Source organism: Procambarus clarkii, chromosome 57, assembly GCF_040958095.1.
Source record: "Procambarus clarkii isolate CNS0578487 chromosome 57, FALCON_Pclarkii_2.0, whole genome shotgun sequence".
NCBI lineage: Eukaryota > Metazoa > Arthropoda > Malacostraca > Decapoda > Cambaridae > Procambarus > Procambarus clarkii.
The window spans coordinates 27843732-28132089 of record NC_091206.1 but is presented as its reverse complement, the minus strand read 5'-3'; the positions used below and the strand labels follow the sequence as shown (position 1 = coordinate 28132089).

The window sequence follows — 288358 nt, the reverse complement described above, 5'->3', positions numbered from 1 at the left end:
GGGACCAAAGAGCCAGAGCTCATCCCCCGCAAACACAACTAGGTGAGTACAACTAGGTGAGTACCACCAAACACACTACCACCACCAAACACACTACTACCACCACACACTACCATCACCACACACTACCATAACCACCACACACACTACCACCACCACACACACAACCATCACCACACACTACAACCAGCACACACTACCAACACTACAAATTGCCACCACCACACATTAACACCTCCACACACACACACCACCACACACCACCACCACCACATACTACCACCTCCACACACTATCACCACCACATAATACCACCACCACATACTACTAGCACCACACACTACCACAAACCACAAATTACCACCACAACACATTAATACCACCACACAGAACCCCCACCTCACTCTACCACCACCACACTCTACCACCACACACACTACCACCACCATAAATTACCACCACCACAAATTACCACCACCACACACTACCATCACCACACACTACCACCACACACACACTAACACGACCACACATTACCACCACACACACTACAACCACTACACACTGCCACCACACACTACCACAACACACTATTACCACACACACTACTACCACCACACACTACACCCACACACATTACTACCACCACACAATACCACCACCACACACTACCACCACCACATACTACAACCAAAACACACTTCCTCCACCACACACTTCCATCACCACACACTACCACCACACACACTACCACCACCACCCACTACGACCACCACATATTACCACCACCATCACACACATCCATAACCACACGCTACCACTACACACTACCACCACCACACTCTACCACCACCACACTCTACCACCACACACACTACCACCACCACAAATTACCACCACCACATATTACCACCACCACATATTACCACCACCACAAATTTCCACCACCACACACTACCATCACCACACACTACCACCACACACACACTAACACCACCACACATTACCACCACATACACTACAACCACCACACACTGCCACCACACACTACCACAACACACTACCACCACACACACTACTACCACCACACACTACAACCACACACATTACTACCACCACACAATACCACCATCACACACTACCACCACCACCACACACTACCACCACCACATACTACCAGCAAAACACACTTCCACCACCACACACTACCATCACCACACACTACCACCACACACACTATAACCACCACACACTACCACCCCCATACACTACCACCACCACACACTACCACCACCAAACACTACCACCACACACACTACCACGACCACCCACTACGACCACCACATATTACCACCACCACCACACACTTCCACAACCACACACTACCACCACCACACACTACCACCACCACACACTTCCACCACTACACACTACCACCACACGCATTACTATCACCACACACTACAAACACCACACACTACCACCACACACACTACAACCACCACACACTGCCACCATCATAGTACCAACACCACACACTACGACCACCAAACATTAACACCACCACACACTACCACAACCACACACTACCACCACCACACACTACCACCACCACACACTAATACCACGACACTCAACCACCACCACACTCCACAACTACCACACACTACCTCCACCACACACTACCACCACACACACTACCACCACCACACACAACCACCACCACACACACTACCACCACCACACTAACACCACCACACACTACTTCCACCACACACTACCATCACTACACACACTACCACTACACACACTACTACCACACACTAACACCACCACACACTGCTACCACAGTCACCACACATTACCACCACACACTACTACCACCACATACTACCACCACCACACACTACCTCCACCAAACACACTACCACCACACACACTACCACTCCCACACACTACCACCAGCACACGCTACCCCCACACACACTACCACCACACACACTACCACCACCACACACTACCACTACCACACACACTACCACCACAACACACTACTACCACCACCACCACCACCACACACTACCACCACCACCACACACCAAAACTACCACACACTACTACCAATACACACTACCACCACACACAACCACCACCACACACTACTACCACCACCACCATACACTACCACCACCACACACTACTACCAATACACACTACTACCACAATACACTACTACAACCACCACACACTACCACCACCACCACACACTACCACCACCATCACACACTACCACCAAACACACTCCCACAACCACACACTACCAACACCACCACCACACACTACCACCACCACCACCACCACACACTACCACAACCATCATACACTACCACCACCACCACACACTACCACCACCACCACACACTAGCACCACCACCACCACACACTAGCACCACCACCACCACACACTACCATCACCTCCACACACTACCACTACCACCACACACTATCACCACCACCGCACACTAACACCACCACACTCTACTACCAATTCACACTACTGCCACCACACACTACTACCACCACCACACACTACCACCACCACTACACACTACCACCACCACACACTACCACCACCACACACACTACCACCACCACACACTATCATCACCACACACTACCACCACACACACTACCACCACCACACACTCAACCACCACCACACACTACCACCACCACACACTACCACCACCACCACACACTACCACCAACACACACTACCACCACCACCACCACACACTACCACCATCACACACTACCACCACCACCACCACACACTACCACCACCACCACCACACACTACCACCATCACAGTACCACCACCACACACTGCAACCACCAAACATTAACACCACCACACACTACCACAACAACACACTACCACCACCACACACTAATACCACCACATTCTACCACCACCACACACTACAACCACCACACACTACCTCCACCACACACTACCACCACACACACTACCACCACCACACACAGCCACCACCACACACACTACCACCACCACACTAACACCACCACACACTACTTCCACCACACACTATCACAACACACTAACACCACCACACACTAAAACCACAATCACCACACATTACCACCACACACTACTACCACTACATACTACCACCACCTCACACTACTACCACAATCACCACACATTACGACCACATACTACCACCACCACACACAACCTCCACCAAACACACTACCACCACACACGCTACCACTCCCAAACACTACCACTCCCAAACACTACCACCAGCACACGATACCCCCACACACACTACCACCACACACACTACCACCACCACACACTACCACTACCACACACACTACCACCACACACAATACCACCACCACACACTACCACCACCACACACACTACCACCACAACACACTACTACCACCACCACACACAACTACCAATACACACTACTAACTCAATACACTACTACAACCACCACACACTACCACCACCACCACACACTACCACCACCATCACACACTAGCACCACACACACTCGCACAACCACACACTACCTACACCCCCACCACACACTACCACCACCACCACCACATACTACCACAACCATCACACACTACCACCACCACCACACACTACCACCACCACCACACACTACCACCACCACCACCACACACTACCATCACCACCACACACTACTACTACCACCACACACTACCAGCACCACCGCACACTAACACCACCACACTCTGCTACCAATTCACACTACTACCACCACACACTACTACCACCACCACACACTACCACCACCACCACACACTACCACTACCACACACTACCACCACCACACACACTACCACCACCACACACTATCATCACCACACACTACCACCACACACACTACCACCACCACACACTCAACCACCACCACACACTACCACCACCACCACACACTACCACCATCACACACTACCACCACCACCACCACACACTACCACCACCTCACATTACCACCACCACACACACTAGTTCGCGTCCCCTTGTTCGCGTCCCACCAGTGTTGAATAGTTTATCCTTGTTTACCCAGTCAATTCCTCTGAGGATTTTGTAGGTTGTGATCATGTCTCCCCTTACTTTACACAACCACCACCACACACACTACCACCACCACACACTATCATCACCACACACTACAACCACCACCACACACACTGCCACCACCACACACTACAACCAGCACACACTACCACCACACAAATTACCACCACCACACATTAACACCTTTACACACTAACACTACCACACACTACTACCACCAGACACTACCACCACACACTACCAAACACACTACCACCATTAGGGGGTGATGTGGTGGAGGCTGACTCCATACACAGTTTCAAGTGTAGATATGACAGAGCCCGATAGGCTCAGGAATCTGTACACCTGTTGATTGACGGTTGAGAGGCGGGACCAAAGAGCCAGAGCTCATCCCCCGCAAACACAACTAGGTGAGTACAACTAGGTGAGTACCACCACACACACTACCACCACCACAAATTACCACCACCACAAATTACCACCACCACACACTACCATCACCACACACTACCACCACACACACACTAACACGACCACACATTACCACCACACACACTACAACCATTACACACTGCCACCACACACTACCACAACACACTATTACCACACACACTACTACCACCACACACTACAACCACACACATTACTACCACCACACAATACCACCACCACACACTACCACCACCACATACTACCACCAAAACACACTTCCTCCACCACACACTACCATCACCACACACTACCACCACACACACTACCACCACACACACTACCACCACCACCCACTACGACCACCACATATTACCACCACCATCACACACATCCATAACCACACGCTACCACTACACACTACCACAACCACACTCTACCACCACACACACTACCACCACCACAAATTACCACCACCACATATTACCACCACCACAAATTTCCACCACCACACACTACCATCACCACACACTACCACCACACACACACTAACACCACCACACATTACCACCACACACACTACAACCACCACACACTGCCACCACACACTACCACAACACACTACCACCACACACACTACTACCACCACACACTACAACCACACACATTACTACCAGCACACAATACCACCACCACACACTACCACCACCACCACACACTACCACCACCACATACTACCAGCAAAACACACTTCCACCACCACACACTACCATCACCACACACTACCACCACACACACTATCACCACCACACACTACCACCCCCATACACTACCACCACCACACACTACCACCACCAAACACTACCACCACACACACTACCACCACCACCCACTACGACCACCACATATTACCACCACCACACACTTCCACAACCACACACTACCACCACCACACACTACCACCACCACACACTTCCACCACTACACACTACCACCACACGCATTACTACCACCACACACTACAAACACCACACACTACCACCACACACACTACAGCCACCACACACTGCCACCATCATAGTACCAACACCACACACTACGACCACCAAACATTAACACCACCACACACTACCACAACCACACACTACCACCACCACACACTACCACCACCACACACTACCAACACCACCACCACACACTACCACCACCACCACCACCACACACTACCACAACCATCATACACTACCACCACCACCACACACTACCACCACCACCACACACTAGCACCACCACCACCACACACTAGCACCACCACCAACACACACTACCATCACCTCCACACACTACCACTACCACCACACACTATCACCACCACCGCACACTAACACCACCACACTCTACTACCAATTCACACTACTGCCACCACACACTACTACCACCACCACACACTACCACCACCACTACACACTACCACCACCACACACTACCACCACCACACACACTACCACCACCACACACTATCATCACCACACACTACCACCACACACACTACCACCACCACACACTCAACCACCACCACACACTACCACCACCACACACTACCACCACCACCACACACTACCACCAACACACACTACCACCACCACCACCACACACTACCACCATCACACACTACCACCACCACCACCACACACTACCACCACCACCACCACACACTACCACCATCACAGTACCACCACCACACACTGCAACCACCAAACATTAACACCACCACACACTACCACAACAACACACTACCACCACCACACACTAATACAACCACATTCTACCACCACCACACACTACAACCACCACACACTACCTCCACCACACACTACCACCACACACACTACCACCACCACACACAGCCACCACCACACACACTACCACCACCACACTAACACCACCACACACTACTTCCACCACACACTATCACAACACACTAACACCACCACACACTAAAACCACAATCACCACACATTACCACCACACACTACTACCACTACATACTACCACCACCTCACACTACTACCACAATCACCACACATTACGACCACATACTACCACCACCACACACAACCTCCACCAAACACACTACCACCACACACGCTACCACTCCCAAACACTACCACTCCCAAACACTACCACCAGCACACGATACCCCCACACACACTACCACCACACACACTACCACCACCACACACTACCACTACCACACACACTACCACCACACACAATACCACCACCACACACTACCACCACCACACACACTACCACCACAACACACTACTACCACCACCACACACAACTACCAATACACACTACTAACTCAATACACTACTACAACCACCACACACTACCACCACCACCACACACTACCACCACCATCACACACTAGCACCACACACACTCGCACAACCACACACTACCTACACCCCCACCACACACTACCACCACCACCACCACCACATACTACCACAACCATCACACACTACCACCACCACCACACACTACCACCACCACCACACACTACCACCACCACCACCACACACTACCATCACCACCACACACTACTACTACCACCACACACTACCAGCACCACCGCACACTAACACCACCACACTCTGCTACCAATTCACACTACTACCACCACACACTACTACCACCACCACACACTACCACCACCACCACACACTACCACTACCACACACTACCACCACCACACACACTACCACCACCACACACTATCATCACCACACACTACCACCACACACACTACCACCACCACACACTCAACCACCACCACACACTACCACCACCACCACACACTACCACCATCACACACTACCACCACCACCACCACACACTACCACCACCTCACATTACCACCACCACACACACTAGTTCGCGTCCCCTCGTTCGCGTCCCACCAGTGTTGAATAGTTTATCCTTGTTTACCCAGTCAATTCCTCTGAGGATTTTGTAGGTTGTGATCATGTCTCCCCTTACTTTACACAACCACCACCACACACACTACCACCACCACACACTATCATCACCACACACTACAACCACCACCACACACACTGCCACCACCACACACTACAACCAGCACACACTACCACCACACAAATTACCACCACCACACATTAACACCTTTACACACTAACACTACCACACACTACTACCACCAGACACTACCACCACACACTACCAAACACACTACCACCATTAGGGGGTGATGTGGTGGAGGCTGACTCCATACACAGTTTCAAGTGTAGATATGACAGAGCCCGATAGGCTCAGGAATCTGTACACCTGTTGATTGACGGTTGAGAGGCGGGACCAAAGAGCCAGAGCTCATCCCCCGCAAACACAACTAGGTGAGTACAACTAGGTGAGTACCACCACACACACTACCACCACCACAAATTACCACCACCACAAATTACCACCACCACCACACACTACCATCACCACACACTACCACCACACACACACTACCACGACCACACATTACCACCACACACACTACAACCATTACACACTGCCACCACACACTACCACAACACACTATTACCACACACACTACTACCACCACACACTACCACCACCACATACTACCACCAAAACACACTTCCTCCACCACACACTACCATCACCACACACTACCACCACACACACTACCACCACACACACTACCACCACCACCCACTACGACCACCACATATTACCACCACCATCACACACATCCATAACCACACGCTACCACTACACACTACCACAACCACACTCTACCACCACACACACTACCACCACCACAAATTACCACCACCACATATTACCACCACCACAAATTTCCACCACCACACACTACCATCACCACACACTACCACCACACACACACTAACACCACCACACATTACCACCACACACACTACAACCACCACACACTGCCACCACACACTACCACAACACACTACCACCACACACACTACTACCACCACACACTACAACCACACACATTACTACCAGCACACAATACCACCACCACACACTACCACCACCACCACACACTACCACCACCACATACTACCAGCAAAACACACTTCCACCACCACACACTACCATCACCACACACTACCACCACACACACTATCACCACCACACACTACCACCCCCATACACTACCACCACCACACACTACCACCACCAAACACTACCACCACACACACTACCACCACCACCCACTACGACCACCACATATTACCACCACCACACACTTCCACAACCACACACTACCACCACCACACACTACCACCACCACACACTTCCACCACTACACACTACCACCACACGCATTACTATCACCACACACTACAAACACCACACACTACCACCACACACACTACAGCCACCACACACTGCCACCATCATAGTACCAACACCACACACTACGACCACCAAACATTAACACCACCACACACTACCACAACCACACACTACCACCACCACACACTACCACCACCACACACTAATACCACGACACTCAACCACCACCACACTCCACAACCACCACACACTACCTCCACCACACACTACCACCACACACACTACCACCACCACACACAACCACCACCACACACACTACCACCACCACACTAACACCACCTCACACTACTTCCACCACACACTACCATCACTACACACACTACCACTACAGACACTACTACGACACACTAACACCACCACACACTGCTACCACAATCACCACACATTACCACCACACACTACCTCCACCATACACACTACCACCACACACACTACCACTCCCACACACTACCACCAGCACACGCTACCCCCACACACACTACCACCACACACACTACCACCACCACACACTACCACTGCCACACACACTACCACCACAACACACTACTACCACCACCACCACCACCACACACTACCACCACCACCACACACCAACACTACCACACACTACTACCAATACACACTACCACCACACACAACCACCACCACACACTACTACCACCACCACCATACACTACCACCACCACACACTACTACCAATACACACTACTACCACAATACACTACTACAACCACCACACACTACCACCACCACCACACACTACCACCACCATCACACACTACCACTAACCACACTCCCACAACCATACACTACCAACACCACCACCACACACTACCACCACCGCCACCACCACCACACACTACCACAACCATCATACACTACCACCACCACCACACACTACCACCACCACCACACACTAGCACCACCACCACCACACACTACCATCACCTCCAAACACTACCACTACCACCACACACTATCACCACCACAGCACACTAACACCACCACACTCTACTACCAATTCACACTACTGCCACCACACACTACTACCACCACCACACACTACCACCACCACTACACACTACCACCACCACACACTACCACCACCACACACACTACCACCGCCACACACTATCATCACCACACACTACCACCACACACACTACCACCACCACAAATTACCACCACCACACACTACCATCACCACACACTACAACCACACACACACTAACACCACCACACATTACCACCACACACACTACAACCACTACACACTGCCACCACACACTACCACAACACACAATTACCACACACACTACTACCACCACACACTACAACCACACACATTACTACCACCACACAATACCACCACCACACACTACCACCACCACCACACACTACCACCACCACATACTACCACCAAAACACACTTCCTCCACCACACACTACCATCACCACACATTACCACCACACACACTATCACCACCACACACTACCACCCCCATACACTACCACCACCACACACTACCACCACCAAACACTACCACCACACACACTACCACCACCACCCACTACGACCACCACATATTACCACCACCACACACATCCATAACCACACGCTACCACTACACACTACCACCACCACACACTACCAGCACCACACACTACCACCACCAAACTATAACCACCACACACTTCCACCACTACACACTACCACCACACGCATTACTATCACCACACACTACCACCACCACACACTACAACCACCACACACTACCACCACACACACTACCACCACACACACTACCACCACCACACACTACTACCATCACACTACCACCACCACTCACTACAACCACCAAACATTAACACCACCACACACTACCACAACCACACACTACCACCACCACACACTACCACCACCACACACTAATACCACCACACTCTACCACCACCACACACTACAACCACCACACACTACCTCCACCACACACTACCACCACACACACTACCACCACCACACACAACCACCACAACACACACTACCACCACCACACTAACACCACCACATACTACTTCCACCACACACTACCACCACTGCACACACTACCACTACACACACTACCACCACACACTAACACCACCACACACTACTACCACAATCACCACACATTACCACCACACACTACTATCACCACATACTTCCACCACCACACACTACTACCACAATCACCACACATTACCACCACACACTACTACCACCACATACTACCACCACCACACACTACCTCCACCAAACACACTACCACTACACACACTACCACTCCCACACACTACCACCAGCACACGATACCCCCACACACACTACCACCACACACACTACCACCACCACACACTACCACCACACTCTACCTACACCACACTACAACCACCTGACACTATCACCACACACTACCACCACCACACACACACTACCACCACAACACACTACTACCACCACCACCACCACACACTACCACCACCACACACTAACACTTCCACACACTACTACCAAAACACACTACCACCACCACACACTACTACCACCACCACACACTACTACCACCACCCCCATACACTACCACCACCACACACTACTACCAATACACACTACTACCACAATACACTACTACAACCACCACACACTACCACCACCACTACACACTACCACCACACACTACCACCACACACACTCCCACAACCACACAAAGTAAAGTAAAAGGGCATGGAGAAACTACAGGAATAACAGGACACTGGAGAGCAGAGAAAGATACCAGAATGCCAGGAATGAATATGTCAGGATGAGAAGAGAGGCAGAAAGACAATACGAAAATGACATCGCAAGCAAGGCAAAGACTCAGCCTAAATTGTTGCATAGCCACATTAGGAGAAAAACAACAGTAAAGGAACAGGTTATGAGATTAAGGATAGGGGCGGAAGGATTCACTACAAATGACAAGGAAGTGTGTGAGGAATTGAATAAGAAATTCCAGGAGGTCTTCACCTTAGAGCAAGGAGACATTCCAGAGGTAAGTGAGGGAATAGGTAACCAGGAACCACTGGAAGAGTTTGAGATTACCACTATGGAAGTAAGGAAGTGTTTACTAGAGTTGGACGTGACGAAGGCTATAGGCCCAGATGGAATCTCCCCTTGGGTTCTGAAGGATGGAGCAAGAGAACTGTGCCTACCACTCTCCATAGTGTATAACAAATCACTGGCAACAGGGGAACTGCCAGATATTTGGAAAGCAGCTAACGTAGTCCCGATATACAAGAAAGGGGATAGACAGGAGGCACTGAACTACAGGCCAGTGTCCCTAACCTGCATACCATGCAAGCTGATGGAGAAGATTGTGCGAAAAAAACTAGTGGAGCATCTGGAGCGAAGGAACTTTGTAACAAAGCATCAACATGGGTTCAGGGATGGCAGGTCCTGCCTCACAGGGTTACTTGAATTCTACGACCAGGCAATAAAAATAAGGCAAGAAAGAGAAGGGTGGGCAGACTGCATATTTTTGGATTGTCAGAAAGCCTTTGATACAGTGCCACACAAGAGGCTAGTGCGAAAGTTGGAGATGCAGGCTGGAGTGAGAGGGAAGGTACTCTGGTGGATAGAGGAGTACCTAAGCAACAGGAGACAACGAGTCTGTGTGAGGGGTGAGGTCTCAGATTGGCGAGACGTCACAAGTGGAGTCCCGCAGGGGTCAGTCCTTGGACCTATATTGTTTCTGGTATATGTAAATGATCTCCCAGAGGGTATAGATTCGTTCCTCTCAATGTTTGCCGACGATGCAAAAATTATGAGGAGGATTGAAACAGAGGATGATAGTAGGAGGCTACAAGATGACCTGGATAGACTAAGTGAATGGTCCAACAAATGGCTGTTGAAGTTCAACCCGAGTAAATGCAAAGTAATGAAACTAGGCAGTGGAAACAGGAGGCCAGGCACAGGATACAGAATAGGAGATGAAGTACTTAATGAAACAGACAGAGAGAAAGATCTAGGAGTTGATATCACACCAAACCTGTCTCCTGAAGCCCACATAAAGAGAATAACGTCTGCGGCATATGCGAGGCTGGCTAACATCAGAACGGCGTTCAGGAACCTGTGTAAGGAATCATTCAGAATCTTGTACACCACATATGTAAGACCAATCCTGGAGTATGCGGCCCCCAGCATGGAGCCCGTACCTTGTCAAGCACAAGACGAAGCTGGAAAAAGTCCAAAGGTATGCTACTAGACTAGTCCCAGAACTAAGAGGCATGAGTTATGAGGAAAGGCTGCGGGAAATGCACCTTACGACACTGGAAGACAGAAGAGTAAGGGGGGACATGATTACAACCTACAAAATCCTCAGGGGAATCGACCGGGTAAACAAGGATGAACTATTCAACACTGGTGGGACGCGAACAAGGGGACACAGGTGGAAGCTGAGTACCCAAATGAGCCACAGAGACGTTAGAAAGAACTTTTTCAGTGTCAGAGTAGTTAGTAAATGGAATGCATTAGGAAGTGATGTGGTGGAGGCTGACTCCATACACAGTTTCAAATGTAGATATGATAGAGCCCAATAAGCCCAGGAATCTGTACACCAGTTGATTGACGGTTGAGAGGCGGGATCAAAGAGCCAGAGCTCAACCCCCGCAAGCACAATTAGGTGAGTACACACTACCAACACCACCACCACACACTACCACCACCACCACACACTACCACAACCATCATACACTACCACCACCACCACACACTACCACCACCACCGCACACTACCACCACCACCACACACTAGCACCACCACCACCACACACTACCATCACCACCACACACTACCACTACCACCACACACTACCACCAGCACCTCACACATACACCACCACACTCTACTACCAATTCACACTACTACCACCACACACTACTACCACCACCACACACTACCACCACCACCACACACTACCACCACCACACACTACCACCACCACACACACTACCACCACCACACACTATCATCACCACACACTACCACCACACACACTACCACCACCACACTCTCAACCACCACCACACACTACCACCACCACACACTACCACCACCACACACTACCACCATCACCACACTACCACCATCACCACACACTACCACTACCACACGCTACCACCACCACCACCACCACCACACACTACCACAATCACACACTACCACCACCACCACCACCACACACTACCACCACCTCACATTACCACCACCACACACACTAGTTCGCGTCCCCTTGTTCGCGTCCCACCAGTGTTGAATAGTTTATCCTTGTTTACCCAGTCAATTCCTCTGAGGATTTTGTAGGTTGTGATCATGTCTCCCCTTACTTTACACTACCACCACCACACACACTATCCCCACACACTATCATCACCACACACTACCACCACCACCACACACACTACCACCACCACACACTACAACCAGCACACACTACCACCAACACAAATTACCACCACCACACATTAACACCTTCACACACTAACACTACCACACACTACCACCACCACACACTACTACCTCCACACACTACCACCACCGCATAATACCACCACCACATACTACCAGCACCACACACTACCAGAAACCACAAATTACCACCACCACAAATTAATACCACCACACAACCCACACCACACTCTACCACCACCACCACCACCACACACTACCACCACCACCACACACTACCACCACCACACACTACCACCACCACCTCACACTACCACCACCACCACCTCACACTACCACTACCACCACCACACACTACCACCACCACCACCACCACACACTACCACCACCACACTCTAGCACAACCACACACTACTACCAAAACACACTACTACCACCACACTCTACTACCACCAGCACACACTACCACCACAACCACAAACTACAACCACCACCACATACTACCACCACCACCACACACTACCACCACCACACACACTACCACCACCACACACTATCATCACCACACACTATCACCACCACCACACTCTACCACCACCACCACACACTACCACCACCACACACTAACACCACCACACACTGCTACCAATACACACTACTACCACCACACACTACTACCACCATCACACACTACCACCACCACCACACACTACTACCACCTCCACACACTACCACCACCAAACACTATCACCACCACACATTACCACGACCACACACACTACTACCACCACAGACTATCATCACCACACACTACCGCTACAGCCACACACTACCACCACCACCACACACACTACCACCACCACTCACTAACATCACCACACACAACTACCAACACACACTACTACCACCACACACTACCACCACCACCACACACTAGCACCACCACCACCACACACTACCATCACCACCACACACTACCACTACCACCACACACTACCACCAGCACCTCACACATACACCACCACACTCTACTACCAATTCACACTACTACCACCACACACTACTACCACCACCACACACTACCACCACCACCACACACTACCACCACCACACACTACCACCACCACACACACTACCACCACCACACACTATCATCACCACACACTACCACCACACACACTACCACCACCACACTCTCAACCACCACCACACACTACCACCACCACACACTACCACCACCACACACTACCACCATCACCACACTACCACCATCACCACACACTACCACTACCACACACTACCACCACCACCACCACCACCACACACTACCACAATCACACACTACCACCACCACCACCACCACACACTACCACCACCTCACATTACCACCACCACACACACTAGTTCGCGTTCCCTTGTTCGCGTCCCACCAGTGTTGAATAGTTTATCCTTGTTTACCCAGTCAATTCCTCTGAGGATTTTGTAGGTTGTGATCATGTCTCCCCTTACTTTACACTACCACCACCACACACACTATCCCCACACACTATCATCACCACACACTACCACCACCACCACACACACTACCACCACCACACACTACAACCAGCACACACTACCACCAACACAAATTACCACCACCACACATTAACACCTTCACAAACTAACACTACCACACACTACCACCACCACACACTACTACCTCCACACACTACCACCGCCGCATAATACCACCACCACATACTTCCAGCACCACACACTACCAGAAACCACAAATTACCACCACCACAAATTAATACCACCACACAACCCACACCACACTCTACCACCACCACCACCACCACACACTACCACCACCACCACACACTACCACCACCACACACTACCACCACCACCTCACACTACCACCACCACCACCTCACACTACCACTACCACCACCACACACTACCACCACCACCACCACCACACACTACCACCACCACACTCTAGCACAACCACACACTACTACCAAAACACACTACTACCACCACACTCTACTACCACCACCACACACTACCACCACAACCACAAACTACAACCACCACCACATACTACCACCACCACCACACACTACCACCACCACACACACTACCACCACCACACACTATCATCACCACACACTACCACCACACACACTACCACCACCACACTCTCAACCACCACCACACACTACCACCACCACACACTACCACCACCACACACTACCACCATCACCACACTACCACCATCACCACACACTACCACTACCACACACTACCACCACCACCACCACCACCACACACTACCACAATCACACACTACCACCACCACCACCACCACACACTACCACCACCTCACATTACCACCACCACACACACTAGTTCGCGTTCCCTTGTTCGCGTCCCACCAGTGTTGAATAGTTTATCCTTGTTTACCCAGTCAATTCCTCTGAGGATTTTGTAGGTTGTGATCATGTCTCCCCTTACTTTACACTACCACCACCACACACACTATCCCCACACACTATCATCACCACACACTACCACCACCACCACACACACTACCACCACCACACACTACAACCAGCACACACTACCACTAACACAAATTACCACCACCACACATTAACACCTTCACACACTAACACTACCACACACTACCACCACCACACACTACTACCTCCACACACTACCACCACCGCATAATACCACCACCACATACTACCAGCACCACACACTACCAGAAACCACAAATTACCACCACCACAAATTAATACCACCACACAACCCACACCACACTCTACCACCACCACCACCACCACACACTACCACCACCACCACACACTACCACCACCACACACTACCACCACCACCTCACACTACCACCACCACCACCTCACACTACCACTACCACCACCACACACTACCACCACCACCACCACCACACACTACCACCACCACACTCTAGCACAACCACACACTACTACCAAAACACACTACTACCACCACACTCTACTACCACCACCACACACTACCACCACAACCACAAACTACAACCACCACCACATACTACCACCACCACCACACACTACCACCACCACACACACTACCACCACCACACACTATCATCACCACACACTATCACCACCACCACACTCTACCACTACCACCACACACTACCACCACCACACACTAACACCACCACACACTGCTACCAATACACACTACTACCACCACACACTACTACCACCACCACACACTACCACCACCACCACACACTACTACCACCTCCACACACTACCACCACCAAACACTACCACCACCACACACACTACTACCACCACACACTATCATCACCACACACTACCGCTACAACCACACACTACCACCACCACCACACACACTACCACCACCACTCACTAACATCACCACACACAACTACCAACACACACTACTACCACCACACACTACCACCACCACCACACACTAGCACCACCACCACCACACACTACCATCCCCACCACACACTACCACTACCACCACACACTACCACCAGCACCTCACACATACACCACCACACTCTACTACCAATTCACACTACTACCACCACACACTACTACCACCACCACACACTACCACCACCACCACACACTACCACCACCACACACTACCACCACCACACACACTACCACCACCACACACTATCATCACCACACACTACCACCACACACACTACCACCACCACACTCTCAACCACCACCACACACTACCACCACCACACACTACCACCACCACACACTACCACCATCACCACACTACCACCATCACCACACACTACCACTACCACACACTACCACCACCACCACCACACACTACCACAATCACACACTACCACCACCACCACCACCACACACTACCACCACCTCACATTACCACCACCACACACTCTAGTTCGCGTCCCCTTGTTCGCGTCCCACCAGTGTTGAATAGTTTATCCTTGTTTACCCAGTCAATTCCTCTGAGGATTTTGTAGGTTGTGATCATGTCTCCCCTTACTTTACACTACCACCACCACACACACTATCACCACCACACACTATCATCACCACACACTACCACCACCACCACACACACTACCACCACCACACACTACAACCAGCACACACTACCACCAACACAAATTACCACCACCACACATTAACACCTTCACACACTAACACTACCACACACTACCAACTCCACACACTACTACCTCCACACACTACCACCACCGCATAATACCACCACCACATACTACCAGCACAACACACTACCAGAAACCACAAATTACCACCACCACAAATTAATACCACCACACAACCCACACCACACTCTACCACCACCACCACCACCACACACTACCACCACCACCACACACTACCACCACCACACTCTAGCACAACCACACACTACTACCAAAACACACTACTACCACCACACTCTACTACCACCACCACACACTACCACCACCACCACAAACTACCACCACCACCACATACTACCACCACCACCACACACTACCACCACCACACACACTACTACCACCACACACTATCATCACCACACACTATCACCACCACCACACTCTACCACCACCACCACACACTACCACCACCACACACTAACACCACCACACACTGCTACCAATACACACTACTACCACCACACACTACTACCACCACCACACACTACCACCACCACCACACACTACTACCACCTCCACACACTACCACCACCAAACACTACCACCACCACACATTACCACCACCACACACACTACTACCACCACACACTATCATCACCACACACTACTACTACCACCACACACTACTACCACCACCACACACTACCACCACCACCACACACTACCACCACCACCAGACACTACCACCACCACCACACACTACCACCACCAAACACACTACCACCACCAAAAACACTACCACCACCACACACTATCATCACCACACACTACCACCACCACCACACACTACCACCACCACCAGACACTACCACCACCACCACACACTACCACCACCAAGCACACTACCACCACCAAACACACTACCACCACCACACACTATCATCACCACACACTACCATAACCACCACACACACTACCACCACCACACACACAACCACCACCACACACTACAACCAGCACACACTACCACCACTACAAATTACCACCACCACACATTACCACCTCCACACACTAACACCCCCACACACTACCACCACCACACACTACCACCTCTACTCACTACCACCACCACACAATACCACCACCACATACTACTAGCACCACACACTACCACAAACCACAAATTACCACCACAACACATTAATACCACCACACACAACCCCCACCACACTCTACCACCACCACACTCTACCACCACACACACTACCACCACCACAAATTACCACCACCACAAATTACCACCACCACACACTACCATCACCACACACTACCACCACACACACACTAAGACCACCACACACTTCCACCACACACTACCACAACAAACTACCACCACACACACTACTTCCACCACACACTACAACCACACACATTACTACCACCACACAATACCACCACCACACACTACCACCACCACCACACACTACCACCACCACATACTACCACCAAAACACACTTCCACCACCACACACTACCATCACCACACACTACCACCACACACACACTATCACCACCACACACTACCACCCCCATACACTACCACCACCACACACTAAACACTACCACCACACACACTACCACCACCACCCACTACGACCACCACATATTATTTCCACTACACACTTCCACAACCCCACACTACGACTACACACTACCACCACCACACACTACCAGCACCACACACTACCACCACCACACTATAACCACCACACACTTCCACCACTACACACTACCACCACACGCACTACTATCACCACACACTACCACCACCACACACTACCACCACCACACTACCACCACCACACACTAATCCCACCACACTCTACCACCACCACACACTACCTCCATCACACACTACCACCACACACACTACCACCACCACACACAACCACCACCACACACACTACCACCACCACACTAAAAAAACCACACATAATACTTTAATAATACAACATAAACTAACCATTATATCGCGTATTAATGCTAGAATTCTTACGAAATAAAGCACCAATATTGCGTCAGATAATGTCTAGTTAAACACATTTATTACCAATTTGCTAGATAATTGAATGTGGTTCTCTAAAATCATCAGTATTCCGTGTGATAATTATTTATGGATAACATAACTCCCAAATAATTCTAAATCGAGAGTTTTTTAGTTACAATTGTTATCAAGTAATAGTTTTTCTGTCACGCGTGAATACCATGGAGAAAACTGAAATCTTCACCATTTCTCGTTTACCACCATAAGACGAGAAAGCGATAATATTTAAATCCCTAGAATCACAACCCAGTCCTTATTAAAGTATTTCGACCACAATTGCGCGAAATAGTATTATTCGTGATAAATCATTTCGGTGGTGAATGCAGGACGCGGGTTGGGGGAGAAGGAGACATCATTGCGGAGCGAGCAGCCAGCGTGCGTACTTGGACAGAGGAGAGTCGCGGCGTCAGAGTCTGAGACACGTGGCGTTGGGGAGTTATCAGCAAGAATTACACTGATACCCAACTAATAACGAATAATTATTCTTCCACGTGCTCCATAGTGCTCGGTCAATCAATAACGCGTCGAGAATCACGCCAAACTCTCAATCACGTGTACAACACCGTAGAAGTTTGAGACTGAGACGCAATATCAGCAGACTTCAGCAATTACTGCGCTCATGCTAAGTATATTTTCTTTCTTGATGCATCATTAGAGGTTGTATATTTCGTGGGTAGTCTGTCGTTATATAGTAGGACGACAACAAATCCAACGTTAGTACCGCATTAATATTTCTTCTCCATTTTCATAAATATTGAGATTTAAGTAGCGTAGTTCAATGCTACGTAATATCCTTTAAATTACAGCTCGTATGTGAGGAGTCAACGAGTCGTTAACTACATTAGTGTTATTCACCTCAAATGGCTTCTATGTGGAGATCCTGAGATCACGAGGACGAAGCACGAACGATGTCATAGAAGTCGTCTTAAAGCTAAGACTTTTTGTACACATTTAATTATTCCATTTTATTATACAAATTCACAAGATTATCATATCGAATATTTTACCATATGATGATTGGAAATTGATGTGTTTACTTAGATTATTGCTCTTTAATTTCAAGAATCATTAATATTCTCTATTTGAATTTACCTATTGATTCTATAATATTTTAGGCTATAATATTATTTACTTAACAATGAACTGGTGACGAACCACACTAGTTCCTAGACGTATATGAACTTCTAGCAATACCCCCCTAATGTAGGTGTTTGAGGCTCTGACTTTAGTTAATTAATCATACAGTCCATTATTTATTTAAGTGATTATTCTTTCTAATACTTATCCATAGACACTGGTTCTTCCTTGTGTTTTCTAATGATCACTTTTTATTAGTTTCCCTCTTTTCTCAAAAGTGGGTGGTCCTTCGTTATTAAATTAAATAATTGAGTCAAGCCCCAGATATCCCACAGTAATAAATGTGTTTAACTAGATATAATCTGACGCAATGTTGGTGCTTCATTTCGTAAGAATTCTAGCATTAATACGCAGATATAATGGTTAGTTTATGTGAACATTACTGTTAGTAAATTTAGTGACTACAGTAGTTAGTATAAAATAATAATGATTTATTATAATACAATAGTAGTGTATTAATTAATGTTGGAAATTTCCAACATAACTCCGGGGGGAGATTTCTCGGGTCGCAGTGCAATGTTGAGTACTGACATACCTATCCCGAAGTTAGTATTAATGCTAGTATGTTAGTGCACACATAACGGATGTCCCGTAATTGTCATGGACATACAAGAAATTTGAGTCTTGTAAAGAAATTCATGTTGAATGGAACATGTTATTGTGAATCATCTAAAGTTAATGACTAATAAAGCCTACAATAAACTCTGTGACTGGTGTCGCTATAACATGTAATGTTTATGTTACTAAGTCTTAAAGTTTTACAAACTCTTAGATACTCTAGACGAAATAATGTTATTATTAATAGCCTATACAACAAATTAAGAATTAAATCATACAATTTAAAGTAACTGAGAATCCACCGTGATGAGAATGTTCTGGGTCATTGTGACTTGTAACGGATTTATTACTTGACATCACAACACTGTATCATCATGATTATTCAAATTGGATGGGAAATTATTTGCTCTTGGTCAGAGCTATAATAGGCTTGTAGTTTCCGTTTGCATTGTTGAGCAGCAGCTCTAGTGGGGCAGTTGCTCAGTGGATCAGAATTGTTATCCTCGGAAACTGTTGGTGAAGCTGGTTCTGATAAACACTCTCGTTCGGCTAATTCGAGAGGTACCAACTTCTCTAAGGTTTTTAGGGTAGTGTTGCCTCGGAGCAAAACCTTTACTACTCTCAGGATACCTTGGTGATCTGGGTGGATAGCAACAATTTTGCCTATGGGCCACTCTGACCTTGGTCCATCACTGTCAACCAATACTAGGTCTCCTGGTTTAAGTTGAACTTATTATAGGAAAAAAAAAAGCTCCGTAGTGGTACTCTCGTAGAGCTGTGAGGTACTCTCGAGTCCATCCCTTATTCCACCTTTCAATTACTCTTGAGAGATGTTGGTAACTTTCTTCTAGGTGACTCTTGGTTACATGGGAAGGGTCGACGGGGTCCTCTTCTGCCAAAGGTATTAGAGGGCTCAGCAGGCCTCCATGTATTAAGTGCGAGGGACTCAGAGGTTCTCTCTGTGAGAAATCATCTGATAGGTATGTTAATGGGCGATTGTTGACTCACGACTGAATTTCCACGATGAGTGTTTGGAGTTCGGAGTAACTAATTTTCTGTCGATGTAAGGTCTTCCTTAAACACTTCTTGACAGTCCCTATCATACGTTCGTAGAACCCACCTTGCCAGGGGGCTCTGGGAGGAATAAATTTCCAGTGGCATTGTCGTCTCTGCAGGACTGACTGCACTTCTGGATGATTCCATACCTCTCGTAGACAGGCTTCTCCTGCCACAAAATTTGAACCATTATCCGATATCATTAGTTTGGGACAGGATCTGCGAGCTGCAAATCTACGAAAAGCTTGGATGAAGGCTTCAGCACTCATGTCAGAAGTCACTTCTAGATGTACGCCTCGTGTGGTAGCACACGTAAAGAGGCAAATATAAGCTTTCACTGGTATCTTATCTGGATTGCCAGTGAGAAGCAAGGCTCCTGTGTAATCGACACCAGTGGTCTCAAAGGGACGAAGATGAACTACTCTTTCTTCAGGGAGTGGTGGAGGTCCTGGATAAGGACACACTCGAGCGTCGTATCTTTTGCAGATCACACAGAACTTAATAATTGATTTGACGGTTTGACGACCTTGAGGAAGCCAATATTTCTGGCTGAGGTCGGTGAGAGTGTCTAACACTCCACCATGCAAAGTACCATATTGATGGTGATGTAAAACTAGAAGTTTTGTAATAATGTGGTGACGTGGTAGAAGGATCGGATTCTTGGTATCCAAATCAATTTTTGCATGAAGCAGACGTCCTCCACACCTTAATATATTATGAGTGTTGGCATCATACCAGATACCTAGAGACTTGGTTAATTTATCTGGAAGATTTTCATATTCTCTTCCATATGTCTCTTGCTGTGCACGTTTGATCCAGTAGAGGATAGGATTGGGAAACTTATGTCTGATTCCTATCTTAGCAAGAAAGTCAATCACATGTGCTGTTACTCTTAATAACTTACTCAAGTTAGAATAATTGTGAGGATTAATAGCTAAGATTCGATGAGGTTCTGGTTCTTTCATGGGATTAGTGATATTGGTCACTATGACTTGTGGCTTTTGTTTGGGCCACTGACCACTAACAAGCCATGAAGGTCCATTAAACCACATCAAAGACTTGATGAGTTGTTTTAAGGTTAACCCTCGAGATAAGTAATCTGCAGGATTGTCCTTAGTAGGAACATGTCTGAATTTATATCCAGCAGATAATTCATGAATTTCCCTTACACGATTACTAACGTAGGGAATTTTATTGTTGTTGTTTCTTACCCATTGCAAGGCTGCCTCATTGTCTGACCACACGACGATTTCACCAAAGTGGATATTATTGAGTGTCTTGGTCAGGCAATGAGCTAATCTTACTCCCACCAGCAATGCAGTTAACTCCATTTGAGGTAAAGATCTCTTCTTAATGGGAGCAACTCTTGCTGTAGATGTGAGCAAAATTGATTGTGCACTATTGACTAAGTAGGCTACAGCGCCATACGCTTTGCCAGAGGCATCGCAAAAAACGTGCAAATTTGTGAGCAAGTTTTGTACTGAAACATTACGAGGAAATTTCAAAACACCTAACTGATTGAAATCCGTTGTGAGTATCTGCCATTTATCTTGCAACTCAATTGGCAACGGATCATCCCATCCCATATGTTTCTGCCAGCATTCCTGCATTAGGAGTTTGCCCCTTATTAATATAGGACTAAGTAAGCCTAAAGGGTCAAATGGTTGACTGACATACAAGAGTAATTTTCTCATGGTAAGGGATGAATTATCGGTTTGTACTGACTTGACATTCATCTCGTCAGTACTTGTGTTCCATTCCACACCCAGAACTTTTAATTGATTAGGTACCTGATAACCTGGAAACTCTTTCTCGATTATCTGGTTTAATGATTTATTATTTGAGGCCCATGATTGTAGTGTCATATTGGCTCCTAATAACTCACGGTTAGCCTCATGGTAGATTTCTACCAAATAGGATTGATCATTTGTAGTTCCCTGGAAATTATCGACATACAAGTTGTCACTGATCTCTGCCTTATAAGGGCTATTTGACTTCCTCAAATGTGTATCTAATGTAGCTTGAAGTAGAAACGGGGAGGAATTCTCTCCAAATAGCACTGAGGCAAAACGATATGTTATGATATCACTGTTAGGATGCAGTGGATCCTTAATCCAGAGAAACTTGGTGTAATTACGATCCTCTTCCTGTAAGCCTACTCTAAGGAAAGCTTTACTGATATCAGCAGTATAAGCAAAAATACCAGTACGGAACCGTAATAGCACATCATGTAGCCTTTGGGTTAGGCTAGGTCCCGTTTGGAGACATTCATTCAAGGACACGCTGTTTGGCTTCACTTTGGCACTACAGTTAAAGACAATACGTATTGGCGTTGTCAATGAATCTTTCACCACAGCGTGATGGGGTAAATAGTGACCTATTTTTCGGTCATCATTATCAACAACTTCGATAAATTTACTGTTGAGTTGTTGTTGGATTAGTTGATGATACATGTTCAGTTTGTTTAGCTGCTTCTTCAGCCGTATTAATTGAGACTGTAATTGTGAGGCTGCCATGAAATACTTAACTGGAAGTTGTGGATGATTCAACTTCCATGGTAGTCTCACCCAGTATTGTTTATCTTTATAGACAACTGTATCCAGATATTGCTGGTAAGTCCACATATCATCAGGGCTTGGTTGTTCAGGGACAATACCTAAAGTGTCTAAATCCCACAGACGATGTACAGGTGGATCAGACTCATTGTCTTCAGATATTTCTCTGAAATGTAGGGGATGACTGTTCCAAGCCTAGTCACGCCACTATTGTATTGTTAGATTGTTGGTTGGTTGACGCTGAATTTTGTTGGAAAAGCACCGGTCCAGTAAGCAACTTGCCTCCAGCAGATGACAACAAATTCATTCCATGTTGTCTGGTGCATCCCGTTATAAATTTATAATAATGGTCAGTGCCTATAAGTATACCAACATCAGTGAGGCAGTCAGAATTTATCTTGTAATCTGCTAGCCTCATGCGGTTTCGTTTAAGATATTTCGTAGTGCGAGCTAATCCTGTGACCTGCAGGTCTGTAGGAAGTTTGTCTACTACTACCGCTTGTATTGGACTAGTGGAAGATCCAAGTCTCACTAATACCTTAACTACTTGGTATTCACGAGGTCCACTATTAGTCAAGAAACCAGAAATATTCAGTCTCACACTTTTCGGCAGGTTTTAAATTTAACTGCTCGACTAATTGTTGTGTGATGAAAGTTTTCTGTGATCCTTGATCAAAGAGGCCTCTAGTGTTAACTCTAGATTTCCTGTTAATTAATTTGAGTTGAGCTGTAGGCAGAGTGGTATTATTGCCTGACTCAGTAGCAAGTACATTTATTTCCTGATGTACCTTGCAATATTGTACTGTGGTAGAATTCGTGGAATTCTCCCCAGTTGTCATGGATTGGGTAGAAGTTTTTCTAGATAAGGCATAATGATGTATACCTTTGTTGCATCTACTGCATGAACGTAGTTGCACTACACATTTACTGGGATCATGAGAGCCCATGCACTTGGTGCACCTGTGTAATTCTTGGAACCGTTTAATCCTGGTATTAAAGTTAGGATAAACAGTGCATTGGTAGGCGACATGTTCTTGACTACAGAACAGACACCTTCTCTCTCTGGTTGACTTTGTCCCTTTAGCAGACAAATCATTTGTTACATCAGAGGGAGATACTGAATAAGTACCTACATTACCACTCCCCTTTCCTGTGGATGGAGCAGTCCTAGGTTTAAATTTATTAGACTTATTTAAAGTCGATTTGGTTTTGACTGAAGTGTCAATATTAGGGGAATTACGATGGGAGTTAGTAGAGAAGTTTGAAACACTTTTCCCATCTTGGTTGGCTCTTTGTCTTTCGACTAAGGTATGTAGACCTTCTGTAATTTCTTTCAAGGTCAGAAAGGTTTTATTGTACATAGTACACAATTTATCTAAAGTTTCTCTTGGTAACTTTTGCCTTACAACTACTTTGGTCATCCATTCAGCTGTCTGAATTTGGACTTTAAGGCTTAAGGCCTTGAGTAAAGATTCTAACTCTAGCCTGAAAGTTTGGAGAGAATCGGTAGAATTATTAGCAGATGGTAAATCTAGCAATTTTTGAACTAAGACAGTAATAGTTCTCTCCTTGTTATCGTAGTTGGTTTTGAGCAATTGAACAGCTAGGGTGTAACCATCACTGGTCAGTGTTATGTTAGAGATTACTTTCAAGGCTTCATTTCGTAACAAGCCTTGTAAATAAGTGAATTTGGTTGTTTGAGGAATGTTGACTTTAAGAGTCTACTGCATCCACGAATTTACTCCAGAAATCATCCCAACTTTCATTCTCGTTACCAGGGAATGTGGGTATGTTGATCTGAGGTAATTTGACATCAGGATCTGGATGTGTAGTAGAGGTTATTGTTAATTTGTTTTTAGCAATTTGCTTTTTAAAGGGTTGAAGCTTAACCTGTATATCATCTTCATACTGGGCTAAGTCATTTACAATATCCTCAAGTTCACTATCACCTACAGAAGTTGAGTAAAGTTCTGTCAAATACAGATTCATATGTTGCTTTATATGGGCGAATTTGCCTTCAGCAACTTGAAGTAAATCTTCTAATTCAAGGTAGTCAACAGGTGACTGTTGTGACAGATTTTGACATTCGGTAATCTGTCGGGTCAAATGACCTTTCAGACCGATAAGGGTCCTTTTCATTTTGTCAGCCGTTTCCATCTTGCTGGGTAAAGGCTGGTTTGATAGTAAATAGTTGTTACTGATGTAACTGGGATATTGACTCATTCAATGGAGTTCAATATCAATATAATAGCCTAATGTATTTGAATAGACTACACTTCCTCATTCAGAGGTTAATTTACCGACCCAACAAGAAGTAACTAATTATTTTGAGTTGTGCTTGAACTTCACCATTAACTTTCGTCCGGCTAGCTCATCTTTATCACCATTAGATGTAATGGTGTTCATTCAGCAGCACTCAAAATGCATACACACAAATAATGAGTAGAAGAATAAGTAATATGGATATACTCTAATCAGAGTTATCCTAAAGTTTAATCCCACCTTTGATAGGGTCAGCACAAGAATGAATAATATATGTACTACTAACTAGCTCAAGCCTAGTTGTGAGAATTTCTACCTAAAAAACTACAGATTTATTTAGTCTGCGTTTGTGCCAAATTCAGCACAATCACAGCCTAAATTCCTACCAAATAAAGGTTGGCAAAGATTATATTGTGGTGCAGTAATGTGAATATATAGTTGTGCTGTATTTTTGTTTTTTTTGGATTTTATAGTTTATATAAATGTACACTTGCACACACAGGTGGAAAACAATTATGTACAGTTAATTTTGGCTTGCTAGCCACAGCCGTTTGTGGTGATTGATTATGTTGATCAATTTGTCAACAACATGTGACCTAGACTCACCTGACAGGTGTACACCATCTCTTGCCAGGTTTTGCCTGTATGGTCTGGCTGTAAATTGAATATAAGTGGCATCCAATCGTACTCGCTTCCTCAGCCTAAAGTTTATATATTTGGCAGCTCTTTAGTAATATTCTGGGCTTACTCCCCAACGATTATTATTATTCAGTTGGCGAGGTTCCACCAATGTGAACACTACCGTATTGCTGATGAGTTTAAATGAGGAAATTATGGTTTTAAGGTGATTAATTACCTCAGCTGGATGTCGAGTAGGATGGATGTCATTACCACCTAAATAAATAATGGGTAGATGGTGAGGCCACTCTAACGCAGGTGCTAGTGTGGAATTGTTATAGAAGTTATGAGCTGTTGCTCCTGGTGACCTAAAGATTCTTACTTCAGTATGAGGTATAGTCTAAGTGTTGTGGGTAACTGACTGTGTCCCACGAGTGCTACCTTATACATGAGCTATAAGTAGCAATGAATTAGTGTGAAATAGGCTAACCTATGTAGTACACTGCTGGTAGACACAATTAATAAATGTGGTTAGTCTAGACTACTTCACACGGTGATTAGTTATTACTAATTAGTATATATATATTTATATCCGGTTCGATAACGACCATATTTTGGGATATCTGGGGCTTGACTCTGTTATTTAATTGTTTAATTATTTAATTTAATAACGCAGGACCACCCACTTTTGAGAAAAGAGGGAAACTAATAAAAAGTGATCATTAGAAAACACAAGAAGAACCAGTGTCTATGGATAAGTATTAGAAAGAATAATCACTTAAATATATAATGGACTGTATGATTAATTAACTAAAGTCAGAGCCTCAAACACCTACATTGGGGGGGTATTGCTAGAACTTCATATACGTCTAGGAACTAGTGTGGTTCGTCACCAGTTCATTGTTGAGTAAATAATATTATGACCTAAAATATTATAGAATCAATAGGTAAATTCAAATAGAGAATATTAATGATTCTTGAAATTAAAGAGCAATAATCTAAGTAAACACATCAATTTCCAATCATCATATGGTAAAATATTCAATATGATAATCTTGTGAATTTGTATAATAAAATGGAATAATTAAATGTGTACAAAAAGTCTTAGCTTTAAGACGACTTCTATGACATCGTTCGTGCTTCGTCCTCGTGATCTCAGGATCTCCACATAGAAGCCATTAGAGGTGAATAACACGAATGTAGTAAACGACTCGTTGACTCCTCACATACGAGCTGTAATTTAAAGGATATTACGTAGCATTGAACTACGCTACTTAAATCTCAATAGTTATGAAAATGGAGAAGAAATATTAATGCGGTACTAACGTTGGATTTGTTGTCGTCCTACTATATAACGACAGACTACCCACGAAATATACAACCTCTAATGATGCATCAAGAAAGAAAATATACTTAGCATGAGCGCAGTAATTGCTGAAGTCTGCTGATATTGCGTCTCAGTCTTAAAGTTCTACTGGGTTGTACACGTGATTGAGAGTTTGGCGTGATTCTCGACGCGTTATTGATTGACCAAGTACTATGGAGCGCGTGGAAGAATAATTATTCGTTATTAGTTGGGTATCAGTGTAATTCTTGCTGATAACTCCCCAACACCACGTGTCTCAGACTCTGACGCCGCGACTTTCCTCTGTCCAAGTACGCACGCTGGCTGCTCGCTCCGCAATAATGTCTCCTTCTCCCCCAACCCGCGTCCCGCATTCACCACCGAAATTATTTATCACGAATAATACTATTTCGGCCAATTGTGGTTGAAATACTTTAATAAGGACTGGGTTGTGATTCTACGGATTTAAATATTATTGTTTTCTCGTCTTATGGTGGTAAACGAGAAATGGAGAAGATTTTAATTTTCTCCATGGCATTCACACGTGACAGAAAAACTATTACTTGATAACAATTGTAACTAAAAACTCTCGATTTAGAATTATTTGGGAGTTATGTTATCCGTAAATAATTATCACATGGAATACTGATGATTTTAGAGAACCACATTCAATTCTCTAGCACATTGGTAATAAATGTGTTTAACTAGATATAATCTGATGCAATGTTGGTGCTTTATTTCGTAAGAATTCTAGCATTAATACGCAGATATAATGGTTAGTTTATGTGACCATTACTGTTAGTAAATTAGTGACTACTGTAGTTAGTATATAATAATAATGATTTATTATAATACAATAGTAGTGTATTAGTGTTGGAAATTTCCAACATAACTCCGGGGGGAGATTTCTCGGGTCGAAGTACAATGTTGAGTACTGACATACCTATCCCGAAGTTAGTATTAATGTTAGTATGATAGTACACACATAACGGATGTCCCGTAATTGTCACACCACCACACACTACCATCACCACACACTACCACCACACAAACTTACACCACAACACACTACCACTACCATACACTAACACCACCACACACTACCACCACCACACACTACCACCACCATACACTACCACCACCACACACTACACCACCACACACTAGCACTACCAAACACTACCACCACCACACACTACCATCACACACACTACCACCGACACAAACTTCCACCACACACTACCACTGCACACTACCACCACCACACACTACTACCACCACACAAAACCACCACACACACTACTACCACCACACACAACCACCACCACACAATACCAACACCACCACACTTTACCACCACCACACAATACAAACACCACCACACTTTACCACCCCCACACACTACCACCACCACACACTACCACCACCACACACTATCACCACCATACACTACCACCACACACTAACACCACCACACACTACCATCACCACACACTACCACCACACACACTAACACCACCATACACTACCACCACCATACACTACCACCACCATACACTACCACCACCAAACACTAACACCACACACACTACCACCACCACACACTACCACCACCACACACTACCACCACCACACATACTAACACCACCACACATACTACCCCCACCACACATTACCACTACACACACTACCACCACCACACACTGCCACCACCACACACTACCACAACTACCACACACCACCACCACTACCACACAACACTACCACCACCACCACACACTTACACCACCTCACTCTACTACCAATACACACTACTACCACCACCACACACTACCAGCACCATCACCACCATACACTACCACCTCCACACACTACCACCTCCACACACTACCACCACCACCACACACCACCACCACTACCACCACACACTACCACCACACACTACCTCCACACACTACCACCACCACACACAATACCACTACACACTACCTCCACACACTACTTCCACACACTTCCACCACACACTACCACTACAAACTACCACCACCACACACTACCACGACAACACACTACCACCACCACAGACACTACCACCACCACACACACAACCACCTCCACACACTACCACCACTACACACTACCACCACTACACACTACCACCACCATAAATTACCACCACCACACATTAACACCACCACACACTAACACCACCACACACTATCACAACCACACACTACCACCACCACACACTACCACCACGACATACTACCACCCTCACATACTACCAGCACCAAACGCTACCACCACCACACTTTAACACCTCCACACACCACCACCACCACACACTACCACAACACACACTACCACCACCACACATTAACACCACCACACACTACCACCACCACACACTACCATCACCACACTACCACCACCAGAAATTACCACCACCACACATTAACACCACCACACACTAACACCACCACACACTATCACCACCACACACTATCACCACCACACACTACCACCACCACACACTACCACCACCACATACTACCACCACCACATACTACCAGCACCAAACACTACCACCACCACAAATTACTACCACCACACATTTAACACCACCACACACCACCACCACACACTACCACCACACACACTACCACCACCACAAATTACCACCACCACAAATTACCACCACCACAAATTACCACCACCACACACTCACACTACCACCACCACACACTACCACCACCACACCCTACCACCACCACACACTACCACCACACACAATACCACCTCCACACACATCCACCACACACTACCACCACACACTATCACTACCACACACTACCACCACCACATACTTCCAACACACTCACTACTACCACCACACACTACCACCACACACACTACCACCACAAACACTACCACCACCACACACTACCACCACACACACTACCACCACAAACACTACCACCACCACACACTACCACCACACACTATCACTACCACACACTACCACCACCACATACTTCCAACACACTCACTACTACCACCACACACTACCACCACACACACTCCCACCACCACACACTACCACCACCACACACTATCACCACCACACACTACCACCACCACACACTACCACCACCACACACTATCATCACACACACTACGACCACCACATACTGCCACCACCACACACTACCACCACCACCACACACCACCACCACTACCACAAACACACCACCACCACTACCACCACACACTACCACCACACACTACCACCACACACTACTACCACCACACACTACCACCACCACACACTACCACCACACACTCTACCACCACCACACACTGCCACCACCACACATTACCACCACCACCACACACCACTACCACCACACACTACCACCACCACACACAATACCACTACACACTACCTCCACACACTACTTCCTCACACTTCCACCACACACTACCACTACACACTACCACCACCACACACTACCACCACACACACTACCACCACCACACACTGCCACCACCACACACTACCACCACCACCACACACCACCAACACTACCACCACACACTACCACCACACACTACCTCCAAACACTACCACCACCACACACAATACCACTACACACCACCTCCACACACTACTTCCACACACTTCCACCACACACTACCACTACACACTACCACCACCACACACTACCACGACAACACACTACCACCACCACACACACTACCACCACCACACACACAACCACCTCCACACACTACCACCACTACACTCTACCACCACCATAAATTACCACCACCACACATTAACACCACCACACACTAACACCACCACACACTATCACAACCACACACTACCACCACCACACACTACCACCACGACATACTACCATTCTCACATACTACCAGCACCAAACGCTACCACCACCACACTTTAACACCTCCACACACCACCACCACCACACACTACCACAACACACACTACCACCACCACACATTAACACAACCACACACTACCACCACCACACACTACCATCACCACACTACCACCACCAGAAATTACCACCACCACACATTAACACCACCACACACTAACACCACCACACACTATCACCACCACACACTATCACCACCACACGCTATCACCACCACACACTACCACCACCACATACTACCACCACCACATACTACCAGCACCAAACACTACCACCACCACAAATTACTACCACCACACATTTAACACCACCACACACCACCACCACACACTACCACCACAAATTACCACCACCACAAATTACCACCACCACACACTCACACTACCACCACCACACACTACCACCACCACACCCTACCACCACCACACACTACCACCACACACAATACCACCTCCACACTCTTCCACCACACACTACCACCACACACTATCACTACCACACACTACCACCACCACATACTTCCAACACACTCACTACTACCACCACACACTACCACCACACACATTACCACCACAAACACTACCACCACCACACACTACCACCACACACTATCACTACCACACACTACCACCACCACTTACTTCCAACACACTCACTACTACCACCACACACTACCACCACACACACTACCACCACCACACTCTACCACCACCACACACTACCACCACCACACACTACCCCCACCACACACTACCACCACCACACACTACCACCACCACACACTACCATCACACACACTACGACCACCACATACTGCCACCACCACACACTACCACCACCATCACACACCACCACCACTACCACAAACACACCACCACCACTACCACCACACACAACCACCACACACTACCACCACACACTACCACCACCACACACTACCACCACCACACACTACCACCACACACTCTACCACCACCACACACTGCCACCACCACACATTACCACCACCACCACACACCACCACCACTACCACCACACACTACCACCACCACACACAATACCACTACACACTACCTCCAGACACTACTTCCTCACATTTCCACCACACACTACCACTACACACTACCACCACCACACACTACCACCACACACACACTACCACCACCACACACTGCCACCACCACACACTACCACCACCACCACACACCACCACCACTACCACCACACACTACCACCACACACTACCTCCAAACACTACCACCACCACACACAATACGACTACACACCACCTCCACACACTACTTCCACACACTTCCACCACACACTACCACCACACACTACCACCACCACACACTACCAATACCACACACTACAACCACCACACACTACCACCACACACACTACCACCACCACACACTACCACCACCACACACTACCACCACCACACACTACCACCACCACACACTACCACCACACACTACCACAACCACACATTAACACCACCACACACTACCACCAGAGGGGAGCTGGTCGGCCGAGCGGACAGCACGCACGGTGATCCTGTGGTCCCGGGTTCAATCCCAGGCGCCGGCGAGAAACAATGGGCAGAGTTTCTTTTGCAACCTGTGCCCCTGTTACCTAGCAGTAAAATAGGTACCTGGGTGTTAGTCAGCTGTCACGGGCTGCTTCCTGGGGGTGGAGGCCTGGTCGAGGACCGGGCCGCGGGGACACTAAAAGCCCCGAAATCATCTCAAGATAACCTCAAGATAACCACCACACACTACCACCACCACACTACCACCACCACACACTACCACCACCACACTACTACCACCACACATTACCACCACCACACATTACCACCACCACACACTACCACCACCACCATACACTACCACCACCACCACACACAGCCACCACCACCACCACACACTACCACCACCACCACCACACACTACCACCAACACCACACACTATTACCAACACCACCACACACTATCACCACCACCACACACTACCACCACCAGCACACACTACCACCACCACACACTAACACCACCACACACTACTACCATTACACACTACCACCACCACACACAATACCACCACCACACACTACCACCACCACCACACACACTACCACCACCACACACACAACCACCTCCACACACTGCCACCACCACACACTACCACCACACACACTACCACCACAAACACTACCACCACCACACACTACCACCACCACACACTACCAACACCACACACTACTACCACCACACATTACCACCACCACACACTACCAACGTACACACTACCACCACCACACACTGCCACCACCACACACTTTCACCACCACACACTACCACCACCACACACTACCACCACCACACACTACCACCACACACACTACCACCACCACACACTGCCACCACCACACACTACCACCACACACCACCACCACTACCACCACACACTACCGCCACACATTACCACCACCACACACTACCACCACCACACACTACCACCACACACACTACCAACACCACACACTGCCACCACCACACACTACCACCACACACTACCACAACCACACATTACCACCACCACACACTACTATCAAAACACACTACCACCACACACACTAACACCACCACACACTACCACCACTATACACTACCACCACCACACACTACCACCACCACACACTACCACCACCACAAACTACCACCACCACACACTACCACCACACACACTACCACCACCACACACTTCCACCACACACTACCACCACCACACACTTCAGCCACACTCACTACCACCACCACACACTACCACCACACACACTACCACCACCACACACTACCACCACCACACATTACCACCACCACACACTACCACCACACACACTACCACCACCACACACTGCCACCACCACACACTACCACCACCACACACACTACCACCACCACACACTACCACCACAAACACTACCACCACCATTTACTATCACAACACACACTACCACCACCACACACTGCCACCACCACACACTACCACCACCACACACTACCACAACACACACTACCACCACCACACACTTCCACCACACGCTACCACCACACACTACCACCACCTCTCACTACCACCACCACACACTACCACCACACACTACCACCACCACACATTAACTCCACCACACATTACCACCACCACACACTTCCGCCACCAAACTACCACCACCACACACTACCACCACATCACTACCACCACCACACACTACCACCACCACACTACCACCCCCACACACTACCACCACCACACACTACCACCACCACACATTACCACCACCACACACTACCACCACCACCACCACACACTTCCACCACCCACCACCACACACTACCACCACCACCACCACACACTACCACCACTACCACCACCACACACTACCACCACCACCACACACTGCAACCACCACCACACACCACCACCACCACACACTACCACCACCACCACCACACACTACCACCACCACCACACACTACCGCCACCACCACACACTAACACCACCACACACTACTACCATTACACACTACTACCACCACCACACACTACCACCACCATCACCACCACACACTAACACCTCCACACTTTACCACCACCACACACACTACCACCACCACACACTATCATCACCACACACTACCACCACCACCACACACACTACCACCACCACACACTACCACCACCACACACTACCACCACCAGAAATTGCCACCACCACACACTAACACCACCACACACTATCACCATCACACACTACCACCACCACACACTACCACCACCATATACTACCACCACCACATACTACCAGTACCAAACACCACCACCACCACACACTGACACCACACACACTACCACCCCTACATATTACCACCACCACAAATTACCACCACCACACACTATCATCAAAACACACCACAACCACACACACTAACATCACCACACACTACCACCACTATACACTACCACCACCACACACTATCACCAACACACACTACCACCACCACACACTACCACCACCAAACACTAACACCACACACACTACCACCACCACACACTTCCACCACACCCTACCACCACACACTACCACCACTACCACACACTTCAACCACACTCACTACCACCACCACACACTACCACCACACACACTACCACCACCACACACTGCCACCACCACACACTACCACCACCACCACACACCACCACCACTACCACCACACACTATCGCCACACACTACCACCACCACACACTACCACCACCACACACTACCACCACACACACTACCAACACCACACACTGCCACCACCACACACTACCACCACACACTACCACAACCACACATTACCACCACCACACACTACTATCAAAACACACTACCACCACACACACTAACACCACCACACACTACCACCACTATACACTACCACCACCACACACTACCACCACCACACACTACCACCACCACACACTACCACCACCACACACTACCACCACCACACATTACCACCACCACACACTACCACCACCACCACCACACACTTCCACCACCCACCACCACACACTACCACCACCACCACCACACACTACCACCACTACCACCACCACACACTACCACCACCACCACACACTGCTACCACCACCACACACCACCACCACCACACACTACCACCACCACCACCACCACACACTACCACCACCACCACACACTACCACCACCACCACACACTAACACCACCACACACTACTACCATTACACACTACTACCACCACCACACACTACCACCACCATCACCACCACACACTAACACCTCCACACTTTACCACCACCACACACACTACCACCACCACACACTATCATCACCACACACTACCACCACCACCACACACACTACCACCACCACACACTACCACCACCACACACTACCACCACCAGAAATTACCACCACCACACACTAACACCACCACACACTATCACCATCACACACTACCACCACCACACACTACCACCACCATATACTACCATCACCACATACTACCAGTACCAAACACCACCACCACCACACACTGACACCACACACACTACCACCACCACATATTACCACCACCACAAATTACTACCACCACACACTACCATCAAAACACACTACCACCACACACACTAACACCACCACACACTACCACCACTATACACTACCACCACCACACACAATCACCACCACACACTACCACCACCACACACTACCACCACCACACACTACCACCACACACACTACCACCACCACACACTTCCACCACACCCTACCACCACACACTACCACCACTACCACACACTTCAACCACACTCACTACCACCACCACTCACTACCACCACACACACTACCACCACCACACACTGCCACCAGCACACACTACCACCACCACCACACACCACCACCACTACCACCACACACTACCGCCACACACTACCACCACCACACACTACCACCACCACACACTACCACCACACACACTACCAACACCACACACTGCCACCACCACACACTACCACCACACACTACCACAACCACACATTACCACCACCACACACTACTATCAAAACACACTACCACCACACACACTAACACCACCACACACTACCACCACTATACACTACCACCACCACACACTACCACCATCACACACTACCACCACCACAAACTACCACCACCACACACTACCACCACACACACTACCACCACCACACACTTCCACCACACACTACCACCACCACACACTTCAACCACACTCACTACCACCACCACACACTACCACCACACACACTACCACCACCACACACTACCACCACCACACATTACCACCACCACACACTACCACCACACACACTACCACCACCACATACTGCCACTACCACACACTACCACCACCACACACACTACCACCACCACACACTACCAACACACACACTACCACCACCATTTACTATCGCAACACACACTACCACCACCACACACTGCCACCACCACACACTACCACCACCACACACTACCACAACACACACTACCACCACCACACACTTACACCACACGCTACCACCACACACTACCACCACCTCTCACTACTACCACCACACACTACCACCACACACTACCACCACCACACATTAACTCCACCACACATTACCACCACCACACACTACCACCAACAAACTACCACCACCACATACTACCACCACAACACTACCACCACCACCACACACTACCACCACCACACACACTACCACCACCACACACACTACCACCACACACTACCACCACCACACACACTACCACCACCGCACACACTACCACCACCACAACACATTACCACCACCACCACACACTACCACCACCACACACTACCACCACCACACACTACCACCACACACACACTACCACCACAACATACTGCCACCACCACACACTACCACCACCACACACACTACCACCACCACACACTACCACCACACACACTACCACCACCACACACTACCACCACACACACTACCACCACCACACACACTACCACCACCACACACACTACCACCACACACACTACCATCACCACACACTACCACAACACACATTACCACCACCACACACACTACCACCACCACACACTACCACCACACACACTACCACCACCACACACACTACCACCACCACACACACTACCACCACACACACTACCACCACCACACACTACCACAACACACATTACCACCACCACCACACACTACCACCACCACACACTACCACCACACACACTACCACCACCACACACACTACCACCACCACACACACTACCACCACACACACTACCACCACCACACACTACCACCACACACACTACCACCACCACACACACTACCACCACCACACACACTACCACCACACACACACTACCACCACCACACACTACCACCACCACACACTTACACCACCTCACTCTACTACCAATACACACTAATACCACCACCACACACTACCACCACCATCATCACCACACACTACCACCTCCACAAACTACCACCACCACCACACACCACCACCACAACCACCACACACTACCACCACACACTACCTCCACACACTACCACCACCACACACAATACCACTACACACTACCTCCACACACAACTTCCACACACTTCCACCACACACTACCACTACACACTACCACCACCACACACTACCACGACAACACACTTCCACCACCACACACACTACCACCACCACATACACAACCACCTCCACACACTACCACCACTACACACTACCACCATCATAAAATACCACCACCACACATTAACACCACCACACACTAACACCACCACACACTATCACAACCACACACTACCACCACCACACACTACCACCACGACATACTACCACCCTCACATACTACCAGCACCAAACGCTACCACCACCACACTTTAACACCTCCACACACCACCACCACCACACACTACCACAACACACACTACCACCACCACACATTAACACCACCACACACTACCATCACCACACTACCACCACCAGAAATTACCACCACCACACATTAACACCACCACACACTAACACCACCACACACTATCACCACCACACACTATCACCACCACACACTACCACCACCACACACTACCACCACTACATACTTCCACCACCACATACTACCAGCACCAAACACTACCACCACCACAAATTACTACCACCGCACATTTAACACCACCACACACCACCACCACACACTACCACCACACACACTACCACCACCACAAATTACCACCACCACACACTCACACTACCACCACCACACACTACCACCACCACACCCTACCACCACCACACACTACCACCACACACAATACCACCTCCACACACATCCACCACACACTACCACCACACACTATCACTACCACACACTACCACCACCACATACTTCCAACACACTCACTACTACCACCACACACTACCACCACACACACTGCCACCACAAACACTACCACCACCACACACTACCACCACACACTATCACTACCACACACTACCACCACCACATACTTGCAACACACTCACTACTACCACCACACACTACCACCACACACACTACCACCACCACACACTACCACCACCACACACTACCACCACCACACACTACCCCCACCACACACTACCACCACCACACACTATCACCACCACACACTACCACCACCACACACTACCACCACCACACACTACCATCACACACACTACGACCACCACATACTGCCACCACCACACACTACCACCACCACCACACACCACCACCACTACCACAAACACACCACCACCACTACCACCACACACTACCACCACACACTACCACCACACACTACCACCACCACACACTACCATCACCACACACTACCACCACACATTTTACCACCACCACACACTGCCACCACCACACATTACCACCACCACCACACACCACCACCACTACCACCACACACAACCACCACCACACACAATACCACTACACACTACCTCCACACACTACTTCCTCACACTTCCACCACACACTACCACTACACACTACCACCACCACAAACTACCACCACACACACTACCACCACCACACACTGCCACCACCACACACTACCACCACCACCACACACCACCACCACTACCACCACACACTACCACCACACACTACCTCCAAACACTACCACCACCACACACAATACCACTACACACCACCTCCACACACTACTTCCACACACTTCCACCACACACTACCACCACACACTACCACCACACACTACCACCTCCACACACTACCAATACCACACACTACAAACACCACACACTACCACCACACACACTACCACCACCACACACTACCACCACCAAACACTACCACCACCACACACTACCACCACCACACACTACCACTACACACTACCACAACCACACATTAACACCACCACACACTACCACCAGAGGGGAGCTGGTCGGCCGAGCGGACAGCACGCACGGTGAACCTGTGGTCCCGGGTTCAATCCCAGGCGCCGCCGAGAAACAATGGGCAGAGTTTCTTTCAACCTATGCCCCTGTTACCTAGCAGTGAAATAGGTACCTGGGTGTTAGTCAGCTGTCACGGGCTGCTTCCTGGGGGTGGAGGCCTGGTCGAGGACCGGGCCGCTGGGACACTAAAAGCCCCGAAATCATCTCAAGATAACCTCAAGATAACCACCACACACTACCACCACCACACTACCACCACCACACACTACCACCACCACACTACTACCACCACACATTACCACCACCACACATAACCACCACCACACACTACCACCACCACCATACACTACCACCACCACCACACACAGCCACCACCACCACCACACACTACCACCACCACCACCACACACTACCACCAACACCACACACTATTACCACCACCACCACACACTATCACCACCACCACACACTACCACCACACACTACCACCACCACACACTACTACCATTACACACTATTACCACCACCACACACTACCACCTCCACACACTACCACCACCACACACACTACCACCACCACACACTACCACCACCACCACACACACTACCACCACCACACACACAACCACCTCCACACACTGCCACCACCACACACTACCACCACACACACTACCACCACAAACACTACCACCACCACACACTACCACCACCACACACTACCAACACCACACACTACTACCACCACACATTACCACCACCACACACTACCAACGTACACACTACCACCACCACACACTGCCACCACCACACACTATCACCACCACTCACTACCACCACCACACACTACCACCACCACACACTACCACCACACACACTACCACCACCACACACTGCCACCACCACACACTACCACCACCACCACACACCACCACCACTACCACCACACACTACCGCCACACACTACCACCACCACACACTACCACCACCACACACTACCACCACACACACTACCAACACCACACACTGCCACCACCATACACTACCACCACCACACACCACCACCACTACCACCACACACTACCACCACACACTACCTCCACACACTATCACCACAACACACAATACCACTACACACTACCTCCACACACTACCTCCACACACTTCCACCACACACTACCACTACACACTACCACCACTACACACTACCACGACAACACACTACCACCACCACACACGACCACCACCACACACTACCAATACCACACACTACAACCACCACACACTACCACCACACACACTACCACCACTATACACTACCACCACCACACACTACCACCACCACACACTACCACCACCACAAACTACCACCACCACACACTACCACCACACACACTACCACCACCACACACTTCCACCACACACTACCACCACCACATACTTCAACCACACTCACTACCACCACCACACACTACCACCACACACACTACCACCACCACACACTTCCACCACACGCTACCACCACACACTACCACCACCTCTCACTACCACCACCTCACACTACCACCACACACTACCACCACCACACATTAACTCCACCACACATTACCACCACCACACACTCCCACCACACACACTACCACCACCACACACTGCCACCACCACACACTACCACCACCACACACACTACCACCACCACACACTACCACCACACACACTACCACCACCATTTACTATCACAACACACACTACCACCACCACACACTGCCACCACCACACATTACCACCACCACACACTACCACAACACACACTACCACCACCACACACTTCCACCACACGCTACCACCACACACTACCACCACCTCTCACTACCACCACCACACACTACCACCACACACTACCACCACCACACATTAACTCCACCACACATTACCACCACCACACACTACCACCACCAAACTACCACCACCACACACTACCACCACAACACTACCACCACCACACACTACCACCACCACACTACCACCACCACACACTACCACCACCACACACTACCACCACCACACATTACCACCACCACACACTACCACCACCACCACCACCACACACTTCCACCACCCACCACCACACACTACCACCACCACCACCACACACTACCACCACCACCACCACCACACACTACCACCACCACCACACACTGCTACCACCACCACACACCACCACCACCACACACTACCACCACCACCACCACACACTACCACCACCACCACACACTACCACCACCACCACACACTAACACCACCACACACTACTGCCATTACACACTACTACCACCACCACACACTACCACCACCATCACCACCACACACTAACACCTCCACACTTTACCACCACCACACACTATCATCACCACACACTACCACCACCACCACACACACTACCACCACACACACTACCACCACCACACACTACCACCACCAGAAATTACCACCACCACACACTAACACCACCACACACTACCACCACACACACTACCACCACCACACACTGCCACCACCACACACTACCACCACCACCACACACCACCACCAATACCACCACACACTACCGCCACACACTACCTCCACACACTATCACCACCACACACTACCACCACCACACACTACCACCACCATATACTACCACCACCACCACACACTGACACCACACACACTACCACCACCACATATTACCACCACCACAAATTACCACCACCACACACTACCATCAAAACACACTACCACCACACACACTAACACCACCACACACTACCACCACTATACACTACCACCACCACACACTATCACCACCACACACTACCACCACCACACACTACCACCACCACACACTACCACCACACACACTACCACCACCACATACTTCCACCACACCCTACCACCACACACTACCACCACTACCACACACTTCAACCACACTCACTACCACCACCACACACTACCACCACCACACACTACCACCACCACACACTACCACCACACATTACCACCACACACACTACCACCACCACACACACTACCACCACCACACACACTACCACCACACACTACCACCACCACACACACTACCACCACCACACACACTACCACCACCACAACACATTACCACCACCACCACACACTACCACCACCACACACTACCACCACCACACACTACCACCACACACACTACCACCACCACACACTACCACCACAACATACTGCCACCACCACACACTACCACCACCACACACACTACCACCACCACACACTACCACCACACACACTACCACCACCACACACTATCACAACACACACACTACCACCACCACACACTATCACCACCACACACTACCACCACCACACACTACCACCACACACACTACCACCACCACACACACTACCACCACCACACACACTACCACCACACACACTACCACCACCACACACTACCACAACACACATTACCACCACCACACACACTACCACCACCACACACTACCACCACACACACTACCACCACCACACACACTACCACCACCACACACACTACTACCACACACACTATCACCACCACACACTACCACAACACACATTACCAACACCACCACACACTACCACCACCACACACTACCACCACACACACTACCACCACCACACACACTACCACCACCACACACACTACCACCACACACACTATCACCACCACACACTACCACCACACACACTACCACCACCACACACACTACCACCACCACACACACTACCACCACACACACACTACCACCACCACACACTACCACCACCACACACTACCACCACACACACTACCACCACCACACACTACCACCACCTCACACTACCACCACCATCACCACCACACACTAACACCACACTACTACCAATACAATGCTAAAGTATTATCACAGTCTCCAATCTCTGCTGACGGACCAGCTCCGTCTCCCCCTCTCTGCTGAAGTATTATCACAGTCTTCAATCTCTGCTGACGTACTAACTCCGTCTTCTCTCTCTACTAAAGTATTATCACAATCTCCAATCTCTGCTGAAGTACTAACTCCGTCTCCCCTCTCTGCTGAAGTATTATCACAGTCTTCAATCTCTGCTGACGTACTAACTCCGTCTTCTCTCTCTACTAAAGTATTATCACAATCTCCAATCTCTGCTGAAGTACTAACTCCGTCTCCCCTCTCTGCTGAAGTATTATCACAGTCTCCAATCTCTGCTGTCGTACTAACTCCGTCTCCCCTCTCTGCTGAATTATTATCACAGTCTCCAATCTCTGCTGACGTACTAACTCCGTCTTCTCTCTCTACTAAAGTAGTATCACAATCTCCAATCTCTGCTGACGTACTAGCTCCGTCTCCCCTCTCTACTCATAATCATATGCAGGCCACGTAATAGCAGATGCATCAACACCTGTTTTGAGCAAATTTGAGCAAATTCACCCTCATGGTCAACAGCTCTCACTGATGCCGCTAACTTCGTTGCAGAAGGTTGTACCAGAACACGCAGGGTACGTACTACGTCTCTAACTTATTTTTCCATATCACTATTTATTCATATGCATCTTAACTAATAGCAATACGAAGCAAACACATTTATCAATGGAAACAATGTTTTTCAAAGCTGTCTTTGTTACAAGTTTTGTTTGTTTTGTTATTGTGTTGATGGATATATACACTAAGAAGAGTATTCCACTTCTGTGTATATAATGTGGGGAATCGACCTGTGAGATATATATTTATTTAATTTATATGATTTATATGGAATTTATTTTTACGTTAATATGTATATTTCGATAACAATTGTATGATGGAGCGGACTGTATTTCTGCAAAATCTCAGATATCTCATTACACATTAGGGGAGGTTTATATTAAATTTATATGTGTAGTCAATCAAATTACAGTATCAGACTCCATATATTAGTAATTAACACTGGGAAGTCTTATCTTATTATCAGGCAGGCCTGGTCCACCAGGTATAAACAAGTATGATGACACCAAATAATCCTCGTGGTTGAGGCTGGCATCAACACAATGTACTGGTTTACAAGGATTAATTCTTGCTTCCTCTTCAATTGTTCCTGTCAAATGGCACTTGCAATAATAGCAGTAATCCTATATATATGACAGCTATATCAGAGGAAATATTGGTATATTATAAGATAAGGACCAAGGAATAATTACCTGGGTTAAGTCGCGGCCCCTCGTGCTAACCGGAAATAGTCCTATCTACCTAACATTACTCGATAGGAATGACTAGATAAGATTTCGGATAGACACTTCCCTTGTTTAGATGCTGACTGCGTGTCGATGATGGAAGAAGCACTAATTTATTCTCCATAACACTTCGTCTAAGGGAGAATTAGCTGGAGCTGTTTTGCTCCTGCGACTCTGGTCTAACAATAATGGCTGACTACTGGCCCTCCTCCACTGACCCCCTGGCTTTGTCCAGATGTCAGTAAGTGGTAGAAAGGTCACATTTATTCTATTTTGGTACTAATAATTAAGTTCATTCAAGTGAAATGGTTTTATGATGTTAACAGTCCAAAGACTGCTGTATTAAGAATAATTCCCAGCAGAATAGCTGGTGAAATTACTAGCGACGTGGCAATGATATCTCATTTTCTATTGACTTAAAATTCCACTGCGCTAAGTCTTCTACGAGCTAATTTATATATACAACAGCAACAATGTTATCTGCCTATTGTAATGAATATTAGTAAATGGTGTCGGATTTTCCGACAAATACACTGAGATGTGTATATCAATTTACCGTGGTATAGACATTTAGAATTTATATTTAACTGATTCAGGAATAAAATACTCTTGCTTAATTAGTGAATAAATTACTTTGATGGCCGCGTTATCCCTCCCGTGGTTGAAAGATCTGAAACCCAACACCAAGAAAAATCCCCCCCGTGTTTTAGGGCAGAGGAAAGCCAGATTGACGCCTCACCATAAAGGAATGTATCAAGTCAAACATATGCATTTAGCTGAGAGTAAATTAAATGAGATACAATTTGTTTTAATTAGCGAGACGTGAGGATCTTCACCCGTTCCTGGAAACTCTTTTATGATAGTTAAATTTTTCCGTAATGTTTTTGTTGACTGCAGTTCACTTCTGCTGTAACGCCTTTGTTGCCAGTACTTGACCACTTCTGCCTTGACGTTGTTGACGGTACTTGACCACTTCTGCCATGACGTTGTTGACAGTACTTGACCACTTCTGCCTTGACGTTGTTGACGGTACTTGACCACTTCTGCCATGACGATGTTGACAGTACTTGACCACTTCTGCCATGACGTTGTTGACGGTACTTGACCACTCCTGCCATGACGATGTTGACAGTACTTGACCACTTCTGCCTTGACGTTGTTGACGGTACTTGACCACTTCTGCCATGACGATGTTGACAGTACTTGACCACTTCTGCCATGACGTTGTTGACAGTACTTGACCACTTCTGCCATGACGTTGTTGACGGAACTTGACCACTTCTGCCATGACGTTGTTGATGGTTGTTCAGCCTTAACGTGTTGAATTTGTTAATGGTTTTCCACCCTTTCCAATGGACTGTATATTTAATGTTAGTTAATGGACTGTATTCTATAGAGGTAATTCCACATAAAGCCACAGTTGGTGGTTATAATGTTAGAAAAATAGTGGATACAGCAGAATTGAGTATGTATTAAGATTTAGTTAATTATTTGTGTTTTTATTACTATTAAATTAACTCAATTAATAAATGCTGTGTCCATTGGATAGTTAAAACTATGACAGCTTTGCTGTTCAGCAGACGAATGGTTGTGTGTTTCAAGTGGTATCATCAACTAGCAAGGGTCGCCAGGACAACCCTGGGTTATGTAGGTAATTTGGATTATAAAGAAAATTTATTTATTTAATTCTGGGAGTAGACATTCATCACAACTGGGATCATAAGGTAATTATGAGAAATTGTCCAAATTTTACTTATTACATAGCTAATGAAACTGGAAACAACTGCAAATGTCTTGGGAAACAAAGTCTGTCAAAAGGTAATGTTCACCACGTTGTTCATCAAGTAGCTAAACAATTAAACGTGGAGGCCACCTCACGTCTAACAAGTTCCTACTCCTCCGCAGCTGCAATATGGCGTCTCCTTCACCATCTGTGTTCAGGTGTGCGGGAATATTTGCTTTAATTCGGGAATGAGGTGATTTGAAGTGAAATCCATCCTGGATCGTATTGGTTAGTTTTTTAAAGTACTTTGAACATTATAAGGCTATGCACTATAGTTATTTAACAAGAGAGTAAATTTCCTTAGTTTAGTTATTAACTCTCAATGGTGACGTGGAATGTACTGACGAACATATGAATTTTATCATCCCATTATTGAGCCCAAATAATTGAGAGAAATTTTTCATAGTTATTTAATTTATGCGTTAATAAATTGTAATTAAATGTTTCAGCCAAACAGAAGACGAATCTTCATAGTTATTATATAACTTTAAAAAATATACAGTAGTGTTTATAAGTAAGTGGGAGAATGCAGACGATGAGTCGCAATAACTTTGCTCGATTATATGAGAACTAAACCACACTCCAGAAGATGAGGAGGCGACACCGTTTCCGTCCGTCCTGGACCATTATCAAGCCGTCCTGGACCATTATCAAGCCATCCTGGACCATTATCAGGCCATCCTGGACCATTATCAAGCCGACCTGGACCATTACCAAGCCATCCTGGACCATTATCAAGCCGTCCTGGACCATTATCAAGCCATCCTGGACCATTATCAAGCCATCCTGGACCATTATCAGGCCATCCTGGACCATTATCAAGCCGACCTGGACCATTACCAAGCCATCCTGGACCATTATCAAGCCGTCCTGGACCATTATCAAGCCATCCTGGTCCATTACCATGCCATCCTGGACCATTATCAAGCCGTCCTGGACCACTATCAAGCCATCCTGGTCCATTACCATGCCATCCTGGACCATTATCAAGCCGACCTGGACCATTACCAAGCCATCCTGGGCCATTATCAAGCCGTCCTGGACCATTATCAAGCCATCCTGGTCCATTACCATGCCATCCTGGACCATTATCAAGCCTACCTGGGCCATTACCAAGCCATCCTGGAACATTATCAAGCCGTCCTGGACCATTATCAGGCCATCCTGGACCATTATCAAGCCATCCTGAACAATTATCAAGTCATCCTGGTCCATTATCAAGCCATCCTGGACCATTATCAAGCCATCCTGAACAATTATCAAGTCATCCTGGTCCATTATCATGCCGTCCTGGACCATTATCAAGCCATCCTGGACCATTATCAAGCCAACCTGGACCATTATCAAGCCATCCTGGACCATAATCAAGCCGTCCTGGACCATTAGCAAGCCGCCATCCTGGACCATTATCAAGCCATCCTGGACCATTATCAAGCAATCCTGGACCATTATCAAGCAGTCCTGGACAATTATCAAGCCATCCTGGACCATTATCAATCCGTCCTGGACCATTATCAAGCCATCCGGGTCAATTATCAAGCCATCCTGAAACATTATTATGGTGACTTATTGTTGCTATAATCGCCCCCCCGTGGTGACTTATTGTTGTTTTAATCCCCCCCTCCCCGTGGTGACTTGTTGCTGCTATAATCGTCCCCCCGTTGTGACTTGTTGTTGCTATAATCGCTCCCTCCGTGAAGATTTGTTGTTACTATAATCCCCTCCACCCGTGGTGGTTTGTTGTTGCTATAATCGCTCCCCTCCCTGGTGACTTGTTGTTGCTATAATCGTCCCCCCCGTGGTGACTTCTTGTTGCTATAATCGCCCCCCCCCTCCATGGAGAATTGTTGTTGCTAAAATCGTCCTCCACCCCCTGTCGGAAAATCCGACACCATTTAATAATCATACAGATAATAGCTGTATTATAAACAAGTTACCCATAGAAAACGTAACTTGTAGTGGAATTACCGTCTAAAGAAAACGGGATATCATCACCACATACTATTATATTCTCCACCTATTATGGTGGGAATTATTCTTAAATACATTAGTCTTTGGACTTTACCATCATAAAAACATCTTATATAAATTAACTTAATTATCAATATTAAAGTAGAGTAAATGTAACCCTTCTATCACTTTCTGACATGTGGACAATGTAAGCCAGGCGTCAGAGTGAGGAAGGAGGCAGCCATTGTTGTGTCACCTCCGAGACGTGTGGAGCAAATTTGGCTCCTATCATATCTGGACAATGTCGGCCAGTAACGTCAATAGTATGGAGTGTTAAACAGCCATTGTTTATATTGAGACCAGAGGCTCACACGGGAGCAAATTCGGCTCCTGTTAATTTTACTTGGACGTAGTGTTATGGAAACCAGAAGTGTACCATTATCAACACGCTGTCTACAAATCAAGTTAAGTGTTCTTTCCGAAACCCATGTATCTTCATTTATGGCCATTAATGTCATTATATAGGGTGACCCGGTTAGAGCACGTGGAAGCCTCAAACTAAAGGTAATTAAGCCAGGTCTTCAATGTTCCATGTACAGTTTTCTCTGATATAGCTTGTCATATATAGGTATCTGGCTTTACAGCTAGCGCCCTTTTGACAGGTCAAGACGAGGAAGCAAGACTTTGTGCACCAGTTACTGGGTGATGGAAGCTACCTCAAAGAGGATAATTTGGTGTCTACACCCTAGTTATACCTGGTGGACTAGCCTGCTGTACTATAAGATAAGGAACCTCTTCAATGTATGTAGTTAATTCTGTAGTTTGATTGGGTGCATATATATTAATTTAATAAACCCCCCCCTAATGTGTAGAGGATCGATTTGTGAGATTAAGAGATTATTGCAGAAATACAGTCCACTTATCATTATACAAATTGCTATCGAAGTATATAAATTAACGAAAATATAAATTCATATAAATTAAATAAATATAAATCTCACAGGTCGGTTCCCACATTATTTGGTCATCTTCGAACCGGATGACGGATTATTTGATCCTTTGAACCCACATTTGGTCATCTTAGTACCGGATGAACCAGTTAACCAGTGGATTCATTAAATATACTAGTGCAGTGTGATTTAAACAAAGCCAGCAGTCAAGACGGCAGCGTAGCCTCGAGGGAGCTCAGGAGCCTCCCTCAGCCCAGTTCAGCTTCGTCAGCGGTTTCATGCACACCCACAGATATTTGGTGGCGTGTTATTTCGTGAAATGACAGCGCTAATATAGAAGCCAGCCAAATTAGTGGCTGTGTCCTCGCAAGATTGTTCACGGTTTTCGTGGTGTTACATTTCGCGAGAGATTATCTACGAATTTTGTGGACTTTATTTCGCGAGGTCACTAATAATATTTAATACTTCTAGATAATATTAGAAGTTTCATAGAGGCAATTAAGAGGCTATTATCAATAATTGTGTATATTATTTCTCCAAAATAGAGAATTATTTAATATATATTGCACTAGTGATCACAGTATAATATTTACTAATTGCCAACCCACAACAGGGTAGGATATTAAACATTGACTAGTTAAACTATTATTGCTCATCCTAGTCCCATTATTACCATAGTCAGTTGTACTATATTAAACAACTTAACACCATTAATGAATGGTGCAGACCCTATTTTGGGTGTAATTTTTATCAACTCGAATTGAGTTGTATATATAATAATTTACTTATGATCATTACACCTTTGAGTGATTAATTAGTGTCTCTTCCATCCTAGGGTGATATAGAAGAGCTAACCTAAAGGTACTTCCAGTGACACTGGTTTATCACTCAAATCATTAGTGTGTATGATTGTATATATATAATGTGTATTAATTTTAAGTGCTAACCTCTAGTAGAGGTAGGATTATTGCCTAGTGAGTGCATTTTACCCTAGGCTACCATTAGTGTTTGTTCAGTATTATGAGCAGCCCAAGTACAAGCCCCACAAGGCTTCACCAACTAGCCAGTATGGATAATACAGGGAGAATGAAAAGAACCCTTGCAGGTCTTAAAGGCCACTTAACAAGACAGATCAAGAAATGTGAAGATTTGTCACAACAATCTCAAGTTGATTATGCTGACCTGGAAAGCTATTATCAAGCAGCTGCAGGTAAATTTGAGCAAATCAAATGTCAAATAGCAACATATGTGGCTGAACTTGCTAACACCAATTTATCAGAAACAGAAATAGACGACATTATGGTTGATCTAGCGAGTTATGAAGATCACACTCAGGCCACGTTACAGCCTTATGTCAAATTAATTGCCCAGAACAAGGCAACAGCAACAACAACAACAGTTGCATCTAATACGAGTCAAGCAGAAGCTCGACTCCCTCCAATTAATTTACCCACTTTCACAGGAAAATATGAGGAAGATTGGGACGAATTTTGGAACAAATTCGTTGACCTTGTAGACTCAAAACAATCTTTACCAAAGAGTAGTAAATTCTCTTATTTGCAAGGCCAATTATCAGGTGAGGCTTAAAACAGTAGTATCCCATCTGAGATTAACTAATGACGGCTATGATCTGGCAGTAAAACTCCTCAAGGATAATTATGCTGATCCAGAAGTAAGAACATCACATTTAGTTCATGAGATGTTGCATTTACCCCCACCGGAGGCTTCAGCAGATTCACTCCAAGTTTTCAAGCTGGAGATAGAATCATTGATCAATGCCCTCAGCCTGACAGCAGATACAAACGGGGCTGAGTGGGTCTTGAAAATAATTGTCCAGGAGAAAATACCTAGGGACATATTGAGACAAATGAGTGCTCATTACAATAAAAGCATCTTATCCATGAATGAAATATCTGAAGGTTTAAAGTCAGTAGTTCATCAATTACGAACACATGACAAATTAAAACCACCAAGTAAACCCTCAGAAACCAATAATAGTAAACCACAGAGTACCAAAGGTACTCCAAATCAATCTAGACAATATAATTCAACACCAAAGTGGAACAGTAACAGTGTGGGCGTATATGCAGTGGGACCCTCCAAGCCTATAGTTACTGTGTCATCCAAGAACGTGACACCAAAGGGTACTGGAAGCTATGGAACATGTTTGTTCTGCAATGAGAAACATTCAATGTACCACTGCTCTAATTATCCTGATAGTGACGCCCGTGTTGAGCGACTCAAAGATTTGCAACATTGCACGAGGTGCCTCAGGAAACATAACATCAACGACTGTGATACCCAATTATACACCTGTAATAGGTGTAACAAAGGTCAGCACCATGCAGCATTGTGCAGAGACACCAAAACAACGTCTCCAAACCCCAAGGTGGAAGATAGCATTCCCACCTCAGTACAGTACTGCAAGGTGCAACAAACGAAGAGTGTCCAATCGGCAAAGTCTAAAGGTAATACGACTTTGCCTACTGCCCAAATTACCATCCTGAATAAGAGGGCCAAGGTCCATACCCGTGGGTTGTTTGACCAAGGATCCCAGAGAACATATATCACTAAAAAGCTGGCAGATGAATTACAATTAAGGCCTGTAGCCCAGATGTCATTCAATATCTCAGGGTTTGTAACAGATGCAGGACCTCAAGTCTACCAGGTGGTACAACCATCAGTACGCTTAGGCAGGTACGTCTGTCGAGTACAAGCCATTGTGGTGGACAAAATACCAGTAGACCTACAAGTTCAAGGTCTGAGAGCAACAGCCAAATTCCTGAGAAATAGAGGAATAAAATTGGCAGATAATATTAAGTCTGATCACCTCACTGACTTCGGTCTCCTTGTAGGGACAGACTATTGCCATCGATTCATCGGTAGCCCTACTAAATATCAGGGTATAACCATGTTAAACTCTGCAGGAGGTAAATTACTCTCAGGCCCAGTATCAAGCCTGAGGAGACCTATGCCTGCAGATAAACAATACCAATAGAAATCTAAATTTGTCAGCTGATTATATTTCTCCAGTAGCATTATACTAAGGAGATTACAACTGACTATAGCATCAGAGGTTGATGTTAGTATCATCATTTAAAGCTGAAGATGAGTTCATGAGGCCTCAGTGGCAAATCAGTGAACAGTAGCCTAAAACAGCTACAAGTCACTGCGACCAATGTCACTGAACCCACTGCAGTCTCAGAACCATACTTTACTTTAATGATGAGCTATTCAATCTTCTGAATCAATTAACTAAATTAAACCCCAATAAATCTGATGACTGATTTGATACATTTATTATTTAATCAAGATGTATTCCATGGGCCTCAGTGTTTATATATCAGTGACTAGTTACCTGAACAAACTTCAAGTTATATCTAATGTCACTGATCTCACTGCAGTCCCTGAATCATACTTGACTGTAGTACTTGATCACATTCAGTCTTCTGGGTTAAATAATATGTAATTAGGCTTGAATATTAGCCTTTCAAGAGTTGACAGGGAAATGAAATCGCATTAGACTTCTAACCCCTACAACTCTAGTACGGGACATCCGTCCTGTACGAACAGACGCACAAATGTGTGATTACTAACTACTAACATCAAATTAATCTAATAATTCGAAGGAGGAGTATCGGTGTTCGTCTGTTCTAAATAGGACTTCGACCCGTGAGCAGCCCCCTGGGGAATTATGTCGGAAAATCCGACACCATTTAATAATCATACAGATAATAGCTGTATTATAAACAAGTTACCCATAGAAAACGTAACTTGTAGTGGAATTACCGTCTAAAGAAAATGGGATATCATCACCACATACTATTATATTCTCCACCTATTATGGTGGGAATTATTCTTAAATACATTAGTCTTTGGACTTTACCATCATAAAAACATCTTATATAAATTAACTTAATTATCAATATTAAAGTAGAGTAAATGTAACCCTTCTATCACTTTCTGACATGTGGACAATGTAAGCCAGGCGTCAGAGTGAGGAAGGAGGCAGCCATTGTTGTGTCACCTCCGAGACGTGTGGAGCAAATTTGGCTCCTATCATATCTGGACAATGTCGGCCAGTAACGTCAATAGTATGGAGTGTTAAACAGCCATTGTTTATATTGAGACCAGAGGCTCACACGGGAGCAAATTCGGCTCCTGTTAATTTTACTTGGACGTAGTGTTATGGAAACCAGAAGTGTACCATTATTAACACGCTGTCTACAAATCAAGTTAAGTGTTATTTCCGAAACCCATGTATCTTCATTTATTGCCATTAATGTCATTATATAGGGTGACCCGGTTAGAGCACGTGGAAGCCTCAAACTAAAGGTAATTAAGCCAGGTCTTCAATGTTCCATGTACAGTTTTCTCTGATATAGCTTGTCATATATAGGTATCTGGCTTTACAGCTAGCGCCCTTTTGACAGGTCAAGACGAGGAAGCAAGACTTTGTGCACCAGTTACTGGGTGATGGAAGCTACCTCAAAGAGGATAATTTGGTGTCTACACCCTAGTTATACCTGGTGGACTAGCCTGCTGTACTATAAGATAAGGAACCTCTTCAATGTATGTAGTTAATTCTGTAGTTTGATTGGGTGCATATATATTAATTTAATAAACCCCCCCTAATGTGTAGAGGATCGATTTGTGAGATTAAGAGATTATTGCAGAAATACAGTCCACTTATCATTATACAAATTGCTATCGAAGTATATAAATTAACGAAAATATAAATTCATATAAATTAAATAAATATAAATCTCACAGGTCGGTTCCCACATTATTTGGTCATCTTCGAACCGGATGACGGATTATTTGATCCTTTGAACCCACATTTGGTCATCTTAGTACCGGATGAACCAGTTAACCAGTGGATTCATTAAATATACTAGTGCAGTGTGATTTAAACAAAGCCAGCAGTCAAGACGGCAGCGTAGCCTCGAGGGAGCTCAGGAGCCTCCCTCAGCCCAGTTCAGCTTCGTCAGCGGTTTCATGCACACCCACAGATATTTGGTGGCGTGTTATTTCGTGAAATGACAGCGCTAATATAGAAGCCAGCCAAATTAGTGGCTGTGTCCTCGCAAGATTGTTCACGGTTTTCGTGGTGTTACATTTCGCGAGAGATTATCTACGAATTTTGTGGACTTTATTTCGCGAGGTCACTAATAATATTTAATACTTCTAGATAATATTAGAAGTTTCATAGAGGCAATTAAGAGGCTATTATCAATAATTGTGTATATTATTTCTCCAAAATAGAGAATTATTTAATATATATTGCACTAGTGATCACAGTATAATATTTACTAATTGCCAACCCACAACAGGGTAGGATATTAAACATTGACTAGTTAAACTATTATTGCTCATCCTAGTCCCATTATTACCATAGTCAGTTGTACTATATTAAACAACTTAACACCATTAATGAATGGTGCAGACCCTATTTTGGGTGTAATTTTTATCAACTCGAATTGAGTTGTATATATAATAATTTACTTATGATCATTACACCTTTGAGTGATTAATTAGTGTCTCTTCCATCCTAGGGTGATATAGAAGAGCTAACCTAAAGGTACTTCCAGTGACACTGGTTTATCACTCAAATCATTAGTGTGTATGATTGTATATATATAATGTGTATTAATTTTAAGTGCTAACCTCTAGTAGAGGTAGGATTATTGCCTAGTGAGTGCATTTTACCCTAGGCTACCATTAGTGTTTGTTCAGTATTATGAGCAGCCCAAGTACAAGCCCCACAAGGCTTCACCAACTAGCCAGTATGGATAATACAGGGAGAATGAAAAGAACCCTTGCAGGTCTTAAAGGCCACTTAACAAGACAGATCAAGAAATGTGAAGATTTGTCACAACAATCTCAAGTTGATTATGCTGACCTGGAAAGCTATTATCAAGCAGCTGCAGGTAAATTTGAGCAAATCAAATGTCAAATAGCAACATATGTGGCTGAACTTGCTAACACCAATTTATCAGAAACAGAAATAGACGACATTATGGTTGATCTAGCGAGTTATGAAGATCACACTCAGGCCACGTTACAGCCTTATGTCAAATTAATTGCCCAGAACAAGGCAACAGCAACAACAACAACAGTTGCATCTAATACGAGTCAAGCAGAAGCTCGACTCCCTCCAATTAATTTACCCACTTTCTCAGGAAAAGATGAGGAAGATTGGGACGAATTTTGGAACAAATTCGTTGACCTTGTAGACTCAAAACAATCTTTACCAAAGAGTAGTAAATTCTCTTATTTGCAAGGCCAATTATCAGGTGAGGCTAAAACAGTAGTATCCCATCTGAGATTAACTAATGACGGCTATGATCTGGCAGTAAAACTCCTCAAGGATAATTATGCTGATCCAGAAGTAAGAACATCACATTTAGTTCATGAGATGTTGCATTTACCCCCACCGGAGGCTTCAGCTGATTCACTCCAAGTTTTCAAGCTGGAGATAGAATCATTGATCAATGCCCTCAGCCTGACAGCAGATACAAACGGGGCTGAGTGGGTCTTGAAAATAATTGTCCAGGAGAAAATACCTAGGGACATATTGAGACAAATGAGTGCTCATTACAATAAAAGCATCTTATCCATGAATGAAATATCTGAAGGTTTAAAGTCAGTAGTTCATCAATTACGAACACATGACAAATTAAAACCACCAAGTAAACCCTCAGAAACCAATAATAGTAAACCACAGAGTACCAAAGGTACTCCAAATCAATCTAGACAATATAATTCAACACCAAAGTGGAACAGTAACAGTGTGGGCGTATATGCAGTGGGACCCTCCAAGCCTATAGTTACTGTGTCATCCAAGAACGTGACACCAAAGGGTACTGGAAGCTATGGAACATGTTTGTTCTGCAATGAGAAACATTCAATGTACCACTGCTCTAATTATCCTGATAGTGACGCCCGTGTTGAGCGACTCAAAGATTTGCAACATTGCACGAGGTGCCTCAGGAAACATAACATCAACGACTGTGATACCCAATTATACACCTGTAATAGGTGTAACAAAGGTCAGCACCATGCAGCATTGTGCAGAGACACCAAAACAACGTCTCCAAACCCCAAGGTGGAAGATAGCATTCCCACCTCAGTACAGTACTGCAAGGTGCAACAAACGAAGAGTGTCCAATCGGCAAAGTCTAAAGGTAATACGACTTTGCCTACTGCCCAAATTACCATCCTGAATAAGAGGGCCAAGGTCCATAACCGTGGGTTGTTTGACCAAGGATCCCAGAGAACATATATCACTAAAAAGCTGGCAGATGAATTACAATTAAGGCCTGTAGCCCAGATGTCATTCAATATCTCAGGGTTTGTAACAGATGCAGGACCTCAAGTCTACCAGGTGGTACAACCATCAGTACGCTTAGGCAGGTACGTCTGTCGAGTACAAGCCATTGTGGTGGACAAAATACCAGTAGACCTACAAGTTCAAGGTCTGAGAGCAACAGCCAAATTCCTGAGAAATAGAGTAATAAAATTGGCAGATAATATTAAGTCTGATCACCTCACTGACTTCGGTCTCCTTGTAGGGACAGACTATTGCCATCGATTCATCGGTAGCCCTACTAAATATCAGGGTATAACCATGTTAAACTCTGCAGGAGGTAAATTACTCTCAGGCCCAGTATCAAGCCTGAGGAGACCTATGCCTGCAGATAAACAATACCAATAGAAATCTAAATTTGTCAGCTGATTATATTTCTCCAGTAGCATTATACTAAGGAGATTACAACTGACTATAGCATCAGAGGTTGATGTTAGTATCATCATTTAAAGCTGAAGATGAGTTCATGAGGCCTCAGTGGCAAATCAGTGAACAGTAGCCTAAAACAGCTACAAGTCACTGCGACCAATGTCACTGAACCCACTGCAGTCTCAGAACCATACTTTACTTTAATGATGAGCTATTCAATCTTCTGAATCAATTAACTAAATTAAACCCCAATAAATCTGATGACTGATTTGATACATTTATTATTTAATCAAGATGTATTCCATGGGCCTCAGTGTTTATATATCAGTGACTAGTTACCTGAACAAACTTCAAGTTATATCTAATGTCACTGATCTCACTGCAGTCCCTGAATCATACTTGACTGTAGTACTTGATCACATTCAGTCTTCTGGGTTAAATAATATGTAATTAGGCTTGAATATTAGCCTTTCAAGAGTTGACAGGGAAATGAAATCGCATTAGACTTCTAACCCCTACAACTCTAGTACGGGACATCCGTCCTGTACGAACAGACGCACAAATGTGTGATTACTAACTACTAACATCAAATTAATCTAATAATTCGAAGGAGGAGTATCGGTGTTCGTCTGTTCTAAATAGGACTTCGACCCGTGAGCAGCCCCCTGGGGAATTATGTCGGAAAATCCGACACCATTTAATAATCATACAGATAATAGCTGTATTATAAACAAGTTACCCATAGAAAACGTAACTTGTAGTGGAATTACCGTCTAAAGAAAACGGGATATCATCACCACATACTATTATATTCTCCACCTATTATGGTGGGAATTATTCTTAAATACATTAGTCTTTGGACTTTACCATCATAAAAACATCTTATATAAATTAACTTAATTATCAATATTAAAGTAGAGTAAATGTAACCCTTCTATCACTTTCTGACATGTGGACAATGTAAGCCAGGCGTCAGAGTGAGGAAGGAGGCAGCCATTGTTGTGTCACCTCCGAGACGTGTGGAGCAAATTTGGCTCCTATCATATCTGGACAATGTCGGCCAGTAACGTCAATAGTATGGAGTGTTAAACAGCCATTGTTTATATTGAGACCAGAGGCTCACACGGGAGCAAATTCGGCTCCTGTTAATTTTACTTGGACGTAGTGTTATGGAAACCAGAAGTGTACCATTATCAACACGCTGTCTACAAATCAAGTTAAGTGTTCTTTCCGAAACCCATGTATCTTCATTTATGGCCATTAATGTCATTATATAGGGTGACCCGGTTAGAGCACGTGGAAGCCTCAAACTAAAGGTAATTAAGCCAGGTCTTCAATGTTCCATGTACAGTTTTCTCTGATATAGCTTGTCATATATAGGTATCTGGCTTTACAGCTAGCGCCCTTTTGACAGGTCAAGACGAGGAAGCAAGACTTTGTGCACCAGTTACTGGGTGATGGAAGCTACCTCAAAGAGGATAATTTGGTGTCTACACCCTAGTTATACCTGGTGGACTAGCCTGCTGTACTATAAGATAAGGAACCTCTTCAATGTATGTAGTTAATTCTGTAGTTTGATTGGGTGCATATATATTAATTTAATAAACCCCCCCTAATGTGTAGAGGATCGATTTGTGAGATTAAGAGATTATTGCAGAAATACAGTCCACTTATCATTATACAAATTGCTATCGAAGTATATAAATTAACGAAAATATAAATTCATATAAATTAAATAAATATAAATCTCACAGGTCGGTTCCCACACCCCCCCTCCCGTGGTGAGTTCTTGTTGCTATAATCCCCCTGAGGTCACTTGTTGTTGCTATAATTGTTCCCCCCGTGGTGAGTTGTTGTTGCTATAATCCCCCCAAGGTGGTGACTTGTTGCTATAATCGCCCTCCCCCCCGTGGTGACTTGTTTTTGCAATAATCTCCCCCCCCCCCCGTGGTGAGTTGTGGTTTTATCGCCCCTCCCCCGTGGTGGCTTGTTGTTGCTATAATCGCCCCCTTGTGGTGACTTTTTCTTCCTATAATCGCCCCCCCCCAGTGGTGACTTGTTGTTCCTATAATTGCTCCTCCCCCCCCCCCCCCCCCGTGGTGACTTGTTGTTGCTATACTCGCCCCGTGGTGAATTGTTGCTATAATCCACCCCACCCCCACGTATTGACTTATTGCTTCTATAATCGCCCCCCCCCCCCACCCGTGTTCATTTGTTGTTGCTCTAATCGCCCCCCAGTGGTGACTTCATGTTGCTATAATCGCCCCCCCCCCCGTGATCACTTGTTGTTGCTATAATCCCCTCACCCCGTGGTGACTTATTGCTGCTATAATTGCCCCCCCCCCACACGTGGTGATTTGTTGTTGCTATAATCGCCCCCCCCCCCAGTGGTGACTTGTTGTTGCTATAATCGCTCCCCCCGTGTGAATTGTTGATATAATCGCCCCCCCTCGTGGTGACTTGTTGTTCCTATAATTTCCCCCCCCCCTTCCCGTGTTGACTTGCTGTTGCTATAATCGTCCCCCCTGTGGTGATTTGTTTTGCAATAATCCTCCCCCCCGTGGTGACTTGTTGTTGCTATAATCGCCCCTTCCCTGTGGTGACTTGTTGTTGCTATAATCACCCCCTTTGTGGTGACTTTTTGTTCCTAAAATCGCCCCCTCCCAGGGTGACTTGTTGTTCCTATAATTGCTCCCCCCCCCCAGTGGTGACTTGTTGTTACTATTATCTCCCCCCCCCCATCCGGGGTGACGTGTTGCTATAATCCCCCCCCCCCCCCACGTAATGACTTGTTGTTGCTATAATCGCCCCCTCCCATGGTGAATTTTTGTTGCTATAATCGCCCAAAGTGGTGACTTGTTATTGCTATAATCGCCCCTCCCCCGTGGTGACTTGTTGTTGCTATAATCCCCCCACCCCGTGGTGACTTATTGCTTCTATAATCGCCCCCACCTGTGTTGACTTGTTGTTGCTATTATCGCTCCCCCAATGGAGACTTGTTGCTGCTATAATTGCTCCCCCCGTTCTGAGTTGTAGTTGCTATAATCCCTCCCTTTTGGCAACATGATGTTGCTATAATCGCCATCGCCCCGTGGTGACTTGTTTTTGCTATAATCGCACCCAGTGTTGACTTGTTGTTGCTATAATCGCCCCCAATGGTGACTTGTTGTTGCTTTAATCGCCCCCCCCTCCGTGTTGACTTGTTGTTGCTATAATCGCCCCCAATGGTGACTTGTTGTTGCTTTAATCGCCCCCCCCCCTCCGTGGTGACTTGTTGTTGCTATAATCGCTCACCCCCGTGGTGACTTGTTGTTGCTATAATCGTCCCCCTCCAGTGGTGACGTGTTGTTGCTATAATCCGCCCCCCCCCCCGTGGTGACTTGTTGTTGCTATAATCACCCCACCCCACCCGATGGGGACTAGTTGTTGCTATAGGTGGCCCCCCCTGTGGTGACTTCTTGTTGCTATAATAGCCCCCCCACCCCACCCGTGGTGACGTGTTGTTGCTATAATCGCCCCCCTTGTGGTGACTTGTTGTTGTTATAACCACCCCCTCCCGTGGAAATTGTTGTTGCTATAATCCCCCCTTTGGTGACTTGTTGTTGCTATAATCCCGCCCCCCCCCGTGGTGACTTGCTGTTGCTATAATCGTCCCCCCTGTGGTGACTTGTTTTTGCAATAATCCCCCCCCCCGTGGTGACTTGTTGTTGCTATAATCGCCCCTTCCCCGTGGTGACTTGTTGTTGCTGTAATCGCCCCCCCTAGTGGTGACTTGTTGTTCCTATAATTGCTCCCCCCCAGTGGTGACTTGTTGTTACTATTATCTCCCCCCGTGGTGACTTTGTGTTCCTATAATCGCCCCCCACCCCTCCGGGGTGACTTGTTGCTATAATTGCTACCCCCCCATCGTGGTGACTTGTTGTTGCTATAATCCCCCCCCCACGTAATGACTTGTTGTTGCTATAATCGCCCCCCCTCCTCCCATGGTGACTTCTTGTTGCTATAATCGCCCCCCGTGGTGACTTGTTGTTGCTATAATCGCCCCCCGTGGTGACTTGTTGTTGCTATAATCGCCCCCCCTCCCTCCGTGGTGACTTGTTGTTGCTATAATCGCCCCCTCCCCCTTGGTGACTTCTTATTGCTATAATCGCCCCCCCCCCTCCCTCCGTGGTGACTTGTTGTTGCTATAATTGCTCCCCCTGTACTCACCTATTGAGTTTGAGGGGGGTTGAGCTTTGGCTCTTTGGTCCCACCTCTCAACTGTCAATCAACTGGTGTACAGATTCCTGAGCCTACTGGGCTCTATCATATCTACATTTGAAACTGTGTATTGAGTCAGCCTCCACCACATCACTGCCTAATGCATTCCATCCGTTAACTACTCTGACACTGAAAAAGTTCCTTCTAACGTCTATGTGGCTCATATGGGTACTCAGCTTCCACCTGTGTCCCCTTGTTCGCGTCCCACCAGTGTTGAATAGTTTATCCTTGTTTACCCAGTCGATTCCTCTGAGGATTTTGTAGATTGTGATCATGTCTCCCCTTACTCTTCTGTCTTCCAGTGTCGTAAGGTGCATTTCCCGCAGCCTTTCCTCGTAACTCATGCCTCTTAGTTCTGGGACTAGTCTAGTGGCATACCTTTGGACTTTTTCCCAGCTTCTTCTTGTGCTTGACAAGGTACGGGCTCCATGCTGGGGCCGCATACTCCAGGATTAGTCTTACATATGTGGTGTACAAGATTCTGAATGATTCCTTACACAGGTTCCTGAACGCTGTTCCGATGTTAGCCAGCCTCGCATATGCCGCAGACGTTATTCTTTTTATGTGGGCTTCAGGAGACAGGTTTGGTGTGATATCAACTCCTAGATCTTTCTCTCTGTTCGTTTCATTAAGTACTTCCCCTCCTATTCTGTATTCCTGTGTCTGGCCTCCTATTTCCACTGCCTAGTTTCATTACTTTGCATTTACTCGGGTTGAACTTCAACAGCCATTTGTTAGACCATTCACTCAGTCTGTCTAGGTCATCTTGTAGCCTCCTACTATCGTCCTCAGTTTCAATCCTCCTCATAATTTTTACATCATCGGCAAACATTGAGAGAAACGATTCTATACCCTCTGGGAGATCATTTACATACATCAGAAACAGTATAGGTCCAAGGACTGACCCCTGCGGGACTCCACTCGTAACGTCTCGCCAATCTGAGACCTGAAGCCTCACACTGACTCGTTGTCTCCTGTTGCTTAGGTACTCCTGTATCCAACAGAGTACCTTCCCTTTCACTCCAGCCTGCATCTCCAGCTGTTTCACAAGCCTCTTGTGTGGCACTGTATCAAAGGCTTTCTGACAATCCAAAAATATGCAGTCTGCCCACCCTTCTCTTTCTTGCCTGGTCGTAGAATTCACGTAACCCTGTGAGGCAGGACCTGCCATGCCTGAATCCATGTTGATGCTGTGATACAAAGTTCTTTCACTCCAGGTGCTCCACTAGCTTTCTTCGCACAATCTTCTCCATCAGCTTGCATGGTATGCAGGTTAGGGACACTGGCCTGTAGTTCAGTGCCTCCTGTCTATCCCCCTTTTTTGTATATCGGGACTACGTTAGCTGCTTTCCAAATTTCTGGCAGTTCCTCTGTTGCCAGTGATTTGTTATACACTATGGAGAGTGGGAGGCACAATTCTTCTGCTCCTTCCTTTAGTATCCAAGGGGAGATTCCATCTGGGCCTATAGCCTTTGTCATTTCCAACTCTAGGTTGGATGTGACAAAGTGTTGTGTGGATGTGTTGGATGTGTAATTAATTTACACTTCCTTACTTCCCCACTGGTAATCTCAAACTCTTCCAGTGGTTCCTGGTTAGCTATTCCCTCTCTTATTTCTGGGATTTCTCCTTGCTCTAAGGTAAAGACCTCTTGGAACTTCTTATTCAGTTCCTCACACACTTCCTTGTCGTTTGTAGTGAATCCTTCTGACCCTATCCTTAATTTCATAAAACTCTTCCTTTACTGTTTTTTTCTCCTGATGTGGCTATGCAGCAATTTAGGGTGAGTCTTTGCCTTGCTTGCGATGTTATTTTCGTATTGTCTTTCTGCCTCTCTTCTCATCCTGACATATTCAATCCTGGCATTCTGGTATCTTTCTCTGCTCTCCAGTGTCCTGTTATTCCTATAGTTTCTCCATGACTTTGTGTTGCTATAATCGCCCCCCACCCCTTCGGGGTGACTTGTTGTTGCTATAATTGCTACCCCCCCTCGTGGCGACTTGTTGTTGCTATAATCCCCCCCTACGTAATGACTTGTTGTTGCTATAATCGCCCCCCTCCTCCCATGGTGACTTCTTGTTGCTATAATCGCCCCTCCCCCGTGGTGACTTGTTGTTGCTATAATCCCCCCACCCCGTGGTGACTTATTGCTTCTATAATCGCCCCCACCTGTGTTGACTTGTTGTTGCTATTATCGCTCCCCCAATGGAGACTTGTTGCTGCTATAATTGCTCCCCCCGTTCTGAGTTGTAGTTGCTATAATCCCTCCCTTTTGGCAACATGATGTTGCTATAATCGCCATCGCCCCGTGGTGACTTGTTTTTGCTATAATCGCACCCAGTGTTGACTTGTTGTTGCTATAATCGCCCCCAATGGTGACTTGTTGTTGCTTTAATCGCCCCCCCCTCCGTGTTGACTTGTTGTTGCTATAATCGCCCCCAATGGTGACTTGTTGTTGCTTTAATCGCCCCCCCCCTCCGTGGTGACTTGTTGTTGCTATAATCGCTCACCCCCGTGGTAACTTGTTGTTGCTATAATCGTCCCCCCTCCAGTGGTGACGTGTTGTTGCTATAATCCGCCGCCCCCCCCCCCGTGGTGACTTGTTGTTGCTATAATCACCCCACCCCACCCGATGGGGACTAGTTGTTGCTATAGGTGGCCCCCCCTGTGGTGACTTCTTGTTGCTATAATAGCCCCCCACCCCACCCGTGGTGACGTGTTGTTGCTATAATCGCCCCCCTTGTGGTGACTTGTTGTTGTTATAACCACCCCCTCCCGTGGAAATTGTTGTTGCTATAATCCCCCCTTTGGTGACTTGTTGTTGCTATAATCCCGCCCCCCCCCCCGTGGTGACTTGCTGTTGCTATAATCGTCCCCCCTGTGGTGAATTGTTTTTGCAATAATCCCCCCCCCCGTGGTGACTTGTTGTTGCTATAATCGCCCCTTCCCCGTGGTGACTTGTTGTTGCTGTAATCGCCCCCCCTAGTGGTGACTTGTTGTTCCTATAATTGCTCCCCCCCAGTGGTGACTTGTTGTTACTATTATCTCCCCCCGTGGTGACTTTGTGTTCCTATAATCGCCCCCCACCCCTCCGGGGTGACTTGTTGCTATAATTGCTACCCCCCCATCGTGGTGACTTGTTGTTGCTATAATCCCCCCCCCCCACGTAATGACTTGTTGTTGCTATAATCGCCCCCCCTCCTCCCATGGTGACTTCTTGTTGCTATAATCGCCCCCCGTGGTGACTTGTTGTTGCTATAATCGCCCCCCGTGGTGACTTGTTGTTGCTATAATCGCCCCCCCCTCCCTCCGTGGTGACTTGTTGTTGCTATAATCGCCCCCTCCCCCTTGGTGACTTCTTATTGCTATAATCGCCCCCCCCTCCCTCCGTGGTGACTTGTTGTTGCTATAATTGCTCCCCCTGTACTCACCTATTGAGTTTGAGGGGGGTTGAGCTTTGGCTCTTTGGTCCCACCTCTCAACTGTCAATCAACTGGTGTACAGATTCCTGAGCCTACTGGGCTCTATCATATCTACATTTGAAACTGTGTATTGAGTCAGCCTCCACCACATCACTGCCTAATGCATTCCATCCGTTAACTACTCTGACACTGAAAAAGTTCCTTCTAACGTCTATGTGGCTCATATGGGTACTCAGCTTCCACCTGTGTCCCCTTGTTCGCGTCCCACCAGTGTTGAATAGTTTATCCTTGTTTACCCAGTCGATTCCTCTGAGGATTTTGTAGATTGTGATCATGTCTCCCCTTACTCTTCTGTCTTCCAGTGTCGTAAGGTGCATTTCCCGCAGCCTTTCCTCGTAACTCATGCCTCTTAGTTCTGGGACTAGTCTAGTGGCATACCTTTGGACTTTTTCCCAGCTTCTTCTTGTGCTTGACAAGGTACGGGCTCCATGCTGGGGCCGCATACTCCAGGATTAGTCTTACATATGTGGTGTACAAGATTCTGAATGATTCCTTACACAGGTTCCTGAACGCTGTTCCGATGTTAGCCAGCCTCGCATATGCCGCAGACGTTATTCTTTTTATGTGGGCTTCAGGAGACAGGTTTGGTGTGATATCAACTCCTAGATCTTTCTCTCTGTTCGTTTCATTAAGTACTTCCCCTCCTATTCTGTATTCCTGTGTCTGGCCTCCTATTTCCACTGCCTAGTTTCATTACTTTGCATTTACTCGGGTTGAACTTCAACAGCCATTTGTTAGACCATTCACTCAGTCTGTCTAGGTCATCTTGTAGCCTCCTACTATCGTCCTCAGTTTCAATCCTCCTCATAATTTTTACATCATCGGCAAACATTGAGAGAAACGATTCTATACCCTCTGGGAGATCATTTACATACATCAGAAACAGTATAGGTCCAAGGACTGACCCCTGCGGGACTCCACTCGTAACGTCTCGCCAATCTGAGACCTGAAGCCTCACACTGACTCGTTGTCTCCTGTTGCTTAGGTACTCCTGTATCCAACAGAGTACCTTCCCTTTCACTCCAGCCTGCATCTCCAGCTGTTTCACAAGCCTCTTGTGTGGCACTGTATCAAAGGCTTTCTGACAATCCAAAAATATGCAGTCTGCCCACCCTTCTCTTTCTTGCCTGGTCGTAGAATTCACGTAACCCTGTGAGGCAGGACCTGCCATGCCTGAATCCATGTTGATGCTGTGATACAAAGTTCTTTCGCTCCAGGTGCTCCACTAGCTTTCTTCGCACAATCTTCTCCATCAGCTTGCATGGTATGCAGGTTAGGGACACTGGCCTGTAGTTCAGTGCCTCCTGTCTATCCCCCTTTTTTGTATATCGGGACTACGTTAGCTGCTTTCCAAATTTCTGGCAGTTCCTCTGTTGCCAGTGATTTGTTATACACTATGGAGAGTGGGAGGCACAATTCTTCTGCTCCTTCCTTTAGTATCCAAGGGGAGATTCCATCTGGGCCTATAGCCTTTGTCATTTCCAACTCTAGGTTGGATGTGACAAAGTGTTGTGTGGATGTGTTGGATGTGTAATTAATTTACACTTCCTTACTTCCCCACTGGTAATCTCAAACTCTTCCAGTGGTTCCTGGTTAGCTATTCCCTCTCTTATTTCTGGGATTTCTCCTTGCTCTAAGGTAAAGACCTCTTGGAACTTCTTATTCAGTTCCTCACACACTTCCTTGTCGTTTGTAGTGAATCCTTCTGACCCTATCCTTAATTTCATAAAACTCTTCCTTTACTGTTTTTTTCTCCTGATGTGGCTATGCAGCAATTTAGGGTGAGTCTTTGCCTTGCTTGCGATGTTATTTTCGTATTGTCTTTCTGCCTCTCTTCTCATCCTGACATATTCAATCCTGGCATTCTGGTATCTTTCTCTGCTCTCCAGTGTCCTGTTATTCCTATAGTTTCTCCATGACTTTGTGTTGCTATAATCGCCCCCCACCCCTTCGGGGTGACTTGTTGTTGCTATAATTGCTACCCCCCCTCGTGGCGACTTGTTGTTGCTATAATCCCCCCCTACGTAATGACTTGTTGTTGCTATAATCGCCCCCCTCCTCCCATGGTGACTTCTTGTTGCTATAATCGCTCCCCGTGGTGACTTGTTGTTGCTATAATCGCCCCTCCCCCTTGGTGACTTCTTGTTGCTATAATCGCCCCCCCCTCCCTCCGTGGTGACTTGTTGTTGCTATAATTGCTCTCCCTGTACTCACCTATTTGTACTCACCTATTGAGTTTGCGGGGGGGTTGAGCTTTGGCTCTTTGGTCCCGCCTCTCAACTCTCAATCAACTGGTGCACAGATTCCTGAGCCTACTGGGCTCTATCATATCTACATTTGAAACTGTGTATGGAGTCAGCCTCCACCACATCACTGCCTAATGCATTCCATCCGTTAACTACTCTGACACTGAAAAAGTTCCTTCTAACGTCTATGTGGCTCATGTGGGTACTCAGCTTCCACCTGTGTCCCCTTGTTCGCGCCCCACCAGTGTTGAATAGTTTATCCTTGTTTACCCGGTCGATTCCTCTGAGGATTTTGTAGGTTGTGATCATGTCTCCCCTTACTCTTCTGTCTTCCAGTGTCGTAAGGTGCATTTCCCGCAGCCTTTCCTCATAACTCATGCCTCTTAGTTCTGGGACTAGTCTAGTGGCATACCTTTGGACTTTTTCCCAGCTTCTTCTTGTGCTTGATAAGGTACGGGCTCCATGCTGGGGCCGCATACTCCAGGATTAGTCTTACATATGTGGTGTACAAGATTCTGAATGATTCCTTACACAGGTTCCTGAACGCTGTTCTGATGTTAGCCAGCCTCGCATATGCCGCAGACGTTATTCTTTTTATGTGGGCTTCAGGAGACAGGTTTGGTGTGATATCAACTCCTAGATCTTTCTCTCTGTTCGTTTCATTAAGTACTTCCCCTCCTATTCTGTATCCTGTGCCTGGCCTCCTATTTCCACTGCCTAGTTTCATTACTTTGCATTTACTCGGGTTGAACTTCAACAGCCATTTGTTGGACCATTCACTCAGTCTGTCTAGGTCATCTTGTAGCCTCCTAATATCGTCCTCAGTTTCAATCCTCGTCATAATTTTTACATCATCGGCAAACATTGAGAGAAACGATTCTTTACCCTCTGGGAGATCATTTACATTTATCAGAAACAGTATAGGTCCAAGGCCTGACCCCTGCGGGACTCCACTCGTAACGTCTCGCCAATCTGAGACCTCAAGCCTCACACTGACTCGTTGTCTCCTGTTGCTTAGGTACTCCTGTATCCAACGGAGTACCTTCCCTTTCACTCCAGCCTGCATCTCCAGCTTTTTCACAAGCCTCTTGTGTGGCACTGTATCAAAGGCTTTCTGACAATCCAAAACTATGCAGTCTGCCCACCCTTCTCTTTCTTGCCTAGTCGTAGAATTCAAGTAACCCTGTGAGGCAGGACCTGCCATCCCTGAATCCATGTTGATGCTGTGTTACAAAGTTCTTTCGCTCCAGGTGCTCCACTAGCTTTCTTCGCACAATCTTCTCCATCAGCTTGCATGGTTTGCAGGTTAGGGATACTGGTCTGTAGTTCAGTGCCTCCTGTCTATCCCCTTTCTTGTATATCGGGACTACGTTAGCTGCTTTCCAAATTTCTGGCAGTTCCCCTGTTGCCAGTGATTTGTTATACACTATGGAGAGTGGGAGGCACAATTCTTCTGCTCCTTCCTTTAGTATCCAAGGGGAGATTCCATCTGGGCCTATAACCTTTGTCACATCCAACTCTAGTAAACACTTCCTTACTTCCCCGCTGGTAATCTCAAACTCTTCCAGTGGTTCCTGGTTAGCTATTCCCTCTCTTGTCTCTGGGATTTCTCCTTGCTCTCAGGTGAAGACCTCTTGGAACTTCTTATTCAGTTCCTCACACACTTCCTTGTCGTTTGTAGTGAATCCTTCTGACCCTATCCTTAATTTCATAAAACTGTTCCTTTACTGTTGTTTTTCTCCTGATGTGGCTATGCAGCGATTTAGGCTGAGTCTTTGCCTTGCTTGCGATGTCATTTTCGTATTGTCTTTCTGCCTCTCTTCTCATCCTGACATATTCATTCCTGGCATTCTGGTATCTTTCTCTGCTCTCCAGTGTCCTGTTATTCCTATAGTTTCTCCATGCCCTTTTACTTTGCTGCTTAGCTAGCCTACATCTCTGATTAAATCATAGGTTTCTCATCTTCATTTCACTGTTTTCCTTTTGGGCTGGGACAAACTTGTTTGCTGCGTCCTTGCATTTTTGCGAGATGTAGTCCATCATATCTAGGGCCGTCTTTTCCCTGAGCTCTGTTTCCCATGATATATCTGTTAGGAATTTTCTTATCTCCTCATAGTTTCCCTTCCGGTATGCTAACCTTTTGGTTTCAGTATCCCTCCTCGAGTTCAATAACCCTTCTTCAATCAGGTACTCAAACACCAATACACTGTGGTCGCTCATTCCTACTGGGGCCTAAAAACCGATTTCTCTTATGTCAGAGTCGTTCAGGGTGAAGACCAGGTCGAGTCTCGCTAGTTCGTCATTTCCTCTCATCCTTGTGGGTTCTCTGACATGCTGGGTTAAGAAGTTTCTAGGCACCACCTCCAGTAGTTTGGCTCTCCATGTATCCTCGCCTCCATGCGGTTCCTTGTTCTCCCAATGAATCCTTCCGTGATTGAAGTACCCAATGATGAGCAGGTGGGATCTATTTCTACAGGCAGCAGAGGCTGCCCTCTCAATTATAGTGTTATCTGCCATGTTGTCATTTTCGTACTCTTGACTGGGTCTTCTGTCATTTGGTGGATGGTTATATATTACTGCTACTACTATCCTTGGTCCTCCCATTGTCATGGTGCCTGATATGTAGTCTCTGAAACCCTCACTGCCCGTGATAGCCATCTCCTTAAAATTCCATTCCTTTCTCATGAGTAGGGCCACTCCGCCTCCTCCCCTACCTTCCCTCTCTTTCCTTATTACTGTGGTGTACTCCTGGGGAAACACGGCATTCGTTATGATTCCAGAGAGTTTTGTTTCAGTGAGTCCGATTACATCTGGGTTCACTTCTTGTGCTCTTTCCCTTAGTTCACTTGCCTTGCTTTTGATCCCATCTATGTTCGAGTACATTGCCCTGAAACTGACTCTCTTCTGCTTCTCCTCTGGGGGGGACCTGTGGGGTCTGGGGTGAGCGGGAGCTGGGAGGATCTGGTATGGGGAGACTGGTGGAGGAGGAAGGGCTTGAGGGAGTGGGGGGAAGAGGGAGGGTAGGGGGAGTGGGTGAAAGGGGGAGGGTTCGGGGGGTGGGTGAGAGGGGGAGGGTTGAGTGAGAGTGGGAGGGTTGAGGGGGGTGAGAGGAGGAGGTTTGGGGGGATGGAGGAGAAGGGGGGGTTTGGGGGGGCAGTAAAGGGGGAAGGGCTTGGGGGGCATGGGGGGAAAGGGAAGGCTGAGGTGGGTGATTAAGAGGGGAGGGTTTTGGGGTGTGGTGGAGAGGGGAAGGCCTAGGTGGGGTGGGGGAGAGTGGGGGGCGGGGGAGAACGGAGGGCTTGTGGGTGGGAGAGATGGGAGGGCATGTGGGAGAAGGGAGGGCTTGGGGGATGGGGGAGAAGGGAGGTCCTGGGGGGAGGTGGGAGTCGGAGGAGGGGGGTGAGTGGGGGGAGAAGGGTGGGGGGGGAGGGTGCCTTAGGTGGGTACTTAGTGAGGGGCTGACAGGGGTTGGGGCAGGTAGGTTGTCTGTTGGGTAGAATGTGGGGGTGGTGCCACACTCCCTGTGGCTAGTGCACTGTTTGAGGAGGGTTCCCCATTCCCTTCTGAGATTGTAGAGATCGAGGTTGTGGCTCCCTGATCCCTTTCTCTCTCCCTGCGCTCCTTCCTCGCGTCTGCTGCCTGCTTTCTCTCTTCCCTTGTCATATCCCTCTGCAGGAATACTCTATTGAACGTCTCTACATTTGCTATACAGCACTGCCTTTCTAACAGTTCCTCTTTCGCGATTTCGCTCATGAATACCACCTTTATCATTCGGTCTCTGTCCTTGTTGTACTTTCCAAGCCTGAAAACCTTTTCAACATTTTGTTCAGCTCCCTCCATCCTTACCTCTTTAAGGATCTCTTTAACCATGTTTTTGTCCTTGTCTCTCCGCTCCTTTGGTCTGGCCTCTGTTTGCTCTTTAATGCCTGCTACTACTACTGCTCTTTTTCTCTCTATCAGCCGGCTAGTACATCTAGCTGCTTCCTGAGAGGAGGCCACTTCCATGGCAACTTCCTTAACTGCAGACCTAGCTTCAGGGCTCGTTTTAAGTATTTCAGCAAATGAGAGCTGAGGTGTGAAGGTCCCCTCCACAGTAGCATTCCTGTCTCCCTGAGGCACGGTTTGTGTCTGGTATTGTGGAGAAGTCTTCTTCAGGCATCTTATGTTCTCCTTTGCTGCTCTTAGTTCATCCTGCAGTTTGGCAACTGTCTCCCTCATTACCCTCAGTCCTTCACTGAATTCATCCCACATTTGCTGGAATACTCCCTTCATCCAGGCTTCCTGTTCCACCCCATCCTCTGAATTTGTTCCAGCCGCGATTGTCATCTTGCGTTTGTCCCCCCGAGTTCGTGTCCCTTGCATGTCTTCCCTATGAGAGAGAGAGAGAGAGAGAGAGAGAGAGAGAGAGAGAGAGAGAGAGAGAGAGAGAGAGAGAGAGAGAGAGAGAGAGAGAGAGAGAGAGAGAGAAAGGGAGAGACATCATCATTTGAGAGATGAGGGAGAGACATTTGACATCAGGTACCGGTGTAAAAATGTCGTCAACATACCTGCAGTATATGGCCGGTTTCAAGTTCATGTCGACTAAGACTTTTTGCTCGATGGTGCCCATGTAGAAGTTTGCAAACAGGACACCTAGGGGAGAACCCATGGCGACCCCATCTACTTGCTTATACATGTGCCCATCCGGGCTCAAGAAGGGTGCCTCTTTAGCTTGAAGGGTGCCTCCAAGCTTGTACCAAAGAGGCACCCTTCTTGAGCCCGGATGGGCACATGTATAAGCAAGTAGATGGGGTTGCCATGGGTTCTCCCTTAGGTGTCCTGTTTGCAAACTTCTACATGGGTACCATCGAGCAAAAAGTCTTAGTCGACATGAAATGGAAACCGGCCATATACTGCAGGCATGTTGACGACATTTTTACACAGGTACCTGATGTCAGACATCTGCAGGAGCTGAAGGAGGCATTTGAGCGGAGTTCCGTGCTGCGTTTCACTTACGAGATGGAAAAGGATGGGAAGCTGCCCTTTCTAGATGTAACAGTCATGGAAAAGAGCGGAGGTTTCCACACTGCAGTCTACACTAAGGAAACGAACATAGGAATGTGCCTAAATGCCAAAAGCGACTGCCCAGATAGGTACAAGAGGAGTGTTGTTAATGCATATGTCGACCGTGCTCTCAGCCACAGCTCAGAATGGAAGCAAGTCAACGAAGAACTCTGTAGGGTAAGGCAGGTCCTAGTCAACAACGGCTTCTCCAATGGTTTCGTCGAAGACATCATAAGAAGGAAAGTGAAATGCCATGCAACCTCTGAAGAGACAACCAACACAACACCTATACCCCCTATTAGACTATTTTACAGGAACTTCTTTTCCACAGCTCATAAAACGGAGGAAAGGGTCCTGAAAGGATTGTTAATAGAAACGTTATCCCTACAGACAAAAATCAGAGGATACAACTGACGATTTACTATAAAACCAGAAAAACGGCCAGCCTACTTATGAGAAACTCTCTAGACACAAAACAGAACGCTTTAAAAGAGACCAACGTCGTCTATGCCTTCAAATGCCCACTTGGGGACTGTAAGCTCCAAAAAACCCAGTATATAGGCAAGACAACAACATCTCTTTCTAGGCGTTTAACGATGCATAAGCAACAGGGCTCCATTAAGGAACATATAATCTCTTCCCACAACCAAACCATCGCCAGAGAAATCCTAGTAAACAACACAGAAATCATCGATAGATACAGCGATAGCAGGCGGCTTGACGTTTGCGAGGCACTACACATCAAGAAGTCAACACCAGCAATCAACAGCCAATTAATGCACAACTATATTCTACCCAGCTCAAGACTCCGCTCCAATATAGAAGCATCAAGAAATATGAACCAATAGGCTTTCCACAATCACTTCTATTCAATACCCATTGTTTCGTGTTCTGTCTTGTGTTGATGAAATTAATACCTTATTAAATACCACCTCACCCCATCCACCTCACTCAAATGTAGATATAAACAAATCGGAGATGTGTAACTTCTATTCAGTTGTGTATACTAAAGTCTTTGAAAATGTAATAAGTTTTACGAAACGCGCTCAAGTGTCGCGTCAGACTAGAAATAAAAATGAATTTTGGAGAATTGATTTTTGAATTACCACCAACAGTGAAAAGAAATGTACGAAAGATTGAGAAAATTCGTGTTAGAATTATTAATCTTACTTTTTCGGTCATAATTAATAATATTTATATATATATATATATATATATATATATATATATATATATATATATATATATATATATATATATATATATATATATATATATATATATATATATATATATATATATGTAAACAAGCCTGAATGGTCCCCAGGACTATCTACAACTGAAAACTCACACCCCAGAAGTGACTCGAACCCATATTCCCAGGAGCAACACAACTGGTATGTACAGGGACGCCTTAATCCGCTTGAGCATCACGACCGGACATAAGGAAGTGATAGCCGAGGCTATTTAAACCACTTCAACGCCGGCACTCAGATGGTAATCATGGGCATAGCATTTTATCAAATCACCTCATTCTTTAGGACACACGTGAGGAACACAAATGCAAACAAGCCTGAATGGTCCCCAGGACTATATACAACTGAAAACTCACACCCCAGAAGTGACTCGAACCCATACTCCCAGGAGCAACGCAACTGGTATGTACAGGGAAGCCTTAATCCGCTTGACCATCACGACCGGACATAAGGAAGTGATAGCCGAGGCTATTTGAACCACTTCCCCGCCGGCACTCGGATGGTAATCTTGGGCATAGCATTTTATCAAATCACCTCATTCTTTGGGGCACACGTGAGGAACGCAAATGCAAAAAAGCCTGAATGGTCCCCAGGACTATATACAACAGAAAACTCACACCCCAGAAGTGACTCGAACCCATACTCCCAGGAGCAACGCAACTGGTATGTACAGGGACGCCTTAATCCGCTTGACCATCACGACCGGACATAAGGAAGTGATAGCCGAGGCTATTTGAACCACTTCCCCGCCGGCACTCGGATGGTAATCTTGGGCATAGCATTTTATCAAATCACCTCATTCTTTGGGGCACACGTGAGGAACACAAATGCAAACAAGCCTGAATGGTCCCCAGGACTGTGCCGGCGGGGAAGTGGTTCAATGGGTATTGAACCACTTATATATAGTCTTTGAAAATGTAATAAGTTTTACAAAACGCGCTCAAGTGTCGCGTCAGACTAGAAATAAAAATGAATTTTGGAGAATTGATTTTTGAATTACCACCAACAGTGAAAAGAAATGTACGAAAGATTGAGAAAATTCGTGTTAGAATTATTAATCATACTTTTTCGGTCATGTTTAATAATAATAATAATATATATATATATATATATATATATATATATATATATATATATATATATATATATATATATATATATGTCATACCTAGTAGCCACAACTCACTTCTCAGCCTACTATGCAAGGCCCGATTTGCCTAATAAGCCTAGTTTTCATGAATTAATGTTTTTTCGACTACCTAACCTACCTAACCTAACCTAACCTAACGTTTTCGGCTACCTAACCTAACCTAACCTATAAAGATAGGTTAGGTTAGGTTAGGTAGGGTTGGTTAGGTTCGGTCATATATCTACGTTAATTTTAACTCCAATAAAAAAAAATGACCTTATACATAGTGAAATAGGTAGCTTTATCATTTCATTAGAAAAAAATTTGAGAAAATATATTAATTCAGTAAAACTTGGCTTATTAGTCAAATCGGGCCTTGCATAGTAGGCTGAGAAGTGAGTTCTGGCTACTAGGTACGACATATATATATATATATATATATATATATATATATATTTGTGACGGTAACGCGTTGGTGTTCGGCTGTTTAAGGCTAGGGGTATGGCCTCGTCACATAGTTATAAAAAAAAATAGAAAAAAACTGGAACTTCGTCTGTGGTAAGGTAAGGAGAAGACACACAAAACACAAGTAAACTTTAACAATGAAATTTTAATTACGTTAAATAAATCAAACATGAAAATAATGCACAAACAAATTCTTATAATAAAATCAATGAATCAAAATAATAAGAATACTTAAATGACAAAATGAAAAGTTACGTTAAGGCAAAATAACAAGAAGTGCAACACAAAGGTAAGTGGGAGGTGCTGGAATATTGGCTTAAAGCCACCACCTCTCTCAGTACACGCTAACGTCTAGCTGGGAGGAGTGCTGGCTACGAAAGCACGGAACATTCTGAGGACTGATGTTGGGGCGACCCCAGACATCAGGTAGTATTGGGGGCGAGTGCAGGTGCAGCCAGACCGGCGACCAATCAGCGGAGCCGTAGCGATCAACGGGTAGTTTGGTGGTTGGAGTTCGAACAGGTGGCTGGTTGCATACGTTTCTGCTCACCCTGGCAAGCCTTGCTGGTGCTGGTGTTGTTGTCGTTGTTGGACATTTCTTCCATAGTCTTTTTATATAATTGTGAAGACGTAATTTTGGAGGGAAGAGCAGGCTCAATCTCTTGAAGGAGATTATCGTCACAACTCTCCCCCGAAGCCTGCGGTTCTGGAAGAAGTACGTCGTTATGTGGTGGAGTAATGGATGGAGTCGCTTCTACTTCATAAACTCTGGAGAGATCATGGGCTAAGATGTTGTCAGACTCTTGGTATAGCGTGTCTCCAGGTTGAATTTCTGCAGGTAGCAAGCCCATAGTAGAAGACGTTGAGATGAGAAGTGGGCGTGCTGCAGGAGGTGTAGGGTGGTGTGGTCCGTATTGATGGTGGACCGAGCACTTTTCAGGTGTGGAGTGAAGTGCTGAAGCTTCAGGATGAGGAAGAGTAGCTCCTTGCCAATTGTTCCGTAGATCCTTGTAGCAGTAGTCGCTGACAGGTGTATTCTTCTCGCCTCGTTGCTGCATCACGACACCACCCACGTCGGTACCATTGGCGTCGACATGGAGGATGAAGGGCTTATCTGACGAGGTGAGAGTGGAATTAGAAGAGGGCATAGGAGCACGATTATTATCCTGAAAGCATTTGGGAAGATCATTAAGGATTTTGGAATTAGAAAGCGCCGACTCCTTGTCAGTGCTTTCGGGAGAAGAAGCCGGGATGGTCTCACTGTGGATGTAGGGTTCTGTGAAGGTAGAACAATTAATCAAGACAGTGGGAGGAGTACCATTATATTGCTTCAGGAGGTTGACGTGGCACAGCTGGGTCTTCCGCCGCCTATCAGGAGTCTCTATCACATAATTATTATTATTCCTGCACTCTTTGACGCAGTAGGGTCCTGAAAATCTGTTTTGTAAAGGTGAACCTGGGATAGGGAAATAAGCAAGGACGAAGTCTCCCGGCTTGAATTTTCTTACTTTGCTGGTCTGGTCGTAATGAGTCTTCATTCTCACCTGGGCTTTCAATAGATTATCATGAGCAAAGCGGTGGACTCTCTCTAGAATGTGTTGAAGGTTTTGAAGAAACTGGGGCACATTCTGATGCTCACTGAAGGTGGCATCTCTGAGAGAGTCTTTGAAAGCCTTAAGGGGAGTACGGCACTTACGGCCGTAGAGCATCTCATAAGGAGATACTCCTAGGGACTCATTGGGGAGACTTCTGAAAATACACATTATTAGGTCAATCTGCTTATCCCAATCCTTTGAGGTTTCACTACAAAACTTTTTCAAGAGTGCTTTGATGGTCTGATGACTACGTTCAAGAGAACCCTGTGAAGCAGGATGATAGGGGCTGGACAATACCTGTTTGATGTTGAACTCCTCCAGTGTCCTTTTGAAGAGATCACTGGTGAAGTTGGTGCCACAGTCACTTTGAATCTCCCTGGGAAATCCGTATTGAGTGAAGATCTTCAGTAGATGTTTGATAACCGTAGCAGCCGTGATGTTCTTCACTGGAACTGCTATGGGAAATCTGGTGGTAGGACACAGGATGGTTAGGATGTAGGCGTTACCTGAACTGGTCCGAGGTAAAGGACCAACACAGTCTATTATGAGTCTGTGGAAAGGTTCCGCAGGCACCTGTATGGGAATCAGTGGTGCTCTGGGAATGGAGACGTTCGGTTTGCCTGCCATCTGACATGTATGACACTGTTTTACGTACTGTTTGACGTTGTTTACCATACCTGGCCAGTAGTAGTCTTGACGAATCCCATGGTAAGTCTTGTTGAAGCCGTAGTGGGAGAATGCTCCATGGGCCAGGTGTAGAATAGTGGGCCGCAGGCTGGTGGGAATCACAAGTTGTTCGGTGTTGGCCCAATCGTCCTCCTCCTTCAGTTTACTGGGTCTATATCTGCGGTAGAGCAAGTCGTTCTCTAGGAAGAACCCAGGAATACTGTCGGGTTGAGTCTCAGCCTGGAAAAACAATGGTGTTAAAGTAAGATCTTCCCTCTGCAACTTACGGAACTCCAACTTGGTCAGATGCGGGGGTAGTTTCTGAGGGTCTTGAGGGACAGCGGTAGCAGTAGAGTCAGCTGGCTGTGGACGTGCGGCTTGTGCACGGGTGGTCACGAGAACCGGAGGAGAAACTTTATCACTCTCTTGAACCTCTGCTGGAACATACTCGAGAATAGGATTACTTGGCACAGAGTTACACACCTGGGGTTTGTCCATGACGATCAGGTTGGTTGGTTGCAGGTCTTCTGCCAAGTCGTTGCCTAGGAGAAGTTGCACTCCAGGCATGGGAAAAGGCTTTTCCCTGACGGCGACTTGGACTTCCCCGTTCACGTAGGGACAATCCAGGTGGACTCTGGCGAGAGGGTATGGAGTGGTAGCAGTGAGGTCAGTGATGAAGACTGTTTCCCCGGTGTAGACTATGTTGGGCACAGCCGACTTCAAGATGATCGATTGTAGAGCCGCTGTGTCCCTCAAGATCTTCAATTTGAAACGTCCCTCCGGATTTGAACCGTTGGCAGAGACAGTTCCAGTATACAGGTGGTTACTGAAAAGAGAAAGATCATTAACATCAACACCAACATTCATCACAGGCTTACCGGACTTAGGAGGAGTTGGTTTGGGTCGTTGTTGGTCAGTGGTTCCCTTGTATTGAGACTTACCACACTTGTCTATGGTATGTCCATAGAGTCTACAATACTTGCAGTACAGTTGTGAACCAGCTTGATCGGGGCTCACCTTCTCGTAACTGTACCACGACTTCTTACTGGAGGATGGTTCAGGTGTCAGCCGGTGGATGAGGCTGTAAGTGTCAGCCGACTTAGCACACTTCAGGTAGTCGGTTTCTTCTTTATCTGCTAAGTAGAGGCGGACAGGAGGCGGCACACGTCTCAAGAATTCTTCAACAAGCATCAGGTTGACGAGTTCTGTAAAAGTAGAGACATGTGCTGCTTCCAGCCATTTCATGAAATACCTCCGTTTCGTGTTAGCAAACTCGAGGAAGGTAGTGGTACTTGCCTTCAGGTGGTCACGGAATTTCCTTCTATAACTTTCGGTGGAAAGTAGGTAGGCGTCCAACACTGCTTGTTTCAGAGTGTAGTAGTCATTCTCAGACGCCAAAGTACTGAGTGTGACTGCAGCTCTACCTGTAAGATGGACTCTGAGAAGTGTGGCCCATTGGTCGACAGGCCAACTGAGTTGATTAGCAAGGGTTTCAAAGGTGGTAAAGAACACATCAACTTCTGCTTCTACAAAGGATGGCATTAACTTACTTGCATGTGATATATTAAAACTGACGGGAAGATTGGCAGTAGCTTGTTGGCGTTGAGTGAAGTGTGAAGTTTCCAAGGCGATTTCACGTTGACGACACTCTAAAGCCAGAGTCGCTTGTTGCTTGTCATGTTCGCGTTGCATCTCCAACTCGCGTCGTTTGGTTTCAAGCTGTACTCGTTCCCGCTCCTGGAGTGTTTCAAGCTGTACTCGTTCCCGCTCCTGGAGTAGTGCAACCTCACGTTCCTGGAGGGCGAGTCCACGTTCGTGTTCTTCTCTTCGTATGGCAGCTGCTTCTCTTTGCTGCTCACGTTCAATCTTGGCCAGCTCTAGTTTGAGTTTCAGCGTTGCCAAATCAGTTTTATCTGCAATATAGTAAGTTTCATGAGTTTCAGAGTCTATCTTACCTTGCTCTAAATAGTAATCCAGCAACAGGTTGTGTAGGTCATTTTTGTTGGCTTGGTAGGGAACTTCTAGTTGATACTCATGTGCAAGAGTTTGTAGTTCAGTCCTCTTGGCACGACTTAAAGTCCCTATTTCACCTGCTGGATTTGCACGGAAAGTTTGGAGACGAAACATGGTGAAATTAGCAAATAAAGGTACACGAATGTTCAATAATGAAATGTCAGAAACAGGACAACGTGGCAACTGGCACCTATCCTGTGTGATCTTTAACAATTAACGTTAAGTGAAAGATATTAAATGATTAAATTAAATCAAGGGCGCAGGAAATCTTGTACCCGGTACTCATGTAAGAGAATAAGGGCAAGAAAATCCTACTAACAAATGAAACAGAGTTTCGAAAACAAATGAAACAGTTAAATGCTTCAAAAGTAAAATTGGTAGTCCAAGGATGTAGGCATACCTTGCCAAGTCTCTATAGGACATAAAGCAAGTTTTTCCCACTGAATTTAATATGATACTTACAGAATTAGCGAACTTTTGTGCTCTGAAAAAATAAGCTAATTCCCTACCGTTGTATGTATCATCATCTCTGACTGACGTGTAGGGGTGCGAGGTGTCAACTGGTGACGAGAACTGCTGCTGAGGTCCCAATTCAGCAACTAAAGTTCGAGCTAGAGGAACTATGGCCCTCTTTGTCCTCCTACAGTCAGATTGCAGAAGATTGGGTACTCTTGACCCGGGGCAGACCACAGTACCAGGGTACCAATATGATGATCTGTCAGAATGAGAAATATTCAAGGGACATAGATGGTAAATACGAGTAATAACAAGGAGGGAGAGATGACCAATTAAGAGTATGACTGCGGCCTACAGTCACCACGTAATCCAAAGTTGTCTCACCTTCACTATATGTTACTCTCGTAATGCACAATACACCGCACCTTATAAAAAATGAAATTGAATGAAAAATAGTAAAGCTACGTTAACAAAGTTAAATACGCTTACCATAAATTACCACTTGGCACCAGTACCTGAGTGAAGCTCCTAGGACAGGCCCCCATATAACTTGTGACGGTAACGCGTTGGTGTTCGGCTGTTTAAGGCTAGGGGTATGGCCTCGTCACATAGTTATAAAAAAAAATAGAAAAAAACTGGAACTTCGTCTGTGGTAAGGTAAGGAGAAGACACACAAAACACAAGTAAACTTTAACAATGAAATTTTAATTACGTTAAATAAATCAAACATGAAAATAATGCACAAACAAATTCTTATAATAAAATCAATGAATCAAAATAATAAGAATACTTAAATGACAAAATGAAAAGTTACGTTAAGGCAAAATAACAAGAAGTGCAACACAAAGGTAAGTGGGAGGTGCTGGAATATTGGCTTAAAGCCACCACCTCTCTCAGTACACGCTAACGTCTAGCTGGGAGGAGTGCTGGCTACGAAAGCACGGAACATTCTGAGGACTGATGTTGGGGCGACCCCAGACATCAGGTAGTATTGGGGGCGAGTGCAGGTGCAGCCAGACCGGCGACCAATCAGCGGAGCCGTAGCGATCAACGGGTAGTTTGGTGGTTGGAGTTCGAACAGGTGGCTGGTTGCATACGTTTCTGCTCACCCTGGCAAGCCTTGCTGGTGCTGGTGTTGTTGTCGTTGTTGGACATTTCTTCCATAGTCTTTTTATATAATTGTGAAGACGTAATTTTGGAGGGAAGAGCAGGCTCAATCTCTTGAAGGAGATTATCGTCACAATATATATATATATATATATATATATATATATATTTTTAATAAGTTTGTGAGGGTACCACCTCTGGTGCCAATGTGGGGACCCATAGCCACGGAGAAGAAAATAAAAAGTATTCAGAGGAGACCTTGTGGTTTCTCACTGAACACTAATATTATCTTCTCCTACCACCCCCATTCTTTTGTATGTACACATATATATTTACTTTATTTGAACTTCGTTACAAAAAAGGAGTTACATATGGGTTACAAAGATAGTTATCATAGGTTGTCGAGTTCCTCCAGCTCCTCAGATGGCGGGCAGGAACCCTGGATGCAGTGCGCATTTCCCCTCTGTATCGCCACACTGAGGCGCTGGAAAAGAAAGCTTGCAGCTCTTGGGTCCCTTGTCGTTTCAATGAGCCTAGAACCCAGTTCCTTCAAAAAACTGGTAGCACTTTTACCCCAGGCGCCGAGTGTCTCAGAAGCAATGGGGACAAAATTGTAGTGGTGATCCAGTTCTCTATACTTACGGGATTTGGCTGCTTCCCTGTGGGTGGCAGCGCCACCTGGTTGTGCAACACTGAGGTTAATGTAGGTGTTAGCCAGGGTTGATACGCACATGTAGTCCCATACCAACTGCTTGCCATTCTTCCAGGGGTTCACTGTGATACCATCCGGGCGACCAATAAGAGCATCAGAGTTACGGGGCGTTAGGTAACGGGGCTCTCTTTCAGCTGGGCATCCAGCTGTGGTGAGGCTCCTCTTGATGATGTCGTTAACTTCACTGTGCCTCGAGTGCCATCCCCCTGTGCTTTGGCAGAGTAGGCCATGGTGGCCGTACCTGTCAGCCACCACTTCGCTGCAAATACACCTATATCTGGTGTGGATTGGGGCAGCAATTCGGAGGGCCACAGCAATTCGGAGGGCGTGTGGTGAGAGACGCGTGCCAGTTGCCGACATTGGGGTTGCTAACAGGAAATCCCCTGCATGTGGTGCTGCTACTGCTGTGTGGCGAGCAATGTCGTGTTGTGTTGTTGCAGCACCCAGGCACTCTGCAGCAACTTGGTCTACAATGGGACCATCCCAGCTGGATTGCTTGTGGGCTTTTGGGGATGGTGGTTGAGGTGATTGGCCTGCACGAGAGGCCCACTCTGTGGCACAGCGTGTAAAATTGGGATCATGTACACCTGCCAGCTGATGTAAGTGGGCAGGTAGAATTTTCTTCACAAGGTCGTTAGATGCTGATAAGGAGGACAGGAAGGCTGGAACAGCGATTTGCGTTGCTGTTCGAACTCCGAGGCCCCCAAGTCTTACGGGAAGAGAGGCTTGTTTCCACTGTAGGTCATCGAGAGAGAGGTTAAGGGCTTTTTCTAGCATTGATTTCAGTAACCGGTCATACTCACTTAGTTTTTGGCTACTGTAAGATGGTGAACACCTCAGAAAGTAGGTTAACCTGGGGAGGGACAGAGATCTGGTGATGAGGTAGAGTGCATCATGAGCATCAATATCCTCAATCCTCCCATCCATCCTCTTAAGGTCGGCGATTTTCTTATCAAGGACCTCATCGATGGCTTTCAACCCCAGGGGAGCTCCTAGGAGTGTGCTGTCTTCAGGTTTAGTTTTATGGATATTTGGCAGAAGACCCTCTATTCTCTCTACGATGCCCTGGTTGGAACATATTATTTCACATTTAGAAGGGTTCAGGGTGAGGCCTAAAACTGCACCTTGCTCCTGGATTTTTCTGATGTCCTCCAGGAGGGAGTCTTGGGAACCAGCTAGGGTACCATCATCCAAGAACCTGAAGTTAAGCTCGCTGGACAGGACCTCTGTGACTTGTTTGATGACTAAGCAGAAAAGGAGAGGAGCAAGGGGGTCACCCTGTTGGACGCCTTCTCGCGAGTCAATTTCATGTTCGCCAAAAAGTAGCTTAAGATCCATACTGTAGCATGAATGTACAAAAGGGTAGAGGGAAGGGAAATGACTATGAACCGCACGGAGTACAGCATCCCTCCGCACCAAATTTAAGGCATTTTTGAAATCTAGCTTGATAAGGGCCTTTTCGTCTGTGATGTTGGCGATGAAGGCTCGAGCTGCATGGGCTGCCGCCTCACACCCTTGTGGAATGCCAAACCCGAGCTGTTTTGGCTTCAGCATGTTGGCCGCTGCATCACTAACTGTTCTTGCAGCCGGCTTTTGCGACGAGACGCCGGAGAGAATTGCCCACAGCTATTGGCCTGATCCCTCCATCCTTTTTCTTTAGAGCACAGAGAGATGCTCCAAAAAAGATAGGTCTTATGGGCGCTGGTATGTTGCCAGCTAGACATGTGTTGGTGAATCTGGTTAGTTCCACCAAGAGGTTCTTTGCAATGTCACCCAGTGCAGGGTTGAGCATTTGCTTGAGGTGGTTGGGTTTTAGTCCTGTGAACTCACCTGCTGATCCTGTAGGGAAGGACATGGCTGCTTTATGGACCACAGATTCAGCCACCCAGAGAGGTTCTGCTCCGGTAGCCCCCACTTGTACAATGTCGTCCTCACGCGGAGCCCTGGGTGGGTGTTTCTCCCTTAGGGCTTGAGCTGTTGCGGCATCTCTGTCGGCAATTGAGTCCTCACTGGTGATGACTCGTATTGCGCCAATAGTGTTTCCTTCTTCTATTTTCTTGGTGACTGATGTTCTGATTTTTGATGTCTCGGATATGCCACTGTTGCTCTTCCTGCCGTGGGTGTTTCTCGCGCGGGTGGGAAGGCGCACCTGGTTGTCCTCCCTGGGAAAATCATTTATAGCTTTGATGACTGAGGCAGCTAAGGTTTTGTCTCTCCTTGCAGGGGTGGCTAGACATATGTTGCCAAACATTAGGAGGTTGTGCCATGGTTGGGTCGTTCCAGGAGAGTCGTTGACCTTTCTCAGGAGGGCAGATAATTTGGCTGCTGCATGGGGGCGGGCTGCTTTAGGGATGTGATGCAAGGTTCTGGCCGATGTTGCTTTGATAGCTTCTAATAAATTTTCTGTGGGAAAGAAGGTCTGGGAGGTGTTTTGCCTTACGGGCGGTGTGGGCTGTTGATTGGTGTTCTCCCTGGAAGGGCGCCCAGAACCCAAACACCTGGCTCCGTTGTGGTAATGAAGGCGCACATTATCGTCACTCAACCGGATATAGCATACCCGGTCACACGTCTGACATCAACCTTGTCTACCCCTGTTTGATGGCTCATCTTGGCTTGGAGAAGCCTGGCTATCTGTTGAGAGCTGCGACATGGGCGGGCGCTGGGCGGGCGCTGGGCGCGCGCTGGGCGGGAAGGTGGACGGCGGGTGGAGACTGGAGGGTGGGCGGCGGATGGAGGCTGGGGGTGATCAGCTGGCCGTGGCACTTACTACTCAGGTGAATGGTAATACATATACCACCTCTATACAAAGTGTGGGTATACACCCACTACACAATATGTGGGTATACATTGGGTGGGTGGGTGGCGTAGACACACATGGGAGCCTCCCGGCTTCTATGGGCGGGTGGCAAGGTGGCCTCGTGGGTGGGGAGGCGACGTGGTGGGGTGGGTAGGAGGGGGAGAGCAGGTACTTCCCGGCCTGGGCGCTGGGTGGGGGCGGGGGTCAGGGCGACACTAACACTGGTATAATTTCCCCGTATATCACTGCACAATAATGAATGAATAATGAATATATATATGGATAGTGAAGTCTCTTTCTATCTCTGTATATATATATATATATATATATATATATATATATATATATATATATATATATATATATATATATATATATATATATATATATATATATATATATACAGAGAGAGAGAGAGAGAGAGAGAGAGAGAGAGAGAGAGAGAGAGAGAGAGAGAGAGAGAGAGAGAGAGAGAGAGAGAGAGAGAGAGAGAAAGAGAGAGAGGGTGAGGGGGGGAGAGGGAGGGAGGGGGGAGAGAGAGGAGAGAGATATAGTGGGAGAGAGAGAGAGAGAGAGATAGAGGGAGAGAGAGAGAGAGGGGGGGAGACAGAGAGAGGGGGGAAAGAGAGATAGGTGTGTCTGAGTGTGTACTGAAGGGGGGGGAGGTGGGAGAGAGGGAGGGAGGGGATGGCGAGGGTGTGTGGGGGGGATTAGAGTGGGACGGTAATATGTGAACCATATGGTTGGGAGGCAGTGTGTGTACTGTTGTTGCTCTGGTGGGAGGGGGTGGGGGTGATAGAAGGGGGGGGGAGAGTTGTCTCGGTTTAGAGCGGAGTGTTTTTCACACTTCGATGTCAGAAAACTAGTTCCCACATGAGCCGCACATTTCCCTTGATATTCGTTTCAGTTTGTTAACTCATATCCAAGACTAACTATTAAAAGGCAATAGCACTCTACACCGATTGACTGACTGACTTTGTGAGAGGCCTTACCTTAAAGCCAATTCAAAACATACCGCAGCACAAACAGGTGTTAAGTACTGTTGACAGTGGTGTGTAGGCCTGCTGTCTCAATCCACGCCGCTGCCAGGCGTAGGTCCCTCCAACTTGTCGCTATATATCACCAGTATTCTGCTCCTTATTCCTCTTTGCACCGATATAGTTCAATGCCACACGTTTAGAATCACTTCTTCACTATCCTATTCACTATTTGTTATGATCTTCACTATCACATCTAGTTGTGTACACTCTGACCATGCAGTGGCCCACGTGCTTGTCCTGGCACAGATGTCGTACCCTTGTTCTTGTCAAATATGCACTATCAGACACTATCCATAAGTTTTCTAGATTCAAATTGGTGTGTTGCACTTTGTATTATCACTGAACACCGAATTTCCCGTGTATCCCTCTGATGTCCCGAGATATAAAGCCTTATTGACGAGCGCGGCGAAACGTGACCACCTTCCTTGACCCTCAAGTGTGACCCGTGTTGACTTCTTGTTGCTAGAATCGCCCCCCTCCCACGTGGTGACTTGCTGTTGCTATAATCGCCCCCCCCCCCGTGGTGAGTTTTTGTTGCTATAATCCCCCTGAGGTTACTTGTTGTTGCTATAATTGTTCCCCCCCGTGGAGAGTTTTTGTTGCTATAATCCCCCCCCCCGGTCGTGACATGTTGCTATAATCGCACCCTGTGTTGACTTGTTGTTGCTATAATCGCCCCCCCAGTGGTGAATTCGTGTTGCTATAATCGCCCCCCCCCCCGTGATGACTTGTTGTTGCTAAAATCCCCCCACCCCGTGGTGACTTATTGCTTCTATATTCGCCACCCCCCTGTGTTGATTTGTTGTTGCTGTTATCGCTCCCCCCGTGGAGACTTGTTGTTGTTATAATTGCTCCCCCCCGTGGTGAGTTGTAGTTGCTATAATCCCCCCCTTTTGGCAACTTGATGTTGCTATAATCGCCATCGCCCCCGTGGTGTCTTGATGTTGCTATAATCGCACCCAGTGTTGATTTGTTGTTACTATAATCGCCCCCCAGTGGTGACTTGTTGTTGCTTTAATCGCACCCAGTGTTGATTTGTTGTTACTATAATCGCCCCCCAGTGGTGACTTGTTGTTGCTTTAATCGCACTCCCCCCCTGTGGTGACTTGTTGTTGTTATAATCCCCTCCGTGGTGACTTGTTGTTGCTATTATCACTCCCCCCGTAGTGACTTGTTGTTGATAATAATCGTTCACCCCCATGGTGATTTGTTGTTGCTATAATCGCCCCCGTGGTGACTTGATGTTCCTATAATCCCCCCCCCGCCCCGTGGTGACTTGTTGTTGCTATAATCCCCCCACCCTTGGTGACTTGTTGTTGCTGTAATCGCCCTCCCCCTGTGGTGACTTGTTGTTGCTTTAATCCTTTCTCTTGTGGTGATTTTTTGTTGTTATAATCGCCCCGCTTGTGGTCAAATATTGTTGCTATAATCCTCCCCTGTGTTAACATCTTGTTGCAATAATCGCCCCCCCCCCTGTGGTGACTTGTTGTTGCTATAATCCCCCCCTGTGGTGATTTGTTTTTGCTATAATCGCTCCCCCCGTGCAGATTTGTTGTTGCTATAATCAACCCCACCCCGTTTTGCCTTGTTGCTATAATCGACATCCCCCCCATGGTGACTTGTTGCTATAATTCCGCCCCGCCTCGTGGTGACTTCTTGTTGCTATAATCGACCCACCCCCCCGTGGTGAGTTCATGTTGCTATAATCGAAATGTGATTTGTTGTTGCTATAATCGCCCCCCCCCCCGTTGTGACTTGTTGTTGCTATAATCCCCCGCCCCCCGTGGTGTCGTGTTGTAGCTATAACCCCCTTCCCCCCGTGGAGACTTGTTGTTGCTAAAATTTCAACCAGTGGTGACTTGTTGTTGCTATAATCGCCCCCCCCCCCTCCCGTGGAGATTAGTTGCTGCTATAATCCCTCCCCCCGTTGTGAGTTGTTGTTGCTATAATCGCCCCTCCCCTGTGGAGACTTGTTGTTGCTATAATCCCCCCCCCCCCCGTGATGACTTCTTGTTGTTAAAATCACCCCCCACCCCCGACGTAATGACTCGTTGTTGCTATAATCTCCCCTATCCGTGGTGATTGATGTTGCTATATTCGCCCCCCCCCCCTCCCCGTGGTGACTTGTTGTTGCTATTATCCCCCCCACCCTTGGTGACTTGTTGTTGCTGTAATCGCCCCCCATGTGGTGACTTGTTGTTGCTTTAATCCTTTCCCTTGTGGTGACTTCTTGTTGTTTTAATCGCCCAACTTGTGGTCAAATATTGTTGCTATAATCCCTCCCGTGTGATGACTTCTTGTTGCAATAATCCCCTCCCCCACTGTGGTGACTTGTTGTTGCTATAATCACCCCCCCCCTGTGGTGACTTGTTTTTGCTATAATCGCTCCCCCCGTGCAGACTTGTTGTTGCTATAATCAACCCCCCCCCGTTTTGACTTGTTGCAATAATCGACATCCCCCCTGTAGTGACTTGTTGCTATGATTCCCCCCCCCCCTCGTGGTGACTTCTTGTTGCTATAATCGACCCCCCCCCCGCCCTGGTGACTTGTTGTTGTTATAATCGCCCCCCCCCCGTTCTGACTTGTTGCTGATATAAATCCCTTCCCATGGTGATTTGTTGTTGCTATAATCCACCCCCCCCCCGTGGTGACTTGTTGTTGCAATAATCGCCCCTCCCCCGTGGTGACTTGTTGTTGCTATAATCCCCCCTCTCATGTGGAGACTTTATTTTGCTATAATCGCCCCCCCCCCCCGTGGTGACTTGTTGTTTCTATAATTGCGACCCGTGGTGACTTGTTATTTCTATAATCGCTCCCCCCCGTGGTGAATTGTTGTTCTTATAATCGCCCCCCCGTGGTAACTTGTTGTTGCTATTATCGCCCCTCTCACGTGTTGACTTGTTGTTGCTATAATCGCACCCCCCCTGCTTATGACTTGTTGTTGCTTTATTCGCCCCCCGTGGTGTCGTGTTGTTGCTACAATCGCCCCTCTCCGCGGTGACTTGTTGTTGTTATAATCCCCCCCCCCCCCCGTGGTGACTTTTTGTTGCTATAATTGCCCCCAGTGGTGACTTGTTCTTGCTATAATCGCCCCCCCCCCGTGGTGATAAGTTGTTGCTCTAATCGCCCCCCCCCCCTGTGGTGACTTTTTGTTGCTCTAATCGCCCCCCCCTCCCTGTGGTGACTTGCTGTTGCTATAATTCCCCCCCCCCGTTGTGACTTGTTGTTGATATAATTCCTTACCCATGGTGATTTGTTGTTGCTATAATCCAACCCCCGTGTTGACTTGTTGTTGCTATAATCGCCCCTCTCCCGTGGAGACTTGATTTTGCTATAATCGCCCACCCGTGGTGACTTGTTTTTTCTATAATTGCTCCCCACCTGTGGTGATTTGTTGTTACTATAATCCCCCCCCCCCCGTGGTGACTTGTTGTTGCTATAATCGCTCCCCCCGTGGTGAACTGTTGTTGCTATAATCGCCCCCCGTGATGAGTTGTGGTTCCTATAATCCCCTCGTGGTGAGTTGTTGTTTCTATAATCCACCCCCCCCCCCGTGCTGACTTGTTGTTACTATAATCCCCTCCCCCCATAGTGAATTGTTGTTGGTATAAGCGCCCACTCCCCCCGGGGTGACATGTTGTTGCTATAATTGCTCCCCCTCCCCGTGGTGACTTGTTGTTGCTATAATCCCCCCACCCTTGGTGACTTGTTGCTGCTGTAATCGCCCCCCCCCTTGTGGTGACTTGTTGTTGCTATAGTCCTTTCCTTTGTGGTGACTTTTTGTTGTAATAATCGCCCCGCTTGTGGTCAAATATTGTTGCTATAATCCCTCCTCTGTGTTGACTTCTTGTTGCAATAATCGCCCCCCCCCCCTGTGGTGACTTGTTGCTGCTATAATCCCCCCTCCCTGTGGTGACTTGTTGTTGCTATAATCGCTCCCCCCGTTCAGACTTGTTGTTGCTATAATCGCCCATCCCATGATGACTTGTTGTTGCTGTAATCGCCCCCCACCCCGTGGTGACTTGTTGTTATTATAATCCCCCCGTGGTGACTTGTTGTTCCTATAATTGGTCCCTCCCCCCGTGGTGATTTGTTGTTACTATAATCCCCTCCCCCCCCGTAGTGAGTTGTTGTTGCTATAATCGCCCCCCATGTGGTGACTTGTTGTTGCTATAATCGCTTCCCCCCCCCCCGTGGTGATTTGTTGTTGTTATAATCCACCCCCTCGTGGTGACTTGTTGTTGCTATAATCGCCCCCAGTGGTGACTTGATGTTGCTATAATCGACCCCCCCCCCCCGTTGTGAATTGTTGGTGTTATAATCCCACCCCGTGGTGATTTGTTTTTGCTATAATCGCCCCCGCCAGTGGTGACTTATTGTTGATGTAATCCCCATCATGGTGACTAGTTGTTGCTATAATCGACCCCCTGTGGTGACCTGTTGTTGCTATAATCGACCCCCCACCCGTGGCGACGTGTTGATGCTATAATCGCCCCCCCCCTTGTGGTGACTTGTTGTTGTTATAACCCCCCCCCCACCGTGGTGACTTGTTGTTGCTATAATCGCCCCCTTCCGTGGTGACTTCTTGTTGCTATAATGGCCCCCACGAGGTTACTTGTTGTTGCTATAATACCTCTGCGTGGTGACTTGTTGTTGCTATAATCGCTCCCCTCCTGTGGTGAAATATTGTTGCAATAATCCACCCCTGTGGTTACTTGTTGTTGCTATAATTGCCCAAACCCTGCGGTGACTTGTTGTTCGAATAATCCCCCACCCTGTGGTGACTTGTTGTTGCTATAATCGCCCCCCTTGTAGTGAAATGTGGTTTCTATAATCGACCCCCCCCGTGGTGACTTGTTGTTGCTACAATCGCCCCCCGTGGTGGCTTGTTGTTGCTATAATCGCCCCTCCCCCGTGTTGACTTGTTGTTGCTATAATCGCGCCCGCGGTTATGACTTGTTGTTGCTATAATCGCGCCCGCGGTTATGACTTGTTGCTATTTTCGCCACCCCCCCCCCCCCGTGGTATCATGTTGCTGCTATAATCGCCCCCCTCCGTGGTGACTTCTTGTTGTTATAATCCCCCCGTGGTGACGTGGTGAAGAAGGGTGCCTCTTTAGCTTGAAGGGTGCCTCCAAGCTTGTACCAAAGAGGCACCCTTCTTGAGCCCGGATGGGCACATGTATAAGCAAGTAGATGGGGTTGCCATGGGTTCTCCCCTAGGTGTCCTGTTTGCAAACTTCTACATGGGTACCATCGAGCAAAAAGTCTTAGTCGACATGAACTGGAAACCGGCCATATACTGCAGGTATGTTGACGACATTTTTACACAGGTACCTGATGTCAGACATCCGCAGGAGCTGAAGGAGGCATTTGAGCGGAGTTCCTTGCTGCGTTTCACTTACGAGATGGAAAAGGATGGGAAGCTGCCCTTTCTAGATGTAACAGTCATGGAAAAGAGCGGAGGTTTCCACACAGCAGTCTACACTAAGGAAACGAACATAGGAATGTGCCTAAATGCCAAAAGCGACTGCCCAGATAGGTACAAGAGGAGTGTTGTTAATGCATATGTCGACCGTGCTCTCAGCCACAGCTCAGAATGGAAGCAATTCAACGAAGAACTCTGTAGGGTAAGGCAGGTCCTAGTCAACAACGGCTTCTCCAATGGTTTCGTCGAAGACATCATAAGAAGGAAAGTGAAACGCCATGCAACCTCTGAAGAGACAACCAACACAACACCTATACCCCCTATTAGACTATTTTACAGGAACTTCTTTTCCACAGCTCATAAAACGGAGGAAAGGGTCCTGAAAGATATTGTTAATAGAAACGTTATCCCTACAGACAAAAATCAGAGGATACAACTGACGATTTACTATAAAACCAGAAAAACGGCGAGCCTACTCATGAGAAACTCTCCAGACACAAAACAGAACGCTTTAAAAGAGACCAACGTCGTCTATGCCTTCAAATGCCCACTTGGGGACTGTAAGCTCCAAAAAACCCATTATATAGGCAAGACAACAACATCTCTTTCTAGGCGTTTAACGAAGCATAAGCAACAGGGCTCCATTAAGGAACATATAATCTCTTCCCACAACCAAACCATCGCCAGAGAAATCCTAGTAAACAACACAGAAATCATCGATTGATACAGCGATAGCAGGCGGCTTGACTTTTGCGAGGCACTACACATCAAGAAGTCAACACCAGCAATCAACAGCCAATTAATGCACAACTATATTCTACCCACCTCAAGACTCCGCTCCAATATAGAAGCATCAAGAAATATGGACCAATAGGCTTTCCACAATCACTTCTATTCAATACCCAATGTTTCGTGTTCTGTCTTGTGTTGATGAAATTAATACTTTATTAAATACCACCTCACCCCATCCACCCCACTCAAATGTAGATATAAACAAATCGGAGATGTGTAAGTTCTATTCAGTTGTGTATACTAAAGTCTTTGAAAATGTAATAAGTTTTACGAAGCGCGCTCAAGTGTCGTGTCAGACTAGAAATAAAACTGAATTTTGGAGAATTGATTTTTGAATTACCACCAACAGTGAAAAGAAATATACGAAAGATTGAGAAAATTCTTGTTAGAACTATTAATCTTACTTTTTCGGTCATATTTAATAATATATATATATATATATATATATATATATATATATATATATATATATATATATATATATATATATATATATATATATATATATATATAGATATATATATATATATATATATATATATATATATATATATATATATATATATATATATATATATATATATATATATATATATATATATATATATATATATATATATATATATATATATATATATATATATATATATAGATATATATATATATATATATATATATATATATATATATATATATATATATATATATATATATATATATATATATATATATATATATATATATATATATATAAACGAACATAGGAATTTGCCTAAATGCCAACAGCGACTGCCCAGACAGGTACAAGAGGAGTGTTGTTAACGCATATGTCGACCGTGCTCTCAGCCACAGCTCAGAATGGAAGCAAGTCGACGAAGAACTCTGTAGGGTAAGGCAGGTCCTAGTCAACAACGGCTTCTCCAATGGTTTCGTCGAAGACATCATAAGAAGGAAAGTGAAACGCCATGCAACCTCTGAAGAGACAACTAACACAACACCTATACCCTCTATTAGACTATTTTACAGGAACTTCTTTTCCACAGCTCATAAAACGGAGGAAAGGGTCCTGAAAGATATTGTTAATAGAAACGTTATCCCTACAGACAAAAATCAGAGGATACAACTGACGATTTACTATAAAACCAGAAAAACGGCCAGCCTACTCATGAGAAACTCTCCAGACACAACACAGAACGCTTTAAAAGAGACTAACGTCGTCTATGCCTTCAAATGCCCTCTTGGGGACTGTAAGCTCAAAAAAACCCAGTATATAGGCAAGACAACAACATCTCTTTCTAGGCGTTTAACGATGCATAAGCAACAGGGCTCCATTAAGGAACATATAATCTCTTCCCACAACCAAACCATCGCCAGAGAAATCCTAGTAAACAACACAGAAATCATCGATAGATACAGCGATAGCAGGCGGCTTGACGTTTGCGAGGCACTACACATCAAGAAGTCAACACCAGCAATCAACAGCCAATTAATGCACAACTATATTCTACCCACCTCAAGACTCCGCTCCAATATAGAAGCATCAAGAAATATGGACCAATAGGCTTTCTACAAACACTTCTATTCAATACCCATTGTTTCGTGTTCTGTCTTGTGTTGATGAAATTAATACCCTATTAATGCCACCTCTTGTTCTGTCTTGTGTTGATGAAATTAATACCCTATTAATGCCACCTCTTGTTCTGTCTTGTGTTGATAAAATTAATACCCTATTAATGCCACCTCACCCCATCCACCTCACTAAAATGTAGATATAAAATCGGAGATGCGTAAGTTCTATTCAGTTGTGTATTTGTAAACTAAAGTCTTTGAAAATGTAATAAGTTTTACGAAACGCGCTCATGTCGCGTCAGACTAGAAATAAAAATGAATTTTGGAGAATTGATTTTTGATTTACCTCCAACAGTGAAAAGAAATGTACGAAAGATTGAGAAAATTCGTGTTAGAATTATTAATCTTACTTTTTCGGTCATATTTAATAATATATGTCTACAGGAAAGACTGCTACCAAAATATACTAATATATATATATATATATATATATATATATATATATATATATATATATATATATATATAGATATATATATATATATATATATATATATATATATATATATATATATATATATATATATATATATATATATATATATATATATTTTTTTTTTTTAATAAGTTTGTGAGGGTACCACCTCTGGTGCCAATGTGGGGACCCATAGCCTCGGAGAAGAAAATAAAAAGTATTCAGAGGAGACCTTGTGGTTTCTCACTGAACACTAATATTATCTTCTCCTACCACCCCCATTCTTTTGTATGTACACATATATATTTACTTTATTTGAACTTTGTTACAAAAAAGGAGTTACATATGGGTTACAAAGATAGTTATCATAGGTTGTCGAGTTCCTCCAGCTCCTCAGATGGCGGGCAGGAACCCTGGATGCAGTGCGCATTTCCCCTCTGTATCGCCACACTGAGGCGCTGGAAAAGAAAGCTTGCAGCTCTTGGGTCCCTTGTCGTTTCAATGAGCCTAGAACCCAGTTCCTTCAAAAAACTGGTAGCACTTTTACCCCAGGCGCCGAGTGTCTCAGAAGCAATGGGGACAAAATTGTAGTGGTGATCCAGTTCTCTATACTTACGGGATTTGGCTGCTTCCCTGTGGGTGGCAGCGCCACCTGGTTGTGCAACACTGAGGTTAATGTAGGTGTTAGCCAGGGTTGATACGCACATGTAGTCCCATACCAACTGCTTGCCATTCTTCCAGGGGTTCACTGTGATACCATCCGGGCGACCAATAAGAGCATCAGAGTTACGGGGCGTTAGGTAACGGGGCTCTCTTTCAGCTGGGCATCCAGCTGTGGTGAGGCTCCTCTTGATGATGTCGTTAACTTCACTGTGCCTCGAGTGCCATCCCCCTGTGCTTTGGCAGAGTAGGCCATGGTGGCCGTACCTGTCAGCCACCACCTCGCCGCAAATACACCTATATCTGGTGTGGATTGGGGCAGCAAGGCGGAGGGCCACAGCAATTCGGAGGGCGTGTGGTGTGAGACGCGTGCCAGTTGCCGACATTGGGGTTGCTAACAGGAAATCCCCTGCATGTGGTGCTGCTACTGCTGTGAGGCGAGCAATGTCGTGTTGTGTTGTTGCAGCACCCAGGCACTCTGCAGCAACTTGGTCTACAATGGGACCATCCCAGCTGGATTGCTTGTGGGCTTTTGGGGATGGTGGTTGAGGTGATTGGCCTGCACGAGAGGCCCACTCTGTGGCACAGCGTGTAAAATTGGGATCATGTACACCTGCCAGCTGATGTAAGTGGGCAGGTAGAATTTCCTTCACAAGGTCGTCAGATGCTGATAAGGAGGACAGGAAGGCTGGAACAGCGATTTGCGTTGCTGTTCGAACTCCGAGGCCCCCAAGTCTTACGGGAAGAGAGGCTTGTTTCCACTGTAGGTCATCGAGAGAGAGGTTAAGGGCTTTTTCTAGCATTGATTTCAGTAACCGGTCATACTCACTTAGTTTTTGGCTACTGTAAGATGGTGAACACCTCAGAAAGTAGGTTAACCTGGGGAGGGACAGAGATCTGGTGATGAGGTAGAGTGCATCATGAGCATCAATATCCTCAATCCTCCCATCCATCCTCTTAAGGTCGGCGATTTTCTTATCAAGGACCTCATCGATGGCTTTCAACCCCAGGGGAGCTCCTAGGAGTGTGCTGTCTTCAGGTTTAGTTTTATGGATATTTGGCAGAAGACCCTTTATTCTCTCTTCGATGCCCTGGTTGGAACATATTATTTCACATTTTGAAGGGTTCAGGGTGAGGCCTAAAACTGCACCTTGCTCCTGGATTTTTCTGATGTCCTCCAGGAGGGAGTCTTGGGAACCAGCTAGGGTACCATCATCCAAGAACCAGATGTTAAGCTCGCTGGACAGGACCTCTGTGACTTGTTTGATGACTAAGCAGAAAAGGAGAGGAGCAAGGGGGTCACCCTGTTGGACGCCTTCTCGCGAGTCAATTTCATGTTCGCCAAAAAGTAGCTTAAGATCCATACTGTAGCATGAATGTACAAAAGGGTAGAGGGAAGGGAAATGACTATGAACCGCACGGAGTACAGCATCCCTCCGCACCAAATTTAAGGCATTTTTGAAATCTAGCTTGATAAGGGCCTTTTCGTCTGTGAAGTTGGCGATGAAGGCTCGAGCTGCATGGGCTGCCGCCTCACACCCTTGTGGAATGCCAAACCCGAGCTGTTTTGGCTTCAGCATGTTGGCCGCTGCATCACTAACTGTTCTTGCAGCTGCCTTTGCGACGAGACGCCGGAGAGAATTGCCCACAGCTATTGGCCTGATCCCTCCATCCTTTTTCTTTAGAGCACAGAGAGATGCTCCAAAAAAAGATAGGTCTTATGGGCGCTGGTATGTTGCCAGCTAGACATGTTGGTGAATCTGGTTAGTTCCACCAAGAGGTTCTTTGCAATGTCACCCAGTGCAGGGTTGAGCATTTGCTTGAGGTGGTTGGGTTTTAGTCCTGTGAACCCACCTGCTGATCCTGTAGGGAAGGACATGGCTGCTTTATGGACCACAGATTCAGCCACCCAGAGAGGTTCTGCTCCGGTATCCCCCAATTGTACAATGTCGTCCTCACGCGGAGCCCTGGGTGGGTGTTTCTCCCTTAGGGCTTGAGCTGTTGCGGCATCTCTGTCGGCAATTGAGTCCTCACTGGTGATGACTCGTATTGCGCCAATAGTGTTTCCTTCTTCTATTTTCTTGGTGACTGATGTTCTGATTTTTGATGTCTCGGATATGCCACTGTTGCTCTTCCTGCCGTGGGTGTTTCTCGCGCGGGTGGGAAGGCGCACCTGGTTGTCCTCCTTGGGAAAATCATTTATAGATTTGATGACTGAAGCAGCTAAGGTTTTGTCTCTCCTTGCAGGGGTGGCTAGACATATGTTGCCAAACAGTAGGAGGTTGTTCCATGCTTGGGTCGTTCATGGAGAGTCGTTGACCTTTCTCAGGAGGGCAGATAATTTGGCTGCTGCATGGGGCCGGGCTGCTTTAGGGATGTGATGCAAGGTTCTGGCCGATGTTGCTTTGATAGCTTCTAATAAATTTTCTCTGGGAAAGAAGGTCTGGGAGGTGTTTTGCCTTACGGGCGGTGTGGGCTGTTGATTGGTGTTCTCCCTGGGAGGGCGCCCAGAACCCAAACACCTGGCTCCGTTGTGGTAATGAAGGCGCACATTATCGTCACTCAACCGGATATAGCACACCCGGTCGTACGTCTGACATCTACCTTGTCTACCCCTGTTTGATGGCTCATCTTGGCTTGGAGAAGCCTGGCTATCTGTTGAGAGCTGCGACATAGGCGGGCGCTGGGCGGGCGCTGGGCGGGAAGGTGGACGGCGGGTGGAGACTGGAGGGTGGGCGGCGGATGGAGGCTGGGGGTGATCAGCTGGCCGTGGCACTTACTACTCAGGTGAATGGTAATACATATACCACCTCTATACAAAGTGTGGGTATACACCCACTACACAATATGTGGGTATACATTGGGTGGGTGGGTGGCGTAGACACACATGGGAGCCTCCCGGCTTCTATGGGCGGGTGGCAAGGTGGCCTCGTGGGTGGGGAGGCGACGTGGTGGGGTGGGTAGGAGGGGGAGAGCAGGTACTTCCCGGCCTGGGCGCTGGGTGGGGGCGGGGGTCAGGGCGACACTAACACTGGTATAATTTCCCCGTATATCACTGCACAATAATGAATGAATAATGAATATATATATATATATATATATATATATATATATATATATATATATATATATATATATATATATATATATATGTCGTACCTAGTAGCCAGAACGCACTTCTCAGCCTACTATGCAAGGCCCGATTTGCCTAATAAGCCATGTTTTCATGAATTAATTGTTTTTCGACTACCTAACCTACCTAACCTAACCTAACCTAACGTTTTCGGCTACCTAACCTAACCTAACCTATAAAGATAGGTTAGGTTAGGTAGGGTTGGTTAGATTCGGTCATATATCTACTTTAATTTTAAGTCCAATAAAACAAATTGACCTCATACATAGTGAAATGGGTATCTTTATCGTTTCATAACAAAAAAATTAGAGAAAATATATTAATTCAGGAAAACTTGGCTTGTTAGGCAAATCGGGCCTTGCATAGTATATATATATATCATATATATATATATATATATATATATATATATATATATATATATATATATATATATATATATATATATATAGATATATATATATATGTATATGTTGTACCTAGTAGCCAGAACGCACTTCTCAGCCTACTATGTTGAGAGCATATATATGTATATATATATATATATATATATATATATATATATATATATATATATATATATATATATATATATGTATATATATATATATATATATATATATATATATATATATATATATATATATATATATATATATATATATATATATATATATATATATATATATATATATATATATATATATATACAGAGAGAGAGAGAGAGAGAGAGAGAGAGAGAGAGAGAGAGAGAGAGAGAGAGAGAGAGAGAGAGAGAGAGAGAGAGAGAGAGAGAGAGAGAGAGAGAGAGAGAGAGAGAGAGAGAGAGAGAGAGAGAGAGAGGGTGAGAGGGAGGGAGGGGGGGAGAGAGAGGAGAGAGATATAGAGGGAGAGAGAGAGAGAGATAGAGGGAGAGAGAGAGAGAGAGAGAGGGGGGGGAGACAGAGAGAGGGGGGGAAGAGAGATAGGTGTGTCTGAGTGTGTCCTGAAGGGGGGGGGAGGTGGGAGAGAGGGAGGGAGGGGATGGCGAGGGTGTGTGGGGGGGATTAGAGTGGGACGGTTATATGTGAACCATATGGTTGGGAGGCAGTGTGTGTACTGTTGTTGCTCTGGTGGGAGGGGGTGGGGTGAGAGAAGGGGGGGGGGAGAGTTGTCTCAGTTTAGAGCGGAGTGTTTTTCACACTAGGATGTCAGAAAACTAGTTCCCACATGAGCCGCACATTTCCCTTGATATTCGTTTCAGTTTGTTAACTCATATTCAAGACTAACTATTAAAAGGCAATAGCACTCTACACCGATTGACTGACTGACTTTGTGAGAGGCCTTGCCTTAAAGCCAATTCAAAACATACCGCAGCACAAACAGGTGTTAAGTACTGTTGACAGTGGTGTGTAGGCCTGCTGTCTCAATCCACGCCGCTGCCAGGCGTAGGTCCCTCCAACTTGTCGCTATATATCACCAGTATTCTGCTCCTTATTCCTCTTTGCACCGATATAGTTCAATGCCACACGTTTAGAATCACTTCTTCACTATTTGTTATGATCTTCACTATCACATCTAGTTGTGTACACTCTGACCATGCAGTGGCCCACGTGCTTGTCCTGGCACAGATGTCGTACCCTTGTTCTTGTCTAATATGCACTATCAGACACTATCCATAAGTTTTCTTGATTCAAATTGGTGTGTTGCACTTTGTATTATCACTGAACACCGAATTTCCCGTGTATCCCTCTGATGTAACGAGATATAAAGCCTTATTGACGAGCGCGGCGAAACGTGACCACCTTCCTTGACCCTCAAGTGTGACCCGTGTTGACTTCTTGTTGCTAGAATCGCCCCCCTCCCACGTGGTGACTTGCTGTTGCTATAATCGCCCCCCCCCCGTGGTGAGTTCTTGTTGCTATAATCCCCCTGAGGTTACTTGTTGTTGCTATAATTGTTCCCCCCCGTGGAGAGTTTTTGTTGCTATAAACCCCCCCCCACGTCGTGACATGTTGCTATAATCGCACCCTGTGTTGACTTGTTGTTGCTATAATCGCCCCCCCAGTGGTGACTTATTGCTTCTATATTCGCCACCCCCCTGTGTTGATTTGTTGTTGCTGTTATCGCTCCCCCCGTGGAGACTTGTTGTTGTTATAATTGCTCCCCCCGTGGTGAGTTGTAGTTGCTATTCCCCCTCTTTTGGCAACTTGATGTTGCTATAATCGCCATCGCCCCCGTGGTGACTTGTTGTTGCTATAATCGCACCCAGTGTTGATTTGTTGTTACTATAATCGCCCCCCCAGTGGTGAGTTGTTGTTGCTTTAATCGCCCCCCCCCCTGTGGTGACTTGTTGTTGTTATAATCCCCTCCGTGGTGACTTGTTGTTACTATTATCACTCCCCCCGTAGGGACTTGTTGTTGATAATAATCGTTCACCCCCATGGTGACTTGTTGTTGCTATAATCGCTCCCGTGGTGACTTGATGTTCCTATAATCCCCCCCCCCCCGCCCCGTGGTGACTTGTTGTTGCTATAATCCCCCCACCCTTGGTGACTTGTTGTTGCTGTAATCGCCCCCCCCCCCTTGTGGTGACTTGTTGTTGCTTTAATCCTTTACCTTGTGGTGACTTTTTGTTGTTATAATCGCCCCGCTTGTGGTCAAATGTTGTTGCTATAATTCCTCCCCTGTGTTAACATCTTGTTGCATTAATCGCCCCCCCCCCCTGTGGTGACATGTTGTTGCTATAATGCCCCCTGTGGTGATTTGTTTTTGCTATAATCGCTCCCCCCGTGCAGATTTCTTGTTGCTATAATCAACCCCCCCCCGTTTTGCCTTGTTGCTATAATCGACATCCCCCCCCCATGGTGACTTGTTGCCATAATTCCGCCCCGCCTCGTGGTGACTTCTTGTTGCTATAATCGACCCACCCCCCCGTGGTGAGTTCATGTTGCTATAATCGAAAGGTGATTTGTTGTTACTATAATCTCCCCCCCCCCCGTTGTGACTTGTTGTTGATATAAATCCCCTCCCATGATGATTTGTTGTTGCTATAATCCACCCCCCGTGGTGACTTGTTGCTATAATCGCCCCGCCCCCGTGGAGACTTCTTGTTGCTGTAATCTCCCCCCCCCCTGTGGTGACTTCTTGTTGCTATAATCGCCCCCGTGATGATTTGTTGTTGCTATAATCCCCCCCTGTGTTGACTTGTTATTGCTACAATCGCCCCTCGTGGCGACTTGTTGTTGCTATAATCCCCCCCCGTGGTGTCGTGTTGTTGCTATAACACCCCCCCCCGTGGTGACTTGTTGTTGCTAAAATTTCAATCAGTGGTGACTTGTTGTTGCTATAATCGCCCCCCCCCCCGTGGAGATTAGTTGCTGCTATAATCCCTCCCCCCGTTGTGACTTCTTGTTGCTATAATCGCCCCTCCCCTGTGGAGACTTGTTGTTGCTATAATCCCCCCCCCCCGTGGTGACTTCTTGTTGTTAAAATCACCCCCCACCCCCGACGTAATGACTCGTTGTTGCTATAATCTCCCCTATCCGTGGTGATTGATGTTGCTATATTCGCCCCCCCCCTCCCAGTGGTGACTTGTTGTTGCTATTATCCCCCCACCCTTGGTGACTTGTTGTTGCTGTAATCGCCCCCCATGTGGTGACTTGTTGTTGCTTTAATCCTTTCCCTTGTGGTGACTTATTGTTGTTTTAATCGCCCAACTTGTGGTCAAATATTGTTGCTATAATCCCTCCCCTGTGATGACTTCTTGTTGGAATAATCCCCTCCCCCACTGTGGTGACTTGTTGTGGCTATAATCTCCCCCCCCCCCTCCCTGTGGTGACTTGTTTTTGCTATAATCGCTCCCCCCGTGCAGACTTGTTGTTGCTATAATCAACCCCCCCCCCCGTTTTGACTTGTTGCTATAATCGACATCCCCCTGTGGTGACTTGTTGTTGCTATAATCGCCCCCTTCCGTGGTGACATCTTGTTGCTATAATGGCCCCCCACGAGGTTACTTGTTGTTGCTATAATACCCCTGCGTGGTGACTTGTTGTTGCTATAATCGCTCCCCTCCTGAGGAGACATGTTGCAATAATCCACCCCTGTGGTGACCTGTTGTTGCTATAATCGCCCAAACCCTGCGGTGACTTGTTGTTCCAATAATCTCCTACCCTGTGGTGACTTGTTGTTGCTATAATCGCCCCCTTGTGGTGAAATGTGGTTTCTATAATCGCCCCCCTCTCGTGGAGACTTCTTGTTGCTGTAATCTCCCCCCTCCCCCCGTGGTGACTTGTTGTTGCTATAATCCCCCCACCCTTGGTGACTTGTTGTTGCTGTAATCGCCCCCCCCCTGTGGTGACTTGTTGTTGCTTTAATCCTTTCCCTTGTGGTGACTTTTTGTTGTTATAATCGCCCCTCTTGTGGTCAAATATTGTTGCTATAATCCCTCCCCTGTGTTGACTTCTTGTTGCAATAATCGCCCCCCTGTGGTGACTTGTTGTTGCTATAATCCCCCCTCGATGGTGACTTGTTGTTGCTATATTCGCCCCCCCCCCCCCCCGTTGTGACTTGTTGTTGATATATTTCCTCCCCCATGGTGATTTGTTGTTGTTATAATCCAACCCCCGTGTTGACATGTTGTTGCTATAATCGCCCCTCCCCCGTGGTGACTTCTTGTTGCTATAATCACCCCTCTCTCGTGGAGACTTGATTTTGCTATAATCGCCCCCCCCCCGTGGTGACTTGTTGTTTCTATAATTGCTCCCCCCTGTGGTGATTTATTGTTACTATAATCACCCCCCGTGGTGATTTGTTGTTGCTATAATCGCTCCTCTCCGTGGTGAATTGTTGTTACTATAATCACCCCCCGTGGTGAGTTGTTGTTTCTATAATCCCCCCCCCCCCCGTGGTGACTTGTTGTTACAATAATCCTTCCCCCTCGTAGTGAATTGTTGTTGCTATAAGAGCCCACTCCCCCCGGGGTGACATGTTGTTGCTAAAATTGCCCCCCCCCCCTGCGTGGTGACGTGTTGTTACTATAATCCCCCCTACCCTTGGTGATTTGTTGTTGCTATAATTGCTCCCCTTGTGGTGACTTGTTGTTGCTATAATCGCCCCCCCCCCCACGAAGTAATCGCCCCCCCCTGTGGTGACTTGTTGTTGTTATAATCCCCCACCCGTGGTGACTTGTTGTTGCTATAATCGCCCCCAGTGGTGACTTGTTGTTGCTCTAATCGCCCCCCTCCCCCGTTGTGAATTGTTGGTGTTATAATCCCACCTCGTGGTGACTTGTTGTTGCTATAATCCCCCCCCCTCCGTGGTGACTTGTTGTTGCTATAATAGCCCCCCCCCCCCGTGGTGACTTGTTGTTGCTATAATCACCCCCCCTGTGGTGACCTGTTGTTGCTATAATCGATCCCCCACCCGTGGCGTCGTATTGTTGCTATAATCGCCCCCTTGTGGTGACTTGTTAATGTTATAACCCTCCCCCCCGGTTATGATTTGTTGTTGCTATAATCGACCCCCCACCCGTGGCGTCGTGTTGTTGCTATAACTGACTTGTTGTTATAATCCCCTCCCCCGTGGTGACTTGTTGCTATAATTGCACCCAGTGGTGACTTGTTGCTGATATAATTCCCCCCCCCCCCGTGGTGACTTGATGTTGCTATATTCGCCCCCCCCCCTCCGTTGTGATATGTTGTTGCTATAATCCCCCTCTCTTGGTGACTTGTTGTTGCTATAATCGCCCCCCCCCACCGTTGTGACTTGTTGTTGATATAATTCCCCCCCCCATGGTGATTTGTTGTTGCTATAATCCACCCCCCCGTGTTGACTTGTTGCTATGATCGCCCCTCCCCCGTGGTGACTTGTTGTTGCTATAATCGCCCCTCTCCCGTGGAGACTTGATTTTGCTATAATCGAGTCCCCGTGGTGACTTGTTGTAGCTGTAATCACCCCTCCCTTGTGGTGACTTGTTGTTGCTATAATATCCCCTCCCGTTGTGACTTGTTGTTGCTATAATCCCCCCCCCCGTGATGAGTTGTTGTTCCAAAAATCCCCCAGTGGTGACTTATTGTTTCTAGAATTGTTTCCCCCCGTGGTGTGTTGTTGTTTCTATAATCCCCCACCCCGTGGTGACTTGTTGTTACTATAATACCCTCCCCCCTCGTAGTGAATTGTTGTTGCTATAAGCGCCACACCCCCCCCCCCCGGGGTGACTTGTTGTTGCTATAATCCCCCACACACTGTGGTGACTTGTTGTTGTTATAATTGCTCCCCACGTGGTGACTTGTTGTTGCTATAATCCCCCCCCCCTCCGTGGTGACTTGTTGTTGCTATAATAGCCCCCCCCCCGTGGTGACTTGTTGTTGCTATAATCACCCCCCCCCTGTGGTGACCTGTTGTTGCTATAATCGATCCCCCACCCGTGGCGTCGTATTGTTGCTATAATCGCCCCCTTGTGGTGACTTGTTAATGTTATAACCCTCCCCCCCGGTTATGATTTGTTGTTGCTATAATCGACCCCCCACCCGTGGCGTCGTGTTGTTGCTATAACTGACTTGTTGTTATAATCCCCTCCCCCGTGGTGACTTGTTGCTATAATTGCACCCAGTGGTGACTTTTTGTTGCTATAATCGCCCCCCCCCGGGGTGATTAGTAGTTGCTATAATCCCCCCCCCCCGTTGTGACTTGTTAATGCTATAATCGCCCCCTCCCCTAATGGGGAATTGTTGTTGCTATAATCTCCCCCCCAAGGTGACTTGTTGCTGCTATAATCGCCCCCTTGTGGTGGCTTATTGTTGTTATAATCCCCCCTCCCCCCCGCCGTAATGACTTATTGTTGCAATAATCTCCCCCAGTGGTGACATGTTGTTGCTATAATCCCCCCAATCTTGGTGACTTGTTGTTGCTGTAATCGGGCTCCCCCCTGTGGTGACTTGTTGTTTCTATAATTGCTCCCCGTGGTGACTTGTTATTGCTATAATCGCTCCCCCCCCGTGGTGAATTGTTGTTGCTATAATCGCCCCCCCCCTTTGGTGAAATGTTGTTTCTATAATCGCCCCCCTCGCCGTGATGACTCGTTTTTGCTGTAATCGACCCCCCCCCCCGTGGTGACTTGTTGTTGCTGCAATCGCCCCCCCCCCCCGTGGTGTCGTGTTGTTGCTATAATCACCCCTCTCCGCGGTGACTTGTTGTTGTTATAATCCCCCCCCCCCGTGGTGACTTTTTGTTGCTTTAATTGCCCCCAGTGGTGACTTGTTGCTGATATAATTCCCCCCCCCCCCCCGTGGTGACTTGTTGTTGCTATAATCGCCCCCCCACCGTTGTGACTTGTTGTTGATATAATTCCCCCCCCCCATGGTGATTTGTTGTTGCTATAATCCACCCCCCCGTGTTGACTTGTTGCTATGATCGCCCCTCCCCCGTGGTGACTTGTTGTTGCTATAATCGCCCCTCTCCCGTGGAGACTTGATTTTGCTATAATCGAGTCCCCGTGGTGACTTGTTGTAGCTGTAATCCCCCCTCCCTTGTGGTGACTTGTTGTTGCTATAATATCCCCTCCCGTTGTGACTTGTTGTTGCTATAATCCCCCCCCCCCCCCGTGATGAGTTGTTGTTCCAAAAATCCCCCAGTGGTGACTTATTGTTTCTAGAATTGTTTCCCCCCGTGGTGTGTTGTTGTTTCTATAATCCCCCCCCCCGTGGTGACTTGTTGTTACTATAATCCCCTCCCCCCTCGTAGTGAATTGTTGTTGCTATAAGCGCCACACCCCCCCCCCGGGGTGACTTGTTGTTGCTATAATCCCCCACACACTGTGGTGACTTGTTGTTGTTATAATTGCTCCCCACGTGGTGACTTGTTGTTGCTATAATCGCCACCCCGAGGTGACTTGTTGTAGATATAATCTCCCCCCCCCCCCCCGTGGTGACTTGTTGTTGTTAAAATCCCACCCCCCGGTGTGACATGTTGTTGCTATAATCGCCCTTAGTGGTGACATGTTGTTGCTATAATCGCCCGCAGTGGTGACTTATTGTTGCTATAATCGCCCCCGCCCGTGGTGACTCTTTGGTGCTGTAATCCCCCCCCCCCCGTGGTGACTTGTTGTTGCTATAATCGCCTCCCTTGTGGTGACTTCTTGTTGTTATAACTCCCCCCCCCCCCTGTGGTGACTTATTGTGGCTATAATCGCTCCCTTCCGTGGTGACTTCTTGTTGCTATAATCGGCCCCCCATCCGTGGTGACTTCTTGTTGCTATAATCTCCCTGCGTGGTGACTTTTTGTTGCTATAATCGCCCCCCTCCTGTGGTGAAATGTTATTGCAATAATCAACACTTGTGGTGACTTGTTGTTGCTACAATCGCCCCCCCTTGTGGTGAAATGTTGTTACCTTAATCGCCCCCCTCCCCGTGAAGACTTGTTGTTGCTGTAATCGACCCTCCCGTGGTGACTTGTTGTTGCAACAATCGCCCCCCCCCCCCCGTGGTGACTTGTTGTTGCTGTTATCTCCCCCCTGTGGTGACTTGTTGTTGCTATAATCGCCCCTCGTGACGACTTGTTGTTGCTATAATCCCTTCCCCCCGTTGTGACTTGGTGCTTGTTGTTGCTATAATCGCCACTCCCCCGTGTTGACTTGTTGTTGCTATAATCGCCCCCCCGGTTATGACTTGTTGTTGCTATATTCGCCCCCCACCCGTGGTGACTTGTTGTTGCTATAATCCCTCCACCATTGGTGACTTGTTGTTGTTGTAGTCGCCCCCCCCCCGTGTGGTGACTTGATGTTGCTATAATCTTTTCCCTTGTGGTGATTTTTTATTCTTATAATCGCCCCGCTTGTGGTCAAATATTGTTGCTATAATTCCTCCCCTGTGTTGAATTCTTGTTGCAATAATCGCCCCCCCCCCCTGTGCACTTTTCTTGTTGCTATAATCACCCCCCCCCCGTTTTGACTTGTTGCTATAATCGACACCCCCGTGGTGACTTGTTGCTATAATGCCCCACCGTGTTGACTTCTTGTTGCTATATTTGCCCTCCCCCCCTCCGTGGTGTCGTGTTGTTGCTCTAATCGCCCCCATCCGTAGTGACTTGTTGTTGTTATAAATCCCTCCCCCCCCCCCGTAATGACTTGTTGTTGCTATAATTGCCCGCAGTGGTGACTTGTTGTTGCTATATTCGCCCCCCACCCGTGGTGACTTGTTGTTGCTACAATCCCTCCACTATTGGTGACTTGTTGTTTTTGTAATCGCCCCCCCCCCTGTGGTGACTTGTTGTTGCTATAATCCTTTCCCTTGTGGTTACTTTTTGTTGCTATAATCGCCCCGCTTGTGGTCAAATATTGTTGCTATAATCCCTCCCCTGTGTTGAATTCTTGTTGCAATAATCGCCCCCCCTCCTTGTGCACACTTGTTTTTGCTATAATCACCCCCCCCCCCCGTTTTGACTTGTTGCTATAATCGACACCCCCCGTGGTGACTTGTTGCTATAATGTCCAACTCCCCCCCTCCGTGGTGACTTCTTGTTGCTATAATCGACCCCCCCCCCCCCGTTGTGACTTGTTGTTGATATAAATCCCCCAATGGTGTTTTGTTGTTGTTATAATTCACCCCTCTTGGTGACTTGTTGTTGCTATAATCGCCCCTCCCCCGTGGTGAATTCTTGTTGCTATAATGCTCCTCCCTGCCTGTTGTGATTTGTTGTTACTATAATCCCCCTCCCCCCGTGGTGGCTTGTTGTTGCTATAATCTCCCTGCGTGGTGACTTTTTGTTGCTATAATCGCCTCCCTCCTGTGGTGAAATGTTATTGCAATAATCAACACTTGTGGTGACTTGTTGTTGCTACAATCGCCCCCCCCTTGTGGTGAAATGTTGTTACCTTAATCGCCCCCCTCCCCGTGAAGACTTGTTGCTGTAATCGACCCTCCCGTGGTGACTTGTTGTTGCAACAATCGCCCCCCCCCCCCCCCGTGGTGACTTGTTGTTGCTGTTATCTCCCCTCTGTGGTGACTTGTTGTTGCTATAATCGCCCCTCGTGACGACTTGTTGTTGCTATAATCCCTTCCCCCCGTTGTGACTTGATGCTTGTTGTTGCTATAATCGCCACTCCCCCGTGTTGACTTGTTGTTGCTATAATCGCCCCTCCGGTTATGACTTGTTGTTGCTATATTCGCCCCCCACCCGTGGTGACTTGTTGTTGCTATAATGCCTCCACCATTGGTGACTTGTTGTTGTTGTAGTCGCCCCCCCCCCCCCGTGTGGTGACTTGGTGTTGCTATAATCTTTTCCCTTGTGATGATTTTTTGTTGTTATAATCGCCCCGCATGTGGTCAAATATTGTTGCTATAATCCCTCCCCTGTGTTGAATTCTTGTTGCAATAATCGCCCCCCCCTCCTTGTGCACACTTGTTGTTGCTATAATCACCCACCCCCCGTTTTGACTTGTTGCTATAATTGACACCCCCCGTGGTGACTTGTTGCTATAATGTCCAACCCCCCCCCCCCCCGTGGTGACTTCTTGTTGCTATAATCGACCCCCCCCCGTGGTGACTTCTTGTTGCTATAATCGACCCCCCCCCCCGTTGTGACTTGTTGTTGATATAAATCCCCCAATGGTGATTTGTTGTTGTTATAATTCACCCCCCTTGGTGACTTGTTGTTGCTATAATCGCCCCTCCCCCGTGGTGAATTCTTGTTGCTATAATGCTCCTCCCTGCCTGTTGTGATTTGTTGTTACTATAATCCCCCTCCCCCCGTGGTGGCTTGTTGTTGCTATAATCCCCTCATCCCGTGGAGACTTGTTGCGGCTACAATCACCATCCCCCGTGTTGACTTGTTGTTGCTGTTATCGCTCCCCCCGTGGGGACTTGTTGTTTCTATAATTGCTCCCCCTCGTGGTGACTTGATGTTGCTATAATCGCCCCCCCTCCGAGGTGACTTGTTGTTGCTATAATCGCACCCTTTGTTGACATGTTGTTGCTATAATCGCCCCAGAGTGGTGACTTGTTGCTATAATCGCCCCCCCCCCCGTGATGACTTGTTGTTGCTATAATCTCTCCCGTGGTGATTTGTTGTTGCTATAATCGCCCCCCCCAACCGTGGTGACTTGTTGTTGTTATAATCCCCCCCCCCCCGGGGTGACTTTTGTTGCTATAATCGCTCCCCCCGTGGTGACTTGTGTTTGCTATAATCGCACCCCGTGTTGACTTGTTGTTGCTATAATCGCCCCCAGTGGTGACTTGTTGTTGCTATTATCGCCCACCCTCGTGATGACTTGTTGTTGCTATAATCCCCTCACCCCGTGGAGACTTGTTGTTGTTATAATCCCCCATTCCTGTGGGGACTTGCTGTTGCTATAATCCCCCCCATTGGAGACTTGTTATTGTTATAATCCTCCCCCTCGTGGTGATTTGTTGTTGCTATAATCGCCCCCTCCCTCGTGTTGACTTGTTGTTGCTATAATCCCCCCAGTGGTTATTTGTTGTTGCTATATCGCCCCACCTCCCGTGGTGACTTGTTGTTGCTATAATCCCCCCCGTGGTGACTTGTTGTTATTATAATCCCCCCCCCCCCGTAGGGACTTGATGTTGCTATAATCGCCCCCCGCTGTGGTGACTTGTTGTTGCTATAATCGTCCCCCCCCGTGGTGACTTGTTGTTGCTATAATCGCCCCACCCCCCCGTTATCTTGAGGTTATCATGAGATGATTTCAGGGTTTTTTAGTGTCCCCGCGGCCCGGTCGTAGACCAGGCCTCCACAGCCAGGAAGCAGCCCGTGACAGCTGACTAACACCCAGGTACCTATTTTACTGCTAGATAACAGGGGCATAAGGTGAAAGAAACTCTGCCCATTGTTTCTCGCAGGCGCCCGGGATTGAACCCGGGACCACAGAATCACAAGTCCAGTGTGCTCTCCGCTCGGCCGACCGGCTCCCAACTTGTTGTTGCTATAATCGCTCCCCCCCTCCTGTGGTAACTGGTTGTTTTTATTATCCCCCCTATGGTGACTGGTTTTTGCTATAATCGCCTCCCCCCTGTGGTGAAATGTTGTTGCTATAATCCCCCCCCTGTTGTGACTTCTTGTTGCTATAATCGCCCACTCCTGTGGTGACTTATTGTTGCTATAATCCCCCCCCGTGGTGATTTGTTGAGCTATAATTGCTGCCGCCGTGGTGACTTGTTAAGCTATAATTGCTCCCCCCGTGGTGACTTGTTGTTGCTATAATCGCCCCTCCCGTGGTGAGTTGTTGTTGCTATACTCGCCCGCCCCCATGTTGACTTGTAGTTGCTATAATCGCCCCTCCCGGGTGGTGACTTGTTGTTGCTATTATCCCCCCGTGGTGACTTGTTGTTCCTATAATTGCTCCCCCCCGTGGTGACTTGTTGTTACTATAATCCCCCCGTGGTGACTTGTTGCTATAAGCGCTCCCCCGGGGTGACTTGATGTTAATATAATTGCTCCCCCCCCCGTGGTGACTTGTTGTTGCTATATTTCCCCCCCCCCCCACCGGGGTGACTTGTTGTTGCTATAATCGCCCCCCCCCCCCCAGTGGTGGCTTCTGGTTGCTATTATCGCCCCCCCCCCCGTGGTGACTTGTTTTTGCTTAAATCCTCCCCCCCCCCGTGGTGACTTGTTGTTGGTATAATCGCCCCCTTCCGTGGTGACTTGTGTTTGCTATAATCGCACCCCGTGTTGACTTGTTTTTGCTATAATCGCCCCCCAGTTGTGACTTGTTGGTGCTGTAATCTCCCTACCCCATGGAGACTTGTTGCTGCTATAATCTCTCCCGTGGTGATTTATTGTTGCTGTAATCGCCCCACCCCCGTGATGACTTGTTGTTGCTATAATCTCCCCCGTGGTGACTTTGTGTTGCTATAATCCCCCCCGTGGTGACTTTTTGTTGTTATAATCCCCCAGTGGTTATTTGTTGTTGCTATAATCGCCCCCCCCCCGTGGTGACTTGATGTTGCTATAATCTCCCCCCCTCCCGCCCCGTGGTGACTTGTTGGTATAATCTCCCTCCCCGTGGTTATTTGTTGTTGCTATAATCGCCCCTCCCCCGTTTTGACTTGTTTCTATAATCGACATCCCCCCCGTGGTGACTTCTTGTTGCTATAATCGACATTATCTTGAGGTTATCTTGAGATGATTTCGGGGCTTTAGTGTCCCCGCGACCCGGTCCTCGACCAGGCCTCCACCCCCAGGAAGCAGCCCGTGACAGCTGACTTAACTCCCAGGTACCTATTTTCCTGCTAGGTAACAGGGGCATTCAGGGTGAAAGAAACTTTTGCCCATTTGTTTCTGTCTCGTGCGGGAATCGAACCCGCGCTACAGAATTACGAGTCCTGCGCGCTATCCACCAGGCTACGAAGCCCGTGGTGAGTTCATGTTGCTATAATCGACCCCCACTCCGCCGTGGTGACTAATTGTTGCTATAATCGCCCCCCTTCCCGTTGTGACTTGTTGTTGATATAAATCCCCTCCCATGGTGAGTTGTTTTTGCTATAATCCACCACTGTGGTGACTTGTTGTTGCTATAATCGCCCCTCTCCCGTGGAGACTTTATTTTGCTCTAATCGCCCCCCCCCCCGGGGTGACTTGTTGTTTCTATAATTGCTCCTAGTGGTGACTTGTTATTGCTATAATCGCTCCCCCCTATGGTGACTTGTTGTTGCTAAAACCCCCCCACCCCGGTGGTGATTTGTTATTGCTACAATCGCCCCCCGTGGTGACTTGTTGTTGCTATAATCGCCCCCTGTGGTGACTTGTTGTTGCTACAATCGCCCCCCGTGTTGACTTGTTGATTTTATAACCGCGCCCCCCAGTTATGACTTGTTGTTGCTTTATTCGCCCCCCGTGGTGTCGTGTTGTTGCTATAATCGCCCCTCTCCACGGTGACTTCTTGTTGTTATAATCCCCCCCCCCCGTGGTGACTTTTTGTTGTTATAATTGCCCCCCATGGTGATATGTTGTTGCTATAATCCCCCTCCCTTGGTGACTTGTTGTTGCTGTAATCGCCCCCCCCCCTCAGTGGTGACTTGTTGTTGCTATAATCGCCCCCCCCGTGGTGACTTGTTGTTGCTCTAATCGCCCCACCTGTGGTGATTTGTTGTAGCTATAATCGCCCCTCTCCCCCGTGGTGACTTGTTGTTGATATAATCGCCCCCCCCCCCCATTTGCTGACTTGTTTTTGCTATAATACCTCCCCGCCCTCGTGGTGACTTGTTGTTGCTATAATCCCCTCATGTGGTGATTTGTTCTTGCTATAATCGCCCCTTCCTCGTGGTGACTTGTTGTTGATATAATCACCCCCACCATTGGTGACTTGTTGCTATAATAGCCATCACCCTTGTTGTGACCTGTTGTTGCTTTAATCAGCCCCCTGTGGTGACTTGATGTTGCTATAATCGCCCCCCTCCCCCGTGGTGACTTGTTTTTGTTATAATCGCCCCCATGGTAACTTGTTGTTGCTATAATCCCCCCGTTGTAGTGCCTTTTTGTTGCTATAATTACCCCCCTTCCGCGGTGCCTTGTTGTTGCTATAACCCCCCCCCCCTTTGTGGTGACTTGTTCTTGCTATAATCTCCCCCCCCCCGCCCGTTGGTGACTTGTTGTTGCTATAATCTCCCCCCCCCCCCACCCCGTTGGTGACTTGTTGTTGCTATACACCCCCACGTGGTGATTTGTTGTTGCTATAATCGTCCCCCCCCCCCAGGGAGACTTGTTGTTGTTGTTATAATCGCCCCCCCCCATGGTGATTTGTAGTTGCTATAATCGCCCCCCTCCCTCGTGGTGACTTGTTGTTGATATAATCGCCCCCCCCCCCTACTGTGGTGACTTGATGTTACTATAATCCCCCCATGATGTCTTGTTGTTGTTGTAATCGCCCCCCGTGGTGACTTGTTATTGTTATAATCCTCCCCGTGGTGACTTGTTGTTACTGTAATCCCCCCCCCCCGTGGTGACTTATTGTTGCTATAATCGCCCCTCCCCCGTGGTGACTTGTTGTTGCTATAATCCCCATCCCCCGTTATGACTTCTTGTTGCTATAATCCCCTCCCCCGTGGTGACTTGTTGTTGCTATAATCCCCTCCCCCGTGGTGACTTGTTGTTCCTATAATCCCCTCCCTGTGTGGTGACTTTTTGTTGCTATAATTCCGTCCCTCCCCCCGTTGTGACTTGTTTTTGTTATAATCGCCCCCCCCATGGTGATTTGTAGTTGCTCTAACCCCCTCCCTCCGTGGTGCCTTGTTGTTGCTATAATCGCCCCCCCCCCCCACTGTGGTGACTTGTTGTTGCTATAATCCCCCTCGTGGTGACTTCTTGTTGTTATTATCCCCCCCTCGTGGTGACATGTTGTTACTACAATACAATCGCCCTCCCTGTGGCGATTTGTTGTTGCTATAATCACCCTCCCCTCCCCCGTGGTGAATTGTTGTTGCTATAATCCAACCCGTGGCGACTTGTTGTTGATATAGGCGCCCCTCTCCCCAGTGTTGACTTGTTGTTGCTATAATCGCCCCCCATGTAGTGACTTGTTGTTCCTATAATCTCCACCCCAGTTGGTGACTTGTTGTTGCTTTAACCCCCCCCCCTCCCGTGGTGATTTGTTGTTGCTACAATCGCCAACCCAGTGGTGACTTGTTGTTGCTATAATCGCCCCAATTCCCCCTTGGTGACTTGTTGCTATAATACCCCCCCCCCCCGTGGTGATTGGTTGTTGCTATAATCGCCCCTCCTCCCCCGTAGTGACTTGTTATTGCTATAATCGCCCCCCCCCTCTTTGGTGACTTGTTGTTGCTATAATCCCCCCATGATGTTTTGTTGTTGTTATAATCGCCACCCGTGGTGACTTGTTATTGTTATAATCCTCCCCGTGGTGACTTGTTATTACTATAATCCCACCCCGTGGTGTCTTGTTGTTATAATTCCCCCCCACCCCGTGGTGACTTCTTGTTACTATAATCACCCCCCCGAGGTGACTTGTTGTTGCTATAATCGTTCCCCCCCCCCCCGTGGTGAGTTGTTGTTGTTATAATCGCCACCCCCCCCCCCCGTGGTGACTTTTTGTTGCTATAATCACTCCCTCCATGGTGACTTGTTGTTGTTATAATCGCTCCCACCTCTGTGGTGACTTGTTGTTGCTGTAATCGCTCCCCCCCCCCCCGTGGTGACTTGTTGTTGCTATAATCCCCCCATGGTGACTTGTTGCTGCTATAATCCCCCCCTGTTATGACTTCTTGTTGCTATAATCCCCTCCCCCGTGGTGACTTGTTGTTGCTATAATCGCCTCCCCCCGTGGTGACTTGTTGTTGCTATAATCCCCTCCCCCGTGGTGACTTGTTGTTGCTATAATCGCCTCCCCCCGTGGTGACTTGTTGTTGCTATAATCCCCTCCCCCGTGGTGACTTGTTGTTCCTATAATCCCCTCCCTGTGTGGTGACTTTTTGTTGCTATAATTCCCTCCCCCCCCCCGTTGTGACGTGTTTTTGTTATAATCGCCCCCCCCCATGGTGATTTGTAGTTGCTCTAACCCCCCCCCCCCCTCCGTGGTGCCTTGTTGTTGCTATAATCGCCCCCCCACTGTGGTGACTTGTTGTTGCTATAATCTCCCCCCCCCGTGGTGACTTCTTGTTGTTATTATCCCCCCCACGTGGTGACATGTTGTTACTACAATACAATCGCCCTCCCTGTGGCGATTTGTTGTTGCTATAATCACCCCCCCCCACCCCCGTGGTGACTTGTTGTTGCTATAATCCCCCCCCCCCGTGGCGACTTGTTGTTGATATAATCGCCCCTCTCCCCAGTGTTGACTTGTTGTTGCTATAATCGCCCCCCATGTGGTGACTTGTTGTTCCTATAATCTCCACCCCAGTTGGTGACTTGTTGTTGCTATAACCCCCCCCCCCCGTGGTGATTTGTTGTTGCTACAATCGCCACCCCAGTGGTGACTTGTTGTTGCTATAATCGGCCCAATTCCCCCTTGGTGACTTGTTGCTATAATACCCCCCCCCCCCCGTGGTGATTTGTTGTTGCTATAATCGCCCCTCCTCCCCCGTGGTGACATGTTATTGCTATAATCGCCCCCCCCTCTTTGGTGACTTGTTATTGCTATAATCTCCCCGTGATGTCTTGATTTTGTTATAATCGCCCCCCGTGGTGACTTGTTATTGTTATAATCCTCCCCGTGGTGACTTGTTGTTACTATAATCCCCCCCCCCGTGGTGACTTATTGTTGCTATAATCGCCCCTCCCCCGTGGTGACTTGTTACTATAATCCCACCCCGTGGTGTCTTGTTGTTGTTATACTCCCCCCCCCCCCCCGTGGTGACTTCTTGTTACTATAAATCCCCCCCCCCCCGAGGTGACTTCTTGTTGCTATAATCGTTCCCCCCCCCCGTGGTGAGTTGTTGTTGTTATAATCGCCACCCCCCCCCCCCCGTTGACTTTATGTTGCTATAATCCCTCCCCGTTATGACTTGTTGTTGCTATAATCCCCCCCCCCCTGTGGTGACTTTTTGTTGCTATAATCACTCCCTCCATGGTGACTTGTTGTTGTTATAATCGCTCCCACCCCTGTGGTAACTTGTTGTTGCTGTAATCGCTCCCCCCTCCCCCCGTGGTGACTTGTTGTTGCTATAATCCCCCCATGGTGACTTGTTGTTACTATAATCCCCCCCCCCGTTATGACTTCTTGTTGCTATAATCCCCTCCCCCGTGGTGACTTGTTGTTGCTATAATCGCCTCCCCCCGTGGTGACTTGTTGTTGCTATGATCCCCTCCCCCGTGGTGACTTCTTGTTGCTATAATCGCCTCCCCTTGTGGTGACTTGTTGTTGCTATAATCCCCTCCCCCGTGGTGACTTGTTGTTCCTATAATCCCCTCCCTGTGTGGTGACTTTTTGTTGCTATAATTCCTTCCCTCCTTCCCCCCCCCCGTTGTGACTTGTTTTTGTTATAATCGCCCCCCCATGGTGATTTGTAGTTGCTCTAACCCCCCCCCCTCCGTGGTGCCTTGTTGGTGCTATAATCGCCCCCCTCACTGTGGTGACTTGTTGTTGCTATAATCCCCCCCCCCCTGTGGTGACTTCTTTTTGTTATTATCCCCCCCCACGTGGTGACATGTTGTTACTACAATACAATCGCCCTCCCTGTGGCGATTTGTTGTTGCTATAATCACCCCCCCTCCCCCGTGGTGACTTGTTGTTGCTATAATCCCCCCCCCCCCCCCCCCCGTGGCGACTTGTTGTTGATATAAGCGCCCCTCTCCCCAGTGTTGACTTGTTGTTGCTATAATCGCCCCCCATGTGGTGACTTGTTGTTCCTACAATCTCCACCCCAGTTGGTGACTTGTTGTTGCTATAACCCCCCCCCCCCCGTGGTGATTTGTTGTTGCTACAATCGCCACCCAAGTGGTGACTTGTTGTTGCTATAATCGCCCCAATTCCCCCTTGGTGACTTGTTGCTATAATACCCCCCCCCCCGTGGTGATTTGTTGTTGCTATAATCGCCCCTCCTCCCCTGTAGTGACTTGTTATTGCTATAATCGCCCCCCCCCTCTTTGGTGACTTGTTGTTGCTATAATCCCCCATGATGTCTTGTTGTTGTTATAATCGCCCCCCGAGGTGACTTGTTATTGTTATAATCCTCCCCGTGGTGACTTGTTGTTACTATAATCTCCCCCCGTGGTGACTTATTGTTTCTATAATCGCCCCTCCCCCGTGGTGACTTGTTACTATAATCCCACCCCGTGGTGTCTTGTTGTTGTTATACTCCCCCCCCCCCCGTGGTGACTTCTTGTTACTATAATCCCCCCCCCCCGTGGTGACTTGTTGCTGCTATTATCACTCCCAACTCCGAGGTGACTTGTTGTTGCTATAATCGTTCACCCCCCGTGGTGAGTTGTTGTTGTTATAATCGCCACCCCCCCCCCGTGGTGACTTTTTGTTGCTATTATCACTCCCACCCCTGTGGTGTCTTGTTGTTGCTGTAATCTCTCCCCCCCCCCCCCGTGGTGACTTGTTGTCGCTATAATCCCGCCATGGTGACTTGTTGTTGCTATAATCACCCCCCGTTATGACTTCTTGTTGCTATAATCCCCTCCCCCGTGGTGACTTCTTGTTGCTATAATCGCCTCCCCCCGTGGTGACTTGTTGTTGCTATAATCACCTTCCCCGGGGTGACTTGTTGTTGCTATAATCGCCTCCCCCCGTGGTGACTTGTTGTTGCTATAATCACCTCCCCCGTGGTGACTTGTTGTTGCTATAATCGCCTCCCCCCGTGGTGACTTGTTGTTGCTATAAACACCTCCCCCGTGGTGACTTGTTGTTATATTCGCCCCCCCCCTCCGTGGTGACTTGTTGTTATATTCGCCCCCCCCCCTCCGTGGTGACTTGTTATATTCGCCCCCCCCTCCGTGGTGACTTGTTGTTATATTCGCCCCCCCCCCCCCCCTCCGTGGTGACTTGTTGCTATAATCTCCCCCCGTGGTGACTTGTTGTTGCTATAACCACTCTCCCCCGTTGTGACTTGTTGCTGCTCTAATCACCCCCGTGGTGACTTGTTGTTGCTATAATCGCCCCCCATGGTGACTTGTTGTTGCTATAATCGCTATCCTCTGTGGTGACTTGTTGTTGCTATAATCCCCCCCGTGGTGACTTGTTGTTGCTATAATCCCCCCCGTGGTGACTTGTTGTTGCTATTATTCCCCCCCCCCTCCCCATGGTGACTTGTTGTTGCAATAATCGCTTCGCCCCCATAGTGACTTGTTGTTCCTATAATCGCTCTACCCCCCCATGGTGACTTGTTGTTCCTATATTCCCCCCCACCCCCATGGTGACATGTTCTTGCTATAATAACCGTGGTGACTTGTTGTTGCTATATTCCCCCCTCCCTGTGGTGACTTGTTTTTGTTATAATCGCCCCCTCCGTGGTGACTTGTTGTTACTATAACCCCCCCCACCCGTGGTGACTTGTTGTTATAATCCCTTCCCCCATTGTGACTTCTTGTTATAATCCCCCCTCTGGTGACTTGTTGTTGCTATAATCCACCCCCGTGTGGTGACTTGTTGTTGCAATAATCGCCCCCCTTGTGGTGACTTGTTGTTGCAATAATCGCCCCCCTTGTGGTGACTTGTAGTTGTTAAAATCCCCCCCCCCCTCCGTTTTGACTTGTTGCTATATTCGCCTCCTTCTGAGGTGACCTGTTGTTGGTATATTCGGCCCACCGTTGTGACTTGTTGTTGCTATAATCCCCCCGCGATGACTTGTTGTTGCTATAATCGACCCCCCTGTAGTGACTTGTTTTTGCTATAATCCCCCCCCCCTGTAGTGACATGTTGTTGCTATAATCGCCCCCCCTCGTTTTGACTTATTGTTACTATAATCGACCCTTCCCCCTTGGTGACTTGTTGTTTCTACAATCGCCCCCCCTCCGTGGTGACTTGTTGTTGCTATAATCGCCCCTCCCTTGTGTTGACTTGTTGTTGCTATATTCGATACCCTTGTGGTGACTTGTTGTTGCTATAATCCCCCCCCCCCATTGGTACCTTGTTTTTGCTATAACCCCCCCTGATGGTGACTTGCTGTTGCTATAATCGCCCCCCAGTGGTAACTTGTTGTTTCTATAATCCCCCAACACCCGTGGAGACTTGTTGCTGCTATAATCGCCCCCCCCCCATGAAGATTTGTTGTTGATATAATCGCATCGCCCCGTGTTGACTTGTTGTTGCTTTAATCGCCCCCCCCCCCCCGTGGTGACTGGTTGTTGCTATAATCGCCCCTCCCCCCCCCTCGCGGTGACGTGTTGTTGCTATAATTGCTCCCCCCCACCGTGGTGACTTTTTTTATTTAATTGCTCCACCTCCCTGTGGTGACTTGTTGCTATAATCCTCCCCTGTGGTGACTTGTTGTTGCTCTAATTGCTCCCCAAGTGGTGACTTGTTGTTGCTATAATCGCCCCCCCCCTTGTGGTGATTTGTTTTTGATATAATCGCATCGCCTCATGTTGACTTGTTGTTGCTATAATCGCCCCCCCCCCTGTGGTGATTTGTTCTTGCTATAATCACCCCCCCCCCCTCAGTGGTGATTTCCCAGCAAACACAAATCGTATAGAAAACCTTCATCTATCTCTTCCCATAGGTGTAGGAATGACTTGCATTGAGAATGGTGCAGGAGAGCCTTTGAGAAACTTTTAATCCAAAAATCCAAACACATTGGTTTTTTAATAAATTGTTTTCTACAACTATTTTGTTCCTAATGTATTACAAATAGTTTTTACATGTTTAAATATAAATTGTATGGATTTTTTTTTTTGTAAAATTTATTAAAAAGTTGTGAATGATATTTAATGGCTGAATGAAACCTTCAAAATACATTTAGTTATTCTATGATCAGAAAAATTAGTTTTCTAAATTTTCTAAAAATCGCTCTTTTAACACAATTTGACTCTTTATGTATTCCACTAAACATTAATATCATGTTTAAATAGAAAATGTATGTATTATTCCCTAAAATAATTTATATAAATTGTAAATGTTGCTCAATAGAGGTGTGACAGATTCTGAAGACTTTTTGTTGTCCTACATTCTCAATGTTTACATGTTTATATTCTCTGAAGTATAGTTATCAAGGCTGTATCCTTCACTCTCACCACAGATTCTTACACTCCTCTGCATGCTCAACTATAATTTTTTCCATTCTGAATCTCCATGGACATTTGTATCCAAAATGAAACCAACGTGGTTTCCTTTAGCGTCTTTAGCAGCCAGCACATTTGCTCATTCATTTCCATAGATTCCACAGATTCAGGGAGGAGGAGGGCGAGAAGGAAGAACTAGGAGGGCGAGGAGGGAGGAAGGCGAGGAGCAGGGAGGAGGGCAAGAAGGAAGGAGGAGGGTGAGGAGGAAGGAGGAGGACAAGGAGGATGGTGAGGTGGGAGGAGGGCGAGGAGGAAGGAGGAGGAGGAGGACGAGGAGGAAGGAGGAGGACGAGGAGGATGGTGAGGAGGAAGGAGGAGGACGAGGAGGATGGTGAGGAGGAAGGAGGAGGACGAGGAGGAAGGAGGATGGTGAGGAGGAAGGAGGAGTGCGAGGAGGAAGGAGGAGGAGGGAGAGGAGGAAGGAGGAGGAGGGCGAGGAGGATGGTGAGGAGGAAGGAGGAGGACGAGGAGGATGGTGAGGAGGAAGGAGGAGTGCGAGGAGGAAGGAGGAGGAGGAAGGAGGAGGAGGGCGAGAAGTAAGGAGGATGGCAAGGAGGAAGGAGGAGGAGAGCGAGGAGGAAAGAGGAAAGAAGGAGGAGGGCGAGGAAGAAGGAGTAGGACGAGGAGGAGAGCAAGGAGGAAGGAGAAGGAGGGCGAGAAGGAAGGAGAAGGAGGAGGAGGTCGAGGAGGAATTAAGGAGGAGGAGGAAGAGGGGGAGGAGGTCGAGGCAGAGGAGGAAGGAGGATGAGGTAGAGGAGGAAGGAGTAGGTCTAAGAGGAAGGGGGAGGGGGAAGGAGGAGGTGTAAGAAGGAGGACGTCGGGGAGGGGGGAACTAAGTGAAGGAGGAGAAGAGGAGGGGGAGAATAGCAGGGGTAGAAGTAGTACAGGGAAACAGGAGAGGGCGAAGAGGAGGAGTGAGGGAAGGGGGATGAGAAGGAAGGGGAAGAGGAGGGGGTGAGGGTAGGGGGAAGAAGTAAGAGAACGGGGGGCTAAGGAGGGGGAGGGGTAAGAGAAGGGGGGATGTGAAGGAAGGGAAAGAGGAGGGGTAAGAGAAAGGGAATGAGGAGGAGGAAGGGGAAGAGGAGGGGGTAAGAAAGGAGGAGGGAAGAGGGGAAGGAGGGGAGGAGAAGATGGGGAGGGAGTGTAATGGGACCTGTGTGAGGCATGGAACTATACACTATAGGCCTACAGAGTTGCCATGACATGTTGGCACTGGATTATACAGGCATGTCTTGGTAGATCTTGAGGTTTTCTTGAGATGATTTCGGGGCTTTTTTAGTGTCCCCGCGGCCCGGTCCTCGACCAGGCCTCCACCCCCAGGAAGCAGCCCGCGACAGCTGACTAATACCCAGGTACCTATTTTACTGCTAGTTTATTTGTTGTTGATATAATCGGCCCCCCACCGTGGTGAAATGTTGTTGCTATAATCCCCCCCCCCCTGTGGTGACTTGTTGTTGCTAAAATCGCTTCCCCCCTCGTCGTGACTTGTTGTTACTATAATCGCCACCCCCCCATGGTGACTTGTTGTTGCTATAATCCCCCTCCTGTGGTGACTTGTTGTTATAATCCCCCCGTGGTGACTTGTTGTTGCTATAATCCACCCCCGTGTGGTGACTTGTTGTTGCTATAATCGCCACCCTTGTGGTGACTTATAGTTGTTATAATCCCCCCCCCCTGTGGTGAAATATTGTTGCTATAATCCCCCCCCCCTGTGGTGAATTCTTGTTGCTATAATCGCCCTCCCCCCCCCCCCCTGTGGTGACTTGATGTGGCAATAGTCCAACCCCCTCCCTGTGGTGAAATGTTGTTGCTATAATCCACCCTATGGTGACTTGTTGTTGCTATAATCGCCCCCCTCCCATGGTGACTTGTTTGATGCTATAATCGCCCCCCCGTTTTGACTTATTGTTGCAATAATCAACCCTCTCCCCGTGGTGACATATTGTTTCTACAATGGACCCCCCCCCTCCCCGTGGTGACTTGTTGTTGCTATATTCGCCCCCTCTCCCCCCATGGTGACTTGTTGTTGCTATAATCGACCCCGTTGTGGTGACTTGTTGTTGCTATATTCCCCCCCCCCGTGGTACCTTGTTGTTGCTATAACCCCCCCTTCCTGATGGTGACTTGTTGTTGCTATAATCGCCCCCCCCCCGTGGTGACTTGTTGTTGCCATAATCGCCCCCCAGTGATGACTTGTTGTTGCTATAATCACCTCCCGTGGTGACATGCTGTTGCTATAATGGCCCCCCCGTAGTGACTTGTTGTTGCTATAATCGCCACCCCCCCCCCCCCGTGGTGACTTGTTGTTGCTACAATCGCCCCCCCCCCCCCCGTGGTGACTTGTTGTTGCTATAATCGACCCCCTTGTGGTGACTTGTTGTTGCTATATTCCCTCCCCCCCCCCCCCCCCGTGGTACCTTTTTGTTGCTATAATCCCCCCCTTCCTGATGGTGACTTGTTGCTATAATCGCCCCCTCCCCCCAGTGGTAACTTGTTTTTGCTGTAATTGCCCCCCCCCCCTCCCCGTGGTGACTTGTTATCGCTATAATCGACCACCGTGGTGACTTCTTGTTGCTGTAATCGTCGCCCCGTGATGAATTGTTGTTGCTATAATCCTCCCACCCCCCCACCCGTGGTGACTTGTTGTTGTTATAATCGCCCCCCCCCCGTGGTGATTCGTTGTTGATATAATCGCATCGCCCCGTGTTGACTTGTTGTTGCTACAATCGCCACCCCCCCCCCCCGTGGTGACTGGTTGCTATAATCGTCCCCCCCCCCCCGTGGGGACGTGTTGTTGTTATAATCGCTAACCCCCGTGGTGACTTGTTGTTGCTATAATTGCTTCTCACAACGTGGTGACTTGTTGTTGCTATAATCGCCCCCCCCATGGTGACTTGATGTTGCTATAATCCTGCCCCCCCCCCCGTGGTGATTTGTTGTCGCTATAATCGCCCCCCCCTCCTTGGTGACTGCTTGTTGCTATAATCGACATGCCTCCCGTGGTGACTTCTTGTTGCTATAATCGACCACCCCCCCATTGTGACTTGTTGTTGCAATGATCCCCCCCCCCCCCCGATGATGACTTTTTGTTGCTATAATCGCACCCCCCGTGGTGACTTGTTGTTGCTATAATCGCCTCCCGTGGTGACTTGTTGTTGCTATAATCGCCCCCATGTGGTGACTTGTTGTTGCTATAATCCCCCCCCGTGGTGACTTGTTGCTATAATCCCCCCCCCCCCCCCCCAATGGTGACTTAACCAGAACCAGAACACGAAACAATGGGGAGAAACAGCAACATCGACGAAAGTCTCCGTACTCGCATCGAGCAACACCTCGACATCCTCACAGACCGACATCACCTCAGCACTGAAAGAAGGATATTCAAGAAACTAACAACGTTATATGGAGGACCTATGGCAATTCCACGACCAAGAGACGGCTTTCTGAACCTTGCAGGAATCAACCTCACTGAGGACCAAGTCACTCTCCTAAATCTGGGTATAAACTGTTACGTTATGTCCAGACCAAGTGAGATGGCCCGGAAAGTGGAGTTGGAGATTCTGTTAAACGACATATTCGACCTCGAGGCACAAAAGAAGGTAACCACCAAAGACACCTTCCAAGCAGAACTTATTGCGGAAGGAGGAAAGAATCGAGGCAACTACAGAAGCGCCATACTGTTCCTCGAGCTCAAAGCGGCAGGTAAGAGCCTTCGTGAGAACAAGGAGATAGTTGTCAGGAGAGGTGACAAGTCACCAATATACGTCATTCTTAAAAACAACGAATATCTGGCGAAAATGAACCTCATACTCTCTGACCAAACTAAATTCCAAAGGGTAACGAAGGACACTACAGCCGAATTGAAAGCAAAGGTCAACAAATTGATCGAAACTGTGAACGCCAAGAAATCCGGACTCCACCTGCCAAAGATTATTGGGTAATATAAACCTGGATACGCGTATGGAAATGTCAAGACACATAAGCCTGGAAACCCACTTCGGCCAATCATCAGCCAGAAACCCACACCCACGTACAGACTGGCGAAACGACTCAACGGCTTGTTGACCCCTTATGTAACTTGCGCCTTCAGCCTGAAGTCTCCAAAGAAATTTGTTGATTTAGCCCGGGGAACACGGGCCACAGGGATAAGAGCCTCGTTGGACGCAGAATCACTGTTTACCAACGTACCTGTGGATGAAACAATCGGGATGATAGCGGACAGTGTATCGTGATACGGCCTGTACTCCTCTTGACATACCAGAAAACATTCTAGGGAAACTACTCCAAGCTTTTACTAAAGAGGCACCCTTTTTGAGCCCGGATAGGCACATGTATAAGCAAGTAGATGGGGTCGCCATGGGTTCTCCCCTTGGTGTCCTGTTTGCGAACTTCTACATGAGTACCGTCAAGCAAAAAGTCTTAGTCGACATGAACTTGAAACCGGCCATATACTGCAGATATGTTGACGACATTTTTACACAGGTACCTGATGTCAGACATCTGCAGGAGCTGAAGGAGGCATTTGAGCAGAATTCTGTGTTGCGTTTCACTTACGAGATGGAGAAGGATGGGAAGCTGCCCTTTCTAGATGTAACAGTCATGGAAAGGAGCAGAGGTTTCCACACTGCAGTCTACACTAAGGAAACAAACATAGGAATGTGCCTCAATGCCAACAGTGACTGCCCAGACAGGTACAAGAGTGTTGTTAACGCTTATGTCGACCGTGCTCTCAGCCACAGCTCAGAATGGAAGCAAGTCGATGAAGAACTCTGTAGGGTAACGCAGGTCCTAGTCAACAACGGCTTCTCCAATGGTTTCGTTAAAGACATCATAAGAAGGAAAGTGAAACGCCATGCAACCTCTGAAGAGACTACCAACACAACACCTATACCCCCTATTAGACTATTTTACAGGAACTTCTTTTCCACAGCTCATAAAACGGAGGAAAGGGTCCTGAAAGATATTGTTAATAGAAACGTTATCCCTACAGACAAGAATCAGAAGATACAACTGACGATTTACTATAAAACCAAGAAAACGGCCAGCATACTCACGAGAAACTCTCCAGACACAAAGCAGAACGCTTTAAAAGAGACCAACGTCGTCTATGCCTTCAAATGCCCTCATGGAGACTGTAAGCCTCAAAAAACTCAGTATATAGGCAAGACAACAACATCTCTTTCCAGGCGTTTAACGATGCATAAGCAACAGGGCTCCATTAAGGAACATATAATCTCTTCCCACAACCAAACCATCACTAGGGAAATCTTAGCAAACAACACAGAAATCATCGATAGATACAGCGATAGCAGGTGGCTTGACATCTGCGAGGCACTACACATCAAGAAGTCAACACCAGCAATCAACAGCCAATTAATGCACAACTATATTGTACCCACTTCAAGACTCCGCTCCAATATAAAAGCATCAAGAAATATGGGCCAATAGGCCCTCTGCTATTACTTCCATTCTTACCTTCAATACCCATTGTTTGGTGTTCAGGCTTGTGTTGAAAGTTTGTTTTCACCTCATCCAAAACTGTTGTAACATACCAAATCACCCAAATGCCGGTATAAAAAATCGAAGATGTTTAAGCTCTATTCAGTTATAGTTGTGTGTGTGTGTAAACTAAAGTCTTTGATTATGTAATAAGTTTTACAAAACGCGCTCAAGTGTCGCGTCAGACAAGAAATAGAAATGAATTTTGGAGAATTGATTTTTCAATTACCATCAACAGTGAAAAGAAACATAAGAAAGATCGAGAAAATTCGTGTTAGAATTATTAATCTTACTTTTTCGTTCATAATATATAATATATATATATATATATATATATATATATATATATATATATATATATATATATATATATATATATATATATATATATATATATATATATATATATATATAAATAAAAAAGGAAGGGGGTGGTAGGAGAAAAGCACACATAAACTGTATTGGAGGGGATCTAAACATTCCCTCTAATGCGTTATGCGTGGTTTCCTCCGAGGCTAAGGGTCCCCCTTCTTCCAGCTAGAGGTGGTACTCCCTTCCATTTATAAAAAATATATATATATATATATATATATATATATATATATATATATATATATATATATATATATATATATATATATATATATATATATATATATATATATATATATATATATATATATATATATATATATATATGTGTGTGTGTGTATATCACGAAAATAAACACGTGATTAAGAATGTGACAATGTCAGACCACGGAGGAAAAATTAAACAGGAATTTCCTTAAGTACTTTTGTATATTAAATACATCTTCAGAAGGTCAGAAGGTCAGAAGGTCAACCTTCAGAAGGTTGACCTTCTGAAGATGTATTTAATATACGAAAGTACTTAAGGAAATTCCTGTTTCATTTTTCCTCCGTGGTCTGACATTGTCATATATATATATATATATATATATATATATATATATATATATATATATATATATATATATATATATATATATATATATATATATATATATATGTCGTACCTAGTAGCCAGAACTCACTTTTCAGCCTACTATTCAAGGCCCGATTTGCCTAATAAGCCAAGTTTTCCTGAATTAATATATTTACTATAATTTTTTTCTTATGAAATGATAAAGCAACCCTTTTCTCTATGTATGAGGTCAATTTTTTTTTATTGGAGTTAAAATTAACGTAGATATATGACCGAACCTAACCAACCCTACCTAACCTAATCTAACCTATATTTATATGTAAGGTTAGGTTAGGTAGCCAAAAAAAGCGAGGTTAGGTTAGGTTAGGTAGGTTAGGTAGACGAAAAAACATTAATTCATGAAAACTTGGCTTATTAGGCAAATCGGGCCTTGAATAGTAGGCTGAGAAGTGCGTTCTGGCTATTAGGTACGACATATATATATATATATATATATATATATATATATATATATATATATATATATATATATATATACATATATATATATATATATATATATATATTTTTTATAAATGGAAGGGAGTACCACCTCTAGCTGGAAGAAGGGGGACCCTTAGCCTCGGAGGAAACCACGCATAACGCATTAGAGGGAATGTTTAGATCCCCTCCAATATACGAAAGTACTTAAGGAAATTTCCTGTTTCATTTTTCCTCCGTGGTCTGACATTGTCACATTCTTAATCACGTGTTTATTTTCGTGATATACACACATATGTATATATATATATATATATATATATATATATATATATATATATATATATATATATATATATATATATATATATATATATATATATATATACATATGTGTGTATATCACGAAAATAAACACGTGATTAAGAATGTGACAATGTCAGACCACGGAGGAAAAATGAAACAGGAAATTTCCTTAAGTACTTTCGTATATTAAATACATCTTCAGAAGGTCATTTTACAGATCGAGTGATGGGTATAAATAGGCAGGAAGGAGTGGTGAAGTAAGGTGAGGTACAATACTTGGACAACGCAGACGGCCCATTGGCCCATCAGATGCACCCAATTGACACATCCGATGTAGCCCAATGGCCCATCTGATACAGCAGACATACAAGCATAATATATAGGTAATTATAACTTAAAGAAGTAAATATATACAATAAATTAGTGAGACAAATGTTTTTCAATGATTCTACTTAAATCGCCCTTTAGCTGATCTATTAGAAATGGATCTAAGTTATATAGACCACTGCTAATATTCAAATTACTTTCTTTGGTGATCTGTATCAAAGCAGATTCAATTATGTTTCTGTTATAGGTGCTTTTACAATTTGTTATTGAAGAAGCACTCTCCCAATCAATTTGGTGAGCTTTTTCTGACAAATGCACAAACAAAGCATTAGACAATTGGCCATGTCTTACAGAGTATTTATGTTGCGATATTCTACATTTTAAATCTTTAGATTTTTGCCCGACATAGAACTTATTACATTCCTTACAAGGTATTTTATAAATGACGCAATTATCACTACGAGGGCTGTTCCTTACTAATAGCTTACCAACAGTGTTTTCGTAGCTAAACATTACATCTATATTAAAAAGTTTCAAGGCCTTGACAATATTCTCAAACCCAGAGAAATATGGTAAACATAACACATTCTTTGGGCGAATCCTTTCACTGCATACATTATTATAATATGTACGACGAGCTTTGTTACGACAAACTTCCAAAAAATTCAGTGGGTAACAAAGCTTAAGACCAATCGAATCAATATTCTTAAATTCTTCATCTAAGAATTCTGGACTCACAACTCGAAGAGCTCTTAGATACATTGAAGAAAAAATTGACTTTTTTACATTGTATTTATGCCCTGAAAAATAATGAACATAAGATAAATTGTTCGTAGGTTTTCTGTAAACACTAAACTTTAATGAAGAGTTTTCCCTATGAATAAGCACATCTAAGAATGGCAAACATTTATCAATTTCAGTCTCCATAGTAAATTTTATGGAGGTGACTTGGTCATTAAGTTTGGCTACAAATTCGTCTGTGTTTACATCTGAAGGCCAAATACACAAGATATCATCAACATATCTAAACCAAGGAATGATTCCAGGAGTTATTTTTGAAACAAATTTCTTTTCAAAGAATTCCATGTACAGGTTTGAGAGCAATGGCGATAGAGGATTCCCCATTGCCATTCCAAAAGTCTGTAAATAATACTCATTATTAAAGGTAAATTTACATTCTTTAATGCACAACTTAACAAGACTGACAATAATATCGGCAGAAAGAGGTAAGTCATGGCTCATTAGTTCACGAGCAAGATAATCGAGAATATCATCGACCGGTACCTTTGTGAACAAGGAACAAACATCAAAACTGATTAACTTTACATCAGGAGTGACAGGAACACTATTCAATTTGTTAACTAAATCAAGAGAATTTGTCAAATGAGAAGAGGAGATAGTTCCTATCAAAGGGGACAAGATTTTGGTAAGCCATTTGGAGAGTTTGTAAGAAATGGATCCCACAGAACTGATGATAGGTCTCATGGGATTGTTAGGCTTATGCGTCTTGACAAGACCATATAGATATGGTAATGAAGGTGATGAAGTAGTAAATTGATTAAGAAGATCGTTATGTTTACTTAACAACTTCCTCAAGCTACTATTGAAGAACTTGATGATGTCCTCAAGAGGATTTTTCCTAAGCTTAGTGTACGTTGAAGAATCTAGGAGGAGATCATTCATTTTCGAAATATATTCCTCCTTGTTTAAAATAACAATAGTGCTGGATTTATCAGCCTTTGTTATATGAATGGAAGGATCGGCTCTTAACTCCTGTAAGCTGCGTCTGAATCTTTCGGGAAAATTGTTTGTTTGGGGCGTCAACATTGAACCATAAACAATACCTTTAACCAGGTTTAGGTTTTGTGAAGACAGAGAGTTATGTTTTTCAAGCTGTAACAATGAATTAGCAATTTTAACTGCAGAAGGTTGATTTGAAATGGCAAAAGACATACCATAACCCAAAGCAGTAACCACATTTTCACATATCGGTTTGGACGACAGATTCAACACGTTGTTAGGATTAGATTTCTTGTTCCAATCACTATTTTTAATCAATTTGCCTATTTATACCCATCACTCGATCTGTAAAATGACCTTCTGAAGATGTATTTAATATACGAAAGTACTTAAGGAAATTTCCTGTTTCATTTTTCCTCCGTGGTCTGACATTGTCATATATACATATATATATATATATATATATATATATATATATATATATATATATATATATATATATATATATATATATATATATATATATATATATATATATATATATATATATATATATATATATATATATATATATATATATATATATAACTGAAAACTCACACCCCAGAAATATCACACCCCAATATGCAACTCACCCTCAGTTGCATATTGTCCAGGGGACCATTCTGGCTTGTTCGCATATATATATATATATATATATATATATATATAAATATATATATATATATATATATATATATATATATATATATATATATATATATATATATATATATATATATATATATATATATATATATATATATATATATATATATATATATATATATATATATATATATATATATATATATATGTCGTACCTAGTAGCCAGAACACACTTCTCAGCCTACTATGCAAGGCCCGATTTGCCTAGTAAGCCAAGTTTTCATGAATTAATGTTTTTTCGACTACCTAACCTACCTAACCTAATCTAACCTAACTTTTTCGGCTACCTAACCTAACCTATAAAGATAGGTTAGGTTAGGTTAGGTAGGGTTGGTTAGGTTCGGTCATATATCTACGGTAATTTTAACTCCAATAAAAAAAAATTGACCACATACCTAATGAAATGGGTAGCTTTATCATTTCATAAGAAAAAAATTAGAGAAAATATATTAATTCATGAAAATTTGGCTTATTAGGCAAATCGGGCCTTGCATAGTAGGCTGAGAAGTGCATTCTGGCAACTAGGTACGACATATATATATATATATATATATATATATATATATATATATATATATATATATATATATATATTTATATATATATGTCGTACCTAGTAGCCAGAACTCACTTCTCAGCCTACTATTCAAGGCCCGATTTGCCTAATAAGCCAAGTTTTCCTGAATTAATATATTTACTGTCACGTGGGGGTGGGCGGTCCGGGGCTCTGCTAACACTCGGCTGCTAGGGGCTCAAAAGGCCCAGATACTCAGCCCCTCCGACTCCCTGGATTCACCGGAGTCTCCTTGGTCACACAAGATAGGACCAACAATGCCCACCTCCGCAGGTCTTTGCTTCCACCACAAAGGGGTGCCACTGATTCACCCTGGAAGCCCTTCAGTCAACCACGGGGAAACTGCTGTTAACAGTTCCGGCCTAGACCCGTGGGGGAGTGAAGGAAGACTCAGGCTTACCTATAACCATAACCTCCCTGAGTCTTGCCTGCCAGAAAAAAAAGGTTGCAGGAACTCCTTTCCCGCCTGTCTTCTCTATCTTCCTCTTAGCAAGGTCGCCAGCTGGGTTATTATATCTGCACCCCAGCAATGCAGTTCAGTGGGTGTATCATATATCGTTTGTAGCCAGAAATGTATGCTCATAGAGAAATATCACAAATGGAGGCACACTCAAACACAGTAATAAAATGTGTGGATTTACTGACGCAAATTACATGAACACACACACACAATCACAAGTAATACATGAATATGGAATATGGATAATGAGTCTGGAGATCGTCAGCCTCTTCTTCCACGACCTCCAACACTCCTTCAACTGGGCAGGAGGGCAGGAGTTTCACACTCTCACAGGAGGGCCTCTTCACCACGTCGGCACCTCTTCTTCACTGTCCAGCCATCCATACACACTGTCCTCTCTGACAGTCCTGGACACAAGCTGCCTTGCAGCCTATTCTACTATTAAAGTAATAAAGTCTTGCTGCCACATACACGAGTAAATATTGTGGCCTAACTAGCCTACTCATACAAGGGGTAATGGGAGGGAAAAATGATCTACCTTACACTCCTGGCTCACGACGCCTGTCCCTCGATGGTGTGAGGTTTCCACGCTTCCTTGGGTCGATCCTCGACGATCCAGGGCGTTCCACAGGTCCTCAGGTGTCGTGAAGCCTTCGCGTCGTCGCCGTTCCAATCCCTGAGATTCAGCTGCCCCAATCCTGGTTCATCGATGGGCGCTGAGCTAATCACTATCTTTCCCCACACTCGCCTCTCCCACAGGGCGTCGCTCCTTGTCCTAGGCACGGTGTCGTCCTTCCAAGATTCTCAGTGGATGTGACCCCAGTCACAGCTAGCTTGCTCGCCCACCTTCCAGACCTCAACGTCCAGCCAGCGGCGCCGCCCAGCGTCGTCGCCGACTATTTTCCAAGTTTGGGCACTTCTCTGCTCACTGAACTTGGTTCCTCTTTGGCTTCCCAGAAGCGCAGGGTCTCCAATAACTATGATGGCTGCGACAGCCAGCTCAATCCACTGAACAAGGCTTGCAGAGCCTCCAATCCCTGAGAGCAGACCGAGGCGCGTCCTGTCGCTTCCACGGTCAGTACAACTCTGACGTTGGCGCCGCCCGGGGCACTCGGTGACGTCATGGCGGGCCCTGATTTGTCGCCCGCGACCTACGTCGGCCAATCCGCGATCGGCTTGTCTCCCTTCCAAAAGGTCATATCTGCCGTAGGGGATACTGTTTCATTTTATAACAGGGCGCCAATTTTCCTTTATTTACAACTTATAATATAACCTCCTTCCATAAAATGGCAGCCGGTCTGGTCGCCACATATATCATTAGACTCCCTGAACCTCAGAGAATCAGTAGGGAGAGCTGATATGACTCTTTAAGCCGGCAAACGAAAGAAATAGGAGAGGGCACCGTAACATACCCCTCCCCTTAAAATAAGAGTCATATCGGAAGAGCAGCACTCAAGAGGGCAACCTATACTCTTGCTCCCTCCGTTCCTGAAGTGTCACTCCTCCAGTTGGTGACGTGGCTCGTACCACCTTGCCAGTCACTTGCCTCATTGTATCTCCACCTCGCATAGGAACGGGTGTGATGGGCGTTCCCTGAACACCTACAAGAAATCCCCTCTCCGTGGCTACGAGTGTACTCCCACGGCTCGTTACCACTGTAAGATTCAGTGCATGCAGCGCCTCCACCGCGTCGTGCACTCCGAGATAGTCTTGCATTTCCATTGCGTCCTACAGGTACTCCATGTTTCCTCCCATGATCTCCTCTTCGCCAATCTTCTCTCTTCTCGGTTCCTCTTCTCCCGTAGGTGCGTTGTCTCCTCACAGTGGCACTTGTAACCTGTACTCCATCCAGCAGCTCCCTCTCTTCCACACTAGGCTTTTGCGATGGCCCAATGCCCCTCTGGTTAAGCTGGCGCCTACCCTGGGTGTACCTATTCCCTGCTTTCTTCGTATTGCCTTTCCTATACCACTCGCTCCTTCGTTCCCGACGAACATCTTCACTCCTCCATGAGATTTTCTTCCCTGCAGACGTCTTCTTCGGTTCGTGGTTGGGCTCTTCCACCTCCCTGTGGCTCACCTCACTACGGTGGTTCGTCTTGCACCTACCACTATTCATCTGGCCGGCATAGGGTGCCTTGCGTCGTGGCTCCTCCACTCTGCCCCTCACTGCCGTTCGCTCATCCACTGAGCTTACTTTCTTCACGTTTCTGTATGGAGGGAGTGCGGTCTGCAGCCTCTTCACCGCCCCAGGCGTTTGTACAGCTGCTCCTCGCCACTCCTCCACACGCATCATCAGGCTTAGTCGGAGGTCCCCGTCGGGGTTTTCCACAACCTCCGACGACCTCTCTGCACTCTCGCCCTCGTTGTCGTCGTCTCTGGCGACGTTTTCCCTGGCGAAGTCGGCTTCCTCACGACCATCTGGAACGACCGATACCTCACCTGGCAGGGTTGTACCGCTGCTTGCAACATAGGCACTCCTGGCCCAATCGGGTTGTATCCTGCCTCCTCCGAGGTCATTACCCAGCACCATCTGTACATGCTCTAGGGGTAACTTAGGGGCTACAGCTACTATAGCTTTCTCGACTTCGCAGTCGGCAATCAGCTGTACTTCGTGAAGTGGCAACCTGTATTCCTCCCCCACACTGCGTATCCTCACCACTCCCACAGGTGAATCATTAAATTCCTTGGGGAGAATACTCCTGGTCACCATACTTATGTCAGCACCCGTATCTCGAAGCACGGCAACCTCCACTGGGTCTGACCTTCCAAACTTCACGTTGGCCTCGAAAACGAAGGGATGTTCACCCAACTTCATTTCCCAACCATTCACGTTGGGTCCACTATAATATGGGGTGTGAACAAACACTCTCTCCTCTTCCAACATTAATCCTACATTCCTTTGGTGCTCCTCACACTCGCGGGCATAATGTCCTCTCACGCCACAGTTGTAGCATCGGCTGCCTCTCCTGGGCGGCCACTCGCCAGTCACTCTGGCGGTACCACTTGCAGACGTCCCCTGGGTCCTCCTTGGACTCCCTGTCGTCGTGTCCGGGACTGCAGCACTCGCTCCCGAGTTAGGTCCACTGCTCACAGCTTGGGGCTTCCTCCCCGCGTCTCTTGAGCTCTTGAACCACGTTACTTCATCGGGCACACTACTCTTGGGAGAGTCCCCACCCGTCCTCGCTCCTCCTGAACTCCTAAGGTTCCCTCCCGACCTGGGGTAAGGCGAGTGTCTGGGCGGCCCCTCCCTCCTGATATGTAGTGCCTCCTCCAGCATGTCGGCTCGATCCGCTGCAGCCTTCAGGTCCTTAATACCTGCTTCTCTCACCCTTACTCGCAACTCAGGATGGAGCACCGACATGAACTTCTCCATCACTATCAGTCGTTTAACATCATCCACCGACTCCGCTTCCTCCGCCTTCAACCATCGTAGGAATTTCCGTTCCATATCCCTGGCGGTCTCGGCGTAAGTCTTTCCCGACGCTCTTGTACACTCTCTGAACCGCTTCCGGTACATCTCCGCAGTCAGCCGGAATGAGTGGAGAACCGCATTCTTAATCGCGTGATAACTAGTACACTCCTCTAGGTCCAGCATGTTATAGGCTTCCCGGGCCTCTCCAGTCAACCTGCCCTGGACCAGAGCAGCCCAATCACCTTCCGGCCACTCCTTCAGAGTCGCTATCCGTTCAAAGTGTTCGAAGAACGCCTCAGCTTCTTGTGGTTCGAACGTAGGTAAGTCACGTTCCCTTACCTTGAGGTCATCCCGCCGTGCAGGTAGTGAGGGCAGACCACGTTCAACGCGACGCAATTCGACTTCTTTCTTTGCCTTTATCTCCTCCAGTCGCAGTTGTCTCTCTCCTTCTTCTCGCTGCAGCCGAGCTTCTCGCTCCTCTCGCTGCAGCTGCAGCCGTGCTTCTCGCTCACCTCGCTGCAGCTCAGCTGCACGTTCCTCTCGCTGCAGCTCAGCTGCACGTTCCTCTCGCTGCAGCTCAGCTGCACGTTCCTCTCGCTGCAGCTCAGCTGCACGTTCCTCTCGCTGCATTTGCGCTTCTCTTTCCTCTCGTCGCAGCTGGGCTTCCAGTTGCATCTTCATTATTTCCAGTTGCAGGCTCCTCTTACTACAGCTGGACCTTCCACTGCTCCCATGTTCACTGTGAATTCTCTCCACACTGGTAGGCGCTTGGGGTGGCCCTAGTCGGGACGGTTCACCTTGCGACGGCTCTCCTCGGGACGGCTCCTCTTGAGATGGCTCTTCTCCCGTCGCTTCCTCTCGAGCTGTGAGCTGTGCCATGATCTCTATCCTTCGCTCCGCTACCTTAGTCGTCCTCAACCTGATCCCAAAGTGGTTTGCCACTTGTTGGAGCACGGCCTTGGTACACTCTTCTAAAATTCTCTCGTCCCTTGTGTCAATAAATTTCCTCACTTTGTCTTCCTCCATCTCTATATCATTTAGCATACACGACAGCACAGACAAGTTAGTAGGCACTAATTTCACCGTTTCAGTCCCTTAGCTGGTTGAGTAACAGTACCACCGAATTCACTGGCCACACTGTATTAGTACCCTGGCAACACTTGTCTTGCAATTTGGTCCACACTGTAGCTTGATCCACGCTTCCTGGCGAAGTTCCCAGTTCTTGGCTACTGGGGTTCTTATCCTGGCAAGGTCGCCAGTTCTCTTGTCACGTGGGGGTGGGCGGTCCGGGGCTCTGCTAACACTCGGCTGCTAGGGGCTCAAAGGGCCCAAATACTCAGCCCCTCCGACTCCCTGGATTCACCGGAGTCTCCTTGGTCACACAAGATAGGACCAACAATGCCCACCTCCGCAGGTCTTTGCTTCCACCACAAAGGGGTGCCACTGATTCACCCTGGAAGCCCTTCAGTCAACCACGGGGAAACTGCTGTTAACAGTTCCGGCCTAGACCCGTGGGGGAGTGAAGGAAGACTCGGGCTTACCTATAACCATAACCTCCCTGAGTCTTGCCTGCCAGACAAAAAAAGGTTGCAGGAACTCCTTTCCCGCCTGTCTTCTCTATCTTCCTCTTAGCAAGGTCGCCAGCTGGGTTATTATATCTGCACCCCAGCAATGCAGTTCAGTGGGTGTATCATATATCGTTTGTAGCCAGAAATGTATGCTCATAGAGAAATATCACAAATGGAGGCACACTCAAACACAGTAATAAAATGTGTGGATTTACTGACGCAAATTACATGAACACACACACACAATCACAAGTAATACATGAATATGGAATATGGATAATGAGTCTGGAGATCGTCAGCCTCTTCTTCCACGACCTCCAACACTCCTTCAACTGGGCAGGAGGGCAGGAGTTTCACACTCTCACAGGAGGGCCTCTTCACCACGTCGGCACCTCTTCTTCACTGTCCAGCCATCCATACACACTGTCCTCTCTGACAGTCCTGGACACAAGCTGCCTTGCAGCCTATTCTACTATTAAAGTAATAAAGTCTTGCTGCCACATACACGAGTAAATATTGTGGCCTAACTAGCCTACTCATACAAGGGGTAATGGGAGGGAAAAATGATCTACCTTACACTCCTGGCTCACGACGCCTGTCCCTCGATGGTGTGAGGTTCCCACGCTTCCTTGGGTCGATCCTCGACGATCCAGGGCGTTCCACAGGTCCTCAGGTGTCGTGAAGCCTTCGCGTCGTCGCCGTTCCAATCCCTGAGATTCAGCTGCCCCAATCCTGGTTCATCGATGGGCGCTGAGCTAATCACTATCTTTCCCCACACTCGCCTCTCCCACAGGGCGTCGCTCCTTGTCCTAGGCACGGTGTCGTCCTTCCAAGATTCTCAGTGGATGTGACCCCAGTCACAGCTAGCTTGCTCGCCCACCTTCCAGACCTCAACGTCCAGCCAGCGGCGCCGCCCAGCGTCGTCGCCGACTATTTTCCAAGTTTGGGCACTTCTCTGCTCACTGAACTTGGTTCCTCTTTGGCTTCCCAGAAGCGCAGGGTCTCCAATAACTATGATGGCTGCGACAGCCAGCTCAATCCACTGAACAAGGCTTGCAGAGCCTCCAATCCCTGAGAGCAGACCGAGGCGCGTCCTGTCGCTTCCACGGTCAGTACAACTCTGACGTTGGCGCCGCCCGGGGCACTCGGTGACGTCATGGCGGGCCCTGATTTGTCGCCCGCGACCTACGTCGGCCAATCCGCGATCGGCTTGTCTCCCTTCCAAAAGGTCATATCTGCCGTAGGGGATACTGTTTCATTTTATAACAGGGCGCCAATTTTCCTTTATTTACAACTTATAATATAACCTCCTTCCATAAAATGGCAGCCGGTCTGGTCGCCACATATATCATTAGACTCCCTGAACCTCAGAGAATCAGTAGGGAGAGCTGATATGACTCTTTAAGCCGGCAAACGAAAGAAATAGGAGAGGGCACCGTAACATTACTATAATTTTTTTCTGATGAAATGATAAAGCAACCCTTTTCTCTATGTATGAGGTCATTTTTTTTTTATTGGAGTTAAAATTAACGTAAATATATGACCGAACCTAACCAACCCTACCTAACCTAACCTAACCTATATTTATTGGTAAGGTTAGGTTAGGTAGCCAAAAAAAGCTAGGTTAGGTTAGGTTAGGTAGGTTAGGTAGACGAAAAAACATTAATTCATGAAAACTTGGCTTATTAGGCAAATCGGGCCTTGAATAGTAGGCTGAGAAGTGAGTTCTGGCTATTAGGTACGACATATATATATATATATATATATATATATATGTATATATATATATATATATATGTCGTACCTAGTAGCCAGAACTCACTTCTCAGCCTACTATGCATGGCCCAATTTGCCTAATAAGCCAAGTTTTCATGAATTAATTGTTTTTCGACTACCTAACCTACCTAACCTAACCTAACCTAACTTTTTCGGCTACCTAACCTAACCTAACCTATAAAGATAGGTTAGGTTAGGTTAGGTAGGGTTGGTTAGGTTCGGTCATATATCTACGTTAATTTTAACTCCAATAAAAAAAAATTGTCCTCATTCATAATAAAATGGGCAGCTTTATCATTTCATAAGAAAAAAATTAGAGAAAATATATTAATTCAGGAAAACTTGGCTTATTAGGCAAATCGGGCCTTGTATAGTAGGCTGAGAAGTGCGTTCTGGCTACTAGGTACGACATATATATATATATATATATATATATATATATATATATATATATATATATATATATATATATATATATATATATATATATATATATATACATATATATATATATATATATATATATATATATATATATATATATATATATATATATATATATATATATATGTCGTACCTAGTAGCCAGAACTCACTTCTCAGCCTACTATGCATGGCCCAATTTGCCTAATAAGCCAAGTTTTCATGAATTAATTGTTTTTCGACTACCTAACCTACCTAACCTAACCTAACCTAACTTTTTCGGCTACCTAACCTAACCTAACCTATAAAGATAGGTTAGGTTAGGTTAGGTAGGGTTGGTTAGGTTCGGTCATATATCTACGTTAATTTTAACTCCAATAAAAAAAAATTGTCCTCATTCATAATAAAATGGGCAGCTTTATCATTTCATAAGAAAAAAATTAGAGAAAATATATTAATTCAGGAAAACTTGGCTTATTAGGCAAATCGGGCCTTGTATAGTAGGCTGAGAAGTGCGTTCTGGCTACTAGGTACGACATATATATATATATATATATATATATATATATATATATATATATATATATATATATATATATATATATATATATATATATATATACATATATATATATATATATATATATATATATATATATATATATATATATATATATATATATATATATATATGTCGTACCTAGTAGCCAGAACTCACTTCTCAGCCTACTATGCAAGGCCCGATTTGCCTAATAAGCCAAGTTTTCATGAATTAATGTTTTTTCGTCTACCTAACCTACCTAACCTAACCTAACCTAGCTTTTTTTGGCTACCTAACCTAACCTTACCTATATATATAGGTTAGGTTAGGTTAGGTAGGGTTGGTTAGGTTCGGTCATATATCTACGTTAATTTTAACTCCAATAAAAAAAAATTGACCTCATACATAGTGAAAAGGGTTGCTTTATCATTTCATGAGAAAAATATTATAGTAAATATATTAATTCAGGAAAACTTGGCTTATTAGGCAAATCGGGCCTTGAATAGTAGGCTGAGAAGTGAGTTCTGGCTACTAGGTACGACATATATATATATATATATATATATATATATGTCGTACCTAGTAGCCAGAACGCACTTCTCAGCCTACTATGCAAGGCCCAATTTGCCTAATAAGCCAAGTTTTCCTGAATTAATATATTTTCTCTAATTTTTTTCTTATGAAGTGATGAAGCTACCCATTTCATTATGTATGAGGTCAATTGCTTTTTATTGGAGTTAAAATTAACGTAGATATATGACCGAACCTAACCCCTGGAAACACAAACCGAAACTGTCTCTATTTTCCGCTTGTTACAACTTGTAATAAAGTTGGTACATCTTGGCTTAACGTGTTTATGACGTATTAGAACGTTGTTACAGCTTGCTATATTGGTTGTTATAACTGGTTAGGAGGTGTTAAAACTTGTTCGAACGTTGTACCAACGTCGTAGTTTCGGTGTGTGTTTGGCGGGAACCAACCCTACCTAACCTATCCTAACCTATCTATATAGGTTAGGTTGGGTTAGGTATCCGAAAAAGTTAGATTAGGTTAGGTTAGGTAGGTTAGGTAGTTGAAAACCAATCAATTCATGAAAACTTGGCTTATTAGGCAAATCGGGCCTTGCATAGTAGGCTGAGAAGTGCGTTCTGGCTACTAGGTACGACATATATATATATATATATATATATATATATATATATATATATATATATATATATATATATATATATATATATATATATATATATGTCGTACCTAGTAGCCAGAATGCACTTCTCGGCCTACTATGCAAGGCCCGATTTGCCTAATAAGCCAAGTTTTCATGAATTAATTGTTTTTCGACTATCTAACCTACCTAACCTTACCTAACCTAACTTTTTCGGCTACCTAACCTAACCTAACCTATAAAGATAGGTTAGGTTAGGTTAGGTAGGGTTGGTTAGGTTCGGTCATATATCTACGTTAATTTTAACTTCAATAAAAAAAAATTGACCTCATACATAATGAAATGGGTAGCTTTATCATTTCATAAGAAAAAAATTAGAGAAAATATATTAATAAATATATTCAGGAAAACTTGGCTTATTAGGCAAATCGGGCCTTGCATAGTAGGCTGAGAAGTGCGTTCTGGCTACTAGGTACGACATATATATATATATATATATATATATATATATATATATATATATATATATATATATATATATATATATATATATATATATATATATATATACACATATATATATATATATATATATATATATATATATATATATATATATATATATATATATATATATATATATATATGTATGTTTCATTGAATATGACCGCATATTCTGTATTTATTATTTTCTGGTTTAGGGCTTCTATCCCTCTAACTATTTTCTTAGCATCAGGGCTTAATTGAAATAGGAGTTTTCCAAAACTCATTTTCGTACTTTTAAAGTGAAGAAAAGAAGTGATTTACTATAGAGTGTATTACACTTATTTATATAATTTGCACAACGTTTCGAACCTCCATGGTTCATTCTCAAGTGAACAGATCTTACAGATCTGTGCCGGTGGGGAAGGGGGTTCAAATAGTTTCGGCAATCACTTCCGTATATCCGGTCGTGATGGTCAAGTGGATTAAGGCGTCCTGTAGTTACCAGTTGCATTGCTCCTGGGAGTATGGGTTCGAGTCACTTCTGGGGTGTGAGTTTTCAGTCGCATATAGTCCTGGGGACAATTCAGGCTTGTTCACATATATATATATATGTTGTACCTAGTAGCCAGAACGTCGTACTCGGCCTACTATGCAAGGTCCGGTTTGCCTAATAAGCCAAGTTTTCTTGAATTTATATATTTTTCAATATTTTTTCTTATGAAATGTTAAATCTGTCCATTTCATTATGTATGAGTTAATTTTTTTTAAATTTGAGTTAAAAATAACGTAGATATATGACTGAACCTAACCAACCCTACCTAACCCAACCTAACCTAAACTAACACAATTATGTCAATAATTTATGTTCTTAATATAATATAATAATAATTCAAATAAACTAATTGGAAACAATTTATTGAAAATGAAGAAAATCACTCGGCCTATTAGGCAAATCGGGCCTTGCATAGTAGGCCGAGAAATGCATTCTGGCTACTAGGTACGACATATATATATATATATATATATATATATATATATATATATATATATATATATATATATATATATATATATATATATATATATATATATGTATATTTATATATTCATGTACAGCAGCCAACGAATTGGTAGGGCAGATCCTACCAGAGCGTATGAGAGAGACAGCGGGAACTTATGATCAAACGTTCATCGAAGCAGCCAGACAATGGGACACCATTGCACACCCTCAACCCCGACCACAAGTCCCAAAAGACCACAAGCAGGCCCACTGGGATAGCCCCATAATGGAAAAGACTGTCACAACAATGATTGACAACGCTGATGCTGAAAACAAAGCCCGCCTCCTAGCGGTAACAGCACCCCACGCCGGGGATTTTTTTATTTGCTGTGCCGAATGCAGCCCTGGGAACTCGCCTCAGTCATGACGCTCTCCGCATTGGAGTTGCCCTTCGCCTTGCCGCCCCCATCCTCACCGAACATAGGTGCGTCTGCGGAACTATGTTTATGCGTTATCTAGACGCATAAACCTAACAATCCCATGAGACCTATCATCAGTTCTGTGGGATCCATTTCTTACAAACTCTCCAAATGGCTTACCAAAATCTTGTCCCCATTGTTAGGAACTATCTCCTCTTCTCATTTGACAAATTCTCTTGATTTAGTTAACAAATTGAATAGAGTTCTTGTCACTCCTGATGTAAAGTTAATCAGTTTTGACGTTTTTCCTTGTTCACAAAGGTACCGGTCGATGATATTCTCGATTATCTTGCTCGTGAACTAATGAGCCATATCTTACCTCTTTCTGCTGATATTACTGTCAGTCTTGTTAAGTTGTGCATTAAAGAATGTAAATTTACCTTTAATAATGAGTATTATTTACAGACTTTTGGAATGGCAATGGGGAATCCTCTATCGCCATTGCTCTCAAACCTGTACATGGAATTCTTCGAAAAGAAATTTGTTTCAAAAATAACTCCTGGAATCATTCCTTGGTTTAGATGTGTTGATGATATCTTGTGTATTTGGCCTTCAGATGTAAACACAGACAAATTTGTAGCCAAACTTAATGACCAAGTCACCTCCATAAAATTTACTATGGAGATTGAAATTGATAAATGTTTGCCATTCTTAGATTTGCTTATTCATAGGGAAAATTCTTCATTAAAGTTTAGTGTTTACAGAAAACCTACGAATAATTTATCTTATGTTCATTATTTTTCAGGGCATAGATACAATGTAAAAAAGTCAATTTTTTCTTCAATGTATCTAAGAGCTCTTCGAGTTGTGAGTCCAGAATTCTTAGACGAAGAATTTAAGAATATTGATTCGATTGGTCTTAAGCTTTGTTACCCACTGAATTTTTTGGAAGTTTGTCGTAACAAAGCACGTCGTACATATTATAATAATGTATGCAGTGAAAGGATTCGCCCAAAGAATGTGTTATGTTTCCCATATTTCTCTGGGTTTGAGAATATTGTTAAGGCCTTGAAACTTTTTAATATAGATGTAATGTTTAGCTACGAAAACACTGTTGGTAAGCTATTAGTTAGGAACAGCCCTCGTAGTGATAATTGCGTCATTTATAAAATGCCTTGTAAGGAATGTAATAAGTTCTATGTCGGGCAAACATCTAAAGATTTAAAATGTAGAATATCGCAACATAAATACTCTGTAAGACATGGCCAATTGTCTAATGCTTTGTTTGTTCATTTGTCAGAAAAAGCTCACCAAATTGATTGGGAGAGTGCTTCTTCAATAACAAATTGTAAAAGCACCTATAACAGAAACATAATTGAATCTGCTTTGATACAAATCACCAAAGAAAGTAATTTAAATATTAGCAGCGGTCTATATAACTTAGATCCATTTCTAATAGATCAGCTAAAGGGCGATTTAAGTAGGATCATTGGAAAACATTTGTCTAACTAATTCATTGTATATATTTACCTCTTTATGTTATAATTACCTATGTATTGTGCTTGTATGTCTGCTGTATCAGATGGGCCATTGGGCTACATCGGATGGGCCAATTGGGTGGATCCGATGGGCCAATGGGCCGTCTGCGTTGTCCAAGTATTGTACCTCACCTTACTTCACCACTCTCTCCTGCCTATTTATACCCATCACTCGATCTGTAAAATCACTCCTTCTGAAGATGTATTTAATATACGAAAGTACTTAAGGAAATTCCTGTTTCATTTTCCTCCGTGGTCTGACATTGTCACATTCTTAATCACGTGTTTATTTTCGTGATATACACACATATATATACATATAATCCTAGCTAATCCTACTTAAAGAAGGGGATAGGCGTCTACCCCAACCATCAATAGGGTGGATATCGCAACTCACCTTACAAAGTTGGGTGAGGTGAGCCGCAAGCATCTGGCCCCAACTTAGATCAAACAGATTCTCTCATAGATATAGATGAGATCAGGTTGGGAGTGGGTCTTCACCATATTAGTTTTGGTTAGATCTATTTTGTGTTATATTTAAAATGTAATTTTGTTGCCTTACCACATGGTGAACTTTAGTCTCATTATATTAAAATAATATAATAAAGTTGAATGTCCCATCGCTATGCTTTTCGTGGTATACCAAACAGAAACACGTTATTTTGTAATGTATGATAATATATATAATTCAAAAATACTCTTCTATGTGGCAACATTATAATACAGGATAATTATAACTACTGATATTTGTCCACAGGATGATGATACCGCTCCGCAGATGTCACGCCCCGCTCCAGATCCTCCTCTTCTCTTTTGTTCTGTTTTTTGTTGCCCTTGTTTACTACATCACTATTGATCAGCAGCAGTTAACAACTCTAATGGTCTACGTCCCAGGTAAGTTGTCATACCTGACACATTGCTTCTGTGATAATGCTCAGCAAACAATTTATATCTAGAAAATAGAATATTTTGCTTGTCCAAGATTGAAAGTAAGACGCTAGCATTAGCCTAATCCGATTTTGTAGGGTGAATGGCTTGGAGTACGGAACTGTCATAGACTGATTAAGGACGATCCTTTATTTATACTTATTTATTTATTTATATTTTTAGATTTATATCGTTCTATTAAGAGGGGACTTGAACCCAATAGTGACCCCCCCCCCCTTCACAATAAAATCGGTAGAAGTTTTCTGTCCGAATCTCTAGATTTCTTGACTCAAAAACGATGAACGTGAATTCAGTATTACATGTTCTGAGAGAGGTTACCTTGCGATGATTTCGGGGCTCAAAGTCCCGGCGGCCCGGTCCCCAAACACGCCTGGAGAGGAGCAGAGACAGACATAAAGAAGGGGAGAGGGAAGGAGAGTTGAGGAGAGATAGTATAGAAAAGGAAAGGGAGAGTGTAGAGAAACAGAGACGGCACCACTCCCGTGCCAGGTAAGTCCACTACGGGCTCACCATAGCCCGTGCTACTTGCCCCGCTCCTGTGCCAGGTAAGTTACGGGCTCACCATAGCCCGTGCTACTTGGAACCTGTTCCGAGTAGCTGAATCTATAACAACAACATGTAGAGAAAGGTGGAGAAGGTAGAAACTGGAGGAGATGTGAAAGAGGAGAAAATTGGAGGAAGAGAGAGGATATTGGGGAAAATGTTGGAGAGAAGTGATTGGAGAAAAGGGAGATTTTGGGAAAGAACACAGAAGGAAGAAGACAGTTAGGGAAGATGTGGGAGAAAGGTTGTTGACAGAGAGGTGTAGACGAGATGGAAAAAAGAGGATAACGGAGAAGAGTTGAGGCTGAGGTAGAGTGAAAGAAAGAGAGAAAGGGGAAAGGACAAAAAATAGGGTAAGGGAAGAAAAAGTTTTTTTGGGGGGGGGACGGAGAGAGGGGGTAATTGGAGAGGAAGGGGAAATTCAGGGGAGGGGGAGATGGGGTTTTGGAGGAGAAGAGAGGAAGGAGATAAATAAAGAGAGAAGGGGAGATATAGGGGCAGGGTGAGAGGGGGGATGAGAGAGGAAAAGGGGGAGGGAGGGGATTGTGGAGAGGGTGGGAAAAGTGAGAGACTGAGAGAGAGGGAGAGGAGAGAGAAGGGGGATGTTAGGTTAGAAGAATGGAGAGGGGGGCCGAGATGAGAAGAATGAAGGAGGGATAAGGATAGATAGAACATAAGAATGAAGGTAACTGCAGAAGGCTATTAGCCCATACGCGGCAGCTCCTACTTATATCCACCCAGTCTCACTCATGTATAAGTTTAACCTACGATTGAAACAATCAAGGGATCCTTCTTCTATTATGTTACGCGGAAAATGGTTCCACACATCATCAACTCTTCTACCGAACCACTATTTACCCAGGTCTTTCCAAAAAACAAATTTATCTAGTTTATTCCCCATTGTTTCGTGCTCCGTCTTGTATTGATACCCCCCCAACACCCCTTCAATATTCCCTTTGTAATGTCCACTCATCCACCTGCACACGTCTCTCATGTCTCCCCCAACTTCTCGCCTTTTCAGAAAATGTAATTCAAGCCCTGTCAATCCCTCCTCATATGACAGGTTTCCAATTTGCAGGATCAACTTCGTCATCCTATGCTGGACGCGTTCTAGTGAACCTATATCCATTCTATAGTATGGAGACTAAACTAAGCTGAATAATGTAAATGGACCTAACAAGAGCAAGGTATTGCTGAAGAACAGCACCAGGTGTCTTGTTACTAACGCTTCGATAAGTAAATCCCAGTGTCCTATTTGCCCTATTATGAACATGTATGCATTCATTTTTGGTTTTAAATTCTTACCAATCATAACTCCCAGATCCCTTTTGCAATCTTATTAACATCTAGCTCGTTTCCTGTAACTCTATCATCATTACCTAGCCTTAAAACCATACATTTGTCAGCATTAAAAGATAGTAGAGAGAGGGGAGCAGGGAAGAGAGATGGGATGGGGAAGAACTGAACTATTTGGGGAAAGTGCCAAGCCATCACGACTATATAGCACGTGGAAGGGTTCAGGATAAGGATTTGGGATGGGACGGGGGAGGGAAGGAATGGGGAAGAGAGGCCCGGGTGCAGCCGAGTACCTTGTGAGAAAAGTCTAACTCTCAATATTAATAATAATCAAATAAATTGAATACTAAGATAACTCCGAAGGACCACCTCCTTTTATATAAAAAGAAGGAAAAATATATTAATGTGAAATAACCCAAAGAACCAGTGTCCTATGGACCTAGATTAAATCAATCAAATATTAAGGGCTTTAAATGCACTGTAGTTACAATTAATTAAGGAGTAGACTTAACACATAAATCTGAAGGGTTACATACTAAAAGATAAATATATCCCTAGTATTATTTCAGCGCTGGTTCTACACTGAAGTAAATAGTTAGAAAATTAATGAATGTAAATTTATCTAATTACACATGGAAATATTATATACATGCATAATAAATGAATAGCACATGTATAAGTAATAAATCATGGAAATAAATCTATTAATAATGTGGCTAAATTACCTGCGAAAAATTAGTATGAGGGTTTAGCTGTAAAGAAGACTTCACAACGCTTATTTCACAGCTCTAATACTCGTAGATGTAAACTCGTTGTCAAGGTTATTGTTGAGAACACAGGGCAATGGGAACCGCATGGAGGGGAAGATTATCTCAGCTTGTCCTCACGATCCATGCTGGAATCACAATAAAATTGTAGAAAATGCCTAGGCTAATAAATTATTCCACTATTCATTAGAAAAAGTGGGGACATATATATGAGGGAAACTAACGTGGGTTTTGTGGTCTTCCTGTTATGTGACGACGAGCAACCTACATGTTAATTTATGTGTGCACACTGAAATAATTAACGTAGGAACTTTTATACTTATTACGCTCGCCGGGACCGTGTCTGCTAATTGTAGGAGTAACGTTCGCTGAAGCAGAGGGTCGGATTACGGTATAAATATAAACTCCTAGACACGAGAATTAACAGCAGTATTGCCTGCTTGACTACGTTGTTCTCTCTGTAATAGCGTCCATGTTGCAAGCCTGTCTGTGCGTGAGCCAAAAGTGACGCTCTCCTCCTTCCCTTTCACTCGGATACGCATGCGCAGAACATTCCAAAGTGATCTCGAGCTTAAAGTATTTTATTTACTGGTAATTAATTAGGGAAGAAAGGAATCGTGACAGGTACTGATGTCATGGATAAATATATTAAATCATAATACCTCTTCTCACAAGGCAATAGGTTTTATTAACATTACACAAAATAAAACGAGAAGGGTCAACGTGTATTTATTTTACATCGCAGTAATATTCACTCTTATAATCAATCTAAATGACCGAGTTCAGTACTCAAAGGTACGCGAAATAAATAAACTCTTTCATAAAGAATAATACTTAGAAAGAAAAGACAATTAACTGGACTCTACAAAATTCCAACAAAATGTGGAAGATTTCATGTTTCAGCTTGACGCTACCTCCCGGCGTCATGAGGGCTAGGAAGGATCTGGCAAATATTCCCTTCTATAGAAAACATTAATTATGTTAATTCTACGCATTAGTGATATTAGTAAATGCTAATATTAGTAGCTAAAGGAGAATAAACTGATAGTTATTTCCAACATAACTCAAAGGGAGGTGTGGGAAATTTAGGGTCGCAGTTCACTGTTGAGTACTGACGTACCTATCCCAACCCGGAAATCATAGTAAAAGATTAGTAAGTTAGTACGTTAGTACGCACGTAACGTATGCCCCGATTCTGCTATAGCAGATAACACTACAAGTCTTCATGGGAACATAAATTAGTGTAATAACATTAAAGTGTTACATCATCTAAAAACAAGAACTTTCTAAATCTGCATTGAATCTATGACTTGTGTCTTTATGACTTGTAAGGGTTAAATTACTCAGTCACAGAAGGATTCTGTAAACTCCGAAATATTCAAGAATAGATGGTATTAATGTATAGGCTGTGTTCCACAAGAGTACACATGAAAATAAATTATAAATTTTAATCTTATGATGTCATTCAAGATCAAGACAACTTTGAATCTACAGTGGGATCACTGTCTAGGGTCATAGTAACTTGTAACTATTGAGTTACTGGACATCAACCCAACTGTATCATCATGATCGACTCAAAATCGAATGATAAATTAACTGCAATTATTCAGAATTAAAGTATTGCTGAAGTTTCAATTAACACTGTTGAGTAGCGAATCTAGATGGTCGTGCGCTCTGTTGACCAGTATCATTGTCTTCTGAAACTGGTGGTAAAGTTGACTCTGTTGAACTTTCATGTTCAGCTAATTCTAGAGGTTTTTTATTGTTGCCGCCGGAGGCGGCTAGTTTATTGTGCACCCCCATACTCATCCTGAGAGCGGTAGCGCAAAAAGCATTACAGAGATGCTTTTTTGCATTTATTATACAAAATTATATATTATTTTTGTATCTAGAATTAAATTCAAAATTTAATTCTAGGGGGTACCAACTTCTTCTGTGTTTTCAAGGTAGTAGTGCCTTGACACAAAACCTTTACTATTCGTAGGATACCTTGACGATTTGGGTGAACAGCGACAATCTTCCCTATAAGCCAATCTGTCCTGGGTCCATCACTGTCGACTAGCATTAGGTCTCCTGGTTTCAGTTGAACTAATGGCTGAAAAGTGCAAATCCACGCGTTCACGACAACAGTATCCACCAAAACTGAAACATACAAATGGAGGACAGGCGACAAATCTCGAACAAATTTACCCTTAATCTTACAGACTCTCTTCCAGATGTGAAGGAGAGTGGTATCAACAGAATCGGTGGAGATGTAGGATCTTCAATTTTCACCTTTAGTTATATGGATGGCCATGGGCCACCACACTTGCTTTCCGAAACTGGATAAAAGATTCAAATGTATTCTTGCTATGTTGCCCTATCTAGGTCGCATACTTACAGTGAACAGCTCAAGCACAGTCTCTATTACAACAAGGGACACACTTCCATGGGCCACAGAAGGCATTTCAAGGGTCAGGGGCAAAGATCGGCGTCTATTAGGCAGTCATGAAAATGAAGGAAGGCTCACGGGAGACAGACAGGAGACCAGGAACGGAAGAGTCACTGGAAGAGTGAAAAATATCAGTCTATCTCGTCAAGCCTCCACCTCTTCTCAAAGAGGGAAAGAGCGAAGAGGACGAAAGGAAAAGAATGAAACGAGGTTTTGGAAATGATCAGTTATGGGATTAATGAAAGACTCTCTATGCCAGGTCTATATATATGAATCAAGAGCATATAGATAGAGCTATGTAAGAAAAACTGCGAGAGCGACAGACAACTAGAGTTAGCTGGACCATATTTCACGAGACAAAGGAGAAGAGAGGACGAAAGATCCTAGAAGACTGCTCTGGTATTTGTAAGGAAATCGCACTTGATGGGGTGTTGACAGTAAAAATCCCCTAAAAGGAGTATAAGCTTCGGTAGTGGTCTAACAGGTGGAAAGAGAAATCATAACACTTGCATAGAGATCAATGGAACAGATGGTATTCATTCATAAAGATACGAGAGGCGGTTGAATGATCATGTGACTAAAAAAGAAGGGGAACAAAAAGAACATCGTTCTGGATCAAAAGAACAAGGACGTTTTTTACCAGAAGAAGCTGGGGAACATGAGTGAGATGCTTACGTTTGTAAGTGAGTGCCACAACTGTGGTCGTGTTGTAAGGGTACTGTGAAATTTGATGACGTTGTCTCAACTGGAGAGAGAGAGAGAGAGAGAACAAGAGTTGGGTGGAAAGTCAATATTGGAGGGGAGGACTGAAAAAAGGAAGATGGAACCGAGCGTCAGAGGGTCCAATAGATGATAAAGAAGAGTGCAAGACACGAAAACAACTGTCAGGAAAAGGCTGGGAAGGAGAGGTGTAGACGCTGCCCGGTGACATTAGAGATTGCAGTATTGTCTATCAACAACAACCTTTTTTCCCACCCGCAGACTCAGATTGTAGGCGGGGGGGGGAATGAGTGATTGTGTGTCAGGGTGGTTCAAGGCTTGCAAACGGTTTTGGACCCCCCGAGGATTGGGAGAGATGTGGAAACAAGGTTATTGATTGGAGACTTCTGAAAGTGCCTAATGAGATTCATCTCACATCACAAACTTGCCATCCTACAGCTTCACATACGTCACAGATAGATCAGTAGACTAGCCGGAACAAGAAACAGGAGCTGCAGTTAAAGCAGGAAACTCTGTAAATAGTTGGAGACTCTCAAATGGATGTTCGACTTTACAAACAGAGATGCTAGCTATTCAAAAGGCTTTGAAGCGTGCTCTTGCTGAACACCGACAATATGTTACCATTCATACAGATTCGAGAACCGTCATTGAAACCTTGCAACAAGAACACATATGTGATAACATACATCTGATCACAAATGTCATATCATTAATGCAAACACTCAAACGACAAGGCCGACGGGTACTTATCTACTGCGTGCCAAGTCACGTAGGAATAATAGGAAATGACATTGCAGACGAAGCTGCAAAATTTGCAACTAAGAGAAGAAATGTAGACATTTACTTACCACAGAGTCTACCACAGATTAAGAACGTAATTAGAAACAGAGCAATGCAAAAGATGTACAGTGACCACAACACAGCAGTTGCAACATTAGGATCTGCGGGTTGGTACAAGAATTGAACCAACTACGAACCACTTAGCTTGATGAAAGGGAGCAGTAGAGCAACAGAAGTACACTTACATCGCATCAGGCTTGGATACCCATGTGCATGGGAAATAGGGTTACAGGTTCCGGAAGATGAGAGGAAATGTCAGCACTGTGGAGAAATGCCCGACAGACCACTGGAACATTATCTAACACAGTGCACAGTTACAAACCCATTAAGATTTCAACTTAGATTCAACAGAGCAGAAGAAGTTGTTAAACACATATGGCAAAATCTTACTTAAGCGACCATACGATTCATAAATTCTCATACTCCGGCCAAGAAAAAACAGAAACAAGCAACACTTAGTGGGCCAGCCAGAGGCTTTAGGCCCGCGCAGGAATATCCCTGCAAAAAAAAAATTCTCACATCAGTATTTTACTTAGCACAAAAGTATTAACGATAAGAGTTATCAATATCTGCATTAATGAGGGGACCTGACAGCTGAGTGGACAGCGCTTCGCATTCGTTGTTCTGAGGTTCAGGGTTCGATCCCCAGTGGAGGCAGAAAAAAATGACAGAGTTCCTTTCACCCTGTTGCCCCCTGTTACCTAGTAGTAAATAGGTACTTAGGAGTTAGACAGCTGCTATGGGCTGCTTCCTGGGTGTTTGTAACAAAAAGAAGGCCTAGTCGAGGACCGGGCCGTGGGGACGCTAAGCCCCGAAATCATCTCAAGATAAGATGATAAGAGTTAAAAACAGTACTATCAATGACAGATAAATTACTTGTTCACTGTTCAGGTCCGTAAGTAGTTTGATAGACTGTACACACACTAACTAGCTCTTAAACAGTTATTGTAAATAAAAAATGTTTTATTAAATAAATATGACAATATTAAGTTATATCATTTAAGCAAGATATTAAAACTGATTAATAGATTATTTAGGTTAATATTATCACTTGATTGAACTTATTAAACATTAGATTAATATTTATTTATTACTACCTGTATCCGGCCATGCATTGCTGTGGCTCAGTAAAGCACATACACCTGCCTTCCAGCCCTCCCCACCATTCACCCCTCCCCCGTCCCCTCGTCCTCCCAACTATTCCTTACTCCCCCATCCCCTCGTCCTCCTAAACACCGTCCCCTCGTCTTCCCCACCATCTCCCTCTCTCCACATCCCCTCGTTCTCCCTACCATTGCCCACTTCCCTGTCCCCTTGTCCTCCCCACCATTCTCCATTCCCCTGTCCCATCGTACCCACCATCCCCAACTCCCCCGTCCCCTTGTTCTCCCTATCATTACCCCCTCCTCCTCCCCACCATCCCCCCAACTCCCGTCCCCCTCGTCCTCCCCCACCATTCCCCACTCCTTCGTCTGATATATTCCCAAATGATCTGATGTTCCCATCACTGAAATATAAGAAAAACAGTTAAAAAACAAATTGAAAATAATGAAAAAATACCAAAAATAGATTATACTCATGAAATAAACGGTATGGTAAACAACACACCTAATTCCAATGCAATGTCACACAAAATAATTAAATCAAAATTAAAAAACTCGAAATCCATGAAAATTCAATTTATCAATGCAATCTGAAACGTTGAAATGGAATCGTAACATATTTACTATAGCATGTGTGTTGCTCTTATGTGCAACAGATGGCACTATTTTTCAAAAAAGCATGCTTATACCTGTCACTGGTGTGGCATCTATACCTATACTCACGAAATGAATATAAGGATGGTAAACAACACAGCTCAATTCCAACGCAATGTCACACAAAATAATTAAATCAAAATGAAAATAAATCAAAATCTATGAAAATTAAATTTGTCAATGCAATCAGAAACATTGAAATGAAATCGTAACATATTTAGTATAGCGTGCATTGCTATTACATGCAAAAGATGGCGCCGTTTTAAAAAAACATGCATGATTTTACCTGTCACAGGGGTGGCATCTATATAGCAGAGATATAAAAACACACGCGTATTTGACTGGAACGTTGTGTCAAAATTTCAAAGCAATCGGTAAAGAACTTTTGGAGATTACAGCATTTGTTGCTCTTACGTCCAACAAATGGCACTGATTTTTTTTTTAAAGCATGTTTTTTTCCTGTCACAGATGAGACATGTATATAGTAGGTATATAAAAACACGTGCCTATTCGAATGCAATGTTGTTTCAGAATTTCAACAGAGATAAAGAGATTTCACAATTTTACTGGTGATTTCAAGATTTCACTCACATGAAAAACACTTTTTTTTTATAAAAAAAAAAAAACATATTTTTTCAAATCAAAATCAAAAATCAAAATCAAATCAAAATGAAATAAATCGAAATCTATGAAAATTCCATTTATCAATGAAAACGGAAACATTGAAATGGAATCGTAACATATTTAGTATAGCATGTGTTGGTCTTTCGTGCAACATATGGTGCAGTTTTTCTAAAACGCATGTTTTTACCTGTCACAGGGGCATCTATATAGTAGGTATATAAAAAAAAAGACGCGCCTATTCGAATGCAACATTGTGTCAAAATTTCAAAGCAATCGGTAAAGAGGTTTCGTAGATTTCCCTCACATGAATAAAACATGAAAAACACCATTTTAAAAAAAATTACCGTCACAGGTCTGACATCTATATAGCATGTATATAAAAACCCGCTTGGATGCGAATTGATCGTTGTGTGAAGATTTGAAAGCAATCGGCGAAATTTTTTCGGAGATTATCGATTGTGAACAAACGAACATTTACATTTTTATTTACATAAATTTATTACTGCTGTTAATGGATTAAGATAATTAATATTGTCGATGCTTACTTTTTATTTTGGGGCTTTCCCTGCATCTTAACGGCTAACAGTAATTAGATATGATTTAGGCTATATCACAATGCAAATTGGCCAATTTATCATAACATAAGCTCTTAATACTTAACCAAACTGAGAACCAGAGCAATGAGTCTACTCTAGACTTAATGATCACTCTTAACGTGACAGCACTCAGTATTTTTATGATTTAGATGCCAGATTTGCTTGAAGGATAGAAAGCACGCAGTAGCAAAGGATAATTTAAGATTGAGACATGTGTGGTAGCGTGGTCGAGTCTCTGAACATGTGAGCTCACCCTCCACTACATATACGGAGAAGTTCTCTAATTTAAATAACAGTTTTTATCGGTAAATAATACAGCACCTCTATGAGTATTTTAAGGTACTATCACTGTGATTAGATTTTTTTTTGGTGCGGGATTTGGTCCCTTTAGAGATCCTGAAAAACCGTCACATTGTTCACAGCTTGGAGACAAACAAAACGTAACACTGCTCACAGATTGAAGACAAACAAAACTAACACTGTTCACATCTTGGAAGACAATTGTGGGATTAACATGTGTACGTCTTGACGATTATTTTGAGATAATGTAAGTTTATAGGATTAATATAATGATGATTAAGTGTAATTTTGATGAGATTAAGTTTTTAGTTAAGATTGTGAAATAACGCCAAAAGAAATCACATTCTGCTGACCAATCAGTTTGTTGGTGCTTGGTTATGGCCTACGTGGCCTACTGTATGTAGGCATACAAAGCCTACATGACCATAGTAGTGTAGACAGTATAAATATGATGCAGGATGAATAAGGTTTAAACATCATTTCATTTATTATAAATATTTGCATGGTGGAATTTTCCACATCTTGTGTGGGGAAAGAACTGGCACAGAGTCCATATTTTAGGGCTGACATTAACCATCTATGTTCAATTACTCCCCATCGAATTGATAATATGTAAAGCGCAAACTTTGTTTGCACCTCTATGTGGCTGTCTCTTGTGGACGAATGCGCCTGTTTGGTGTCTCAGCGTCATTTGTAGTTAGGGATGCTCGGGTCTCCCAGAATCTACCTGACCTACTGAGTCCATGTGAATTAGTTTGTCCAATATCTCCGCCCACTCCGCCCTCGGCCACCTCTTCAGAGCAGCAACTCTCTCAAAGTGATCGAAGAAACTTTCGGCTTCACTAGGCACAAAGACCGGCAGGTCTCGTTCCCTCACTCGTCGGTCTTCCTGTGGCGGCGGAGCAGGTGCACCTAGTCCTAGTTCAGCTCGCTTCAGCTCCACCTCCTGGTTGGCTTCTATTTCCAATTGTCTCAGCCAAACTTCTCGCTCGTGTTCTTCCCTGCGTAGCTGTGCTTCTCGCTCTTGTTCTTCCCGGCGTAGCTGTGCTTCTCGCTCTTGCTCTTCCCGGCGTAGCTGTGCTTCTTGTTCCTCACGCTTCAGCAGTGCTTCTCGTTCCTCACGCTTCATCTGTGCTTCTCGCTCCTCGCGCTTCATCTGTGCTTCTGCTTCTCGCTCTTCTTTGCGCTGCTGTGCTTCTCGCTCTTCTTTGCGCTGTTGTGCTTCTTCTCTCCTCAGCTGCGCTTCTGCTTCTCGCTCTTCTTTATGCTGCTGTGCTTCTTCTCTCCTCAGCTGCGCTTCTCGCTCCTCTCTGCGCTGCTGTGCTTCCAGCTGCAGCTTCATTATTTCCAGCTTAATGCTGTGCTTGCTGCCGCTGGATCCCCTGCTGCTTCCACCAATGCTCAGGTGTTCACCCACACTGGCAGGTGTTTGGGGCCGTTCCTCCCCCAAAGCTTCGTCTCGTGCCCTGAGCTGAGCCATTATCTCTACTCTTCTTTCACCAACTCTGGCAGATCTCAGCTTTATTCCAAAATGATCCGCTATTGCCTGGAACTGTGCCTTGGTGCACTCTTCCAGCACCTGTTCATCTGGAGTGTCAATAAACTTGGTTACTTTATCATCCTCTATCTTGTGCTACGAGTGTTAACCTGCACCTGATCTCTAACACCACTGCCAAGTACCACCACTGCAAACTTTATTTCGATCGAAATCCTGGCAAGGTCGCCAATGTTGGGGTTTACTACTCTATTCTTACTCTGGGGTGAGCATTAGTTATGCTCAAGGTCGCTCACCGTAGCCCTGCGGGTCTTCACTCGATCCTCACGGCGCCACTGCACGCCAGGAGAGTCTCCCAGTCAATCTCAACGGCCTCTGATTGAGAAGGAGTGGGAACACGACTCGTTCACTTGACTGTCATGTGCCCTCCCCAACAATCGGGCTCTACGGTTAACCACAAGGTCGCCAACTGGTGTTTTAGGTGGCCAGTAACACCTCAGTGGACTGGTTGAATTAGTGGTAGCCTTGGCAAGGTCACACTCGAAAGATCAGGAATCAGACAGGTACTTACTGTTATCACTCTTTGCTTTCCAGTATAATATAGCCACAAGATCAATGGAGGGGATGATAAAAACACAAAGGTGATTTTGTATTTTACTTAAAATGTATGAAAGATGTCACAAGGCCAAACAATAATAAATAAATCAACTGATCCTGGCTGTGGCCGGTAGTTCCCACGAATAGTATGCACTCACTAAGTGGCAACACCTCCCCTCCTCGTCAAGTGTCAAGAACAGCTGATCGCCTGGCCCCGCGCGAAAGCTTATTGCTTGTTTTCTACATTCACGCGCGCTGTTTCTTTAAGTTCTCCAATATTACTAGAAACTCACACACTCAATATTGGCACAAATAGCACGTATTACTTAGTTACACTATACTCGGGCTCAAACAGTCGTTTCTACAATCATTGCTACAATGACTCACTGTAATGGTTTTCACTGTCCTTCATTCAATGACATATTATGAAGTATTAAACACTGGAGTTTTCAGTACTTTCTCTCGTGGGCGATAATACAATAATTCACTGTACTCTCAAATGATTAATCACTGCATGAACATAGACATATATAATGCATATAAATCAGTCCTCAATAAATGTTAAATAAGTAGTTTCTGGGTACATAGCCTAACTTCCAAATACTGGCATAATATTATATATAATTTATCACTATATGTTCACATCAAAATCTGTAGAAAGATATACAATACACAGTAAATTTATCACTTGTTCCTGGTGCCTGTACACACCAATAATAAACATAAGAATTATAAGTACTCTTGATAGTACTACACGGCAAACTGGTGCCTGGTGCCTGTGACACGGGTGAGACTTGCTCACGACATATAAAATCCTCAGGCTAGATAATATAGCCGACTAACATAGCTAACTAAAGGGGAATGGGGAGGGAAACTAGAAACACCTACTTCAACCTATCCTCCGATGAGAGTTGAGATGTAGCTCCTGGTCCTCGTGTCGGGAACGCCCCCACACACACGTTGTCGTGTCCTACCGGAACCTCTCGTCGTCCCACCGTTTAGCGCGTCGTCTCCGTGCCTTCTTCCTCTGCAGGTCCGTGCTCCTTCTCTGCTTCTGGTAGGGTTGGAGTCGGTCTCCTGGCCGTCGTCTTCTCCCAGCAACGGCTGCCGCCTACGTCTCAGCTGCAGTCGTCCGGATTCCCAAATAGTCCTCTCCTTCCTCAGCTACCCAGTGGCTCTGTCAGCCACTACGCCGTCACGAACTGGTGAACTGCCACAGACGTCACATACGTCACTGCACGGCTTCACTGCTTCTTGCACAGTACCTGACTGGAGCACTTGTTGCTCAAATAACCGTCGATTCCCTCTCTGGTTCAACACATAAACTAGGGAAGACCTCTCAGAGTACTGGCCGACTTCAGGTGACGCGTAAATCCACGGGAGCGGGAAACAACTGTCAAACTGACAGGACCAATTGTTGCACGTCCAACCTCTTTGACGTGTCGTGTCTGACTGCTGGCGCCAGCGCGGCGCGCGGCCTGGACCCCCTTCCTTCGTGACGTCATTTTCGCCACGGGAAGTTTTCATTGGCTCCCGGTGCCACATTGCTGTCGGTGACCAATCCGGTGCCACTGACGTCACACGGTTTTGGCGGGGAATCAGGAAGGCCAGCGCCATCTTGGCTTCCTAAAGGGCCTATACCACAGGCCAAAATATTACTATTTCACAAATTTCTCGGCTCTCCGAGAACACTTCACTCTCTCCCATATATCAAATTGAAGCCTGCTACGTAGAGAACGCTTGGGAAAAGTGGACATGACTCTTACTGCAGGCGTGGGAGAATTATAAGGGGGGAAACACCGTCACATACCCCTCCCCTTAAAATAAGAGTCATGTCTGGTTAGTGTATGCGGGATAGGGCATCCGCTACTACGTTGTCCTTCCCCTTGATGTGCTTGACTTTGATCTTTGTCAGACTCCCAGTGTTGGTGAGACGGGTGCCGTCCGCCCTGGACCACTTTCCTTCCTCCTCCGGGAGTTTTCGGTCCCCCTGTACACACAAAACCGTCTTCCGCTGGGGTTCTCGGGACACCGTTCCGTTCTGCCTGGCGGCTCTTCCTTCCACAGTGAAGAAAGGTCTCAGGCGGTCCACGTGACACACCTGTTTCTTTCGGGGTCTTTCCGGCTTCCCAATCTCGTACGACACTGGACCCAACCGTCGCAGCACTTGGTATGGTCCCTCGAACCGCGTCTCGGTCACCCTACCTTTACCTGGCCGCAAAACCATCACTTGGGATCCGACCTGAAAATCCCTCTGCGCAGCTCTCCTGTCGTACCACTCCGACATCTTACGCTGCGCCTCTTTCAGGTGTTTCCCAGCCAGTTCCTTCGCTCAAGTGAGACGTTCTTTGAACTTCTGGACATATTTATTCACCGTTCCCACGGTCGCTCCTGGTGTCCATCGTTCCTTCATCATGAATAGCATGGCATATATAACATAGATAAATGGAAAGTAAGCCTTCTCAGGACCCACACGTCCTCCTTTGGCCTCACTAATCATTTCGGGGAACTCCTCCTGCTGCAACTCTCCGAGACGAGTGCGGTCTGCCCCTAGAGAACTGGTGAGGGTCACCTGCAACTCACCATTCGGGCTGTCGTCGCCCTCCGCTCGTTCTCTGGGTCCTACGAAGAGGTGATCTATTCCCAGGCTGTCGGACGTCTCCTCAGCCCCATCAGATCCACAACCTCCTTGTTCTTCGCGTTGTCTCGGTATCACAGCACAAACTGGGATCGCCACCGGTGCGATTCCCTTCTCGCCCCCACAGGCGTTCAACTCTCCACCTGTCTGCTTGTATTGTTCTAGGCACTCTTCGCCCTTCACGAGATGCGGGAGGACACATCCTCCACACGCGTCATTCCCCAAGATGACCTGCGCCTCCATCTTGGGCATTGATGTACAGACTCCCACCACTAGGGTCTGGCAGCCATAGTCGGAATCCAAAGTTACCTGGTGTAGGGGCATCCTCATTGGGCCTCCCACAGTGGTCACACTTGCCACCCCCACACTGGTATTTTTGTAACCCTCGGGGAACAGGGTCTCACTCACCAAGGTAAAATCAGCCCCAGTGTCTCTTAGCATCTTCACTGGGATGGGGTCTGCGTCCCCCATCCTTACGGTTCCTTGACACACGAACGGGTGAACTTTCTTCTCCCCATTCAGCACGGGTTCATCCCGCACTCTCTCGGTCCTCTGGTCCTCGAACATCACTAAAGCAACGTGTCCCCGCTGCTTAAAGCGTCTGCACTCCCGCGCGACGTGTCCGATTTTTCCGCAGTTGTAGCAGCGGACCCTTGGCGGAGACCATCCGCCACCGCTCGCCTTAGCACTGCCTTCAGAGGCCGTCGCTCCCTGTGTCCTTCTCGCCCCACTTGTCGTTTCCTTCGTTGCAGTCACAACTCCCGAGCTCTCAGCTTGGTTCTCCTCTATCGGCTCTACAGCACCTTTTGTTCCTCTGTCGTCCCATCTCGAGTTGTGGGACTTGGGAGAACTCGTTTCTGTCCTCCATCCATCCGTCCTCCTATAATTCCTACTGCTTCCGGAGTACACGGGTGATCGGTGCTGTCCCTCTCGGCTTGGGCGTAGTGCTTCCTCTAACATGTCGGCTCGGTCGGCTGCGGCCCTCAGGTTCTTTATGTCCGCCTCCTTTACCCTCATCCTGATCTCAGGAGTGAGCACGGACATAAACTTTTCCATGACCACTAGTTCCTTGACCTCTTCGACCGACCTCGCTCCTTCAGAGTCCAGCCACTTAAGGAACTTTCTTTCCATGTGCCTCGCCGTCTCCGCATACGATTTGCCTGGCGACCGGGTACATTCTCTAAACCTCTTCTGGTAACACTCCGGCGTGAGCTTGAAGGAACGGAGCACAGCTCGTTTTACCGCATCGTAGTTGGTGCATTCTTGGAAGTCGAGCATAGTGAAGGCTTCACGAGCTTCACCTGTGAGCCTCCCTTGCACTAACTCCGCCCACTCCGCCCTCGGCCACCTCTTCAGAGCAGCAACTCTCTCAAAGTGATCGAAGAAACTTTCGGCTTCACTAGGCACAAAGACCGGCAGGTCTCGTTCCCTCACTCGTCGGTCTTCCTGTGGCGGCGGAGCAGGTGCACCTAGTCCTAGTTCAGCTCGCTTCAGCTCCACCTCCTGGTTGGCTTCTATTTCCAATTGTCTCAGCCTAACTTCTCGCTCGTGTTCTTCCCTGCGTAGCTGTGCTTCTCGCTCTTGTTCTTCCCGGCGTAGCTGTGCTTCTCGCTCTTGGTCTTCCCGGCGTAGCTGTGCTTCTCGTTCCTCACGCTTCAGCAGTGCTTCTCGTTCCTCACGCTTCATCTGTGCTTCTCGCTCCTCGCGCTTCATCTGTGCTTCTGTTTCTCGCTCTTCTTTGCGCTGCTGTGCTTCTCGCTCTTCTTTGCACTGTTGTGCTTCTTCTCTCCTCAGCTGCGCTTCTGCTTCTCGCTCTTCTTTACGCTGCTGTGCTTCTTCTCTCCTCAGCTGCGCTTCTCGCTCCTCTCTGCGCTGCTGTGCTTCCAGCTGCAGCTTCATTATTTCCAGCTTAATGCTGTGCTTGCTGCCGCTGGATCCCCTGCTGCTTCCACCAATGCTCAGGCGTTCACCCACACTGGCAGGTGTTTGGGGCCGTTCCTCCCCCAAAGCTTCGTCTCGTGCCCTGAGCTGAGCCATTATCTCTAGTCTTCTTTCACCAACTCTGGTAGATCTCAGCTTTATTCCAAAATGATGCGCTATTGCCTGTAACTGTGCCTTGGTGCACTCTTCCAGCACCTGTTCATCTGGAGTGTCAATAAACTTGGTTACTTTATCATCCTCCATCTTGTGCTACGAGTGTTAACCTGCACCTGATCTCTAACACCACTGCCAAGTACCACCACTGCAAACTTTATTTCGATCGAAATCCTGGCAAGGTCGCCAATGTTGGGGTTTACTACTCTATTCTTACTCTGGGGTGAGCATTAGTTATGCTCAAGGTCGCTCACCGTAGCCCTGCGGGTCTTCACTCGATCCTCACGACGCCACTGCACGCCAAGAGAGTCTCTCAGTCAATCTCAACGGCCTCTGATTGAGAAGGAGTGGGAACACGACTCGTTCACTTGACTGTCATGTGCCCTCCCCAACAATCGGGCTCTACGGTTAACCACAAGGTCGCTAACTGGTGTTTTAGGTGGCCAGTAACACCTCAGTGGACTGGTTGAATTAGTGGTAGCCTTGGCAAGGTCACACTCGAAAGATCAGGAATCAGACAGGTACTTACTGTTATCACTCTTTGCTTTCCAGTATAATATAGCCACAAGATCAATGGAGGGGATGATAAAAACACAAAGGTGATTTTGTATTTTACTTAAAATGTATGAAAGATGTCACAAGGCCAAACAATAATAAATAAATCAACTGATCCTGGCTGTGGCCGGTAGTTCCCACGAATAGTATGCACTCACTAAGTGGCAACGCCTCCCCTCCTCGTCAAGTGTCAAGAACAGCTGATCGCCTGGCCCCGCGCGAAAGCTTATTGCTTGTTTTCTAGATTCACGCGCGCTGTTTCTTTAAGTTCTCCAATATTACTAGAAACTCACACACTCAATATTGGCACAAATAGCACGTATTACTTAGTTACACTATACTCGGGCTCAAACAGTCGTTTCTACAATCAATGCTACAATGACTCACTGTAATGGTTTTCACTGTCCTTCATTCAATGACATATTATGAAGTATTAAACACTGGAGTTTTCAGTACTTTCTCTCGTGGGCGATAATACAATAATTCACTGTACTCTCAAATGATTAATCACTGCATGAACATAGACATATATAATGCATATAAATCAGTCCTCAATAAATGTTAAATAAGTAGTTTCTGGGCACATAGCCTAACTTCCAAATACTGGCATAATATTATATATAATTTATCACTATATGTTCACATCAAAATCTGTAGAAAGATATACAATACACAGTAAATTTATCACTTGTTCCTGGTGCCTGTACACACCAATAATAAACATAAGAATTATAAGTACTCTGGATAGTACTACACGGCAAACTGGTGCCTGGTGCCTGTGACACGGGTGAGACTTGCTCACGACATATAAAATCCTCAGGCTAGATAATATAGCCGACTAACATAGCTAACTAAAGGGGAATGGGGAGGGAAACTAGAAACACCTACTTCAACCTATCCTCCGATGAGAGATGAGATGTAGCTCCTGGTCCTCGTGTCGGGAACGCCCCCACACACACGTTGTCGTGTCCTACCGGAACCTCTCGTCGTCCCACCGTTTAGCGCGTCGTCTCCGTGCCCTCTTCCTCTGCAGGTCCGTGTTCCTTCTCTGCTTCTGGTAGGGTTGGACTCGGTCTCCTGGCCGTCGTCTTCTCCCAGCAACGGCTGCCGCCTACGTCTCAGCTGCAGTCGTCCGGATTCCCAAATAGTCCTCTCCTTCCTCAGCTACCCAGTGGCTCTGTCAGCCACTACGCCGTCACGAACTGGTGAACTGCTACAGACGTCACATACGTCACTGCACGGCTTCACTGCTTCTTGCACAGTACCTGACTGGAGCCCTTGTTGCTAAAATAACCGTCGATTCCCTCTCTGGTTCAACACATAAACTAGGGAAGACCTCTCAGAGTACTGGCCGACTTTAGGTGACGCGTAAATCCACGGGAGCGGGAAACAACTGTCAAACTGACAGGACCAATTGTCGCACGTCCATCCTCTTTGACGTGTCGTGTCTGACTGCTGGCGCCAGCGCGGCGCGCGGCCTGGACCCCCTTCCTTCGTGACATCATTTTCGCCATGGGAAGTTTTCATTGGCTCCCGGTGCCACATTGCTGTCGGTGACCAATCCGGTGCCACTGACGTCACACGGTTTTGGCGGGGAATCAGGAAGGCCAGCGCCATCTTGGCTTCCTAAAGGGCCTATACCACAGGCGAAAATATTACTATTTCACAAATTTCTCGGCTCTCCGAGAACACTTCACTCTCTCCCATATATCAAATTGAAGCCTGCTACGTAGAGAACGCTTGGGAAAAGTGGACATGACTCTTACTGCAGGCGTGGGAGAATTATAAGGGGGGGGGAACACCATCACAATATATATATATATATATATATATATATATATATATATATATATATATATATATATATATATATATATATATATATATATATGCAAACAAGCCTGAATGGTCCCCAGGACTATATACAACTGAAAACTCACACCCCAGAAGTGACTCGAACCCATACTCCCACAACTGGTATGTACAGGGACGCCTTAATCCGCTTGACCATCACGACCGGACATAAGGAAGTGATAGCCGAGGCTATATGAACCACTTCCCCGCCGGCACTCGGATGGTAATCTTGGGCATAGCATTTTATCAAATCACCTCATTCTTTGGGGCACACGTGAGGAACACAAATGCAAACAAGCCTGAATGGTCCCCAGGACTATATACAACTGAAAACTCACACCCCAGAAGTGACTCGAACCCATACTCCCACAACTGGTATGTACAGGGACGCCTTAATCCGCTTGACCATCACGACCGGACATAAGGAAGTGATAGCCGAGGCTATATGAACCACTTCCCCGCCGGCACTCGGATGGTAATCTTGGGCATAGCATTTTATCAAATCACCTCATTCTTTGGGGCACACGTGAGGAACACAAATGCAAACAAGCCTGAATGGTCCCCAGGACTATATACAACTGAAAACTCACCAAGATTACCATCCGAGTGCCGGCGGGGAAGTGGTTCATATAGCCTCGGCTATCACTTCCTTATGTTCGGTCGTGATGGTCAAGCGGATTAAGGCGTCCCTGTACATACCAGTTGTGGGAGTATGGGTTCGAGTCACTTCTGGGGTGTGAGTTTTCAGTTGTATATAGTCCTGGGGACCATTCAGGCTTGTTTGCATTTGTGTTCCTCACGTGTGCCCCAAAGAATGAGGTGATTTGATAAAATGCTATGCCCAAGATTACCATCCGAGTGCCGGCGGGGAAGTGGTTCATATAGCCTCGGCTATCACTTCCTTATGTCCGGCCGTGATGGTCAAGCGGATTAAGGCGTCCCTGTACATACCAGTTGTGGGAGTATGGGTTCGAGTCACTTCTGGGGTGTGAGTTTTCAGTTGTATATAGTCCTGGGGACCATTCAGGCTTGTTTGCATTTGTGTTCCTCACGTGTGCCCCAAAGAATGAGGTGATTTGATAAAATGCTATGCCCAAGATTACCATCCGAGTGCCGGCGGGGAAGTGGTTCATATAGCCTCGGCTATCACTTCCTTATGTCCGGTCGTGATGGTCAAGCGGATTAAGGCGTCCCTGTACATACCAGTTGTGGGAGTATGGGTTCGAGTCACTTCTGGGGTGTGAGTTTTCAGTTATATATATATATATATATATATATATATATATATATATATATATATATATATATATATATATATATATATATATATATATATATATATGTCGTACCTAGTAGCCAGAACGCACTTCTCGGCGTACTATGCAAGGCCCGATTTGCCTAATAAGCCAAGTTTTCCTGAATTAATATAATTTCTCTAATTTTTTTCTTATGAAATGATAAAGCTTCCCATTTCATTAAGTATGAAGTCAATTTTTTTTATAGGAGTTAAAATTAACGTAGATATATGACCGAACCTAACCAACCCTACCTAACCTAACCTAACCTATCTTTATAGGTTAGGTTGGGTTAGGTAGCCGAAAAAGTTAGGTTAGGTTAGGTTAGGTAGGTTAGGTAGTCAAAAAATAAATAATTCATGAAAACTTGGCTTATTAGGCAAATCGGGCCTTGCATAGTAGGCTAAGAAGTGAGTTCTGGCTACTAGGTACGACATATATATATATATTATTTATATATATATATATATATATATTTATATATTATTCATATATATATATATATATATATAAATATATATATATATATACATATATATATATATATATATATATATATATATATATATATATATATATATATATATATATATATATATATATATATATATATATAACTGAAAACTCACACCCCAGAAGTGACTCGAACCCATACTCCCAGAAGCAACGCAACTGGTATGTACAAGACGCCTTAATCCACTTGACCATCACGACCGGACATAATGAGGTGATAGCCGAGGCTATATGAACCACCCCACCGCCGGCACTCGGATAGTTATCTTGGGCATAGCATTTTACCAAATCACCTCATTCTTTGGGGCACACGTGAGGAACACAAATGCGAACAAGCCTGAATGGTCCCCAGGACATATGCAACTGAAAACTCACACCCCAGAAGTGACTCGAACCCATACTCCCAGAAGCAACGCAACTGGTATGTACAAGACGCCTTAATCCACTTGACCATCACGACCGGACATAATGAGGTGATAGCCGAGGCTATATGAACCACCCCACCGCCGGCACTCGGATAGTTATCTTGGGCATAGCATTTTACCAAATCACCTCATTCTTTGGGGCACACGTGAGGAACACAAATGCGAACAAGCCTGAATGGTCCCCAGGACATATGCAACTGAAAACTCACACCCCAGAAGTGACTCGAACCCATACTCCCAGAAGCAACGCAACTGGTATGTACAAGACGCCTTAATCCACTTGACCATCACGACCGGACATAATGAGGTGATAGCCGAGGCTATATGAACCACCCCACCGCCGGCACTCGGATAGTTATCTTGGGCATAGCATTTTACCAAATCACCTCATTCTTTGGGGCACACGTGAGGAACACAAATGCGAACAAGCCTGAATGGTCCCCAGGACATATGCAACTGAAAACTCACACCCCAGAAGTGACTCGAACCCATACTCCCAGAAGCAACGCAACTGGTATGTACAAGACGCCTTAATCCACTTGACCATCACGACCGGACATAATGAGGTGATAGCCGAGGCTATATGAACCACCCCACCGCCGGCACTCGGATAGTTATCTTGGGCATAGCATTTTACCAAATCACCTCATTCTTTGGGGCACACGTGAGGAACACAAATGCGAACAAGCCTGAATGGTCCCCAGGACATATGCAACTGAAAACTCACACCCCAGAAGTGACTCGAACCCATACTCCCAGAAGCAACGCAACTGGTATGTACAAGACGCCTTAATCCACTTGACCATCACGACCGGACATAATGAGGTGATAGCCGAGGCTATATGAACCACCCCACCGCCGGCACTCGGATAGTTATCTTGGGCATAGCATTTTACCAAATCACCTCATTCTTTGGGGCACACGTGAGGAACACAAATGCGAACAAGCCTGAATGGTCCCCAGGACATATGCAACTGAAAACTCACACCCCAGAAGTGACTCGAACCCATACTCCCAGAAGCAACGCAACTGGTATGTACAAGACGCCTTAATCCACTTGACCATCACGACCGGACATAATGAGGTGATAGCCGAGGCTATATGAACCACCCCACCGCCGGCACTCGGATAGTTATCTTGGGCATAGCATTTTACCAAATCACCTCATTCTTTGGGGCACACGTGAGGAACACAAATGCGAACAAGCCTGAATGGTCCCCAGGACATATGCAACTGAAAACTCACACCCCAGAAGTGACTCGAACCCATACTCCCAGAAGCAACGCAACTGGTATGTACAAGACGCCTTAATCCACTTGACCATCACGACCGGATATATATAAATATATATATATATATATATATATATATATATATATATATATATATATATATATATATATATATATATATATATATATATATATATATATATATATATATATATATATATATATATATATATATATATATATATATATATATATATATATATATATATATATATATATATATATATATATATATATATATATATATATATATATATATATATATATATATGTCGTACCTAATAGCCAGAACGCACTTCTCTGCCTACTATTCAAGGCCCGATTTGCCTAATAAGCCAAGTTTTCATGAATTAATGTTTTTTCGTCTAACTAACCTACCTAACCTAACCTAACCTAGCTTTTTTTGGCTACCTAACCTAACCTTACCTATAAATATAGGTTAGGTTAGGTTAGGTAGGGTTGGTTAGGTTCGGTCATATATCTACGTTAATTTTAACTCCAATAAAAAAAATTGACCTCATACATAGAGAAAAGGGTTGCTTTATCATTTCATAAGAAAAAAATTATAGTAAATATATTATTTCAGGAAAACTTGGCTTATTAGGCAAATCGGGCCTTGAATAGTAGGCTGAAAAGTGAGTTCTGGCTACTAGGTACGACAAATATATATATATATATATATATATATATATATATATATATATATATATATATATATATATATATATATATATATATATATATATATATATATATATATATATATATATATATACATATATATATACATATATATATATATATATATATATATATATATATATATATATATATATATATATATATATATATATATATATATATATATATATATATATATATATATGTCGTACCTAGTAGCCAGAACTCACTTCTCAGCCTACTATTCAAGGCCCGATATGCCTAATAAGCCAAGTTTTACTGAATTAATATATTTACTATAATTTTTTTCTTATGAAATGATAAAGCAACCTTTTTCTCTATGTATGAGGTCAATTTTTTTTTATTGGAGTTAAAATTAACGTAGATATATGACCGAACCTAACCAACCCTACCTAACCTAACCTAACCTATATTTATAGGTAAGGTTAGGTTAGGTAGCCAAAAAAAGTTAGGTTAGGTTAGGTTAGGTAGGTTAGGTAGACGAAAAAACATTAATTCATGAAAACTTGGCTTATTAGGCAAATCGGGCCTTGAATAGTAGGCTGAGAAGTGCGTTCTGGCTATTAGGTACGACATATATATATATATATATATATATATATATATATATATATATATATATATATATATATATATATATATATATATATATATATATATATATGTCGTACCTAGTAGCCAGAACTCACTTCTCAGCCTACTATGCGAGGCCCGATTTGCCTAATAAGCCAAGTTTTACTGAATTAATATATTTTCTCTAATTTTTTTCTTATGAAATGATAAAGCTACCCATTTCATTATGTATGAGGTCAATTTTTTTTTATTTTAGTTAAAATTAACGTAGATATATGACCGAACCTAACCAACCCTACCTAACCTAACCTAACCTATCTTTATAGGTTAGGTTAGGTTAGGTAGCCGAAAACGTTAGGTTAGGTTAGGTTAGGTAGGTTAGGTTGTCGAAAAAACATTAATTCATGAAAACTAGGCTTATTAGGCAAATCGGGCCATGCATAGTAGGCTGAGAAGTGAGTTCTGGCTACTAGGTACGACATATATATATATATATATATATATATATATATATATATATATATATATATATATATATATATATATATATATGTCGTACCTAGTAGCCAGAACGCACTTCTCGGCCTACTATGCAAGGCCAGATTTGCCTAATAAGCCAAGTTTTCATGAATTAATTGTTTTTCAACTACCTAACCTACCTAACCTAACCTAACCTAACTTTTTCGGTTACCTAACCTAACCTAACATATAGAGATAGGTTAGGTAGGGTTGGTTAGGTTCGGTCATATATCTACGTTAATTTTAACTCCAATAAAAAAAATTGACCTCATACATAATGAAATGGGTAGCTTTATCATTTCATAAGAAAAAAATTAGAGAAAATATATTAATTCAGGAAAACTTGGCTTATTAGGCAAATCGGGCCTTGCATAGTAGGCTGAGAAGTGCGTTCTGGCTACTAGGTACGACATATATATATATATATATATATATATATATATATATATATATATATATATATATATATATATATATATTTATATATTTATATATATATATATATATATATATATATATATATATATATATATATATATATATATATACATATATATATATATATATATATATATATATATATAAATATATATATATATATATATATACATATATATATATATATATATATATATATATATATATATATATATATATATATATATATATATATATATATATATATATATATAAAGCTAATATATATATATATATATATATAAATCTAATATATATATATATATATATATATATATATATATATATATATATATATATATATATAAAGCACGCTGGACACACACACACACACACACACACACACACACACAAACACACACACACACACACAGTCTTGGGTCTTGTCTTTGATCGTGAGCAGACGTGTAGTGTCAGCGGTCTGCGTTAACCGAGGGAACAATAGGGTTCAAGGGAGCGGGTGTACTGTGCAGTGAGAATCGGGACAGTGTAAATTGAACAGTGGCATTGTAATGCAACACATTGAGCACATCTCGTGGTGAATTATCTTAGTGAATTTGGAGAAGATAGCTAGTGAAGATCGACTTCTTGAGGAAGCATCAGTCGCATCAGCCGGGACCCACGTGGAGACCTGAAGACGTCACAGGATTACCGACGTCACGCCGTGTATTCACCTAGAGTGCCTGTGAGGGGCTGGCTGGTAAGTGTCTCTCATAAGTCTCCAACAGTGTACAAGGTTTATATAATATCATATCATAGCCACTATTGCATTCCATTCAATAATACAATCGTGGTAGACAGGTAACAGAGACAGCAACTGTGAGCTCACTGGGAACCCAGATAAGCCGCTAACCCCCCCCCCCCCCACCCGCCGTAATCTGAAGACTATACCTCACCCATCTCTTAACCCCCCATCTCACTCTCCCAACACACTTCCCCCCGCACCACCACTCCCACTCTCCCAAAACACTCCCCCTCCCCAACACACCCACTCACACTAGGACTATTCTTGCTCTCTCTCTCTCTTGACAAGGGCAAAATGGCAGGTGGACGCAACAGGGACACAGGGAACAGCCAAATTGATCAAATGAGGGACATGTTAACCCAAGTTCTGGAGGAATTCAGGAAGGAGATGCATGAAATGAGGATTACAATTAACAACCTGCAAAGTGAGCTGACATCAGTCAGGGAGGAGATCAAATCCCTCACAGAAAAAAATAAAGAGACCGAGCATCAGATTATCATCCAAAGGGAGGGTGGGAATGTTACATTGGAAGGAAATGCCTCTGTACCTGAAACATTTGCAGACATACTGAAAAAGAGCTCAGAAGCAATGGACACAGTGAGGGAGGTAGCCCTTCAAGCTGCTACCTCACAGGAAGCAGCAAGATGCACCACTCAGCTGCTGGAGAGAAAAAGATCAGTGGTAGTTGTAGGCATCAAAGAACAGGAAGGATCCAACAGGCAAGAATGGAATAGCAAGGATAGAGAGGCAGTACGTGGGCAACTGAAGGGGTTACAGATGGAAGGGGCTGAACGAAACATTGAGAAGGTTTTCAGGTTGGGCTGGTACAACAAGGACAGAAACCGACTTGTAAAGGTGGTGTTTACAAACGAAACCACGAAGGAGGATATTCTCGAAAGGAAGAGTCGACTGCAGCATGTGGAGGGATACAAGAATGTATTCCTGCAGAGGGACAGGACGAAGGAGGAGAGAGCCAGGGCAGCAGAGGCAAGGAGGAAGCGCAGGGAGGGAGAAGCAAACCAGGAAATCACAGCCCCCAACACAACAGTCCTAGAGACAAGAGGCGAACCCAAAACCAGCATCCCAACAACACCAGAGGGGAGGGCAACCCCACCACCCCCCTCTGCATAGAAACCCTCCCTTCCCCTCACCCTACCTGCCCCCACCCAATACACCCCATTCTTACCCTGTCATCCCTTCCCCATTCCCATCATGTCCCCCCTCCCACCTTTCCCCCCCTGTCCCCCCTCCCCCTTCATCCCATACCCTCCCTATCCCTCCTCCCCCCTCACCCCGTATCCTCCATGTCCCCCCTATCTCCTTAACCCACACCCTACCTGTCCCCCCATCCATGAAACCCCCACCCCTCACCCCAAACTCCCCTGAAACCCTGCAAACTACCTCACAGATCATCTCACCCACTGAAAAGCTTCCCACACCAGCAGAATGCTCGCCAAGAAAGGGACAAGAAAATGAACTGAAGAAAGTGAGCTTCAAGGCAATGTACACTAACGTAGATGGAATTACAAATAAAACAAGTGAACTCAGAGAATGGGCACTAGAAGACAACCCAGACATAATAGCACTCACAGAAACAAAGCTAACAAACACCATAACAAACGCAGTGTTTCCACAGGGCTACTAATTAGTGAGGAAAGAGAGAGAAGGGAGAGGAGGAGGTGGTGTAGCTTTGCTACTAAGAGAAGGTTGGAGTTTCGAAGAGATGGTAATTCAGAACTGTGAAGGTTTCAGTGACTACATATCAGGCACCATAGCAACTGGAAGACAGAAAATTATAGTAGTAGTCATACATAACCCCCACCGAATGTCAGCAGACCCATACAGGAGTATGATAGAAACAACTTGGCCACCATCAATATAATAGAGAGAGCAGCTTCTGTGGCTAGCAGGAACGGATCCAGGCTACTAATCATGGGAGACTTCAACCATGGAAAGATAGATTGGGGGAACAGAGACCCACATGGAGGCCCAGACACTTGGAGAGCTAAGCTGCTGGATGTGGCAACAAGAAACTTTCTAAGTCAACACGTCAAGGGACCGACAAGAATGAGAGGAGGGGATGAACCAGCCTTGCTTGATCTGATATTTACCCAAAATAAGTCGGATATAAGGGAAGTTATGTTGGAAGCCCCCTTGGGAATGAGTGATCATAGTGTATTGAGTTTTGAGTACCTGGTTGAGCTAGGAATTATCACCCCCAAAAAAGAACTGGGAAACAAAGGGCTGGCGTACCGAAAGGGAAACTACGAGGAGATGAATAAATTCCTATGGGATATACACTGGGACACAGAACTCGGAACCAAGTCCGTACAAGACATGATGGACTATGTCACCCAAAAATGTCAGGAGGCTGTAAGCAGGTTTGTCCCAGCCCAACAGGAAAAAACAGAGAAGCAAAGGAAGAATCCGTAGTTTAATAGGGAATGTATGAAAGCAAAGGAGCTGAACAAAAGGGCATGGAGGAACTTCCGTAATAACAGAACACCAGAAAGCAGAGAGGGATACCAGAGAACCAGGAACGAGTATGTTAGTGTGAGAAGAGCAGCTGAGAAAAGGTATGAAAATGATATAGCTAATAAAGCCAAGACCGAACCAAAGCTACTACACAGTCACATCAGGAGGAAGACAACATTTTGTCATTTGATTATTCTTATTACTTTGATTGATTGATTTTATGATACGAATTTTATGTCCATTTTATTCATGTTTTGCTTTTCTAACGTAATTAAAATCTCATTGTTAAATTTACTTGTGTTTTGTGTGTCTTCCCATTACCTTACCACAGACGAAGTTCCAGATTTTGTATTTTTTGTTTCTATATGTGACGAGGCCATACCCCTAGCTTTTGAACAGCCGAACACCAACGCGTTACCGTCACAATATATATATATATATATATATATATATATATATATATATATATATATATATATATATATATATATATATATATATATATATATATATATATATATATATATATATATATATATATATATATATATATAACATTAGAACACTTTCCCACCAGGAGACTCGAACCCTAGCCAGCACAGAAGCCTTCCAGCAACTGGCATAACAGGTACGCCTTAACCCTCTCCACCACCTGCTCAGACCCTTAAAAGAGATGGTAATTTCGGAGTATTTAAATACCACAAAGATCACCACCTCCCAAGAGCACTAGAGCAAGTGAGGGGTCATTTAGACGTTAATTTCATCAAGTCCCTGTTAATATGGGAAGACACAGTGTCTATGCTTAAGGCACAACTCTCCTAAACACGAGAGTCAAGTATACAACTTTAGAACACTTTCCCACCAGGAGACTCGAACCCTAGCCAGTGTAACACTGTAAAAGTGTTTGGTTTAGGTTAATACATACATAGAGTACATGAGTCACAGACAAGGATCGGAGAGGCGCCAGTTGTCTGCCTGAGATCTCACACCTCTAACCGTTAACGACCCCAAGTGACCTGAGGTCAGATCATGAGAATTTCACCTTGCTTCCGCTAAGCGTATAATTGGAGCCGGGTAGCCTTCAAACATGCCGACGTTTAAGGAGTGGCTTGGTAGTGCCGGAGGCTATCTACTTGTGGGCGGAGTTAGCTACTAGGTTCCCCAATATAAACTCGGAGAGCTATCGAGCATGAAGCAATAGGAGACCGGCCAGCAGAGCAGAGCAGAGGCCAGCCGTCGAGATAGGCCGTCACCAGACGGGGGGTGACGCTGCCTGAAAATTGCAGACCCCCCCCCCTCTCTATTCAACTTAGACTCAGTCCTCGGTGAGTGAACATTAAGGTGACTTGGTCGTGTTTACATATGTTGTGTGATGATCAGGGGCAGTCAAGTTGTAGGGTTCTCGAATTCTTGGATGATGACTCACTTTGAATATTAATCGTTAACATTTTACTTGGATTGCTTAAGTTATTATACTTATCATGAAAAATATAAATGTTGAATTTATTATTTAAATGGTCTTTCACTGTGTTTCCTAGAGAGTTGAGTTGAGGTGAGAAAGCCTCCTCGGGGATTATTGGTTCCCTGATTTTAATGAGTACATGGTACAGAGGGAACATACTAATAATGAACTCATGATAACATCTTTTGAGAATTTTGTGATACAGGCAAGTTCCATTCCTTGTCTTGTATGTAATGATCATGAATGGATGGTGGCAGCATTTCGTCTTCTACTATCTACTCTTCTACTTCTATCTACTCTTCTACTTCTACCTATCTACACCTCTCCCTCCACCCATCTCTAAACTCTCACTTTCAACTAATGACCCTCCTCGCTCCTCCCACCTCCCTCCCTCTCACCCCAAACCCTCACTAATTACTTCACTATTCATTTCTTTCCTTTCGCTTTCTCTTATACGTTTGTGGCAGTGATTCTGTATTCTAGAGTTCTCTCTAGAGTTTCGGGTAACTGATCAGGTTACGGCGCCTTGTAGTCTTAGCACCTAGGTAGTCAAATACCTAGGTTACAAGGTGCTGAACGAGAGAGGTTGCCTTAGGATCTCTGGAGGTGCTCTAGAATAGTTAGCTAACTGGGGACGGGATAACGGACAAGAGAGAGCTGTTTCCCCCGGCCTCGATTAGTTAACTGGGGGGTGGAATAATGGACAAGATAGAGCCATTTCCCCCCACCCCCCCGTTACAATGGTGGCAGCGGTGTTGAACAATGTTGTAGGTAGTTGGTGTTCTTTTAACATTGTTCAGTCCCACGTGTCTTTTGCCGCTCAGGCGCTATCAGGGAGATCTTGACAGGTGTTTTACTTTCGCGATTTAGCGAGTTTTTTCAGGCTAGGAGATGGTGATTCTCTGGTGTTGTGTTTAGTGATTTTGTGAGTTTTGTGGTATTCAGGGAATGTTCACCAGAACTTGCGTGTGTAGTGATTTATGTTAGTAATAAGATTTGGCGATTTGGGAACTTAGCGGTGTTGGTAGTGCAGGTCAGCTGAGTGTGACAGGTGACCTCGCATGTCCCACGGGGACACCCAGCCACCGCTGGTCTCCAGGTCAGTGGGGAGTGGCAGGTGTAGTTCTTAAATAGATTTTAAGTAGTTTTTAGTGGTTCTGCTCAGATTATTGCGATCGACTGTTTTACTCCATTTGAACGCAATAACCCGAGGTGTACTGGTATTGTACAGCATGCTAGGGGGAGGCTTAGTATGTCAGTAGACTTCACGTTGGGGACGCTCGACGTTAGATAGTCTGGTCACAGGGGTGGCAACAGTTTTGAGTTGTTTACCGGCGGAGAAGCTAGGGAAACACTCTGGGTCACGTAGGTGGCTGTAGGTTAAGGGTGGGAGTAATGGTTAATTATGTACTTAAGATTAGGAACGGTACAGTTAAGTTTAGGCTAGTGTTTTGTCTATTAGTGTTGATTTTTTTTTGTGACAAGTTAAAGGTAGTGATGACCTTATTCTCTCTTCTCTAAACTTTCCTCTGTTACTGTTTTATGTTCCACCAAGTCAATATCATTCAGAGTTAATTGGATTATTAAAAAAAAAAATTGAAGTGTAGTTGTTGCCAGGAGGAGAGCGTTATGATATAACTGTGTAACCCTATACAAACTACAGGGTCACACAACAGCATGGAACACGGGTATTGTCGCCTTTCTGTTCATCCACAGGTGGGAGCCAGAGGAGAGGCGCGACGCATATACAAAAGAGGGAGACGGCTGCTGTGTACCACACTCACGGGCGTTTATCACCACCTCAACGACCAGCCCCCTACCTGGAGGTCATGGCTCCACCACCATCACCACCCCAGGGGACCCCAAGATGCAGCCCTCTCGGTCGGTCAACATTGGTCTACCCATTGGACCCCAAGACGGACGGACCCCAGCGGACCCCCAATGGACCCCAGGTCGTTCTGCAGACGAACCCAGACGACCCAGTAAAGATGGAAGAGGAACAACGACTCCAGTCTGTCCCACCAACATCGGTCTACCCAGGACGGACCCCAATGGACCCCAGGTCGCTTGTCAAAGACCCATGGGAGGAGGAAGAGAGAAGAAAGAAGAGAGAAGAAAGAAGAGAGAAGAAGGAAGAGAGAAGAAAGAAGAGAGAAGAAGGAAGAGAGAAGAAAGAAGAGAGAAGAAAGAAGATAAGACAAGCTGAGTGAGACACGATGCCTCGTGTCCCTTGCTGGTATCAGCATCATTGCATGGAGCGTAATTGCAAGACAGGATCGTTTGCCTTAACTGGCCGCCCCTCCTACAAGCATGTTGCTCTGTTGAGTGATTCTTCCTGTGTCATGCGGACTTGATGTGGCTGTCAGAAGTAGCTCTCTGAAGGAGGCGTGCTGGAGCAACAGGGAGGAAGAAGAGTAGGATGGGATTTCTACTGTTGGCAACTATATGAAGGTCTCGAAACTTGTAGTCCCTATAGCTGTGAAGAACCCCAATATACGTCTCTCATGGTGACTGACGTAGGGCCAATTACAGATCAGCTGGGACAACCGAATTCCACGGTCCTGTGCGCAGTTCAAGTAGTAACGGCTTTCGGGTTGACCAAGGGTTGTTGTGCGTTAACGACGGAGAAGCGACGGAGGCAGTTGTGTTGAAGAAATGTGGTACAGGATTATCTACAAGACCAAGCAGTGACGTCGCCCAGCCAGAGACAATGGACGTCTGTCTACATATTTCATTTTTTAGAGTAGGATGATGTATATTTGTTTAGCTAGGATGTATTCTTTTCGTTAATAAAGTTGTCGCACACAGCTAGCTTGCTTTAGCAGTGTTGCAAAAACTTTATTTTCGGGGAGAAGGGGAGATGTAACACTGTAAAAGTGTTTGGTTTAGGTTAATACATACATAGAGTACATGAGTCACAGACAAGGATCGGAGAGGCGCCAGTTGTCTGCCTGAGATCTCACACCTCTAACCGTTAACGACCCCAAGTGACCTGAGGTCAGATCATGAGAATTTCACCTTGCTTCCGCTAAGCGTATAATTGGAGCCGGGTAGCCTTCAAACATGCCGACGTTTAAGGAGTGGCTTGGTAGTGCCGGAGGCTATCTACTACACCTCTCCCTCCACCCCTCTCTTTACTCTCACTTTCAACTAATGACCCTCCTCGCTCCTCCCACCTCTCTCCCTCTCACCCCCAAGCCCTCACTAATTACTTCACTATTCATTTCTTTCCTTTCGTTTTCTCTTATACGTTTGTGGCAATGATTCTGTATTCTAGAGTTCTCTCTAGAGTTTCGGGTAGCTAATCCAGTTACGGCGCCTTGTAGTCTTAGCACCTAGGTAGTCAAATACCTAGGTTACAAGGTGTTGAACGAGAGAGGTTGCCTTAGGAACTCTGGGAGTGCTCTAGAATAGTTAGCTAACTGGGGACGGGATAACGGACTAGAGAGAGCTGTTTCCCCCGGCCTCGTTAGTTAACTGGGGGGTGGAATAATGGACAAGAGAGAGCTATTTCCCCCACCCCCCGTTACACCAGCACAGAAGCCTTCCAGCAACTGGCATAACAGGTACGCCTTAACCCTCTCCACCACCTGCTCAGACCCTTGTAAAGAGATGGTAATTTCGGAGTATTTAAATACCACAAAGATCACCACCTCCCAAGAGCACTAGAGCAAGTGAGGGGTCATTTAGACGTTAATTTCATCAAGTCCCTGTTAATATGGGAAGACACAGTGTCTATGCTTAAGGCACAACTCTCCTAAACACGAGAGTCAAGTATACAACTTTAGAACACTTTCCCACCAGGAGACTCGAACCCTAGCCAGCACAGAAGCCTTCCAGCAACTGGCATAACAGGTACGCCTTAACCCTCTCCACCACCTGCTCAGACCCTTAAAAGAGATGGTAATTTCGGAGTATTTAAATACCACAAAGATCACCACCTCCGGATCAAATAAGATCAGAATAAGATCAGGGTTCGAGTCTCCTGGTGGGAAAGTGTTCTAAAGTTGTATACTTGACTCTCGTGTTTAGGAGAGTTGTGCCTTAAGCATAGACACTGTGTCTTCCCATATTAACAGGGACTTGATGAAATTAACGTCTAAATGACCCCTCACTTGCTCTAGTGCTCTTGGGAGGTGGTGATCTTTGTGGTATTTAAATACTCCGAAATTACCATCTCTTTTAAGGGTCTGAGCAGGTGGTGGAGAGGGTTAAGGCGTACCTGTTATGCCAGTTGCTGGAAGGCTTCTCTGTGCTGGCTAGGGTTCGAGTCTCCTGGTGGGAAAGTGTTCTAAAGTTGTATACTTGACTCTCGTGTTTAGGAGAGTTGTGCCTTAATATATATATATATATATATATATATATATATATATATATATATATATATATATATATATATATATATATATATATATATGCGGAAAATCCACAGAGAAATATGAAATGAGGTGAACGATATATATATATATATATATATATATATATATATATATATATATATATATATATATATATTGTAAAATCTGTAATAAGTTCTTTGTTGGGCAAACATCTAAAGATTTGAAATGTAGTATTTCGCAACATAAATACTCTGCAAGACATGGCCAATTGTCTAATGCTTTGTTTGTTCATTTGTCAGAAAATGCTCACCAAATTGATTGGGAGAGTGCTTCTTCATTAACGAATTGTAAAAGCACCTATAACAGAAACATAATTGAATCTGCATTGATACAGATCACAATAGGAAGTAATTTGAACATTAGCAGTGGTCTATATAACTTAGATCCATTTTTAATAGATCAATTAAAGGGCGATTTAAGTAGGATCATTGGAACACATTTGTCTCACTAATTCATTGTAAATATTTACTATTTTATGCTATAATTGTCTATGTGTGGGTCTATGTGTGGTTGCTGCATCAGATGGGCCAATGGGTTGAATCAGATGGACCAATGGGTTGCATCAGATGGGCCAATAGGCCTTCTGCAGTGTACACGTATTGTACCTCACCCCACTCCACCATTCTCTCCTGCCTATTTATGTCCAGTACTCGAGCAGTAAAATCACTCCTTCTGAAGATGTATTAATATACGAAAGTACTTAAGGAAATGCCTGTTTCAATTTTCCTCCGTGGTCTGCGTGATTTATATATATATATATATATATATATATATATATATATATATATATATATATATATATATATATATATATATATATATATATATATATACATATATATATATATATATATATATATATATATATATATATATATATATATGTATATATACATATATATATATATATATATATATATATATATATATATATATATATATATATATATATATATATATATATATATATATGTATATATACTTATATATTAGCAGTGGTCTATATATCTCTTCTGGTCAGCAGTGGTCTATATATCTCTTTTTTGGTGCCTCCCTCTGTGCTCTCAAAAAGAAGGACGAAGGAATCAGGCCAATCGCTGTTGGCAACACTCTCCGATGCCTGATTGCCAAGGCTGCTACGAGGGTAGTCAGCCAGCAAGCGGCTGAATTGTTGAAACCAATCTAGCTAGGATTTGGAATCCCCCAAGGCTGTGAAGCGGCTGCCCAAGCAGCACGAGCATACATCAGCAACATTTCTGATGAAAAGGCCCTGCTCAAACTGGACTTTAAGAATGCCTTCAACATGGTCAGAAGAGATGCAGTACTTTGTGCCGTACATCGCCATTTCCGGCCCCTCTACCCGTTCATACTATCGTGCTACAGTGGTGAGTCAAAACTGATCTTTGGTGAACATGAAATCAGATCATGTGAAGGTGTTCAGCAAGGTGATCCTCTTGCTCCCCTTCTTTTCTGCTTAGTCTTAAAAGAAATCACCGAAACTTGTCCAGCGAGTTCAACATCTGGTTTTTGGATGATGGCACTATAGCTGGCACCGTAGACCACCTCTTGGCAGATATCAGGAAAATAAGGGAGCAAGAAGTAAGCCTGAGTCTTGTCCTGAACCCTTCCAAGTGTGAAGTAGTCTCCTCCAACCCAGACATCGTAGCTAGAATAAGGTCTGCCTTGCCTGGAGCCCATGTTGTTAGGGCCGAGAACAGCACCCTCCTTGGAGCCCCCCTCGGGACTAACGCATTGAGGAGATCGTTGACAAGAAAATCGCAGACCTAAGGAGGATGGAAGACAGAATAGGTGATATCGATGCCCACGATGCTTTTTGTCTCCTCACCAAATGCCTATCCCTTCCGAGGCTAACCTACTTTCTGAGGTGCGCCCCATCTTACGACAGCCGAAAGCTTGAAGAGTATGACCTCTTACTGAAGTCCATGCTGGAAAAAGTTGTTAACCTCTCCCTCAACGAATGCCAGTGAAAACAAGCCACTCTTCCTGTTAGGCTCGGTGGCTTGGGTGTCCGCACTGCTACCCAAATTGCTGGCCCAGCATTCCTGTCTTCCTCCTCAGCATCAGATGACCTGGTTAAGGAAATTCTACCTGACACCCTGAGTGATGTAGCGGGGATACAGGACCCCCACTACGCGGAATGCGACACGAAATGGGGTGCCATGGCAGACGCAGCACTTAGACCTCCCAGCCTGCAAAACACTCATCGATCCAGCAGTAGCCACCTTCATCTCACCATGACCAATATCTGTATAGCACGGTACATGCTTTGACATCAGCAGCTAGAATGATAGCTGGCACAAACCCCCGAGAATATGTGAGAATTCTGAATATTCTTTACAAAGTGAATGATCTCCCATCCTTCAACTTTCCTGATGAAGTCTATACCACCACCGCACTGCAGGTGTGCTGGTGGTATAGACCGAGCGATGCCCGAGGCTGCAACGCCCGCTCCTGTTGCAACTTGATTGCAAGCCACCCAAGCGCCGATGCCTTCTCCTTCCATCGATATCTGCCACAGTCCCACCCCTCGTGTGTGTGTGTACCCACAGAACTCTCTACACCTCCAGGACATGCGACGACTATTCAACCAGCAAAAACTCAACCCTCAAGATTCGCCGCCTCTGCTTTTGAATCAGCCGATTCATCGATTGAGGATATCTCGGTTGGATCAACATCTCCCCCATCTTCGGAAGTGCCCCTACTCAGCTGAAGATATCCTTCTGGACACTACCTCCACTTTCCTTCTGGACACCACCACCATGACAACACATAGGGAGGAGTAAACCAGGAAATCACTGCCCCAACACAACATTGCTAGAGGTGAAGGGAGGGAAACACACAACCAGCAATCCCTGCAACACCAGAGGGGAGGGCAACATCATCACCATCCTCTGCATAGAAACCCTCCCTGCCCCCACTCAAATGCTCCCTCCCCCACTAACGCCATACCGACTCGGTCACACCTCCCCAATTCCCACTATGTCCCCCTCCCTCCTTTCCCTTTACCCCCTCCCCCTCCATCCCATACCCTCCCTGTCCCTCCTCCCCCCTCACCCCATAATCTCCATGTCCCCCCTACCTCCTTACCCCATACCCTCCTTGTCCTCCCATCCCTTGACCCTCCCCCCCCCCCCCCCCACCCCAGAATCCTCTGAGACCCTGTTAACCACCTCGCAGCTCTTCACATCTATTGAACAGCTTTCTCCGTCAGCAGAACGCTCACCAAGAAGGAGACATGAGAATGAACAGAAGAAAATGAGCTGTGAGGCAATGTGCACTAACATAGATGGGATTACAAATAAAACAAGTGAACTTGGAGAATGGGCACTAGAAGACATAATAGCACTCACAGAAACAAAGCAAGCGAAAACCATAACAAATGCAGTGTTTCCACAGGACTACTATTTTGTGAGGAAAGAAAGAGAAGGCAGAGGATTAGGTGGTGTAGCTCAGCTGATAAGAAAAAGCTGGAGTTTTTAAGAGATTGTTATTCAGGGCTGTGAAGATTTTAGTGACTACATAACAGGTACCATAGCAATTGGAGGATAAAAAATTATAGTAGTAGTCATATATAACCCCCCACCAAACGACAGAAGACTCAGACAGGAATATGACAGAAGCAGCATGACCCCCATTAATATAATAGACAGAGCAGCTTCTGTAGCTAGCAGGAACGGATCAGACTACTAATCATGAAAGACTTCAACCACGGGAAGATAGATTGGGAGAACAGAGACCCACATGGAGGATCAGACACATGGAGAGCTAAGCTGCTGGACGTGGCAACAAGAAACTTTCTTAGCCAACACATCAAGGGACAGACAAGAATGAGAGGAGAGGATGAACCAGCTATACTTGATCTGATATTTACCCTAAATGTGTGGGATGCATGGGAAGTTAAGTTGGAAGCCCCCTTGGGAATGAGTGATCACAATGTATTGATCTTTGAGTACCTGATAGAGAAAGGAATTATTTCTATAAAAAAAAAACTAGGAAACAAAGGGCTGGCGTACCGAAAGAGAAATTATGAGATGAGAAAATTCCTAGGGAATATGCTATGGGGTACAGAAATCAGAACTAAGTCCGTACAAGACATGATGGACTATGTCACCTCAAAAGTGTCAGGAGCCAGTAAACAGGTTTATCCCGGCTCGTAAGGAAAAACCCAAGAAGCAAAAGAAGAATCCGTGGTATAAGAGGGCATGTATGGAAGCAAATGAACTGAACAAAAGGGCGCACTGGAGGAATTTCCGAAATATCAAAAAACCTGAAAGCAGAGAGAGATACCAGAGAACCAGGAACGAGTATGTTAGGGGTGAGAAGAGAAGCTGAGAAAATGTATGAAAATGATAAAGCTAATAAAACCAAGACCGAACCAAAGCTACTACACAGTCATATCAAGAGGATAACAACAGTGAAGAAACAGGTGATGAAACTTAGAATGGGTGAGAACAGGTACACAGAGAATGACAAAGAGGTGTGTGAAGAACTCCACAAGAGGTTACAGGAGGTCTTCACAATAGACGAAAGTGAGGTCACTGCACTAGGAGAGGTGGCAGTAAACCAGGCGGCCTTGAAAGGGTTCGAAATTATAAGAGATGAGTTCAAGAGGCATCTGTTGGTTGTGACGTCCTACGTCACGTGACGTTAGACGTGAGAACGGCTGTTGGCCAGGATGGAATCTCACCATGGGTACTGAAAGAGTCTGCAGTAGAACTTTGCTTGTCACTCTCCATAGTATATAGTAGGTCACTCGAGACAGGAGACCTACCCGAAATATGGAAGATGGCTAATGTAGTACCAATATACTAAAAGGGTGACAGACAAGAGGCACTGAACTACAGGTCAGTGTCTTTAACTTGTATATCATGCAAGGTGATGGAAAAGATTGTGAGAAAAAACATAGTAACACATCCGGAGAGAAGGGACTTCGTGGTAACCCATCAACATGGGTTCAAGGAGGGTAAATCTTTCCTTACAGGCTTAATAGAATTTTACAATCAGGTGACAAAGATTAAGCAAGAAAGAAAAGGCTGGGCGGACTGCATTTTCTTGGGCTCCCAGAAAGTCTTTGACACAGTACCCCATAAGAGGCTAATGCATAAGCTGGAGAGACAGGCAGGGGTAACTGGTAGGGCGCTCCTCCAGTGGGTAAGGGAGTACCTAAGCAATAGGAAGCAGAGAGTTACAGTGAGGGGGTGAGACCTCAGTTTGGCGTGAAGTCACCAGTGGAGTCCAACAGGGCTCTGTACTCGGACCTATCCTGTTTCTGATATACGTAAATAATCTTCCAGAGGGTATAGACTCATTCCTCTCAATATTTGCTGACGACGCCAAAATTATGAGAAGGATTAAGACAGATGAGGCTTGAGGCTTCAAGAAGACCTGGACAAGCTTCAGGAAGGGTTGAACAAATGGTAGTTAGAGTTTAACCCAAGCAAATGTAATGTAATGAAGATAGGTGTAGGGAGCAGGAGACCAGATACAAGGTATCATTTGAGAGATGAAATACTTCAAGATTCAGAGAGAGAGAGAGAGAGAAAGACCTGGGGGTTGATATCACGCCAGACCTGTCCCCTAAAGCCCATATCAAGAGGATAACAACAGCGGCATATGCCAGGTTGGCTAAAATAACAACAGCCTTTCGAAACTTGTGTAAGGAATCTTTCAGAACTTTGTATACCACATATGTCAGACCAATCCTGGAGTATGCGGCTCCAGCATAGAGTCCATATCTAGTCAAGCATAAGACTAAACTGGAAAAGTTCAAAAGTTTGCCACCAAACTAGTACCTGAACTGAGGGGTATGAGCTACGAGGAGAGACTAGGGGAATTAAACCTGACGCTACTGGGAGACAGAAGAGTTAGAGGGGACATAAACACCACATACAAGATTCCCAGAAGAATTGATAGGGTAGATAAAGACAGACTATTTAACACAAGTGTGAGAGTTTGAAAATGGAATATGGAATGGTAATGAGGAATTGAGAAATTGAACTCAGAAAATTTCTAAAAATTGTCTTTCGTTCTTTTAATCTTTATTCCTGTCGTGATATTCAGTTAGGTCGCCTGAGGATGGACTTGCTTAGCTAACACACCAGTGTAGTAGGCAGCTCATTCCTCACTCTGGGACCATTTATGAACAATTAACTAGGCGCAAACGCAGTTGAAATCCCCTTCACTAGGCCGTCGATCTTCGCCATTCGCCGAAGTGAATCTAACGAGTAGGTCCTGGGCTCTCACAACAATATTTTATTGTTGTGTGGTGCCATATATTTAGTTCAAAACCCATGAATCAGTCTCAATTTAATAGTCGAGTGTGACAGTACACTTACAGAACCATATAAATGTTTGGGGTGTAACGAAAAGACAGTGTTCAACATAACAACTTAGTTTATTTAATAAAGTACTAACTACTACAACAAAAAGAAAAGAAATATCAATGACGTTACTTGAAAACATTCTTGTGACACTATCAATGACAGCTAGACACCAGCCCCTCGGAAAGCATAATGAATTAACTCGAACATAAGGCTTCACAGAGGAATCAAACAAGCAAGCAAGATACAGATCTATAATCACAATCACAACAAATGACACGGTGTGCTATGAGAAACGTCTCCAATAACCTCCTATCCGTTCCCTACGCTCCTTGCAGCTTACACCTGCAATAGCGGTTGCCATGCAATCAAATCAGTAGCCTGTTAATGACACATCAATAACTAATGGGTTCACTGGCAACTCCAGCACCCTTCCACAATTAATCCTTACGTTAACACTCCGTCCTACGGACGATCAACAATCAATAGCAATTGATTTACGTTAATATCAAGGTAACATTTACGTTAACTTAATAACTCTTACAACTGTTACTAGTAATGCGGAAATTACACAAACACTCTACCCGTCGAGCATTCAGTGAGTAAATCTCATTAATCCCTGCACTTCCAGACAGCTGATTACTAGTTACTTTACTAGTTACGTTAATTTGCGTTAATTTACGTTATCGGTTCCTATCACTCAACGATAGTTAACTCTGATTTACAATGTCCAAAGCGCTAAGAAATCGGTAATCACTCGTGATTACCCTAAGAGAAGTTAATTACTATCCTCAAGATCAATAATTAATCAATTAAATACGCAACCTTTCACACTGGCTCAGCAAGTTGCATTAAGGTATGAATTCCGTCCGAGCCTTCCATACTCAGACCAATTCAGGTATTAAGGACGCTAATCACCATGTTTACGTTATTCTAAAATGTCGTTACTCTTCCCACGAGTCAATCAAGTGCCGGTACTTCCGGACAGATAAATAACGACCTAACGTTAATGGAACAATGGAAACTTCGTGTGAGTCGATCAACACGGATCGAAGTTAATTACTTTGACTTCCTGAAACACGTCAATTACCCGGCCCACTGACCGTTAATTATTACAGACAATACTATAATTCTTGTTTGGCTGATGGCTAGGCTACCCTGAGATTACCGTAGCTGCTTTCAGGAAAATAATTAACCCAAACATATTCTACGTTACTCAACTTGTTATAGAACAAATTCTCTAAAATCAATGGGTGTTCCCTTGGTTATGTTATATTAATTGCCTCCCAATCACTGTTGGAAATTTCCAACACTGATACATCTCAATTGTATCACAATACACTACTGTTGTATATTAACCACAATATCAATTAACCTTACTAACTGTAATACTAACATAAATTAATATTTCTTTATCTGCGCATTAATTGCTGAAATTCTCACGACATCGAGAGACAGGATTGCGTCAGATAATGTCTATCTAGACATATTTATTACCAATATGTTAGAGAATTGAATATGGTTCTCTACTTTTATCAGTATTCTGTATAATAATTAATTACTGATAATATAACTCCTAATGATCCAATAACCGAGAGTTATTAACTAAGATTATCACTAAAAAACTGTTTTATCTGTTATATACGAATGCCATGGAAATATTTCCCATTTCTTGTTAATAAGGAAACGGTGCTTAATCAACACCATCTAGCAAGAATATAAACAATATAGTTCCCTACAATTGCAACCCTATTTCTTTAAAGCATTACTTCAGCAATTACACGGAAAAGAATTCTCCGTGATTGCTAAATTCTATTGTGAATGGGAGGGAGGGGTTGAGAGGGATGCTAGCGGCGAGCCGCCATTATTCCTCACGTGTCCGACTAGCGATTAGGAAGGGAAGTGCGTGGTGGTGGTGTGATTGAAGAGTTTCCAACATTAATTACGTTGCAACTCCACCAATAGTCACCAATTACTTCCCGTGTTCTACAGTGCCCTACCAGTTAATAACGTGTCAACAATTCAAGTCACTGCCCGTAATTATGCGTACACAGCAGTGGACGCCTGGGACTGGCTGACACGGTTTCGGCAGACTTTAGTGTTTGACACGCTCACGTTAAGTATACTATTCTTGTTTGATGCATCACTCCAGATTGTGTATTTGTGGGTAGTCTGTCGTTACGTAGCAAGAACAACAGCAATACAACGTTAGTTGATTTTCTTCATATATATTATTTTCAATGAATATTGAAATAATTCATAGCCTAATAAAATGCTACTTAATTTTCCCTGATTGCAGCGTGTAGACGAGGAGTTAATAAGTTGTCTCTCTTCACTCACGATATTCTCCACGGGTTCCTTCTTTATTGGGATCATGTGAACATGAGGACGAGTAACGAAACGGAATTACAGAAGTCGTCTTACAGCTAAGACACCCGTTTTCGTATAAATTTAGCTAAGATTATTATTAGTTTCTATATAAATTCATAGATTGGATATTTACAGTGAATAAGTTAATGCCAGAACTGATGGCTTAGTGTTTAATGTGTTTTACTCTTATTGTTGCTCAACATTTCATAATATTTCAATATATTCCTTATTTTGATATGTCATGTCTTTGAATATATATTTAGTTCAGATTTGCCATGTTACTAACTCAACAATGAACTAGTGACGAACTACACTGGTTCCTAGATATATATGAACTACTAGAAATACCCCCCAATGTTGATGTTTGAGGCTTTGACTTTAATAATTAATAATACAGTCTATTCATTATCTTCAAGTGATTGTAAAGTTAATTATCATCCATAGGCACTGGTTCTATAGTGTCAATCTAATAATCACCTTTGTTCGTTTTTCCTCTTTTCTCAAAAGTGGGTGGTCCTTCGATTTATGTTAAGCATAATAATCAAATAATTTAATATATGAGTTAAAGCCCCAGATACCCAACAATCACCCCACTGATTAATGGACTTCGATGTCCTACCAGATAACAGGAGAATATAAAACCCAAGTACTCGTCTTCAGCCGAGTTCACCCACAACAATGATAATCACATTGACAAAATACAGTGACTTACGTTACAATCCGGTTGCAATGACAATACTACAGTACACTAGTAAATAACCCTCAGGACATGAAACCTCAAGAACACAGCCTCACAATGATTTACTGAACTGCAAAACACCCCGGTAATTGATCAACACTAGCAACAATTACCATCAATGACAACCCCTTTCTTTGCATTAACACACACAGCAATGTTCACTAAATCAAACTTTCAAATTCACGTCGAAACCGGCCATATACTGCAGGTATGTTGACGACATTTTTACACAGGTACCTGATGTCAGACATCTGCAGGAGCTGAAGGAGGCATTTGAGCGGAATTCTGTGTTGCGTTTCACTTACGAGATGGATAAGGATGGGAAGCTGCCCTTTCAAAATGTAACAGTCATGGAAAGGAGCAGAGGTTTCCACACCGCAGTCTACACTAAGGAAACAAACATAGGAATGTGCCTCAATGCCAACAGTGACTGCCCAGACAGGTACAAGAGGAGTGTCGTTAACGGTTATGTCGACTGTGCTCTCAGCCACAGCTCAGGATGGAAGCAAGTCGATGAAGAACTCTGTAGGGTAAGGCAGGTCCTAGTCAACAACGGCTTCTCCAATGGTTTCGTTGAAGACATCATAAGAAGGAAGGTGAAACGCCATGCAACCTCTGAAGAGACAGCTAACACAACACCTGTACCCCCTATTAGACTATTTTACAGGAACTTCTTTTCCACAGCTCATAAAACGGAGGAAAGGGTCCTGAAAGATATTGTTAATAGAAACGTTATCCCTACAGACAAAAATCAGAAGATACAATTGACGATCTACTATAAAACCAAGAAAACGGCCAACCTACTCATAAGGAACTCTCCAGACACAAAGCAGAACGCTTTAAAAGAGACCAATGTCGTCTATGCCTTCAAATGCCCACTTGGGGACTGTAAGCCTCAAAGAATTCAGTATATAGCCAAGACAACAACATCTCTTTCCAGGCGATTAACGATGCATAAACAACAGGACTCCATTAAAAAACATATCATCTCTTCCGACAACCAGATCATCACCAGAGAAGTCTTCACAAAAAACACGGAAATCATCGATAGATACAGCGATAGAAGGCGTCTAGATATCTGCGAGGCACTACACATTAAGAAGTCGACACCAGCAATCAACAGCCAATTAATGCACAACTATATTCTACCCACTTCAAGACTCCGCACCAATATAGAAGCATCAAGAAATATGGGCCAATAGGCCCTTTGCAGTTACTTCCATTCTTCCCTCTAACTTATAAAATATTATACCCATTGTTTCGTGTTCTGTCATGTGTTGAAAGTTTGTTTTCACCTCATCCAAAACTGTTGTAACATATCACCTCCCCCAAATGCAGGTATAAAAAATCGAAGATGTTTAAGCTCTGTTCAGTTATAGTTGTGTCTGTGTAAACTAAAGTCTTTGAAAATGTAATAAGTTTTACGAAACGGGCTGAAGTGTCGCGTCAGACTAGAAATAAAAATGAATTTTGGAGAATTGATTTTTCAGTTACCATCAACAGTGAAGAAAAATATAAGAAACATTGAGAAAATTTGTGTTAGAATTATTAATCTTACTTTTTCGGTCATATTTAATAATATATGTCTACAGGAAGACTGCTACCAATATATATATATATATATATATATATATATATATATATATATATATATATATATATATATATATATATATATATATATATATATATATATATATATATATATATATATATATATATATATATATATATATATATATATATATATATATATATATATATATATATATATATATATATATATATATATATATATATATGTCGTACCTAGTAGCCAGAACTCACTTCTCAGCCTACTATTCAAGGCCCGATTTGCCTAATAAGCCAAGTTTTCCTGAATTAATATATTTACTATAATTTTTTTCTTATGAAATGATAAACCAACCCTTTTCTCTATGTATGTGGTCAATTTTTTTTTATTGGAGTTAAAATTAACGTAGATATATGACCGAACCTAACCAACCCTACCTAACCTAACCTAACCTATATTTATAGGTAAGGTTAGGTTAGGTAGCCTATAAAAGCTAGGTTAGGTTAGGTTAGGTAGACGAAAAAACATTAATTCATGAAAACTTGGCTTATTAGGCAAATCAGGCCTTGAATAGTAGGCTGAGAAGTGCGTTCTGGCTATTAGGTACGACATATATATATATAAAGGTTACAAGACATATATATATGTATATGTCGTACCTAGTAGCCAGAACGCACTTCTTAGCCTACTATGCAAGGCCCGATTTGCCTTATAAGCCAAGTTTTCATGAATTAATTGTTTTTCGACTACCTAACCTACCTAACCTAACGTAACCTAACTTTTTCGGTTACCTAATCTAACCTAACCTATAAAGATAGGTTAGGTTAGGTAGGGGTGGTTAGGTTCGGTCATATATCTACGTTAATTTTAACTCCAATAAAAAAAATTGACCTCATACATAATGAAATGGTAGCTTTATCATTTCTTAGGAAAAAATCGAGAAAATATATTAATTAAGGAAAACTTGGCTTATTAGGCAAATCGGGCCTTGCATAGTAGGCTGAGAGTAGTGTAAAATGCGACTAGAGCGACGCGCACCACCTGCCCAGGTGGCACTCATGAGTGGCACCTGGACAGGTGCACCGCGTCGCTCTAGTCGCAGCGCGTCGTCGTCGTCGCAGAGGGTTTGTTGGGGGATTTTCCTGGAAGTTTGGCGTGTTTCGGACGCGTGTGAGCGTCCTGTGTTTGGGTAAGTGGATGGGAAAGAGAGTAAGTTATGTTGATGGGTGCCAGGTGGTGCGTGTCGTTGCCGGCGCGTCGTCGTCGTCGCAGCGCGTCGTCATCGTCGCAGAGGGTTTGGGAGGGGAATTTCCCGGAAGTTTGGCGCGTGTCGGACGCGGTCTTGAGTGGTAGGTGAGCAGGTGCAGCCCCTTGCTCTAGACACAAAGGGAATTTCTGGGAAGACGTATGAAAATACAAGGATAAGAGTGGAATAAGAGGAAGGAGTAAATGAATATGTATGTGTGTTTAGCGTAGACTTAATCCTGTGTGGGGATAATAATTTGATGATTGTGAGTAAGTAGAGATTGAGTATAGATTGGAGTCATCACAGTCTGTTATGTTGTTTGAGGTAAGGGAGGGGAATGGGATGGATGGATGGAGGGAATGGTGAGTGGGCGCTTCCCCTCGTCGTCGTGAGAGTGCTCTGGGCCATTATGCGGTTAGACAAACCCATTAACTCCCCCTACAGGAAGTGCTAAGTGTGCGAGGATGTGAGAGAAGACTCCTGCAGGAGGACTGTGTACCATTACCTTAAGCGTTTTTCAATGTCCACGGAGGGGTGAGCGTACAGGTCGCTGGCTGGAGGCTGACTGAAAGACTTTTTCCAAGTACTATGGTTGTATCTCTCAGAGGGTAGGCAATGACTGCCATTACTTCTTTGGACATGGCGGAAGTGGATTGGTAACCGTTACCCAGTGCGTTTCGTTAAGGGGAGATGTAGCTACAGTCAGCAACTCCGTCTCTCTCTCTCTCTCTCTCTCTCTCTCTCCAGATCATTTAATAGTTGGGGAAAGTAACATCATTTTCCTTTCTCCTGCTGCCGCTGTTCACGTATCTTTCTCCATTTCACTTAGACTGACAGCGCATCAGAGGATGACCACCATGTCAATTTTCGAGCCCGCCTTCACTCTCACCCTTACATCCTTGTAAGGTAACACGACCAATATGCTAACTTCGTTCTTTACCCAATATCATTAATGTAACGTGGAGAATATACCAACTTCGTTCGTTCTTTGCCCAAATAACATTTTAAGAGTAACGATCTGTCTCTCTGTCTCTCTCTGTCTCTCTCTGTCTCTCTCTCTCTCTGTCTCTCTCTCTGTCTCTCTCTCTGTCTCTCTGTCTCTCTCTCTTGCTCTGTCTCTCGGTCTCGCTCTCTCTGTCTCTCTGCCTCGCTCTGTCTCTCTGTCTCTCTCTGTCTCTCTCTGTCTCTCTCTCTGTCTCTCTCTGTCTCTCTCTGTCTCTCTCTCTGTCTCTCTCTCTCTCTCTCTCTCTCTCTCTCTGTCTCTCTCTCTGTCTCTCTCTGTCTCTCTCTCTGTCTCTCTCTCTCTCTCTCTCTCTGTCTCTGTCTCTCTGTCTCTCTGTCTCTCTCTCTCTCTCTCTCTCTCTCTCTCTCTCTCTCTCTCTCTCTCTCTCTCTCTCTCTCTCTCTCTCTCTCTCTCTCTCTCTCTCTCTCTCTCTCTCTCTCTCTCTCTCTCTCTCTCCCTCTCTCTCTCTCTCTCTCTCCCTCTCTATAGCCCACCACACGTCACTTCACTTAGTAAACTCAGTCAAAGTCAAAGTCTGGAGGTTAGCGTTTACTAAAAGAGAGAAACATTTCACATCATCACGGAGACGCGATCTCTACCTACAAATTATTCTTGTTAACTGTTCGTCCCACCACGCTTCCACATACACTGTGGATTCGTTAAGGAGGGGGCGAGGTACATACTCCTGCCGACAGACAGACCCTCACCTGTCAGCCATCAATCACTTCTCATTTGACCCGGGTCGCTTCCCTCCCCTCACACACACACACACACACACACACACACACACACACACACACACACACACACACACACACACACACACACACACACACACACACACACACACACACACACACACACACACACACACACACACACACACACACACACACACACACACACACACACACACATGTAAGCTATATCGCAACGTGATCAACATGGTGAGAGCAATAACGAGGGAAAAGTAAACACATTATATATAAATTTATTTCTTTATTAATCACTTAAGCGATTTACAACGATAATAATAAGACTTCTTCTTGGTGGTTTAGCTAGCAGACAGATGGAGAAAGGCTTTCATTCAGTCCATCTCTGTCTCTCTCTCTGTCTCTCTGTCTCTGTCTCTCAGTCTCTCTCTCTCTGTCTCTCTCTGTCTCTCAGTCTCTCTCTCTGCCTCTCTCTCTGTCTCTCTCTGTCTCTCTCTCTCTCTCTCTCTCTCTCTCTCTCTCTCTCTCTCTCTGTCTCTCTCTCTCTCTCTCTCTCTCTCTCTCTCTCTCTCTCTCTCTCTCTGTCTCTCTCTCTCTCTCTCTCTCTCTCTCTCTCTCTCTCTCTCTCTCTCTCTGTCTCTCTCCTTCATATTGTTCATTCATAGTTCCTTTTCATTAAAACTATTTCAGTTTTACATATATAAACAAAGCCAGGGACTAGTTTTTACTAATACATCTTCTCTAGTATCCAATGATTTTCTTCGAGATTTAAAACACAGCTATTTCAAACATATTAAAATACAATAATTTGGTTTCGAGCTTCAGCTCCTATCCCGCCTTAGTCCCCTGTCGTATAATGAATACTAACAGTCCAATCCCTCTAAAATTAAAAAATAATCATATTTCAAACGTAGTTCATTACAGTAATTTAGTTACCGAGCTCCAGCTCTTGTCCTCCACCTTAGTTCCCTCACACATCTTCGTTAATACCTATTCAAATTCCCGAAATTTCTACCCTCTGTATTTCAGACATAGTTTAGTAAATACAAACAGTTACCGAACTCTAGCTCTTATCCTCCGCCTTAGCTCTCTCTCTCGTATCTTCGTTAATATCTAATCAAATTCCCTGAAATTTCTACCCTCTGTATTTCAGACGTAGTTTAGTAAATCCAAACAATTATCAAACTCTAGCTCTTGTCCCCAGCTTAGTTCATTTGTACAAGATCGTTAGTAACAGATCAATTTTCCCGAAATTTAAAGCAGACATACTTCAAAGTTAGTAAATAAGATCAAGTCAGTTACTGAGCTCTAGCTCTCGTCCCCCAACTTAGTTCTCTCTCGTATATTTGTAAATAACCCATCAATTTCACTGTAATTTTTACCCTCTGTATTTCAGTCACCGTAAATAAGATCAAAACAGTTATCGAGCTCCAGCTCTCGTCACCACCTTAGTTCTCTCTCGTATATTTGTAAATAACCCATCAATTCCCCTGAAATTTTTTCACCTCTGTATTTCATAGTAAATATGATGTAAACAATTATAAAACTCTAGCTCTTGTCCTCTGTCCAAGTTCACTCCTGTAAATTTATTACTATCAGGCCAATTCTCCTGAGATTTGAACACCCAACTACATTTTCAGACATAGTAAATAAAAACCGGTTCAGTTATCAAGTTTCAACTCTTGTCCTCCACAGCTTAGTTCATTTGGTACAAGTTCTTTATCCCCAACGTATCCAAACCTTCAATAATCATCATACTGTATTTGCATATTTACTCTATATTCAGCTGTGTTCTTCACATTTTTTCCATGTTTTCTGTGTTCATTCCATGTTCTACAAATGTTCACAGCATGCTCAGTTCAATTCTTTTCACCTGTTTTTCTCATTTTTCTGTTTTCTACCATTTTCCCGTATGTTCACTATGTTCTTTGTCAGGTTTTTCATGCACATCATATGTTCTCTGTATAACTTTTATACTCAATATTCATGTTCTCAATGTTCTTAGCTTGTTCTTCACACGTTCAGTGTTCATTCTTGTATTCCCTATGTTCCTTATCATGTTTTCATATTCTCTGTAAGTTCATATTCCCTGCATGTTCACTCTATTAATCAACTTTTTCTTACATTTTTTCTGTGTTCACCGTATGTTCACTGTGTTCATTCCCCTACTTAACCTCAATTTTTTTATGTTCTTTGTTTCTTTAAACCAATATGTTTCTTCCATTCACTAACTAGTTCTTTGTCAAATAATATTATACGGCAATACAGTCCCCTCAACAATTTTAGTCATCAAGTTTTATTTACAAAACTATGACAAAGTAATTCTCATCGTCGTCAACTTAATAGTTCTACCAACCCCGTTCTTAAACAAATCTACACTTTATTCAGTTCCAAATTTACAAAGACAAACCTTTCTTGTAACTTCGTAACTAAAAATCTTTCGCCAATCAACTAAAACATAGTCACTTTCCTCATTTCTCAACTAAACTTATTATCCAATCAACCAAAAAATAGTCAAAGGAATCTTTCCAACGCTGTTCATAACTAAACTTATTCCCTAGTCATCAGAAAAATAACCGTGTTCTTCATGTTTCATTGTCATTTCATAACTAAAATTATCCATCAATCAACAGAAATAGTCATATTCATCATTGTTCCTAACTAAAATTATATGTCGTTAAGTAAGAAATATAGTCAAAGACACTCTTCGAGACATCAAGGTCTTACTCAAAGACATCAAAGTTACTCTTCATTACATCAAAGACTCATTCAAATACTACTCATGTTCTCAGAAGTCATTCTCAAAGTCATCACCGATTTTCTCAGAGCCACCAAAGTTATTCTCTGAGTTAACAAAATACTACTCATGTTCTCAAAAGACATTCTCAAAGTCAACAAAGTTATTCAAAGAGCTAACAAAAGTTATTCTCGGAGTCACCTTCGTTCTTCAGAGAAACTTTCCAAAACATCTTTGTTCATCAAAGTTATTCTCGGAGTCATCAAAGGTAATCTATAACTCACTTTGGTCATTAAAGTTAATTTCTATGTTATAAAAGTTTGTCTCAGAGACATCTAAGTTAATCTTAGAGTTATCAAATGTCTTAGTAATAATAAATTATCTTAGTATGTCTCAGAGACATCTAAGTTAATCTTAGAGTTATCAAATGTAATCTCTAACTCACTTTGTTCATCAAAGTTAATCTCAGAGTTATCCAAAGATATTCTCATGTCCACAAAGTTATTCCAAGAGACGTCAAAGTTAATCTCAGACATCTTCGTTCATAAAAGTTATTCTCAGAGACATCTAAAGTTATTCTCTAAGACATCAAAGTTATTCTAAGAGCTATCAAAAGTTATTCCCAGCCATCAAAGTTATTCTCTAAGTAACTTTTCGTTCATCAGAGAAGCTTTCTAAGACACCTTTGTTCATCAATGTTGTTCTCTAAGACATCAATGTTGTTCTCTAAGACATCAATGTTGTTCTCTAAATCATAAAAGTTAATCTATAAGACACATTCGTTCATCAAAGAAACTCTCCTTCCATCATGTTATTCTTTAAGATATCTTCAGTCATAAAATTTCTCTCCAAAATGTAACTAGTTCACCTTTTCATACCAAACCGCCACTTCTGTTAAAATATATTTTCTTAGTCACTTTACCCTAAAACTGTTCTCAGAACTACACTGTCCAAATCCTACGTAACCTATCCTCTCCACCCAATGTTGCTTAGTTAACGTTCCTAAACCTGACTTTACCTATCCTAACTTAACTTACCTTACCTTTACCTATCGTACCTAACTTAACCTGCATAACCTAACTTTTCCTATCCTAACATGACTTACCTTACATTACCTATCTTACTTAACTTAACCTGCACAACCTAACTTACATAACCTATCTTACCTATCCTAAAGTAACCTAACTTGCTTTACCTAACTTAATCTACATTCCCAAACTGCTGTATCCTAACTTATCTAGTCCAAACCAGCCATGATCTAACTTACATAATTATTCCTGCTTGTCTTTTGTGTTTCGTCAATCATTGTCTCATATTCATTTACTCATTTCAAGGGTTAATTTCTCAAATGGGCATTTTGCATTTCAAGTGTTATTTGTTTAAGATTGGGAGTTTAACCATTTCAAAGGATTTTTGTTATATATGGGAATTTACTCGTTTCAAGGGCAAATTTCTCAAATGGTCATTTTTGCAGATCAAGGGTTATTTGTTAAAGTTCATCAAGTTGCTCATAAGTTGTATTTATTATGTTTGTTATTATTTATTTATTCGTATTCCCCAACCCCTTAACCTAACCTTCCAGATGTAGTTTATTGTGTTTTTGACGTATTTGTTGAATATATTATCCTTTTCCTAACCTTTCAGATGTAGTTTATTGTGTTTTTTGACGTATTTGTTGAATATATTATCCTTTTCCTAACCTTTCAGATGTAGTTTTGTATATTTTTACCCAAACCCACCATCCCACTTAACCTTCTTTCCTTCTTTTACTTTGTTTCTCCTACTCCTTCTAACCCTCCTTTTCTATCTCTCTCCCTTATTCTCTCTCTTCCCCCCCCCCCCTCTCTCTCACTCATTTGCTCAAATGCTCTCTTCTTTCTCAAATTCAAGTCTAGTGCTCCCATGCTCTTCCTCCCCCCTCTCTCTTACTCTTTTCTCCTCGTTTCATGCTCTCACTCACTCACTTGCTCTCTTGTTTTTCTTAGTAGATCTGATTCTTTACTATTGTAATTTTTATTATTACTAAGATAATTAAGATAATTTGCCTAATAAGCCAAGTTTTCATGAATTAATTGTTTTTCGACTACATAACCTACCTAACCTAACCTAACCTAACTTTTTCGGCTACCTAACCTAACCTAACCTATAAAGATAGGTTAGGTTAGGTTAGGTAGGGTTGGTTAGGTTCGGTCATATATCTACGTTAATTTTAACTCCAATAAAACAAAATTGACCTCATACATAATGAAATGGGTAGCTTTATCATTTCATAAGAAAAAAATTAGAGAAAATATAATAATTCAGGAAAACTTGGCTTATTAGGCAAATTGGGCCTTGCATAGTAGGCTGAGAAGTGCGTTCTGGCTACTAGGTACGACATATATATATATATATATATATATATATATATATGTCGTACCTAGTAGCCAGAACGCACTTCTCAGCCAACTATGCAAGGCCTGATTTGCCTAATTAGCCTCGTTTTCCTGATAGAGCAGGATTTTCCTGATAGGAGCAGGTGCAGCCCCTCGCTCTAGACACAAAGGGAATTTCTGGGAAGACGTATGAAAATACAAGGATATGAGTGGAATATATATATATATATATATATATATATATATATATATATATATATATATATATATATATATATATATATATATATATATATATATATATATATATATATATATGTCGTACCTAGTAGCCAGAACGCACTTCTCAGCCTACTATGCAAGGCCCGATTTCCCTAATAAGCCAAGTTTTCAGGAAAACGAGGCTAATTAGGCAAATCAGGCCTTGCATAGTTGGCTGAGAAGTGCGTTCTGGCTATTAGGTACGACATATATATATATATATATATATATATATATATATATATATATATATATATATATATATATATATATATATATATATATATATATGTCGTACCTAGTAGCCAGAACGCACTTCTCGGCCTACTATGCAAGGCCCGATTTGCCTAATAAGCCAAGTTTTACTGAATTAATATATTTTCTCTAATTTTTTTCTTATGAAATGATAAAGCTACCCATTTCGTTATGTATGAGGTCAATTTTTTTATTGGAGTTAAAATTAACGTAGATATATGACCGAACCTAACCAACCCTACCTAACCTAACCTAACCTATCTTTATAGGTTAGGTTAGGTAAGGTAGCCTAAAAAGTTAGGTTAGGTTAGGTTAGGTAGTCGAAAAACAATTAATTTATGAAAACTTGGCTTATTAGGCAAATTGGGCCTTGCATAGTAGGCTGAGAAGTACGTTCTGGCTACTAGGTACGACATATATATATATATATATATATATATATATATATATATATATATATATATATATATATATATATATATATATATATATATATATATATATATATATATATATATATATATATAACTGAAAACTCACATATGCATTTCAGTTGCATATGTCCTGGGGACCATTCAGGCTTGTTCGCATATATATATATATATATAGTTTGTTCTGCCAAACTGTCACAGAAAAGCCATTACTTCACTATCTACTGGAATGTGAAGCAACCAATGACCTTAGAAGAGCTTTAAGAGTTCCTGAATCATGCAGTGGCCACCCTGAAGCCATCAACACAGCCACTCTCCTGGTCAACAAAGGTGTCCAGCAGCTGGACACCCTCATAAAGACTGTGAAGCAGTATCCTCCCCCGCGATAACAGCTTGATGGTTAAAAGCAACCTCAGAATACTGAGAAAATAAATTGTACACCACTTACGGGCAATTCATGCCCGTGCCACCTCTTGGGTGGCTTAATCTTTATCAATCAATCAATCGTTCTATTCAGTTGTGTATTTGTAAACTAAAGTCTTTGAAAATGTAATAAGTTTTACGAAACGCGCTCGTGTCGCGTCAGACTAGAAATAAAAATGAATTTTGGAGAATTGATTTTTGATTTACCTCCAACAGTGAAAAGAAATGTACGAAAGATTGAGAAAATTCGTGTTAGAATTATTAATCTTACTTTTTCGGTCATATTTAATAATATATGTCTAAGGAAAGACTGCTACCAAAATATAATAATATATATATATATATATATATATATATATATATATATATACATATATATATATATATATATATATATATATATATATATATATATATATATATATATGCGAACAAGCCTGAATGGTCCCCAGGACATATGCAACTGAAAACTCACACCCCAGAAGTGACTCGAACCCATACTCCCAGAAGCAACGCATCTGGTATGTACAAGACGCCTTAATCCACTTGACCATCACGACCGGACATAATGAGGTGATAGCCGAGGCTATTTGAACCACCCCACCGCCGGCACTCGGATAGTTATCTTGGGCATAGCATTTTACCAAATCACCTCATTCTTTGGGGCAACACGTGAGGAACACAAATGCGAACAAGCCTGAATGGTCCCCAGGACATATGCAACTGAAAACTCACACCCCAGAAGTGACTCGAACCCATACTCCCAGAAGCAACGCATCAGGTATGTACAAGACGAAGACTTGTACATATGTACAAGTCTTGAGTATGTACTTTGGTGTTGCCCCAAAGAATGAGGTGATTTGGTAAAATGCTATGCCCAAGATAACTATCCGAGTGCCGGCGGTGGGGTGGTTCAAATAGCCTCGGCTATCACCTCATTATGTCCGGTCGTGATGGTCAAGTGGATTAAGGCGTCTTGTACATACCAGATGCGTTGCTTCTGGGAGTATGGGTTCGAGTCACTTCTGGGGTGTGAGTTTTCAGTTGCATATGTCCTGGGGACCATTCAGGCTTGTTCGCATTTGTGTTCCTCACGTGTTGCCCCAAAGAATGAGGTGATTTGGTAAAATGCTATGCCCAAGATAACTATCCGAGTGCCGGCGGTGGGGTGGTTCAAATAGCCTCGGCTATCACCTCATTATGTCCGGTCGTGATGGTCAAGTGGATTAAGGCGTCTTGTACATACCAGATGCGTTGCTTCTGGGAGTATGGGTTCGAGTCACTTCTGGGGTGTGAGTTTTCAGTTGCATATGTCCTGGGGACCATTCAGGCTTGTTCGCATTTGTGTTCCTCACGTGTTGCCCCAAAGAATGAGGTGATTTGGTAAAATGCTATGCCCAAGATAACTATCCGAGTGCCGGCGGTGGGGTGGTTCAAATAGCCTCGGCTATCACCTCATTATGTCCGGTCGTGATGGTCAAGTGGATTAAGGCGTCTTGTACATACCAGATGCGTTGCTTCTGGGAGTATGGGTTCGAGTCACTTCTGGGGTGTGAGTTTTCAGTTGCATATGTCCTGGGGACCATTCAGGCTTGTTCGCATTTGTGTTCCTCACGTGTTGCCCCAAAGAATGAGGTGATTTGGTAAAATGCTATGCCCAAGATAACTATCCGAGTGCCGGCGGTGGGGTGGTTCAAATAGCCTCGGCTATCACCTCATTATGTCCGGTCGTGATGGTCAAGTGGATTAAGGCGTCTTGTACATACCAGATGCGTTGCTTCTGGGAGTATGGGTTCGAGTCACTTCTGGGGTGTGAGTTTTCAGTTGCATATGTCCTGGGGACCATTCAGGCTTGTTCGCATTTGTGTTCCTCACGTGTTGCCCCAAAGAATGAGGTGATTTGGTAAAATGCTATGCCCAAGATAACTATCCGAGTGCCGGCGGTGGGGTGGTTCAAATAGCCTCGGCTATCACCTCATTATGTCCGGTCGTGATGGTCAAGTGGATTAAGGCGTCTTGTACATACCAGATGCGTTGCTTCTGGGAGTATGGGTTCGAGTCACTTCTGGGGTGTGAGTTTTCAGTTTGATATATATATATATATATATATATATATATATATAACTGAAAACTCACATATGCATTTCAGTTGCATATGTCCTGGGGACCATTCAGGCTTGTTCGCATATATATATATATATAGTTTGTTCTGCCAAACTGTCACAGAAAAGCCATTACTTCACTATCTACTGGAATGTGAAGCAACCAATGACCTTAGAAGAGCTTTAAGAGTTCCTGAATCATGCAGTGGCCACCCTGAAGCCATCAACACAGCCACTCTCCTGGTCAACAAAGGTGTCCAGCAGCTGGACACCCTCATAAAGACTGTGAAGCAGTATCCTCCCCCGCGATAACAGCTTGATGGTTAAAAGCAACCTCAGAATACTGTAACACGGGTTAGGTTCCTCTCTCTTTAACTCCCTTCTTTCTACTCCCTCTACCCGTATTCTTACTTATTATTTCTAAACCAAGGGACCCCAAAACTTTTAACAAAGCCAACTCCACGCCACGTGGTCCTAAGACGATTGACCGACTTAGGATTCTACACCCAGTATGACGTGACCTAAGCTCTGCACAAAACCCTAGAGTCACCTCTGCTGCCACCACCAGACCAGTAATACAAGAGCAATGATCGAGGTCTGGATCGATCACGCTAATTAATCAACCTAGGGGCTTGATCCCCACTATAAACGATGACCTTGAGTGTGGAATAAATTACACGGTAATGATAATTCCGATTCGATGTTAGAATCGGCGCCCAATGCAACTCTGCCTCGTGTGGACCACGTGACCAGGACAAGTATACACATAAAACACATGGAAACAATAAAATGCAAATTAATAACAAATTTAATTTATTAAAAGAAAACTAAAACAAAATCTAAATATGTTCACTCCCTATCACTTAACACTCCCTACTTGACCTGAGTGGCAAATGAGAAGACTATTTCTATAATTAACAATAGCAACTATACCTTGGGCGACCAGCTAGATGTCTTGGCTGGTCTAGGGGAGAGGTAAGATGTTTGACCTCTCCTAGCTGCTTCCGTGACCACACTGCTCTCTTCCTTGTCTGGTCTCCCCCAGACAGAACATTGTATCCTTCCGCCTAGTCAAAGTTCTACCCAGTTACTAGCAAGGTTTAAGTTATAACAATTAACCTCTGTTGTACTTAATTGATCCAGACTGGTTGAATTATTTTACTGAATTAAATTACAAACATCTAACGGCAGAGCTGTTCCCGATCACAAAAATGGTTATTAAAACTTTGAGAAATAGTAGACCTGTCAACCCCTGATGACCTATGACCGCCGGTCACTCCGCTTTAAAAGTTAGATCTGATTCGTGACGTCACTGATGGTGACTTAAACTCAATAATTAGAATACTCTTGATATTGTATCCAGTACTATTATACAATACAATTTTAATGCAAAATGAATAAAGGCTAATTTCTCTAAATTACTGAATACTATAGGATGATTTATTATACGCAGCTATGAACAAAGCGTTGGTTATTTCCACCGCGAATTCCCCTGGGGGTCAGGTCACCATGCGGCTCAGCTTCCCATTCTCTTTTGTCGATAAACCACTCTGGATAATTCTTACAACAGCCTAGTTTGTTACAACCCCCCCCGCACAAGCACTTAGTAAACCTTGTTAATTTGTTAAAATTCACGAGGTTTAGTATCCAAACCCACAATTCAACTCATGCCACAAACAAAAGCTAACCTAACTAATAAAATTTGACAAATAATAGTCCAACATCATAATGAACATGTTCATATTTCATAAATTTCTCAGCTGTCAACTGACAGCAATCCTCTAATATCAGGAAACATACATCCTATCCTTACTGACATAGCTAAATAACATGTCCCTACTCTACCATCAAAAACTAGCTATTAAACTCTCTTGGCTCTTCACTAGCCAAGTCCATGTGTCCTCTAGAGCCGGCCACACCGTGCTCAAACAAACATTAAAGTTATATCATCAGACTGAACTTTCAGTCATCCGGGAGCGTACTACGGAACTATCAAACTCACATCCGTGTACTAACCACTCCCCATCAATGTCAACCTTGACATGTTAAGGAACACACCTAACGTTTATTACATATATCTAAAAATAAAAATTCCTATACTATATCACAGGTTTCAGCTGACTGCACAGCCAAGTGTTCTCACTCACTAGAAGTGTCAATGTTTATATTGGTCCGCCTCTCCTGTGTTCAAACATTCTGAAAAAAATAGCACAACATAATTTTCCATAACCGTTTGTTCTGGGCTGAGACAATTACACAGGAGCTTCGATTTTGATTACTGACCAATTTATAGAGTAAAATTTTCATATATTATACCAGAATTATTTTAAATCTGTTTTTCAACATTTAAAAAGTATTGATTCTAAATCTGTTTTTCAACATTTAAACAAAAGTGTCCAGATGTTCTTTACACAGATGTTCAGAGCCACTTTGTTGTTTGTATCAATTGTTCATATTGAGTAATCGAAGAAAAAAAATCGATGCTGCTGGATGCTGAATGTAGTCGCTGACGATGACGGTGTCGATCTTGCTTCTTCTCATGTGTAGACATCAATACCTGGTCCTCTTGTACTCCCATCCGGTACTACTGAATGACGACAGAGTGTAGTAGAGCTGAGTGCCAAGTGACAGCTGTAGAATACTGTTACTTCGGCCATTAATCTTGCTCTCGACAGTCCACACGCCTTCGTATCAATCACAGTTCACACGGTAGTCTTGATGTTAAACTTGTCGCAGATGACCACAGCAGAGCAGGACTGGATGTACCAACGGTGTCTCTTAGCAGGAGTGGTGTCAGAAGGTCGTAGAGGCGGGTTGCTTGTTTGCAGAACAGGTGAATCTCGTCTTCCATCATTGCTCACGTCATCTCAGGCGTTTCTTGATGTCACCAGGTTACTAGGCCGTAAACACCAACTGTGTATACCCTCGTACCGCCGACTTTAGGCCAAAGGAGACAATTTTGCGACCTTCTATTGGCGAGTCCCGGTACTCTGTAGGGAAACCGTGCCTTCCACCTGTGACCGCCTTACTTCTGCTTTCTTGTTACTTCAGATGACGTAATCATTAATCTTCCGGCGAAATTCTTGAGTACTGCTACGTGCTTCCATTTCTTGACCTCTCCTCCAACACTGCTGGAATGGCTGCAGTCTTGATGACGCAGCAGGTGGGTAGTGGTGATCTCGAGACAGCTACCCCGGCGTTGTATGGCACCTCCGGTGACTGCTATAATGTGGACAGCTCGCTGGCCCTGACAACCTCGTTAGTGACGTGAGGCGTCGGCCGGGTGACTCTTGGACAGTCACTCATCCCCAAAGTAACTGATGTATGGGTTACTGGGTCTGGTGGGGGAGGGCTTTGTGTAACGTGCCTCCCCCCTCGGTCTTTACAGACAAGGGTTCACGTGTGGCTGGAACAACTGGGTCGGTGTACCAATCAGACCTGGGAACAGACAGACACAACACAGCGGAAGCATAGATATACTCTGGGTTTGGTGGAGGTGGAACCCCAGAGCACGGTAAAAGTTGCTACCTGAGTCAAGTATAGACATAGTACATCTCATTGCCTTTACAGGAAAATCTAATGAACACTAAATTATACTAACTAGGGAAGTTACTTTACTGTATAGCGCGAGATCTCGTCACCATAGGGTGGCGAGACTGCACCTGACTACTGATGAGCGATGACAGAGGGTCATCCTCATCTTCTGACTCGTCGGTGAAGCCATGAGTCAGCACTGCTGAGTCAGGAACTAGACCCGCTGAAGGCAGTTCTAATTCCTCTCTAGCATGATAATGTTTCAATTTATTTACGTGAATTGTCCTTTCCACCTGGTCCTCGAACACTCCTTTTATAACAAGATTAACCGGCCCCGCCCTTTTAATTACTCTATATGGTCCTCGCCACCTCGGAGCTAGTTTCCTGCTCTGATTGGCGGGCGCAGCCTCATTCACTCTCAATACGAGGCTTCCTTCCTTCAACTCAAGAGGGCGCACTTTCTTGTCATAAAAATGAGCATACCGAGTCCGTGCCTTCTTGGACGCTTCAGCTGCAATATTCCATGCATTTCTCATTTTACCAAGGACCTCTGAAGGATAGTCCTCCCCGTATGCAACATTATGTCTGTTAAGCAGACCTGACGGGAAATTGCATGAATTACCAGTAAACAAATGAAGTGGTTGGGTGTTAATTGATTGGTGGATGGCAGTATTCAAGGCGAACTGAACATAGGGTAGGTGTTCATCCCAGGTGTTTGCATCATGTTCAGCAAGGATTGCAAGCATATCCTTGACTGAACGATTAGTCCGTTCCGTCATTCCGTTTGCTTGTGGGTGGTAGGCTGTTGTAAAAGCCGAAGTTGTCTCTAAAATCTTACAAACTTCTCTAAATATATTCCCATTGAATTCTTGACCCCGGTCAGAGACTAAAACTTTAGGAGGTCCGAATACAGTAACGAACCTACGCAAGAACGCATCTGCAACCGTACGAGAATCCTTCTGAGGTAATGCAACTAGTGTAGTGTATCTAGACAGATGGTCAACTAGCACCAACACATATCTGTTACCTGAATGACTGTGGTGTAAATCAATCAGATCAGCCCCCACACGATCTAACGGTTCACGAATTTCAGGAAATTCCTGAAGTGGGGCTTGTACCTTAAGGGTACCTTTCCTCCTCTGGCAACGAGGGCACGACTTCACGAAATTGATTACCTCAGAAAGTAATCCTGGAAAATAAAATAGAGACTTTGCTTTTAAGTGCGTTTTAAAGATCCCCGGATGCCCTGCAATTTTTGAAGCATGCGCAAGCTTTAACGCTGATGACCGCAACGCGTCCGGAATAACTAGCTGAAATACTGCCCTATCATTCTGGCTATTAACATAATACAGGACGCCCTGTTTCATCTCAAAATCATGTATAGGTAAATTCTTTTTCTTTTTCGGGTATTTTCCTCCCTCTAAATACTCAATAATTTCTTTCCATCTAGGCTCGCTCATCTGGTATTCTCTCATTTTATCTGATGGAATGGTTTCAATGTTTTCATTAATTTGAACTGCCGCTATATTTCTACTTAGCGTATCTGGCACAACATGTGCTGGACCAGGCTTGTACAAGATCTGGAATGAGTGGGCCGAAAGTTCGTGAGACCAGCGTGACATTCGTGGACATTTCGTTCGCTTTTTAAATATGTGTGTAAATGCTCGATGGTCTGTGTAGATTACAAAATGCCGCTGAAATAGGTAAGGCTCGAAATACCTAACTGATTCTACTACTGCCAGTGCCTCCCGATCCGTAGCTGAATAGCGAACTTCAGGTCCTTTGACCTTCCTACTGAAATAGGCTACTGGATGGGGTAAATTATCCGCATCTCGCTGAATTAAGCACCCGCCAATAGCTATACCGCTGGCGTCAGTGTGCACTTCCCACTCTTTCTCAAAATCAGGAATAGCCAATACCGGTGTCGTGATTAGTTGGTCTTTCAGTTTGCGATAGGCCTCGTCATGTTCAGATTTCCACACAAACTTCGCATTTTTCTTTGTCAGATCAGTCAGGGGTGCTGAAATGCCAGCGAAACCTTCAATGTGACGACGAAAATATCCGGCCGCCCCCAAAAACCTACGCACGTCCTTTGCTGTCCTTGGAGTAGGCATGTCAGCAATGGCGCGGCAAGAATCTGGGTCAGGTCGGATACCGTCTGGGCACACCTGGAACCCCAGAAATTTGAATTTCTGAGCCGCCAGGGTGCACTTCTGAACATTCAGCCTGAAACCTGCCTGATCTAACAACTTCAAAGTCTCAGTCAAGTCCTGTAGGTGTTCCTCAAACGTCCTGGAATATATCACAACATCATCCAGGTACGCTAAAGAATGCCTACCCAGTACCGGACTAAGGATAAAGTTGATGGCCCTCTGAAACGACGAAGGCGCTGTCATCAAACCAAACGGCATCCTACGGAATTGGTAAGTGTGCCTACCATCCGAGAATGCTGTTTTTTCCCTATCTTGTTCTGCCACCGGAATCGCCCAATACGCCGATTTTGCGTCAAGAGTTGAGAAATACTTAGCAGCACCAAATTGATCTATTATCTCCTGTATTCGGGGCAACGGATACACATCACCCTTAGTTAGTTCGTTCACCTTCCGGTAGTCAACACAGAAACGATAACTACCGTCCGGTTTCCGAACTAGCACAACAGGAGAGAGCCACGGTGACGTACTAGGCTCTATCACGCCCTGTCTCAACATTCTCTGGCACTCCTCCCTGATAATGTTCTTTGCCTGTTCCGGCAACCTCCACTGTCTCGTGTACACAGGCAAATGGTCACCAGTTGGAATGGTGTGCTCGATCTTATCAAGGAGACCAACCTGGTCATCCTCTGTCGCAAACAATTTCGGGAATTTTCGTAAAACTCCTCTCAGTGCCTTCCTATCCGCCTGTGCAACATGTTGCAAATCAAGTGCTGAAATTAATTTTTCCACTTCCTCTACATTCTGTGCAACATTTCTCTTCTCGTATTGTACTTTGGATGGTGTTTTAGTGTTCAACATATTCAGTGCACTACATTGTGCAGTGACGGCTGGCGTCTCAGCTGACTCATGGTGAAAGATTTCTGTGTCCTCCACCATGGTTCCCTGAGATACCCTATCACCTGCCCTGAAGCGAAAAGTCTTATGTGAAAGATTGACAACTGGAATGAGTGCACCTTTATCGAGCACTACAACTAAGTGATGAGGAATTAATAAACTATCACATCTCCCAGCCACCTGAAGGGTGGTACCTGGTTGTATGTGACGTCCCACGGCTACTTTAATAAATTTAACAGAATGTGGTGGGCAACTCTGTTTGGTCAATGCATGCAAGGCGCATGACCTCTTAACTGTGTCTGGAAGAGACTTAAAAATCAATTTTGGATAGTGCGCATTATATTTCAGCTTCCTCTTAATTGAAGCTACAACTGGGGGATGGTCGATCATCTCCACTGGGTAGGAAGTCTGTCCCAACTGCAACCTGCAATTCCTAGCCCCTTTTTGAGCAGACAAGGAATAATCAAATCGCGACAGAAAATCAGTTCCCATTAAGATGTGACCAGGAAAATCAAGGTTCTCTACGATCGTACATGTGTGAGGCTGCAATTCCCCATCAATCTCAAAATTAACTGTACCTTGACCTACGATCTCAATCTTTTCCCCATTGACTGCTGTTAATGTCTTTGCGCAACGTTGAAGACGTGCATACTTAAAATTGCTGAAGGCTGACTTTTTAATTACTGTTGCCTGGCTTCCTGTATCAACAAAAGCTGTCAATCTCACACCTTCCACTTTCACCTCAAAAGTAGGCCTACCATCACTAGGAGCCTGCTTTCATGCTTTCGTAGGAGTGACTTCGCAATCCCTCTGTATATGCCCGCGCTTCCAGCAGGAGTAACACCTCCGCGGATCTCTGTTGGTACCCCGCGCAGGGTGGCTCGAACTTGCAGCTGAGGGCTGCTTCCCGCCTGATGAACCCGCGCCACAGTTCCTCGGCTTGGCTCCCTCGCCTTTACTTAACGCCTCTACGTATGGCGACAACTGAGTGCCCGGCGTCTCCGTGCGCATCTGCCTGTCTAAGGCTGTGGCGGCCTGGGGTTGGGGTTGAGGTATGGTGTGGGTGGCCTGGGGTTGGGGTGTGGATAGAGGTTGGGGTTGAGGTATGGTGTGGGTGGCCTCGGGTTGGGGTGTGGATTGAGGTTGGGGTATGGTGTGGGTGACCTCAGGCTGGGGTGTGGATTGAGGTTGGGGTGGGTATGGGGTGGCCTGGGGCTGGAATGGGTATGGGTATGGGTATGGGGTGGCTTGGGGTTGGAATGGGTATGGGTATGGGGTGGCCTGGGGTTGGTATGGGTATGGGGTGGCCTGGGGTTGGTATGGGTATGGGGTGGCCTGGGGTTGGAATGGGTATGGAGTGGCCTGGGGTTGGGGGAAGGGTTGGTATGGGAACTGAGGATGGGGTTGGTATGGGAATTGAGGATGGGGTTGGTATGGGAATTGAGGATGGGGTTGGGGTTGTTGTAGTGACGGATGAGGTGTACCTAGGTGGTCCCCAGTGGTGTCGGAAGAGGTGCTGTCCTCTACACTTCCACTTCCACTCCCACTGGTCCCCACTGACTGGTCATTATCTGGGTTAAACATTTTCTGTGATTCCTGGTGTGCCACGTCTCTTCTAAACTACCCTTTAGTACACCCTCGACCCGGACTCACTACAACCGTGATCTTACACAAATAAAAAAAATCACAACTATTCTAAGAGAAAACTACTAAATTCCCAAAATAGGAAATACAACGATTTATCGAGAGAATCGCTGAAGTGAATCCAATGAATGAGTGTCTGCCCCGCACTCGTGTCTGACCGTGAAATATCCCGCAGTTCTATTGCTGAAACCTAAGTCCTTTACGTTAAAAAAATTAAAGAATCTAATTTATATAAAACAATTTAAATGATAACGCAACTAACGCGCAGCACTCGTGATGGATTAATAAAGAATATTTACTGTACTTTGAATACTAAGCGCACTTGAAGTGAGCAGCGTGGCCACTGATGACTGATGGAGCGGGACCAGCTGCGCTGAAAAAACTAAGTCCAGCGCTTTTTCGCTTAAACGCTGAAAAATCAAAATTTTTGTTCTGAAGGAAAATAACTAGTTTTACGTTAATAAACCGCTCTAGCGATTAATATAGACACCCAGGACATACATATGCTTATCAAAAATTGAATTTCTATCAAAACTGCGTTTTTACTCAATTGCTGGACTCTGCCAATTTTTCTGACTCCGAGGGAAAAAAATTTCTATCACCCCAAATATCACAAAACTCCTTTAATTCACAAAAATTTGGATTTCTCGTTCCCAGATATAAATACGTTATTATTTAATACTGACGTTGTATACAGAACAATACTGACACATCGGGCGGTTTCAACACTCATTAATTCGAATTTTCGTCAAAATCAGAGATTTTCACCTCAAATGGACTCTGACAAAATTACAACACGATTTTCTCGAAAAATAACTAAATTCGGCAAAAATGTAATTCTCACTGTTTAATGTTTTACGAACAGAATTACGTCCCTTGCGCGCACTAGAGAGTAATACTGACCCTAGGATATACACGAAACCTGAAAATTAGAATTTCCGCCAAAAAGTCAGATTCTAGCCCAGCTGGACTTAGAAAATTTTCCACCTATGTTTCTACTGAAAACAGAATTCTAAGTCTACAAACACAATTCTACCGTCTTACTGGTAAAAACTATAAGCTATCACTCGCATCGACTGGAGAATCCTAATGACGCCCAGAACATACACGTGACCCACGAATACAAATTAATTACAGTTAACGACTTTCCGACATTGACTTAGCCGAAAACTTATCCCAAAATACTTAGAAATATTCCATGGACAAATAACATTTACACGCAACTTTACTATCCCTTAAACTCCTTCACTTATCTATCGTGACCGACACATAGCCCTAAGTCCAGAGGATTAACAACACTCTAGTAACAACGCCTCTGACTTAGACTAATACAACAGGGAATAACAAACTTAATGTACGCACTTAGCCTAATATGCAAGAAAATGCTAAACACTTTGAAAATTTTTTTTAACCGGGGATTGAATTTAGGGGAAAAAATTAATCTAGAACAACGCAAATAAACGGAAATAACTTTATAAATTTAAGTATACTTAATTAAAAAATGCACTCGACTTAATCTTATAATTGTTCCTACCGGCTCGCCGTACCACACCTAGCCTAGAGGCCACACCATCTAGGTTCCAACAGAGCGACACGCAGCTTTCAGCAACAATTATGACTAGGGACGACTCAACCTCCACTAAGTGTGCGATCACTTAGTTGTTGAATCGCTGCTAGGTAGGTTACTAGTCCGTCCCTCGGAGGCCGCAACGCCCTTCACGGATTACGTTTTTCCTAGCGTTTTGGGTCGTCTAATAACGCCCTCGGACTATCTACTGGCGTCCCACAGATATATCCGCCCCCGACAGCCCTCAAGGAACTGCTGTTGAGAGTATGGTGGCTCCCAACACCTCTGAATTAATTGCAATGGGTCGAGTATGGTACCCAGTCCAATCAACTCGGAGCGGTCTCCTTTTCAATAAATCTATTTTTTTTTAATTCTAATCTTACTAACTAACCTTAATCATATCAGCCCGCATGACCCAAGATTCGCCAATCCCCACTCAAACGCACTTGTGGGGCGCACTGCTAATCCCGGCCCGCGGCTGTCTCCTTAGCATCCGCGCACGTGTTCGAACGGCTAGACGCGTGAGCCTTTCAACAATTTCAAACAAAATTGTTGAAACCACCGCTGTGCACCATTGTAACACGGGTTAGGTTCCTCTCTCTTTAACTCCCTTCTTTCTACTCCCTCTACCCGTATTCTTACTTATTATTTCTAAACCAAGGGACCCCAAAACTTTTAACAAAGCCAACTCCACGCCACGTGGTCCTAAGACGATTGACCGACTTAGGATTCTACACCCAGTATGACGTGACCTAAGCTCTGCACAAAACCCTAGAGTCACCTCTGCTGCCACCACCAGACCAGTAATACAAGAGCAATGATCGAGGTCTGGATCGATCACGCTAATTAATCAACCTAGGGGCTTGATCCCCACTATAAACGATGACCTTGAGTGTGGAATAAATTACACGGTAATGATAATTCCGATTCGATGTTAGAATCGGCGCCCAATGCAACTCTGCCTCGTGTGGACCACGTGACCAGGACAAGTATACACATAAAACACATGGAAACAATAAAATGCAAATTAATAACAAATTTAATTTATTAAAAGAAAACTAAAACAAAATCTAAATATGTTCACTCCCTATCACTTAACACTCCCTACTTGACCTGAGTGGCAAATGAGAAGACTATTTCTATAATTAACAATAGCAACTATACCTTGGGCGACCAGCTAGATGTCTTGGCTGGTCTAGGGGAGAGGTAAGATGTTTGACCTCTCCTAGCTGCTTCCGTGACCACACTGCTCTCTTCCTTGTCTGGTCTCCCCCAGACAGAACATTGTATCCTTCCGCCTAGTCAAAGTTCTACCCAGTTACTAGCAAGGTTTAAGTTATAACAATTAACCTCTGTTGTACTTAATTGATCCAGACTGGTTGAATTATTTTACTGAATTAAATTACAAACATCTAACGGCAGAGCTGTTCCCGATCACAAAAATGGTTATTAAAACTTTGAGAAATAGTAGACCTGTCAACCCCTGATGACCTATGACCGCCGGTCACTCCGCTTTAAAAGTTAGATCTGATTCGTGACGTCACTGATGGTGACTTAAACTCAATAATTAGAATACTCTTGATATTGTATCCAGTACTATTATACAATACAATTTTAATGCAAAATGAATAAAGGCTAATTTCTCTAAATTACTGAATACTATAGGATGATTTATTATACGCAGCTATGAACAAAGCGTTGGTTATTTCCACCGCGAATTCCCCTGGGGGTCAGGTCACCATGCGGCTCAGCTTCCCATTCTCTTTTGTCGATAAACCACTCTGGATAATTCTTACAACAGCCTAGTTTGTTACAATACTGAGAAAATAAATTGTACACCACTTACGGGCAATTCATGCCCGTGCCACCTCTTGGGTGGCTTAATCTTTATCAATCAATCAATCGTTCTATTCAGTTGTGTATTTGTAAACTAAAGTCTTTGAAAATGTAATAAGTTTTACGAAACGCGCTCGTGTCGCGTCAGACTAGAAATAAAAATGAATTTTGGAGAATTGATTTTTGATTTACCTCCAACAGTGAAAAGAAATGTACGAAAGATTGAGAAAATTCGTGTTAGAATTATTAATCTTACTTTTTCGGTCATATTTAATAATATATGTCTAAGGAAAGACTGCTACCAAAATATAATAATATATATATATATATATATATATATATATATATATATATATATATATACATATATATATATATATATATATATATATATATATATATATATATATATATATATATATATATATATATATATATATATATATATATATATATATATATATATATATATATATATATATATTGCTGTAATGCAGCACAAATTGCTGTACCAGCGTTCCTGTCCTCTTCAGTGGGGTCTGACAACTTGGTTAAGGAAATCCTACCTGAGCACCTAGTTCAACAGGCTGGGGTACATGATCCCAGCTTCACAGACTGCACAACCAAATGTGTCTCTCTCGCAGGACCAGCACCCCAACCACCGCCTTCTGAAGCCCATAAGCAATCCAGCTGGGATCGCCCCATTGCCGACCAAGAAGCTGCGACTTTGCTAGAAGCTGCGACAACACCACATGACACTGCCCGACTTAGAGCTGTAGCAGCTCCCCATGCAGGTGATTTCCTATTAGCAACCCCAATGTCAGCAACCGGCACCCGTCTCACACCGCAGGCCCTCCGAATTGCCGTGGCTCTCCGCCTCGCTGCCCCAATCTTTTGAGGCAGAGCCCGGCTTCCCGGGCTCTGCCTCAAAAGAACCAATCAGAGAGAGGCATATAGCGGCCTACCCCTCTCAACCAGTCAGAGATGGTGTAGCATGGCCCTAGGGCAACTCCAAGATGGCCGCTCCAACATGGCGACTCAAGATGTTTGCTGGTGCCATGAAGATGAGGAAGTGATGCATTAGGAAGTGATGTGGCGGAGGCTGACTCCAAACACAGTTTCAAATGTAGATATGATAGAGCCCAATAGGCTCAGGAACCTGTACATTAGTTGATTGACAGTAGAGAGGCAGGACCACAGAGCCAGAGCTCAACCTTGCAAGCACAACTAGGAAAGTACAACTAGGTAAGTACGTAGCCAGACCAGCGGACCGGCAAGAAGCTCAGGAAGAAAATACCAACGAGCCGAGCCTGATGAAATCATTAAGAAAAAGGAAGACTATCGACAAAATGTAGTAACGAAGAACAGCACCGGATCCGCGATGAGCTGCCCGGCCTCCTGCAAGACACATCATCGTGCAACCATGTAAATTCCACCCTACCACCAAACTACAGCGTCAGATGCCCGTCTTATCCACGGTGGTTGCCACCGTGGATAAGACGGTGCCACCGATCTTTTTCTCCCTTCTTCGATTCGTCTCCAGTTCCTAGCTCAAGATTTCTTCATCCTCGCCCCTGCCTTCCATCCCCTGCTTACCTGCTAGAGGGTCCTTGGAACTTGGAACCTCTTGAAGTGCAAGTTTTCATTGATCGTAGTAATGCGCTGAAAAGTAGACCAATTCCCAATCTAGATAATTTAATTAGTGTTCATTTCGAGACAAACGAACTACCTTATGCTAAGTCTTTAGTTCAATTGTTCACCGACCATCTTGATATTGTCTGGGACTCGATGGGAAATTTATTAAATCCACTATAGAATTAAAATATTAAGATATTATTGAGAAAATGAGTTATTCTAAGGCACAATTCAAGAAAAGGCATTTGCTGGATTTACGAATTTTGCTGAAAATTGTCGGCTTAGACCTGACCTTCATACGAAATTGTCGCGTGAGGCTTCTGCTGAAAGGTTGTAGGGTTATCTTGGTTATCTTGATATGTTTTCAGAGCTTAGTCTCCCCACGAGCCAGTCCTCGAGTAGGTCTCCTTTTTTGTTGCACACACCCAGGAAGCAGCCCGAAGCAACTGTCTAACTCCCAGGTACCTATTTACTGCTAGGTGAACAGGTGAATCAGGGTGAAAGAAACTGCCTATTTGTGTCCGCCTCCACCGGGGATCAAACCCGGTACCTCAGGACTACGAATACGAAGCGCTGTCCACTCAGCTGTCAGGGTCCCCTTAAATCCTAAATCGACCTCACTGGGAGCCCTATTGGTAATATGTAGGAGATATCTATATAGTTACTAAATATTTTTCATGGAGGAAACATGACATTCGCCTGCAATGGATGAAAAACTAAATTATTAATTTTGAGGCGACTAGTAGCCACAAAGATATAGTACTTAAGTGTATCACATAAGTGTCCAGTGATTTAGGCTGTGTGGGGAGCTTACGACACACTCATGATGAGTGCCGAAAGGAGCAATTTTTAATTTCTTTAATTGAGTAAAAATTATGTCTGTTATTCTCAAACTGAAATTTAATCTGAAATATGGAGATTGGAAAAATTAACCACAGGTCTCCGCCTCTCTGAAGTAACTTTCTTGAACTCTCTCTCCACCCTTTCCCACTTACTCTTAGCCTCTGTATACTTAAACTCTGGTCTCAGCAGAACTTTTACTCTTCGAGTTTGGATCCAGCACATCATGTTCGATTCAGTCTCCCGTGAGCTCAACAACATCGCAGGCTCAATCGTCGATGCTGAGCTTCAGTCCCATCAAAATGTATTGGTATATGAAATCCCTGCTACGACCCTAAGGCCTTGCATCATCAATCTGGCACTCATACCCATATGCAATAAATGAGTGGCTAGCCCTTACTTACGCCAATATGGTCTTTATGTCTTCTCGCGATTTCCCTGGCAAAGTTGTCATGATACCACGATACAGCGCCTGACAGCTGAGTGGACAGCGCTTCAGATTCGTAGACTCGAGGTTACGGGTTCGATCCCCGGTGAAGGCGGACAAATGGGCAAAATGTTTCTTTCATCCTGATGCCCCTGTTACCTAGCAATAAATAGGTACCTGGAAGTTAGACAGCTTCTACGGGTTGCTTCCTGGGGGTGTGTAACAAAAAGGAGGCCTGGTCGAGGACTGGGCCGCGGGGACGCTAAGCCCCGAAATCATTACAAGATAACTTCAAGATACCATGCCCACCTGGACTCGGACCCGAATGAGAGACGTTACCCTGCAATTGTAGGTCTGACCACTACTTTCGGCGTGGGTTCTCCAATTAAAAATAACATGACAGCCTGGGAGCAGATGACCAGAAGTAATGATAATCACTACATACAGGGTCTCACCCTGAACACTTGTGACAACTGCAAGTTCTGGTTGAAAACTTGCTTTAATACACTAGGGCAAATAGTTAGGACGAGGGAACTAATTAATCGAATCGTCTTTCCCCACGGCACTGGAACATCTCGTGACACTCCACAACTGGATGTCAACTTTCGGGGTGATGTTGCTGAATTTGCAAAGAATGGTCATTAAGCGATGCTGCGATCCTGTCATCGTATGACCCGCGATCATCGAAGGGAGTAAACCGGTTGTGCTATTACCAGGAACCTAGCAGGTACTAGCTATAAAAACTTATCTGCTTCAGCATCCCCCTTGCTTTAATAATTTTTTTTTTTGTCAGTGAAGTTAAACTGCATGTAATCCATACATTGTCGTACCTAAATGCTCTAGATTTGTCTTTCCTTATCCCTTCCTTCCATTCTGGCAAAAGAATGGAATATTCCATTCTATATGGAATATCCAAAGAATATTCCATTCTATATGTAAAACTCTTATTATTAGGCTAGCATTTTAATTTGAGTCTATAAAAATAGTATTTATTTTTTCCCTCAGTTTTCATTTCCTTTTTGATGCTAGATTTTATAATATCTGTGACATATGTATTTTAACAATAATCAAATTAATTTGCCAAGCATGTCTTTTATAGCTGATAAGAACTTTCATCACTTTTATTTATTTATTAAATGGAGTAGTAAAACCTTTTCTTTTTTTTAGTTTAAATTTTCTCGATGTGGTGAAATAATAGAAAACAAACTGCCAAGCTCTGTATGTCCTTTACTCCTAATCTGGGAGTCTCATCTGGAAGTCCAACCACTTGGGGTAGACGGTAAAGCAACGGTCTCGCTTCATGCAGGTCGGCGTTCAATCCCCGATCGTCAAAGTGGTTGGGCACCATTTCTTTCCCCCCATCCCATCTCAAATTATTATCCTGACCCTATATAGTCGTAATGGCTTGGCGCCTTCCCCTGATAACTCCCCCTCCTAATCTGGAAGACAAAACCTATTTATTTAACTGTTCAAATTATTATTGTTTCAAAGTTGATCAACATACCCACAGGGATGAGAGGAAATGTGGTGACAGAGCGAGTGCTGACGGAGAAGACATTGGTGGGGGTAGCGCAGGACGACCCGGCCCTCGTGAACTACATCCGTCACAGCCTCCTCCACCCGCCCTCCCGCCAACCCTATAACCTCTCAAACCCGGCGGCCCAACATTTCTCCCAGCTTGGTCAATCCAGTTACGCCGATAGTGAAGTATTACATGGAATGGTGAGCAACATCTCAGATAAGATAAACTTGGAATTGTTGGAAAAATTACTAATACATTTTCACATACTAACAAACACCTGTTCTCATGTTTTCCTACCACCTTTCTCTTCCATATTTTTTTGTTCTGCTTTATTCAAGTTTTAGTATTATAAAATGACGTCCATTTGTATGGTCTTGCTACACAATAGACTGAAAAACAGAGTAGGAGAAAATAATATGAAGGAATCCAAAATGTGAGGTTTCGCCAGGTCATCTCTCGTGAGTATCGAGTAAAAAAGACCCCGAATATAATAGTTACTAAAAGTGAGTTGTGAGTACATATTTTAGCATAATCACTTTGATGTGCAACAAGAAGATGCATGTTCCTTATTTTTGTTGAGCGAGTCGTGAGCAATTTTGTTTTTATTTTGCTGGGAAATTCCGGCGCGGGCTCTAAGCCTCTCGCTGGTCCACTAAGTGTTACTTGTTTCTGTTTTACTTACGCTGAGTATGAGTATTTATGACTCTATGCTCGCTTCAGTAAGATTATGCTCAGAGTAATTGTTGATAAGGCGGCACTACTAGCATTAGTGTTGAGTGTATGTTGAAAGTTTATTGACATTGTATTTTAGACTAGTGATGAGAAGAAGTTATTCTGACATTTCATAAATTTGCTGAGTGTCGAGGGTCGGCATAATTCCTGTACTAGAATCCTAAAATGGTTTGAGGCTTTTATTGAAAATTATAAATTTAGAACATGAAAAAAATAACATTTTCATGTCTTTAAGGCCTAAGTGCTTAAGTCAACCTTTTTTAGGTTATTATTTTTTGCCAGAGTGTATTTGGTTTTTAACATAGACGAAAATTTATAACTTACAGATATAGAATAATTATAACAATTATTATCCGTTTATTATCTGAAACTTTATGTTTGTTTGCTCCTAATCTTTTGCACAGTTAGGATATCTACAATATTGGGCTTATTTAAAACTGAATTTCTGAATTACTTGCACTAATAATTATCATGCAGCCCTATTGATGAGACGTTTAAAGTTTTGTTTTGTGTGTAATGCACAAGTGTTTAACATCACACTATATATAACTAGTGCTCCATCACGGTATACTATTCATCACCATCAAAATTAATTTCACACTGTATGTATGATTATTGTACTGATAAGATTTAGCATGTGACACATTCTCTATTTACGTGCGCTCGTGTCATGAAAGGATCTACAGACAATTCCCAGAGGTGCTCTCGTCTGCCAGGCAGAGGTGCACTGGTCTGCCAGCCAGAGGTGCACTGGTCTGCCAGCCAGAGGTGCTCTGGTCTGCCAGCCAGAGGTGCACTGGTCTGCCAACCAGAGGTGCACTGGTCTGCCAGCCAGAGGTGCTCTGGTCTGCCAGCCAGAGGTGCACTGGTCTGCCAGCCAGAGGTGCACTGGTCTGCCAGCCAAAGATGCTCTGGTCTGCCAGCCAGAGGTGCACTGGTCTGCCAGCCAGAGGTGCACTGGTCTGCCAGCCAAAGATGCTCTGGTCTGCCAGCCAGAGGTGCACTGGTCTGCCAGCCAGAGGTGCACTGGTCTGCCAGCCAAAGATGCTCTGGTCTGCCAGCCAGAGCTGCACTGGTCTGCCAGCCAGAGGTGCACTGGTCTGCCAGCCAAAGGTGCTCTGGTCTGCCAGCCAGAGCTGCACTGGTCTGCCAGCCAGAGGTGCTCTGGTCTGCCAGCCAGAGGTGCACTGGTTTGCCAGCCAAAGATGCTCTGGTCTGCCAGCCAGAGGTGCACTGGTCTGCCAGCCAGAGCTGCACTGGTCTGCCAGCCAGAGCTGCACTGGTCTGCCAGGCAGAGGTGCTCTGGTCTGCCAGCCAGAGGTGCACTGGTCTGCCAGCCAAAGATGCTCTGGTCTGCCAGCCAGAGCTGCACTGGTCTGCCAGGCAGAGGTGCTCTGGTCTGCCAGCAGCCCCTGAGCAGAGTGAAACAGAAGGGAAAGTCCTCAAAGCCACACCTGCCCTCATTCGTCGCGACACACCTGGGTCGTCAATGCTCCCAGGAACAGGAAACAGGGACCATCTCTGTCTTGAGAAGGATCCTGTTTCTGATACTTATAATACTCAAACTCGAACTGAGGTGCATTCTTTGCAAGCCACTACTTAGATGTTGGGCAGGAGTCTGAGTAGCAGAGCCGTCTTACCGCATTGGCCCGATGGACACTTGCCCGGGGGGGCCCACGATCATAGTGTCCCAACGAGAATACGGTCCTAACAAGCATAGAGGCCCCACCAGCATAGAGGCCCCACGAGCATAGGGGCCCCACGAGCATAGAGGCCCCACCAGCATAGAGGCCCCACCAGCATAGGGGCCCCACGAGCATACGGTACCCACGAGCTTAGGGGCCCCGCCAGCACAGGACATGTTCATTATGGAAACAGAATGTTTATATATTTAGGTCTTGTTGCAAGTACACTTGTATAATATAACCCTATATCCTGGTGTGGGGTCTAAATGCTAAATATTTAAGATATATATTTCCAGGTGAATAACCCTTTCAGCAGAAATGAAGCAAAATGTTTTGAGTGGAGCACAGAAGAGGAAGAGAGCTGCAGAGAAGGGAAAAATATGACAGGTGCATCGACAGCCACTTATTCCATTCCATCAGATATAGCATACACATCAGCATCCACTCTTGCAATGTCAGCCACAAGTACTGTTCCTTCAGATATAGCATCCACATCAGCATCCATTCCTGCTGCCAATCATCCAGCTACAACAGACACACCATCATTGCCTGTTGCTATTGCTGGTGATGTTTTACAAGAGGAAATATCTAAATCTGTGAAATTAAAGGAGTTTGCAATTCAAGAGACAGATCCGGGGTTATGGAACATTTATGATACTAAAGTAATAGCTTACTTGATTCGTAGTGGGCCGTCATCATGTCTTAAATCATGATAGCAACCATTCAAACTCACGCAGAGTGTATAAAACAGCTGGAGTAGAGAATATGAAGGCGAGGTATTTATCAAACAATGTGTTCAAACTGCGGAATGGCGAGTATGTAAAGCGTGAATGGCTACTCTATTCATCATCCTGAGGTCGTTTGTACTGCATTGTTTGTCGCCTATTGTCCAAGAAAGAATCTCCCTTTGCTACAATGGGGTTCAATGACTGGAAGCACAGCAATGCTATTGTAAAGCATGAAAATGGAGAAGAACATCGAGAGTGCATGACAGCATATTTGATAAGGCATAACAAACTGGAAGTGTAGATTCTTTATTACTTGAGCAACATCGCTCACAGCAGGAATATTGACATAAAGTCTTGACACGTGTGGTTTCTGTCATTCACTTTCTTGCCTCTGGTGTTTTTTCCTTGGAGAAACTCAGATTATAAGGTCAGCAAAAAATGGCTACTATTTAGGTATACTAGAGCTGCTGAGTGAATTTGACCCTTTCTTGGAAGAACATCTCAAGATGTATGGACATCCTGGAAAAGGGATTCCGTCATATTTATCTGCAAATATTTGTGAGGAATCTATCGAATTAATAGAAAAACAGATTCTTTGTACTATTCTTGAAGAAGTAAAAGAGTCAAAGTATTATTCAATAAGTGTAGATTTCACTCCGTACATCTCTCACACAGATCAACTGACATTTACTCTCCGATACAATAATGGCTGTGAGCCTGTGGAATGTTTCTTGATGCTCATCCCCATCTTTTCTCACGGAGCAAAGGATCTAACTAACACTGTCGTGGATTTTCTTAATGAGAACCAAATTCGACTTTCAAACTGCCGTGGTCAGTCATACGATAATGTCTCAAATATGTCTGGACGATATACTGGATTGCAAGCACAGATTCATCAACTTAATGAGTTTGTCATTTATGTTCCCTGTGCTGGACACAGCCTGAACTTGGTGGGAGTAAAAGCAGCAGTGTTTGTGAGTTTTTTTCTATGCTTACCTCCCTTAGGAGGTGGACCTCAAACATAAAGAATTGCTTACTAGCAGACATTTCTACTCTAATCATGAGACCAATAGAAAAAGGAAAAGCTGGAGCAAACCGCCAGGCTTCCACCACAAGGGTGAAAACCTGTCCACTTGGGCCGTTGGTTCCTCCTAGTTAAAAAAAAAACGTTAAAACCAATAAAGGGTAACCGACGGGTTCTCACACTAAATTTTACTTTGATGTGTGGCGCTATGAATTGGAATTCGAATTTCCCAAGAACAGCCGTCATTAAAAAAGCTCACATTTACAGACAATCGTATAAAGCAGAACATGGGTGGAAAAGAATGGTTGAAGGGTTGACATCAAACACCGTTTTCTATAACAATAACAATTTATTAACAAGAGACTAAACTACTACAACATCGAGTTTACGTACGTTAATGTCCATCAAGTGGCACTTTAACAACAGCTACTTAACAATCATGAAATAGCAATGACTCCGGTCCATTGCTGCGTGGCTGAATACTGATCTGACCTGAACACGGGTGTGCTCACTGACGACACAATGTTGTAAACAAATATTTACAAGACTAAGTTTACACAACTGTGAGTGATTCGTTACATTACTGTCTATACAGTGGCACTTGCAAGACAGCTATTCAACAGCCCCTCGCACTACGGGCTGATTAAATGAGCTAACTGAACAATGTTGCCCACTGATGACACAAGCTTGCAATCAATATTGTCACGGCTTCACAGTGACCAGATACTATAATCACAATCTTACGGGTCCTCCAACCCTCCAGGCGAGATACCCCCGTAACTAGACGGGTAGTCCAACACTAACTCCCCCTATCACAACCTAATGTGAACACTCTTCGCAACTACCTGCAAGAAGTCGCAAATGTAAACAAAGCCAGGCAGGGTGGGATTCTGAGTCACTTCTCCAGCAATCCCCAAGTTACTTTACTCTCGTCACCAGATGATAAACCAAAGAAATTGCCTTAATCAATTACAAAATTGATTATGTGATTAATTACGTTAATTAACTGTCAACAACAGTCAGCAACAAAGTACTTCTACGTTAATCACAAACACTTGTCTCCTACAACAAGCCAACTTGTTAACAATAACTCAAAGCCTCTTAAATTACATCACACTTGACTACTTCAAGTATTCAGTGAGTAATTCCTAATTAATGTCAAACGGACAACTAATTAAATTCCAATCGAGTTATGTTAACTAAGCCTACCACTATCTTGGTAGCTTCTCAACAGTCTATGTCAAACTTTACTTTAATGAACGTTAATTACCCTAATTAACCCCAAGCAATTAATTAACTGTCACCAGGACTGATAATTAATTATACATAAATACGTCTCACTCCGCACTGCCTAAGAAGGTCTCATCAAACACTGTGAATTGACGGACGAGGTGTTAATTACTCTAATTAACATGAGTGCATCTTAATCCAATGTCATCAGACAGGATATGATTAATATAAGAAGTTTTGCTAGCTCCATGACCTCGCTTTACCGAATCATCAAGACCTTTGACGTTAATTACTCCACTAATTAACATGAGCCACTAATTTCTATACCGCACAAAGGTAATTAGTCTCGAGCAAATTACGTTAACACAAATACTGACAGACCTTGACACTTCCTCCCCACTATGTAAATTCATGATGGGAATGCTAATTACACAATTAGCTAGAGTGGTCAATTAGTTGTCACACGGACAATTAATTGCACCTGAAACGTATCTCAACAAGCTCAACACTGTTTCCCTTAACAGCTCCCTCATTAAGTAATGTGCAACCCCTTATGATGTTAATTACCCCAATTAACTCTCACTGAATCCTTAAGTCATCAACACAACTTAAAGAACACAAAGTAACCCCAGGTTACATAGGTCACACTTACAGTGACATAACAAAAGAATTTTCACAGCCCATACGGTTGCAGCTCTCTGCAACATGTTAATTATTGTACCCTCACAGTAATGACATACGGTTTGTCAACAACAAATGTATACCTACATATTACTGCCCCCTTACCTTGAAACACTTGCAAGGAACTACTGTGTGGAATCACTACTTCAGCAAAACAATTTTACGTTAACATAAGATACCATCGCTACACTGACAGCTGGCACTAATTCTCATAATTAGACACATTAACCAATCAATTGCTTGCTACCTCATTAAGTACTGTGAATTCCCCTGATTAATGAAAGGGACCTCCTTCAATCATCTACACAGCACCTAGGGCAGTAATATAACGTATACAACATAAACACTGCCCAAACACGCAAACATAATGATGCTGTCAGCATACCCCACATGCTAATGACATCACAATGCAATCAGTCAGCAGTCTCAATTACTGACTCACCACACAGCACTGTAATAATATACATGCAAAGGAAACACATGGAAATGGTACTCACTAAACAATGATAATAAATCAATAGCTTACCTTTCATACATCACAACAACATAAAATTACACATATATAATTAACTTGCGGCAACATGACATTAATCTTGACTCTGAACGATATATAAATCGACAGATCAACAATCACTTATATGGGAGAAATATCTACACCGACCAGTTTACATACTCGAGTCAGTCTACACACAAAATATACATCCATATACATCTACATGTGTGGTCATGTGTATAACATACACCATCACGTCTCAACACAGTCTCCTTGACGTCAGTACAGACAGCTGCCTCTCAGCTTGCTTCCCTCGCCTGGCAGGCGCTCTGGGATAACACAGCTGGTACCGGAATTAACATCAGTCCTGAGACACTGTAACTACATTACATAATAATGAGTACTCACGTTACTACTCTCCTTACATTCACTCCCTGCATATAAACCTTCCCTTGCTGAAGCACTGAAGCTGAAGAACACCTAGCTCGCTCCCACGTGCGTCGACTAAGTGTGGCCCTAGGGAGTGTGGCCAAGGCATGTGTGGTCAGGGTGTGGCCACTATGTGGCCCAAAGGGGTGGCCACGGAGTAGCGCAAGGCGGTCGCAGCGCCCCACCCAGCATGAGGTGGCGCGCTGGGTGGCTGGTGTTGCCCACAGGCGTGTGGCCAGGGTGAAGTCATCGCATGGCCCCAGTGTCTGGCCACGGAGCAGTGCGGTGCGCACATTGAGGTGCTGAGACTGGAGGCTGGGGCTGGCTAGAGGCCTCAGGCGTTCACAACGTGTGTGGAAGATTCACTCACACCCACACACACCACGAGCGGGGCTTGCTCGCACACAGGGTGTGCTGAATGGCGGGAGACCCTCTGTCTCCCCACCCCCCAGGAAACCGTTGGCTCACGAGTTCAAGTACTCTCTCATACCACACTCACTCTCTCAAGTCTCATTTCTCAGAAAACAGGATTAATTCTGTAACTCTCTCTACAGAGCAGTCACAGACTCATGGCTAGTCTTAAAAGATAGACCTAAGCATAAGCTTTCAAACAACATCACACAAGTGCATGCAGTGTGAAAACTTCTTGTCTAGAGTGCACCCAACACTCTAGCCTAATCTAGAAAACTAAAAAAACTAACTGAGGAAATTTTCATTCCCTCACAGTGTTGTCTACAGACTGTCAAATTATTTGACTTTGTACAGCATCTGTATTCGTTTTTTGCTGGTTGTACTCATTGCTGAAATGAATTGGCATCATCTTTATGAAACGATTTTGTGGTCAAGCATCTGTCTGACACACGATGGTCAGCACATTTTTATGCTGTTCATGCTCTGTATGGGGAGTTTCGAGGAAATAAAACATGTACTGGATTCTCTATCAACTGACAATGATCGGCAAGTGAATACAAGGCGAGAGGCAGAAAGATTGAGCTGAAAAATGGAAAACCTTGAAACACTCTTTCTCACAATTCTAAGGATTGACATACTAGAAAGAATGAACAAAACAAACAAGGTCCTGCAATCAAAGGATGTGAACATCCTGACAGCTGAGTGGATAGCACTTCGTATTCATAGTCCTGAGGTTCCGAGTTTGATCCCCGGTGGAGGCGGAGACAAATGGGCAAAAATTTTCTTTCACCCTGATGCTCCTGTTACCTAGCAGCAAATAAGTACCAGGGAGCTAGACAGCTGCTACGGGCTGCTTTCTGGGGATGTGTAACAAAAAGGAGGCCTGGTTGAGGACCGGGCCGCACGGACACTAAGCCCCAAAATCATCTCAAGATGACCTCAAGAAGATCCTTGTTGCCACGAATCTTGAGTCTATGCCCTGGAAACACAAACCGAAACTGTCTCTATTTTCCGCTTGTTACAAGTTGTAATAAAGTTGTTACATCTTGGCTTAACGTTTTAATGACGTATTAGAACGTTGTGACAACTTGCTATATTGGTTGTTATAACTGGTTAGGAGATGTTAAAACTTGTTCGAACGTTGTACCAACGTCGTAGTTTCGGTGTGTGTTTGGCGAGTGAAAACGTATCTTCAGGAAACTAGAGACAAATTTAGCGAATATGAATTTAAAGCCAGGAGTATGTCTCCAGATACAGATTACAGTGATGGAAAAAAAACGGGAACGAAAACAAAGTGTGCGTCATAGTAGACATGATGGATCACCAGAAGACATACTTCTCATTATAACCGAAAAATTCAAGGTAGAAACTTTCCTCCCTAATCTGGACACTAATCTTTCAACTAACAAAACGTGCAGAGACTCAGTCACAGATTGCTGGTGTTGACTTTTTTATGTGTAGGGCACTACTCATCAAAAATTCATCACCAGCAATCAACAGCCAATTAATGCACAACTATATTCTTCCCACTTCAAGACTCCGAACCAATATATCAGTATCAAGAGGAAATATGGGCCAATAGGCCTTCTGCAGTTACTTCCATTCTTATGTTTGTATACCCATTGATTCGTGTTCTATCATGTGCAAATGTCTATCACCTCACCCAAAACTTTTGTACCATATCACCTCACCCAAATGCAAGTATAAGTATGGATGTATTTTGCATGTTTACAGGTTACAGTTGTGTGTGTAAATTAAAGTCTTCTAAAATGTAATAAGTTATTACGAAACGCGTTCAGGCGTCGCGTCAGACTAAAAATATAAATGAATTTTGGAGAATTGATTTTTCAATTACCATCGCCAGTAAAAAGAAACAAGAAATATGGAGAAAATTCGTGTTTTAATCAATAATCTTACCTTTTCGGTCATATTTAACAACATATGTTTATATATATATATATATATATATATATATATATATATATATATATATATATATATATATATATATATATATATAAAAGTTTGTGAGGGTACCACCTCTGGTGCCAATGTGGGGACCCATAGTCTCGGAGAAGAAAATAAAAAGTATTCAGAGGAGACCTTGTGGTTTCTCACTGAACACTAATATTATCTTCTCCTACCACCCCCATTCTTTTGTATGTACACATATATATTTACTTTATTTGAACTTTGTTACAAAAAGGGTTACAAAGATGGTTGTCATAGGTTGTCGAGTTCCTCCAGCTCCTCAGATGGCGGGCAGGAACCCTGGATGCAGTGCGCATTTCCCCTCTGTATCGCCACACTGAGGCGCTGGAAAAGAAAGCTTGCAGCTCTCGGGTCCCTTGTTGTTTCAATGAGCCTAGAACCCAGTTCCTTCAAAAAACTGGTAGCACTTTTACCCCAGGCGCCGAGCGTCTAAGAAGCAATGGGGACAAAATTGTAGTGGTGATCCAGTTCTCTATACTTACGGGATTTGGCTGCTTCCCTGTGGGTGGCAGCGCCACCTGGTTGTGCAACACTGAGGTTAATGTAGGTGTTAGCCAGGGTTGATACGCACGTGTAGTCCCATACCAACTGCTTGCCATTCTTCCAGGGGTTCACTGTGATACCATCCGGGCGACCAATAAGAGCATCAGAGTTACGGGGCGTTAGGTAACGGGGCTCTCTTTCAGCTGGGCATCCAGCTGTGATGAGGCTCCTCTTGATGATGTCGTTAACTTCACTGTGCCTCGAGTGCCATCCCCCTGTGCTTTGGCAGAGTAGGCCATGGTGACCGTACCTGTCAGCCACCACCTCGCCGCAAACACACCTATATCTGGTGTGGATTGGGGCAGCAAGGCGGAGGGCCACAGCAATTCGGAGGGCGTGTGGTGTGAGACGCGTGCCAGTTGCCGACATTGGGGTTGCTAACAGGAAATCCCCTGCATGTGGTGCTGCTACTGCTGTGAGGCGAGCAATGTCGTGTTGTGTTGTTGCAGCACCCAGGCACTCTGCAGCAACTTGGTCTACAATGGGACCATCCCAGCTGGATTGCTTGTGGGATTTTGGGGATGGTGGTTGAGGTGATTGGCCTGCACGAGAGGCCCACTCTGTGGCATGTGGCCTATATATATATATATATATATATATATATATATATATATATATATATATATATATATATATATATATATATATATATATATGTCGTACCTAGTAGCCAGAACGCACTTCTCAACCTACTATGCAAGGCCCGATTTGCCTAATAAGCCAAGTTTTCCTGAATTAATATATTTTCTCTAACTTTTTTCTTAAGAAATGATAAAGCTCCCCATTTCATTATGTATGAGGTCAATTTTTGTTATTGGAGTTAAAATTAACGTAGGTATATGACCGAACCTAACCAACCCTACCTAACCTAACCTAACCTATCTTTATAGGTTAGGTTAGGTTAGGTAGCCGGAAAAGTTAGGTTAGGTTAGGTTAGGTAGGTTAGGTAGTCGAAAAACAATTAATTCATGAAAACTTGGCTTATTAGTTTGCATTAGCTTATAAGCCAAGTTTTCATGAATTAATTGTTTTTCGACTGCCTAACCTACCTAACCTAACCTATCCTAACTTTTTCGCCTACCTAACCTTACCTAACCTATAAAGATAGGTTAGGTTAGGTTAGGTAGGGTTGGTTAGGTTCGGTCATATATCTACGTTAATTTTAACTCAAATAAAAAAAAATTGACCTCATACATAATGAAATAGATAGCTTTATCATTTTATAAGAAAAAAATTAGAGAAAATATATTAATTCAGGAAAACTTGGCTTATTAGGCAAATCGGGCCTTGCATAGTAGGCCGAGTACGACGTTCTGGCTACTAGGTACAACATATTATATATATATATATATATATATATATATATATATATATATATATATATATATATATATATATGTCGTACCTAGTAGCCAGAACGCACTTTTGAGCCTACTATGCAAGGCCCGATTTGCCTAATAAGCCAAGTTTTCCTGAATTAATATATTTTCTCTAATTTTTTTCTTATGAAATGATAAAGCTACCCATTTCATTATGTATGAGGTCAATTTTTTGTTATTGGAGTTAAAATTAACGTAGATATATGACCGAACCTAACCAACCCTACCTAACCTAACCTAACCTATCTTTATAGGTTAGGTTAGGTTAGGTAGCCGAAAAAGTTAGGTTAGGTTAGGTTAGGTAGGTTAGGTAGTCGAAAAAACATTAATTCATGAAAACTTGGCTTATTAGGCAAATCAGGCCCTGCATAGTAGGCTGAGAAGTGCGTTCTGGCTACTAGGTACGACATATATATATATATATATATATATATATATATATATATATATATATATATATATATATATATATATATATATATATATATATATATATACACACTAGTGTGACTCTTCATATCATAGGTGAGAAGGCAGTTATGTGCTGCAACCCATCCTCCTGTTTCGATAGTACTTATTCTGATTGTCGTCAATAGTCAGAATACGTACTTAGCTTTTAGATAGTAGTATTAGTAGTACTAGTAAGGAAGTACTAGTAAGGTTAGTAAGTACTAGTAAGGAATTATTTTGAAATAAATGAAGCTAAAACACCAACTTAAATATTCCTAGGCCTAGTATAGCACACATTTGTACTGGCTTCGGGCTCAGATATCGTGTATTAGGGCTGGGAAGGTTAGGATTGGTTAGTTTAGTTTGTCAAAGCAACACAAGTAAAAAATAGTTTTCTGGTTTGTCCAACTAAATAGTTCAGATTTCTACGTTCTAATTTCGTTGTAGGTCGGTGTATATACTATGGTCCTCATCGTTACTATAAGTGCTACCAAAACAGGAGGACGGGCTGTGAGAAGACAGAGCAAGCATGGCGTTTTAACTAGCTGTACATATTACTTGTGTTAAAACTAATCAACTTGCCCTGACATTACACTTAGAAGTTAGTTTAAACATTCAAACGATAACTCGTTTATTATGTTACCTGGTAATCTGTTCCTCAATATACTTCCCTGATTCCTGACCATTGTTTACCATAGTTTTCCTATATCTATATTTCTCCATATTATATTCATTATTCTTTGCTCATGACTTGCAATGGCCAGTAGTACGCTATAATTTCACGCGACCTGTTGTGAAGATATATTTATAACCACATTTAGACTAAGGTCAGCTCTCCGTATATGACAAACTGTGAATTAATGGTATTAACTTTTTCATGCTTCCCTGATCACATTAAAGTGAATTTATGTCTTTTAGGGAGACCGGACCTGAACTGCATAATTTGGATCGGGTCTAATAAAAGTAGGATGATGCTAAATACTTACATATGGTGTCTTGTTGGAAACGTTTGTAGAATGTTAGTGTATTCTACAGTGTTCTGTAGAATACATTGTCAGTGATTATATAATGTTAGTGTATCAGTTGTATTCCAGTGTTCTATTTGGCGTATTCCACACATTTATCCATTAATTTTCCTTTAGAGTTAACCAAATGATGACATTTTCTCGCATTCAGCCTTTCAATTTCAACATAATCCAAATAATAGTATGGTATTATTACCTAAGCGTATAACTGTATAGCTTCAGCATTAAAAGAAATCTTCTGATCTGTCATTTAATATTGAGGGCTATCTAGATCCTCCTTTAGCCATATTGTGCCCTTTGTAAATTTTCAGAGTTGTGACAGTGCGCACTCTGTATAGTTACCTGGTGAGTTGTGACAGTGCGCACTCTGTAAAGTTACCTGGTGAGTTGTGACAGTGCGCACTCTGTAAAGTTACCTGGTGAGTTGTGACAGTGCGCACTCTGTAAAGTTACCTGGTGAGTTGTGACAGTGCGCACTCTGTAAAGTTACCTGGTGAGTTGTGACAGTGTGCACTCTGTAAAGTTACCTGGTGAGTTGTGACAGTGCGCACTCTGTAAAGTTACCTGGTGAGTTGTGACAGTGCGCACTCTGTAAAGTTACCTGGTGAGTTGTGACAGTGCGCACTCTGTAAAGTTACCTGGTGAGTTGTGACAGTGTGCACTCTGTAAAGTTACCTGGTGAGTTGTGACAGTGCGCACTCTGTAAAGTTACCTGGTGAGTTGTGACAGTGTGCACTCTGTAAAGTTACCTGGTGAGTTGTGACAGTTCGCACTCTGTAAAGTTACCTGGTGAGTTGTGACAGTGTGCACTCTGTAAAGTTACCTGGTGAGTTGTGACAGTTCGCACTCTGTAAAGTTACCTGGTGAGTTGCGACAGTTCGCACTCTGTAAAGTTACCTGGTGAGTTGTGACAGTGCGCACTCTGTAAAGTTACCTGGTGAGTTGTGACAGTTTGCACTCTGTAAAGTTACCTGGTGAGTTGTGAGAGTTTGCACTCTGTATAGTTACCTGGTGAGTTGCGACAGTGCGCACTCTGTATAGTTACCTGGTGAGTTGCGACAGTGCGCACTCTGTATAGTTACCTGGTGAGTTGCGACAGTGCGCACTCTGTATAGTTACCTGGTGAGTTGCGACAGTGCGCACTCTGTATAGTTACCTGGTGAGTTGCGACAGTGCGCACTCTGCACACAGTGCGCTCTTCATTGATATCCAATACCCTGGGATCCACAGCTTGTATTGAGTCTCACATTATGTACAGTTTTAAGGCCTTGTTAAATTAAAGATATGAAATAATCGAAATCCTCCCACTATTATCTGCTCGAAAAAAAGGAAATATTATGAGAGAAATATGTATAAACTTGAGATGCTTTTAGTAAAAGCATTTTGTGAATCCTGTAATAATATACTATTTTATGATTACACAAAATGCTTCTGCGATTATCGACTGAAGTAATTTTCCTAAAACAGATTTAAACCTATCTGGACGATAGTTCGAGGCAAGTGAACTCTTTTCTTTTAAATAGATATTTAATTTGCTACCCTGCACGGCTCTAGTGCCTTACTCGGCTTGAATGATTTATTTATTATGCAAGACATGAGCTTACTAAGCTATTTTATTTCATTCTTTAGGTACCTTGACGCCTGACAGCTGGGTGGACTCGCTTTGGATTCGTAGTCCAAATTCGTTTGGTTCCAGGTTCGATCCCAGGTGGAGGCGGAGGGCAAAAATGATTTCTTTCACCCTGATGCCCCTGTTACCTAGCAGTAAATAGGTGCCTGGGAGTTAGACAGCTGCTACGGGCTGCTTCCTGGGTGTGTGTAACAAAAAGGAGGCCTGGTCGAGGACCGGGCCGCGGGGACGCTAAGCCCCGAAATCATCTCAAGATAACCACAAGATGGCCCTATGAAACACGTCTTCTGGACCTGTTTAGTTTTAACTTTGCTATTTACTTTAATCTTCTTCTCTCATAATCAGTTTTCTAGTCAACTTGTCTTCTTCATAACCAACATAAATTTCTTCAGCCGCAACCATTTCGTCAAGTTCTTTTCTCTAGAAAATACAGAGACGAAGAACTTATTTACAATTCCATCTATTTCTTTGTCATTATCAGCTGCCTGATCAGTTTCATTTATCAAGGGCACCGTTATCAAGGGCACAGTTTTCAGCCTTATCTTACTACGTATTACCTGAAAATTCTTTAATGATGGTTCTCTGCTTGCCGCTTTACGACTACATAGTTATATTTAAAAAAAAATCTATTTGTTTATAATATTTGAAACTAGTTTGAAAATTTAAAATTAATAGTTCTAATAGAGATTGACTTCTCCGTTCCTAATTCTTTTGTGCATACTTTATTTCCAGATAAAATCCTTTAATCTCAAGGTTTCATAGTGGTGATCTTTGTCTTTCGACCAAAACAACTAAATGATCTTCTACATTCTGGAGCTTTTTAAGAATGCTTTTCAATGAGTCAAAATTTGAATGTATATGGTAATGGGTTATTATGTCACCCTCAGCTAAACCACCGCTACGTCCCACGCAATTTCCGAAGGCAATTAAAATTGCCTTCAAAGATATCTGACGCATTAATTAATTTTTATCACACAACGTTTCCATGTTATTATATATATATATAATTTCTTTCTGATCACTATTGCGGAATTCATTGATTATTTCCATATTGATAATCTTTGTCAATTTGAGTGTCAGGACAAAAACTTGACTATTACTATTGTTTCTGCACAATGAAATCACAGCAATATGATACGTATATGAGAAAATGTTTGCAGCGTGGCAGGATCAAACCAGTGTCCTGGGTTCTCCTACACGCATGCAGTACCCATAGGCCATAATATGATAAAGATTTACACAACCTGGAATCTGCGAGGCCACTGAAATCTGGTTGTACTGAACTGATAGCTAACCAAAGTTTCACATTAACCCACAGACACTATGAGGTATGTATTGAAGTACTCCATCAAACACTAGTGAAATTCCTAATGAAATCACTGTATGCACCTGATTCCATCTTGTCGTCCTGCTCCCCCCAAAAAAATCATTATTGTTTCTGGTTGGTTCAGTAACAAATTATAACAGGACGTAGTGTACAGTCACTACCAGCAAGTATTCAGCCTCTGAGTTGCAGGTTTTTAATGTCCAATGTAATCTTTCGAGGTTGAATTCTTTAATGATGCACACAATAAATATGTTAATATGATTTTCATTTTTTCGCAAAATTGTTTAATGTGTGATTCATTCAGACTACTACTAGGGCTGCATACTACTTCACGTAGAAAATAGTTGTTTCCCTTGTTTACTTCTGCCAGTATGGATTCTATGTTAGTCTCTGATTTTTTTTTGAGATATATACAAGAGTTGTTACATTTTTGTACAGCCACTAGTACGCATAGAGTTTCGGGCAGGTCCCTGGAATACAATCCCCGCCGCGAAGAATCGTTGTTACAACCAAGTACACATTTTACTGTTGAGTTAAACAGAGGCTACCGTTAAGGATTTGCGCCCAGTAAATCCTCCCCGGCCAGGATACGAACCCACGACAAAGCGCTCGCGGAACGCCAGGCGAGTGTCTTACCACTACACCACGGAGACTATCTCCGATTTTAGAGACTATCTCGAGATTTTATCTCCTCTTTTTACAAAACACTTGAGATCTTCTTTCAAATAGATAGCAACTCCATCTCCTTTTCTATTTGTTCAGTTTACATGAAAGAGCTATTATTTCTTGGTATGTAGCTGAACCAGTACATCCTTTCCGTCGACACCAGAGCATGTTACAGTGTGTCAAACGTTGCATTTCACATTAGTGCAAGAAGGCCATCCATCTCATTCCTCACACTTTTAGATTTTGTATAAAATAACTGAAACATCTTTTCTGTACAATTATACTAAGTAATATATTTAGTATATTATTTTTTTATTTCAAAACTGTTTGTTATTGTTTATACGATATGTTAATTCCTTTCACAATTATTTAAATTTGTTCCGATATTCATTATCCATCAATATACATTGACTGTTTAAAGCAGTACATACAACTCCCTATAATGAATCTGCAAAAACTACCATCCATTTCCTCTGGAGGTGAGCCTTGTACCACGCATATACGGTGTTTGTCAACGTAAGGGTCCCAGTTATCCATGGATGGCATGCATAGTTAATGCTAAACTTTTTGAGACGTTGACGTAACCAATCGTTCATGACCTCCACTCACTGCTGATTTTCAGCCTTGGCAAAATACCACACATAACCAGAACCCCCATCATTAGTCCTAATTAATACATTATACTTGTAACTAGTGTAGTGATAGTGATTAGCATTATTCTATAACTAGTCCTCTAACAGATTTTAACGTCACACTTTACCCATAACTAATGTGGTGACAATGTTAATCACCTTGTACCTGTTACTAATGATATAATAGTGTTTAGCACTACACTGTACCTGTAGCTATACCGTAAGTAAAGAATTATTCAAACAAAGTGCCAAGCAGGGTAAACTATGTAGCACCATTAAAGTTGCAGGATATTGAACCACCAATATAGCCAGGAACCCAGCAACCTCTACTGTCCTAAATCTGTTGAAGATAAGACACACCCAATGATGAACTTCGACTACCTGAAGATGGACTGGATCACATAACTCCAAAACCGTGAGGGCACAGCTAGAGGCAAATTCAAAGACAAAGGAATGTTGACGCGAGGAAGCATAACTAGTATGGGGAAGAGCATCAAAACGACGACGAGTTGAGGGAGAGGCAGACTGACTAAGCAGGACAACCATAATCGAGTTTAGACAGCATGAGAGAGGAATGTAAAGAGAGGAATGTGCGCCTATCAGCTCCCCAGGAAGTATGGGACAAGACCTTAAATAAGTTAAGGGCATTCACCTCGGAGGTATCTTGAGGTTATCTTGAGATGATTTCGGAGCTTAGTGTCCCCGCGGCCCGGTCCTCGACCAGGCCTCCACCCTCAGGAAGCAGCCCGTAACAGCTGACTAGCTCCCAGGTACCTATTTACTGCTAGGTAACAGGGGCATCAGGGTGAAATAAGCTCTGCCCATTGTTTCTCTCCGGCGCCCGGGATCGAACTCGGGACCACAGGATCACACGTCCAGTGTTCTGTCCGCTCAGCTACCGGCTCCCATTGCTCCCACCGAGGTAAGGGATATGTGGTGACCAAGACAAATGAGTACCACAAAAATATAACAGAATCTTTAAACAAAAGAGAATTATCAAAGAGCGACAAGGGGGGGGGGGTGAAGGACGTCCTGCTTCCGAGTAAAAGTCACAGCACAAGTCTTACTTGCAGAGAACTTGACGCCATGATTGGTGGCCCAAGACGACACGGCATCAATCACAAGTTGGAGCCGCCCTTGGAGGAATGGTGAGTCATCACATTGACAATGCAGGGTGAGATCATCAACATAGAGAGCAGAAAAAATGCCAGAGTGAAGGGAGGAAAGAAAACCTTTGAGGGCAACCAGGAAAAGAGTAGTGCTCAGAACACTACCTTGAGGTACACCTTCGTACTGCCGAAAAGAGGCAGAGAGAGTGGTACCAAATCTCACTCTAGAGGAACTACTAGAGAGGAAGCTTAATAAGAAGAGAGGGAGATTACCACGAAGGTCAAAAGAACGGAGTTGGGACAAAATATGGTATCTCCAGATGGTGTCATACGCCTTTTTCAGGTCAAAAAGAACATCAACAACGGAGGTCTTTCCAGCAAAAACCAGTACGAATATAGACCTCCAAGTTCACCAGAACATCAGTCGTGCTTCGACACTTGCGATAGCCAAATTGAGAAGAGGAGAGATGGTGATAGTGTTCCAAGAACCACATCAGACGGACATTGACCGTACGTTCAAAATTTTTGCAGATGCAACTCGTTAGGGCAAGGCGGCGGAAGTCGTTAGGGAATGTCCCTAGAGACCCTGGTTTCCGAATAGGAAGATTATCCGCCTTAAGCCAGGCTTCAGAGACTGACGTCAACTTCCAGATACGGTTACAAATATTCAGTAAATTCTGAAATGTGCATGAAGGAAGATGGCAAGTTCACTGAGTGGACCCGCTATCCACTTCCATCTGAGTCCAATTTCATAGAACCGCAGAGGGCCAGGGCAGACTGGAGTTCAGAGAGAGAGAGAGAGAAGAGATCGTTATAAGGAAGCTGGAGATGTGTGCGAAACTCTAAGGAACAAGATTCAAGAAGGGGCTTATGAGTAAGGAAAGAAGGGGGACGATGAGAACCGGATCTAACAGTCAAAAAGTTCGACTGTTCGGATGCGGTCTGTTCTGGGTGTGAGAGGGGAAGGGCCACGCTATCGAGCTCCGCGGAAAACATTATATATCTAGGGATATTTCAGTGATACAGGAACTAAACACAGTCAGATACCTTATAAAGTGTGTCTCAAAATATTAAACAATATATCATAGTGATTGCCATCCGACCTTTTGTGTTCAAGGAATAATAAGTGAAATTCGTGTGTAGTCAACGCCTGCCCACGTGGTGCCAAGAGTCCTTAGGCAATAGTTGCCAAGTCGTCAAATGAAAATCACATCCCTCGCATTTGAAACATCAAGAAATCAGTGCCCATAGTGCTAAACTCTCTATGTAAAACCTGTGTCAGTGATAAAAAATTAAGATAACATACCTTAATATGAAGTGAACAAATTATACACAAAATAAGTCCGTCAAGTGTGTAAACAAGGGTCATTTGGAGCATATAGGCCCACCCCGAGTACCCACTGTGTGTGTGTGTGTGTGTGTGTGTGTGTGTGTGTGTGTGTGTGTGTGTGTGTGTGTGTGTGTTTCCAAATAATGTATCGTACTCAGGTTACTAGTGCCCAGACACAGAAACTAGACGCCTCCTCTGTAAGATAACTAGTGGGAAAATGCAAGTAATGTATTCTAACAAGTGAACCAAACAAATTAAGAGTGCGCCACGTGGTAGCAACACTGCCCGTTCATACAGTCTCCTCCCTTCCGGGCCCCAAACTGGTAAACACCTCCCCAGTCAACACCCACCACCAGCACCCATGGATCAACACCCACTGGTCCCCCACCCCACCTTGTCAGCACCACCACCACTGATCAGAAGTGTTCAACAAAAATGTCTTTGATAAAAAACGTGCATAGAATGCAATATCAAGGTAGATTACCAACAGAGCTTTCAGTGCCAACTCTGTTCAGCAGCCATACACAAAAAATGTCCCAACATGACTAATATTCCAAGGAGAAATGGTCTCAGTGACCACTCTGTGTACTGGTTCTGCAAAAAGGATGATGTAACTTTTTTGAGGATGATCGAAATCCTGGATAAAACTCCCGCTGAAAACAGAGAATCACTAATAAATGCCAACATAGGAATTTCTAATGTCTTCAAACAAACCATCCATGACACCCAGGCGTCATGGACGGTTTGATACAATCAGGTGCGGCGCAGAGCTCGATGTCAGCGACGCAGACATCAGAGCAGAGCGCGGAATCGGAAATGCCTGAGCAGAGCGCAGAGTCAGGGACGCCTGAGCAGAGCGCGGTGTCGAGGATGCCGGAGCAGAGCATGGTGTCGATGGTGTGGAGTAGAGTGCGGTGTCGCTGGCACCGGAACAGAGGAGTGGTGTCGATGGCGCCGGAGCAGAGTGTGGTGTCGATGGCGCCAGAGCAGAGCAGTGTCGATGGCGCCGGAGCAGAGCACGGCATCGATGGCGCCAGAGCAGAGCGCGGTGTCAGGGGCGCTGCAGCAGGGTGCGGTCCCTGGCAAAGGAAAACAAACAAAATAAGAACCCAAAATCTGTCGGTATAATAAATGGGCTACCTGTAAGCATGGGATATCGCAAAGAACAAATAGAACATGTAAGTACGATCACCCTAGAAAGTGCAGAAACCTCCTCAGTATGGGTAAATGAACCAAAAGCTGTGATTTCTTTCACACAGAAATTTGCAAGAACTCTTTAGACATGAAAGAATGCTTCAATGCGGAATGTCCAGCTTTTTATATAAGACGTACTAGGGAAATAAAACTGACAGACCGCCACTATGAAAACAGCCACAACTCAATCGACCAGGATTATTTTTTAGCAAGAGAAAGAGGAGAAGAATGGCTAAAAATGACCAGACTCTACCACCATCTCGGTCAAATGCTAGAGAGGACGCAAACATAGTAGCCTCCCTACCAGAGCCTCAGATATTAACACCAAGTAAAGCATCCAGCACTTCCACAAACACGATAACATCATTTATATTTGCCAACATCGAGGGTATAAAAACACGCAAATTCAACAAAGTTCATTTTACAGATGGTCTCCTTCATGAGGCAAATGCAGTGTTTGCAGCCCTAACGGAAACTCACACAAAGGACTACCATGATAGTGAAATATGGATCTCAGAGTACAATCTTTTCAGATGTGACAGGAAACACCGGCTACAGGGTGGGGTCAGCCTCTACATCAAAGACACACTCATCTGTACTGAGCTGCTAAACACCTCAAATGATATGGTGGAAGTGCTGATAATGAAAAATGGGGATCCTAAATGTAGTTATTGTCCTTGAATATAAGTCACCGGAGGCAAATCCTCAGCAGTTTAAAGACCAACTAATGAAAATAGAACACTGCTTGGAAAACCTCACAAATCCAGCCCCTAACATCATCTTGCTTGAGACTTCAGCCTACAGCACCTGAAATGGAAGCACCTGGCTAATAAAGTAATATCAGAAAGAACACCAGGAAGTAGCCTAAATGAACAGGCACATGCAAATGACCTGCTACGGATGTGCGACAGGTTTGCCTTAAACCAGCAAATAGTAGAACCAACTTGGAAGGAGAACACGCTGGCCCTAATTTTCACCATAATGATAAGTTGATCAGGAACATAATGATTACAAATACCTATTACTCAGATCACAACTTAATTGAAATTCTGACAAGCATTTGTAATAGACCTTTAAAACCAGTCCCGATTCCCAGCGGAGGGGATTTCAGCAAATTCAACTTCAATAATAAACAGATAAACTGGGAGCAAATATACCAGGACTTCACAGAAATAAGCTGGGAAGAACAGCTAGAAAATGCAAACCTGAACTGGAAAAAATAAGCTCAGTAGCACTAGAAATATGTTCAAACCGCATACCATTAAGAAAAAAGAGGAAGAGACGCAGATTGGAATGGAAACGTCTTTCCCTCTATAGGCGAAAAAAACGAATCGCGGAACAGCTTGAGAGTCGCACCCTATCTCAAGAACAGCGAAGAAGGTTAGGTAGAGAAATAGAAACAACTGAACTCAAGCTACAAGAATCATACAAATCCCAGGAGAGGCAAAGAGAGCAAAAGGCCATCAGTGAAATAGAGAGAAATCCGAAATATTTTTTCTCCTATGCAAAATCAAGATAAAAAACCACATCTAGTATCGGACCCCTGCGAAAGGGAGATGGAACTTTCACCGATGACAACAAAGAAATGAGCGAATTACTCAGGAAGCAGTACGACTCTGTTTTCAGCGAGCCACTGAACACACTAAAGACTGATAACCCAAATGAATTTTTCATGGATATGATACCAACATCAAATCATATATCAGACGTCACCCTATCCCCACTGGATTTTGAAGAAGCCATAAACAGTATGCCTAATGTACTCTGCACCAGCCCCGGATTCTTGGAATTCCATATTCATCAAGAAGTGTAAAAAAAACATTATCGCAGGCCCTCCACATTCTTTGGAGACAAAGCGTAGATACTGGCGTTATCCCTGACATACTAAAAACAACAGAGATAGCACCACTCCATACAGAAGGAAATAAGGCAGAGGCCAAAAATTACAGATTGATAGCACTAACATCGCACATCATAAAAATCTTTGAGAGAGTGCTAAGAAGTAAGATCACAAAATACATGGAATCACAGCATCTCCATAACCCCGGACAATATGGTTTCAGAACAGGGCGCTAGTCTATCACAGTTGCTGGACCACTATGACATGGCATTAGATGCCATGGAAGACAATCAAAATGCTGATGTAATTTACACAGATTTCGCAAAAGCCTTTGACAAATGTGACTATGGTGTTATTGCACATAAAATGCGACTGGAATTTTACCAGAAAAATAGGCAAATGGATCTACAATTTTCTGACTAACAGAACCCAATGTGTAATAGTCAACAAAATAAAATCCAGCCCATTAACCGTGAAGAGCTCAGTCCCCCAGGGTACTGTGCTTGCTCCAATACTTTTTCTCATCCTCATATCGGACATAGACAAGGACACAACCTATAGCACTGTATCATCCTTTGCAGATGACACTAGGATTTTCATGAAAGTAGGCAACATAGAGGACACAGCAAACCTCCAATCAGATGTAGATCAGGTCTTTCTATGGGCTACAGAAAATAATATGGTGTTTAACGAAATAAGTTCCAGCTCATGCGCTATGGAAAAAAATGTAAATATAAAAACGGAAATCACGTACAAAACTCAGGCAAATCATAACATAGAACGAAAAGGCAATGTAAAGGATCTGGGTGTACTCATGTCGGAAGACCTTAAATTTAAAGAACGCAATAAAGTAGCCGTCACAACTGCAAGAAAAATGACAGGTTGGAAAATAAGAACTTTTCACACTAGAAATGCTATACCGATGATGATACTTTTCAAAACGCTAGTGCTCTCTTAGAGTGGAGTACTGCTGCACAATGACAGCCCCTTTTAAAGCTGGAGAAATTGCTGACCTGGAGAGCGTGCAGAGATCCTTTACTGCTAGAATCCACTCAGTAAAACATCTAAACTACTGGGACCGACTGAAGAGCCTAAATCTGTATTCTCTTGAGCGCAGGCAGGAGAGATACATAATAATTTACACGTGGAAAATAATAGAGGGGCTGGTCCCAAACCTGTACACAGAAATAACATCACATGAGACCAGAAGGCATGGCAGGATGTGCAGAATACCCCTGTTGAAAAGCAGAGGCGCAACAGGTACTCTGAGAGAGAACTCTATCAACATCAGAGGCCTGAGACTGTTCAACACGCTTCCACTACACATAAGGGGCATAACTGGCCGACCCCTAACAGTGTTCAAGAGAGAACTGGATAAGCACCTCCAGAGGATACCTGATCAACCAGGCTGTGATTCGAACGTCAGGCTGCGAGCAGTCACGTCCAACAGCCTGGTTGATCAGTCCAGCAACCAGGAGGCCTGGTCGACGACCGGGCTGCGGGGACGCTAAGCCCCGGAAGCATCTCAAGGTAACCTCAAGGTGACACCAGATCCACCACAACAGAATCACGGAGGTGAAAGGACTGGCGAGACATAAGGAACAAACTAACCCTTTATTTTACGGATTTTCTCCCAGATCTTGGGGGTGAGGAGTGTCAACCATAAGGGTGGAAAAATAAGAGTTCCAACTCTCAGTGCTTATCAGTACGGATGGCGCTATGTGCCACCGCACTTTCCTTCCGAAGCAAAATAAAATAAGGCGTCTGTTGGCGCCGTTGTTTCTTCCTGACTCCACGCCTACAGTGGCCCGCCCGAGCAGTCTGAATTTCGCCAGGGAACACACTTTCGTGTGCCATGAGTGGTTGAGTGAGGAAGAGAGCATGGGTGGTTGAGTGAGGATGGTGTCAAAGACGGTGTCATGAAAAAGGGGAAGGGCGAGAGGGAGAGGTCGGAAAGAGTAGTGTGTAGTGAACAGACTCCAGTCAGCCTTGGCAAACTGCCACCTAGGGAAGGAGAGGGAAGGGTGCAAGGGATGTGCAGAAGCAGCAGCACATCCAGTAGCTGCTGCTACTGGATGCAAACAAATAACAAATGTTATTTGTTTGAAACTGAAGGTTTCAAACAAGTGATTCCTTGCCATTATGACAAGGATGGGAAAATGGTCACTGTTATGGAGGTTATCAAGAACCCGCTATGTGAAAACTAAATAAAGAGAAGACGAGCATAGAAAAAGATCAAGGCAGGAAAGGGCACAATTCAGCATGCGTTTGTTCATCAAAATTCAGAAGAGACAAAGAAGAAAACAAATGGTTCAAGAAGGCGGCCTTGGAAAATTTATTAGAACATCGTCCCAGACGGTATGTCTACTGTTAAGATCACCCAAAAGGAGCACAGGCTCTGTTAAGGAGCTTGTACTAAGGCTCTTTAATTGAGGAACTCCTTAACAGAGCACACCTTAATTTTCCTCCTCCTTAACTTAATTTTCTCATTTCATTTTCTCTTATCTTCTGGAACCTGTAAGACTATTTCCCATGCACATGGGTATCCAAGCATGATGCGATGTAAGTATACTAATGTTGTTCTACTGCTCCCTTTCATCAAAATAAGTGGTTTGTAGTTGGTTGAATTCTTGTACCAAACCACAGATCCAATGTTGCAACTGATGTTGCAAGTGCTGTATTGTGGTCACCGTACATCTTTTGTACTGCTCTATTTCTAATTACTTACATAATCTGTGATTGATTCTGTGGTATGTAAATGTCTACATTTCTTCTCTTTGGTGTAAGTTTTGCAGCTTCATCTGCAATGTCATTTCCTATTATGCCCACATGACTTGGCACCCAGTTAGTTAATAAGTACCCGACGGCCTTGACGTTTGAGTGTTTGCATTAATGATATGACATATGTTATCAGATGAATGTTGTCACATATGTGATCTTGTTGCAAGGGTTAAATGGCGGTGTTTGAATCAGTATGTATGATAACATGTTGTCGGTGTTCAGCAAGAGCATGTTACAAAGCCTTTTGAATGGCTAGCATCTCTGTTTGTAGAGTTGAACACCAGTTTGAGTCTCCAACTATTTACATAGTTTCCTGCCTTAACTGCAGCTCCGGTTTCTTGTCCCTGCTAATCTACTGATCCATCTGTGAGGTAAGTGAAGCTGTCAGATACCAAGTTTGCTTCTATATGCATCTGTGCAATATTACATAGCAGATGAGGATTAGTCTGGTTCTTTTTCCCTCAAGAACCATAATCTTAAAGTCTGAGTAGCGATTCACAAGGGGCTTGCATAACGAAGTCTGCATGTATTTCGTCGACACTCCTCTCAGTGACTGTATTGGTTATATCGAATGTATTGATGGTGTTTATTGCATAATGGGGGTCACCTGGTGCTATTGGAGGCTCTTCTATCCAGAGTTAGTGCTCCAGTGAGTATATGTTTAAGTGAACTGATTCTAGGTCTAGTCAATATCTTGGTCAGCATGCATGCAGCTATAACTTTTACCATTATTTCAATTGACGATAGCTTGGTTTCTAGTCTTAGGTTCAATATTTTGGTCCATCTGGGAGCTCCTGTTATGACTTGCATTGCATCATTTTGAATCACCTCAACGTTTGCCACTGGCCAAGAGAAAGAGTGAGCAAGGCAGGCGCTGCATAATCAAGTAGGGAACGAACAGCGTGTATATAAAACATTCTTAACACTTTGTGTCCCGCTCCTAGACAGGGCCTTGTGATTGCTCTCATTATATTTAGTCATGATTTTGCTTTCTCCTTCAGATATTGAATTTGCTTGTTGAATGTCATTTTAAAATCTATCCACATTTCAAGATATTGATATTGTGTAACCAACTGAAGGTTAATATCTTGAATGCGTAGGTGCCTGTCTGGAGTGTTGCCGCCTAGTCTCATTGCCTTAGACTTCTGTGCAGATATTTTTAGTCCTAAAATGCTGCATTCAGACATTACTTTATCTAATGCACCTTGTGCTTTATTTAGAAGTGAAGGACCTGTAATGACTAATGCTATATCATCAGCATAGCTTAACAATTTAACTCCTTCTGCAAATGTCATGGTAACAAGGTTTTCCATAAGGATGTTTAAAAGAGTAGGACTGAGGACTCCTCCTTGTGGAGTACCATTCTCATGCAAGTGGTAGTCCGACACATGTCCTTGCAACTTTACTCTGGCATATCTGTGATTTAGGTAATCTTGAATCCATGCTGGCATATTTCCCTTTACACCTTTTTTTAACTAAGGTGTGTAAAATTGCTTGCAGGCTTGCAAGTTCGAATGCTTTTTCTAGATCAAGAAAGATCACTATAGCTGGACCTGAGTTGACTGTTCCTAGTACTGTTGCTATGCAGTTGGCAGTACCTACTCCTCTAGTGAAGCCAAATATGTGTTTATGAAGGTCTCCAGTCTTCCACAGAAGCCTATTTAAGACCATCCGCTCTGCAGTTTTACTAACGCATGATGTTAATGAAATTGGTCTGTAATTGCCAAGTTTTTTCTGCTTTGGAATCAGTATGATGTCTGCTTTCTTCCAAGAGGTCGGTAGTTTGCCTTGCTGCCAAGATGCATTGATGACGTCCAATATTCCTTGTTCTCCAGCAGGACCTGCGTGTGCGACCATTGAGTATGTAATGTTATCAGCACCTGGTGCAGTGTCCTTATCATCTTTTTTGGCTCTGATTAGTTCTTGTTTAGTGAAGGGACAGTCACATTCATCATTTGTAGCTATGCTCTCATGAATGGCTGTCAACCTCTCATGTTTTAATTGTTCGTGCTGCCTTTTGACCATTGCAGGAAGCTGATATGAAGCCGCTACTTTTGCAAATTGAAGAGCAAGTCTCTCAGCCGCCTGCACTGGTTGAATACATGCCTGTGGTCGGGCTGGTCGACCTGATATAGTTTTAATCTGACCCCATATCTTGACAAGATTACTATGTTTATTTAGAGTTTGACACCACTCAAACCATCTTGCCTCCTTTACCTCTAGAAACACGTCTTGCTTTTGATATCACCGCTCTTAAAAGAGTTCTTCCTTCTGGAGTGGAGTTTCTCTTTAAATGTTTTCTGAAGATGTTGACACTTTGGTTTTGTTCTTTAACTTCATTACTAAAGAACCAATTTTTCTTTTTTGAGGTGTTCTGTATTTCTGTGGAAGTCTTGGTTGTAGGGTTGATATAAAGCCATTGTTTGGTTACTGACTTTAATGCTTATAATGTTACATGACTGGCAGCGTCCAAGCGTGGTGGTCGTCTTGCACAGACATGCCGTGTATGAAACGCAGCACATACAAACGAATGGTGCCATTGCTATGAACATGACATCAATCCTTTTCTTTGAAAAGATTGAATACAGGATGTCTACCATGCTTGTAGCACAAAGCAAAGTTATTGACACAAAGTAAATTATTAACATATCAAAAGATGCTGCATAGATTTTACATTAAATAAGTGCATAGTGAATTTAAACAACCTAATTTTTACCACACAGGATTTCAAAGTTACAAATACAAATGCAATGTTAAACAAAAATGAAAGAAACTGTACTACAAAGTTGCAAAATACTGAATGAGATATCTGCATTATTCAAACAATATTAAATTCAATTTGGCATAATAAGTAAATACTTTGCATTACATAGGAACACAATTAATCAGAAAATCGCGTAGGGCGTTTACAATGACGTTTAGGACGAGAGTCCTTAAACACAAGAATATCCCTTGATGAATTGTTTGTCGAGTTATAACTAATTTTTTGTTTATCGTTTGTACGATTTTGCACTTCATCATTTTCTACACTAGTTGGAATCACTTTGAAATAAGCCATATTACGTGTTATACTATGATCTCTATTACTAGCTGTTACCATTGTTCCTTTTACACTAATCACTTTATATGGTTTGGTATCATACTGCATATCTAGCTTTCCCTCTTTTTTCTTTTTAACTAGAACAGTGTCTCCAACCTTAATGAATTGTTCCTTTGAACGTTAATCATGAGCAATTTTCATTTTCCTATGGCTAGTGCATCCTTCTGAGCGAGACGTTTATCTGTTACCTCGGCTGGCATGACAGGTAGTGTGATCCTCATAGGACGTCCAAATAACCTAAACCTAAACAGCACATAAACCAACAGGACTAGCATCAACAATTAGCTCAGTGTCCATTGATGGGTCAAAGTACGCAGCAGTCGCATTCTCCACTTTCACTTTCAACTGCTGCTTTCACAGCATCAAATGCATTTTGCTCGATATCACTCCAGTATCATCATGCATTCTTCTTCCGGAGCTCACATAGAGACTTGGTAATGGTAGCAAAATATGCAATGAAGCGAGAACAGTAGTATGCTATTCCCATAAAACTATGTACTTCAGTGGACGTTGAAAGAGGTGCAGCATTCTTGATATCTGCAACTTTCTTAGTATCTGGAGACAGACCTTTGTCACTAAGTACATGTCCAAAGAATTCAATTTTATGTTGATTGAACTCACACGTTGCTCGGCTTAGTGTCAGATTTTTGTCTCGTAGGCATTGCAATGTTGCACGAAGAGCTTTGTCGAGTTCAGCTTGGGTACGGCCATAAACAATGATGTCATCAGACATGTTGTCAGCATTAGGTATATCTTGCAATACCTGGCTGATGATGTGCTGGAATACCTCAGCAGTACTGTTAATGCCAAAACTCAGGCGCATGTACCTATACAGACCTCGATGTGTCGTAAACGTTGTGATGAAGCGACTCTCATCATAATGTTCCAGCTGGTGATGGCTCTTGCTTAAATCTAACTTGATGAATAAAGTTGCACAATTCAGGCAGTAGATCATATCATCTACAGTGGGCGTAGGATGGTGTTCACGCATTATTGGCTTGTTAGGAACACGCATGTCTACACAGATGCGTATCTCATCTGGATTCTTCGGCTTTGGTGGAGTGATAATTGGCTTACCCATGGTGTTGGGCCTGTTACTGGTTCAATGATATCTAGTTCCAACAGCCTATCCAGTTCGGCATCGACTTTCTTGCGAGTATGAAATCCATAAGCATTGCACTCTTTGAATTAACAGTGAAAACTTAACAGAGACTTTGACTTTGCAGTGAAAGTCACAATCACTGGCAAGGCTACCTCCGAAGCATAGACAGTGGCTTTACCATTGTAGTTCTTAAGCAAAACTGTTTTTTTTTAATTTCTCATAGTGGCACTCAGTAATGGTGTCAATATTTGATCCAGTGTCAATGAGAACTTTGAGACGAATTCCAACATTTATACTATAGTCTCTCTGTGTTGTTTGGAAGATTATTCCATTCTGTGATTGCTTGTACTCCATAAGTATAATCACATTCACTGTCATCTGAGACTGGCTGTAATGACATGTTGTCTTGTATATTATTAACATTCTGGATATGAAGTGCAATATTGTGTTTGCCACCTCGACCCCTATGACCTGACCCTCGAACAGTGCTTTTATTCACTGACTGTGGTTTCTTTAGTGGGGAACGACACATAGCACCAAAATGACCTAGTTTTCCACACTCATAGCACATCTTACCTTGAGCAGGACAAACATTATCTTGGTGTGGGTTGTCTCCTCCACAATTGAAACATTTATTGTTGACTCCCTCTGATGTGGGTCGTTGTGCCGTTGAATCTTGTTCCTAGACCCCAGTTGTGATGTGGTTCTCGGCTCAAATTGCTGTTGGGTTAGTATGATACCTTCTATGAGCTCAATCTCCTACCTGAACCTTACGTACCTCATGACTGTTAGTAACAGTGGCAGAACCGTTGTTGGCACTGCACTCCATGACACGAGCATCATGTGCAGCATCTTCCATTCGACGAGCAATATCCAGTATCTTGGTAAGAGAACTTTCATCATCAACAAGTTCTAGAACTCTTCGACGGAGACGTGTAGATGTGCATGTTTCAATTATTTGCTGTTTGATTTCTTCGTTAACATCAACAAACTCACAATGTGCTGCTAAACTCTGTAAACGTGTGTGGTACTGATCTTCAGTTTCATTAGAGAGTTGTTTGCCTCTCCTGAAGTACATAGTTTCCATAGCAGTGTTTTGTCTAGATTTGAAATGCTCAGATAATTTGGCTTTGGCAAATGTCATAATCTTTGTCACTACCAGTGTCTTTCAGTGTGTCAAAGATGTCACAAACTCGATCACCTACATAATGAAGTAGAAAGGCACGCTTTCTTTCAGCACTTTTGATGTCTGAGACTATTAACAAATTTTCAAACCTTTTAAGCCATTTGGTCCACCTCTGTTACAGGTTTGTCTGGTCACAGTCAGGATCAAATGCAGGAAACCAAGGTATATTTGCCATTTTTACTGTATGAATCTAAACTTATGACTTTAATGTTCCTCAGAATATGAAACACTTCCTGCACTGTGTATGTTAACTAAGAATTTACTGTAATTACTTTAATTTTGCAAAGCACAAATCATTTTAATGCAAAAGTTCACAACAGTGCACAATACAGCAGCAACTGACCTCTGTCCTGGCCTGTGGGGGATGGGGTTTATGGAACTTAAACCTCCAAAGAGAGCTCTGCTTGCTGCACCAGACTCTTACTTGCGTACAGGCAGACACTGTCCCCCAACCACTCTCTCCTGGAACAGACAACCGACCTCGGCAGCCACACTCCCGCTACCGTCGGTCGACCAACAATGAACAGTGGAGTGCTTGAAATTTACTAAGCAGATCAGCTTGTATGCCTTGTGGGAAAAACCTGTCGAGATTGATATGAGAGGAGACTACCAGGGACTTGTACTGAACTAAATTAAAAAATTACTGTCTGCAAATTAATTCAACTAAAATCTCTAACTAGGGTCGTAAATCCTAGCTCCTCTTTTTCCTAATGACAGATTGTGGGCTGTAAGGGGCAGGTGGGATGAATTAGTTGATAGGTTGATTGAAGATCCACAGTCCACCTGCCGACAGGTATCTCACATCAGCTTGTATTTTATACATGGATAAGATTTAATAAATTCAGTTATATGACTGAACACTGGCTCTGTTTAAATCAGCGATTTAAACATGTACATAGTCTAGCCTAGCAGCATAACTATTAACAGCCAATATATTCTTATACTATAAACAACAATATAAATTGTATAAGTATGATAAATGACCTTATATATAGTCTAAGTACTGTTACTAAGTACTAGAAATTATATTCAATTAAATGAACTAATATGATAACTTAAAAATAACTAAGCAAGCAATTGTTAAATTAATTTATATATTTAGATGTATTTATATTCACTTTATATGATGAAGTAGTCAGCTTGATTGAATCTTTTCCCACACAATGGACACTCATGAAGTTTTGATTACCTTGACACTCTTTTCTTACACCATGGACACTCATGTAGTATGGTGCTTAAAGAATCAACTGCTGCACTACAATATTAATAAACTTACTGAGATATGAGGCGTTGCCTCGCTTTATAATCGACAGACAGACTTATAGGATATTAAAGTCATACAAGCATACAATTGGCCAATTAATATACTAAAATAACCTTCAATTAACTTCTTTAAATGCTGGAGTGCCTGTCTGACAGTGTGCCAGACTTGATAACTCTCTTGTCGCGAGTTTAGGCATGATATTTTATATAAGAGCTTTGCTGTAGATTGTTCTTGTAGCACTGCTACGTGATTTTTATTTAATTGCAGTTGCAGAAAGATGAAAGTAGAGACAGTCACTGTGTGCTCCACTATTCACTCCTATTTTATATAATTGTTCTAGGAATTTTCCTTGTAGATATTGTCCAGGTACTCCCCCAGTTCTAGAGAGTGTTCACTGGTGATAAAGATAATTAGATAAGGTGTCCTGAGCTATGTAATGTTCGCTAAGGTACCCTCACACTTGTTCATTGTTTTGTCAACAAACGCGTAGCGCCGCATGGGTGTGGTGGGCGCTTCTTGTTCCCGAGATGCCCATCCCTCTCCCTTGAGAAGGGGTAGCTTTCAATGAATATTGATTGATTATTTTTACTATCTAGACTTATGATTGAGATAAGATGTGATTATAATATAATTAGATAAAGGATTTAAAGATTATAAGTAGTACTTGATAGTACTACTGATTCTTATTATGGATTCGATTTATAATCCCTACCGAAAATCGATTAATGTTCCAATAGTTATTAATTAACAAATCCTTCTAGAAGCTTTTGGATCCTTGAGAGATCATGCACAAAGTCACTTAGGCATCTATAGGGCCCTATGGCATATGTGATCATAGTAGCATTATCATCTAGGATCAAGATGTATAATGAATCTATTGTGATTCTATAATGATTTTGATATGATTTAGATACGATTTTGATACGATTTAGAAATAATACATTTCTTAGATGATAACATTGATAGGTGGGTAAAATTTCCCACATCTTCCAGAGGGAGAGAATTGGCATAGAGTCCAATACTAAGGACAATAGTAACCATATGTATTTATTTACTCTCCATTGGATTGATAATACAAGTTCAAATTTTGCTTGCACTTTTGTATTCTGTGGGTCATGTGGAGTTAGAGGGTCTGGAGGTCTCCCAGGATCTAACTGCAGCTGGCTCACTGATTTCATGTGGATGAGTTTGTCCAATGTCTTCAGGGAAGTTGTTCCTTTTGACAGTATTTTGACTATTCTCAAGATCCCCTGACTATCTGGATGGACTGAGACAACTTTACCTAATGGCCAGTCAGCCCTAGGGCCATCACTGTCTACCAAGACAATATCGCCAGGTTGGAGATTCGATATATTATGTGGGACATTGACCCCATAGTGATGTTCTCATAGATATGTAAGATATTCTTTTGTCCAAACATCATTCCATTTTTGGATTATGCTGGACAGATACTTATACCCCTGAACTAACTCGCTCTGACCCACATATGAGGGATCTCTGATCTCATCATCCACTAGAGATGGTACCAGAGTCAGAAGTCTTCCATACATTAGGTGGGCAGGACTTTATGGCTCATGTTGAGTAGGATCATCAGACAAGTAAGTCAACGGCCGGTTATTCACCCTTGATTCGATTTCCGTGATTACTGTCTGGAGTTCCTGAAGATTGATTTTCTGACGGTGTAGAGATTTTCTCAAGGATCTTTTGACAGTTCCTATTAACTGTTCATAAAATCCTCCATGCCATGGGGCTCTCAGAGGGATAAATTTCCATCTGCAGGGACGCTGTTCTAATGTGGAAGTAACTGCAGGATGGGAACAGATTTCCTGTAGACATGCTTCTCCAGCTACCAAGTTTGCTCCATTATCTGAAATCATCAGCTTAGGGCATGATCAGCATGCTGCGAATCTGCGGAAAGCTTGTATAAATGATTGAGCAGTCATATCGGGTGTTACCTCTAGATGTACTACCCTGGTGGTAGCACGGGTGAACAGACAGATGTATGACTTGATAGGTTGCTTATCTGCAGTCCCTGTTAGATATATTACTCCTGTATAATCTACTCCTGTCTTCTCGAAAGGATGTAGATGGACCACTCGTTCCTTTGGTAGAGGTGGTGGCCCAGGATAAGAGCAAGTCCTTGCATTGTACCTTCGGCATATCATGCAATTCTTCAAGATTGATTTGACTGACTGTCTTCTCTGAGGAATCCAATACTGTTGTCTGATATGTGTGAGTGTGTCTAACACTCCTCCATGTTTGATGATTTGTTGATGTGTATGTAACACAATCAACCTTGTGATCCAATGATTTTTGGTAAAAGCCATGGATGCATGGTATCTAGATTGATATCTGCGTGTTTAAGTCTACCTCCACAACGCAGAATGTTGTGATTTTCTTGGTCTATCCACAGACCAAGATTGTGTTTTAACTTATGCGGAAGATTTTCATAGTTATTCCCATAAGTTTCTCTCTGGGCTAGTCTTACCCAATAGATAAGTGCATCTGGAAAAGTGTATTTTATACCTCTTTTCCTGAGATAATGAAACACGTTCTGTGTTACATTGATTAATTTGATGAGCGAGGAGTAACGAGTACAATCCAAGACTGATATTTGTGCTTGCTGCCTGGTGGTAGTTATGGTTTGTGTCGTGATGACGTGTGGCTTTTGTTCAGGCCAACTACCATTCACTAACCATCGAGGCCCATGAAACCAAGAATCTGCCTTTGCAAACTGTTTAAATGTCATACCTCTTAATAAGAGATCAGCTGGATTATCTTTTGTTGGTACATGCAACAATTGAAAGCCTGCGGAAATTTCTTTAATTTCCGAGACGCGATTTTTTACATATGGAGTCAAAAAGTTGTTGTTTCGTACCCATTGTAAGACAGCTTCATTGTCAGACCATATAATGACATCTTTGAAGTTCATGGTAGACAAGACTTGTTTGATATGCATTGCTAAGCATGTGCCAGTTAGCAGTGCTGTTAGTTCCATCTGAGGCAAAGTCCTCTTTGTTAATGGAGCGACTCTGGCCTTAGAGGTGATAAGATACGATTGATGGGAAGTCACTAAGTAAGCACAAGCTCCAAAAGCTTTGGCTGACGAGTCTGCGAATACATGTAGCGATACTTCATCATTTTCCTCGACTATGTGTCTTGGAAAGATTATCTTTTCGACTAAAGTTTGTTCTTGAGCCACTTCCATTCAAGCTTTTTGTAACTGGAGTGGTAGCGGATCATCCTGACAAACTTTAGTCTTCCAAGCTTCTTGCACCAATAAACGCCACTTGATAGTTAAAGGATTTAGTAGACCAAGTGGGTCGAATACTTTGCTAACTTGTGAAAGCAAATCCCTTTTTGTAGCAATGCAATAATTTACTGGTACAGATTTGTTTGATATTGTGTCCGAGATTAGATCCCATTCCATACCTAACACCTTTTGTGATTCTGGTACGTGATATTCAGGGTAATCTCTTGCTATTTGATTATTCAATGTTGCATTATTAGAGGCCCAAGATTGTAGTGGCATGTTGGCACCTTGTAGCGCCTTGTTGGCCTCTTGATATAATTGTAACAGTTCAGTAGTACTGTTAACTGTTCCTTGAAAATTATCTACATATAGATTCTGACTGATTTCAGCCTTATAGGCCTATGACTTGATTTCTTCAGATGAGTATCTAGAGTTGCTTGCACCAGAAATGGACATGACGTCGCCCCGAAAAGAACTGAGGAGAATCTGAAAGTCACTATAGGACTATTGATATCTTCTGGGTTCTCTACCCATAGAAACTTAGTGAAGTATCTATCTTCTTCCTGCAAGAAAACTCTTAGAAAAGCCCTACTAACATCTGCTGAAAACGCATATTTGTTAAGTCTAAACTTCAGCAGTATGTCATACAATTTCTGAGTTACACTTGGACCTGTTTGCAAACAATCATTTAGACTGGTTCCTTGGGGTCCAGATTTAGAGCTACAATTAAAAACTATCCGTAAAGGAGTTTTTTTTTATTCTCTCATTACAGCCATGTGTGGTAAAAAATCGCCTGTTTGCTTATTTTCGTGTTTCACGACTTCGATGAATTTATTCTTTAATTGTTGAGCAATTATCTCATGATAGAGTTTTAAATGCTCAGGCCTTTTTCTGAGCTTTGCTAATTGAGATTTAAATTGACTGTAAGCCATGTGATAGTTGGTACGTAAGGTTTTATGCTTGATTTTCCATGGTAGCCTTACTCAGTACTGTCCATCATTGTAATGTACAGTTTCTAAGTACTGATTGTATGCACAGACATTATCAGGACTTGGTTGTTCAGGAATTATTCCTATGGCATCAAGTTCCCACAATCGATGTAAAGATTACAATCCATCATCAATCATGTGGGGGATTTTAAGTGGTGACTGTTCTTTGCCTAGTCAAGCCACAATTACAGTTTCTATATGATGTGATTTTTCAGGAGTTGAAGGTTCAAGATCTAGTATAGGTTCTGTCATCAATATGCCTCCTGCTGATTTGAGTAAATTCATACCCATAGATTCCTCTGATCCCAGAATGAATCGATGATAGTAGTCAGCTCCAATCAGGATTCCGATATCCCCTATGTAGTCAGAATCAAGCAGAGGATCTGCTAATTGGATTCCCTTTTCTTTTAGGAATTTAATTGTGGCTGCCAGACCAGTCACTTCCATTTCAGTAGGAATTTTATCAACTACTATGGCTTCGACTGTCCTTTGGGATGTACCTAGACAGACATTGAGTTGTACGACCAGAAAGGTTCTACGACCTGAATTGATAAAAAATCCTGATATGGATGTAGATACTTGCTTTGAAGATTTAAGTTGGAAAAATTCTGCCATCTTTTTACTGATAAAGGTTTTCTGTGACCCTTGATCAAAAAAAGCCTCTAGTTTGAATACAAATTCCTTAATTGCATAGTTCTAGCTGTGCAGTAGGTAATATGGCTGTTGTAACAATCTCTGTATCTAAAGCATTGGCATTACTCATCACTGTACAGCTGTTAAGGTATTATCATCTTTTGGCTTTGCCTGAGATGCAGGTTGATTATTGGATGTCTGTGATCTGGATTGAGTGTTGATATCACCACAGAGTGCTGTGTGATGTACACTTTTATGACAATATTGGCAGTTCTGCAATTGAGTGTTACATTCACTTGTATCATGCTTCCGTAAACAACGGATGCACCTGTTCAGAGATTTCAGTCGATTGATTCGACTGGCACGGTCTTCATTAACTGTGCATTGATAAATGGCATGTGCTTCCTGACAAAATAAACACTTAGGGGCACTTGTAGCTCCTTTTGTCTTATCTGTCTTGGGAGTTTGATTTCCTACAGTTCTGTTAACTGTGGGGGATATAGCATAAGAGCCAACATTACTCTGTTTCCACTTTGCAGAAGAGGAGTTTTGTTGCCTTGATTTTTGACTGCCAGTTTGGACATTTTTTTTTTTTGTCTGTGGATTCACCTTTGGGGATTTTTTCTTGTGATCTAAGCTTTCCTCGGCTTCATAATCTTTGTACATAAGTTCAAAGTCCATCAAAGATTTGGCTGTGATATGATGTTACAAGTATGTAAAACTTGTAGGTAAGTAATTACATGCAAGTAGGTCATACAAGCATGTAACACTTGTACTCCTCCAAGGATTTCCATAAAGGATGAATTGTATTTGTAATAATGTGTATCTACATTATTCACGATGTGATGAAGCATTTTGCTTTTTATTCTTTTCTTGGTTTTGCCTTTTCTATTAAGTAAGTCTCTTTGAGATGCTTGATTAACTTCAGATTTTCTGAGGCCGCTTTCACTCCAGTGAAAGCATGAGATTAGGTGATCAAGACTATATTCTAAGATTAAGATAGTTGTCTTAGATGGATGATAATACTTGTATTGACATTTTCAATGGGCTGTTAGCCTTAAGATTGTAGATTAATGATGAGGGGCTGTTTAGCCATTCAGATTGTGATTTGAGATTAAGATTGGTCTTAATCCCTAATGGTAGACTATTGTAGCCAAGTGATGCTGTTATTTGCCTATCACCTGATTTAAATGGCCTGTAGGCTGTAAATTCAAGTGATTTTTTTAGACACTGTGTCCTTTTCTATCCTGTTTCTATAGCGGGTGAAGAATTAGAAGTCATTTGGATTTTTCCGAGTTTCGGAGATTCCGAGATTTTTCTCTTTTCTGATAAATATGTTTAATGTTAATGTATTTTGATAAATGAGCTTTCCTGTCTACTTAGGTAATGATTCCAAAGATCGTCTTTCATTTCCTCCCTGGAATATGGTTGTAGTAGGTGCTCAATTATGAAAAGTACTGTAATAATTTGGTTTGTGGTCCAAATGCACCAATCAGTAAATCCTGTAATAATTTTTTAAAAATAGAAAATGGCACTATTTTAGCAAGTTATTACAAGATCTGTTACCCTAATAGTTGTTTGATAAAAAAACTGTAGAATGCCTACTGGTTTTTACCTATAATAGGGTTTGATACAGTTCATTATGGTTAGATTGTAATGAAATGCTCTTACAGTGATAAAAAAACTTTTTTAAATAATATTATGTAATGAGCACCTCTGAAAATCAGTTGATTACAGATAATGCTAGATAATACACTTAAATATGTATATATATTACCACAAGTGAGGTAGATAATGGTGTATATGATTAAGATGCAGTTGTGTCTGTGACACTGATAAAATTAAGTACAGTGGTTTTTTAACACAGAACAATATTAGTATGCAATGAATGCTTACTAGGTAATGGATATGGTAGCTTAAGCCACTGCAAACAATTTGTTTACTTAGATATATAGCTATGATAAATATTGGCTGCTAGGGTAGGTTAGGCTAGAATATGTAAAAATTATTCCAATGCAAAATCAAGAAGTTTCTTATGTATTTGCTATTGAAATATAATCTAGTTTCAAGACTATCTAGGTTTAAAAGACCATAAATATCTAGGTCCGAAGGACCATAAATGTGGGAAAAACCTGTCGAGATTGATATGAGAGGAGACTACCAGGGACTTGTACTGAACTAGATTAAAAAATTACTGTCTGCAAATTAATTCAACTAAAATCTCTAGCAAGGGTCGTAAATCCTAGCTCCTCTTTTCCTAATGACAGATTGTGGGCTGTAAGGGGCAGGTGGGATTATTTAGTTAATAGGTTGATTGAAGATCCACAGTCCACCTGCCGACAGGTATCTCACATCAGCTTGTATTTTATACAAGGATAAGATTTAATAAATTCAGTTACATGACTGAACACTGGCTCTGTTTAAATCAGAGATTTAAACATGTACATAGTCTAGCCTAGCACCATAACTATTAACAGCCAATATATATTCTTATACTATAAACAACAATTTAAATTGTATAAGTATGATAAATGACCTTAAATGTAGTTTAAGTACTGTAACTAAGTACTAGAAATTATATTCAATTAAATGAACTTATATGATAACTTAAAAATAACTAAGCAAGAAATTGTTAACTTAATTTATATATTCAAGTATATATACAGATGTCACACACAGAGATCATACTGACGTGATGCATCAATCCTCATCACGGCCCTTGTGGATTTGTTTATATATACAGATGTATTGATATTCACTTTATATGATGAGGTACAGTCAGCATGATTGAATCTTTTCCCACACAATGCACACTCATGAAGTTTTCATTACCTTGACAATCTTTTTCTTACACCATGGACGCTCATGAAGTTTGGTGCTTAAAAATTCAACTGCTGCACTACAATATTAATAAACTTACTGAGATATGAGGCGTTGTCATGCTTTATAACCGACAGACAGACTTATAGGATATTAAAGTCATACAAGCATACAATTGGCCAATATACTAAAATAACCTTAAATATACTTCCCTGAAAGCTGGAGTGCTTGTCTGACAGTGTGCCAGACTTGATAACTCTCTTGTCACGAGTTTAGGCACGATATTTTATATAACAACTTAGCTGTAGATTGTTCTTGTAGCATTACTAAGTGATTTTTATTTAATTGCAGTTGCAGAAAGATGAGGGTGGAGACAGTCACTTTGTGCTCCACTATTCACTCTTATTTTATATCAATGTTCAAGGAATTTTCCTTGTAGATATTGTCCAGGTACTCACCCAGTTCTAGAGAGTGTTCATTTGTGATAAAGATAATTAGATAAGGTGTCTTGAGCTATGTAATATTCGCTAAGGTACCCTCACACTTGTTCACTGTTTTGTCAACAAACCCATAGTACCGCGGAGTGTGGTGGGTGCTTCTTGTTTCCGAGATGCCCCTGCCTCTCCCTTGAGAAGGGGTAGCTTTCAATGAATATTGATTGATTATTTTTACTGTCTAGGCTTCTGATTGAGATAAGATGTGATTATCATATAATTAGATATAGGATTTAAAGATTATAAGTAGTACTTGATAGTACTACTGATTCTTATTATGGATTCGATTTATAATCCCTACCGGAAATCGATTAATGTTCTAATAGTTTTTTTAATTAACAAATCCTTCTAGAAGCTTCTGGTTCCTTGAGAGATCATGCACAAAGTCACGTAGGCATCTATAGGGCCCAATGGCATATGTGATCATAGTAGCATAGTCATTACAGTCTCCGTGGTGTAGTGGTAAGACACTCGCCTGGCGTTCCGCGAGCGCTATGTCATGGGTTCGTATCCTGGCCGGGGAGGATTTACTGGGCGCAATTCCTTAACTGTAGCCTCTGTTTAACGCAACAGTAAAATGTGTACATGGATGAAAAAACGATTCTTCGCGGCAGGGGATCGTATTCCAGGGACCTGCCCGAAACGCTACGCGTACTAGTGGCTGTACAAGAATGTAACAACTCTTGTATATATCTCAAATAAAAAAAAAATAAATAAAATAAATTTAGGACTAAGATGTATAATGAATCTATTGTGATTCTACAATGATTTTGATACGATTTTGAAATAATACATTTCTTAGATGATAATATTGATAGGTGGGTAAAATTTCCCACATGCCTTTTGATCTCGGAGGGGGTTCAGCATCACACGTTTAGGGGTGTGGCTCCAACACTGGCCTCGTTGTCCTGTGTACATACCCTACTTGAGCTGCCGGGACTTTCCACTCTCTCCTCATTTGGTATGATCTCCTAAATCCCCCTTTTACGAAATAAAATTTTCTGCCACCCTGTCTGCAGCCGTGATCCTTTCTCTCTCTGAAACACCAGGGCTGAAACACCAAAAACATCCACATAAATATTCCCCAACACAAGAAGAAATAAATCTCTCACCTTACACTGCGTTTTACACGCCAATAAGCATTTAAGCACTCCCCTTATACATTCCTGTGTATCCACCATAAACCTCTGTTCTGCTCCTAGAGGCCCACTACTATATATATCTCTAGGTCCTCCAAAATACTTAAAAGGCATCTCTGCAGTTCTCCCAAAACTGCTGCACGATGACGTCCTTTTCAAACACCAGTGAAGCTTCACCACTGATTCCCCTGAGACAAGCGAAACTCTTTTTCACTGCTCCCATACACCACTTCAGGTCAATTCCTCACTATAGAGTTCTGCTCTCCCACAGATTTTAGCATACACACCTCCAGCCTCGAAGTTCCATTAATTTCTTCCCAAACAAACCTACAATTCCGTTACCATGCCAATAAAAATGTTTCCCTACTAAAACATAATTAAATGTATTCACAAAAAGTAAAACTCCTCCATCCAACATCTCTTTAAACTCTAACACGTCGCCATGACAGTACTTCCCCATCCTGAGCGAGTCTATCTTCGACGTGTCCAGACATGCTGCTGGCTGCCGCCGCCAGCCGGGAGCTTCCCCTCCTCTGTCATCCACTGACCTTCGTCGAGGGAGGACGTATCACTCCTCTCTCCAATATGTTCTCCTATCTCTTACTCTCTTATTTCAGCTTACTGCCTTAATAAAATACCTATACTATATACATAAACACTTGCCATGATCTCTGGGCACACGATCAAACACAGGCGACCACTGCAATAACTGTTATATTAGCTTACCACAGACTTTATGTCTCGAGGGCGCTCAGGTCCTGGTCCTCACAATGGCGCCCACAGGTCGCCCACAAAATCTCTACATTACTGCCTCACAAGGCTTCTTCTAGTCCTGACTTGAGCACTTTAAGTCGTCCTCAGGCTTCACACATAAACTCCTGCTTGATTACCTCCTCTTGTAGGAGCACACAACTAGGGGGGTCCTCTTTTGCTAGGAGCTCATACCCAGTACAACCCTCTCTCACGACCTCTGTTGCTCAAGTTAGGTTGAGATGTCCATCCGAGCCTCACATCATGTCAACAAAGTATCAACATCTCATGTCATGTCACTTATTTACATGTTCATCCTCTGCTCATGATTTTAAACTATTCACTGATATTTGTCAAGTATTTAATATATATCCATATATTTATACTTCCTCTGACCTCTCAATCAGGTCCAGATCGCCGAATAACTCTCATTGGGGTTAACACGCTCTTCAGGTTACCTGGGGTCACAACACCTCTTACCTAGCCTTGTGTACATGAGGTGTTGTTCTAACTCACACCTACACAGCAGTTGTCAGCAATGTTGTTTTATGAGTTTTCAGTACTGTCAAAACAGCAGACAGTTCACAGCTTGATCAGCATGAAGAATTGTGTAACACAGAGCGTCGTTTTGAACACAAAACATCAGTTGTGTACACAGCATCAGCATATTGAACTCTCACCTTGTACTGAAGGAAAAAGCAGAAACTCTGTGCCAGCCACTCGCCACGGTGTATAACAAATCACTGGTGACAGGTTAACTGCCAAACATTTGGAAGACGGCCAATGTATTCCCGATATTCTAGAAGGGTGATAGACAGGAGGCACTGAACTTCAGGCCAGTGGCACTAACTTGCATACCATGCAAGGTGATGGAGGGTCGACTGTTGGCAGCCGTGGAGTGAGGACGTTTCTCGACCCTCCGTGGCTGTTAGAGTTGTTTGCTGTTTTGGTCGCCAGGTGGTGTGGGCGTCATTGCCCTACCAGTTTTGTTGCCTGCCTGGCTGCGTTGACGTGGCAGTTCTGACATGGGGGGCCATCTTCCTCCTGTTCAGAGTGTGAACTCCGTGGGCCTGGAATTCACTTGTAAGGCTGGTTATCCGACCATCGAGATGGTGATGTGTGACATGCTTCGTGTCCCGGTGGAAGCTGTTTACGGTGTGGAGCTAGTTTCGGCCCATCGGGTTGTTATTAAGTTCGTGGGGGAGGACGAGTACCGGGACTTCCTCCGTCGGTACGGGGGGCGTACGTTGCCGTTGCCAGACGATGCCGGCTCTGTGGCGATTTCGGACCGCAGTGGTGCCCTGACTTATGTCAGTATCCATGGTGCGCCCCTGGAATTCCCTGATGACCTCCTCCGGCGTTACTTCGGGGGTTTTGGTACTGTTGTCAGCGTGCGGGTGAACACGCTCTCCTCGGGGCGGTATGCTGGGAGGCGTACAAACATTCGCACGTTGGGGATGCGCCTGCGGTCGGATATACCTTCTTCTGTCCGGCTTATGGGGTACTACGTCCGGGTGTATTATGCCTGGCAGCCTCGTACCTGTTTCCGGTGTGGCCTGTTGGGGCATCAGGCTGCCGGGTGCTCTGAGGCCCCTGCTGCTCCTGTCAACTTGTTCCGCGACGAGGATTTCCCGCCGCTCCCTCTGGAGGCAGTCTCCGGTGATGTTGATGAGGTGGTGCGCGTCCCGTCTGCTGCTGCATCTTTCCCGGCGGCGCCTGCCGTTCCTCCGGTTGTTGCCGTCCCTCCTCCAGTTCTTGAGGTACCGTCGGTTGGTCTGCCTGATCCTGTTGCTGTTCCAGCTGCTCCCGTGGGCCTTCCTGGAGCTCCCTGTGTGACGTCGCTGTCTTCTCCCTCGTCTTCTGATGCTGTGCCTGGCCCTGTGTCCGTGACTCGGGTCCCGGATGTGCTTGGTGCTGGGGTGACTGCGGAGCCTCCTGCTGTGTGTGGCCCGGTTCCCCCTGTGGTAGAGGCTGCTGCCGTCCTGGCGTCGGTTCCTTCGGCTCGTGGTACCCGTGTTTCTGGGTCACTTACCGGCTCCGACGATACCGGCCGGTGCCCAAACGTTCCCGGCGTTCGTCTTCTTCCTGGGCCGACGTTGGTGACTTCAGTGACTGTGGGGCTTCGGATGTTGACAGTGTGGATACGGATGCGTCGATGTCTCCGCGGTTCGTGGTGGCGGAGGTCCATGTGTCTGCCGGTGCTGGTGCCTGTGTCTCGGACGTGCCTTCGGTTCTTTCTCCGCCGGGGGACTCTCCACAGTGGGGGGTGGTGGCTTCCGCTGCCAGGGATGGTGTGGTCTCTGGTGCTGGGCGTGGCCTGGTGGTGACGTTACGGAAGGATGCGCGCCGTCCGGGTTCCCTGCTGTCGTCTGGTGGTGTGCCCGGGGCCGCGGGTACCCCTGTGGTGCGGGTGCGCGTTGGGGCCCTGGGGGACGTGTTGCCGGCGTCTGTGATGCCACCGGGTCACTGGTCGAAGATTGTCGAGTTACTGCTGTCTGACGGATCGGAGTGCTTTCGTGGGGGGCAAGTTCCCTTCCTGTGGGGGCGAGTGGCGACTTCTCGCCTCATGAGTTCTACCATCTGGGTCCCCAGTTTGCAGGTGTTTGTTGCCCCGGTTCCGGATATTATGGCGTCCCCGGTGGATGGACGAGACCCTTGGCAATGGGTGCTCTGGGAGGCGTTCAATGTAAGATTCCCGCGGGCCAAGTTCCCGGGCAAGTATGTGCTCTGATTTCTTGTGTATTTGCTTTATGACATGCTGTGTGGCCTTCTGGCTCTTTGTGTGCCCTGTTCTATTATGTGCTTCTGCCTCTCCCTTTGTGCGTTGCTTTGCCGTGTGGCATATTAGTTTCTAGTGCTTGGCGTCACTCGTTTCGCGTTTTGGCTTAGCATTTCGCCTTTCCTGGCTTTGCGATTCACCCTTCACGGGTACGCCGGGGCGCATCCGATCCCACGATCGTCATCGCCCCTAACTCAACAACAACAACAACAACAACAAGGTGATGGAGAAGATTGTACGAAAAACGCTAGTGGAACATCTGGAGCGGAAGAACTTTGTATCACAACATCAGTATGGGTTCAGGGATGGAAGATCATGCCTCACAGGATTGACTGAATTCTATGACCAGGCAACAAAAATCAGGCAAGAAAGAGGAATGGGCAGACTGCATATTTTTGGATTGCCAGACAGCCTTTGACACAGTACCATATAAGAGACTGGTGCACAAACTGAAGATGCAGGCAGGAGTGAAAGGGACGGTACTCCACTGGATAAGGGAGTACCTAAGCAACAGAAGACAGAGTCACTGTGAGGAGTGAGGTCTTAGAGTGGCGAGGCATCAGCAGTGGAGTCCCCCCTTTGGACCTATATACTTCCTGATAAATGAAATCGATTTCCCAGAGGGACTAGACTCGTTCCTCTCAATGTTTGCTGATGATGCAAAAATTATGAGGAGAATTAAGACAGGAAGATAGCATGAGGCTACAAGATGACATAAACAAACTGAAGAAATGGTAAAAAAAATGGTTACTAAAGTTCAACTCAAGTAAGTGTAAGGTAATGAAACTAGAGGGAGGAAATAGGAGGCCAGTCACTGGATACCGAATGGGGAATGAAGTCCTTCACGAAACGGATAGAGAGAAAGAGCTAAGAGGTGATATCACACCAAATCTGTCTCCAGTAGCCCACATCAAAAGAATAACATCGACGGCGTATGAGAGGCTGGCTAATATCAGAACAGCCTTCAGAAACCTGTGAAAGGAATCTTTCAGAACCTTGTATGCCACGTATGTAAGGCCAATCCTGGAGTATGCGGACCCAGCATGGAGCCCGTACCTTGTTTAGCACAAGACGAAGCAGGAAAAAGATCAGAGGTATGCCACTAGACTAGTCCCAGAACTAAGAGGCATGAGTTACGAGGAAAGAAAGTCATTAGAAAGAATTTAGTCAGTGTCAGATTAGTTAGTAAATGGAATGCACTAGGAAGTGATGTGGTGGAGGCTGACTCCATGCACAGTTTTAAATGTAGGTATGATAGATCTTGAGAAGCTCAGGAATCTGTACACTAGTAGATTGATGGTTGAGAGGCGGGACCAAAGAGCCAAAGCTCAACCCCCGCAAGCACAACTAGGTGAGTACAACATCGGTAGATACCACGCAGCTTCCTCAGCACAGTTTCAGTCAGCACATTGCTTCCCTAGCACACAGTTTACCAGTACTATGCATCATGGTTAGCACACAGCATTGGTCTGCACACAGCATAGGTAACCCACAGCATTGGTATGGTGCTCACAGACAGCACGGTTTCTCCTCCGGGGCCGAGACAGCATGTTTCTCTCTTGTGTTTAGAGCTGGATGAATACCTACGTTCACTGTTCATCCTCGTCGCCAGCGATGTGTTGTGTTGCTGAAGAAGTCTTGGTGGCAGGGTTGATATAAAGCCATTGATTGGTTACTGACTTTTACTTATAATGTTACATGACTAGCAGCATCCAAGCGTGTTGTTATTGTTGATTTAAAGGCGACGACGATTGTGGGATCGAATGCGCCGTGAAGTACCCAGAAAGGATTAATCACGAAGCCCAGAAAGGTGAAAGGCCAAGCCTAATCGCGAAACGAGTGACAGTAATCACCGGAAACTAATATGCCTTGAGGAAAAGAAACGCAGACAGGCAGATGATGGGGAGCCCCAGGAGTCCCTCAGAGTGACAAGCACTAGCCCCGCCCAAACACCGAGAACACACAGCGAAACCAAAATCTCGGCCCCCAGCTAAAACGCAAAAGTCATCCTGTGCCCAGGCAGAGCAGCAGCCGGCCACCCACCACGACTGAGGGCACACCTGGAGCCCACCAAGACCGGCCAACCCCCGGCGCCTCTCGGCCAAGCCGGCGCCGAACACCGTCACTCCACCGGGAGAACCAGTCATAACACGTCAAAAAAAAAAATATCAACAATCTTGTGACCCAAGGCCATATGTGCGCCAGGCGTCGTACAACTGGACCGTTGAATTGGGATGCCAAACGGCAGTATCAAATCCAAAACGCGAAAACAGAACCTGATCTGGCGAAGGAGGTGTCCAGACGTCCGCTCGTCCGGCTATTCATGGCACAGGCATGAATAGCCGGTAAGTGGTGGCTCTTTTGAGCAATTACCAGTATCAATAGATGATACTGGAGATCTGTGGAGGTGCGACTGCACCCTGCGTGACGGGAGATGTCTCCCGTGGGCGTCCTGCACGCACCCAGTTGTTTACATACTCTCTGGCATATGAAACGCAGCGCATACAAACGGATGGTGTGGTTGCTATGAACATGACACTTTCGTCTTGTGTTACCTGGGATTGGAATAGCTTTGTCTGCAGCAGCTGCAATGGCTTCCTGGTGATTCGTCTAGTGTATGTTTAAATTCTCAAGTGGCGTGTATGTTGCATACCATTTTTCAAGTTCCTCTTGGTGTATATTCCAATTGGCCTTTTTTTAAATTCCACTTAGGTTGTGCAGGTGGTGTAGGAGGTCGTTCAATGTTTAGTGTTGTGACAGTAGCATAGTGGTCACTGGTGATCACCGGGTCCACTTCCCACATCGCCTGATGCTTGAGTGCTGTTGAGATTAATGTAAGATCAAGGGAACCTCCTTGAATGTGAGCGGGTTCCCCAGTGTTGAGAAGTGTACTTTCAGGTACTTCTCGCAGAACTGCAGCTAAATGGCGCCCATCTGCATTGGCTGGCCCAGTCGCACCTAACTCTTAATGATGATCATTAAAATTCCCAGCAATAATTACATTTTCCTGCGTGGCCAAGGCAAGCACTACCTCTGCTTCTTATTTACGTCTAGGGGGATATGAGGAGCTCAATATTAGCCATATTCACTGTTACTGCTAATACCTCTACTCCATCCCCACATGAAACTGAGTCTATTTTCTTGCTGGGTATGGTGTTCCTGACTTGGGTCTTTAGCCCTCTTTGTCTCCCCCTGTTCATATGGTATAACATAGTGCCGATATCCAGCTAATCTGAAGGATTTCGTGGCTGGGAAAAGAGTTTCTTTCAACACGATTATATCTGCTTTCGTGCTGATTGCAGCCTTCTGAAGTGTGTGGTTTTTATTTGCAAGACCTTGTATGTTCCACTGCAGTATTCATAATGGCCAGACGACGGTTTCGGTTGGTGTTGCCTGTTCTAGTAGAACTCCTCTTCGGAATCGAAGTCAATATTCTCCACCTCGCAAGTCGTCTCGCTGCAAATTGGACTGCACTGATTGCTTATGGTCATTCCTTGCACTGTTGGAATCTGTGCATAACTGTGGTCCATCGCTTTGCTGTTGGTATTGCTGCATGTCGGACTGCATTGATTGCTTGGGGCGGTTTCTTGTGCTGTCCGAATCTGTGCATCTCTGCCATCCAGTATTCGTTGTTGATGTTGCTGCATATTGGGCTGCATTGATTGTTCATGCCTGCATCTTGTGTTGTTGGAACCTGTGCATCTCTGCTGTTCAATACGTCTTTGTTGGTGCTGTTGCATATCAGAATGCATTCGCTGTTGTTGTCTGTCTCTTGTGTTGTAAGACTCTGTTGATCTTGGGTGGTCACTGCTTCTTGGAGTTGCTTTTGTAAATGTTGATGTTCTGATGTCTTGACTATCCGACTGTTGTTGGTAGTCTGTATGTCCTTGTCGCGTTGTTTGTCCTCTTGTGCTCCATCTTGTCTCAGACTGAATATTTCTTGTGTAACTGTGGTCTGCTGCACGATCTTGTCCATTATTACACAAGTGATTTCTTTACTCTGTTGATGTGAGGCGTTCTGCGTCATCTGTAGACGCAGATAATGGTCTCTGCCATGATCTTCACGATATTTTTCAGCTGGACCTCGGTAAAACTGTAAATTTGTTGTGCTGTTTCCAAAAGTGATTACTTTTTGCTTTTTTGCTTTTGTTGTATTTCTGCATCATTTTTGTGTATTTTCTGATTTGGAATTGATAGATTCGGGAAATTTTGTTCTCTGAGGGTGGGTATGTGTTGTGGCTGTGCACGAGTGTTCCAGACGTTGGTGTTGGTGTATGTGGTGCTGGTCTGTGTGTTTATCCTGGCCTGAGCTGTCTGCACTTTTTCTTCCGTGCAGAGCAGGTTGTGCTCCAGGCATGATGTTTGCCTCCATAATTTGGACATTTGGCTGTTGTGGCCTGGTTTACCTTGTGCTTGGCTATACAGCCTTTTGTGCGGCATCGTTCCGCATTCAGGATTTGCTTGTGTTCTAGTACTGGATCCAGGGGGAAAGTCGATTGGGTATCCCAAAAGCACGACTCGTGTGCGTCTTTCTGAAGGGTCCAGCTTTTCCAAGCATACAGGTTTCCCTTGCAGGACTCTTACTTTTTCTAAGTAATTTGCAGTCTCTTGGTCTTGTGGTGACATTATTATTTCTCCTTTCAGGTTGACTGCAATGGAAAGTTTGAGCTCTGGTTGTTCCTTTTCCATTGCCGTTACTACTCCATATGCTGTAGGAAAGTGGTCTGTCTGCATTATCTGGAATTTTAAAAGATGTGCAGAGTCTGACGCTGTCTGGTGTCCTCTCTTGTCTCATAATGTTGTCCTGTGGCTGGGTTGTGAACAGCATTGTCTGATACTGGCTGGTGTGTGACTGATGCTATCTTCTCTAGGTCCATTATGTCTGCTGTCTTGCTGGTAGAAGCACGTGGTGAAGCCTCGATAGCAGTTTTCTTCGGTGCCTGCTCACCTCGGTCCACTATCCCTCCTCGTCTGAAAGCTGCCCCCATTGCCTCTTTCTCTTTGACGTCTCCATGTAGTGAGGACCGATTCACTGCCCTACCTAATGCCTGAGGCACTCCTAGGCCTGGAGAAATTCATTCCTCTCCAATGGAGGTCGTAAAATGATTCCTTCAAGTGCAATCAAGGATACCTTTTTTTTGCGATATATACAAGAGTTGTTACATTCTTGTACAGCCACTAGTACGTGTAGCGTTTCGGGCAGGTACCTGGAATACGATCCCCGCCGCGAAGAATCGTTTTTACAACCAAGTACTCATTTTACTGTTGAGTTAAACAGAGGCTACAGTTAAGAATTTGCGCCCAGTAAATCCTCCCTGGCCAGGATACGAACCCATGACAAAGTGCTCGGGGAACGCCAGGCCACTACACCACGGAAACTGGTGACCTAGCACCTAATTGAGCAGTTTGGTCTACCTTTCTCTGTAAGGCTCAGTACACCTTCTATGGTGCCCCCCTTGTGACGATACCCGTGTTACGTATCTCTATAAGATACGTAATTCAATAAATTAATTTGTACTTACATATGCTTTGCGTAATATGATTACATGTATGTACATATAAACATTCTTTAATTGTATGCAAGTTATGTGTTACATATTTCATTGCATATTGGAATAGGCCCAACTTACCAACCATGGGAACGGTTGGTTTTTTCTTTGTTAGCTCACGGCTGATCCCATGGGAAAAGTGGTTTGTAATGATCATAAGCGGGTAACAGTATGTGATTCTGTAACTGTTTGAACATTAGGCGGCAAGTGTCCGTGAGAGAGTTAGTTGCTGGTGGGAGTGCCAACATTTCCCTCTATTGTTTTATTTTAATTGCTGCATGTATTAATAATTACATTACCTCTGTTATGCATGTGTATCTGAGCATTACCTTAGTTAGTTTAAGATTACTCTTGTCACAATATATTGCTCCATGTAAGTTAAATTAATACTCTGTAAGTTTGGCAATTTTTCGCAGGGCAGAAGCAATGATTTTGACTCCCGTCGCGTTTTAAGTCAGTAGCTATCATGGACCAGGAGGGATAACATCTTTGGGAGATAAGCCTGTTAACATTTGTGTTTTGCCATAATATATTATATTATAGGAGAGACAGTACTTTTGATTTTGCTTTATAATTGATCTTGTCCATCTGTAATTTATATAATATTGAGAATATATATTGTTAATATATATTAAAACTTTATATGTATATTTCTTCAGTCCTAAGGGAGAAATACTTTTTATTCTTTACCTGTGCCAATCATGTGGTTACACTGGTGACCCACTCTAAAGAACAGTAGTTTGTAGTTTGCCCTAGACATTTAAGGTCTTGCTGTTGTCAATGTTTCGAGCCGTGACGTACGATTGGTAACAACCCTCAGGGTATCTCCTCGCCCATCAGGGTAGAACTCTAAATGACCTGGTCAGTGATACGATCCTCACAAAAAAACTGTCATGAGCGACGTGTGCGGTACGACAGTTTGGGTCGCCTGCGTACTGGGTTGTGCAGAATATCAGTCAGCTGGACAGCAGTTAATCAACAACGTTGTTTGTCAATCAATTGTAGACGAAATCGGTATTGTTTCCTTCCAAGCAAGATATTCTCTTGGTCTTGGTGTATTGATGTGTTCTTCCTCATAAAACCGCGATGATATGAGCTGATGGGTGCTCTGAATCTTACATTTTCCAGGGAACAAATCCATGTGCGGCCAACTAGCAATGGCGCCGGCAGCGAGTCCCTGAGTGTTGATCATCACACTATACCTGTGTGACAGTAATTTGCCCCATACCGTACCTGTAACTAATGCTATAGGAATGCTTTGTGCTATACTGTACCTATAACTAATGCTATAGCAGTGCTTTGCATCATACCGTACCTATAACTAATGCTATAGCAGTGCTTTGCATCATACCGTACCTATAATTAATGCTATAGCAGTGCCTTGCGCTATACTGTACCTATAACTTATGGTATGACAGTGTTTAGCATCATCCCGTAACTAGTATTCTGTGTTATGGTTCCTGTCTCCGGAGCAAACCTCTTCTGCCAAGTCAAGAGTCTTCTAACCCACTTCTATTCTATTCAACGTCAACATCTTCAACATCTTCAACATCAACAACAACATCTATTCAACATCTTCTATTCTATTCAACGTCAAGAGTCTTCTAACCCACTTCTATATATGTAAGATTGCTCAAGGATTGTTTAGTTAAATTTGCAATGTGGCAGAATACCTTTTTTTGATAAAGGTTAAACAAACGAATTTGGGTGGAAAGCCCAGTCACCAATATCCAACATGATGGTTAGGGAAAAGTCATTACAAGGGAGCGAGTTTGGCACTAACGAAGTCATGCGAGGGCTCCAAATATCCCGGATGTGATAAGGGCAGATAATTGGTTGGTTGCAACAGCTATTAACCAATCGGGAGAGATTTGAGTCACATTGGCACCGGAATGATGCACCGCAGCCCAGCGAGATAGCAATATATCAAAGGAATTCGGACTGGAATGTCATAACATATATCAGCACTAAAAGTTCTGGTAATTTTGCGTGTCTAGAGTCTACAGGTTGAGAGACGACGGTGTACGAACGGAGCCACCTAGTAAATCTCTGTGGAAGAGATTGGTAAGCACACGTAACTAGTCGGAAGAGGAGTGAAAATCAAAAGTTTATTACTGGTCCAGGGCCAACAATTCAAACGTAACGGCTGGGCAGAAAGATTAATTGTAAAGGGGGGGGGGACGGTTTTCTTAGCAGCCATCTGTATCTGTGTGAGGTTTCTGATGCTAATGTTACCAGCAGTGACAACAGTAAAATCAGCAGTGAAGACCAAGTGAAGTTTTGCTGCCTGAGTGGTTCTACAGTCTATAAGAGACAGCACTGGAGTAAAGATTGTGGAACGCCTACTTCTCTGTGGCCAGAATCAATAAGAAGTGAGGCCGTGGAACGTCCGAGCGTATTGCAGCCAATTATTTAGGGAGAGTGAGCAATGTGGTGTGGTAGCTGAAGCTAGTGAGCCTGTGTGAAGGGCCACTGTACACTATTTTCTTTTAGTTGTATACATAGTTGTTACATTCTTGTACCGCCACTAGTACGCTTAGCGTTTCGGGCAAGTCCTAGGAATACCAACCCCATGAAGAATCGTTTTTACAACCAAGTACACATTTAACTGTTGAGTTAAACAGAGGCTACAGTTAAGGATTTGCGGCCAGTAAATCCTCCCCGGCCAGGATACGATCCCACGACAAAGCGTTCGCGGAACGCCAGGTGAGTGTCTTACCACTACACCACGGAGACTATAAAGGCGAGAATTAATGACTCTGATGTCTGGTCGCCTGTAGGGTAGGCTTAAGTGTTTAGCCCCAAGTGTGTGGAGTAGTATAACACCCGGAATTAGTGTGAGAATGGAAGAGTGGAACTCAGTTGTTGCGGGACATGACCTGGATTAAAGAATTAGTTGCAACTTTTGGAGGGGGGGGGGGATGGTTGTAATTCCCGAGTGTACAGAGTTTATTTTATCATTAAATTTCATATTTTTTATACTAGCATGTTTCCGTTCTCCATGTTCTATCTGATTACTTGCCCAGCAATCTGAGTTGAACAAATAACATAACACATACACACCAACTGTGGAAAACAATTTCTTACAATGATGTGAAACAACCTTTTGAGAGTGAGATACTTGACACTGTCGAGTGCGGAGAGACGCCTGGTTGTGTCTCCATGTCCTGAGTGACGTCCATTCCTAGTGACCATAACTACGTAAGATAAGGCCAGGGTATTCATTTAACTGGTAAGATTTGAGCAGGAGAATGTAGCCTAGCACCACAGGCATTTGGCAGCTTAAGGAGACTCCCCAAAGTCTCCTTAAGCGAGACCCAAAGAGACGACCTTACTTGTTTGTGAGGTATTTGTGTGGAGTGCTGAGCAGAAGCCCTTGTTCCTGGACGGCAGAGATTTCAGGCACGCAGACCGGACAAGGAAGAGGTCGTCCCCGACACTTTTATTTTTTTTTATCCTACTCTATATAAGTAAGACGCGTCATAAGTGGCTCCTCTATTAATGTAACTGGGGTATCTTTTGTAGCCTTGGTGGTTTAAATGGGGGAAGGTGCGACCCATCTGACTGTGTTTGGTATCCCTTTATAACTGTAACAATTATTATTGCAGTGTTTAGCATCATACTGTACAGGTAACTAATGTTATGACAGTACTTAACATACCACTTCCGTTATAACTATAACATTGACAGTGTTTAGTATCTCCCTATACCTGTAACTATAATTTATGACAATGTTCAGCATCATACTGTATTAGTACCTGTAACCTGAGCTCTTAAATCTGAAAATGTTGGATTTTGTGCTGTCGTCCTTGAGATGATTTCGGGGCTTAGCATCCCCGCGGCCCGGTCCTCGGCCAGGCCTCCTTTTTGTTACACACCCCCAGGAAGCAGCTGTCTAACTCCCAGGTACCTATTTACTGCTAGGTAACAGGGGCATCAGGGTGAAAGAAACATTTTGCCCATTTGTCTCCACCTCCACCGAATCGAACCCTGAACCTCAGGACTACGAATCTGAAGCGCTGTTCACTCAGCTGTTAGGAGCCCGTAACTAATACTTTTGTTCTACAGACAGGTGGATTCTTCGTGGAGGTTGGCGCAGTGGACGGAGAGTTCCTTAGCAACACTTTGTTTTTCGAGAGAAACCGCAACTGGACGGGGCTTCTCATAGAGGCTTTTCCGCAGACCTACCAGGAACTTCTACAGAAACACAGGAAGGCTTACACTGTAAACACGGCCCTGGCTATTGGCAACGTTTCCGCCGAAATTCACTTTGTGTGAGTAGCTTAAATGTGTTCTAATTAATTAATTGTCTTATTATATAAAAATATCAAAGAAGTCTATCAACAAACTCCTATACGATTTCTCTCTGGCTTTTTGTTAATGGTAAATTTAAAATATTTACTAATTTAAGGCAGGGATTCCAGAAGTTTTTGTGTAATAGATTTGTGAATAAATACACAGAATTACACTTAGCTGTGTGTTAACAGAAATAGTATTTTTTCTACTCTGTTAGAGAAAGGGAAACGTTGCTTCTCTACTTTTTTACAATAATTAAAAATTAAACTATTGGTACGAATTATTATTTACTTGGGGATTTTATTAGCAAATTATTTTTCATGACTGTCACTCTCTTTGAAAATTAGAATATTTTTTTTTAAATCCTACATATACTTTGTCTTTCAAAATCAAATAAAATCACATTCTATTTCGGGATTTAATTATTAACTTGGTCACTCTGCAATAAATATTTTAATGAAATATGTGCAATATTCCGGAATAATATACACCAGCAAACTGTAAAGTGTGAAGGATTTTCTCTTATCATTATTTTAAATATTTCACAATGATGTCTGAATTATTTTTTAACATTTTACAATAAATATTTACATCAATTTGCTGTACAGAGTTTATCGCTATCATTCCATAATAACTTTCTTCATTTTATTTCATTAGCTTTATTGTGTTCATCAAGTAGAAGGTGATACAATTTTCCAATATGAGTCACACTGCAGTCATCAACCAGCCATCAACAGTCACATAATAACATAAGAACTATAAGACCTGACCAGGGTTAGAAGTTGCATTACCAGGGCTCTCCCCCTGGTGTAGACGGCACCATAACCACTCCACCAGCCACTGCTTATTCAATCGCTGGTGAACTCTGGTTGTGTCACAGAGTTCTTAAGTGATATATATATATATATATATATATATATATATATATATATATATATATATATATATATATATATATATATATATATATATATATATATATATATATATATATATATATATATATATATATATATATATATATATATTTTCTGGTTTAGGGCTTCTATCCCTCTAACTATTTTCTTAGCATCAGGGCTTAATTGAAATAGGAGTTCTCCAAAACTCATTTTCATACTTTTAAGGTGAAGAAAAGAAGTGATTTACTATAGAGTGTATTACACTTATTTGTATAATTTGCACGACGTTTCGAACCTCCATGGTTCATTCTCAAGTGAACAGATCTTACAATACTAGTTGATTTTATACCCGCATTAGGTCAGGTGATAATACAATGAAGGTGAAAACATGGGGGGATACATAAGGGATAAACATAGGGGCTGCAGAAGGCTTATTGGCCCATACGAGGCATCTCCTATCTAAACACAAAGATTAATCCAGTGTAATTGGCCTGTTATGTTGGACATTGTCTTCTGTGTTGGCATCGATATGTTCTTGTCTTGTCCTTACTCTCATGGTGGGTAGAGTAAATAGTTCCGTGATTTGGGTGTTCATGGTAGGTCGCTCTATTCTTATGTGAATTGCCTCAAGAATTTGTAATCTTCTTGAATCTTGGGTTTTGTCTATTATGCAAGTATTCTTGTTCAACATTTCTCTTGTTAGAGTAATGTCATGGGCTTGTCTCATGTGATTCCTAGGGGCACCAGATTGAAGATGGCATGTCAAACGCCTCGTCAGCTTGGTCGACGTCATACCTATGTACTTACATTGAAGGTTACATCCTTCGTGGGGGCAAGTGTACATGTATACAACGCTTGACTGCTGTAGAGGGTTCTCCGTCGGCTTCGGGCTGTTTTTGATAAGGAGTTCGGAAGTCTTCTTGGTTTTGTAGAATATTATCAGGTTTATGTTTTGGTTAGGAGTAGTGCTTTTTACTCCTTTACGGATTATTTCTTTCATCATTCTTTCCTCTTTTATATGTTCACTGTGCATGGTTGATTTGTAATATAATTTTATTGGGGGTGTTGAATCCCTATTTACCAACGTCCCAGTCGACACAACCATAGGAATGATACTGGACAGAGTATACAGAGACGAGAGCACCCCCAAATTAGACATACCTGAGCCACACTTGAAAAGTCTTCTCGAAGCATGTACAAAGGAAGCCCCTTTCATCAGTCCACAAGGAGACATGTATTTACAAATAGACGGAGTATCAATGGGCTCCCCCTTAGGAGTTTTATTTGCTAATTTTTATATGGGAACCATCGAAGATAGGGTCTTCAGTAGCAGACAAAAACCAACTGTATACTGCCGTTATGTAGATGACATATTCGTAATAGTAAAAGACACCAGATGAACTAATTGACCTAAAAAGACACCTAGAGAGAGAGTCAGTACTCCGATTTACACATGAAAATAGTGAAAATAACAGTCTGCCATTCTTGGATGTACTAATAACAAAAACAGGAACCTCTTTAAGCACCAACGTATATACCAAGCCCACCAACATAGGATTATGCCTGAACGGTAGAAGTGAGTGCCCCCAAAGATACAAAGCCAGTGTTCTCAATGCTTATATTCGTCGAGCGCTTACCCACTGCTCTGAATGGAGCAACGTGAGTAGAGAGTTTGAAAGAGTAACTCAGGTATTGGTGAACAACGGATATAGCAACGCGGAAATAAACGCTGCTATAAGAAGGCACTTGGACCGTTGGTATAATTCAGAACCTAGAACAGAAACCACAACACCCCCAATAAAATTATATTACAAATCAACCATGCACAGTGAACATATAAAAGAGGAAAGAATGATGAAAGAAATAATCCGTAAAGGAGTAAAAAGCACTACTCCTAACCAAAACATAAACCTGATAATATTCTACAAAACCAAGAAGACTTCCGAACTCCTTATCAAAAACAGCCCGAAGCCGACGGAGAACCCTCTACAGCAGTCAAGCGTTGTATACATGTACACTTGCCCCCACGAAGGATGTAACCTTCAATGTAAGTACATAGGTATGACGTCGACCAAGCTGACGAGGCGTTTGACATGCCATCTTCAATCTGGTGCCCCTAGGAATCACATGAGACAAGCCCATGACATTACTCTAACAAGAGAAATGTTGAACAAGAATACTTGCATAATAGACAAAACCCAAGATTCAAGAAGATTACAAATTCTTGAGGCAATTCACATAAGAATAGAGCGACCTACCATGAACACCCAAATCACGGAACTATTTACTCTACCCACCATGAGAGTAAGGACAAGACAAGAACATATCGATGCCAACACAGAAGACAATGTCCAACATAACAGGCCAATTACACTGGATTAATCTTTGTGTTTAGATAGGAGATGCCTCGTATGGGCCAATAAGCCTTCTGCAGCCCCTATGTTTATCCCTTATGTATCCCCCCATGTTTTCACCTTCATTGTATTATCACCTGACCTAATGCGGGTATAAAATCAACTAGTATTGTAAGATCTGTTCACTTGAGAATGAACCATGGAGGTTCGAAACGTCGTGCAAATTATACAAATAAGTGTAATACACTCTATAGTAAATCACTTCTTTTCTTCACCTTAAAAGTATGAAAATGAGTTTTGGAGAACTCCTATTTCAATTAAGCCCTGATGCTAAGAAAATAGTTAGAGGGATAGAAGCCCTAAACCAGAAAATAATAAATACAGAATATGCGGTCATATTCAATGAAACATGTTTGAAAGAAAACCTGCTGCCAGTATACACCAATATATATATATATATATATATATATATATATATATATATATATATATATATATATATATATATATATATATATATATATATGCACAACCAGGTGGCGCTGCCACCCACAGGGAAGCAGCCAAATCCCGTAAGTATAGAGAACTGGATCACCACTACAATTTTGTCCCCATTGCTTCTGAGACACTCGGCGCCTGGGGTTAAAGTGCTACCAGTTTTTTGAAGGAACTGGGTTCTAGGCTCATTGAAACAACAAGGGACCCAAAAGCTGCAAGCTTTCTTTTCCAGCGCCTCAGTGTGGCGATACAGAGGGGAAATGCGCACTGCATCCTGTTCCTGCCCGCCATCTGAGGAGCTGGAGGAACTCGACAACCTATGACAACCATCTTTGTAACCCATATGTAACTCCTTTTTTGTAACAAAGTTCAAATAAAGTAAATGTATATGTGTACATACAAAAGAATGGGGGTGGTAGGAGAAGATAATATTAGTGTTCAGTGAGAAACCACAAGGTCTCCTCTGAATACTTTTTATTTTCTTCTCCGAGGCTATGGGTCCCCACATTGGCACCAGAGCTGGTACCCTCACAAACTTTTATATATATATATATATATATATATATATATATATATATATATATATATATATATATATATATATATATATATATATATATATTATTAAATATGACCGAAAAAGTAAGATTAATAATTCTAACACGAATTTTCTCGATCTTTCGTACGTTTCTTTCACTGTTGGTGGTAATTCAAAAATCAATTCAAAATTCATTTTTATTTCTAGTCTGACGCGACACTTGAGCGCGTTTCGTAAAACTTATTACATTTTCAAAGACTTTAGCTTACACATACACAACTGAATAGAACTTACACATCTTCGATTTGTTTATATCTACATTTGAGTGAGGTGGATGGGGTGAGGTGGTATTAATAGGGTATTAAATTCCTAAATACAAGACAGAACACGAAACAATGGGTATTGAATGGAAGTGATTTGTAGAAAGCCTATTGGTCCATATTTCTTGATGCTTCTATATTGGAGCGGAGTCTTGAGGTGGGTAGAATATAGTTGTGCATTAATTGGCTGTTGATTGCTGGTGTTGACTTCTTGATGTGTAAAGCCTCGCAGACGTCAAGCCGCCTGCTATCGATGTATCTATCGATGATTTCTGTGTTGTTTACTAGGATTTCTCTGGCGATGGTTTGGTTGTGGGAAGAGATTATATGTTCCTTAATGGAGCCCTGTTGCTTATGCATCGTTAAACACCTAGAAAGAGATGTTGTTGTCTTGCCTATATACTGTTTTTTTGGAGCTTACAGTCCCCAAGAGGGCATTTGAAGGCATAGACGGCGTTGGTCTCTTTTAAAGCGTTCTGCTTTGTGTCTGGAGAGTTTCTCATGAGTAGGCAGGCCGTTTTTCTGGTTTTATAGTAAATCGTCAGTTGTATCCTCTGATTTTTGTCTGTAGGGATAACGTTTCTATTAACAATATCTTTCAGGACCCTTTCCTCCATTTTATGAGCTGTGGAAAAGAAGTTCCTGTAAAATAGTCTAATAGGGGGTATAGGTGTTGTGTTGGTTGTCTCTTCAGAGGTTGCATGGCGTTTCACTTTCCTTCTTATGATGTCTTCGACGAAACCATTGGAGAAGCCGTTGTTGACTAGGACCTGCCTTACCCTACAGAGTTCTTCGTCGACTTGCTTCCATTCTGAGCTGTGGCTGAGAGCACGGTCGATATAAGCGTTAACAACACTCCTCTTGTACCTGTCTGGGCAGTCGCTGTTGGCATTTAGGCACATTCCTATGTTCGTTTCCTTAGTGTAGACTGCAGTGTGGAAACCTCCGCTCTTTTCCATGACTGTTACATCTAGAAAGGGCAGCTTCCCATCCTTTTCCATCTCGTAAGTGAAACGCAGCACGGAACTCTGCTCAAATGCCTCCTTCAGCTCCTGCAGATGTCTGACATCAGGTACCTGTGTAAAAATGTCGTCAACATATCTGCAGTATATGGCCGGTTTCAAGTTCATTTCGACTAAGACTTTTTGCTTGATGGTACCCATGTAGAAGTTTGCAACAGGACACCTAGGGGGGAACCCATGGCGACCCCATCTACTTGCTTATACATGTGCCCATCCGGGCTCAAGAAGGGTGCCTCTTTAGTACAAGCTTGGAGTAGTTTCCTCATAATGTTCTCTGGTATGTCAAGAGGAGTGCAGGCCGGATAAGGATACACTCTGTCGGCTATCATCCCGATTGTCTCGTCCACAGGTACGTTGGTAAACAGCGATTCTACGTCCAACGAGGCTCTTATCCCTGTGGCCCGTGTGCCCCGCAGTAAGTCAACAAATTCCTTTGGAGACTTCAGGCTGAAGGCGCAAGGGACATAAGGAGTCAGCAGGCCGTTGAGTCGCTTCGCTAGTCTGTACGTGGGTGTGGGTATCTGGCTAATGATTGGCCGAAGTGGATTTCCAGGCTTGTGTATCTTGACATTTCCATACGCATATCCAGGTTTATATTCCCCAATAATCTTTGGCAGGTGGAGTCCGGATTTCTTGGCATTCACAGGTTCGATCAGTTTGTTGACCTTTGCTTTCAATTCGGCTGTAGTGTCCTTCGTTACCCTTTGGAATTTAGTTTGGTCAGAGAGTATGAGGTTCATTTTCGCCAGATATTCGTCTTTTTTAAGAATGACGTATATTGGCGACTTGTCACCTCTCCTGACAACTATCTCCTTGTTCTCACGAAGGCTCTTAGCTGCCGCTTTGACCTCGGGGGACAGTATAGTGCTTCTGTAGTTGCCTCGATTCTTTCCTCCTTCCGCAATAAGTTCTGCTTGTAAGGTATCTTTGGTAGTGACCTTCTTTTGTGTCTCGAGGTCGAATATGTCGTCCAACAGAATTTCCAACTCCACTTTCCGGGCCATCTCACTTGGTCTGGACATAACGTGACAGTTTATACAAAGATTTAGGAGAGTGACTTGGTCCTCAGTGAGGTTAATTCCTGCAAGGTTCAGGAAGCCATCTCTCGGTCGTGGAATTGCCATAGGTCCTCCATATAACGTTGTTAGGTTCATGATAATCCTTGTTTTAGTGCTGAGGTGATGTCGGTCTGTGAGGATGTTGTTTAGGAATTTAATACCCTATTAATACCACCTCACCCCATCCACCTCACTCAAATGTAGATATAAACAAATCGAAGATGTGTAAGTTCTATTCAGTTGTGTATGTGTAAGCTAAAGTCTTTGAAAATGTAATAAGTTTTACGAAACGAGCTCAAGTGTCGCGTCAGACTAGAAATAAAAATGAATTTTGGAGAATTGATTTTTGAATTACCACTAACAGTGAAAAGAAATGTACGAAAGATCGAGAAAATTCGTGTTAGAATTATTAATCTTACTTTTTCGGTCATATTTAATAATATATGTCTACAGGAAAGACTGCTACCAAAATATACTAATATTAAAACGCACGACCCAGCAGCAAGGAATCAAGCCTTCACGATAAAATATCGCCAAGATCTGATTCGTGATCAGATATACAAGGCAGAAAATGAAATCAAAGACAACAAAGCGCAACTACTTCATGCTACAAACGAATGGAGAAATAGCAACATCGACAAAAGTCTCCGTACCCGCATTGAACAACACCTCGACATCCTCACAGACCGACATCTTCTCAGCACTGAAACAAGGATTATCAAGAAATTATCAAGACACTTAAAATATCCCGCTATTATTTCCCATCACCATAAGTATACATATATATAATATATTGTTACGGTGCCCTCTCCTATTTCTTTCGGTTGCCTGCTGTAAGAGTCATATCAGCTCTCCCTACTGATTCTCTGAGGTTCAGGGAGTCTATTGATATATGTGGCGACCAGACCGGCTGCCAGTTAAGGGAGAAAGTTACATTGTAAGTTGTAAGTAAGAGGAAATTGGCGCCCTGATATAAAATGAAAGAGTATCCCCTAATGCAGATATGACCTTTTGGAAGGGACACTAGCCGATCGCGGATTGGCCGACTTAGGTCGCGGGCGACCAATCAGGGCCCGCCGTGTCGTCACCGAGTGCCCCGGGCAGCGCCAACCTCAGAGTTGACCTGACCTTGGAAGCGAGAGGACGCAACCTCGGGTTAACCTAACTTTTTCGGCTACCTAACCTAACCTAACCTATAAAGATAGGTTAGGGTAGGTTAGGTAGGGTTGGTTAGGTTCGGTCATATGTCTACGTTAATTTTAGCTCTAATAAAAAAAAAAAAATAACCTCATACATAATGAAATGGGGAGCTTTATCATTTCATAAGAAAAAAATTAGAGAAAATATATTAATTCAGGAAAACTTGGCTTATTAGGCAAATCGGGCCTAATGTCAGTGTCAACAACAGGGACGTCACAAAACTCACATCATCGCTGTGATTGGCTCAAAAGCGTCAGGGCTGAACGATTACGGATGGTTCGTGCTGGGTATTGAGAGCTGTACAGTTTGTAATGCTAGGTGTTGAGAGCTAAAGATTAACGAAATACAGAGTGAGGAGAAGAATAATGAATAGAAGAGAAGAGATCATGTGTGTTTCGTGGTCGTCTGAGAGTGTGTAAGAGAAAGTCAATGTGCTGTTCGCGATAAAAGAGTAGTCTGTCAAGTTGTTTGTCTAATAAAGTTTTCCAGTAGACATTGAGGGCAGGAATGTTGGTACTATCATGAAGACTTTCGCTGGTATTGAAATCGTCCCATCGAGTGTTGAGTATCCATCTAAGTGTTCTATTCCGTATTCCCTGAAGTTTTTGTTTATTAGTGGGTGCGGCTAAGGAAAGAGCTATTGGAGCATATTTTAGAAGAGGTCTAATCAGTGTTTGGTTGGGGTGCATTTTAGTATCAGGGGTTTGCAAATCTAAGCCTGAACACTTTGTTCATGGCCTGGAGAGCTATTACATGTTTCTGTGCAATGTGTGTGTGAAAGAGTAATTGTCGATCAAGTGTGAGGCCAAGAACTGTGGTGGATAGAGATACAGAGATGTTAGTGGGATTAGGAGATATTAGGAGAGATGTTAGTGGGATTATTTGAATATAGTTGAACAGGAAGAGGGCGTGCAGTTCTTTTACAGAAAAAGTTGGTGATTTTAAATTTGTTGGAGTTAGTTTTTATATGCCAGTCATACTCTCATTCTTTTACAGTGTCGAGTTTTTTTGTGCTCTTCGTGATAGTGTGTCTAAGGAGTTGCTGATGACAAGGTGAGAGACATCATCGGCATAGCAAATGGTTAATAAGGTGCGATGAATAGGATCAGGAATGTCGTCTATGTATAGGATGTAAAGTGTCGGGGCAAGCAAAGAGCCTTGAGGAACACCGGCAAGTAAGTTGAAGTAGTCAGTGTGTTGTCGGAGGAACTTAATCCTCATTGTCCTATTGTCTAAGTACTTAGAAAGAAATTTAGTGGTGATAAGGGAAACATTAAAGTTGTTGCATAGTTTGAACTTGAGCCCGTCATGCCAAACAATGTCAAAGGCCTTCTTAACGTCCTTAGTGATGAGTGCAGTCTTGAGTCTTTGGTGATGGCTGATGCTAATGTCAAGATATTTAAGGCGCCGTGTGCGGACCGGTGAGGCCGGAATCCAAATTGTTTGTTAATGAGTAAGTCATTGTCTTCTAGGTGCGTTCTGAGTCTCATGTTGACCAGCCTTTCAAAGACTTTGCCAAGTGTCTCTAGAAGGCTGATGGGTCTGTAGTTTTTAGGGTCAAAGTGAGGTTAACCAGGTTCTGGGATGAAAACAGCAGTCGCAGATCTGAAAGTGATAGGAAAATATTCAGAGGCAAGAGAGGTGTTAAATAAGTTAGTGATAGCAATAATGATAGAGACAGGGAGTTGTCGAAGTAGGGTATGGCCAATGCCAGACGCACCAGGGGCTCTACGACGAGTGCCCATGAGAGCTGTCTTGACATCAGGTGGAGTCAGTGGAGTCTGTAGTTCAGTGTGTGAGTTAAGGTTGTCAAGGTGAATGAGGTCGCCGGATGAGGTTTCGTGTCAGTTTTGGTGTACCCAGTCTTCAACTACTTCAATGTTTGGAAGGACAGTTGGTTCTGGAGGATGTGGATGAAAGATGCGTTCCCAATGATGCATAAAAATTTTAAGTACCTCATGAGGGTTCAGTGATTTTGTTGTTGTTCTGTAGAAGGTATTTAAATGGTGTGTGAGTTGATCCTTGTATATTTATTTATTTATTTATTTATTTATATACAAGAAGGTACATTGGGGGTTAATGGAGAATATAGAAATTAAGTTGAATTGACATTCTTGTAAAGTAAAGCGACATACTTCCACATGTCCCCATTTGCCCTATAGTATGACAATTGAGCAGTGCTGGGGATGAGAATGGGATTGTTGGAGACTGTGAGAATTAAGGGAATATGAGCAGAGCCCGTAATGGGTCCTGGAGAAACATAGTATTGGAGGTTGTTGTCGTGTCTTTAGGTGAATATAAGATCAGGTCTGCCAGAACCTGCATGTGTGAAAGAAGTGGGGAAGTCAGGGCCAAGGAAGAACAGATGTTTTTTAATATTTTTTGTATAGTTGATGAAGCTGTGGTCCATGTTGATTTGTGGTATTGTGGTGGAATGTTGTGCATTGTGGTCTGCAAGCAGGAAAACAGGCAAGTGAGTGTGACTGAAAAGAGTGTTGATGTCTTGTATGGGGACGCCGGTGTTAGGACGGATGTAGATCGTGCAGATGTTTAGAGAGCCCGTAAGAGTGTGGACTTTTATGGCTGGAAAATGTTTGTGAAGCCAGAGAGTGTGTAGGAGTTCATGTTTATAAGAAGATTTTATGAGTATGGCAACGCCTTCAGTGCTTCATCGGGTGACTGATAGGATGAGTAGCTAAAGTATCTGACTTTATATGAGTTCGTGATGAATGTGCTGTTAAGAAGCAACACATCACGACGTTTTGTCTCAATAAAATCATACAACAGGTGTCTAATGGTTAAGAATGCCCGTACATTGAATTGTGTGATCTTTATGAATGCGAAGAGTGACGTTCTGAGGTGTGTGGGGTGCGAGCAAAAACAGAATAACCCCCAGGTTGACGGATGGCTTGGTTACCGGCATATAAACTACAGGGTGTATTGGAAGGGGTCTTGCTGACGACTGGAATGGAAGAGCGATTTTTGTTTTACAAGATGCGAAATCCTTTGAATCCGCCAAGCACAACCTTCGTAAGCACAACTAGGTGAGTACATCCTCGCACACAGGTACACTCCCAGGTACAAATGTACCTTAACCGTAGCACTAAGAATTAAGTTATATTTGATAAACTATAATAATAAATGTTACTAATATTGGATCAAAATAAAACGATTATTAGTGGGTATGCAGGTTGGCGTGGGCAGCAAGGCCATATGATGGCATCAGGAGGCCTCTCAGGTCCATGAGTTCACCCTTCGTAAACGCTATATAAACTTTCAGTTTCATTATACTGTGGATATTTTCAACATATTCTCTTGCACACTTAATTTGAAATCACCCAACATTTTTGAATTAGGGGTAAATTCGGAAAAATATGATATAAATAATATATTCTTACCTTAAGAATCTAGCATAAGTTCAAGGTTAGGTGGGGATACTCCTATCTACCTCTCTACATGTTAATAGTTTGGACGTAACAAAAATAAAATTTTTCCAAGAATAGTAAACCAGTTATGATTTAAGCTAAGGATAATTAGGTTATAATAATGGTGTGGATATAGTGAATAATATCACTTTTAACCTTTATATATACTAGAGTGCCACCCTGCAGTGCCCGGGACTTTTTCTTGTTTCTTCCCCTCCTCCCACTTCTTCCCACTCCCTTTCTTTCGCCTCTTCCCATCTCCTCCCCTCCATCTTCCCCTCCCCCCACCCGTCCTATTTTTACCCACTTTTTGATTCACTTCACCAGTTTCATGCTCTCTCCCCTTCTCTTATTCCTTCCCGCCTCCTCTCCATTCTCCTCTCTCCTCATCCCCTCTCCTTCCTCTCCCCCCTCTCACCGTCTCCCGTTTTCCTCCATTTTACCCACTTTTCCACTCCCCCTCCCCCTTTCCCCACCTTTTCCCGACTTACATATCTTCCCCCCCCCCCCCAGTAAGATTAAGGGAAGATGGGTACAAAGGGAAGATGAGGGGAGACCTCATCTTCCCATTGCACTCTTCTTCCCTCAATTTCCTTATGTCCACCCACTCTCACCTCTACTTACATCTTCACTACATCTAATCTTCACTGTATTTACCATCTTCATCACTGTAACGTGAATTAAATCAGTTCATAGTTTTTTAGTAAATAATTAAAATGCGAGAGGTAAACAGCGGGAGAAAACTATACAGAAAACCCATCCACGATTTGATTTTAGACCAAGAAAATCACATGTGGGATGTGTGAGGAAGTTTGTTTCGTGTGTGGTAATTCGTAAAGTATTTAACTTAGGCCCAGACCAGCCTATGTCCCTTCTGTACCCCTGCAAAGTTGGGTACAGCTATACCCAAGCATCTGGCTTTGGACATACAGAAGGTCACATACACAGACATTCTCTCTTATAAATATATGGTTGTATTTTGGCTGACTATATATATATATATATATATATATATATATATATATATATATATATATATATATATATATATATATATATATATATATATATATATATATATATATATATATATATATATATATATGGCCCGATTTAACTAATAAGCCTAGTTTTTATGAATTAATGTTTTTTCGACAACCTAACCTACCTAACCTAACCTAACCTAACGTTTTCGGCTACCTAACCTAACCTAACCTATAAAGATAGGTTAGGTTAGGTTAGGTAGGGTTGGTTAGGTTCGGTCATATATCTACGTTAATTTTAACTTCAATAAAAAAAAATTTACCTCATACATAATGAAATAGGTAGCTTTATCATTTCATAAGAAAAAAATTAGAGAAAATATATTAATTCAGTAAAACTTGGCTTATTAGGCAAATCGGGTCTCGCATAGTAGGCTGAGAAGTGAGTTCTGGCTACTTGGTACGACATATATATATATATATATATATATATATATATATATATATGTCGTACCTAGTAGCCAGAACTCACTTTTCAGCCTACAATGCAAGGCCCGATTTGCCTAATAAGCCAAGTTTTCATGAATTAATATATTTTCTCTAAATTTTTTCTTATGAAATGATAAAGCAACCCATTTCATTATGTAAGAGGTCAATTTTTTTTTATTGGAGTTAAAATTAACGTAGATATATGACCGAACCTAACCAACCCTACCTAACCTAACCTAACCTATAAAGATAGGTTAGGTTAGGTTAGGTAGCCGAAAAAGTTAGGTTAGGTTAGGTTAGGTAGGTTAGGTAGTCGAAAAGCAATTAATTCATGAAAACTTGGCTTATTAGGCAAATTGGGCCTTGCATAGTAGGCTCAGAAGTGAGTTCTGGCTACTAGGTACGACATATATATATATATATATATATATATATATATATATATATATATATATATATATATATATATATATATATATATATATATATATATATATGTATATATATATATATATATATATATATATATATATATATATATATATATATATATATATATATGTATATATATATATATATATATATATATATATATATATACATATATATGTCGTACCTAGTAGCCAGAACGCACTTCTCAGCCTACAATGCAAGGCCCGATTTGCCTAATAAGCCAAGTTTTCTTGAATTAATATATTTTCTCTAATTTTTTTCTTATGAAATGATAAAGCTACCCATTTCATTATGTATGAGGTCAATTTGTTTTTATTGGAGTTAAAATTAACGTAGATATATGACCGAACCTAACCAACCCTACCTAACCTAACCTAACCGATCTTTATAGGTTAGGTTAGGTTAGGTAGCCGAAAACGTCAGGTTAGGTTAGGTTAGGT

General features: G+C 44.0%; 1 protein-coding gene across 1 annotated transcript; it reads left to right on the top strand.

The window, feature by feature from the left end:
- The first annotated feature begins 47938 nt into the window (after window positions 1-47938).
- LOC138353389 (uncharacterized) lies at window positions 47939-284116 on the top strand. The gene is made up of 6 exons (XM_069306394.1): window positions 47939-47972; window positions 147218-147354; window positions 220003-220214; window positions 274452-274657; window positions 283565-283621; window positions 284041-284116. The coding sequence occupies exons 2-6, from the start codon at window positions 147219-147221 to the stop codon at window positions 284114-284116; spliced, it is 687 nt and encodes a 228-aa protein (XP_069162495.1). The 5' UTR covers window positions 47939-47972; window position 147218.
- The last annotated feature ends 4242 nt before the right edge of the window (window positions 284117-288358 follow it).

What these genes read in the sequence shown, in the direction of transcription:
- LOC138353389 (XM_069306394.1), top strand. Translation starts at nt 147,219, where the DNA reads ATGATGATACCGCTCCGCAGATGTCACGCCCCGCTCCAGATCCTCCTC. An exon ending in TCTAATGGTCTACGTCCCAG is followed by an intron (nt 147,355 to 220,002) that starts GTAAGTTGTCAT and finishes ACATACCCACAG; the next exon opens with GGATGAGAGGAAATGTGGTG. An exon ending in TCCGCCGAAATTCACTTTGT is followed by an intron (nt 274,658 to 283,564) that starts GTGAGTAGCTTA and finishes ATTCTTTTACAG; the next exon opens with TGTCGAGTTTTTTTGTGCTC.